Source organism: Geotrypetes seraphini, chromosome 1 (genome assembly GCF_902459505.1).
Source record: "Geotrypetes seraphini chromosome 1, aGeoSer1.1, whole genome shotgun sequence".
In the NCBI taxonomy this organism is placed as follows: Eukaryota; Metazoa; Chordata; class Amphibia; order Gymnophiona; family Dermophiidae; genus Geotrypetes; species Geotrypetes seraphini.
This window is the reverse complement of record NC_047084.1, coordinates 111,742,021-112,030,378: the sequence shown is the minus strand read 5'-3', so window position 1 is coordinate 112,030,378 and position 288,358 is coordinate 111,742,021. Positions and strand designations below refer to the sequence as shown.

Below are 288,358 nucleotides of genomic sequence, written 5' to 3'. Positions count from 1 at the left end.
TCCCAGACCACCTCATCCTCTCAACACATTGACACACTGCCGCCGCCACCACTACCACCACCACTAGGAACACCTCACTGGGTAGGCCAGCAATGCTTATCTATATAATAAAACCGTAGGCGGCGCATGCGCAGTCTTATCAGCGTGCTTCCATGATCCGTATGTCCGTGGCCGCCAAGACTGCAGCATGCCCCGCGCTTACTACGGCCCCACGCGCAGCTCAGTTCGGCACGGCGGTTTCCCCAGATAGGGGAAGCCGTAAAACTCAATCCCGCCTCATGGTCCTGCCGCCGCTCACGAATTCCCCCCCCCCAATCCTCCTGCAACAGCCGCTACCGCTCCTGTTCAAAGCGGCCTGCTGAGGTTCGCGGCCGCTGTAACGAACCTCGCAGGCCGCTCTCCACATGGTAGCACGTTCCCTCTGACGCAATCGCGTCAGAGGGAACATGCTACCAAGTTGGAGAGCGGCCTGCGAGGTTCGTTACAGCGGCCGCGAACCTCAGCAGGCCGCTTTGAACAGGAGCGGTTGCGGGAGTAGGGGGGGGAGTTTTAACAGGAGGAGTCGCCGAAAAAAACCTTCAGCCGCAGCAGGCCAGCACACGGGAAGGGAAGGGGGAGGGGCCGAACGGAGCAGGGCAGCTCAAGGTAAGAAGGGAATGGGGGGTGGGGGAAAATGTTTCTACTACTCAGCAGGGACCTGGAGGGGAAGGGAAAACCGCTGCTGCTTCTGCAAAGGAAAGTGGTGGTAGGGGAGAGAAGGGAATGGGGGGTGGGTGGGGGAAAATGCTGCTACTACTTCTCAGAGATCTGGAGGGGAAGGGAAATAGCACTGCTGCTTCTGCAAAGGAAAGTGGGGGGGGGAGAGAAGGGAATGGGGGGTGGGTGGGGGGAAATGCTGCTACTACTTCTCAGAGATCTGGAGGGGAAGGGAAATATCACAGCTGCTTCTGCAAAATAAAGTGGGGGGGAGAGAAGGGAATGGGGGATGGGGGAAAATGCTGCTACTGCTTCAGCAAGGACCTGGAGGGAAAGAGAAATACCGCTGCTGCTTCTGCAAAGGAAAGTGGGGGGGGGGGGGAGAGAAGGGAATGGGGGGTGGGTGGGGGGAAATGCTGCTACTACTTCACAGGGATCTGGAGGGGAAGGGAAATAGCACTGATGCTCTGCAAAGGAAAGTGGGCGGGGGGGGGGAGACACAGAAAGAAATACAGACAGACAAAGGAGGCTAGGGAGAGAGACAGACAGAAATAAAGACAGACAGGGGACCAGAGAGACACAGAAATAAAGACAGACAGGCAAAGGGTGCCAGGGAGAGAGAGAAAAAAATTGCAGGAGGGAGAAAGACAGAAAGAAAGGAAGAAAGAAACAGGAGCAGGGAGAGAGACATAAAGAAAGAAAGACAGCCAGCCATATATTCTAGCACCCGTTAATGTAACGGGCTTAAACACTAGTAAACTTTATAAAACACATTATTATATTTTTTTTATAAAGCACATATTTTAACTGAACTCTCTGACATCCTCAGCCTTTCCTTTCACAAAAATAGAAGGAAGAAAAGTTCCCATTTCCTGCTGTCTCATGTCCCCGACCTATACAATATTTTTCTTCTGCAGACCCTTCAAAAGTCTGACCAAATCCTCATTTCACTTGCATTATAAAGTACTGAGGATGCCATCTCTCCCCAATCCCAGGTCCTAAAGTCTGAGACAGTAGCGCAAACTGCCCGATTCAGGAAGAAAAATTTTGATTCAGTCTATTTAATTGGTTTTTCGATTCGATTTTTCTGCCCAGTTGGGTGATTTTTTTCAAAAATCCTGGTGGGTTTTATAGCTTTTTCACCCCCTTTGGCTTCTCCTAACCACACTGGCGCTGTGGTGTAAATAAAATAAAGAAACAAAAAGGACTTTTCCTCTCTCTGTTAAATCCTAGCTCACGTTTGCGGTCTAACACCAGCTCTGGCAGGATACACATTTCAAATCTGACATATTGTAATCACAAAACAGAAAATAAAATTAATTTTTTCTTTTGTTGTCTGGTTATTTTTCAAATCTTGTTGGTCCCAGGCTCTGGTTGTCTTCTGATAACTTGCTTGCCAGGGTCTCCTTCTTTCTTCATGCTAACCATCCATCTGCCATCTCTTTCCTCCCTTTCCATTTCCCTTCCCTCCCCAGGAAGTCTGGTATCTTTCCTTTTTTCATCTCCCTCCACAGATCCACCTTTTCTTAACTACCCTTTCATACGGCATCTCTCCCTCCTTCCCCACCACCTCAGGGCCCACCATCTCTCCCTTTCTTTTCCCAATTACCCTCCTATCCAGTATCTCTATCCCTCCTCCAAACCATCCCTTGTATCCAATTTCTCTCCCTTTCTGTTCCTTCCCTCCCTAAATCCCATGGTCCATCATCTCTCTCCCTCTCCTCTATTTTCAGACCCATTATTTCTTCCCCCCCAAACTCTGGCATATGCACATCTCTTTGAACATCCCCTTCCCTCTGTGTACTTCTACACCAGGGTCCCCCCCAAAGGCCTGTCCCCCCCCCTTGAAGGCCTGCACCCCCCCGAAGGCCTGCACCCCCTTGAAGGCCTGTCCCATCCCCTTGTAGGCCTGTCCCCCCCTTAAAGGCCTGCCTGCCTGTCCCCCCTTGAAGGCCTGCCTGCCTGTACCCCCTCAAAAGCCTGTCTCCCCCCATGAAGGCTTGTCCCCCCCTTTAAGGCCTGCATCTCCCCCTGAAGGCCTGCCTGCCCGCCCCACCCCGAAGGACTGCTCGCCCCCCCCACCCCCCATCCAGACGTCCGGTTTTTCCCCTCTGGCCTCCCCGCACCATTTAGAGTAGAAGCAGCCTGCAGCAAGATTGCAATGTCAGCGATCTTGAGCTGCTTGTGCTGTCCTCCGCCGCTAACCCGCCCCCTCCTCTGACGTCAGTGGAGGGACCGCGGCGGAGGACAGCATGAAGCAGCGCAAGATCGCTGACATCGCGATCTTGCTGCAGGCTGCTTCGGTACTCTTAATGGTGCGGGGAGGCCATAGAGGAAGAACCAGACATCGGGGGGGGGGAACAGACGCTGGAGCACCCCCTCAGGGCTCGCACCCGGGGCGGACCGCCCCTCCCACCCCCCCCCCCCCTTGGTAGGCCACTGTCCTTAACCAACATCCTAAATCAAATAGAGCGTTGGATGATGGCCTTCAAACTGAAACTCAACACAGAAAAAAAAACCAAATTCTTTCTGGCATCACCCAACGAAAAGATAAAAGAAAATTCAATTCACCTACAGAGCCGAGAATACAAAATTGACCAAACCATAAAGATTCTGGAGGTAACACTTGACAAACACCTAACCCTGGAAAACCACACAAACCTACTGTTTAAAAAATGTATTTCGGTCCTCTGGAAACTTCACACTATTAAAAATTTTTTTGATGAAAAGTCCTTCCGTTTACTAGTACAATCATCCATCTTAAGCACCCTAGATTATTGTAACATCATATACCTAGGAGCTTATAAAAAGAACCTCAACAAGCTGAGATTAATTCAGAACACCGCAATCCGACTAATCCATGGTTTTAAAAAATGGGAACACATTTCCCCTTATTATCAGAAACTCCACTGGCTACCCGCAGAATCCAGAGTCCTCTTCAAGTTTGCTTGTTTTTGCTACAAAGCTCTCTTTGGGATTCTTCCAGCTTACTTAATCTCCCAGTTCTCCCCCGAGTCCAACAAGAGCACTCGCAGAACAAACCTATTTAATCACCCCTCCTTGAAATCTTACCAATACAAAAAGTTTCTAGATAGAATGTTATCATTCCAGGCAGCTAAGCTGAACACATGGCTTGGATAGCCCATACTTGAGGCCACTCCATACGCAAACTTTAGAAAATCCCTGAAAACTCAACTGTTTAACAAATTCTAAATTCCCATACCCAACTCTTCCTCGCCATGACCCTTCCACCTCGCCCCCTAATTCCAAGGCCCGAAACTAATTATACTTTCCACCTTGAATCTCATGTACTGACAAAACGTATCTTTATGGTAACCCACCTGTATCCCTTACACTGACAAAATGCACCTTGATAGTAAACCACTTGTATTGTAACCCATTTGCATCCATGTACTGACAAAATGAATCTTTAATGTAAACCACTTGCATCCCATGTACTGACTAAATGTATCTTTATTGTAAACCGCTTCGAACTTCACGGTATAGCGGTATATAAGAAATAAATTATTATTATTATTAAAGAATGACAGTCTCTGGTATCCAGAGCAGATATTGTGATATCATAATGTCTCATTCCACCAATGCCTAAGAGCCAACCTCATCAGTGATGTCACAATGGCTTCATTATCCTAGACTTGGCTAACATAAGAATCAGAGTATAAATGGGTCCAGCCACTGACCCTCAAGCCTTGTTTTGAAGAATGCTGGTGTAGAAGGACTGAGGTTGAGATAGACACTAAAGAATGACACGGGATTGTTTCCCGCAGTTATCCACGGGGACGGGAACGGTGATGAATTTTGTCACTGTGTCATTCTCTACTGTCAATATCAGTCTTTGGCCTAGCATAAGTTATTATACCTACTAGTCTGCCCAACCTGATTCAATCTAAAAATTTGTTGGGGTTTTTTTTCTTCTTCTTCTTAGCTATTTCTGGGCAACAATCCAAAGTTCTGCCTGGTACTGTTCCAACTACTGAAGGAACTCCTGGTAGGTTCCAACTACTGAAGTCTCCGTCAAAGCTCACGATTGGCTGGCCCGGAACTTCCTCTCCGATGTCAGAATTGACGTCGGGAATAAGGCTTCTGGGCGGCAAGAAGCAGCAGCTGCGACAGACCCGGGTGGGGTTGAATCAGCGTGGCAGGGAGGGGGCAGGCTTTAGCGCGGCAGGGAGCTAGGCAGGCAGGCAGGCTTTGGCACAACAGGCAGGCAGGTAGGCCTAGGGGGAGGGGGTGGGACAAAGGCAGTGTGGGGGACATAGGAAGGAGGCACTGAGGGCACTTAGGACATGGGAAGGAGGCACTAAGGACATAGGAAGGAAGGAGGGAGGGAATAGAAAGGGACAATTGTTGGGCCTGAGTGCAGAAAGAAAGAAAGAAATGAAAGGATACACAGTCAGAAGGAAACGCAACCAGAGACTCATGAAATCACTAGACAGTAAAGGTAGGAAAAATTATTTTATTTTCAATTTAGTGATCAAAATGTGTCAGTTTTGAGAATTTATATCTGCTGTCTATATTTTGCACTATATTTGTCTATTTTTCTGAGGTGACATTGCATATTTTAAAGTCATCTGCCTTGACATCTTTGAAAACCCCCTAAATATAAATGATAATTAACATTTTCTCTGCGTATAGCAGGGATATCAAAGTCCTTCCTTGAGGGCCGCAATCCAGTGGGTTTTCAGGATTTCCCCAATGAATATGCATTGAAAGCAGTGCCTGCATATAGACTCCTGGCGTATAGTGTGCTTTGTGGTGTTTTTTTAAATTTTATGGTTACCATTATGAATGAATAAGATATTATGTGTACTTGAAAAATGAATGGAAGAAATTGGGGGCGGGATTGAGGCGGGGCTAGGGCAGGATTGGAGGCGGGACTGACAATTAATAGATGGTTACGTTACTCATACACAGACCGCCGGGACTACACTGTACCCTAAGCATCATCACGGATCTGATAAAAAACTCCTCACACACATATATTGTAAATTTTCATGCATTCAAAAACTTTTACTTTCCAAATAGATGCTTTCAAAATCAAATGAGTCAATGTGTTCACTGCAAAAAACTTTCCGCACACAGCTACAGCTGAGGAAATCCGTCAGATTGAAAGTCCACTGTTTTAACAAGCATATAAGCAGCGTGAAAATAACACTTATCTGAATCCGTGGCCAAAAACGATTTGTGCTAATGATTTTGCAACGTGTCTTGTTATGATTGAATGACTGTGTGATCCTGTAAGAACAAATCAAACAGCGCGTATATTTATTTTTTGTTAAAATGTTTTACCATGTATTGTGTTGTAATGTAGAAGACTCCGCCCTACTTTGATTGGAATTTGAATATTTTTACTGCTGTAATTGTCTGTTGCTTATGTTTGCTTTGTTCTTGCTGTACATCGCCTTGAATTAATTCTTTCAACAAGGCGGTAAACAGTGGGTGTCATCCCTTCCATAAAAGTTGCTTTCTGTTTTTCATATTCTAAAGACAATTACATTTAAAAAAAAAATGAGTGGAGAAGAAGAAAAAGAGACATTGATACCGACAAGGAGAGCAAAGAAGCAGAGAGGGAGAGAGACAGTAGAGCATGTCCTCTGTGCGTGGTATGTGGAGGAAGATATTCAGGTGGGAATCATACATCAGTGTCAGCTGTCAGACAGAGACACCATCCCTCGCTCTCTGAATGGAAGTGAATTATTTCCTTTATAGCCTTATCTTTGGTCTCCAGGCTAAGTAGGCCTTGTCTGAGCATCCTACTGAAGATCTATGGCTTCTGTGGAACTACAGGCATGATACAAAAAAATCAGTGCTTGAGCAGACACCTGTTTAGTACAAGTGAGATGACAGATGTCCTATTCTCTGCATTTTCTTTGGAGTCTTTCGAACCCAGCAGAAGCAGGCAGTGACATTCACAGCAGGGATTCAGTAAATGCACCAAATATTAGTGTGAAGCCTAGCTCAGGGCTTCTGCATCCTTGCCTATTTATTGTCCAGCCATCAGCCACAAATAGCCATAGTAACATAGTAAATGACGGCAGATAAAGACCTGCAAGGTCCATCCAGTCTGCCCATAAGTTATACTCATGAAAAAATACATGATTAGATTAATTTGTCTCTTCTTTGATATTTCTGGGCCAAAGACTGTAAAGTCTGGTATTGTCCTAGGTTCCAAATGCTGAAGTTGCCATCCAAACTCATTCCAGCCTATCCAACCATCCCGTTGTTTGCAGGACATCTACCATAATGTGATAAGTCTGTTTGCCTTGGAAACCCAGTCAGTATATGCACATTTATCTCCTACATATTCATCCTGACATTCCAACTACCTTGGCGTCACCAGGCCAGGTTTGGGAAACCCTGCTCTAACTGTAACATATGTTGATGTTCACACTATTTGGGCTGAAATGTTGGTACAGCTTCTTGGAACAACTATGAAATCATCTGAAACACAAGGGAACCACATTTTCAGAACAATTTTAAAAAGCTTAGATCATGCTCTGCTGACTAGCCATTGATATATCGGCGACACTTAACCAGGCAGTACTTCAGTAGTACCATCAGGTCACGGCAGCCATTTTGAAAGGGAAGTCATAATGGGCAGGAGTGAGTGAACGCACTCCTGTCCATTTCATGTTAGAGAACCAGGGATTGGCTGGTAGGCCCAAGGGAATCCTGAGGGTTAGAGAGTTCTTGAAGATCCATGGGGATGGGAGGGTGAATCAAAATGGTGGCAGGAGGTGTCGGGGCATGGTCAAATACCCTTATTCAGGTCCCAATCAATATTTACATGATGAATATTAGCTGAGACTCAGTGGCTAGCACATGCCAAATTAGCCTTGGATATCCAATCTGGAGCCTAGACATCACCTGCATTGAATATCCAGGGCTAGTTCTGCCTGCAATGACCGCATTGCAAATCCCTGGATAGACAGCACTGATTAACTGGACAATTAATATTCAGTATAGTGACTTTTTCTGACTGGACTTTTTTTTAATGCATGTGACCTACTTTTCTATGGCAGTTCTTGCATTAATAGGCTTCTCATTAAATGATTAAATGTCAAATTTTGTACTATGTTTTATTTTACCACCTATGTTTTATTTTACCACCAGGGGAGAGTGTGGCACAGTGGTTAAAGCTACAGCCTCAGCACCCTGGGGTTGTGGGATCAAATCCACGCTGCTCCCTGTGACCCTGGGCAAGTCACTTAATCCCCTCATTGCCCCAGGTACATTAGATAGATTGTGAGCCCGCCGGGACAGACAGGGGAAAAATGCTTGAGTACCTGAATAAACTCATGTAAACCGTTCTCCTGGGACAATGGTAAAGAAAATTAAATAAATAAATAAAAATTTGAAGGGGGGGAGGATGTTGCCAGGTGTTACATACTTTTTAGGGGAGTGGCTTTACGGTGTGACAGGGAGGAGTAAAAAATCTATAAAAATAGCATTCGATAATAAGTGAAACCCTCTTCAGAAAAGCAAATTTGGAAGAAGAGTTTTTTTGTTTCGAATATAAACAACCTGCTCTATGCAGATGATCCAACGCTCATCACCAGCAGCAAAGAAGACAAGCTGTATCTACTGAGTAAAGTCAAAGCCGAAAGTCATAACATGGGATTAGAACTGAACATAAACAAGATGAAGATTTTGAACTTGAAGGCGATAGAAGTTGTAAAGGATTTCAATCTCCTGGGCTCTTCTGTAAACATAGCAACTAGCAGGGAAGAAATACTCCACAGAACAGCACTTGGTCGCTCTTCTATGAAGGCCTTTGACAAAGTATTCAAAGGTAAGGAAATAACACTCCAAATGAAGTTCAGACTTGTCCATGCACTCATTTTCTCAATGGTCAATTATGGAAGCGAAAACTAGACACTAAGGAAACAAAACAGGAAGAAGATTGACTCATTTGAGCTTTGGTGCTGGAGAAGGATTTTAGGTGTTTCCGTGGACTGCCAGAAGACCTAACAAATCGATTCTGGAAAAGATCAAACCGGCTATGTCATTCGAAGCCTGAATGATGACGTTACGACTGTCTTGTTTTGGTCACACCACCAGAAGAGGGAGATCATTACATTAGGGATTTCTAATCCGCCATTACCTTGCAGTTCTAGGCGGATTACAACTGGATTGTCTGGAGATTAGAAGTATTTAGGGAGTAGTTTGTACATTTCTTTGAGTTGCTAAGGATTACATCTGAGTTCTCATGATATTGGAGGTACATATGTAGTAGTTGCAGGTGATGCTTGGGATAATTTTTGGAAAGATCGAAGGAACCAGGTGAAGAGGATGACCTGCAATCAGATGGCTGGACATGTTGAAAACAACCATGGGGATGACGCTGGAAGACCTTTTCAGACTAACACAAAACCGATTTCTTTTTAGGTACGCTAGGACTCGAACACGAGTCGATGGCACCTAACAACAACAATAAGTGAATGATCCCTAGGGTGTTGAGACAGCCGCTCTAACTACTAGGTTCCCCACAGTCCTGCAGCATTTGCCTGTCCCTCACTATTGAACATGTGATAGTGAAACAGCACCTCCCACTGGTAGGACTGCAGGTGGAGTACTGTTGCTCAACTTAGAGGAAACTGCATGAGAACCATTGCCTTAGAACAAAGTTCTGAACCTGGTGGCTCATGTACATGGCACGTAACGCCCTACAATTTGCAGCTGAACTTGAAACAAACCACTGTATAACTAGTGCCACTGGATCACACAAGCTTCAGTTATCATTCAGAGGCCCTTCCCAAGGGGAGAATAGATCTTTCTGTAAAACCTTCCAGTGACTTAAGTTCCCTCTGTGACAGAGGTGGGCAATCTTTATACACAGAGGGTCACAAGAATGTCAGTAATACTCCTAGTGGGCTCAACATTACATAATGTCAGAACCAGAAATGCACAGAGCCCCTAGACCAGCGGCCCACCAGGTACTATTTTGAGGCCCTCGGTATGTTACCATTGTTCTGGAACGTTGCCCGCCTCACTGCTGTAACATCACGCAAGCGCTTTTCTGCATCTGTATGCAATTGTGAGATGGAGTGGAAAGGACAATCGCGTACAGATGGAAGAAAGCGCTTGCATGAGGTTATATTAAGGGGAAACGACCCGCAAAGGAAGTGGTGGGGCTGTTAGATGACCAGGGAATAAAGGGAGTACTGAAGGAGGACAAAGCCATTGCTGACAAACTGAACACATTTTTTGCGTCTGTATTTACCGAAGAGGATATATCCAATATACCAGAAGCCGACAGGCTATACATAGGAAACGAAGACGGGAAACTGACAGGGTCGATGGTCAGTCTAGAAGAGGTATGCAGGCAGATTGATAGGGTTAAAAATGATAAATCCCCTGGACCGGATGGCATCCATCCGAGGGTAATCAAGGAACTGAAAGGGGTTATAGCTGAACTGCATCAACTAATAGCCAATCTGTCGATCAAATCAGGAAGGATTCCGGAAGACTGGAAAGTGGCGAATGTTACGCTGATCTTCAAGAAAGGTTCGAGGGGAGATCCAGGAAACTACAGACCAGTGAGTCTGACTTCGGTACCGGGAAAGATGGTAGAGGCGCTGATAAAGGACCGCATCATTGATCACCTTGATGGACACAATCTGATGAGGACCAGCCAATATGGCTTTAGCAAAGGAAGATCTTGCCTGACAAACTTACTGCACTTCTTCGAGGGAGTAAACAGGCAAATAGACAAGGGTGACCCGGTTGACATTGTATATCTGGATTTTCAGAAGGCATTCAACAAGGTCCCGCATGAATGACTACTTCAAAAAATTGCAAGCCATGGAATCTAGGGTGATATACTTACGTGGATTAAAAACTGGTTGGCGGATAGGAAACAGAGAATGGACAATACTCGGACTGGAGAAGCATCATGAGTGGAATGCCACAGAGTTCGGTGCTCAGGCCCATGCTCTTCAACATATTTATAAACGACCTGGAAATTGGTACGACGAGCGAGCTGATTAAATTTGTGGACGATACAAAGTTATTCAGAATAGTGAGGACACAGAAGGATTGCGAAGACCTACAACGAGACATAAACACGCTCATGCACAAGGTCTCCCTCAAACACATCTTCCATTGGCCCAGGCACCAACATCTGCAAGGAATCCAGAATACCGGGGGGTCATTCTACATCAAGTGGACTAATTTTGAAAATCATTCATTCTCGACCTCCTCCAAATTGAATAAAATTTTGTGTGTACATTCACTAGGATCTCAAACTAAATCATGCAAAAGTTTGGATGTTTTTGTTTGACACCCTAGGGAGCATCCACATAAAAGGTTGTATTTTATACCTTCTGCAGAGCGGCAGGGGAGAGAGACAGAGAGCTGAAAGCAAACACCTAGAGCACATTGAAATAAATGCCTGTGTACACAGGAGTTTATCTTTAAAAAAACAAACATATTTTATGAAAAGGGATGCTTAAAGAGTGGGAAGTCGAAGAGATAAAAAAAAGTCAGAGCGAGAGATAACAGTTGGTCAGAGAAATGTGTTAACAGCTGTAAACACTCTGCAGATCTAGATTTCCTTTTATAACATAATAGCTGCAGGCAGATGACACATCTGGTCTCACATCTGGTGCAGCTGTTGTAACCCTGCTTCCCTTGTGCTCTTTAGATCCTGTCTGTCAGAGGTTCTAGAGACGTGATGGATGCTGGCCAGCAGCCAGGCGACACTCGGTTCACCCCAATTCTGGTTTTAGCCTTTGGATGGTGAAGAGTGAAGAAGAAATGTGACCACTTTAAAGGATGACATGAAAGAAAAACATGAAATCTTCTCTTCCTAGCCTTTGAAATGCACAACAGGGGGAAGATAGCTGTACTATTGACTTACAGACTTATCCATTAAAAATGCATGTCCTCAAATACATGGCAACGTCCTTCTACGATAAAATCATGAAGATTTGCCTTGAACTTTCAACCAGGATACCTCCGCCTCCCTCCCTCCCTCCACCAGCCCCTTCTGCTAACCTCCCCTCAACACCTGCCACCTTCTCTATAATCATGAAAGAGGAAACCGCACATCTTCTCTCATCCTCCAAACCCACTACCTGCTCCTCCAATCCGATTCCCACTCACCTACTTGGCGCGATCTCACCCGCTGTCATCCCTCCTATCTGTCACATCCTCAACCTATCACTCTCAACTGCAACGATCCCTGATGCCTTCAAACATGCTATTGTCACAACCCTCCTCAAACAACCCTCACTAGCCCCCATGTGCCCCTCCAACTATCGCCCCATCTCCCTCCTCCTCATCTTATCCAAGTTACTTGAACGTGCTGTTCACCGCTGTTGCCTGGTCTTCCTCTTCTCCCAAACTATTCTGAATCTGCTTCAATTAGGCTTTCATCTGCTACACTCCATGGAAACTGCCCCTACCAAAGTTTCCAATAACCTGTTCCTGACCAGATCCATAGGCCTCTACTCCATCCTCATCCTTCTCACTCTATCTGCCACCTTTGATAAGAACATAAGAATAGGCTTACTGGGTCAGACCAACATCCATCAAGTCCAGTAGCCCGTTCTCAGGGTGGCCAATCCAGGTCCCTAGTACCTGGCCAAACCCAAAGAGTGGCAACATTCCAACATCTCAAAGAATAGCAAGATTCCGGAACCCCAATGAGAGCAACATTCCAGAGCTGAGACTGTGATGTCATAATGCCTCACTCCACAGTGCCTCAGAACCAACCTCATCAGTGATGTTATAATGGCTTGATTGTCCTAAACTTGGTTCATGTAAGAACATAAGAATAGTCATACTGGGTCAGCCCAATGGTCCATCATCCCATTCTCACAGTGGCCAATCCAGGTCCCTAGTACCTGGCCAAAACCCAAAGAGTAGCAACATTCCATGCTACCGATCCAGGGCAAGCAGAGGATTCCCCCATGTCTTAATAACAGACTATGGACTTTTCCTCCAGGAACTTGTCCAAACCTTTCTTAAAACCAACTATGCTATCCACTCTTACCACAACTTCTGGCAATGTGTTCCAGAGCTTAACTATTCCCTGAGTGAAAAAAAATTTCCTCCTATTGGTTTTAAAAGTATTTCCCTGCAGTTTCATCGAGTGTCCCTTAGCCTTTGTAATTTTTGACAGAGTGAAAAATCGATCCACTTGTACCCATTCTTCTCCACTCAGGATTTTGTAGACTTCAATCATATATCCCCCTCAGCTGTCTCTTTTCCAAGCTGAAGAGCCCTAACCTTTTTAGTCTTTCCTCATATGAGAGGAGTTCCATCTGCATACTCCTTGATACACTGCCCTCGCTGGGATTCCAAGATTCTACTCTCTCCTGGTTTTCTTCCTATCTCTCCCATCACACCTTCAGTGTATGCAATGGTGATTCCTCTTCCACAGCCTTCCCGCTATGAAATGGTGTACCTCAAGGCTCTGTCCTGGGACCACTCCTTTTCTCAATCTACACTTGCTCACTTGGAGCACTGATCTCCTCCCATGGCGTCCAGTACCACCTCTATATTACCAAAATCCAACCCTTCCTCTCTGAGCATATTACCAAAACCCTTATCCATGCCCTCATCACCTCATGCTTAGACTACTGCAACTCACTACTCTCAGGGCTTCCACTTAAGACATCTCACTCCCCTCCAATCCATTCAGAATTTGGTTGCATGACTAATATTCCATGAGAGCTGCTATTAACCCTCTTATAAAGCCACTTCATTGGCTTCCTATCCATTTCTGAATACAATTCAAACTCCTCTTAATGACCTACAAATGCACTCACTTGGCTGCCCCTCACTATGTCTCTTCACTTATCTCCTCCTGTGTTTCCCCTCGTGAGCTCTGCTCAGCTGGTAAGTCCCTCCTGTCTGTGCCCTTCTCTTCCTTCGCCAACTCCAGATTCCGTCCCCTCTATCTTGCTGTGCCATATACTTGGAAAAAGCTGCCTGAATTCCTACGTCAGGCTCCGTCTCTGGTAGTGTTATTTATTTATTTGGTTTGTTTTGTAATACAAGAGAAAGCTAATGTCTTTGTTAAGTCCTGACTGGTGAGTTTCAAAATGTTTTATCATTTTGATCTCAAAGGTCTGGTGTTATTGGATTGTCTTAAGATTTCCTTTTAATATTCTCACCATAAAATCATTGATGCAATGTTCTGGTTTTCTGAAATGTTGTCCCACAGATGTGATATCCTGGTTGGCATTGCGATTTTTAATATGATATGTGTAAATTAATCCTAGTCTTTAGCATCTGGCTCGTTTCTCCAATATAGCATCCTTCTCTACACCTTTTGCACTGAATGATATAAACTACGTCTGAAGATGAGCAGGTGATTGTGAAATATGTTGGCTTAGTCCGCAGCTAGATTTGTTTTAGGGAAGAGTGTCATTCTCTTCCTTGTATGTAGGGAGTGTGTTCTTCACCAATTTTTGTTTCAGGTTGGGTGGCTGTCAGAAGGCCAGCATGGGTGCAGCTGGGAATATTTATTTCAGCATTTTGTCCCCCTGGAGTAGCGGCTGTAGATCTTTTATGTTTTTCTTCAGTTTTTCCAGCTCTGGGTTGTATGTCACTATCCGGAAGCTTCTCTCTGTGGTCTTCTTGCCTTTATACTGCAATAGGTTCCATCCCAGCCTGGTTCCATCCCAGTTAAGGTGGAGTCCATTCGGAACAATATCCCTCTTTCCCAGAAGGTTGCCCAGTTCCTAACAAATCTAAACCCCTCATCCCTATACCATTGTCTCAACCACACATTGAGACTTTGGAGCTCTACCTGCCTCTTGGGTCCTGTGCGTGGAACTGGGAGCATTTCTGAAAATGCAACCCTGGAGGATCTGGATTTCATCTTTCTACCTAAGAGCCTAAATTTGGCTTCCAGAACCTCCCTCCCACATTTTCCTATGTCATTAGTATTTACATGTACCAGGACAGCTATCTCCTCCCCAGCACTATCTAAAATCCTATCTATGTGACACGTGAGTTCCGCCACCTTCACACCAGGCAGGTAAGTGACCAGGCAATCCTCACGCCCACCAGCCACCCAGCTATCTACATGCCTAATAATCGAATCACCAACTGCAACCGCTATCCTAACTTTCTCCTCCTGGGCAGAAGCCCCTGGAGACACATCCTTGGTGCGAGAGGATATTGCATCCCCTGGATTATTTCCTACTTCACCAGGGTGATGCTCTCCTTCTAGGAGACCTCTCTCCTCCAAGGCAGCACAGGGTGACAGGACAGGCTGGCCTTTTAACTCCAGATGGACTCTGTATCATAACAGTCAGTGTCTCCATGTTTGTTCCAAAGTGTTTGATTATCTGGATTTCAAAAGTTTTGCATTTTTGGCAGGTTTGGTTGTTAAAGGAATGAGCTGCTCTGGAAAAATGTTCCCCCCTGAGCTATCACTCGGCTCATTTCTATAATGTATTAAATGTCTCTGCAGGTTTAATCTTGCCCTCAATTTTGATTTTCTTTTTCTCCCGATATCCTTCTTCACATTTTTTTGCATTAACTAATGAAATTGTTCATAATAAAGGTGGGTAAGAAAGGCTTCCTTGGAAACTCCCATCCACCTCTACCACCACAGCCTGATCCCAACATTTTCTCCCTTCTCTCAGTCTGATGTACAATTCACCCTCAGAGTAACAACCTATGGGGTCCTTTTTAGAGAATGACATGGTGATAAAATTCATCACCGTTCCCATCCCTGCAGATAACTGCGGGAAATCATCCCCATGTCATTCTTTAAGGAGAGAGGGAAGAATCAGAGTATGAATGGCCACAACCACTGACCCGCAAGCCTTGCATTGAAGAATGCTGGTGTAGATGGACTGAGGTTGAGATAGACACTAAAGAATGACAGTCTCTGGTATCCAGAGCAGATATTGTGATATCATAATGCCTCATTCTACCAATGTCTAAGAGCCACTCATCAGTGATGTCATAAAGGGTTCATTATCCTAGACTTGGTTCACATAAGAATCAGAGTATGAATGGGCCCAGCCGCTCACCCTCAAGCCTTGCATTGAAGTACACTGGTGTAGAAGGACTGAGGTTGAGGGAGACACTAAGGAATGATAGTCTCTGGTATCCAGAGCAGATATTGTGATGTTATAATGCCTCATTCCACCAATGAGAGCCAACCTCATCAGTGATGTCACAATGACATGATTGGCCTAGACGGCTCATATAAGAATCAGAGTATGAATGGGCTCAGTCACTGACCCTCAAGCCTTACATTGAAGAATGCTGGTGTAGAAGGACAGAGGTTGAGACAGACACTAAAGAATGACAGTCTCTGGTATCCAGAGCAGATATTGTAATGCCATAATGCCTCATTCCACCAATGCCTAAGAGCCACTCATCAGTGATGTCACAAAGGGTTCATTATCCTAGACTTGGCTCACATAAGAATCAGGGTATGAATGGGCCCAAACACTGACCCTCAAGCCTTGCATTGAAAAATGCTGGTGTAGAAGGACTGAGGTTGAGATGGACACTAAAGAATGACCTGGTATGATTTCCAGCCACTGACCCTCAAGCCTTGCATTGAAGAATGCTGGTGTAGAAGGACTGAGTTGAGATGGACACTAAAGAATGACCTGGTATGATTTCTAGCCACTGACCCTCAAGCCTCGCATTGAAGAATGCTGGTGTAGAAGGACTGAGGTTGAGATGGACACTAAAAAATGACACGGGATTGTTTCCCCTGGTTATCTATAGGGACGGGAACATTGATGAATTTTGTCACCATGTCATTCTCTAGTCCTTATACTAAACAGGGGAAAGTACTAACAAGCACTTACCACAGCTTATCACAGGACATGCTTTGGAGTCCCATGGTAAATTTGCCCGTTTGCGCACGTACACCGCGCTCTAAAAAGTAATTCTTAATTTTCTCCAAGGGGACGTGTTTGGAGGTGGAAAGTGTGTGTGACAGTGTTAATCATGAGGCATTACCGTGTTAGCGCTTGAACCCTTACTGCCTGCAAAATAGGTGTTGGTAGGGGCTCATGTGGTAACTTATTTAATGGCAACATGCCAATGGAGTGGCTATTAATTCAGAAAACAGGGAAAACAGCCATTTTCCGGTCATGGCACAAGTGGTCTTAGTATAAGGGAAAGACACGTGTAAGTGGCAGCCTAAGGTCACTTCTTCAGCGGCATTACTAAAAGGATCCCGTTGGGTGGGGGGGGGGGGTAGTGTCTGTTGCTCTGAAAATCTCTTTTAATTTTTATGTGATTAGAGGTTTCTAGTGTAGCCTGGAGTGCTAAATGCTCTGATGTAGAGAATATCCTCACCGGTCTCTTCAAAGTTTTAAATAACACTAAGAAATACACTAAGAAACGCCTGTTATTTAAAACTTTGAAGAGACCGGTGAGGATTTCACCATTTGTAACTCCCCGTATATACACTTTGGTGGGACGGAGGAGTGGTGGTTCTGAGGTCTTATGAAAAAAACAAAAAAGAAGTGCTTTCCAAACATTATGAACACTCAGTTCAACTAGATGTTGGATTTGAAAGACAAACAGCCAAATACCTTAGAAACAATTCTAACTTTATTGACCAGATTTCTAAGGAAGCAATTGGCCTTTTCATATAAGTTTGAACTGATGTAGAGAATGACACACTGACAAAATTTATCACTGTTCCTGTCCCCACAGATAACCGCAAGAGACAATCCCGTGTCATTCTTTAGTGTCCATCTCAACCTCAGACCTTCTACACCAGCATTCAAGTTTTTATTAAAATTCGATTCTATTGCTTATCAAAGCTTTTAAGCGAGTTACAGGTAGGATATAATAATAATAATAACAGTTTATATACCGCAGGACCGTGAAGTTCTATGCGGTTTACAATTTTTAGAAATGTTACAGATTAAATGGAATAAACAAAGTACAGACTTAATTATTGATAGTTCTAGCGATCATTTGTTGAGGATTGAGATTGTATAGGTTGGTTTCCTAAGTACTTCAGGAACAGATGTGTTTTTAGGCGTTTCCTGAATTCCACATAGGTAGTGGGCACAAGCAATTGTTTGAGGTCTTTACCCCATAATGCTGCTTGATGTGCGAGAAGATGTTGGTGATGACTTTAAAATTTACAACCTCTGACCGGTGGAGAGACAAAGTTCAGATGTGAGCTTCGTTTGTGTCTGTTGGTTGTGAAGGAGAAAAGGTCTGTTATGTATTTAGGGGCTAGGCTGTAGAGTACCTTGAAGCAGAAACAACCAATATAAGGGGATTCAAATTTAAGACACCAATAAAAATACAAATAATTGTAAAAACAACATTTAAAACAAATAGCATAACTAACATGAGATGAGTCAAACTTAACTTGTGTGAGCCAAGTATAGGATAATGAAGCCATTGTGACATCACTGATGTGGTTGGCTCTTATTGGTGGAATGAAGCAATATGACATCACAATCTCAGCTCTGGAATGTTGCTACTCTTTGGGTTTCTGGCAAGTCCTTGTGACCTGAATTGGCCATTGTTGGAAACTGGGCGTGATGGACCTTTGGTCTGTCCCAGTATGGCAACGCTTATTGTCTTATGTTCTAACCATTCTGTGTCATTCTTTAGTGTCCATCTCAACCTCAGTCCTTCTACACCAGCATTCTTCAATGCAAGGCCTGAGGGTCAATGGCTGGAAACCATCCCAGGTCATTCTTTAGTGTCCATCTCATCCTCAGACCTTCTACACCAGCATTCTTCAATGCAAGGCCTGAGGGTCAGTGGCTGGAAACTATTTCATGTCATTCTTTAGTGTCCATCTCAACCTCCGTCCTTCTACACCAGCATTTTTCAATGCAAGGCTTGTGGATCAGTGGCTGTACCCATTCATACTCTGATTCTTCCCGAGACAGTGTTCTTCAAATGGCGGTCTGCGGTGCGATCGATGTGGCATTATCTTCAGGCCGGTTCTCTCTTCCTCACTGCAACAGTGCACAAAGCCACGGGCAGTGGCTCCTACGCGCGTCCTGCGCCTGAACCGGTAGCCTTCTCTCTGACATCACAATGTCAGAGGGAAGGCTTCCATATGAGGTGCAGGATGCTGCCTGCAGCTTTGTGCACTGCGTCAGTGAAGAAGAGGGAGCCGGTCCAAAGGTAACACTGGGTGTGGCATAAAACGGTCAGGCGGGAGCAGACCAGAAGTTAAGGGCAGAATGGAGGGAGGGAGACAACAACGGTAGGGGGAATGATTTTATTTTTTTATTTAGTGATTGATTTACATCTGCTGTCTGTTCAGGAAGAAATGCATTGGTTTCTTTTCCTCTGGGGTTGTATTGCTTGCAGAGTTTGGCATCTTAGGGTTTGTTTGTATATATTAGTACTTTTAGGGCCTCTTCTATCAACTGTGCTAGCAGTTTGTAGCATAGAGAGCCGTGCTGAATGGTCCACGCTGCTCTCGACACTCATGGAACTCTGTGTATGTCGGGAGCTGCGCGGACCATTCAGCGCAGTTTGATAGAAGAGGCCCCTAGATTTGGTCCCATATTTGCATAGGGGTTATCTGTGTTCTGGTAGGAATGAATGTTGAGAAGTATACCATGTGCTTTGTGTAATTTAATTTTGTAGTTAACCATTATGTGTTGTTAATAAGATTAGATTGTGTGTATAAATGAAAAATGAATGGAAAAAATAGTGTTACGATTAGTACTATTATGGGGGCGGGGTCTGGGGCGGAGATGGGCGGGGTCTGGCCCACGACTTAGCCCACTGTTCTTCAACTGCCGGTCCACAAAATAATTATTTTATTTCCACCGGTCCATAGGTGTAAAAAGGTTGAAGAACACTGGGCTAAGCTACTGTATATATGGGTAATTGTAATTACAGTGAAACTAAAGTAGATAGAATAAAATTGCTAATCAGTGCGATGGATGTGCTTGTTTTTGAGTGCAAATTAACTCAAAACAGGGCTCGATAGTCAACAAGCAAACATGTATTTCATCATCCACCATCTGCAGTCGTTTTTTGTTTTTTTTAAATTTAAATTTCTGTCAGAGCTGAAAATCCACGTTCGCAAAGATAAGAAGATCCAAACAGTGCAAAGCCTTGATTGCTTTGTTGCTCAAGTTAGGATAACGACTGCATATAAAATACAACTAAAATGACTTGCCGTTAGTTTTCAAGGACCAATCACGTCAAAGAATGATGCTTGTCAGGGAGGTTGTATCCTTACGCACACAGACGCTCATAAGATTGACAGACTCTTGAGTACGCAACGCACATATCATCTATTTTAGTGTGTACGTATGAAGGGAATTTTAAAAAATAAATCTCTTTGGGGCACACTGGTCTGTGCAAGCCATGCCAGCACTCCCAGTTCCATTTTTACCTTATAGCTCCTCTGTTGGCTCTCATGCACTCATCCCATCCTTACAAACATGCTCTCTTCTGCATTGTTAAAAGAGATGAGATTTATGAAATGCTAAATACCAAATGCCCGTGGGACTATGAGATGTGAGCTAACGTAGAACCACCTCCCTAAGGCTCAGCAATTCATCCTTCAGTAGCAGTGACTAGAGGTCTGGTATGTTTTTTCCCACGTTTTTCTAGCTTCACCTTGTAGGTTACTGAAAATGACAGATCTTTAAATACTGAAATGGAGTGTTGAGATGTGCCAGGTTCTTCTCAATGACCCAGACCAACCAGTCACTTTCAGAGGGGATGCTGGGCTAAGCACTGCTCTGAACCGGGAATGATCTCAGGTCCCAGGATGTGAGTCTCCTCTCTTTGAACGGCAGTAATTTTCCTCTGGCTCTTTTGACTGGAGATGCAGTTTCCCTGGGACTAATAAAAGGGTTATAGCCTTTGTTTAAAGGATTCTGTTAGAACTTTAAGGCATTCATTCCTGTCTTTTGAGTCAGACCATATGTGGTGGTTATAACGGACTGTTCTTGTTTGCTGAGGATGGAATCTGGAGCTTTGAAGGTAGCTGCATCCGTGGGTGGGGTTTTCTTTTGTACATGCTCTATATACTGGCAAATCTCCATTGTGGATTGATATTTAAGAAGTTAACTCTTTCAAAGGAGTGCTTCATTTTGAATCTGATTCAGTAGCATAGTAAGGGGGAGGGGCAGACCAGTCCAGGTGTCATCTTAGTAGGGGTGCAACCCCAGTCCTGCCAGCTGGAGACTCCCAGCATGTTTCAAGTTTAATAGATGCTTGATAACCCCCTCCCTCCCCCATTGCAAGGACATGTAAGCAGTTTACAAAAAGTATAAACAGTGAAAAGGTAAAGCAAAAAAATAGAATTGGGATAGAGGGGCGGAAATTCAGACATACAATAATTGATAGGAAAGAAAAGGGTAAAAGGTGGTGGCTCTACCACTCCACAGACCGGTGCTGGAGGGTTGTCCATTTCAGGCTGAGAAAATAGTCACCTTAGTCATAAGCATCTTTAAATAAAACGGCCATTTTGAGTCTATCTAAAGACGCTGCCAACCGAAGTGAGGAAGGCAGGAATGTCTTCTCTTGCCCCCTCCCCCCCCCCAAAAGCAAAGCTGAATCTCTTAACTGCATTCCCCTCCGATACCTTTTAAATCCTTCTATTCTTCACCAGCAGCGGGCAGGGATTTCCACCCACTACCCACGCCAGCCATTGAGCCTCCCCCCTCCCAGGAAGTTACATCAGAGGGAAGGCTCGAAACATTGCTGGTGAATAAAAGAAAGATTTTAAAAGGTACATTGCTGGACTGTCAAACTGGAATAAGCTTACTGGGCACCTATGATTATGTACAGATCACGACAGCTTTAAGAAGATGTTGAAAACCAAGCTCTTTGTAGACGCATACTTTTGATTTGTCTTTCCTAACATTGGGCATTTTTGTAACACTTTACCAAATAAGTTATTGAAGAATTTTTATATGTTTTAATATTATTTTGTAATTATTGCTCATTGTTTTTGCTTTATGTATATTTATATGGAAACTGCTGTGACTCCAAGTAGTATATAAAGTTTTAAAATAAATAAAATACTGGGGAGGGGGGGGGGAGAAATGCAGTTAAGAGACCTTCCATTCCCAGACATCAAACCAGGACATCACAGCTTCCTTGACATCTTCATTACTTGAAAATCGCTGCCCATGGAGAGATTTCTTCAAAACTCAGAACAGGAAATAATCTGACAGGACAGGACTGTGGGGTGGATGGTTCAGCTGATGAAACCCACATTCTCGGATGGCAGCCTGTGATTGTCATGACATGTGTACTGGTGCTTTGTTCTGAAGAAGCAGCACGCCTGCTGTGAGTTTTCCTCATCTTTTCTCCTTGATTGACGCTTGCAAAGTGATCATTGTGTTGGCATAACTCTCCCCAGTTATGGTTGTCTTGGTGGCATGAACTCCAGAAGCAAAAGTTGTTCATCATCCCAGAAGACAGTTGCCTTGACTTTGCCTACAGATTTTTCTGTCTTTAATTTTTTTTGGGTGGGGGATGACTCGTGTTTTCGCTGCATTTACTCCATTTTGGACTCAGGATCTCTATGATAAACTCAAGTCTCATCTTCAGTCACCAAACAATGAAAAAAATTCATTTGGTCTTCATGGAGCATCTCCAAGTTCTTCTAACAACACTGGAGCCTCGTGACCATCTGACATGGTGTCGGCATTCTTGGACCCAACTTGCACTAACCTTGGACATGCCCAACTTTTCATGAATTGTTTTCCAAACTGTATCTGCCGAGATGCCCATTTCTTCAGCTATTCAGGAAACCTTAATTTGTCTGTCTGACAAAATTAAATCCTCGCCTTTCTTGCACATTTCTGTGGAAGTTGCTTCCACAGGCCGTCCATTGTGAGGATCATCTTCAGTGGACTCTCTACCCTACTTAAACTGCTTGCTCCAGCTTTGGAACAATTTACCAATCTATCTACGTGGAGAAACCTCATTAGAAAAATTTAAAAGCACATTAAAATGCCACCTGTACAAAGACGCATTTGAGACATAGATAGGATAATTCCTTGACCGATCCCTAGCATTCCAAGCGGGCAAATGGAACAAATGCCTCTCTACTCTCATCTCCAATTCCCCCCACTATCAAACATTCAGGAAGTTAACTAAAACCTACCTTTTTGACAAATTCCTCTGATTTTCCTCCCTCCTCCTCCCTTCTCTTCTGACCTCTCCCCCCTGGACCCTTACCGCCTCATGTAACACTGCTATTTGTAACGCCGCTGTATCAAACTTATAGCAAATGTAACTACTCTGAACATATAACCTAGCTGCCAAAATAACTTCACCGTATATTTACTGTCTAAAATGTAAAGGTAACTTGACCGAATATGTATTGTCTAAAATGTAAATGTAACATTACTGAAAATGTAACTTCGCTGTAAATGTACAGTCTCTTCATCTGTTAACCGCATAGAACTTCCATGGTAATGCGGTATACAAGAATAAAGTTATTATTATTATAATTTATCTATCATTAATCCCAGGCTCAAATACCTAATTTTAACCAGACCTTATGTATAGGTCACAACCTCCCCTATTCTCTTTTTAGGCTTAGCCATATTTATAAAACATTCTTCATCACCCTCCTGATGTTGTTTTTTCCCTAAATGTGTTCTTACTTTCTTCAAAGATTGTAGTTACATAGTAACATAGTAACATAGTAGATGACGGCAGATAAAGACCCGAATGGTCCATCCAGTCTGCCCAACCTGATTCAATTTAAAATTTTTTTTTTTTTTTTCTTCTTAGCTATTTCTGGGCGAGAATCCAAAGCTTTACCCGGTACTGTGCTTGGGTTCCAACTGCCGAAATCTCTGTTAAGACTTACTCCAGCCCATCTACACCCTCCCAGCCATTGAAGCCCTCCCCTGCCCATCCTCCTCCAAACGGCCATACACAGACACAGACCGTACAAGTCTGCCCAGTAACTGGCCTAGTTCAATCTTTAATATTATTTTCTGATTCTAAATCTTCTGTGTTCATCCCACGCTTCTTTGAACTCAGTCACAGTTTTACTCTCCACCACCTCTCTCGGGAGCGCATTCCAGGCATCCACCACCCTCTCCGTAAAGTAGAATTTCCTAACATTGCCCCTGAATCTACCACCCCTCAACCTCAAATTATGTCCTCTGGTTTTACCATTTTCCTTTCTCTGGAAAAGATTTTGTTCTACGTTAATACCCTTTAAGTATTTGAACGTCTGAATCATATCTCCCCTGTCTCTCCTTTCCTCTAGAGTATACATATTCAGGGCTTCCAGTCTCTCCTCATATGTCTTCTGGTGCAAGCCTCCTATCATTTTCGTCGCCCTCCTCTGGACCGCCTCAAGTCTTCTTACGTCTTTCGCCAGATACGGTCTCCAAAACTAAACACAATACTCCAAGTGGGGCCTCACCAATGACCTGTACAGGGGCATCAACACCTTCTTTCTTCTACTGACTACGCCTCTCTTTATACAGCCCAGAATCCTTCTGGCAGCAGCCACTGCCTTGTCACACTGTTTTTTCGCCTTTAGATCTTCGGACACTATCACCCCAAGGTCCCTCTCCCCGTCCGTGCATATCAGCTTCTCTCCTCCCAGCATATACGGTTCCTTCCTATTATTAATCCCCAAATGCATTACTCTGCATTTCTTTGCATTGAATTTTAGTTGCCAGGCATTAGACCATTCCTCTAACTTTTGCAGATCCTTTTTCATATTTTCCACTCCCTCTTCGGTGTCTACTCTGTTACAAATCTTGGTATCATCTGCAAAAAGGCACACTTTTCCTTCTAACCCTTCAGCAATGTCACTTACATACATATTGAACAGGATTGGCCCCAGCACCGAACCCTGAGGGACTCCACTAGTCACCTTTCCTTCCTTCGAGCGACTTCCATTAACCACCACCCTCTGGCGTCTGTCCGACAGCCAGTTTCTGATCCAGTTCACCACTTTGGGTCCTAACTTCAGCCCTTCAAGTTTGTTCAACAGCCTCCTATGAGGAACTGTATCAAAGGCTTTGCTGAAATCCAAATAAATTACATCTAGCATATGTCCTCGATCCAGCTCTCTGGTCACCCAATCAAAAAATTCAATCAGGTTCGTTTGGCACGATTTACCTTTTGTAAAGCCATGTTGCCTCGGATCCTGTAACCCATTAGATTCAAGAAAATACACTATCCTTTCTTTCAGCAACACTTCCATTATTTTTCCAACAACTGAAGTGAGGCTCACCGGCCTGTAGTTTCCTGCTTCATCCCTGTGACCACTTTTATGAATAGGGACCACATCCGCTCTCCTCCAATCCCCAGGAATCACTCCCGTCTCCAGAGATTTGTTGAACAAGTCTTTAATAGGACTCGCCAGAACCTCTCTGAGTTCCCTTAGTATCCTGGGATGGATCCCGTCTGGTCCCATCGCTTTGTCCACCTTCAGTTTTTCAAGTTGCTCATAAACACCCTCCTCCGTGAACGGCGTAGAATCTACTCCATTTTCTCGTGTAACTTTGCCGGACAATCTCGGTCCTTCTCCAGGATTTTCTTCTGTGAACACAGAACAGAAGTATTTGTTTAGCACATTTGCTTTCTCCTCATCACTCTCCACATATTTGTTCCCAGCATCTTTTAGCCTAGCAATTCCATTTTTTATCTTCCTCCTTTCACTAATATATCTGAAAAAATTTTTATCTCCCTTTTTTACATTTTTAGCCATTTGTTCTTCCGCCTGTGCCTTCGCCAAGCGTATCTCTCTCTTGGCTTCTTTCAGTTTCACCCTGTAGTCTTTTCTGCTCTCCTCTTCTTGGGTTTTTTTATATTTCATGAACGCCAACTCTTTCGCCTTTATTTTCTCAGCCACTAGGTTGGAGAACCATATCGGCTTCCTTTTTCTTTTGTTTTTATTGATTTTCTTCACATAAAGGTCCGTAGCCATTTTTATCACTCCTTTCAGCTTAGACCACTGTCTTTCCACTTCTCTTATGTCCTCCCATCCTAACAGCTCTTTCTTCAGGTACTTTCCCATTGCATTAAAGTCCGTACGTTTGAAATCTAGGACTTTAAGTATCGTGCGGCCGCTCTCCACTTTAGCCGTTATATCAAACCAAACCGTTTGATGATCGCTACTACCCAGGTGAGCACCCACTCGAACATTAGAGATACTCTCTCCATTTGTGAGGACCAGATCCAATATCGCTTTTTCCCTTGTGGGTTCCGTCACCATTTGTCTGAGCAGAGCCTCTTGAAAGGCATCCACAATCTCCCTACTTCTTTCCGATTCCGCAGACGGAACATTCCAGTCCGCATCCGGCAGGTTGAAATCTCCCAACAGCAGAACCTCCTCTTTCCTTCCAAACTTTTGGATATCCACAATCAGATCCTTATCAATTTGCTGCGATTGAGTCGGAGGTCTGTAGACTACACCCACGTAGATAGAAGTTCCATCTTCTCTTTTCAGAGCAATCCATATCGCTTCTTCCTCTCCCCAGGTCCCTTACATTTCGGTCGCTTGGATATTGATCTTTACATAGAGAGCTACTCCTCCACCTTTATGACCATCTCTGTCCTTCCTAAAAAGATTATATCCCGGTATGTTTGCATCCCATCCATGTGATTCACTGAACCATATCTCTGTGATAGCAACAATATCTAGATCTGCCTCTAATATCAGGGCTTGCAGATCATGAACTTTGTTGCTTAGACTGCGAGCATTTGTGGTCATCGCTTTCCAGCTATTTTTCAGCAATAATCTCCTTTTTCGTATGGATTTTTGTGTCGTTTCACTTTCCGTTGCAATACTAAGAAATGAGTTGCTGATATTGCTTATGTTGCAGCCTTTACTACTATCACATCTTTTCTTTTGCCGGGGGTGGTCTCTATAATTGTCCTTCGTACATACACCACCCCCACCTTCTAGTTTAAATGCCTGGAAAAATATTGTCTAAATTTCTCTGCAAGGTTTCTTTTTCCTGCTGTAGTAATATGTAGCCCATCAGTGCAATATAGCTTCTTGTCCTTCCATGTATTTCCCCATCCTCCTAGTTCACCCCTCCTTCCTTTTGTATCGCTAATTACTTGTGTACATACATTGTATGTTTATTTGAATAAATTGTTTTATTTTTGTCTCCTAATTTTAAATTGTCATACGCTTTGAAGTATTTGATATTGCGTGTACAACAAACTTTTAATAAACTTGAAACTTGACTTACTGTAAACTGCAGTCATGCATTTGTGGATCTCCTTTGGATTTTTCCTTTCTTTTGTGAGAAATTTTATCACTGAATGGTGCTCCAAATCTAGCCGTTTCTTACTTGATTCGCACAAGGACTCTCCTGACCTCCTGTCTCTTGGAATGTTAGACTCGCACTGAGCTGCAACTGTGCTTGAGTAACCTTGAGTCATGTCTCAACATGCACTGACTTGTTTCGACACGCTTGCTACTTTCTTTCATACTCGGGTCGATCAATTATTGAACACCCCTTGTAGTAGTGTTGATTACTGGCATAACTGGTTAAGTTGCGGTAGCTAAGAATATAACCGGATGTCCAGTGCCAGTCGCCAGATACAGCCCGACATGGAATATCCGGCTTGAGCGCCGGAATTAGGCGGACAGTGGGTTGCTCGACACCAGTTCATGCCATCCAAGTACCTAATTGGAGGTGCTCCTCCTCCATATATTTACTTGAGTTTTGTTTTGTTTCCTTTCCTTTCATGTTAGCGTGTGCTATTTCGTGTTAAAAGGAAATGAAACAGACTGACACGAGAAGTTTGTCCCTACCTAACAGCTCTTCTGCAAGATCACTTCTGCAAATAGTCAATGGAACTGAGCACAGGGCTAATGCTGTGGTCACCCTCCTGTCCTCAAAGGAAACTCCATTTATCACTCTTCCTTTGACTATCATTACAGAGTATGATGACAGATAAGGTCCATCAGAATCCAAAGAAAGCAAAGGACAAGCGTTGACAATCATGAGGGAGAAAAAGGGCTTTTGGAGACAAAGATGTTGGTTTGCATGGGCCACGTGATCGTTTTCTATTTGTCTGTTTCTGTAAGGTCTTTCTAGTCTGCCTAGTTTCCTTCATGGTGATCTGTCAGGTGATTTTATCCTATCATTGACTGGTTTCTAAACCAGATTATCACCTTTGGACTAACCATCTGGCTGCCCAGTTCTGAATGAGTTTCCTTTGAGGGTCGTGTCGAGTAGTCACTCAAACTCTTCTGGTCACTACATAAGAATAGCTTTACAGGGTCAGACCAGCCATCTTCACGGTGGCCAATCCAGGTCACTAGCACCTTAGTAAAAACCCAAATAGTAGCAACATTCCATATCCCCCATGTCTGTCTCAATAACAGACTATGGACTTTTCCTCCAGGGAAATTGTCCAAATTTTTCTTAAAATCAGCTACGTTAACCGCTCTTACCACAACCTCTGGTAACTTGTTCCACAGCTTAACTATTCTCTGAGTGAAAAAAATATTTCCTGCTATTGGTTTTAAAAGTATTTCCTTGTAACTTCATTGAGTGTCCCCTAGTCTTTGTCATTTTTGACGAAGTAAAAAATCGATTCGCATATACCTGTTCTACGCCACTCAGGATTTTGTAGACCAGCCACTTGAGCTCTTCCAGTCACTTAGTTATTCCAGTACCTTGGTCCCTATGGACAAATGGTCTCAAGCTCATGACCCATTGGCCGTATGCGGCCCCCCCCAGGTGCTATTTTGCGGCCTGCGGTCTAGTACCTGATTCCACACCAGTACCACCTGACTTGCAACTGCCTGCTACTGTCGCGTATTCCGGGACTCCTGCCTTCGCGTATCCAGCAGATATGCGAAGGCAGGAGTTCTGACATACTTGACGGTTGCAGGAAGTTGAAAGTCAGCTGATGCCGACGCTGGAGTGTCTCTTCCTGCCCAGTGTGCCAGATCATGTACAAGATCAGGTACTGCTGGACAAGGGGAGGAGGGGAGGAAGGAAGGGAGAAGGGGGTACTGCTGGACAAGGGGGAGGTAAAAGGAAGGGAGAAGAGGTTCTGCTGGACCTGGCAGAAAGGGAGGGAAAGGAAAGGTGCTACACACTAGAGGGGAGGGTGAGATGGTGCATGAGGAGAGAGCATGTTGGGTTGGGGGGGTGGGAAGGAGGGATACCACTGAGGGAAGAGGCAAGGACAGAGAGAGAAAGCGTGCAGGAGGAAGAAAGTGTTGGACTCTTGGAGAGGGCAAGATGGATGGGGAGGAAGAAAGGATAGAAGGAGAAATGTTACACTGGGGAAGGGGGAGAGAGAAGAGAGTGAAAAGTTGGACTCATGGAGGGAGAGAGAGAGATGTTGTTTGGTTGAGGGAAGGAGGATTAGAGGAGAAGCATGCAGGAGGAAGAGAGAAAAAAAATGTTGGACTGGTGGAAAGGAGGGAGAAATGTTGGACCGGGAGGGGGACCAGAAAGGAGGAAGGGAAGGAAGATGGACTGCAGGGGGCAGAAAGGAGGAAGAAAATGAGAAACATTACACTGGGGGGGAAGGAGAGAGATGTCAGACCATGGAAATAGGGAGGGAAGGAGAGAGAGATAGGAAGGGAAGGTAAGACATGGAAACCGTAGATTTTGAGAAGAAAGCAAAAATATGGAAAATTTGAATGTTAAGTTAATGCCAAAAATGGATGCCCAGGGCGTCTCTTTTCAACATCAAGTGTGTAGACCAAAGGACTCAGGCACTGCACACTGCAAATAAAATCAGTATATAAAAAGCTCATCCTTCCGGCTTCCTGATGTAGCATAGCGAAACTTGCCCAGTATTGATGAGAGGGTTTTTTTTGTGTTTTGCTCTATTTTGAAAGATGGATACAAGGCAGAAAGTGAAGATAGAGAGAAAAACAGTCAATGGACAAGAAGGCCCTGGAAACATAGTTAAAAGCACAGAAAAATAAAGCCACCAGACAACAAAGGTAGGGAAAATGATTTTATTTTCAATATAGTGATTGAAATGTTTCAATTCTGAGAAAGGAAAGATGTTAAACTTTAATTGTGAGGGCCGCAGAAAAAATAGTTAATATCTTATTAAATGAATGACAATTTTGCATGAGGTAAAACTCTTTATAGTAACATAGTAACATAGTAGATGACGGCAGATAAAAACCCGAATGGTCCATCCAGTCTGCCCAACCTGATTCAATTTAAATTTTTTTAATTTTTTCTTCTTAGCTTTTTCTGGGCAAGACTCCAAAGCTTTACCCGGTACTGTGCTTGGGTTCCAACTGCCAAAATCTCTGTTAAGACTTACTCCAGCCCATCTACACCCTCCCAGCCATTGAAGCCCTCCCCTGCCCATCCTCCACCAAACGGCCATACACAGACACAGACCGTGCAAGTCTTCCCAGTAACTGGCCTAGTTCAATCTTTAATATTATTTTCTGATTCTAAATCTTCTGTGTTCATCCCACACTTCTTTGAACTCAGTCACAGTTTTACTCTCCACCACCTCTCTCGGGAGCGCATTCCAGGCATCCACTACCCTCTCCGTAAAATAGAATTTCCTAACATTGCCCCTGAATCTACCACCCCTCAACCTCAAATTATGTCCTCTGGTTTTACCATTTTCCTTTCTCTGGAAAAGATTTTGTTCTTCGTTAATACCCTTCAAGTATTTGAACGTCTGAATCATATCTCCCCTGTCTCTCCTTTCCTCTAGGGTATACATATTCAGGGCTTCCAGTCTCTCCTCATACGTCTTCTGGCGCAAGCCTCCTATCATTTTCGTCGCCCTCCTCTGGACCGCCTCAAGTCTTCTTACGTCCTTCGCCAGTTTATAAATCTTTCCTTTAACAGATAAAGGAAAGATTTATAGACTATAAAGAGTTTTACCTCATGCAAAATTGTCATTTCTTTAATAAGACCTTAACTTTTTTTTCTGCAGCCTTCCAAGTACCTACAAATCCAAAATGTGGCCCTGCAAAGGGTTTGAGTTGGAGACCACTGCTATGGACCCTCTGGTCATTGGTCAATTCAGATATTCCAGTACCTTAGTCTCCATGGACCCTCTGGTCACCAATGACTATTTGGTACATAGGGCTGCAACAAAATTGGTTAGTGGCCTTTGTCATAAATTGTATGGGGACAGACTTAGAAACCTTAATATGTCCAGTATACACTGGAGCAAAGACAGGAGAGCGGTGATATGATAGAGATGTTTCAATATCTCCATGGCTTTAATGTACAGGTGGTGAGTTTCAAGTTTCAAGTTTATTAGATTTTAATATACCGACCATCAAGCAAATATTTTTAAATGAAGGAAAACTCTGAAAGGAGAGGGCATAGGATGAAGTTAAGAGGTGATAGGCTCAGGAGTAACGTAAGAAAATACTTCATTACAGAAAGGGTAGTAGATGCATTGAATAGTCTGCAATGGAGGTGGTGGAAATGACGACTGTATCTGAATTCAAGAAAGCATAGGACCGGCATGTGGAATCTCTTAGGGAGAGGAGGAGAGATAGCAGATATTGTGAATGGGCAGACTGGATGGGCCATGTGGCCATTCAGCCTTTATCTGCTGTCATGTTTCTATTCCACAACACCCCTCCTTGTTTTTCCCAATCTTCAGGAACCTAGTTAGGGGCCTGACATAAAAAAATAGCTGCTTCCCATATCCACTATAGCCCTTATCTCTTTTTCCTCTTACCCATATCTGGCTAGTAACTGGGGTGGGGTTAGAGTTGGCTTCTTCCAGGTCTTCTGGTCCTAGGCCTGAGAAGGCACATTCCATTAGCGGGCAGTCTGTTTGAATATGGTATAACTCTCCACAACGGAAGCATATTACAGGGCCACGTTGGAAGCTGGGTTGGCACTCTGTATCTTTCCTTTGCTTCCTCTCTCTCTTTGGGCTTGCGGTTCTTTTTCTGATACTTCTCCAGGCGCAGTCAAGTTTCCCGGGTTTTAGCGGTTTGCCAGTTTTGAGGGCTCCAGGGTTATCCTGCTATGTCCAGGAAATGTTCCAACAAGTTGGAGGCTTCATGCATGGAGGAGGAGGCTTGATGGGACACCCATACTCTCATATCCTCATATCATCAGGAATTGTTCCAGAATGATCATGTCCATAATTTCCTGGACAGTCCTTCTTCCAGGCTCCAGCCAGTGGGTAGCCCAATCCATTAGTTTCTGAGCTATGGCCCTCAGTCACTCACCCTTTTGGAGACTTCTGCTTCGGAACCTCTTCCGATAACATTCTGTTGAGAGGCCCTAATAGATCTTGAATGGCTGCTTTTACCTAAAGCTCTGGCCACATTCAGGGCCCTATGAGCGTCGGAGCTAATATTGTCTCGGCTGGTGATTAAAAAAGCCTAATGCAGCATAAAAAGGAGCCAAGGAGGGGAGGAATAAAACAAAAATGGAAAACAATACATTTTTGATTAGCTTTCAGAGGCCAGAACCTCTTTTCTCAGGTCAGTAAGTATACTGCTGTTACAGTATCCTGTCCTGACCTAAGGAAGGGGGGTTTTGGTCTCTGAATTAGTCAAAAATGTATTACAGTTGGTCCAATAAAAGGATCACCTTATTTCCATTTTCTATTTATAAATATTTATCAACACAACTACAATATTACTTTATCCTAATGCAAAAAAAATAGAACATTTTTTTTCTACTTTTGTCTTCTCTGGTTTCCACTTTCCTCATCTTCTTGTCACTCTCTTCCTTTCATCCACTATTTGCCCTCTCTCTCCCCTTCTAAATGGCATCTTCTCTTCTTCAATGCCCCTTCCAGAAACTGTATGCCTTCCATCTTTTCCTTCACCCCCATTGGTCTGGCATCCATCTTCTTCCCTTCTTTCCCCTCCTCCAATGGTCTGGCATCTCTCTCCTCTCCTTCCCTTCCCTCTCCCACACCCCCATGGTATGGCATTTCACTCTCTCCTCTCCCTTCCCTTTTCTTCCCTCATCTTCCTTCTGAAATGATTTTCTACATCTGTCTAGATTACATTCTTACTACCCTGCCATCAATTTCCCTTTTCACTGTCTACCTACAACTTGCCACCTCTTTCCCTCACCCCCTCCAGTATTTCACTAACTCAATCCTTTTCCCTCATCATGTGCCTTCTTTTTATTTATCCCCTCCTTCCATCATGTGCCTTCTTGCTCTACCCCTTCCATATTCATAGGGGACCTAACTCAGGGGCTTCAAGGTAAGATAACGTTATTTGCTGACAACGCCAAACTATGCAATATAGTGAGAGACGGCATTTCACCCGATAGTATGACACAGGATCTACATTTGTTGGAGCTTTGGTCCTCGACCTGGCAGCTGGGCTTCAACACTAAGAAATGCAAGATCATGCACCTCGGCAGCAGAAATCCATGTAGAACTTACACCTTGAATGGTGAGACCTTAGCTAGAACTTCAACAGAACGAGACTTGGGAGTGATCATCAGCGCAGACATGAAAACTACTGATCATGTGGAGAAGGCTTCATCTAAGACAAGACAGTTGTTAGATTGCATCCGCAGGAGTTTCGTCAGCCGGAGGCCTGAAGTCATAATGCCATTATACAGAACCATGGTGAGACCTCATTTGGAATACTGTGTGCAATTCTGGAGGTCACACTACCGAAAAGATGTGCTGAGAGTAGAGTCGGTGCAACGGATGGCCACCAGGATGGTGTCGGGGCTCAAGGATCTATCATACGAGGAAAGGCTGAAAAATTTGCGGCTGTACTCACTCAAGGAACGTAGGGAGAGAGGAGACTTGATCGAGACATTTAAGTATATTATCGGCCGTATCGAGATGGAAGAAGAGATTCTCTTTTTCAAAGGACCCTCAGCCACAAGAGGGCATCCGCTCAAACTCAGGGGCGGGAAATTTCATGGCGACACCAGGAAATATTTCTTCACCGAGAGAGTGGTTGATCCTTGGAACGAGCTCCCGGTGCAGGTGATCGAGGCAAACAGCGTGCAAGAATTTAAGAGCAAATGGGATGTCCATGTGGGATCCCTTAGAGGGTTAAGCCAAGGGAACCTGTCACCAGGAGTGGGATCCCTAGGATAGTAGACTTGGGGGTGGGTCAGTAGAGTGGACAGACCTGATGGGCTATGGCCCTTATCTGCTGTCATCTTCTATGTTTCTATCCAGCATCTTCTCTTCTCTCTGTCCACTTCCACCCAGCATCTGCCCCCTTTCTCCATTTCTTCCTACATTTGCTCCCCTCTTTCTCTCTCTCCTCCCCACTTCCATCCAGCATCAGCTCCCTTCTCTCTCCCACCCACACTTCCATCTAGCATAGGCTCCCCTTCTACTCTCCCCACTATCATCCAATGTCTGCCCTTTCTTTCTCTCCATCCACCCCTCTTCCATCAGCATCTGCCCCTTGTCTTTCCCTTCCTCCCACTTTCATCAGCATCTGCCTCCTTTCTTTCCCTTCAACCCAATTCCATCCAGTATCCTTCTCCCTTATGTCTTTCTCCCCTTTCCCTGCACACCAATTCCATCAGCATCTGCCCAATTTCTCTGTCTCCACCACCCTTCCATACCAGTATTCTGCTCCCTTCTCTCCCTCTCCACTCCACTTCACTCCTCCACCACCTTTCCATACAAGTATCCTGCTCCTTTCTCTCTCCCTCCATCCCCTGTAGGAAAAACCTCTCTCCATCCTCTGTAGGTCCTGCGATGACTGCGGCTGCTGGCTCTGCTCTGGAACAAGTTTCAAGTTTTATTATTTTTAATATACCAATCATCAACAAGTATCTAGCCAGTTTACAATGCTAAAATAAAATAAAAGATTAAAATAATACTTATAGGAAGGGAGAGAGTGAACATTAAAAGGCATTTTACGAAGACAAACATGAACGTGGGGGTAAAAGGGAAAAAGGGGGGTTGATAGTTATATCGTTTAAAAAAAAAAAATTAAGAGTTGAAAAGAAAAGGGAGGGGTGGGGATGTAACATTAGGGATGGTGTCGCTTCTTAAAAGCGGTTGGCAAACAAGTAAGTGACATTGACGAGGGTAGACTGACAGCTGCAGCAAGGTCCCATGATGACTGCGGCTGCCGGTCCACCCCCTCTGATGTCACTTACTTGTTCCAGAGCAGAGTCGGCAGCCGTGGGGAGGAGCAGCAAGGTCTCACGATGACTACGGCTGCCAGTCTACTCCCTCCGACATCACTTACTTGTGCCGAAGCAGAGCCAGCAGCCACAGTCGTCGCGAGACCTTGCTGTGCCTCCCCATGGCTGCCAACTCTGCTCCGGAACAAGTAAGTGACATCAGAGGGGGTGGACTGGCAGTCATGGGGAGGTGCAGGAAGGTCCCGCGGCAGAGTAGGGCGGGACGTTCCAGACCTGGTATGCTGACTGTACACCCCCTTGGGGCATGCTGCCCCCCTGCCCTGTCCTTGGTACACCACTATACACCCAGTATGGCAACTCATGTTCTTAATTTTCCCTCTGTAAATAGACTGGGACTGCTCTCTCTCTCTCTCTGTTTTTCTCTCTTCTTTTGCTGCTTATGTGAATATTAGTCATGCCCAATTAATCCTGTGAGTTGATCCTGCATTGCTTGAGGATGACAGCAGAGAAAGTTACGACCCAGCAGCAGTTCCAGAGCTATGTGGCATTTCGACATTTCAGATTCACTATTCAGCAGTTTTGGGGTGGTTTTGCCAAGGTTTTTTCTTTCTTTATTTATGAAAACTTGAAAGCCTCACATTAATCTGCACATCAAACCGACTTGCAAAAAGATTCAATTAAAATTTGAGCGAGAGGTGCCTTGCTGATGAAGATGCAAATTCATTCTTGTTCCTAGGTGTCAGTTTTACTTTAATTAAACCAGTGAATTATGTATATGTGTCTAAGAAACAAGTGCTGAAGTGTGTCCATCGTCACACATCTGGAAAATATGCACAGTGACATGTAAAGGCAATTGTTTAACTGTGCATCTGCATTTATACATGCAAATACTGGATTAATTGGCACTTTTGTGCATAAAGGCCCCAGGTGCTAGCCTGTAGGGTGTACATTTGTGCTACGTGTAAGTCAGAGGTGTGCATGTGGGCGGTGGGACATGGGCGTGTCTCACATGCATGCTGAACTTATAGCCGCATGCACTGCTTGCTGCCCATTGATCTGGTATACATAGAAACATAGAAACATAGAAGATGACGGCAGAAAAGGGCTACAGCCCATCAAGTCTGCCCACTCTGCTTACCCACCCCCTGTCTATGCCCTAATGACCCAATTTCCTTACCTTGACCCTCGTAGGGATCCCACATGGGTATCCCATTTATTCTTAAAGTCTGGCACGCTGTCTGCCTCGATCACCTGCACTGGAAGGTGTGTTTACATTTAGACATGCCAATGCTGGTTTACTCTAGGAAATTATAAACCTATGTTTCTGCTTTCATGGATTGTACAGAGGCCAGCATTCAGTGTTTCTCACTGAAGGCCATTGCTAACCTATAAAAGAGGGGTCTGTATATGTTACTTTGGTTTTGCTGAGTCCAGTGATTTACCATCGCATGCCAGAATGCCTGTGCTAGGAGTTGCTAGGAATGTTTACTCTCTCCTAGAATAGGTGGTGCCAAACAGAGGTGTAGTAAAGGGGGTGGGGAGGAGACCGGAGGAGCAGACCGCCCCAGGCGCCATATTCAGGGAGGTGCTGGAGCTAGTGCCTCTCCTCCTTTCCACCACTGCTTACCTCTTGATATGTTCGCCGACATGAGCAGCATCTTCTACTTCCTGCTCATGCCAGCCTCGGCTCCCTTTTGATGCCACTTCCTGGTCACGGACCAAGACATGACATCAGAAGAGAGCCGAGGCTGGCACGAGTAGGAAGTAGAAGATGCTTCTTTTGCCAGTAAATATTTCAAGAGGTACACGGTGGAAAAGAGTGTGTGTGTGTGGGGGGGGGGGGGGGGGGAGCACGGCACAGCAATGAAGGCACCACCACCCCAGGTTCCAATCTCACTCTCTACGCCACTGGTGCCTGAGAATATCACTCATTAGTGATAGGCATTCTAATTAAGAACATAAGAATAGCTTTACTGGGTCAGACCAATGGTCCATCAAGCCCATTCTCATGGTGGCCAACCCAGGTCACTAGTACCTGGCCAAAACCCAAGGAGTAGCAGCATTCCATGCTGCCGATCCAGGGCAACAAATTATGGACTTCTCCTCCAGGAACTTGGCCAAACATAAGAATTGCTGCTGCTGCTGGGTGAGATCAGTGATCCATCATGCCCAGCAGTCCGCTCACATGGCGTCCCTTTGGTCAAAGACCAGTGCCCTAACTGAGACTAGCCCTACCAGCATATGTCCTTGTTCATCAAGAACCTGTCTAACTTTGTCTTGAATCCCTGGAGGGTGTTTTCCCCTATGAAAGACTCCGGAAGAGCATTTCAGTTTTCTACCACTCTCTGAGTGAAGAACTTTCTTACATTCGTACGGAATCAATCCCCTTTCAACTTTAGAGAGTGCCCTCTCGTTCTCTTCACCTTGGAGAGGGTGAACAACCTGTCCTTATCTACTAAGTCTATTTCCTTCAGTACCTTGAATGTTTCGATCATGTCCCCTCTCAGTCTCCTCTGTTTGAGGGAGAACAGGCCCAGTTTCTCTAATCTTTCGCTGTACGGCAGCTCCTCCAACCCCTTAACCATCTTAGTTGCTCTTTTCTGGACCCTTTCGAGTAGTACCGTGTCCTTCTTTATGTATGGTGACCAGTGCTTAAAACCAGCTGCGCTGTCCGCTTTCACTACAACTTCTGGTAATTCGTTCCAGAGTTTAACTATTCTCTGAGTGAAAAAATATTTCCTCCTATTGGATTTAAAAGTATTTCCCTGTAACTTCATCGAGTGTCCCTTAGTCTTTGTAATTTTTGATGGAGTGAAAAATCGATCCACTTGTACCCATTCTACTCCACTTCAATCATATTTCCCCTCAGCTGTCTCTTTTCCAAATTAAAGAGCCCTAACCTTTTTAGACTTTCCTGATATGAGAGGAGTCCCATCCCCTTTATCATCTTGATCGTTCTTTGAACCTTTTCTAGTGCCACTATATCTAGAAATAAAGTATAATATTACTACAAACCATGTATGTATTTTCCTGGATGTACTTATGGAAATCACAGATTTGTAAGATTATATGGGATATGCTGTGAAGTTTTGTATTTGAGACAGAATTTGCTTTCCGATTATTTCTGTCTCCCAGTGCTGACATAATAAATCCCTTTCACTTATTGCTATAATGACTGGCTATTGATGGATAGGAATCTAGAGACTTTGAACGGGACAGTTTCAGATAGCCCAGAGATAATGGTTATTGCTTGACGAGAAGGTTATTCTTGCTCCAATATGGCTGGGTCTTTCAGTCTGGTCCCGTCAATGCTTCTGAATGTCTCATTTTATTTTTCCTCCTGTTAGTGCAGACAATCTGGCATTAAGGAAACTTTGAAAGTGATTTATTTGACTGAATGACTTGCCCAAATACTTCTGCTTGCACTTTTGAAATTTCTATTTCACAGCTGGGAATATTTCTGTTTTAATCTCAGTGTTTCAGTCTGGGTTGGTTCGGGGGCTATTCTTCGTTCCAATTTGAAGGATCCTCAAGCCCCTCTGGGTGACACCCCTCTTTCCTAGTTTAGAGGCTTCTGGGTCTATCCCTTCAGTGACCAGCCCTAAGCTGAGCCGGATTCCTCCAACTGCATTGTTGCCAGTGGGAGGTGTTTTCAATCACTAGAGACAGGCATGTTCCCTGGAGTCCTGCAGAGCTCGCCTGTCCTTCACTATTGAAAATGTGATAGTAAAACAGCACCCCCTACTGGCAGGACTGGAGTTGGAGGACTCCCGCTCAGCTTAGAGTAGTGGTCTCAAACTCAAACCCTTTGCAGGGCCACATTTTGGATTTGTAGGTACTTGGAGGGCCTCAGAAAAAAATAGTTAACATCTTATTAAAGAAATGACAATTTTGCATGAGGTAAAAATTCTTTATAGTTTCTAAATCTTTCCTTTTGGCTAAGTCTTAATAATAATATTGTAATTTATAGCTAAAGAGACATATGATCAAGAGACTGTTTCATTTTACTTTTGAGTTCAATCATCTTTATTAGCAATTTAAGATATACAACAGTCGGGCAGGAATGACCTACATGCTAAGATAATGATATCGAGATAAATATAAGCTGTCATAAGAACATAAGAACATAAGAAGTTGCCTCCGCTGAGGCAGACCATAGGTCCATCCTGCTCAGCGGTCCGCTCCCGCGGCGGCCCATCAGGCCCATTGCCTGAGCAATGGTCTATACCTATCTATACCCCCCAATCCCTTTTTCTTCTAGGAATCTATCCAAACCTTCTTTGAAACCATTTAGTGTTTTCTTGTCTACAACAGCCTCCGGAAGCGCGTTCCATGTATCCACCACCCTCTGAGTGAAAAAGAACTTCCTAGCGTTTGTTCTAAACCTGTCCCCTTTCAATTTCTCCGAGTGCCCCCTTGTACTTGTGGCGCCCCTTAATTTGAAAAATCTGCCCCTGTCTATTTTTTCTATGCCCTTCAGGATCTTGAAGGTTTCTATCATGTCTCCTCTAAGTCTTCGCTTCTCCAGGGAGAAAAGTCCCAACTGCTTCAATCTTTCGGTATATGGAAGTTTTTCCATTCCCTTTATCAGTCTAGTTGCTCTTCTTTGTACTCCCTCAAGTACCGCCATGTCTTTCTTGAGGTACGGCGACCAGTACTGGACGCAGTACTCCAATATAGAACAATAGAACACCAATACAAACAAGAACAAATAACAAAAACCAGTAGAACTGGCCAGACGTGTAAACATAATATGACATAATTATAATTGAACGATATACCAATATTAATCTGAGCACAGTAGATAGGTTGATATAATGGGAGCGTATCAGTAGAAATACAACAGCAGGATCACACAAATAGCATCAGTAGCATCGCAGGGGCCACAGCAGAGCATGTCAAGTTAAGAATTTTCCGTAAATGCAAATAAAGGCAGGAATCCCCGGCGTTCAGCTGCTATTCTTTCATATTTAGCATACAGGCAGACTGTATTTCACCATTCAATATGTGACACATTAGAGAAGTCTTTCCATTTTCATTTTACTTTTCTGATTATGATAAACATACTGAGGGCCTCAAAATAGTACCTGGAGGGCCGCGAGTTTGAGTCCACTGGCTTAGAGGGAACAGTGGTGCCCAGATGCCTTTAAAGACCTGGTGCTCTCCATGCTGCATTGGGGTGCCTACATGTTGACACCCACCTTTTATAGAATTGTCACCAGTGTGTATAATGTTGACAAGAACAGGTGAGAGCCAAGGCCCCTATGCTCAAAGCAAACCGGACTTGCAACATCTGATTTAAACTAGTTTTAGCCAGTCCAGTGCACACCTTGTTATGCACCTAGGGGCAAATTCTATAAATTGCATCCCGATTTTAGGTATTGGTAGACGTCCTACCACTGTCTAGCCAGCCAATTGGGGCACAAGTTTTAAAAAAAAGCCCTGAGGATGATCGCCTATATTGTAGACATTTTTGCGAGCCTAGGCAGGCGCGTAGGATCGCCTAAGCTCGCCTAAGGCTAGGCATGGGCATGGTTTCGCCTTGAAGTGGCCTTAAGCGAGCTTAGGCAGCCCTAAGTATCTCCCTAGGGCCGCGATGGGCACCTCAAATGTAAGCCTACGTTTGCTGGCCCACATTCCAGATAGATGCAGTCGCTGATCCAATCATGGCAGGGAATCTCCATTAGTGATTCCCTTCAATGCTCAGAGAAACAGCTTTCAGCTTCCCTCCCCCCACCTTCTCCCAGCCCTAACAACTAAAACCTGCCGAAAGCCACTGAGATGTTAGGGTGACTTTTCCATTTGCAGGCACTCACGCTTCCCCCTGTCTGCTGCTGCGTCTCTTGTTTGGACCCCAGTATTAGCAAACAAGAGCACCAGCCTTCTCCCCAACATTAATGCACATCTGACAGAAGATTGACCCGTGGCTTGAAATAACAGTTTAATAGAAGTGTCAAATGATATGATATTAGAGGGGTATTATAATATAATCTCCCCTTCACCAACTTCTATATGCAAAATATTTCTATTTCTTCCCGGCCCTCAGAAGTGCCACCAAATGTTCAACATTTGGCTTTATGCACCCACTCGTCACCGGGTCGTTTTTTATATAGCTTAGATCTTACTTTTGGGTGGCTGTGTCGTGGAAATAGGTTATACGAGGGATTACTGCCTTGAGGAAACCCCGATGGGTGTAACATGTCGGTGTTTCTATCCCTCTACACCCACTGCCCAAGCTAAGTACCGCTCTTACAACTAAACTGTTTAATTAACTATTTATATAACATGCACATATTTATATAAAAAACGACCCGGTGACGAGTGAGTGCATAAAGCCAAATGTTATGAAAGTTGTTGAACATTTGGTGGCACTTCTGAGGGCCGGGAAGAAATAGAAATATTTTGCATATAGAAGTTGGTGAAGGGGAGATTATATTATAATACCCCTCTAATATCATATCATCTGACAGAAGAGCCACCCTTGAATACAAGATTTGTTTATGCAACAACAAAATGGTGGAATCATGTTTACTTTCATAAGAAAATAAGAATGGCCTTACTGGGTCAGACCAATGGACCATCAAGCCCAGTAGCCCGTTCTCACGGTGGCCAATCCAGGTCCCTAGTACCTGGCCCAAACCCAAAGAGTAGCAACATTCCATTCAGAATCCTAAAGAATTCCGGAATCTCAAAGAGTAACAAAAGATTCTGGAACCCCAAAGAGTAACAAAAGATTCCGGAACCCCAAAGAGTAGCAACATTCCATGCTTCTGATACAGTCTCTCTCAAACTATGGTGTGCCCCAGAGAAATTCCAGGTGTGCCATGAGAGATTCCAGAATTTTACTTTATTTAAAAAAAAATTCCCTTCATAATTATACACTAGAATAGATGACATGTGCATTATGTGTGCAAGAGTCTGTGTCTGTGTGTGTAAGGATACGACCGCCCAGAGAAGTATCATTCTTTGACGTGATGGCAAGTCATTTCAGTTTGATTTTTTATGCAGTAGTTATACTTGAACAACAAAGCAATCAAGGCTTTGTTACCGTTTGGATCTTATCTTTGCGAATTGGGATTTTCAGCTCTGATGGAAATTAAATTAAAAAAAGGGAACGACTGCAGATGGTGGATGATGAAATGCATGTTTGCGTGTCAACTATCGAGCCACATTTTGAGTTCATTTGCACTCAACAACAAGCACATCCATCACATTGATTAGCAATTACATTCTATCTACTTTAGTTTCACTGTTGCTACAATTTCCTATATATAGCTTACAGAACTTTAAATAAAGAACTATCAAGTTTAATTTTTTGTTGGTTTTGCGATTTTATAATTTCAATTATAATGTGCCACGAAAAACATTTGCTCCATTTAGGGCTCCTTTTACTAAGGTGCGCCAGCGTTTTTAGTGCACGCAGCAGATTAGCACGCGCTAACCCCGCGCTACGCGGCTAGAACTAACGCCAGCTCAATGCTGGCGTTAGCGTCTAGCGCGTGCTATTCTGCGCGTTAATGCCCTAACACAGCTTAGTAAAAGGAGCCCTCAGTGTGCCAGAGCTAAAAACGTTTGAGAGACACTGCCTCAGACGAAACAAGGGCGCAGCCACCCCCTCCAGACTGGGCCTACGGCACAGCTCTTCTGGCCAGGCGTCCAAAGCTCCATACTAACATGGTGCGTATCATTTTCATGCGTCAGTAATTCAGAACGGCCGTTCCTGCCAGCGTTTCCCAACAGCACCAGAACTCTGTACATCTCCCCCGAGAGTCCGGCTGAAGTACATTACATCGGTGTCTTTTATTCCGCCAATACCTTGCAGTTCTAGGCGGATTACAAGAAGAGAAGATTCCGGTCATATTCAACATCTGGGATCTGGAGAGAGATTGAGGTAACCGGCATATCATGAGCTCGTCCTGATAAATTTCCTAAATAACATGGGGCCCTTTTACTGAGGCGCCCTAGCCGCGAGCGCTAAATGCTAACGCTTCCGTTATATTCTATGGACATGTTAGCGTTTAGTGTGCGCTAAATCGGCTAGCATGCCTTAGTATACAAGGGGGATGGTTTTGATTTCTCTTCAGAAGGGTTTGTAGTTTGGTGCTGAGGTCAGTATGTTGGCGAGGTGGCTGTCTGGTTTTGCTGCTTGCGTGGCGAGTAGCCCGTCATGCATTTTCTTTCGCTGTATGCTTTTTATTGGGGGGGGGGGGGGTTGAAAGGTGTCTGGGCCATACAGAGCTCCAGTGGTGACATTGATGTCCAGGATCCTTCTGAGACGTGACCTCCTGACGTGACTAGCAGTGGCAGACAGAACGTGAAAAAAACAAGGAAGATACAGAAACTGTGTAAAACGATGACCTGATGAGAGCTGACTTGGAAAGATGAAAGTACAAAGTCCCTGCTAGGATCTGCCATATGTACAAGCAATAAACCTGTCTGTTTGATAAACAGCTTTCTTATTCTTCTGGCTTCAATCCAATTTGGTAGTGGTTATGGGGGTCGTGCTTTCATAACTGAAAAATAATTTATTAGTTCAATATCCACCCTTACATCTCCACTCCTCATCAGGATGCAGAGTCAGGACACTGTGCTGAATTTGATTCAGTTAGATACAGTATGTGTGCGTCCTGCACCCAGAGACACCGATGCAGCAGGCAGGACGAGAACAGGAAGATTTATTGCATGCAAAGGAGCCACCTTCCTGCACTGGGCTTTTGTTCTCTCATCTGGCACAGATTGATTGAAGAGAATCCCCCAGACCCAGATACACCAGACAAGGGCAGTGTGAGACTGGCTAGGAGAGAGGGCACTGGTATAGTTGGATTACCAGAAAGCTCCAGATTACCAGGGAAAGGTTGAGCCAGGCCAGGTTTTGCTCTACTGGGTCTCTGGTCTTCTGTTTTCACACTCCATCCATGCACCCTCCAATCAAAGAAGTCAAACGGAAAAAAACGATATGATGGCCTCCTAGCCACACAAGCAGCAAAACTCGACAACCAAATCTCCAATCTACTAATTATGACCCCAGACTACAAAACATTCAGAAAAGAAATAAATACCATATTTTCACTCATATACCGTGCACCCGTGTAAAACGCGCATACGGGTATAGCGCGCGGGAAACTGTAATTTATGTAAATAAATTTTTATATACCGCACACACCCGTATACCGTGCATGCCGCCCCGACTCTCCCGTCGCCGCCCGACTCTCCTTTCGCCCGCCCCGACTCTCCTCTGGCCACCCCGACTCTCCTTTCGCCCGCCCCGACTCTCCTCTCCCCCTTGAAGTCCTGTCCCCACCCTGAAAGCCTGATGCCCCCCCCGACGTCCGATTCACCCCCCCGCAGGACCGCTGGAACCCACACCCCGAAGGACTGCTCGCATGCACTTGCACCCGCACCCCCACCCCGAAGGATCGCTCGCATGCACTCGCACCCGCACCCCCACCCCGAAGGACCGCTCGCACCCCCACAGCCTCCTGACCCCCCCCATCATGTAGAAGCTCCTACCGTTGTCCTGCTGCTACCTCTTGGCGGTCCCGGCCCTTCTGTGAGCCCTGCGTCTGCGCTGCTTCCTCTTCCAGCAGTCCCGCTCTTTCTCTGATGTCAGTTTGTAAAAATCGTGTATAACGCGCGCGTTATATGCGTGAAAATACGGTACTCTACTTTTCAAGAAATTCCTGCAAACGACTTAATACCACTAGCTCCTTCCCACTTCCCAATACCTTCCCGATTCCCCAAAGCAACCTCAACTACTCTTTATCTCCTCTAGAAATTACAAGATATCTTCTTGTAATACATTTTTTATAATCTGCCTTGAACCGCAAGGCAATGGCGGAATAGAAATCTCTACTGTAAAGTAACTATATGCTCATTTCACAGCAGAAATTCAGACCTGATGCTCTATAGCAGGGGCAGGGAACTCCGGTCCTCGAGAGCCGTATTCCAGTCGGGTTTTCAGGATTTCCCCAATGAATATGCATTGAAAGCAGTGCATGCAAATAGATCTCATGCATATTCATTGGGGAAATCCTGAAAACCCGACTGGAATACGGCTTTCGAGGACCAGAGTTCCCTACCCCTGCCCTATAGCATTGTTAACTGGCTCTAAATTAGTCCAATAGGATCCAGTCCTGGGGTTATCTCTTTTTGTGCAAGGATTGTAGTCCCGACTTTTCAAACATTTTATTAAATTTTTATAACAGGCAAAATACAACTGAGAATCGGCCTACAGTGATTGAGTCGCTATCTTTACTGAATATGGGCCTTAGTTTTGATTTAAACCAATCTAATGATGTTTCTTCACGTAAATAGGTAAGCATAGAATTCCAAAGCGTGGGGGCGGTTACTGAGAAACTAGTTGAATGAGTCATACTAATGTGTCATAGCGAGGGAATTGATAGCAGATGTTGTGTGTTTGAACAAAGGGATCTTGCAGAAGAATATGGAATTAGAAGTCTATCTATAAATTTTGTGGAGTTTATAGTGCGTGTTTTGAAGGTTAGGAGAGATATTTTTATAGGTAACTCTATGTGAAATAGGAAGCCAGTGGGCTTTAATCAGAAGGATAGGTTGTTCACCCTCTCCAAGGTAGGGAGAACGAGAGGGCATTCTCTAAAATTGAAAAGGGATAGATTCCGTACAAACGTAAGGAAGTTCTTCTTCACCCAGAGAGTGATAGAAAACTGGAACGCTCTTCCGGAGTCTGTCATAGGGGAAAACACCTTCCAGGGATTCAAGACAAAGTTAGACAAGTTCCTGCTGAACCAGAACGTACGCTGGCGGGGCTAGTCTCAGTTAGGGCGAGATCCTAACAAGAACTGAAGCAGAACGTGACCTAGGGGTGATCGTCAGTGAGGACATGAAGGCTTCCAATCAAGTGGAGTAAGCTTCATCCAAAGCAAGACAAGTCATGGGTTGCATACGCAGAGGCTTCGTCAGCCGAAAGCCGGAAGTCATTATGCCATTGTATAGATCCATGGTGAGGCCCCACCTGGAATACTGTGTGCAATTCTGGAGACCGCATTATCGCAAGGATGTGCTGAGACTGGAGTCGGTTCAGAGAATGGCCACTCGGATGGTCTCAGGACTCAAGGATCTCCCATACGAGGAACGGTTAAACAAATTGCAGCTATACTCACTCGAGGAGCGCAGAGAGAGGGGGGACATGATCGAGACGTTCAAGTATCTCTCGGGCCGCATAGAGACGGAGGAAGATATCTTCCTCTTCAAGGGTCCCACGACAACAAGAGGGCATCCGTGGAAAATTAGGGGAGGGAAACTACGAGCTGACACCAGGAAATTCTTTTTCACAGAAAGGGTGGTTGATCGCTGGAATAGTCTTCCACTACATGTGATCGAGGCCAGCAGCGTGCCTTATTTTAAGGCCAGATGGGATCGTCATGTGGGATCTATTCACAGGGCAATGGTAGGGGAGGGACATTAGGGTGGGCAGACTGGATGGGCCTTGGCCCTTATTTGCCTTCTATTTCTATGTTTCTATGTTTCTATGGTCTTTGACCAGAGGGCCCCCGCAGAAGCAGACTACTGGGCGCGATGGAGCACTGGTCTGACCCAGCAGCGGCAATTCTTATGTTCTTATGCTGTTACATTATTAAATTTCCTTGCTTTTGCAATAAGTTTTATTGCAGTATTTTGTACGATTTTCAGGCACCTAAGGGCTACATTCACAAAGCAAACCGATCGTGTACCGATCGGTTTGCGATCAGATTTTCCTCGGGCCCCATTCACTAACCTCTCTTGCGATTCGATTCGAATCTGTGCATGCAAATGAGGAGAAACGCATGCAAAGTAGGCAGGGACGCGATTCACAACACAAGTTTTTCAAACTGACTTGGCTGGCTGATCATCCCAAGAAGCGACTGCTGGGGACCAGTCAAAAACGTCTTTCCAGCTCTCCAGCTCCATAGAAGCCCTGCTCTGCCCCGATCTATCTCCTGCCTGCTCTGCCCCGATCTATCTCTTGCCTGCTTTCCCCGAATGTCGCCCTGCTCTGCCCTGATCTGTCTCCTGCCTGCTCTGCCCCGAACGCCGCCCTGCTCTTCCCCATCTCTCCTGCCTGCTCCTGCTCTTCCCTGCATTGCGAGCCCGTAGTTTTAACCCAAGGATTTAAAGCGGGTTAAAACTATGGGCTCGCTGGTCTACAAAAGAAAAAGTTGTGGCCCGAACACGCCTGCCTGCCTGCCCCAACTCTCCCACCCTTCCCCGCAGTGCATGGGCTCCTTAAAAAAAAGAAAAAAAAAAAAAAAGAAAAATCTATGCCAGGCCCAGATCGCTATTGGGTGAACCGGGCAGGCAGATTGGGGCGTTCCTCCGATCACCCCCATCTGAATATTAGGGTTTCCTGAATTCATTGGAGCTGCCCGGATCGGACTTGATCGGGCAGGTTTGTGAATCTAGCCCTAAATTCTTTTTGTGTGATTCCTTCAAGTTTCTGCAAGGCTTTGCCTGGTTTCTACATTTCGCTCTAAGCTTCTATGCTACAGAAGTTATAATGCCTTTTCTCATAGAAGTGCATTGGGTAAAATATCTTTTTTGGGGGGGAGGTTTGCTTTTTCTGGATCCCAGCTCTAATTTGGCTGATTTTTTTAAACTCTCTGAGCTAAATTCTACATATGGCGGAAAAAAAAAAAAAAAATCCACTGGGCTCCTTTTAGAAAGCTGTGGTAGAAGCTTCTACCGAGGACTGGCGAGATAAATACTCTGACCCTCGTAGGAATTCTATGAGCGTTGGAGCACTTATCACACCGGCCCAAGGTAGAAAACTCTACTGAGCTTTGTAAAAGTCAGCAACTGTTCTATAAATCTCTCGTATGAGGAAAGACTAAAAAGCTCTTTAGCTTGGAAAAGAGACCGCTGAGGGGGAGATAGGATTGAAGTCTACAAAATCCTGAGTGGAGTAGAACGGGTACAAGTGGATCAATTTTTCACTCTGTCAAAAATGACAAAGACTAGGGGGCCACTTGATGAAGTTACAGGGAAATACTTTTAAAACCAATAGGAGGAAATATTTTTTCACTCAGAGAATAGTTACGCTCTGGAACGTGTTGCTAGAGTATGTGGTAAGAGCAGATAGGGTAGCTCAGTGGTCTCAAACTCGTGGCCCACGGGCTGCATGCGGCCCTCCAGGCACTATTTTGCGGCCCGTGGTCTGTACGCGATCTCAGAAGCAGCACACTGGGCTGATTTACGTCCTGCCTTCTGCCACTGATAGAAACATAGAAATAGACGTCAGATAAGGGCCACGGCCCATCTAGTCTGCCCACCCCAATGACCCTCCCCTACCTTTCACGGGACTCCTCTTCTTCTCTCCACAGCCCTGGACCAGAGGTGCTGCTGGACCTGGCAGAAAGGGAGGGAAAGGAAAGGTGCTACACACTGGAGGGGAGGGTGAGATGGTGCATGGGGAGAAAGCATGTTGGGTTGGGGGGGTGCTAAGGAGGGATGCCACTGAGGGAAGAGGCAAGGATAGAGAGAGAAAGCGTGCAGGGGGCAGAAAGTGTTGGACTCATGGAGAGGGAAAGATGGATGTGGAGGAAAGAAAGGAGGGAAGGAGAAATGTTACACTGGGGAAGGGGGAGAGGGCAGAGAGTGAAAAGTTGGACTCGTGGAGGGAGAGAGACAGATATTGTTTGGTTGAGGGAAGGAAGATCAGAGGAAAAGCAAGCAGGAGGAAGAGAGAAAAAAATGTTGGACTGGTGGAAAGTAGGGAGAAATGTTGGACTGGGAGGGGGGCCAGAACGGAGGAAGGGAAGGAAGATGGACTTCAGGGGGCAGAAAGGAGGAAGGGAGAGAGAGGGAGGGGGGAAGGAGAGAAGGCGAGAGATATCTGACCATGGAAATAGGGAGGGAAGGAGAGAGAAATAGGAAGTGAAGATATGGAAACGTAGATTTTGAGAAGAAAGCAGAAAAATTGAATGTTAAGTTAATGCCAAAGATGGATGCAAGGCAGAAAGTGAAGACAGAGAGAAAAACAGTCAATGGACAAGAAGGCCCTGGAAACATAGTTAAAAGCAGAGAAAAATAAAGTCGCCAGATAACAAAGGTAGTGAAAATGATTTTATTTTCAATATAGTGATTGAAATGTGTCAGTTCTGAGAAAGGAAAGATGTTAAACTTTAACTGTGAGGGCTGCGGAAAAAAATAGTTAGTGTCGTATTATAGAAATGACAATTTTGCATGAGGTAAAACTTTTTATAGTTTATACATCTTTCCTTTAACTGAAAGGAAAGATTTATAAATTATAAAGGCTAGATTCACAAAGCAAACCGATGGTGTACTGATTGGTTTGTGACCCTTTAGTGAATAAATTTCCCTCTGGCCCCATTCACTTACTTCTCTGCCGACCATCGTCCGATCCGTGCAGGGATTCAAGACAAAGTTAGACAAGTTCCTGGTGAACAAGGACGTACGCTGGTAGGGCTAGTCTCAGTTAGGGCGCTGGTCTTTGATCAGCATGAGCGGACTGCTGGGCAGGATTAACGTGACCATTTATTTTTTTCATCAAAACATGACATCTATTAATGTTCATTCTAGCCCCCAACCCCTCCCTAGCCACACCCCCAATCCCGCCCTAGCCACACCCCCAATCCCGCCCTAGCCCTGCCCCCAATTTCCTTCATTCATTTTTCATGTACACATAATATCTTATTAATTCATAATGGTAACCATAACATTTTTAATAAACCACCAAGCATACTATACGCAGAGAAAATGTTAATTATCATTTATATTTGAGGGGTTTTCTGAAAGATGTCAAGGCTTTAAAATATGCAATGTCACCTCAGTAACTATAGAAAAATAGACAAATATAGTACATATATAAATTCTGAAAACAGACACATTTTGATAACTAAACTGAAAATCAAATCATTTTTCCTACCTTTGCTGTCTGGTGATTTCATGAGTCTCTTGTTGTGTTTCCTTCTGACTGTGCATCCTTTCTTTCATTTATTTATTTCTGCACTCAGGCCCAACAGTTGTCCCTTTCTATTCCCTCCCTCCTTCCTTCCTATGTCCTCAGTGCCCTCAGTGCCTCCTTCCTAAGTCCTTAGTGCCCCTTCCTGTGTCTTTAGTGTTCCTTCCTGTGTCCTTAGTGCCCCCAGTGCCTTCTTCCTATGTCCTTAGTGTCCCTTCCTATATCCTTAGTGTCCTCGGTGCTTCCTTCCTATGTCCCCCTCACTGCCTTCCAGCCTTTGTCTTCACCCCCTCCCCTATGCTCTGGCATCTCTCTTTTCTCCTTTCCTTCCCTCCCACTCAACCCCATGGTCTGGCATCTCTATCTCTTTCACATCTCTCTCCTCTCTTTCCATCTCCCCCTCCCACTTCATTATCTGGCATCTCTTCTTCCTTTCTCTCCTTCCTTCCTCCTAGTCTGGCATCTGTCTCCTCCCCCTCCCTCCATATACCCTGACATCTTTCCCCCCCTCCATGGCCTGGTAGCTCCTTTCCTTTCCCTCCCTCCCATGGTCTTGGCATCTCTTTCCTTTCCTCTCCCTTCCCTGGTCTTCCTTCTCCCCTCTCTCTCTCCAATTGGGTGCAGCAACAGAACTTTCCTTCTCATATCCCCTCCCCAATTGGGTGCAGCAGCAGCACTTCTCTTCCCCTATCCCCTCCCCAATTGGGTGCAGTAGCAGCTTTTCTCTTCCCCTTCCCCCCTTGGGTGCAGCAGCAGCAGCAGCAGCAGCTTTTCTCTTCCTTCCTTGGGTGCAGCAGCTTTTCTCTTCCCCCTCCCCCCCTTGGGTGCAGCAGCAGCAGCTTTTCTCTTCCCCCCTCCCCCCCTTGGGTGCAGCAGCAGCAGCTTTTCTCTTCCCCTCTCTCCCCCTTGGGTGCTGCAGCAGCAGCTTTTCTATTCTCCCATCCCCCCCTCAGGTGCAGCAGCTTTTCTATTCTCCCCTCCCCCCTTGGGTGCAGCAGCATCATTTCTCTTCCCATCCCTCCCAATGGCAGAGTCGCAAGCTTCCCTCCATCGCTGACCTATCTTCCATAGGTCAGTGATGGAGGGAAGCTTATAACTTGCTGCTCTTCCTTGCTTCGGGCCTTCCTCGTTGCCTTCGCGGAAACAGAAAGTAGGCAGGACCGGGCAGCGAGGAAGGCCCGAAGCAAGTTGTAAGCTTTCCTCCGTGTCTCCCTTAGCTTCCCTCCGTCGCTGCCTGTAGTGAACTCCTGCTCCGAGGCTCGAATGTATGCATGCCGGCTTCCCTTCTCTTCTCCTCTCCTCTGGGACATAACTTCCAGTTTCGGAGGGAAGAGAAGGGAAGCCGGCATTCACACGTTAGAGCCCAGAGCGTGGGCTCAATTTGAATGCTGGAGTCAGCCCGGGACGGCAGCAGCAGGATTAGGGTGTGGAGAACACTGCGGGGGGTTTGGCGCTGGACCGACCGTCCCCTTGTCCCCGCGCACAGCTTCGGGACGCTGTCCCTGAAAACGGGACATTTCGGCATCCCGAAGCAGTGGCTCGGGACAACGGGACGGTCGGTCCAATAACGGGACTGTTCTGTTGAAAACGGGACGTATTGTCACCTTAGGCATGATGGACCACTGGTTTGATTTGATTTGATTTCTTATATACCGTGGTCTGACCCAGCAGCGGCAATTCTTATGTGCTTATGTTCTTATGAGGTAAAACACATGCAAAGTAGGCAGGGATGCGATTCACAACACAAAATTTCACATCCTACTGGGCTAGCCAATCAACTGAAGAAGCGACTGCTGGGGACCAGTTGAAAATGTCTTTCTGACCCTGCTCTCTGCCCTGCTCTGGTCTGGGGGGTGTGTGTGTGTGTGTGTGGAATGTCTCTCTCCTGTGGCTGCAAAATTAAAGGGTGAAAATGCATTATTTTTCATTAAAAAGTGACTGAATGCCGCCCTGCTCTGCCCCACACTGCGAACCCGTGTTTTTAACCCACGGGCTTTAAGCGGGTAAAAACCACGGGTTTAGTTAAAAAAAATTAAAAAATGGCAAAGCGAGCTGAGGCTTGCGAGAGCATGGGGAGCGTGGAGCGGCGGGTCCATGCAGTCTGGTGACCGACATGTTGGTGGGGGGGGGGGGGGGAGAGTTGCCAACGGGGAGTCTGAAAAAAACCCCAAACAAAAAACAACCAGGCACAAAACGCAAGCGCTGACCATCTGCAGGGAAAGCAAATGGTCTGCGCATGTGCGGGGATCGCACACCAGCGATCCGGGCAAGCAGATGGGGACATTTCTCTGATTGTCCCCATCTGCATATTTAAGTTTGCAGAATCTGTCAGACCTGCCCAGTTCGGGCAGGTTAGTGAATCTGGGCCACCTCATGCAAAATTGTCATTTCCTTAATAAGACATTAACTATTTTTTCTGCGGCCCTCCAAGTACCTACAAATCCAAAATGTGGCCCTGCAAAGGGTTTGAGTTTGAAATCACTGGCATAGCTGGTTTTAAGAAAGGTTTGGAAATGTTCCTGGAGGAAAAGTCCATAGTGTGTTATTGATACAGACATGGGGGAAGCCACTGTTTGCCCTGGATCGGTAGCATGGAATGTTGCTACTCTTTGGGGTTCCGGAATCTTGGTATTCTTTGAGATGCTGGAATGTTGCTACATCTTTGGTTTTGGCCAGGTACTAGTGACCTGGATTGGCAACCATGAGAACAGGCTACTGGACTTGATGGACCATTGGTCTGACCCAGTAAGGCTGTTCTTATGTTCATATGAAAAGTTAGATGCGGTTTATAGAATAATGATTATGCCCGGGAACCATGACTAAATTTAGGCAAGACCATTTGCACCCACAAAAACGTAGTGCAAATGCCTACGCTTAAATTCTGGTGTGGATGCCCGTATTCTATAATTACATGTGTAACTAAAAGTAATTCCCTTGATTCATCCACGAGCCACCCATTTCCACGCCCCCTTTCATGGCTCACTGATCAAACGGAATCTTGACACAATCCTAGATTAGGAAAACTTACGTGATCCCCACCAACACGGGTTCACCCAGGGTAGATCCTGCCAATCTAATCTAATTAGCTTTTTTGACTGGGTTACTAGACAACTGGATGCCGGAGAGTCACTGGACGTGGTATATTTGGACTTCAGTAAAGCATTTGATAGCGTCCCACACCGAAGGTTATTGAACAAGCTGAAATCAATAGGATTAGGAGACACTCTAACTACATGGGTTGGGGATTGGCTGAGCGGTAGACTTCAGAGGGTGGTGGTGAACGGTACCCCATCCGAAGCGTCGGACGTGATCAGTGGAGTGCCACAGGGCTCAGTCTTGGGCCCGATTCTATTCAACTTATTCATAAGAGATATGACGCAAGGACTTAGAGGAAGGGTATCACTGTTCGCCGACGATGCCAAACTTTGCAACATAGTAGGCAAAAGCTTTTTACCTGATAATATGACACAGGACCTACTGCTGCTGGAACGATGGTCAACAACTTGGCAGCTAGGCTTCAATGCTAAAAAATGCAAGGTAATGCACCTGGGTAAGAGAAACCCACGCAGAACTTATGTACTAAATGGTGAGACCTTGGTTAGGACCACGGCAGAACGTGATCTAGGGGTGATCATTAGTGATGACATGAAGGCTACCAATCAAGTGGAGAAGGCTTCCTCCAGGGCAAGACAAATGATGGGTTGTATCCGTAGAGGTTTTGTCAGCAGGAGACCTGAAGTCATGATGCCGTTATACAGATCCATGGTGAGGCCTCATTTGGAGTACTGTGTTCAGTTCTGGAGACCACACTACCGTAAGGACATGCTGAGGATCGAGTCGGTTCAGCGAATGACCACCAGGATGGTCTTGGGGCTCAAGGATCTCACGTATGAAGAAAGACTAAAAAAATTGCGGCTGTACTCACTTGAGGAACGAAGAGAGAGGGGAGACATGATTGAAACATTTAAGTACATCACGGGACGTATCGAGTCGGAAGATGATATCTTCTGTCTCATGGGATCCTCGACCACCAGAGGGCATCCGCTGAAAATCAGGGGAGGGAAGTTTCATAGCGACTCCAGAAAGTACTTCTTCACCGAAAGAGTGGTGGATCATTGGAACAGACTCCCACTGCAGGTGATTGAGGCCAGCAGCGTGACAGATTTTAAGAGAAAATGGGATACTCACGTGGGATCTTTAAGGGAGTGAATTTAGGGGGGCGGATACTTTGAATGGGCAGACTTGGTGGGTTATAGCCCTTTTCTGCCGCCATTTTCTATGTTTCTATGTTTCACATGTAAAATTTAATTGAGGCTCCCATGCTTAAATTTATGTACTTACCCCCCCCCCCCTTTTTTTGAAAAGAACGGAAGAGGAATGCTCTGTGTCGCTCTGACGCTCATAGCAAGTGTATGACCATCAGAACAATGCAGAACGTTCTGCGCTCCAGCCGACACTAAAAATCTCTTCCATGCTTTTGTAAAAGGGGGGGGGAGTTTAACCTGTAAATTATTTTAATTAGCACCAATACCAACTGTCGACGCTAATGAGCTTTTTTCAATTATAGAATTAAGGGGTCTATGTTTCCATCACATACCCCCCTCCTTTACAAAACTGCTAAAGTGGTTTTTAGCGCAGGCCAGCACACTCAATGCTCAGCGCTGCTCCCGACACTCATAGGGCTTTATTCACTAACCTCCTTTCCGTGTCCGATCCGTGCCCGATGGCATGCAGGCCGACAAATTCACTAAAGGCCTGCTTGCAAATGGGAGCAATCGTTGGCATGCCCCCCACCCACTGCACGGATTGCTGGAGAGCGATCTTTGAGCAGGCGCAGACCATCTTCCTGGACTGTAGAATGTAGATGGTCTGCGTATGCGCTGGTGGCCCTTTATACCCGTTTTTTTTTTTTTTAACTTTGTGAGCCCATGGTTTTAACCTGCAGATTAAAACCACAGGCTCGCACTGCGGGGAAGGGCAGGCGAGTCGGGGCTGAGCAGGCCTGGAGAATTGGGGCAGAGAGCAGGGTGGCCAGAGCAGGAGAATTGGAGCAGAGAGCAAGGTTTTAGCACAAGTGACTGGTCCTTACCAATCTGTAGGTTTTTGATCGGCCAGCCAGTCGGTAAGTTTAGTGAATCGCATTGTTCCTGCTTTGCATGCCGATTCTCCTCATTTGTATGCATGGATTGGATCGGGGGAGAGGTTAGTGAATCGGGTTGCAAAGGGCTCGCAAACTCATCGGTTGCTTACGGAATCTAGCTCATAGAGTTCCTATGAATGTCAGGAGCACCGCAGAGCTTTCAGCATGCTGGCCTGCACTAAGAACAGCTTCCGTGGTTTTGTAAAAGGGGGGTGGGCAGGATAGTAAGTTTCACTCTGTTAATTATTCTCTGTTTAGAGCTGAGAACTCTCTTCGCCCACAGAATGCATTTGTCCATGGGTTTGTTTGGGATTTTTTTTTTGGGGGGGAGGGGGTCAGTCTCATGTCCCTGGAACCCAGGGTTTTATTTGGCCCACACTGGAACTGTGTGGGCCAGATTCTGTAAATGGTGCCTAAATCGGCAGCTGCCTACAAGAATGTCGTCGGCCACATGTCAATCACGCTTAGGCGCCATTTAAGGAATCGCGGCTAACGATGCCTACCAGAAAACTTAGGCGTCTCTAACGTAGGCTAGGGTTTCACTGGCCTACCCTGTTTTACTAAACCATAGCGCGGTTTTAGCGCCGGTCGTGGCGGGTAACAGCTCCGATGCTATGAGCACTGCGGCCGGAGCTAAAAACCACGCTACGGTTTAGTAAAAGGGGGGTTAAGTTCTTGAGTGGATGGTGGTGAATTCCCATTAATAATAATAACTTTATTTTTGTATACCGCCATACCCCGAAGAGTTCTAGGCGGTTCACATTAGTTAGACAGAGATTACAAATGGTTACATATCAAATTGATCATAGAGTTGCAAACAGCAAGGAGAGAAGTAGGGGGGAGAGGGGGTGACGGGGGGAAGTAGGTCAGAGAGTGGAGGGAGGAGGAGGATTGAAAAGGGGCGTTATCCCTTTCAGGACCATTAGGATCGTAGGCCAATTTTTGTGGTTTTGACGACATTTTTATGGTAAAAAGGGCTTGCAGATGCCAAAAAATTGATTTTTTTTGTGAAATATCATTATTTTTTTTAAAAAAAATCAAACTTCTGGCTTATGGACAGTGTGGTAAGTGAATCTTCTCGTCAATCTGGCAACGACGCTAATGAATGAATGTCGGAACCAGTTTGTTTACATAAAGGCAGTATCATATGGAATCCGTACATATCAAATTTAGAACTGTAGACTATCCCAATCAAAATTTATAGGATTTTAAAGTTATGGGACAAATATGTCCCTTGGTCCTGAAAGGGTTAAGGGTCTTGGTCTTGGAATAGGTGAGTTTTGAGTAGTTTTCTAAAGTCGAGTTTTCTAAAGTCTAATGTAGGCCTTGAGGACCATTTGGGCCAGCCAAGGGTTTAGTTTGGCGGCTTGGAAGGCGTAGGTTTTGTCCAGGAATTTTTTTGAGTAGCATAGTTTTAGGGAGGGGAAGGCGATGAGTTGAATTTTGCGGGAGTTCTTATAGTTGTGGTTAAGGGTGAAGTGAGGGGTGATGTAGCTTGGGGATAAACCAAATATTGTTTGGTAGCAAAAACAGGCCAATTTGAATAGGATTCTGGATTCTAGTGGGAGCCAGTGGAGTTTGTGGTAGAAAGGGGTGATGTGGTCCCATTTTTTCAGGACTGCGGTGTTCTGGATCATCCTTAGTCACCCAAGTCAGTGGTTGCCAACCCTGTCCTGGAGGCCAGTCGGGTTTTCAGGATAGCCCTAATGAATATGCATGGCGCAGATTTGCATGCCTGGCACCTCCATTATATGCATATTCATTAGGGCTACGCTGAAAACCCGACTGGCCTCCGACCTAACTTCCTGTGCCGTTTCTGTGGCTTTTGATACTATTCCGCGACTGAGTTGGGGGCTTCGGCCGAGTGTCGTCGCCTTCGGGGTGAGAAAAACCCGGAGCTGACACCTGGGATCGGGATTGCAAAGGGAGGCGCTATGGCGTCAGAGGCACGCGCCGAGAGAGCGGCGCGTGCGCAGGGGGGCGGCGCTCGGCTCCTCGCGCAGGCAGGAGACGGAGGGTGGGTGGGCGCGCGCGCGCGTCTGCGGGGCGGAGCGCAGGAAGGGGGCGGGGGGCGGAGCCGGGCAGCGGGGGCGGTGGCCGCGCTCGCGCTCGCGCTGCCCTAGTTCTCGAGCCGGGCTCGGAGCCGCTGGCGGGCTTTTAACGGCGCTTCGGAGCGCGACAGGCCTCGCGCCTGGGGGAGACTCCGCGGACCCCGCCCCCTTCGCTCCTGGGGAGGCCTTGCCTTAAGCTCCCCCTCCCCCATTAAGCCTTGCAGGAACCCCCTGCTGACATTTGCTATTTGCCTGCCCCCCCCACCCCATTAAGCTTTGCAGGAACCCCCTGCTGACATTTGCTATTTGCCTGCCCCCCCCACCCCCATTAAGCTTTGCAGGAACCCCCTGCTGACATTTGCTATTTGCCTGCCCCCCCACCACTCATTGCCCCCCCCACCCCCGAGGCGCCTGTGAATGGGGATCCCTAGGACTAGTCCAGCCTGTGGCCTCGGGTTCGCCTGGCGCGCTGGGCATGGCGAGAGATAAGGCCGGCGAGAAGCGGGCTGGGCTGTCGCTGCGCGTGGACCGCCTGGATGAGGCGGAGCTGGAGCCCCCGGGCTGCGGTCGCCTGCGCCCGTCCTCCTACCGGGCGCTGCGCAGCGCCGTCTCCACCTTGGCCCGCATCGACGACTTCTACTGCGAGAAGATCGGCTCCGGCTTCTTCTCCGACGTCTTCAAGGTAAGAGCCCCGCGCCCGCCTTACGCCGGGCGGGTTCTCCGTCCTGTGCTGACACATCCAGGGCTGCTCGGGGGAGGGGGGGCTGAGCTGCCTTCTGCGTCCAGGTATCTCCACCGCTGCAGCTCTGAGCCATGCTGCCAAAGCCTCCACCTGCTTCGTGGGCACCGAGCTGCTTTGTATTGCTGAAGAAACCAGAGCCCTCGTCTGCCTCCATGCACTCTTTTCCGCCAGAGCTGTCAGATTACCTAGTTGCAAGCACAGGAGCCACCCTCTCTCAATACTGAGCAACTGCCATCATTGTCAATGCAGGGGTAATTGGCGTTGGGCTTGGTAAGGTTGCCCCCTCTGATTCCAGTGGTGGATTTCTCACATTCTGTTGCACTAATGGGTGGAATCGGACAAAATACTGCTCTGGAATATCAGTTCGAAATTGTCATGGCTAACATGACAGCTCTGTGTATCCTAGTGGCTTGGAGGCAGCCACGCTGAGGCGGATGCTTTTTCCCCTTGGCCTTTGAGCCCTAGTTTGAGCAACAGTATTTTGGGCTCTGTGCATGCAGAAAATCTTCCCCAAAACCTGAAGATCACACACAGCTCTGGTCACGGAAGATGAACAAGTTTGTGGTAGAGCAGTGTCTCTGGGCTCGGTCCCGGAATACTCCCTTGCCAGGCGGGTTTTCAGGATATCCACAATGAATAGGCATAAACTTGATTTGCATATGCTGCCTCCATTATATGCACATTTCTTTCATGCATATTCATTGTGGATATGCTGAAAACCCGACTGGCAAGGGTGTATTCCGGGACCGAGTTGAGAAATACTGTGGTAGAGAGTCTGCATTATGAGACTCGGGTCACAGAGCACCATGTGCCCAGCACAGATCTTTTCCTTGCCATCATGCTGACTTTTCACCAATTACTAAGCTGGCTGACACCATTTCAGTTAGCAGGGCTGGCATTAGGGCAGACATGGGCAACTCTGGTCCTCGAGGGCCGGAATCCAATCGGGTTTTCAGGATTTCCTCAATTTGCATTGAAAGCGGTGCATGCAAATAGATCTCATGCATATTCATTGGGGAAATCCTGAAAACCCAATTGGATTCCGGCCTTCGAGGACCGGAGTTGCCCATGTCTACATTAAGGGGGTCCATTAAGAGGGCTGTTGCCTGGGCCTTCAGGCCTGTTTGAATCTGCATGAAGTATACAGCTGGCTAGTGGGTTTCAGCATCCTTGCTCAGATTTCTGCTCTGGGCCCCAGTATGTTTTAATATGAGCCCTGTTGGAAGAAGTTGCTGGTTCTCTCTTTGCACTGGTTGGGCAGGTATTTTGTGTGTGGGATTTGAGGACCTATGAAATGTCTCTAATCATCAGATCTAGAGTTTAAACTCTCCAAGAGTGTGGTTAGAGCAGGTTCTGGATCCAGCATGCTTTTAGTACACTTTTGTTGATTGTGGTGAATCCCGGGAATATCAGCAGCTTCTGAAGGTTCATTGAGGTATACAGTAGAACAGAATCTCAACAAACCTGAATACCCAGTAATGTCTTCCACCTCCAGGAATGTATCCATTATTATTTGACTTTATTCCTGTTTACTGAAACTTCAGGAGCCTGCCTCAGCTGCAGGCATAATCCATAATTTAGCAGCTCTTGGCATGTAGCGCCTTTCTGAGTTTAAAGGACAAACCCCATTTCCTACCTCTGCTTGATGTCAGTGGTGCTGCTAGACCTATATATGAGAAAGTTATGAATAGCCATACTGGGGCAGACCAGTGGTCCATCTAGCCCAGTATCCTGTTTCTAACGGTGGCCAAGTACCTGGCAGAAACCCAAAGAGTGGCAAGATTCTAGGGCAAGCAGTAGCTTCCCCCATGTCCATCTGAATAGCAGACTATGAACTTTTCCTCCAGGAACTTGTCCAAACCTTTTTAAACCCAGGTACGCTAACCGCTATTATCACATCCTCCAGTAATGAACATGAAGCGCCACCTCGGGGAAGGCCGTCCTGGTGCGTGACGCTGCAGGGGGAAAGGGAGGAGAAGGTGTAGGTAAAAGCATATCGCCTCTTGAGTGGAGTTTTAGGAGAAGTGTGGGAGAGAACAGATTGAAGGTGCTTTCAGGTAGAGGAGAAGCTTCAGAACTGACGTGGATGGGAAACCAGTGCAACAATGACGATAGGAGTTGGCAGTCAGATAAACTAAAGTACAGTATTTTCCTGTTGCTGCAGGGTTTTCAATCTACTTTTGTACCTGAGGCAGTGGATGGCTAAGTGACTTACAGCAGCAGGATTTGAACTGGGCTTCCCTGGTTACCAGCAGGTACTCTTTAACTGTTAGCAGATCAGTGTCATGTTTGGTGTGCCAGTCTCTGGTACCCAGAATTCTGGCAGTGACAGGACCTTTTATTCAGGTGTGGGCCCCATTCTCTTCCTTTTGCCTAGTCTTCCTAACTTGTTGTAGGGGGACACTCGAAATTGCAGGGAAATACTTTTAAAACCAATAGGAGGAAATATTTTTTCACTCGGAGAATAGTTAAGCTCTGGAACGCATTGCATGCCAGAGGTTGTGGTAAAGGCGGATAGCGTAGCAGGTTTTAAGAAAGGTTTGGACAAATTCCTGGAGGAAAATTCCATAGTCTGTTATTAAGACATGGGGGAAGCCTCTGCTTGCCCTGGATCGGTAGCATGGAATGTTGCTACTCTTTGGGTTTTGGCCAGGTACTAGTGACCTTGATTGGTCACCGTGAGAACGGGCTGCTGGGCTTGATGGACCATTGGTTTAACCCAGTAAGGCTATTCTTATTTACCTTTGTCACTTCTTAAGCGGGACCAGGATATCCAGCCTATAGCCATGTACCAGACCTGTCAAGATCTGTTGTCTCCAGAGGAAAGTTGGTTTGAGGTAGTGCCCAGGATGACGTAATGGTTTGGCGTCAGGAGGGAATTGATTTTCACTGTTGTTGGACTGCCCTGTAGAGCAGTATTTTTCAATGCAAGAACCAGTGTGATCTTAAATCCCGCCAAATCCGACTTACATCAATATTTTGTTAAATAAGATTAACATACAATATAAAGTTAAAAATCAGATTAAACTTGTAATGTAGTGGGTTACATACAACATTTTCATATCACAGAGGTAGTCGTACAGTTCAAAATCAGGGTCATACTAAACTCCTAACCAGGGTTTTTAAAAAAGCAGTGCTTCCAGGTTTTTTTTGAAACGGAGCATACATACATGCTGTTATCCCAGGACAAGCAGGCAGCATATTCTTAACGCATGGGTGACGTCACCAACGCGAGTGCCTTCCCGCCCGACGGAGGAGTGCGTGGTCCCCAGTTTCTTCGTTTCCGCGGAGCGAAGAAGACGCGTGTATTTTCAACGATCGTTGAATCCAACTTTTGCCTTCCCGCTCGCGATTTTCTCGTATTTTTTCTTCCCTTGCCTTCGGGTTTTTTCTTGTTTTCATTTTCTCAAAAAAAAAAAAAAAAAAAAATTTTTGCTTTATTTTCTTTATTTTCGATCCGGGCCCAGCGGGGCCTGTTGTCACCATACAGGCCTCCGGGTTTGATTTTGCGGAGGCCGTGTTTCCATTCATGCCCCCGCAGCCGGGTTTTAAGAAGTGCCAGCGGTGTGCACGCCTGATTTCCCTCACTGACCCACATAATTGGTGCCTACAGTGTTTGGGTCCTGAGCATCGGGCGGATTCCTGCACCCGCTGTGCCACTCTTAAAAAAACGTACTCTGAAGAATCAACAGATCCAGCAGAACATCCTCTTCGGCACCGCATCTGCTATGGAGCCGACTACGGTACCGCCAAAATCGGCACCCACCACTTCGACACCGCCCGATCCTTCATCGGCGTCGCTGGCGCCAGGTAAGCCGGCTAAGAAAACTTCCACCTCCCTTGAGCGCCCTCCGGCCACAGTGGCGACATCGGCCCTACAGGCTTCACGCCGACCCCGGAAACGCTCTGCCCCGATCTCGGTGAGTGCCTCGTCATCGGCCTCCTCATCACCGGTGGAGCGGCACCTAAGGAACCGAAGCAGAAAAAAGCGGTTCCGGTGCAACCCCTGGATGACCGCATCGCGGCCATCCTCCAAGACACATTACAGGAACAGCTGCAGCAACAACTCCAGCACCTGTTACCGACCCTCCTGGCACCACTCCTTTCGGTGCCAGACAGGCCCGAGCCTCGCACCGTCCAACCGATATCCACTCCATCGGTGCCACTTAACTCTTCCATGCCGATTCTCTTGTCTGAACACCTCCGTGCCCATCCCGTAGGTCAGACCCACGCTGCTGCCGATCCTCCTCGGGACCGAGACCGGCACCGTTCTTCCCAGGATCGAGACCAGCACCGATCTTCCTCTCCCGGTAATGTCTCGGTGCGCTCTGGCAAGTCTCTGTCTAAGACCCACCATACTGAGCCTTCCACCCCGATATCTCGACATGCGCACACTGATGTCAGAGACCCGGACTTATGGGAAGACTCCCCTCCCGGAACCGAGGAGGACGCATCATCATCGGATGAGGAGCCCTCAGCGCCCGATGCCACTTCTAAGCCTGAGCAATCCTCTTTCTCCAGGTTCCTCAGGAAGATGTCAGCGGCTCTCTCTATCCCTCTAGAGTCTGACTCCAAAAAATCCCAGGCCTTTCTGGAGGCCTTGGATTTTGAACAACCTCCCAAGGAGTTTCTCAAGTTACCCGTACATGACATACTGCGGGAAACTTTTTATAAGAACTGGGAGAACCCACTCACCGTCCCCGGGGCTCCCCGTAAGCTGGATAGCCTTTACAGGGTCATCCCGATCCCGGGTTTTGACAAACCCCAATTGTCCCATGAGTCTCTCCTAGTTGAGTCTACCTTGAAGAAAACTCAGGGCTCCAGTGTTTATGCCTCCACCCCTCCTGGCAGAGAAGGCAAAACGATGGACAAGTTTGGCAAGCGCCTTTATCAGAACGCAATGCTGGCCAACAGGGCGAACAATTACACATTTCATTTCTCATTTTATATGAAACATCTAGTACAACAACTGTCCGCCCTTCAGAAATACATTCCGGAACGCAAAGTCCCGCTCTTCCAGCAGCAAATTTCCAGCCTCCTTCAACTGCGGAAATTTATGGTGCGCTCTATTTATGATTCCTTTGAGCTGACCTCCCGTGCATCTGCCATGGCCGTTGCCATGCGCCGCCTGGCCTGGCTGAGGGTATCTGATTTGGACATCAACCACCAAGACCGCCTGGCCAACGCTTCCTGTCTTGGGGATGAACTTTTTGGGGAGTCCCTAGACTCAACCACCCAGAAGCTCTCGGCCCATGAGACCAGATGGGACACCCTAGTTAAACCTAAGAAAAAGGCTCCACCTGCTCGCCCTTACAGACCACAGTCCTCGTATCAGCGCAGGTTCTCTGCCAGACCCCTCAATCCGCCTTCACAGCAACCTCGGCGGCCTCCGATTTCAGATACAACACCGCCACTATCAGTACAAGGTGCTACCCTTTGGCCTCGCATCATCGCCCAGGGTGTTCACCAAGTGCCTTATTGTGGTGGCGGCCTTTCTCAGGTCTCACAACCTCCAGGTGTTCCCCTACTTGGATGATTGGTTGGTAAAAGCACCTACGTCTCCACTTGTGCTACAAGCCACTCAGTACACCATCTCCTTCCTCCATCTCCTGGGGTTTGAGATCAACTACCCCAAGTCGCATCTACTTCCCACACAGCGACTTCAGTTCATTGGAGCCGTTCTCGACACCACTCTGATGAGGGCGTTTCTCCCCTCCGACCGCCAACGAACTCTGCTCCACCTCTGCCGCCAGGTGCTCCTTCATCACTCCATTCCAGCTCGGCAGATGATGGTCCTCCTGGGCCACATGGCCTCGACGGTCCATGTGCTTCCTCTGGCGCGACTCCACCTCAGGACACCTCAATGGACTCTAGCCAACCAATGGTCACAGACCACCGATCCTCTTTCTCATCCCATCTCTGTGACATCGTCTCTTCGGCAATCTCTTCAATGGTGGTTGAACTCATCCAATCTTTCCAGGGGTCTACTCTTTCATCTACCCCCTCACTCCATGATCATAACCACAGATGCCTTCCCCTATGCATGGGGAGCTCACCTGGGAGAACTTCGCACTCAGGGACTTTGGACCCCTCAGGAGCGTCAACATCACATCAATTTCCTGGAACTCAGGGCCATGTTCTATGCCCTCAAGGCCTTCCAGCACCTTCTCTACCCTCAGGTTCTTCTCCTGTGCACAGACAACCAAGTCACCATGTACTACATAAACAAGCAAGGCGGCACCGGATCTCCCCTCCTCTGTCAGGAGGCCATCCGCATCTGGACCTGGGCCACGACCCGCAGTCTCTTCCTCAAGGCTGTCTATATCCAGGGCGAACTGAACTCCCTGGCCGACGATCTCAGCCGCATCCTTCAACCTCACGAGTGGACTCTGGATCCCCCCACACTCCGCTCCATCTTTGCTCAGTGGGGCACCCCTCAGGTGGACCTCTTTGCAGCTCCTCACAACCATCAGCTGCCCCAGTTCTGCTCCAGACTCTCCTCTACTCATCGTCTGGCCCCGGATGCATTCCTGCTCGACTGGACGGATCGGTTCCTCTATGCCTTTCCTCCACTACCTCTGATGTTGCGGACAAAGCCACCATGATTCTCATTGCCCCTCGGTGGCCTCGCCAACACTGGTTCTCCCTCCTACTCCAGCTCAGCTCCAGGGAGCCCATTCCTCTTCCTGTGTTTCCTACTCTACTTACACAGCAGCATCAGTCTCTACTCCATCCCAATCTGCCTTCGCTCCACCTGACAGCTTGGTTTCTCTCGGGCTGACTTCTCCAGAGAATCTGTCTCAGCCTGTTCGTCGCATTTTGGATGCCTCCAGGAAACCGGCCACCCTCCACTGTTACCATCAGAAGTGGACCAGGTTCTCCTCTTGGTGTCTACTACATCATCTCGATCCCACCTCATTAGCGGTGGAAACTGTACTGGACTATTTGCTCTCTCTGTCCGACGCTGGCCTCAAGTCTACCTCAATCAGAGTCCACCTCAGTGCCATCACTGCGTTTCATGAGCCTATTCTCGGAAAACCTCTCACGGCTCATCCACTGGTTTCCCGGTTCATGAGAGGCCTCTTCAATATCAAACCACCTCTGAAGCCTCCTCCTGTTGTCTGGGACCTGAATGTGGTTTTATCAGCCCTCATGAAACCCCCTTTTGAGCCTCTTGCCACAACTTCGCTCAAACTTCTAACTTGGAAGGTGCTTTTTCTCATTGCTATCACCTCTGCCAGGAGGGTTAGTGAGCTGCATGCACTGGTCGCCGATCCACCGTTCACTGTTTTTCACCATGACAAGGTGGTTCTGCGTACCCATCCTAAATTCCTTCCCAAGGTGGTCTCGGCTTTTCACCTCAACCAGTCCATTGTGTTGCCTGTCTTTTTCCCTAAACCCCATTCTCATCCTGGGGAACAGGCGTTGCACACGCTGGATTGTAAGCGTGCCCTTGCATACTACCTTGACCGTACCAGGGCTCACCGCTCATCTCCTCAGCTCTTTTTGTCCTTCGACCCTAACCGTCTAGGTCGTCCTGTCTCCAAACGGACGCTTTCCAATTGGCTTGCTGCCTGTATTGCGTTCTGTTATGCTCGGGCCGGTCTCTCACTGGAAGGTGCTGTCACGGCCCACAGGGTCAGAGCTATGGCTGCTTCTGTGGCTTTCCTCCGTTCCACGCCCATCGAGGAAATCTGCAAGGCGGCCACTTGGTCCTCAGTTCACACGTTCACTACTCACTACTGTCTGGATGCCTTCTCCAGACGGGATGGACACTTCGGCCAATCTGTGTTACAAAATTTATTTTCCTAATGGCCAACCATCCCTCCTCCCTCTCTGTTAGCTTGGAGGTCACCCATGCGTTAAGAATATGCTGCCTGCTTGTCCTGGGATAAAGCACAGTTACTTACCGTAACAGGTGTTATCCAGGGACAGCAGGCAGATATTCTTACGACCCACCCTCCTCCCCGGGTTGGCTTCTTAGCTGGCTTATCTTAACTGGGGACCACGCACTCCTCCGTCGGGCGGGAAGGCACTCGCGCATGCGCGGTGCGGCCAACTAGAACTTTCTAGTTAAAAATGTCCGTACCGGGGCTCCGTCGGTGACGTCACCCATGCGTTAAGAATATTTGCCTGCTGTCCCTGGATAACACCTGTTACGGTAAGTAACTGTGCTATTTGGTAGCCAGTTTCTAGTAAATTTGATGTTCAGGTTTATATGTGCAAGGGAGTAACCTACATTGTCGTAGGTATTGATCCTTGATGGGTCTTTTAATGAGTGATAGGATGGTTCTTATCTTATGACATGTTATGTATCCAACTGATAGAGAACACCACAGAGAGACTCATATTCTACAAATCAAGATTTGATGGCGCAACTCCACTGTTTATGGAGTTACACTGGTTTCCAGTAGAAAAGTGGGTCAAATTTAAGTTATGCTGTATAACATTTAAGATCGTGAAAGGAAAGGTTCCCAATAGTTTCCCCAGATTTACCGAATTATTGGGCAGATCTGTCAAACATCGTAACTCTAATCATTTGATATTATCCTTTCCATCTCTCTTTTAACTACAAAACTCCAGAATCTTCTATTCACAGAGATTTGTACTACCAGTATTTATTTATTTAACAAATTTATAGTCCGCGTATCCGACAATTCGATGTGGATTACAGCAACAGATATTGGGCCAGATGGACCATTGGTCTCACCCAGTAAGGCTATTCTTATGTTCTTAAAGTGGCCCCGACTTAAATATTAGTGAAAACCACTGCAGTGAGGGAACGAATTATGATGGGAGTCGCTCCAGAGATTTCATCAATACTGAAGAACATTGGTACAATCGACCATCCTGTCACTACTGAACTATTGCAATGCACTACTTTCAAGAATTTTGGTGAAACTAATGAAAGAAATCCAACTGATAGAGAACACTACAGCGAGACATATTCTCCAAATCAAGATTTGATGATGCAACTGCACTGTTTATGGAGTTACACTGGTTCCCAGTAGAAAAGTGGGTCAAATTTAAGTTATGCTGTATAACATTTAAGATCTTGAATGGGAGGCTCCCGATAGTTTCCCTAGACCTTCTGGAGCTCTCTTCTTTCTGCCTATTCAGCTTTGTAATTGATACAGGCAAGGAAGCAGCAGCTGGAAGAGTCCAACTGAGTGAGTTAATTAGAGGGGTGAAGGAGATTGGGGAACAGAAGTAGAACTTTCTGATTGGGAACTTGGTTCTGGTTAGGGTTACCAGATTTGTTCAAGAGGACATGTGGCCCTGCTCCATTCTACCCCCAACCCCGCCCCCACACGAACCTCATCTTTCTTTTCCTTCCCCAAGTCCGGGCTAAGTCTGGAGGGCCTCCCAGCATACATGTGATGTCATTGCTTCAGAGGCCCTTTGGATGCTGCCCAAGCTCGGGGCCTTCCAGAAGCCGGATAAACTGCCAAGCTGTGAAAATCTATCTGGACATATCGTGGATTTTCCAGATGTCTAGTACTATGACCATCTGACTCCATGGCAGACTTGGCCACTGGTATGTGACACTGGGATGGGGTCTATAGTCAGTAGGGTAGAGGCCCTGGGGAGGGGGATGGGGGTATGACTTGGCTAGAAGGCCATCTCCCTCTGGCAGAGAATGGGGGCAAGGGGTGCCATGTCTAGAGGAGGATACGGGAGGGCTGGGTGTCATTGACTGAGGTCACAATATCTCTGTGAATGTTTTCTGAGCAGTGACACTTCTGCTTTTCTTCACATAACAAACCGCATTCAATGTCAGCTCTTCTGTGCTGGTGTTAAACTGAAGCTTCTCTGCCTGCTTTATTCCTCTTGTCTGCATCTTAGCAGTTAACCCATTGCAGTAGTGACTGAGAGTGTGTGTGTTTGGGGGGGGGGGGCTTGGGAGCCTCATGCTCAATCTGATGTATGACAGCAGAGCCAATGAGAGTCGCATGTAGGGTTTTCTTTCCCACCTCTGGATGGATTTACATTGTGCTTAATGTGGATGAGGCCTTTTTCAAAGACTCATAAATGCTTCACTGCTTGGCAGGTTCTTGCTCAGTGGCCGAGTGATTGAAATCCCACTTATTTATTTATCTATCGAGATTTATTATGCACCTTTGAAAAGAGTTGACTCATTCGTTCGGAAGGGTTTTTATACTTTATGGAAATTAAGAACTATTAGAGCATACTTTGATATTAACTTCTTTCGTTTGTTGGTTCAATCACTTGTCCTTAGTCAGTTGGACTATTGTAACATTGTTCATCTTGCTGGGACTCAGAAAAATCTTCATAGACTGCGCATAATTCAGATTAATTTTCAACTTAAAGAAGTAGGATCATATCACTAACTTCCAGTTGAGGCACGGGTTAAATTTAAGCTGGGCTGTATTTGTTTTAAGGCACTAGCAGGCTTAATTCCTGAGTATCTTATAGAATCTTTTATCATTACAAACTCTAAACATTCTAGAAAATCTCACTCATTATTTTTGTTTTTGTAAAGGGATGTAAATATAAGAAATTTCAGGAAGCCTTATGGACTAGGGATTTAACTCATATATTCATATTCCCAAATTCATATCAACAATTTCGATGTGCCTTAAAAACGTATCATTTTAGGGAATCTTTTGGAAGTTAGATATTGGAGGTTTATTCATTTGTATTACTAGTCTTTGTGAACCGCATAGAACTTAATGTTTTTTGCGGTATACAAGTGAGTTTTAAGTTTGTTTATGTTATGTAAACTCCTTTGATTTTAACCATAGAAAGGCAGTATATCAAACCCCTATCCCTTTCATGTGTGACTGATTGTGTCTCACTCTAGCGCCCAAGAGTGACACAAGCAAAGCAGAATGTTCTCATGTTCTGACTTTGGAGATGTGGAGAGGGCTGACCAGGGTTTGGATGCTATTACTTCTAATCATTTCTATAGAGCTACTAGATATAAGCAGCGCTGTACATTAAAGCACTGAAGAGATAGATAGTCCTTGCTCAAAAGACAATCTATAACAATCTAGTCAAGACAAACAAACTGGACAAGAAGGTGCATTTATACACTGTGCTCAGGTGGGGGAATTACAGAGGGAGTAGCAAGATTCCATGCGGAATCCCTAAAGAGCGGCAAGGTTCTATGCGGAATCACCAAGAGTAGCAATGTTCCATGCAGAATCCCCAAAGAGCAGCAAGATTCCATGTGGAATCCTCAAAGCGTAGCAACGTTCCATGCGGAATCCCTAAAGAGTGGCAAGATTCTATGCGGAATCACCAAAGAGTAGCAATGTTCCATGCAGAATCCCCAAAGAACAGCAAGATTCCATGTGGAATCCTCAACGAGTAGCAACATTCCATGCGGAATCCCTAAAGAGCAGCAAGATTCTATGCGGAATTCCCAAAGAGTAGCAAGATTCCATGCAGAATCTCCAAACAGCAGCAAAATTCTATACGGAATCCCCAAAGAGTAGCAAGATTCCATGCAGAATCTCCAAACAGCAGCAAAATTCTATACGGAATCCCCAAAGAGTAGCAAGATTCCATGCAGAATCCTCAAAGAGTAGCAACATTCCATACGGAATCCCTAAAGAGCGGCAAGATTCTATGTGGAATCCCCAAAGAGCAGCAAGATTCCATGAAGAATCTCCAAAGAGTAGCAACATTCCATGCTACCACTACTAATCATTTCTATAGCGCTACTAGACATATGCAGCGCTGTACATCAAAACACAGAAAAGACAATCCCTGCTCACAAGAGCTTATAGTCTAGTCAAGGCAGACAAACTGGACAAGAAGGTGCATCTATACACTGTGCTGAGGTGGGAGAATTACAGAGGGGATGATAAGACAGATATTGGTGCTTAGAAGGTGGGTTGGAGTTTGGAATTGAAAGCAGCTTCAAAGAAGCGGGCTTTGAGTCTGGATTTGAAGACTGCCAAAGATGGAGCTTGATGTACTGAGTCAGGCAGTTTGTTCCAGGCAAAAGGTGCAGTAAAGTAGAAGGGATGGAGTCTGGAGTTGGCCGTAGAGGAGAAGGGTACAGGTAAGAGAGACTTATCTGATGAGCAGGGGGGAGTGTGGGGAGAGATGAGAGAGGACAGATATTACTACTACTATTAATTATTTCTTTAGCGCTACCAGACGCACACAGCGTTATACAGAGTCACTAAGGAACTGCAGAGCAAATACACTTGTAGGTCAGTAAGAAGAGTTTGAACTATATATGAAAATGGATAGGGAGCCAATGAAGTGACTTGAGCAGAGGGGTAATGTGGGCATAGTGATATTGACGGAATATGAGGCATGCAGCAGAGTTCTGAGCAGATTGAAGGGGAAAGAGATGGTTGAGCAGAAATCCAGTGAGAACCAGGTTGCAGTAGTCTAGGTGTCAGGTGATGAGGCTATGGACGAGGGTCTTGGCAATGCACTTAGAAAAGAAGGGTCTGATTTTAGCGATATTGTAGAGAAAGAAACGGCAGGTTTTGACAGTCTGTTGGATATGTGAAGAGAAGATGAGTTGAAGATTACCCCAAGATTTCAAGCTGATGAGGGTGTTGTTCACAGAAATAGAGAACCGGGGAAGAGAAGAGATGGGTTTAGGTGGAAAGATAAAGAGCTCAGTCTTGGCCATGTTTAATTTTAGATGGCAGCGAGATATCCAGGTTGCGATGTCAGACAAGCAGGTTAAATCATGGGAGTGAATGTCGAGATTTCAGGTGTGGAGAGAGATCTGTGAGTCGTCTGCATAGAAGTACCAATACCATGGGAGGAGATTAGACTCTAGGGAAGAAGTGCCATCTTGGACATCAATTTGACTTAGCTGAGCCCTGGTAGTGTTGTCATAAGTCAGTCAATTGAGCTGTTACTTTTGGGCTATAAACAGGTCATGTCCACAATTCCAAATCTCAGTCATTATTCTGGTATTCATTCATAGTGACAGGGGATCCTATCACAGATAGCATGAACATCTCTGGAAGGTGAGGATAAACAGCAGCACGCCTGATGTGACTTTTTTTGTCTTCTTGCTATACACCTGAAGACGCCTGGCTTCCAGCAACTGCCTCACAGTAGATCCTCCTGAATAGAGAATCCTCCACTTCAGAAAAGAATTCACAGAGCTCAGTAAGAGAACTAGGTCTCTCACTCCCGCTAGTAGATTGTCTCAGTTCTCTGCAGTGTGCCCTGATCAAACCCAGGACTGGAATACTGCAGGCCTCTACTCAAGGTGTTCATGGACTGCACCACCGTTACAGTGCAGCTGGGACCTAATTTTTCCGTAAAGGCTTTTGCAAGACCTGCTTCACACCGGAATCCCAAACTGCACCCTTTGCTATCCTGCTCATCATTTGATATTAGGATTCTTGTGCAATAGTTTGGCTAGAATTACAAGCTGTGAATCCTCTAGAATATTTTGAAATAGTCTGGGAAAGCGCTGGAATGAGTAAAGGTTCCCTGGTTTTCTGCAGTAACGTGTGGGTGTGAGTTTTAGAGCTCCGTCTCTAAAATGAAATCCTGTGTCAAAGACACTAGGAACTGTACTCGCATTAGACAGACGATATCCCTCCCTTCTAATCTCTGGAAAACAGATGCACCAGTTTGCAAGTGGTTTGATGTAACCTCCCGCTCTTTGCGAGTCTTCCTGTGATAGGAATATGGCTCAACTGGAAGAGAGCAGAGATTTGGGGGGGGGGGGGGCCCTTTCAATTACCCCTTACATATGAAAAGTGCTGATTGCAAACTTGGCATGATGGTACTTTTCTTGGGTCTTCTGCTCGACCATCTCTCTCCCTTTCATTCCGTTCAAAATGCTGCTGTACGACATGTAATCCACGAGAGCCGCCACGCTCACGTTACCTCATCCGTTTCTGAATACAGTTCAAACTCCTCTTATCATTTATCTCCCCCTATGCCCCCCCACCCGTGAAGTCCTTTCATTGGGTAAGTCCCTCTGATCTGTACCCTTCTATTCCACTGCCAATTCCAGACTCCGTCCTTTCTTTCTTGCTGCTCCGTATGCCTGGAACAGGCTGCCAGAGTCAATATGTCATGATCCGTCTCTAGTGCTATTCAAATCCAAGCTAAGAGCCTAGTTTTATGAAGCTGCTTCCAACTCTTAACTCCCACTCACTCTAAGATACCTATACTCATTGTATCATTCCTTCTAACAGAAACTCCCCAACCCTGAGATGTCCTGTCTGTCCAGATTAGATTGTAAGCTCTTCTGAGTAGGGACTGTCTTTTGAATGTTAAATGTATGCTTTTCAGTGCTATAGAAATAATAAATAGTTGTAGCAGTTGCTGTAGAATAATTTAACATGGTCTCAAACAATAAAAAGGTTTGCAACTGCCAGACCAGCAGGAAAAAAAAAAGCAAATCAAAACAAATGAAGGCTTATTGTAGTAACAATATGTGAGGGATTCAAACAAATTTATTTATTTATTGGGGTTTGTTGAGATTCACCCAGAGCGGTTTACAATACCCAGAAAATGGCCGACTTGGCTAAGTTTTGCCTCACTAGGGCTTCCTCAGGGCAATAATACTATAGAAATGAAAATATAAACAAAATCATTATTAGTAAGCCACATAATATAGGCAATAAAACCGAGTATAGACAAGATCATAATAAAAGTTTAAATTGCTTGAAATTGCTGAAAAAAAAAGTCTCAATTATCAACATATGTCCACGGTTGGGTGTTTTTTTTTGTTTATTTCTTTATTTTGAAAACGCAGTTATTTGTTGATGTGTTTATGACTGTTAGTTAAATAGTAGCTGTGATATCTTTAAATATTAGAGGATATACCCCCCCTTTACAAATCCGTGATAGCGGTTTTTAGCCCAGGCTGGTGCGTTGAATGATCTGTGCTGCTTCCAACGCTCTCAGAGTTCCTATGAGCGTCATGAGCAACGCAAAGCATTCAGCATGCCAACCTGTGCTAAAAGTCACTAGCGCGGTTTTGTAAAAGGGGGGGATAGTGTTTTATTGATGGTATTAAGTGAATAAGTATGATTTGATCAGCAATGTGGGTAGCAGTAGCTTTTGAAAGAAATGAGTTATTGTTTTAAAATAATTTTGTATGTTGATTGTAAACTGCTTAGATTTGTAAGCAGTACATACATTTTTTTAAAAATAAATAAATATTTATTTAAAATTTTTTTTTACTCGCAACCATCCAAAAATTGTGAGCAAGTTACAAAAATGCATAATTAAAACAGTATCACAAACAACAATCATATATAATAAAATGCTAGAGTGTGCATGCGCTCTCGAAAATTTGTGCGGTGTGGCGCCGTGAGGTGTGCTTCTGTGGCAATATTCTAACCTCACGGCGCATGCGGGGGCTGAAGGTGTGCGACTGTGCTCTCTCCCTGTCCTCGGCGCGTCACCGCCCGCCCTCACTCGCCGTGTCACCTCACTTGCCGCTGCTGATCCTCTTCAGAGCAGCCTGCGATCGTGGCCGGCTTTAAAGAACCTCGCAGGCCGCTCTCCAAGCTCAGTAGCACGCTCCCTCTGACGCACGGGATCGCGTCAGAGGGAACGTGCTACCGAGTTGGAGAGCAGCCTGCGAGGTTCGCTAAAGCCGGCCACTACGATCGCAGGCTGCTTTGAAGAGGAGCAGGCCAGAAGACGCCGGGATGGAGGGGAGGGTAAGAAGGGGATCAATACCGGGAACCAGAGGGAGAGGGAAAGGGAAAGGGGGCTGCTTTGGGGGGAGGGGTGTGCTGGGGGGAGACAGAAGGGGCCATGGATAGGGAGAGGGAAAGGGGGCTGCTTTGGGGGGGAGGGGTGTGCTGGGGGAGACAGAAGGGGCCATGGAGAGATAGGGAGAGGTGTGCTGGGGACAAACAGCTTTGCTCGGGGGGGGGGGGGAAGACAGAAGAGGGCCATGGAGAGACAGTTAGGGAGAAGGAAAGGGGGCTGCTTTGGGGGGGAGGTGTGTCCTGGGGGCAGACAGCTTTGCTCGGGGGGTGGGGGGGGGGGAGACAGAAGGATACAGACAGCGGCCAAGGAGAGAGAGATAAAGAAACACAGACAGACAGACAGACACATCTATTCTAGCACCCGTTAATGTAACGGGCTTAAAGACTAGTGATGCATAAAACCAAATCATCTCATGAATTGTATCAAAACAATAAAATTCTTCCTTACTCACTCATTTACCAAAATACATTTATAAAAGCAAAATATTTTCTTAAATTATTCCTAACTCACTTATTTACCGAGAAGCATTTATGCAAAAGCAGAGTGTGGCGCAGTGGTTAAAAGCTCCAGCCTTAGCACCCAGAGGTTGTGGGTTCAAACCCACGATGCTCCTTGTGACCCTGGGCAAGTCACTTAATCCCCGCATTGCCCCAGGTACATTGGTTAGATTGTGAGCCCGCAGGGAGAGAGAGGAAAAAATGCTTGAGGACCTGAATAAATTCATGTAAAACCCTTCTGAGCTCACCTGGGAGAACGGTATAGAAAATTGAATATATAAATAAATCACCATTTTGCTAAATTGAAGTGAACTGCTATCACTCCTTCTATCCAGTGGTAATGCATTCCACAATATTGCTCCCTGCACAGCTTATTTATTTTAAAATTTTACATACCGTCTACACCTAGGCGTTTTCCATGAAGAACCATGGTTCTGTTGGCCATACTTTTAATGTTCTAACTAATAATGATTTTGTTTATATTAATTTCATTTATACAGTACTGTTGCCCCTGAGGCAGCTCTAGGAGGGGCAAAACTTGGCCACTTGTTTCAACCTCTCACATATTGTTACTATAAGCCTTCATTTGGAATCTTTCTTTGTTTTGGTTTCCTCAGATCAATTACCATTCAGAATTGAATATATATATCTATTCAACATAAAAATGTGAGATCTAACTAAAAAAACATCCTCATAAGAGTTTCTAAGACATATTGATAGAGATAAATCAATGCCAAAACACTTTCAAAGGGAATTTCCAATTGCGCATATCTGTAAGAACTTTGTAACAACCACATTGATATAAACAACACTCAGATCATAGGATCCCTTCTAACATATATGTTATTTCAGATCCCCATGGCTTTAATCATGTATACGCCACCCTGCCTTCCTCTAAACAAAACAACAGTTGGGAGCTGCGTTGCACATGGCTGTTGGAACAGGCTGTCAAGGTTCCCCCGAAAAAGATCATTATGATTGAAACGCTCATTTGAGGGAGTGCATTGGGAGTCTTTTGAGTCTTGCCAGCGCTGGATTTGGTTGATACCATCAAAAATAAGTGATGCCAATGCTAGGTTTAGTGCTATTGTTTTAACTTAACACAGACACAAATGGCAGTAAGTATTTGGCATAGCACCTGTTTTGTTTAGAGGAAGGCAGGGTAGCGTATACATGATTAAAGCCATGGCTCCAGGATGGGGATCTGAAATAACATATATGTTAGAAGGGATCCTATGATCTGAGTGTTGTTTATATCAATGTGGTTGTTACAAAGTTCTTACAGATATGCGCAATTGGAAATTCCCTTTGAAAGTGTTTTGGCATTGATTTATCTCTATCAATATGTCTTAAAAGCTCTTGTGAGGTTGTTTTGAGTTAGATCTCACATTTTTGTGTTGAATAGATGTATATATTCAATTTTGAATGATAATTGATCTGCCCTTCTGCTTATATTGTGTTACTTTAGATGCTGGGCATGTTGATGATTAGAAAACCCTCTTCTAATATGAAATGATTTAACAGGACCAGAAATTGGGATCACTTGCAGAAAGGGGACAGGGTGGTGATTGGTGCCCAGAAGGACTGGGCCACTGGGTTTCGTTACCCAATAAGTGGCAAAGCCTCTTATCTGGGGTATCTTGTGGTCAGAGGTGAAGTTTTGGACATTAGTGTAGACCAGTGGTTCCCAACCCTGTCCTGGAGGAACACCAGGCCAATTGGGTTTTCAGGCTAGCCCTAATGAATATGCATGAAGCAAATTTGCATGCCTATCACTTCCATCATATGCAAATCTCTCTCATGCATATTCATTAGGGCTAGCCTGAAAACCCGATTGGCCTGGTGTTCCTCCAGGACAGGGTTGGGAATCACTGGTGTAGACCAAAGAGCATGGAGCAGTGTCTCGCAAACTGTGTGCCACGGCACAATGGTGTTCCACGAGCGATTCCAGACATGTAAGTTACATACGCAAGAGTCTGTCAACGTTATGAGCTTCTGCATTCGTAAGGATGCAACTGCCCAGACAAGCATCATTCTTTGATGTGATTGGTTCTTGAAAACTTAAAGGCAAGTTATTTTATTTTTTTTGTGCAGTAGTCATCCTAACTTAAGTAACAAAGCAATCAAGTCTTTGTTACTGTTTGGATCTTCTTATCTTTGTGAGCTTGAATTTTCAGTTCTGACAGAAATTAAATGATGATGAAATGTGTGTTTGCTTGTCAGCTATCAAGCCACGCTTTGAGTTAATTTACACTCAACAACAAGCACATCCATTGCATTGATTGGCAATTCTATTCTATCTGCTTTAGTTTCACCGTTGTTACAATTACCCTTAAATAATGTAAAGAACTTTAAATGAATAAGTCTCAAATTTAATTTTTTATTGATTTTGCAATTTTATAATTGCTCCATTTAATGTGCCACGAAAAATCAATTGCTTTGTTTAGTGTGCCAGAGCTAAGAAAGTTTGAGAGACACTGAGATAAGAGGTTAAAATAGTACTGGAAGGTCAGCTGCAGGAAGAGATATAAAATTAGAAAACCTTCCCTGTTTCTTTATAAAACAAATGCAACAGAATATCAGCTCAATTGTAGCTGGAGGCAAATTACATTCAGATACACTAGGTATTTTCCTTTTTCCCAGAGATTACAATCTAATTTTGTACTAGAGGCAATGGAGAGCTAAGACCACAAGGAGCCACAGTGGGATTTGAACCCTGGGTTGTAACCTCTGCCCACACCATTCCTTAGTTTGCAAGCCCTCAGAAGTATGTCGGTTCTTTAAATCCTTTAGCATCTCTTCCTATAGCTTTGCAGTGGGGGGCAAATTTCTGTGCACGAGCTGAAATTGCACACACAGATCTGGATAGCTTTAGTGCGCACACGAGTACTGGGCTTTTCCCTGCTGACCCCTGTGGAGCTGAGATGACTAAGTGCTTCCAAGTCAACATGTATTTTTGGCTTTGTGCCTCTGGTTCATATGCAGTATAGTCGTCTCTCTTTTTATGGAGGTCTGACTTCCGCACAGCGACTCTGAAGCTTTGAAGGGAATAAGGAGGCCAGTGCAAGGCAGGCCCAAAATATTTATCAACCTCTGTTTTGCCTGGTTCCCTTCAGGATGAACCAAATTGCACTTTTAATTTTCTTTTTCTTGATGAGCAATATTGGCTAGCAGTTGAATTCTGTGTCTCTGCAAACTTCTTAATCTAGCATCTAAACATATTTGGCTCCTTTTACAAAGGCGCGCTAGCCGCTACCACCTCCTCTTGAGCAGGCGGTAGTTTTTTGGGTAGCGCGTGCGCTATAAACGCTAGCATACCTTTGTAAAAGGAGCCCACTGTCTTTGCTCAGGCTTCCTAAAGTCATCTGGACTCCAAAGGTAGTTCTGCTCGATTCATAAGAACATAAGAAATGGCTTCGCCGGATCAGACCCTTGGTCCATCTAGTCCGGCGACCCGCACCTGTGGAGGCCAAGCCAGGTGTTCCCTGTTGAGAAACCTTGTTTACTCGTATCCCTCAATGTGATTTGCGAGAAGGTGTGCATCCAACTTGCCCTTGAATCCCGGGCAATGTTTTGATTTGATTTGCTTTGCTTTTCCCACCCAATTGGTCATTTCTTTCAAAAGTCCTGGTAGGTTTATTTTGTAGCCTCTTCACCCACCCTTTGCCCTCTCCAATCCCACATTGACACTGCCCCATAATCAAAACAAACAGAAAAGACTTTTCCTCTCTCTGTTAGGTCCTAGCTCACGATCGCTGTCTAAACACAAAAATTAAAATGATTTTTTCTATCTTTTGTTGTATGCTCATTTTATTATTGAAATCATGTTGGGCCCAGGTTCTGGTTTCTGTTTGTCTTCTGTTAATTCTCTCGCCAGGGTCTCCTGCCCGTTTGACATTTTCTTCTTTTTCTGTGCTCACCATCCATTTTCCATCTCTGTACCTTCCTTTCTACTGCCATATTCAACATTTCTGTTTCTTTCCCACTGTCTATTTCTCTCTTCCTACCTTGTGCCTGGGTCAAACCTCTCTCTTCTCCTCCATGCAGCGTCACTCCCTTCCTCCCCTCCATTATCATGTGCAACATTTTTCTCTCTTTCCTTGCACCATCTCTCCCTGCCCTCCACCCTACTACTATTATTACTTCTTTATTACCCTAGATCCAACATTTCTCTCTTCTCCCATCCCCTTGGTCAGCAGCTTTCCATCTCTCCCTGCCCTCCACCCTACTACTATTATTACTTCTATATTACCCTAGATCCAACATTTCTCTCTTCTCCCATCCCCTTGGTCAGCAGTTTTCCATCCCTCCTATCTCCCTATGCAGCACCCCCGATTGACCCCCCCTCCCCCCCATCATGAGATCTGACATACCTTTGGGTCTCCCAAAGCAGCAGAAGTGGTAGCAGCGGTGGCTGGCAAGCAGAGGCAACATTGTGAACTGGCTGCTTGCGGCATACCATGTCAGGGCTTCCCTCTGCCGCATCATCAGTGATGCGGCAGAGGGAAGGCTCTGGAAGGGCAGGCTACAAGCAGCCTATTCAGCGCGCTGTCTCTGCTGGCCACTGCTGTTGCTGTTTTAGTAGGCCCGGAGGTATGTCAGGTCTCGGGGGTGGGGGAGGGTGTTAGTCACTGAATCAGTGAGTTCAAATTTTTTGGACAATTAATTGATTCACTGAAGTGAATTGATGAATCGATTTGCATCGGCAAATCCGTCAGCACTACATTACATCTCTTATCTGTGGTGCCTTATGTCCACAAACTCCCCTCATGACATCCATGAGTCATCCAGCTGGGTCCACATTTTAAATTCAGCCTAAATAATATGTAGAAAGAAAACAAAAAGAATCCAAGTGATACCTTTTTTATTGGACTGACTACAGCATGGTTAGATTAGCTTTCGAAGGCAATCCTTCAGTCTGAAACCACGTCTCCCCAGACTACTCTCATAAGATGATCCATGTAACAGCTGTTTATGTATATCTCTGCGTTGGTAAGGGTAAAGTTTGTCCGTCCTGTGGAGAGAGAAGAGCGAGATGCTTGGCCTGAAAACGCAGAGCCTCTTAAACATAGCTGATTTCCTTAGTGCGATAGAGCTGCTAAGAGGCTCCCATCCTGAAGCCCTTTGAACCGGTTGTCTTGTCTCGCTGTGGACAGGGCTGCAGAGCTGAGGTAATGCTGAGCTCGGTGCTAGGGATTATTGTAGGAATTCCAGGGCTCAGAGCCAGCCCTAAAACAGCACAAAGGCTGGATGAAAGAAACCAAAACAAGGCCTGGATGACAGGAAGGGTTATTTTGAGCTCTCTGTGAGTGTCCCCCTGAGGGGAATCCCTCCTCCTAAATCCCTGTCCTTCAGCTTTCCTTGACTGAGAGATTCCCACTTGAGACAGGTACCGGTACTCCCGTCTGAACTCTCTTGCTTGTGATCTGTGAAAATGAAACCTTTGTCCTGTATGTGCATTGAGTTATTTATATCTCTGTTGCTATGTTAACCTGGCAAAAATAAAATTGAGTTCAGACCCTCAGGCTGGTGGAAAGCTTTGGGGTTACTGTGAACCTTCGTAGCTCTGTGGTGCTATTGCTTTTGGTTTTTTCTGTTTTCATTTTTCCCTTTTCATAATCCTTACAGGCCTGACATCTGAAGGAAGGTTGTCCTGAAGGTGAACTGAAATATTTATAGTTCTGGAATGAATTAAAAGCAAATTTCAGTTTGCAGATCATGTCGTACTCGTCGTGTATTCTGAGCAGATGCAGAACGGTTGAACCCCCCCCCCCCAAAAAAAAAAAAAAAAAAAAGCATGCTTTCCTGATAGACCCAAGAAAGATTGTGTGTGAAGAGATTCATCAATGAGGGGAAAAGGAGCAGCAACTGAGGGCGTGATGCTCTTTGCGTGATTTGAAGGAGAAACATCCTTGCTGACAGCAAATCTTTACAGCTGAGAGGGCTGTCTTCATGCAAGAGGCTGAGTTGGATTTAGTGGAGGTCACAGAGCCATGACCCAGTAGGAGAAAAGGGAGGAGTGGCAAGGTATTCAGAGAACTGCAGAGCTTGGGCAATAAGGAGGAGGCTCTGTGGCTTAATCTGGAAAGGAGGAATGGAACATCTATTTATATTGGTGTGATTTACAGACCTCCCCTGCAGGCGGAATATAAAAATGAGTAGATTTTGCCAAATTGCTCTGTAAGAGGAGCTGTGCTTGCTAATTGACATCAGTCTGCAGGATGTGACTTGAGACCATCTGCTGCATTCTGTGCTGGACTCCTAGGGAAACTGAAATGTTTTGCACCCACTTTTCATATTCCACGTGCTTACAATTTTGTTTCTGTAGAATTTCCCTGCCCATTCCTGCACCTCCAACTTTTTCCTACTTCAGGTTCAACCCTTTCTGCAGCTGTCTCTGTTGTCCTTTTACTGATCTCATCTAATAGTACTTGTAGACCACTCGGTGAACTCCTTGCCAAAAGATTTTGAAATAAGAAAGTTTTGAAATGTTTTCAAAATAATGAATAAGGGAGGGGGGATATTTTTAAAAAATTAATTTGGGAAGATCTTCCCAAACCTGAATCATTTTATAAGAAAAAGGCTGTTCTAAAGTTCTTTGATAGTGAACTGACTTGAAGAAGGGAACAGCAGTGCAGCAAGTCTTCAATCTGGAAGGATTGCTACTTAAAGGGAAAGAGACCAAAGCTGATAAGCTGAACCCTGTAAAATTAAAAACAACCACCAAACAGGACAATCTATGCTTAGCAAAAGGCTCCTCAGTGGAGAATGGTAAATAGTGGGATTCCCCAAGTAGTGTGGCCTGATTCACCGATTCATATCGATTCAGCTCGGTGAATTGGACTTGCCTATTCAGTGAGTCCTGACATACCTCTGGGCATCCTAAAGTAACAGCAGCAGTGGCAGTGACCGGCTTGGCAGACGTAGTGCAGTGAACAGGCTTTACCTGACCTGCACGGTGAACAGGCTTCTCCTGGCCTGCCCTGCTGGGGCCTTCCTTCTGCCATGTCACTGATGGCATCACTAAAGATGCGGCAGAGGGAAGTCCTGGCAGGCAGGCCACGAGAAGCCTGTTCATCACGCTGCTTCTGCCAAGCCGGTCACTGCCACAGCTGCTGCTAATTTAGGAGGCCCAAAGGGGGGTGGGGGTTGGTTGGGAGCTGCTGCATAGGGGGACAGGAGGGATGGAAAGCTGCTGCATAGGGGGATGGGAGAGAGGTAGAATTGGTGGAGATGGGATGTAGGAGAGGAAGGGAGAGATGCTACAGAGCTAGAAAAGGGTGAGAAAGAGATATCCTGAATATGGTGGAGGGGAGAGAGACATGCAGGGAAAAATGTTAGAAATAGGGTGGAGGGCAGGGAGAAAGAAATTTTGGACATGATAATGGAGGGGAGGAAGGGAGTGATGCTGCATGGAAGGGAAATGTTGGATATGGCAGTGGAAGGGATGGAAGATGTATGGTGAGCAAGGAGAAAGAAGAAAATGTCAAATGGGCAGGAGACCCTGGCGAGCAAGTTTACAGAAGATGAACAGAAACCAGAGCCTGGGACCAGTATGATTTGAATAATAAAATGACCAGACAACAAAATATAGAAAAAATAATTTTAGTTTTTGTGCTTAATAATATGTTATATTTGTATTCTGCCAGACAGTGCATGTGAGCTAAGACCTAATAGAGAGAGGATAAGTCTTTCTTTTTTGTTTGTTTTGTTTACAGTACAGTGCTGGCATTGGGCTGGGGTGGGTAGAGTCTATAAAATAAACCTGCCAGGATGTTTGGAAAAAAACCCAAACCAACCAACCCTATTGGACAGGAAAAGTGAATCGAATCGAAAATGTTTTTCCCTGAATTGGGCAACGCTATCCCTAGGGTCTGTACTGGGACTGCTGCTTTTTTAACATATTTATCAGTGATCTAGAGATGATGATCTAGTGAGATAATTAAGGCTCTCTTTTTTTACTAAGCTGTGTTAGAGATTTCTACAGTGGCCTGGAGTACTAAATGTTCATAGAAATCCTTTGAACGTCGGAGCAAAGTTGGAGGATTTAGTGCTCTGAGCCACGGTAGAAACCTCTACCACGGCTTAGTAAAAAGGCATGTAAATTTTGCTGATGACACAAAGTTGTTAAATCACAAGAAGATTGTGAAAAATTGCATGAGGACCTTGTGAGACTGGACGTCTAAATGGCAGATGATGTTTAATGTGAGCAAGGGCATGTGGGAAAGAGGAACCTGAACGATAGCTATGTGATGCTGGATTCTGTGTTAGGACTCACTGCCCAGGAAAAGGATCTAGGTTTCATTGTTGAGGATACGTTGAAACCCTCAGCGCAATGTGCGGCGGTGGCTACGAAAGCAAATAGAATGTTAGGAATTATTAAGAAACAAATGGAAACAAAGATGAAAATGTTATAATGAATACTGTGTGCAGTTCTGGTTGCCATATCTCAAAAAACATATAGCGTAATTAGAAAAGGTACAGAGAAGGGTCACAAAGATGATAACAGGTTTGGGATGAGGGTCTAAAGCGGCTAGGGCTCTTTAGCTTTGATTAAAGATGGCTCAGGGGAGATATGATAGATGTCTATAAAATACTGAGGAATGGAAAGGGTTGATGTGAAACGCTTGTTCATTTTTCCCAAAATACTAGGACTAGGGGGCATGCGATGAAGCTACTATGTAGTAGATTTAAAACAAACTGGAGAAAATATTTCTTCAAACAGCATGTAATTAAACTCTGGTATTCATTGTCAGAAAATGTGATAAAATCAGTTAGCTTAGTGGGGTTTATAAAAGGTTTGGATAATTTCTTAAAAGAGAAGTCCATAGGCTTGGGGGAAATCTAGTGCTTATTCTTAGGATAATCTATTTTACTGCTTGGATTCTAGCTAGATACTTGGGATCTGGTTTGCATCCTATTGGAAACAGGATATTGAACTTGATGGACTTTGTGTCTGTCCCAGGATGGCAATTCTTATGTTCTTAAAAATAATTAATTTAGCTGCAGTATTTTCCAGAAGCTGAATTTTCTTTAAGAGTGAATCCAAGATACCACCACACGAGAAGTTTTGATAATCTTAAGAGCATAAGAAGAGCCTTACTGGATCAGCCCAGTAGCCCGTTTTCACGGTGGCCAATCCAGGTCACTAGTACCTGGCCAAAACCCAAAGAGTAGCAACATTCCATGCTCTGATCCAGGGCAAGCAGTGGCTTCCCCCATGTCTTAATAACAGACTATGGACGTTTCCTCCAGGATCTTGTCCAAATCTTTCTTAAAACCAGCAACGCTATCTGCTCTTACCACAACCTCTGGCAACGCGTTCCAGAGCTTAACTATTCTCTGAGTGAAAAAAAATTCCTCCTATTGGTTTTAAGAGTGTTTCCCTGTAACTTCATCGAGTGTCCCCTAGTCTTTGTAATTTTTGATGGAGTGAAAAATCGATCCACTTGTACCCATTCTACTCCACTTCAATCCTATTTCCCCTCAGCCGTCTCTTTTCCAAGCTGAAGAGCCCTAACCTTTTTAGTCTTTCCTCATACGAGAGGAGTTTCATCCCATTTATCATCTTGGTCGCTCTTCTTTGAACCTTTTCTAGTGCCGCTATATCTTTCTTGAAATAAGAAGACCAGAATTGAAGCAATACTCCAGGTGAGGTCGCACGATGGAGCGATACAGGGGCATTTATAATATCTTTAGTCTTGTTAACCATCCTTTTAAAAATAATTCCTAGCATCTTGTTTGCCTTTTTGGTGGCTGCTGCACATTGTGCAGAAGATTTCATCGTATTGTCTACAATCTTATTGAAAGATAAATCTTAGTGCATGTGCTAAATGCTGCATGTGGCCTTTAACACCCCCCCACTGTTCCTAATTGTGATCTCCCCCTATCTGCAATTTGTACCTTAATTTTCTGCCCCTCCCCTTGTTTTCTCTTCCACTCGTCCCCCATTTGTGCTTGCTCTTTCTCCGCATTGTTGGCCTCTTAACTTTTATTTTTCATCTCGGTCCCCATGTCTTCTCACCCTACTCCCAAACGCACATGCAGCCTTGTCCCTCCTCCTCTGCTGCCTGGAATCTGACTTCAGATTTGAGCCATGCAACTGTATGGGGTTGTGCAGGGTTCAAATTAGCAGTCGAGAGTAGGCAGCAGTTCAGTGTGCGGCCATTCTCTTCTGTCATCAGGTTGGGGGAAACCAGCATTATCAGTTGGCCACCACCACTGTGCTGCAGCTTTTTTCAGGGCATGCCTCTCTATCCTCTGTGCAAGCTTGACATTGCACACTTTTGTAGTGCAACCGGGAAGAGAACCAGCATAGGGAGTACTGGACCTGGTGCATCGAAGGATGGGAATATTGAAAGACAAAAGAGAAGGAACAATCCTTTTTATTAAGTATGTTAGGTGTAAGTAAGAGGAAAGGAGACCTCTGTGGGAGTTTATTTTGAAAAGAAGTAGCTGGAAAAAATAGAATGGTTAGTATTCATAAACCACAAGAGACCACAGAGAGGCTGACAGGCACAAATATCTGAAAAAGCGAAGGGAAGTTGGGGAAGTACAGCAGAGATAACGTGCTGAAGCAGGGGAACAAGATTATTTTTAGGTGAAATTGCAAGACTAAGAAATGTGTAGAAGCTGCCAAAAAAAGTGGAATTGCTTAATATATTTCAGTTTGGTATTCAGTGAGAGAGAGAGAGAGCGCAAAGCGTGGGAGTGTGTAAAATGGACACGAGGAGGAGTGGAAATGATTGTTATGAAGAGCTGAGATAATGAAGATATTAAGGGAACATAAGGATGTTCAGCAGCCCAAATGCTTTCTTTGGGAATGGTCGTGAAGAACCTACAGGTGGGCAGATGTGGTGGTCAGTCTGACTTCTCTTAGAGAGCAAATTTAATGGATTTGTTATGAACAGAGAGCAGTGTGGTTTCTGGAAGTCAAGAGATTACAGGATCTGAGACAACATGATTTAATCTACTACTACAGTTTATCATTTCTAGAACGCTGAAAGGTGTAAACAGTCCCTGCTCAGATGAGCTTACAGCAGACAGGACATATAGGGGGTGGGGAGAGAAAGAAAGGAAAATCTTGCCTCACCAATTTACTACATTTCTTTGAAGGGGGGAATGAACATATGGATAAAGGTGGTCTCAAACACACGACCCGCTAGGTGCTATTTTGAGGCCCTCAGTATGTTTATCATAATCACAAAAGTAAAATGAAACAGTTTCTTGATCATATGTCTCTTTAGCTATAAATTACAATATTGTTATTAAGACTTAGCCAAAAGGAAAGATTTATAAACTATAAAGTGTTTTACCTCATGCAAAATTGTCATTTCTTTAATAAGATGTTAACTATTTTTTTCTGAGGCCCTCCAAGTACCTACAAATCCAAAATGTGGCCCTGCAAAGAGTTTGAGTTTGAGACCACTGGTGTATCTGGATTTTCAAAAGGCATTTGACAAAGTACCTTGTGAAAGACTTCTGAGGAAATTAAAAAGTAATGGGAGAGTACCGTATTTTCACGCATATAATGCGCGCGTTATACACGGTTTTTACAAACCGCGCATAACCTTGCGCGTTATACGCGTGAGCGCGTTGTACAATTTTTTTTTTACATAGTTCCCCCCCCCCGACGCCCGATTCATCGCGCTCGCACTCCCACCCCGAAGGATCGTTCGCACCCCCACCCGAAGGACCGCTTGCACCCCCACAGCCTCCCCCCTCCCCCATGGAGAAGCTGTCTACCTTGTTTCCGGATGCCAGCCCAGCTGCTTCCTCTGCCAGCGGTCCTGCCCCTTCTCAGAGCCCTGTGCTGCGCTGCTTCCTCTTCAGGCGGTCCCGCCCTTTTTCTGACATCAGAGAAAGGGCGAGACTGCCGGAAGAGGAACCAGCGCAGCAGGGCTCAGAGAAGGGGCGGGACCGCCGGCAGAGGAAACAGCTGGGCTCGCTGGCATCTGGAAACAAGGTAGACAGCTTCTCCATGGGGGAGGGGGGGGAGGCTGGAAACGAGCAGGCGAGACCAGAAGAGACTTGGGGCAGGGCTGGAAACGAGCAGTCGGGACCAGAGGAGACTCGGGGCGGGCGAAAGGAGAGTCGGGCGGCGACGGGAGAGTCGGGGTGGCATGCGTGGTATATAAAAATTTCTGTACATAAATTTGTGTTTTCCGCGCGCTATACCCGTGTGCGCGTTTTACACGGGTGCGCATTATCTACGTGAAAATACGGTAGGTTTAAATGGTCAATATTCTCAATGGAGAAGGGTAAACAGTGGGGTTCCCCAGGGGTCTGTGCTGGGACTGCTCCTTTTAACCATATTTATCAATGATCTAGAGATGGGAATAACTAGTGAGATAATTACATTTGCTGATGATACAAAGTTGTTCAGAGTTGTTAAATCGCAATAGTATTGTGAAAAATTGGAAGAGGACCTTGTGAGACTGGAAGACTGGATGTCAAAATGGCAGATGATATTTAAAATGAGCAAGTGCAAAGTGATGCATTTGGGAAAGAGGAACCCAAAGTATAGCTTTCATGATGCTGTGTTCCACATTAGGATTTGCCATCTAGGAAAAGGATCTAGGTGTCATCATTGAAGATACGTTGAAACCCTCAGTACAGTGTGCGGCGGCAGCTAAGAAAGCAAATATAATGTTAGGAATTATCAGGAAAGGAATGGAAAACAAAGATAAAGATGATATCATGACTTTTTATCATTCTATGGTGTGGCTGCACCTCGAATACTGTGTGCAATTCTAGTTGCTGCATCTCAAAAAAAGATATAGCAGAATTAGAACAGGTACAGATAAGGAAAATGCTAAAAGGGATGGTCAAGGCTAAAGCCCAATTCACTTGTTTACTCTTTCCAAAAATAGTAGAACTAGGTGGCATGCAATGAAGCTACTAAGTAGTAGATTTCAAAACAAACCAGAGAAAATATATATATGTTTTTTTAACTTTAATTCTTTATTGTATTTTCATTATATAACAATAAAACACCATGGAAACAGAAATCTAGCTAACTAGCAAAAATCAAAACATTCCTGCATAATAATTACAGGTAAAATAATACATTCCAAAGTTAGTCCACAATAAGATGGACGGACCTATGAAATGACTGACCAAACTTTTACTATCAAAGACAACATTAGGAAAATAAAGATGGCACTTGATAGCCCCCGAGTAATTTCAATTGAGCAGATTAACTGGAGTACAAATCTCATGAAGCAGATATAGGCTGTGTGGAAATAAATTTACATATCTTTTACATTTATATACCATTACACATTTACATGGATATCGTAAAACGAAGGTTGCTCCTAACCGCAATACCTGGTGTCTCAAAAGAAGAAATTGCTTTCTTCTTTTCTGGGTGGGTTTAGATACAGCAGGATACATTCTTACTTTATACGACATAAAAGCAACATCTCTGTATTTAAAGAACAGTTTAAGTAACCATTCCCTGTCGGAATCTATGGCAAACTGTATCAAAAGTTTGGAGTAAAGGGACATTACTCAGACTGGCAACGGGTCACGAGCGGAGTTCCACAGGGGTCGGTGCTGGGACCGCTACTTTTCAACATATTCATTAACGACCTGGAGGCAGGAACAAAATGTGAGGTTATTAAATTTGCGGATGACACCAAACTATATCGCAAGGTAAATAACATGGAGGACTGCGAAGATCTCCAAAAAGATCTGACAACACTGGAAGAATGGGCCAAAAAATGGCAAATGAGTTTCAACATAGGGAAGTGCAAAGTCGTACATATAGGGAAAAAAAACCCGATGTTCACTTACAAAATGGGAGGGATCAGCGCTAGGGGTGAGCGATCTTGAAAGAGACCTGGGAGTGATGGTAGACACAACATTGAAGGCGTCGGCGCAGTGTGCAACAGCCTCAAGGAAAGCAAACAAAATGTTGGGTATCATTAAGAAGGGTATCACGACCAGAAAGAAGGAAGTCATCCTGCCACTGTATCGTGCTATGGTGCGCCCACACCTGGAGTACTGTGTTCAATTCTGGTCGTCATACCTCAAGAAGGACATGGAGGTACTTGAGAGAGTTCAAAGAAGAGCAACTAAGCTAATAAAGGGTATGGAGGACCTCTCATATACTGACAGACTGAAAAGGCAAGGGCTTTTCTCCCTGGAAAAGCGGAGACTTAGAGGACACATGATAGAAACCTTCAAGATCATGAAGGGCATAGAAAAAATAGACAGGGACAGATTTTTCAAATTAAGGGGATCAACAAGTACAAGGGGGCACTCAGAAAAATTGAAAGGGGAGAAATTTGGAACAAACGCTAGGAAGTTCTTTTTCACACAGAGGGTGGTGGATACATGGAACGCGCTACCGGAGGATGTGATAAACAGGAGCACGCTACAGGGGTTCAAAGAAGCTTTGGATAGGTACTTGGAAGACAAAGGGATTGAGGGGTACAGATAAGAGTAGAGGTAGATTATAGGGATGGGATTAGAGGTAAATTATAAAATTAATCAGGGATCACTGTTCAGGCACTAGGCCTGATGGGCCACCGCGGGAGCGGACCACTGAGCAAGATGGACCTCTGGTCTGACTCAGCGGGGGCAACTTCTTATGTTCTTAAAAGAGTAGTCGGAACTTGGACAAATTCTGCTGATTAGCAACTTGAGATTTTATTCTCCCAGGCAAATTGTAAATTTTTGAGAGGGGTGAAGATGAAGCCTCTGGTACTTTCAAAATCTCATTCAGGTATCACTTAAACATATCTTGTGCTGAAATAGAAAAAAACTTTTGGGAAATTTATAATCCTAAGATTATATCTTTTAGTTACATTCTCCAACATTTCATTCTTAAAATGCAAATTCCCACTATCTTTAACCCAAATTGAAGCTTGCAGTTCCAAATTTTTCAATCTAGTTTCACAGTCTGCCGTTTTGTTCTCCAAAGTACATAAGAACATAAGAATTTGCCTCTGCCAGGTCAGACCAGAGGTCCATCTCACCCGGCAGTCTGCGCCCGCGGCGGCCCATCAGGTCCATGACCTGTAAGTGATCCCTTATACCCTTCAATCCTTTTTATCCTTCCTTATCTATATCCTTCTAAATGTAGCCTTCTTCATCCTATATCTTCCCTATCTATATCCTTTCAATAACTTCTTCTTTCAAGAATTTATCCAATTTCTCTTTGAAACTGAGAGGGGACATGATCGAAACATTCAAGATAATGAAGGGAATAGACTTAGTAGATAAAGGCAGATTGTTCACCCTCTCCAAGATAGGGAGAACGAGAGGGCACTCTCTAAAAATTAAGGAAGGAAGGTTTTAAGAAAGGTTTGAACAAGTTCCTGGAGGAAAAGTCTATAGTATGTTATTGAGAAAAACACGGGGTAAACCTCTGCTTGCCCTGTATCGGTAGCATGGAATATTGCTACTCCTTGGGTTTTGGCCAGGTACTAGTGACCTGGATTGGCCACCGTGAGATTGGGCTATTGGGCTTGATGGACCATTGGTCTGTCCCATTAAGGCTATTCTTATGTTCTTAGATACCATTACAGTAATCTCTGAGATGATACCATCATTTGTAGCACTTGTCTGAAATCCCAGTTAGTTAGCATATTCTTTAACTGAGAATTGAGAAGGTTACAAATCATTCAGAACACTGCTATCAAAACCATTACTAACTCAAAAAAGTACGACCACGTTACCCCACTGTTAATAAAAGCACACTGGTTGCCAGTTGGACATAGGATCACTTACAAAATTCTTCTGCTAACCTTCAAAACTCGTGCCTCTAACAGTCCTGAATTTATAAAGAAGTATCTCATCCCTTATATTCCTAGATCACTAAGATCTTATTCACAGCAACTATTATCTATATCGCCTTTAAATTATATTAACACAATGCATATATCTATCTTCTCGGTAATCGCTTTGTCTTTGTGGAATGCTGCTCCAATTACTTTGAGAAGAAACATCAGTGACACAATTCAAATCAAAATTAAAGACATTTTTATTCAAAGATGCTTACAACATTTAAACATTTCATCAGGACGACATTCTGACTATTATCATCATCTCTATTTAAGCTATTGAGATCTGTCTTAAAATCTCCTTTTATTTCATTATTATTATTTGTTGTTATTGTTTTCTTTTTGTTTCTGCCCTAATTTTTTCTTTTCTATCCAATATTGTAGTTCTCTCCCCTTATCCTACTGTTCAAGTAAGTCAATATGTCATGTATATTGATATGTTGGTTATTGTAAAGCAACCCGCTTATTTTAACTGTAACCGCCTTGAAACTACGTAAAAGCGATTTATCAAATTTTAAATAAACTTTGAAACTTTAAACTTTGCATGACAAAATATGCAAGCTGTACTACTCTTGAAATCTGTGAATTGAATGACAATTTTGCATTGCGAATCACACCAAGTACCTTAATCTCTTCACTGATCTTTATCACATAGTCACACAGATGGACTATGTGATGCTCATCTTTTTCTCCAACAATCATAATTTCAGGTTTTCCTAAATTCACTGCCAACCCTTTACTCTGCATCCACTCCTGAATCTTATTCATATAACCATTTATCTCTTGAAAGAACTCACCCCCCCATTTACGGTTCTTAAAGAAAAACTGAACATCATCAGCGTAAATCCTGTAAGAGACGCCGAGATGGCCATTCAGTCCAACAACTCCCCCAATGGAGCGAGGTAGACATTAAATAGGGTAGCTGAGAGAGTGGAACCCTGCGGCACACCACACTAAAACAACTTCGGATGATACTTCACCATTACTGCGTACACATCCTTCTGTTAGTCAAACATGATATAAACCAATCACTTACTTTCCCTCCAACTCCTGTCTATCTTAGCCGTTCCATTAGATATCTATGACTAAGAGAATCAAACGCTTCAGAGATGTCTAAAGAAACTATGCGGAAACAGTGTCCTTCATCAATCCCTAATAAACAAATGCAAGGTGATGCATCTAGGAAAGAATAACAGAGATCACGAGTATAGGATGTTGGGGGTGACATTAGCTAAATGCGAACAAGAAAAAGATTTGGGGGTACTGATTGACAGAACTCTAAAGCCATCGGCTCAATGTGCGGCGGCGGCAAAGAAAGCAAACAGGATGTTGGGCATGATTAAGAAGGGGATCACGAGTAGATCGGAAGATGTTATAATGCCACTTTATAGAGCAATGGTCAGACCGCACTTTGGTATACTGTGTCCAACACTAGTCTCCATACCTTAAGAAGGATATAACTCTGCTGGAGAGGGTGCAGAGGCGAGCCACGAAACTAGTCAAAGGTATGGAGAATTTGAGCTACAAAGAACGCCTCGGAAAACTGGGACTGTTCACCCTCGAAAAGAGAAGATTGAGAGGGGATTTGATAGAGACTTTTAAAATATTAAAAGGATTTGACAAAATAGACCAGGAAGCAGCATTATCCCAGGACAAGCAGGCAGCTATTCTCACTAGTGGGTGATGTCATCAGACAGAGCCCCGGTACGGACGTCTCACAAGCACGTGTTGCTTGTAGAAACTTAAAGTTTCTAGATGCCCGCACCGCGCATGCGCCGGTGCCTTCCTACCCGGAGATCCGGGCGTGTCTCCTCAGTTCTTTCTTTTCCGCGGAGCTGAGAAGTTCAACTTCTTCATGCGCTAGCTGAATTCAGTTAAATTTTGCCTTCCTTGTCCGCGTTTTCGTTTTCTTTTAATTACAGTTAACAGTTCTTTTCTTTTTCAAAAAAAAAAAAAAAAAAAGAAGATTATTTCCTCCGGCGGGTCGAACGGGCCGGCCACGTGGCTCAGGCCCACTGGCTTCGACCTCGCGGCGGAGATTTTCCGGCCTATGTCCCGGCCAATCACCGGGTTTAAGAAGTGCAGCAAGTGCCAACGCGCGATTTCACTCACGGACCCTCACTGGCGCTGTTTGCAGTGTTTGGGCCCTGACCACATCCCGAAATCGTGCGGGCCTTGCTCTACCCTTACGGCACGCTCATTCAAGCGGCGTTGCCTATTGTGGGAATCGATGTTCAAGATGGACGCAGCTAAGGATCCCACAGCCTCCACTTCATCTGATACCTCCCCGGTTCGGGCGAAACCGGCATCGACCACCCCTGCATCGAGTGTGGTGAAACCGGCATTGCTCACCCCGACACCATCCACGAGCTCGACGTCGGTGCCTGCCCCGGTCTCCTCGGTTCAGGTACCTCTTCCTTCCACAGTGCCACCAATGGTCATCAAAGTGCCGAAAGCTACTAAGCAGAAGCACTCGACCTCGAAGGAGCGCGATGTCCGTGCAGGAGGACCCCCTTTCGGTGCGGATCCCTCCCTATCGGCTTCGCTACGGTCCGTGCTGGAAGCTCAATTCGTTGAGCTCATGCAGACCATCGGACCCGGGCTCATCGCTGCCATACAGGGTGACCTCCCGGTACCGATCCAAAGGGGCGGTCCGCCCCCTCCCCCTCCCCCACACCGTTCGACCTCGACAACCGACAAGGACGAACGGGGGAGGGCGGCGATGCCCACGCGGCAAGCCTCGCTTACCGATATGCCGCCATTAGAACCCATTACGCCTCCGCGCCAACATGGGACCAGACCTCCGCTCGATACTCGAAGCCCTGGGCATAGTCAGGAAGAGTTCTTCCGTACTCCTTACCAGACTTGGGTAGCATCGCAAGAACCCGCATCGCAAACCCAGTTGCGATCCACCGCTTCCAGCCCTATCCACTTGGGGGCCTCGGGAGACCATGCGATGCACAGACGATCCCGATCCCCGTCCCGCCACCGAGACGGGCACCGATCGAGACACTCATCCTGGCACTCCTCACGCCATTCGGAGGTGTCACCGCAAAAAAAAAAAAAAAAAACTGCAACGTAGGGGATACTCCTCATCAGAGGTGTCCCCTCCGAGGGGCCCGGAGTACGAGGAGACACCGGTACCCGATTCTCCTTGTCACTCCCCGATGTCCACGGACCTGGAGGCCTCATCCTCCTCCAGCCCGTCCCACAGACCGACGCTGGCGGAACAATTGTCCTTCTCATCATTCCTCCGACAAATGGCGGATGATCTGGATGTGACCCTTGACACGGGCTCCAGATACTCCAAAGAGTATCTGGACACCATGCACTTACCTAACCCTCCAACGGAGTCGCTTCGGCTCCCCTTGCATAAATTACTGGACCAGACCTTCATGCAGTGCTTCGAAACGCCGTATTCCATACCGGCGATCCCCAGCAAACTCGATGCTCGATACCGCATCGTGCACCATAAAGGGTTCGAGGGCCCCCAACTCTCCCACCAATCCCTACTGGTCGAGTCCTCCCTTAAACGCTCTCATCCCTCCCAGGTCTACGCCTCTGTACCGCCGGGCCGAGAGGGAAGAACGATGGACAAATTTGGTAGAAAATTCTACCAAAACTCCATGATGGCGTCACGGGTGCTAAACTACAACTTCTTTTTCTCTTCCTATCTGGAGTTCTTCTTGCCGGTACTCCGCAAGTTCACTCCGTTCATAGACAACCAAGCTCGATTCGAGTTCGAGGAAGTGGTAGCCTCCCTCTCCCAATTACGACTCCAGCTGATGCAATCCTCCTTCGATGCATTCGAACTTTCGGCACGCGCCGCCGCAAGCGCGGTAGCTATGCGTCGCCTGGCATGGCTCCGTACTATCGATATGGATCCCAACCTACAGGACAGACTCGCCAACGTACCATGTGCTGGAGCTGACCTGTTCGATGAGTCTATCGAAACTGTTACCAAGAAGCTGTCGGATCATGAAAAATCCTTTCAATCCATCCTACGGCCCAAACCCAAACCTCAACAGTCTCGACCTTCCAGGCCACCCCTGATTTACCAGCGGCGTTACATGCCCAGACAAACGCCCGCTGCGAGACAGCCTGCGAAGAGACAACCCTCCCAGAAGTCTCAGCAAAAACTCCAGCCACCGGCCTTTTGACGCCCCTCCCGGGAGCATAACCTCGGCCTCTCCCATAGGGGGCCGCCTCCATCTTTTTTACCACCGATGGGAGGCCATAACCACGGACCTATGGGTCCTCTCCATCATAAGAGAAGGATACTCTCTTCAATTCCACCGGGTCCCCCCGGACCATCCTCCAAGAGAGTATCCTTCAAGCTCGACGCAGACCGCCCTTCTTCTTCAGGAAGTCCAAACCTTACTTCAGCTTCGGGCTGTCGAGACGGTCCCGTCAGACCAATTGAACCGAGGGTTTTACTCCCGGTACTTCCTCGTCCCGAAGAAAACGGGCGACCTGCGACCCATTTTAGACCTTCGGGCCCTCAACAAGTTCCTGGTCAAAGAGAAGTTTCGCATGTTGACTTTGGCTTCTCTATACCCCCTCCTCGAGCAGAACGACTGGTTATGCTCCCTGGATCTCAAGGAGGCCTACACTCACATCCCCATTCACCCGGCCTCCCGAAAGTTCCTCAGATTTCGGGTGGGAAATCTGCACCTACAGTATCGAGTGCTACCATTCGGCCTATCTTCGTCCCCCAGAGTCTTCACAAAGTGCCTGGTGGTAGTGGCCGCAGCACTCCGGGACAGGGGTCTACAGGTCTTTCCATACCTCGACGACTGGCTCATCAAGGCCCCGTCAGCCCCAGAGGTCACTTCGGCGGCCTTGGCTACAACCTACTTCCTCCAGAATTTGGGCTTCGAGATCAACTTCTCCAAGTCCCATCTACAACCCACCCAGTCCCTCCCCTTCATCGGAGCGGTCCTGGACACCACCCGACTCCGAGCATTCCTGCCCCGGCAACGCATGGAGTCTCTTCTTCATCTCTGCCAGTCGGTGGTCACTCACCAAACCATACCGGCGAGACAACTGATGGTGCTCCTGGGCCATATGGCCTCCACAGTACACGTGACACCCTTTGCCAGACTCCACCTCAGGATCCCCCAGTGGACCCTGGCATCACAGTGGAATCAGACATCCGATCCACTATCCAAACGCATCGTAGTCACACCTGCTCTTCGGCAGTCTCTACTTTGGTGGATGACCTCTTCGAATCTATCCAGAGGTTTGCTGATGCACTCTCCCCCCCATCAGAAAGTTCTCACAACCGATTCGTCGAATTACGCATGGGGGGCCCACCTGGAGGGTCTCCGCACCCAAGGATTCTGGACCAGTGCGGAAAGACTACACCAAATCAATCTACTGGAACTCAGAGCCATCTTCAATGCGCTCCAAGCTTTCCAACATCTACTTCACGACATGGTAATCCTCATTCGCACAGACAATCAGGCTGCCATGTATTACATCAACAAGCAAGGGGGCACAGGCTCGTCCCTCCTTTGCCAGGAAGCTCTACGAGTCTGGGACTGGGCGGTGCGCCACAACGCCCTACTCAGAGCAGTATACATCCAGGGGGAGAACAACGTCCTAGCAGACAAACTAAGCCGTCTGCTACAACCGCACGAATGGACTCTCCATTCCAACCCCCTTCACCAAATCTTCACGCAATGGGGGACGCCTCAGATAGACCTCTTTGCGGCTCCCCACAACGCCAAACTGCCTCAGTTTTGCTCCAGGATCTACACTCCTCATCGCCTCGAGGCAGATGCTTTTCTACTGAACTGGGGGAAACGATTTCTATATGCGTTCCCACCATTCCCGCTGATCCAGAAGACTCTGGTCAAGCTGAAACTCGAACGGGCCACCATGATTCTAATAGCTCCTCGGTGGCCCAGACAACCTTGGTTCTCCCTCCTACTTCAACTCAGCAGCAGGGAACCAGTACCACTTCCAGTGTTTCCTTCACTACTTACTCAACATCAAGGATCACTACTTCATCCCAACCTGCAGTCTCTCCACCTGACAGCTTGGTTCCTCTCAACGTAACCCCTCACCAATTCTCACAAGAAGTGAGGGAGGTCTTGGAAGCTTCCAGGAAGCCCGCCACTCGACAATGCTACTCCCAGAAATGGACCAGATTCTCCTCATGGTGCGTTTCTAAGTCAAAGGAACCTCAGCGAGCTTCCTTATCCTCCGTGCTGGACTATCTCCTGCACCTATCTCAATCTGGGCTCAAGTCCACATCCATACGAGTCCACCTGAGCGCTATTGCGGCGTTCCACCAGCCTCTACAAGGGAAACCCCTCTCGGCCCATCCGGTGGTCGCCAGATTTATGAAAGGACTCTTCCATGTTAACCCTCCTCTCAAACCACCCCCAGTGGTTTGGGACCTCAATGTAGTCCTTTCCCACCTCATGAAGCCCCCGTTTGAACCACTCAACAGGGCCCCTCTGAAGTATCTCACCTGGAAGGTGCTTTTCCTTGTAGCCCTTACGTCCGCTCGCAGAGTCAGCGAACTCCAGGCATTGATGGCGGACCCACCATTCACAGTATTCCACCATGACAAGGTGGTCCTCCGCACTCACCCGAAATTCCTGCCTAAGGTGGTCTCCGAATTTCACCTCAACCAATCCATTGTACTTCCAGTATTCTTCCCTAAGCCTCATTCTCACCACGGAGAATCGGCCCTTCACACTCTAGACTGTAAACGTGCCTTGGCTTTCTACCTGGATCGCACCAAGCCACACAGAACCACTCCTCAACTTTTTGTCTCCTTCGATCCTAACAAGTTGGGAAGACCCGTAGCAAAGCGCACCATCTCTAACTGGATGGCGGCTTGTATCTCTTTCTGCTATGCCCAGGCTGGATTATCACTTCCTTGTAAGGTCACAGCCCATAAGGTCAGAGCAATGGCAGCCTCAGTAGCATTCCTCAGATCAACACCAATCGAGGAAATTTGCAAGGCTGCCACCTGGTCCTCGGTTCACACATTCACCTCACATTATTGTCTGGATACCCTTTCCAGACGGGATGGACAGTTTGGCCAAACAGTATTGAAAAATTTATTCTCTTAAGTCGCCAACTCCCCCTCCATCCCACTGAGGTTAGCTTGGAGGTCACCCACTAGTGAGAATACCTGCCTGCTTGTCCTGGGATAAAGCAATGTTACTTACCGTAACAGTTGTTATCCAGGGACAGCAGGCAGCTATTCTCACGTCCCACCCACCTCCCCTGGGTTGGCTTCTCAGGCTAGCTACCTGAACTGAGGAGACACGCCCGGATCTCCGGGTAGGAAGGCACCGGCGCATGCGCGGTGCGGGCATCTAGAAACTTTAAGTTTCTACAAGCAACACGTGCTTGTGAGACGTCCGTACCGGGGCTCTGTCTGATGACATCACCCACTAGTGAGAATAGCTGCCTGCTGTCCCTGGATAACAACTGTTACGGTAAGTAACATTGCTTTACTGACTTTTTCAGATGTGACACGGACAAGAGGTCATAGCCTGAAACTGAGTGGCAGCAGGTTCAGGACAAATGTCAGGAAGTTCTGTTTCACACAACGAGTGGTGGGCGCTTGGAATGCTCTCCCGGAGGAGGTTGTGGCGGAGACTACTGTTCTGGGTTTCAAGCGCAAGTTGGATGCATACCTTCTTGCAAATCACATTGGGGGATACGGTAAATCCGGGGCTCTATAAAGGAGTACCTAAATGGGCCACCGCGTGTGCGGATCACCGGACTGGATGGACCTCGGTCTGATGTGGTAAAGGCGTTTCTTATGTTCTTAATTCATCAATAGTGGCTAGCAGCTGAGTCTCCACACTGTGATTTTTCTGAAAGCCAAACTGATTTTTCTGTAAACATTCGGCAATCTATCTAGCTGAGGTAGGACAATTTTCTCTATAACCCTTGCTAAAAAGGGCAGGACCAATATTGACCTACAACTTGACATCATTTCTCTATCAAGTTCGGGTTTTTTCAGAACAGGTCGCACTGTACCGATCTGGTGTCTGGAAACAAGCCTGCACCTAAAGATTTGTTAACCAATTTCAACAGTAAAGGGCAATCTCCAGAGGAATATGGTTCATTGCTGGCTCGAGAAATTGTCTTTCCCATCTCGGATCATAGGAGGATTGAATGGGAGGCCAGACTTTGACTTGCTAAACGCTTTAGTGATGTCAGGCATTTATGGAAAATAGAGGTGTTGGGGAATTTGAACAAAATTTGCTTTTGAGAGGATGATGTGATATGCCTGTATTGTATATCATCTGGTTTAAATCAGGGTTTGTTATTTTTCAGTTATGTCAGCTTTTCCCTTCTCTGTCTCAACTTTGCATTCTTTTCTCCTGTGCTTTACCATCCTACCTCTGCCCTTCCTTGCTTTGCCATATTAACTATTTTCTCTTCTGCTCGTCTTTACTGTCCTGCCTTACTTTCTTCTCTAGGCTCCTCATACCAGTCTTCATTGATATAAAATGTATGTCGTGGACCGAATATACTGTAAGATGTGATATGCTTGTAAGCTGAAATATATGAGCAACGGATTGGAATTTTTTTTTCTTTGCATCGGCTCCACTGTTTTGAGGTGGTAGGTAGTGCTGACAGTACTCCTGTCCCTGGCCTAGCTCCCCACAGCATGGTCAAGCCTAATGACTACCCCCCAGTCCCAATCTCAGGACTCCAAAGCTCCCAGTGGCACTTCTTCGTGCCATTGTGTGAGGCTTTGGCTCAGTCCTGTGGGGCCTTGCCCAAGGGTTGCAGGAACCCATCCTCCCACCCCTCTTGCCTTTTCACCGTGTTTGGGTGCGCTCCCTTTGCAGCTCCCAGGCTTTCCAAAAGTGTTTCCTTCAACAGCACATATATCATATATCAAGCCAAAGCCTCACTCAGTGGTACTAAAGTGTAACTGGAGGCTTTGGTGCCAAGCTCTGAGCTTAACCAGATACGGCCCTGAGACTGTGACTGTTAGGTTCCACAATCATGATCAGCAGAGTGAGGAGCTAGGCACTGTCGGCACAACCTAGCTTCTGCTGAGCTAGAGAACAGTGTCACTGAGTAGGGAAAGAGATTGGGACTCGTATACTGCCTTTTTGCAGTTTTACAACCACACTCAAAGTGGTTTACATACAGATACTGCAAGCATAATTTCCTTATCTGTTTTGCTGGGCTCACAATCTATCTAATGTACCTGGGGCAGTGGATGATTTAAGTGACTTGCTCAGAGTGCTGAGGCGGTAGCTCTAACCACTATGCCACACTCTCCTCTAAGGAAGAGAAAATGATCAGATGAGACCTAATTTCTCCTTTTTGAATTTAACCCCCCTCCCCAGAAAAAAATCATGATTATGTGAAATCGTGAGTGGGAGGGGGAAGTGTACTGTTTTTGTGCTGTGGTGTTCCTAAATCCTGATTGGAAGATGGAGAGACTGGCATTTGTTTCTGTGAAGTCTCTTAGCTGTGTGAGTATTAACTTTTCATGTATTTTTGAGATAAAAGGAAGGTTTGAGACTGGTCTATAGCTGCTTGGATTTTCCGGGTCCACGTTGGATTTTTTTTTTTTGGAACTGGTCTCACTACAGATTTCCAACAATGGTATTATGCCTGATTTTAGGGACTTGTTTAGCAAGAGTAGGATGGAGGACAAGAAGATTTTGTTGGTAGCTAGAAGTGTTGTGGATTGGCATGGGTCTAAGATTGAGGTTGTTGGACATAGGTAATCTACTGAATTTTTCAGATCATCTATGGCAGTGGTCTCAAACTCCCGGCCCGGGGGCCACATGCGGCCCGCCAGGTACTATTTCGAGGCCCTCAGGTATGTTTATCATAATCACAAAAGTAAAATAAAACAGTTTCTTGATCATATCTCTTTAGCTATAAATTACAATATTATTATTAAAACTTAGCCAAAAGGAAAGAATTATAAACTATAAAGAGTTTTACCTCATGCAAAATTGTCATTTCTTTAATAAGACATTAACTATTTTTTTCTGCGGCCCTCCAAGTACCGCCAAATCCAAAATGTGGCCCTGCAAAGGGTTTGAGTTTGAGACCACTGATCTATGGTAACTGTTTTGAAGCTGTTTAGGGTTTCTCTTTTTGTTAGGTTGTCCTGTTGTGAAGATGGGCTGTTTGACAGAGCTTTGGCCTCCACGTCTAGGGTGTCTCGTATTTTTGATATCTTGTTGTGGAAGAAAGTAGAGAGGGATTCACTGTCTTAAGTTTGTTTATTGGTTCAGAGGTGATCCTTGGGAAAAGAAGAACAAGTTTTTCGACAGCGAGAATATGGCCTTTGATCTACATGGGAACTTAGATATTAGGTTTGTGTAATGTTCCTTTTTGCTTTCGAGTATCACTAGTTTGTATTCTTTCAGAAGGCTTTTCCAGGTGGATTTGTCCTCGGTGCTGTGTGTTCTGCACCAAATTCTTTCTGCTTTCCTAACTTTCCTTTTTAGCCCTCTCAGACTTTCTGTGAACCGTGGTGATGTGAAGGATCTTGCATTTGTTTTGGCATCTTTGGCTTTCAGGCATTGATAGCATTGTTAGCTTTCAGTGGTATATAAGAAAGTAAATTAATTGGTTGTATTTCATTTTAAGAAATTAATTAACAACCATAGCCAGGGTCCTTGGAGAAATTTCTGAAGGGAAATTACTTGTTTTATAATTCCTTTCCATTGTTAGAGACAGAACATTTGAAACGGCAAAAATCCATTGTCTACTCACTGGAAGCTAACTCTCCTCAACGCCACCATTTTCTTTTACTTGTTTAAACAGGGATAACTAGGGTTACATTTGGGACTACAGGTTTACAAGTTAAAATACCTTAGTACGCGTAGCACTGACAATAAACCTTAATGAATGTAGAATGGGGACCAATGAATCTGAGGAGACTGGGTAATGCATTCTGTATTGGGGATGGGGGCTGTGCCTGTGCCACCATCCCTCCTCATGATATTGAAGGAGGGATGTATTTTATGGTTAAGAGAGGTCTCTGTATGTGTCAGCTGCCCCTCCTCCTCCTGACAGCGAAGAAGGGATGTGCTCTGTGGCTGGCAGGGGTCTTTGTGTGTGTGCCAGCTATCCCTCCTCATGGCATTAGAGAATGGGAGGCGCTTGACTACATTCGTTGCCTGTCCTTATGATATGGAGCAAAGCTGTTTCTCTTCTGTACTACCAGCGAACTTTGGGGGGGGGGTCTTCCGGCAGGAGGGGTTGGACATCCTCCTGCAGGTGATTGTCGGGGGTGGGTGGGGGGTCTTCCGGGCAGGAGGGATTGGGCATCCCTCCTTCCTTGTTTGTTCGGGGGGGGGGGAGACTGGTGGCTGCGGCGGCCGCTAAACTTATCACGGCAGGGAGATCTCTTTCCGCGATAAGTATAGCGACTGCGTCTAAAATAACCTGGTTCTGTAACATGGACGTTGGTTATAGAATCGGGTTTATTTTAGGCGGCCTTAGGCCCGATTCTGTATAGGACGCCCATCAGCTTCTGAGACTGGGCATCCTCTACAGAATCTGGGCTTTTGGGTCTTTCATGATTGGGGTGACGATGATCTCGCTGAGTTCCTGGGGGAATTGGCCATCTGTGAGCATAGATTGTACCCATTGCATAAGGAGGCTACGGAATTTTGGGGTGGAGGTTTGTAGCAGGTAAGGGGGGGGGGGCAGATGTTAAGGTCGCTTGCTGCATGGCTGTATTTTTTGTAGAGTTGATTCAGGTAAGGCCATTGTACTGTTGGGAAGTCGGTCCATGTTTTGTTTGCTGCGATGGAATCTCCTGTGGGAGATAGTGTTACCTCATCCAGGAGGCTGGGGGTGCCGTTGAAGATGGTAGTGGCAGTTGTGATCTTGTTTTTGAAGAATTATGTAAGTGGGGTGGGTTCTATTGGTTGCTAGGAAGGGCTTGGTGTCTGTGAGTTCCTATGATTACTCATTCTGTAGAAAAGGCCCAGGTCATTTAGCCTTCTTGGTTGGTCTGGTGAGACAGACAGATGCTGAAAGAGAACCCCTTACTATCTGAAAAAATGCTACTCCACCTGCAAATCATTCTGTATTTTAATTTAAACCCACAGTTTTTTCATTTGCAATTCAGATCCTGGGTTTGAATGTTCAGTTGCACAGGGAAATGGTTCTCATTTTTTGGTTCTACTAATTTGGACATGAAAATAAAGATCATCCTCAGGCATATCTAGCCCTCCACCATACCACACGCTGCAGGAATAAAGACCATCCCTGGATATTTCTATCCATTTTTGATGTACAGTATTATCTTCTTTACTGAAGCTGTTTATGAATAGCTGTGCGTTGTGGCTGGGTAATGATTGTAGCTTGCAAAAGTTTTTTTATTTAATTTTTTCTTTTCCATTGTGTGTATTATATGAGCAACATTGTTCAGTGCTTTTTTTTCCCCAAGACAGGAGAATCAGTTGGAATGAGCGGCCCTTCATGTGGGAAGGAGCTGTGGGACTAGGGGAAATATGCTTTTGTCTTTACAGAATAATTATAGTATATGCCCTTCAGTGTTTTAATATCGGAGGGAAGTCAGTCCTCTATTAGATTAGTGTAATTAAGTTCCCTTGCCTTTCGCAGATGTGTCAGCTCTCAACCGGTGTCTGAAGTCCCCTGGATGTCACTGACCTGGATGCCCTATCTCAGAATGTATAAAAGACAGGCTAGAAGAGGTTTAGAGAGAGGCAGCCAGGAAGACCAGGCATTAGTGCCTAGCAAAACCTGCAGGAATAGAACTAGGGGTCATGATGTGAAAACTACAAGGAGGCAGAAGCAGGAAGAGTGTCTGTAAACAGTGTTTGCATGGTAAAGATGAAAGAGGCTCTGAAATGTTCTTTTGGAAAGGGTGGCAGTAGGATGGAAATGGAGTGCAGGGTAGACTGAACGGAGTGGTGTTAATTCCCGAAAACACCCGCGGTAGGACTTTGCTGCTCTTCCAAGAAGACGTGGGGCTTCCTGCGCAGGGCGAGCATGATTTGCTGTGGTGGGTTTGGGGCTTGAGACTGAGATAGAAAAAATGAGGTAGGGGTGAAGAGCAAGTTGGTACTGGGTTACAGTTTGAACTGAGCAGAGTGGTTGGGCCATTTTGATCTTTATTTGCCATTATTCACGTATTTCTGTGAAGAAAGTATTTTCTGATGTTGTGCCCCCCTCCCCCTTATTGGCCTGCTTAGCTGCTGCCCCTCCTTTTCATTCTCTTCCTCCCTCCCTCCCCCCCCCCCCACACACACACATGGGTGCACTAATGAATGTATTGTGCCTTGGGCCTATTTTTTCTTTGGTAGCTATGTTTCATGTCTGAGGTCTGATGTGATGAATGTATTACACTTTGGGCCTGGTGTTTGGGTCCATGTGTGTCGTGTGTATGTGTGGCCTGTGTTGATGTGAATGTAATTAGGTCTTGTTACTTTCTTTACAGGCCAGTGAATTTTTCTTCCTTTATTTGCTCAGTGACTGAACTTTAATCCATGTGATCGATTGTGATAGGGAGAGATTGGGGGAGGGGGTGAATGGGGGAGGGGGTGAAGTTTCTTTTTGTGTATGTGTGGTGGGGGGGGGGGACGTTATCTGTCCTCAGTATTATATGTGTGTCTCTCCTCAGCCAAGGACAGTATGAAAGAGGGAATTTGGGGGAACGGGATCCCATGTATTGTCTCAACATTGTGTTGTGTGGAGAGCATCTCCCCCTCCCCCTTATCTATAGATAGGAGGCTCTGTGCACCCTTAGCTGCAGCTGTGCATGGATGAATAATTCAGTGACCCTTAGGAGAGCGGAAAGGTATTAATTCATAATGAGCTAAGGATTCAGTGTCAGCTTTCACCCTTCCTCTGTGTGGAAGCTGAAACACCCCCTGGGGCTGATTTTGGACTAAGGGGCATGGAGGAAGTAGGAGCTACACTTTGGGAGTATGCTAAAATTAGAGAGCGAAAGAGACAGGAGCTGTGGACTTTTCTCCCCTGTGCTGCTGACACTAGTGTGTTTCCCTCCCCCACTACGCAGCTGAGCAGCAGCCTTGCTGACACCGCAAGTTCTCTGTCCCTGGCTGATCATTGCCTCCTCGAAACTAATGGGTTCCCCCCAGCTGATCGGCAGCACCACGGGCACGGCACAGCTCCCCGTGACTGCTCATAGCTCCTCTGCCCCTCCCCCCTCTCGCAGCCCTGCTGACAATGCTCAGCTCCCTGTCCCTGGCTGATCGTAACTCCTCCTCAGTCCTCACCATGCCTGCTCGTTGCCTCTGCTCTCAATTCCTGCTTTTGGAGCTGCTAAAGTTCACCAAGCATCCTGGCTGTAATTACACCTTCCACAGTGCTGGGCAGAGCCACCCAGGTTTTGTCTGGCACAAGTGGCTCTCGTGTTCAGGAGGAACTTTATTGGCGTGAGCTGTTTAGTCAACCATTTTGGAATAAATTGGCTAAGAATTGCCCCCACTCCATATGGCAAAAGCCCATAAAGGTTTGTCTAGCAGGCGTTTGGGGGGTGAGTTGTCAGGCTAAATTGGGAAATGCATTTAGTCTCCTTGCGGTGTTTTCCATGATTTGTGACATCATTTCAAAGGGAAAGAGCACAAAGAACTGGGAGATCTCACCCAAATAGATACATTGAAGAAAATTCTGTATTCTCCTGCTCATTCTTTTTGGGAAATCTGCATCTCTGATATCATTTCCATTTGTGGATGCACAGTCTGGCTTCTTGGGGTTTCCAGTTTTCTAAATTTCTCAGTCTGTATTTAGTGAGGGTCTGTGCTCTGCCTTGAGGCTGCGAGCATCTGAGGTGGCTCCATTTTCCATCGAAGAAGTATTGTATATTGTTGGAAAGTTTGCAGTGACACCATCGCAGAGGCAGGGTAGTATAGTTTGAGTCCTGGGAATTAGTGGTGTGTGTCTCTCTTAATTCTCTGGGCCTTTTCATATTCAGAGGCAAGATTGGGGAAAGCCCTTTATGAACACATCCCTCCGTTTCTGTTTGGGGTTTTAAAAAAAACTCTTTCTTTTGAAATATAAACAAAACTATGAGGAGTGAAGCACAGTGGTTCGCTTGATGGTCTGCTGCTGTCTATCTTGAATCCCTCAGGATTGTCGGCCTTGTTTTTCCTTCCTCGCTGCTTTTATCATGAATGTCTGCCTGCTACATCATAGGGTTTTCAAGTCGCTGCTAGTAATCTCTTATGGCATAAGAGGCAGACTTGGGAGTGAGCATTATAGCCTGGCCACTGGCAGCTGGTTATAATAACAGCATAAGAATAGTAACATAGTACGGTCTGCTCAATGGTTATATCATTATAAATTCATGATTGAATTGTCTGATATTTCTGGACCATAGACTGTAGAAGTTCTTAGGTTCAAACTACACTCCAGCCTATATAACCATCCCAACTTACTGGAATCCCTAAAGCCCTTCCCAGCCCGATTAGCCATATACAGGACACAGACCGTGTAAATCTGCCCAGTCCCAGCTCTAGTTTTTCAGTTTATATCCTTCACTTTCTGATTAGAGATCCTCTTTGTTCATCCCAAGTTCCTTCCACCACCTCTCTAGGGAGTGCATTCCAGACATCCATCATATTGGTTCAGCCCAACAGTCCATCTAGCCCATTCTCCTGTTTGCACAGTAGCCAATCCAGGTGACAAGTACCTGGCAGAAGCCCAGAGAGTAACAACATTCCATGCTACCAATCCCAGGATAAGTAATGGCCTTCCCCAACTCTATCTTAATAACAGATTATGGAGGAATCCAGCTAGAAAGTGCAGAGGTGGCCAAAAAAAGCAAACAGGATGCTAGGAATTATTAAAAAAGGGATGGTTAACAAGACTAAGAAAGTTATTATGCCCCTGTATTGCTCCATGGTGCGACCTCACCTGGAGTGTTGTGTTCATTTCTGGTCTCCTTATCTTAAAGATATAGCGGCTCTAGAAAAGGTTCAAAGAAGAGCGACCCAGATGATAAAAGGGATGGAACTCTTCTCATATGAGGAAAGACTAAAAAGGTTAGAGCTCTATAGCTTAGAAAAGAGACAGCTGAGGAGGAGATATGATTGAAGTCTACAAAATCATGAGTGGAGTAGAATGGGTACAAGTGGATCAATTTTTCACCCTGTCAAAAATTACAAAGACTAAGGGACACTTGATGAAGTTAATAATAATAATAATAATAACTTTATTCTTCTAAACCGCCACAATCTTGCGACTTCTAGGCGGTTTACAATCAAGAGAGCTGGACATTCAGCGAGTTAAAATGTGCAGATAGTCAGAGGAAATACAGAGTGCGGAAACATTAAGGAAGCAAAATTATAGATATACAATTTGCTGAGCGAGAGTATACGGTATGCAGATTGGAAGAAATTTCCAAGTGGGCCTGTTAGGAGAAGGCTGTACAATTCAAAAAATACAGCAAAAATTACGATAATAACAATTTATATATGTCACAGAACCAAGAGTTCTATGTGCAATTCTGAAAGTACAGCGAAAATTACGATATGATAATAATAACAATTTGTATATATCACAGAACCATGAAGTTCTAGACAGACTTAAGAGGGGAGAGAGGAAAAGGGTAAGAGGTCAGGAGGACCATTATTGAGGAGAGAGAGAAGAGCAGGTCAGTTGTTTAGGTATTTCAGGAACAGGTGTGTTTTTAGGCGCTTCCTAAATTCCTCGTAGGTAGTGGGCGAAATTAGTTGATCTAGGTCTTTACCCCATAAGGCTGCTTGGTATGAGAGAAGGTGATCAGGGTGTTTTTTCAGTTTGCAATCTCTAATTGGAGGGGAAACGAATTTGAATGTGTGCTTCTCTTACGTTTGTTGGTGGAAAAGGAGAAAAGGTCTGTTATGTATTTGGGGGCTAGTCCATATAGTACTTTGTAGCAGAGGCAGGAGAATTTAAACTTTACACGTGCTTCCGTTGGCAGCCAATGCAACTGCCGGTAAAAAGGTGTCACGTGATCGAATTTCTTCAGCCCGAAGATAAGTCTGACCGCAGTATTTTCATGTTCTTTTGGGAGATTGCTAAATAGGATATGTTGCAGTAGTCAAGTTGACTTAGTACGAGGGATTGCACTAGGATAAAACAAATATTATGCTTTTTCCCTGGAAAGATTGTAATAAACTCTCTTTCCCAATCACTATTAAGGGAATCCCCTTGAAGTTGATTCACAAAATCAAGATTCTCGGGATTATCTTTGATGATAAACTATCATATCACGACCATATCAGTCATGTTGTCAAAGCAACTTTCTATAGACTCCGTCAAATATGTTCAATATCTAAATTCCTATGCTCGAAATCTTTGAATATTCTAATTCATTCCCTGATTATCTCTAAAATCAACTACTGTAACGCCCTTTTCAAAGGTCTGGCGCAAAAAGAAATTAGACGTTTGCAAATTATTCAGAATGCCTCAATCAAACTTATTACGAAAGCCAAAAAATTTGATCATGTCTCTCCCTTGCTAAAAAAAGCTCACTAGCTTCCAGTCGCTCACCGTATTATGTATAAACTATGTCTGCTCACTTTTAAATCTTTGATATTTAAAACCCCAGCTTTTATCTATAGAGTTTTAATCCCATATACCTCATCTAGACTTTTGCGTTCAAACGTCCAACATTTATTGGTCATTCCCTCTTAAAATTATCAATACGCGGCGGCAGTCTATTTTTTCTGTAACGGCTCCCCAATCTTGGAATGCCCTTCCAATTTATTTAAGAGAGGAAAAGAATCTTGAAAAATTTAAGAGCAAATTAAAGTCTTCTTGAATTGCTTATGGCTCTGATTTTAACCTAGACCATTTTGACTTTTGTTATTCCCTTCCCCATTGTTCTTAATCCTAATTGTACTACTTTATAATCAAATTGTAATTCATTCCCAAGTTTCCTTATGTTTCAACTTGTATGTGTAATTTTATTTTATATTATGTTTTAGTCGTTTAGGTACCTGTCATTTAAGTCTGTCGTCCTTTACTCTGTAATTCTTATTAATTTGTACATCGTTAGAATTCGGATTAAGCGATTTATCAAATGTGATAATAAACTTGAAAACTTGATTCTGAATGCTGACGTATCGAAATAAAATTTAATGGATCTGAGTTTCCAGAGAGTGAAAAAACCCTTTCTGATTACGGAGTCCACTTGGTCTTTCATGGTTAGGCATTGATCCAGGGTTACCCCTAGTATCTTCATGGTGGGCTGAATAGGGTAATTGAGTTCATTGATGCATAGTGGGGTTTTGTTGTCAAGCAGGTGAGGAGAGGCAACGAAGAATTTTGTTTTTTCTGGATTAAGTTTGAGCTTGAAATCTGTCATCCATTGTTCCATCTCGTTTATGGCATCGGATGCCATAAACGGGGAAATACTTTTAAAACCAATAGGAGGAAATATTTTTTCACTCAGAGAATAGTTAAGCTCTGGAACCCAAGCACACTACCGGGTAGAGCTTTGGATTCTTGCCCAGAAATAGCTAAGAAGAAAAAATTTAAAAAATTTAGGTGAAATCTGTTTTTATTAAGCAGCAAACCACAACAGGTACAAACAGCAAGCAAAGTCATACGTAAAAAAACAGGGCTCCCCTCCCCAAGAGGACTGGACTCTTATGTCCTCTCAGGTTACAAAACACCCCACCCCCCTATGCCCCCCCCAAAAGCAGTCCCCTCCCAACACCCCCCCAACCCCCCCAACCCCCAGCTCAGACAGGTGAAAGGGAATACAACTGCAGTCTATTCAAGATACGACTACGAACCCGGGGAGACAAACTGTCCAAATAAGGAGTCCAAACATGAACAAAGTCTCTGCTCCGTCGACGGGAGGAAGAAGCCAGCGCGGCCTCCCATTCCAAAAGAGCATGTAATTTATTCCTCCAGTACCAGAAGGAGGGAGGGACATCCGCCAGCCAGAAATTCAATATACACTTTTTCCCCAAAATATAACATTTGCTCAAAAACAGTTTTTCCGCAGAGGTATACACAGAAAACAAAGAAAAATGAGCTAACAGCATATGGAATGCAGAGACAGGAACAGAAACTTGTAGGAGACCCTGAAGAAAGGAAGCCAGAGCCCCCCAAAAGCTTTGAATACTCTCACACTCCCAGAGACCATGAAAATAAGAGTTCACCTCCGCTTGACAGGTGAGACAGTATTGGGTATCAACACATCCCATATGGTAGGCCCGGCTCTGGGAGGCATACGCTCTCAACAAGGTCCTGAAGTGGCACTCTCGAAGCTCCGCACTATACACCAAAAGAGGAATACGGCGAACTGCCCGAAGCAACGAACCCACCCCGAGCTCCCGCCCCAAATCCCTCTGCCAAGCCCTCAGCACCAAGGTAAAATCCTTCAGAGGCCCAAGAGCCCCAAGCTGTTTATGATATAAGGAGACCGAGATCCCCGAGACAGAGTCCTCCCCCCCCTCCAAAAAGGCGCGAAAACTAATCCCAAATTCCAAAGAAAGAGAACTCCGCGGAAGGGACTGTACATAATGCCGGAGTTGACAATGAGCAAAGATAAGACCCGAAGAAGGCAAACCACAACGCAGCAACTCATCGCAAGAGAGCAATGTCCCATCATCCCGCATCATATGAAAAAGAAACTCAAACCCGTGAGCTCGCCAGCGCCCGAAGACAGAGGGAAGGAGCCCCGGAAGAAAGGAAAGATTACCGGTCAGAGGCAACAGCACACTAACATGAGGATCCTGCCTCCAAAAAGGCAGCACCCGTCGCCACACTTCCCAAAGGGGGCGAAACAAAACACTACGGCGACAGAAAACCGGCAGAGCCGCCAACCGAGAATGCAAGAGAGAGAGGAGATGAGAAGGATAAAAATAATCTCGCTCCAAGAAAACATCAGTATAAAGGGAAGTCCCCATGACCCAGTCCCTTACGTGGCGTAAAAGACACGCCTGATTATAAAGAGCAATATCCGGCACCCCAAAACCGCCCCGGCCCCAGGAGCCCACCAGAAACTGCCACCGCAACTTAGGTCTCCGACCTCCCCAAAAGAACCGGGACAACAAGGAGGAGAGAGCCCGGATATCCTTACGCAAGAGAAACAAAGGTAACGTCTGTAAAACATAAAGCCACTTAGGGAATAAAACCATCCGAAAAAGTTGCACCCTCCCCATCAAAGAAAGAGGCAGATTACGCCAGGCGGCCAACACGGAACCTGTAGTGGAGAGCAAACGAGCGACGTTCAACCGGTAAAGCTCCCGAACATCCATAGACAGCTGAACGCCCAAATAGCGAAAGGAGGAATCCGCCCAGTGCAAGGGAAAGGCCCCCTTCCAAGAACGCCGCAGATTTTCGTCAGAGGCCAACGCCTCCGATTTCTTTAAATTTAAGTTGAACCCGGAAAAATCCCCATACTCCCGAACACTCTCCAAGAGAGTAGATAACGAATGCTGCGGGTCAGTCAGAAAGACCAAAAGATCATCGGCGAAGGCCGCAATCTTAAAATGAGAGGCCCCCAGATAAAGACCACTAATATCTACATTGGATTGCAGCTCCCTGATCAAGGGATCCAAGGAAAGCACGAACAACAAAGGCGACAGGGGACAGCCCTGACGGGTCCCCCTATTGATGGAAAAGGGCTCCGACAAGCCCCCATTCACCGAGATCCTCGCCACCGGATCACTATAAAGCGCTAAAAGAGCATTAAGAAAAAAAGGGCCAAAACCATATGCCCGCAGCGTAGCAAAGAGGAACCCCCACCGCAACCGGTCAAAAGCCTTTTCGGCATCAAAACTTACAAGTAAAGCGGGGGTGCCATCCACTCCTGACTTCTCCAGGGCCAGCAAGATACGACGAAGGTTCTTAGATACCGGCCGTGCACTCACAAAACCTACCTGCTGGTCCGACACCAAAGAAGGCAGCACGCGGGCCAAGCGATTCGCCAACACCTTAGCCATCAATTTGGTCTCAAAGTTCAGCAGGGAAATGGGTCTATAGGAGTCCGGCAGAGTGGGGTCCCTCCCCGGCTTAGGGAGAACAATGATCTCAGCTGAGTTCAAGTAACGGGGCAAAAACCCCTTAGCCACATTCAAATTAAAGATTTCAGACAACAACGGAGCGACCTCATCCACCAACAACTTATAAAATTCACCTCGGTAACCATCGGGTCCCGGAGCCTTGCCCAATGGGCTAGCACGAATCACCCACGCCACTTCCTCCGCCCCCACCGGGCGCTCCAACAACGCCGCGTCAGCAGGAGAGAGATGGGGTAAATCCAAGCTGTCCAAATAGACCTCCCCAGCAAGATCATCCGGGCCCGGCGAAGCATACAAGTCAGCGAAAAAGTCCCGCAAAATACGACTAAGATCCTCAGTCTTATGGTGAAGCGTGCCCTGTGCATCGCGCAAAGCCGTGACCCCCGCAGACCCACAAGAGGAGCGAGCTAAACGCGCCAACATCCTGCTACTCTTATTGGCAAACCGGAAAAGCTGAAAATGATAATGGTCCCGGGATCTCTGAGCCCCCCTATGCAGAAGTTCATTCAAGGCCTGTTGCGCCTCCAAAAGCTGCGTCTTAAGCGCCAAAGTGGCGGCGCGAGCAAAACGGCGCCGCAGAATCCGAACCCTATGCTCCCAGGCCAGAATCTCTCTATGACGCGCTCTAGCCTCAAAGGCAACAAACGACATGATTTCCCCACGCAACACAGCCTTCGCAGCCTCCCAATAGAGGATGGGATCCTCCCGATGCTGCAGATTTGTGGTTTGAAAATCCCTCCATTTAGCCAACAAAAAGTCGTGAAAGCGGGTATTACGGTATAAATGACAGGGGAACCGCCAAGAAACACCTCCCCTCCGAGGCGCACCCCAAAGCCAACGCAAGCCCACCCATGCATGATCCGAGATCTCAATCGGACCCAAGATGGCCTCCCGAACCATAGGAAGGAGATCCCTGGAAAGGAGAATAAGATCGATGCGTGAAAGCGTCCCATGTGCGCGAGACAGATGAGAATAATCCCGCTCCACCGGGTGAAGAACCCTCCAAACATCCAATAAGTTCAAAGAGGAAGCAAGCAGGCCAGCCCCAGTACAGGCCCTCAAGGACTCTCGTCCCACCGAAGAAGAACGATCCAGCCGTGGATCAGGGACCTCGTTGAAGTCACCCCCGAGAATCAAAGGAATATCCCCAAACTGCAACAAAAGGTTACGCAACTTCTGAAAAAATTTGGCAGAGGGATTGTTAGGAGCATACAGATTACATAGCAATAAGGGTTTATTGTTGAGAGAGACCGAAGCAATAAGGTACCGACCTTCAGGATCCCGAAGCACCTTGCGAGTTTGGAGGTGAAGGCCCTTGCGAAAAAGTATCACCACCCCACCCTTCCCCCCCAGAGCCGGAGCCTCCAAGTGTGTACCCACCCACCAAGAACAGAGCTTAGCATGCTCCACAGAGGACAACCGGGTCTCCTGGAGAAAAGCAATAGAGGCCCTCCTACGATTCAAGGCTTGCAAAATTTTATACCGTTTAATCGGTGAGTGTATCCCCCCCACATTCCAAGATATCAAATTAGGTTCCAGAAAAGACTAGAAAAAGAACCAATAGCAGATACAAAATATCCCATCTGAAAAGGCCAGAGGAGCATCCCAGCCACCACCCCTCTAACCACACACACAAAAAACACCGCCAATCCCCCACCTGTCGAACCCAAAAGAATCCCCGTCCCCCCCGCTCCCCCCCACCCCCTCCCCCAGATCCCCCCCATCCGCCCCCCACCCCCTCCCGTATCCCACACCAAACCATATACCGCACCCCAATTGGTGCCACTTCCAGAAAGCAGGCACGCCCACTGCAGGCCCCCCACAGAACACCTCAGCCCCCAGACACACCCCATAACTGGCAGGCCCAACTCCACCCCAAGAAAAACAGAGCCAGAGAACAGGATCCCCAGACCAAAATTACCACCACCCGCACCCCAGGCATCCAACAAGCAAACAGAACACCCACCAGCCCCCCTACACACGATCAGACTGAACTCACCGCCACCACACCGCAAGACCCGACCCAGACCCGACCTGCACGCTAAAGAACATACCCCCCACAATCCACTGCCACTCCAACCCCCCCCCACAGGCACCAGGACACCAAACACACAACCCCCCCCCCCCACACGCACACAGCCAAGAAAAACAAACTCATAATGCAGAAACCCCAACAAGTGAAAAACAGTGGGCAACATGGGGGAAATCAGCAAAAGCCCCCACATCCATGGAGGAAGGCCCTCGAGGGAGACAGTGCAGCACTCTTGAAGCCCAGGACCACAGCATCCAACTCCCAGCAGGGACAACTCTCCCAACGAAACTCAGCAGAAGATCACGGCGCCACCTCCGGGAACTGCTCCTCCACAAACCGCTGAGCCGCCTCCGGAGTGTCAAAATGGTGTGGCCTGCCGGAGTGCAACACCCGCAACCGTGCAGGGTATTGAAGAGAGAAAGGAATATTGCGCCGGGCAAGACTGGAACAAAGGGGAGAAAACTTGCGTCGAGCCTGCGAAACCTCCGCTGAGTAATCCTGGAAACAGAGGACCGGTTTGTTGTTGTAGAGCAGCTTCTTCCCCTGGCGCAGCGCCCGCAGGACCGCAATCTTGTGGCGATAGTTGAGCAGGCGGCAGATAACCACCCGCGGACGCTCCACTCCATCCCGCCGGGACCCAAGACGATGCGCCCCGCTCAATATAGATGGGACCCAATTGTTGCGGAAGGGCCAAAGACTCCAACAGCCAGCTCTGCATAAAGTCCCCCAAATCAGCGTCCCCCAGAGACTCAGGCAAGCCCACGAACCTCAGGTTATTCCGGCGGGACCTGTTCTCCAGGTCCTCCACCTTGGCCCGGAGCGCCGCCAGAGAAGTAGAGTGGTCCACCTGCTCCTGCGAGATCCGCTGCACCGCATCCTCCGCAGAACTGATCCTCTGCTGCGTCTCCCGAACCTCCGAGGTCAGGGTTGCAAACCTCTGGTCCAATGTGTCCAGCTTGTCGAGGATACGCTGCAGTTTAGCTCCCAGCGTGCCCTCCAGCGCGGCCTGCACCTCAGCAGTGACCTCCGCGACCCACAAAGAGCTGGGGGTTTCAGGCGATTCCGGCGATGCTGATGCCACGTGCGCCGCCATCTTGGAATCGGGTTGCTTTCGGCGCTGACGGTCCGTGGCTCCCTGACGCGCGGCCATCCCCCCGACAGCCGCGAGATCACAGCAGGAACGCCCGACCGCACTCCCCTGCACGCCGACACCGGAAACTGAGTTCTTCAATGCAGATTATCGATCGAGTCTGCAGCGGGCGCGCCGGAGCCACGAGCCCGTCCTGCTCACAGCCCCATGCTTCCGCCGGAAGTCCAATTTAAAAAATTTAAATTGAATCAGGTTGGGCAGACTGGATGGACCATTCGGGTCTTTATCTGCTGTCATCTACTATGTTACATTGAAACATAGAAACATGATGGCAGATAAAGGCCAAATGGCCCATCTAGCCTACCCATCCGCAGTAACCATTATCTCTTTCTCTCTTCGAGAGATCCCACGTGCCTATCCCAGGCCCTCTTGAATTCAGACACATTGCTAGAGGTTGTGTTAAGAGCAGATAGTGTAGCTGGTTTTAAGAAAGGGTTGGATAAGTTCCTGGAGGACAAGTCCATAGTCTGTTATTGAGAAAGACATTAAAAACTAATACACCTGCATTCATAGATAGGCTCCTGATTCCATACAGTTCGTCCAGAGTCCTCAGATCATCTTCTCAGTCTACTCTAAATGTTCCCTCATTAAAAATTATCGGAACCCGCCGTGCTTCAATCTTCTCTGTTACTGCCCCAATGATATGGAACTCTCTCCCTTTGTACTTAAGATTAGAACAAGATTTGCAAATATTCAAAAAGAACTTAAAGTGTCTTCTTTTTAAAGAAGCCTTTAACTGTTAATTCTTTTTTATAATAATATCAGTTATTTTCCCCTCCATTAATATAGACTACTAAAATTCATCACCATGACCTCATTTGGTATCTCATTTCCCCTTATCTCCCTAATGTGTCTCCCTTTTATGTTATCTTTTCACAAATATTGTATTTCTTCCCCGCTTTCCCATTGTTTCTAGTTTTTCTCTTTTTAAGGATGTAACCCTTGTTCGTTTAGTAATATATTATGTATAAGTGTGTTTTCTTTAAATTCTGATTTTATTTTATGTAAAACGCTTTGTATTTGGAAAAGCGTTTAATCAAATAATTTAATAAACTTGAAACTTGGGAAGCCACTGCTTGCCCTGATCGGTAGCATGGAATGTTGCTACTCCTTGGATGTTGACCATGTACTAAGGACTTGGATTGGCCACCATGAAAATGGCTACTGGGTTTGATGGGCCATTGGTCTGACCCAGTAAGCCTATTCTTATGACTGTCTCAACAGACGTTTATGGCCTTTTCCTCCAGGAACTTGTCCAAACCTTTTTTAAAACCTGCTGCATTAACCTCTCTTACCACATCCTCTGATAATTGGATTGAATCGAAAAATCGATTCAATAGGCTGAATCGAATTGAAATATTTTATCCTGAATCGGGCAGCACTAATCTATAGTAACCTTGGGTTGGTCCAGGCATCCGTGATCCAAAGACCTCAGGAGGCCATTAGAGGGTCAGCCATTGCAGTTAAACCAAACCAAACCAAAGGGCTTCTGAGGCAGGGGCAGTCATCATGTCTGTCTGAATGCTACAGATTATTTTACAAAATTATTCTATGGGCGTTCTTCAGAACAGTCTTTACGGCTACAGTTAACCTGTTTATATGTGGCTCCATCACTAAGGATTGCAAGGTTGCTTAAGACACAGACCATGGCCTTGTCGGTATCAGATCCACAGCTGTGGAATGGGTTACTGGAGATTCATTTAGGGAAGTGTTTGACTGATAGATAGAGGAACTGTTGGGCCGCCGTGTGAGCAGACTGCTGGGCACGATGGACCTCAGGTCTGACCCAGCAGAGGCATTGCTTATGTTCTTATGTTATGATGTTTTCACTTGTTATGTTTGTTTAATGTGGAATTAATTTGAACATGTGAATTAGGAATTGCATTGAATGGCATTGTTTTTTGTATTTATTTGTTATAAATAAATTGTGCTTCCTATTCACAATATGCTCCTTGAGAGGGTAACACTCAAGAGAAAAGAGTATTCACTGGCAGTGGTCGAGGAAGATACTTGAGACATGGTCTCAAGAAGAATACATCCCCTCCCCCTTTGAAGCTACAGTGTCAGGCATGCTAGAATTTCTACAGAAGAGTTTATAGAGGGGCTTGTCACTTCATCAGGGTGCAGGTTGTGATGTTGACCTGCTATGGAGGCACAAAACAAGAGAAACTGAAAGGAACACACCTCTATGTGGTGTGGTTCCTGAGGACTGTCAGACAGATAAGGCTAGGGCTGCCCAAGTCCGGTCCTCGAGATCTACTGGCAGGCCAGGTTTTCAGGATATCCACAATGAACATGCATGAAGGCAGTGTAGGCAAATCTCTCTTATGCATATTCATTGTGGATATCCTGAAAACCTGGCCTGCCAGTAGATCTCGAGGACTGGACTTGGGCAGCCCTGTAAGATCTAAACATGATGCTCAGTGCAATAACTGCCCCCCTCCCACTAGAACTGGAAGCTTAATCCTACAGGGTACACCACCTTAAGTAACAAGCTGTTTCCCCATGACCATTTTTACCACCTTTTTTCCTAAAGGACATTTCTAAAACTCCTGCTTCCTCCTCCTTGTAGCTTTCACATCTTGACTATTTAGTTCTAGACCTCACTCTACTGAAATGAGTTTGCTGCCTGTACACTATCGGTCCATCCTCTCTAAGAGCATACACATGGCAGTGTACCAAGCAGGCCTGGGACAGATCAAACAGTGGGTGAGTCTCAGCTGAAAATGAAAATAACCACTTAAAGAGTTTAAATGTTTACAGCTTCTTCCTTCATCAATGTGTTCTTTCATGACTTGCTGAGAACAAAAGGTTCTGTGTACCTGCCTCAGCCAAAAACAAGACTTGCCGGAAGTCCATGGGGGCCAGCTAGGCTCATATTTTTATTGAGCTTGTGGGTGACTGAACTAATCAGAGCCATGGAGTTGGTATACTAAACCTTCGACTCCAAATCTGATTCTTCTGTTTTTCTACTCTTTGACTCCAACTCCTACTTATATTAGGCTTTCTGTCTTTTTTATTCTGGATCTAAAATACAGTGGAACCTTGGTTTACGAGCATATTCGTTCTAGAAGCATGCTCATAAACCAAAATACTTGTATATCAAAGCGAGTTTCCCCATAGGAAATAATGGAAACTCGCTTTGATACGTTCCCCCCCCGAGGCTGCTCCCCCCCACGTGAACCAGCACCCCCCTGCCTGAACAACTTGAACTTACCCCCTCCCCCTGTCTGGCACTGGCACGCAGCCCACAGGACATGCCGGTGCCACTTGAAGATCTTCCTGCCTCTGCCGGACCTTGAGCATGCATCTGCGCATGCTCAAGGCCTTCTAATTCTCGGCGAGAGGGAGAATTAGAAGGCCTTGAGCATGCGCAGATGCATGCTCAGAAATATGGGAAAAGCCTTGCCTATTAAATTGAAGTCTGACTTTGAGCCTAGAGCAGAGTTCTTAGAGGCTTTGGATTTTGATGAGCCTCTTAAAGAACTTCTTAAGTTGCCTCTACATAACCTATTTAAAGAAGCTCTTTTTAAGAACTAGGAGATTCCTCTTTCCACTACTATAGCTTCAAGAAAAATTGACACTCTTTATAGGATTCAGTCTTGTACTGGATTTGATAAACCACAATTATCATATCAGTCTTTGTTAGTTGAATCCACTATTAAGAAATCATCTAATTCTAGAGTTTATACCACTGCTCCATCAGGTCATGAGGGTCGCACCATAAACAAGTTCGGTTGTCGTCTTTACCAGAATTCCATGTTAACTAACAGAGTTCTTAACTTCAACTTATACATGATGTTTTATCTTAAATAACTACTTAAAAAGATGACTGAATTTCAACAGTACATTCCCTCTGACCACCTGCAGGAGTGTCAAGACACCATTCACAGTTTATTTCAAACACGAAAGTTCATGGCAAGATCTACATTTGATGCATTTGACATATCATCCAGAGCATCAGCAATGTTCATTGCCATGAGATGCTTGGCATGGCTTAGAGCAGCGGTCTCAAACACGCGGCCCGCGGGCCACATGTGGCTCTCCAAGTTTTATTTGTGGCCCGCGGTCTGGACTGGATCATTCCCTTCCTTTTGGAGCAGCAGTGGGTCTGGCCGGTTCGTTCCGTTCAAAGCCGCGGGTTGGTGGCTCCTTGCACTATTCGCTCCTGCATCGGAAGCCTTTCTGACATCACAACATCAGAGAGGCTTCAGACGCAGGCGCGAATAGCGCAAGGAGCCGCCACCCGCGGCTTTGAATGGAATGAGCCGGCCAGACATGCTGCTGCTCCAGTGGCGTACCAAGGGGGGGGGGGGCGGTCCGCACAGCTGGTCACCCTCTACTGTTCTTCCTAGAGTGCGGCTCGTCTAGAGCAGGGGTGCCCAACTGCTTCCCTTCCCTTCTCACCGCTGCCATCGGGGAACAGGCAGGCACCATGCTCTTTGATCTCCCTGCTTCTCTCGCCGCCCGACCTCAATTCTGACGTCGAGAGGACGTTCTGGCTAGCCAATCGCTGCCTGGCTGCCCGGAACGTCCTTTCCGACGTTAGAATTGACGTCGGGCGGCGAGAGTTGGTCAGCCCCGTGGAGATCTCGGCCTGTTCCCGATGGCAGCAGCAGCAGCCTATTCCTCGGCGGCGGTGGCATGGGGGAGGGCAGGAAGGAAGAAAGAAGGGGGGGGGACAGGGAGCCAGAAGGAAAAAAGAAAGAAGGGGGGGGGGGGACAAGGAGCCAAAAACAAACAAAAAATGGGACAAGGAATCAGAGAAAGACAGACATAGAAAAAGAAAGAAAAAGTTGGAGGGAATGAGGTCTGGAGGAGAGGAAGCATACAGGAGGCTGAAAGAAGAGAAGAAATATTGGATGCACAGTCAGAAGAATAAAGTGCAACCAGAGACTGATGAAATTACCAAACAAAGATAGGAAAATGATTTTATTTTCAACTAGCTGATGCCCCGGCATTGCATGGGTATTTAATTATAGCAATAACACTGTAAATGGATTCAAATAAAGATACTTTATAGTGGTGAATGAAATTATATTTTTACAGCTTTATAAAAAGTACAATATTCAAATTATAATGTGAAATATTTGACAAAATGAATACAATACAACAAACACAAAACTTGATTATAAACAACATTTTTAGTTTCACCTCCAGGAGCAAGAACATATAAATTCTTGGGTGAAGAGACCCCCAGAACATATCACCCCAGGTAGTGAGGGATCTGCATACCAAGTTTTGTTCAAATCGGTCAAGCCGTTTTTGAATTACTGTGAGAATGGCAGCTTTTTACATTTTTTCCATTGACATGAATGGGTGAAATGTGATGTTCTCTTTGTAGCTCCGCCCATGTGTGCAGGTGGGCCGCGAGAGCCCGAGAACATATCACCTCAGGTAGTGAGGGATCTGCATACCAAGTTTCGTTCAAATCGGTCAAGCCGGTTTTGATTTACTGTGAGAATGGCAGCTGTTTACATTTTTTCCATTGACATGAATGGGTGAAATCTGATTTTCTGTTTGTAGCTCCACACACGTGTGCAGGTGGGCTGCGAGACCCCCAGAACATATCACCCCAGGTAGTGAGGGATCTGCATCCCAAGTTTCGTTCAAATCGGTCAAGCCGTTTTTGAATTACAGGGAGAAAGGCAGCTTCTTACATTTTTTCCATTGACATGAATGGGTGAAATCTGATTTTCTGTTTGTAGCTCCGCCCACGTGTGCAGGTGGGCCGCGAGACCCCCAGAACATATCATCCCAGGTAGTGAGGGATCTGCATACCAAGTTTCGTTCAAATCGGTCAGCCGTTTTTGCGTGATCGCGGCACATACACACACATACACATACATACATACATACCTCCGATTTTATATATATAGATTTAGTAATAAAAATGTACCAGTTTTGAGAAAGAAAAGATATTAAACTTTAAATGTGAGTGCTGCAGAAAAAATAGAGTACTTGGAGGGCCGCAGAAAAAATAGTTAATGTCTTATTAAAGAAATGACAATTTTGCATAAGGTAAAACTGTTAAAGGAAAGTTTTATAAACTATGAAGAGTTTAACTTCATGCAAAATTGTCATTTCTTTAATAAGACATTAACTATTTTTTCTGCGGCCCTCCAAGTACCTACAAATCCAAAATGTGGCCCCGCAAAGGGTTTGAGTTTGAGACCACTGGCTTAGAGTCTCTGATATGACACTGATGTTCAAGACCGCTTGGTAAACAGCACTTGTCTAGGGGAAGAACTCTCTCCATTTTACCACCATGTCTCCAGATAATCCTCCAAGAGAGTCCTCTTTCACATTTCAACAGATGTTCCTTCTTCAGGAAAGTGAAGCTCTACTTAAGCTAAATGCCATAAAAACATAGAAACATGATGGCAGATAAAGGCCAAATGGCCCATCCAGTCTGGCCATCCACAGTAACCATTATCTCTTCCTCTCCCTAAGAGATCCCACATGCCTATCCCAGGCTTTCTTGAAATCAGACACAGTCTCTGTCTCCACCACCTCTATCAGGAGACTGTTCCATGCATCTACCACCCTTTCTGTAAAAAAGTATTTCCTTAGATTACTCCTGAGCCTATCACCTCTTAACTTCATCCTATGCCCTTTCATTCCTGAGCTTCCTTTCAAATGAAAGAGACTTGACTCATGCACATTTACATCACGTAGGTATTTAAACATCTCTATCATATCTCCCCTCTCCCGCCTTTCCTCCAAAGTATACACATTGAGATCTTTAAGTCTGTCCCCATACGGTTTATGATGAAGACCACATACCATTTTATCTTTTTGAAGGTGCGGCCTCCAGATTTGTACACAATATTCTAAATGATGTTTCACCAAAGTCTTATACAGGGACATCAGTACCTCCTTTTTCTTACTGGCCATATCTCTCCCTATGCACCCTAGCATCTTTCTACCTTTCGCTGTCACCTTTTCAACCTGTTTTGCTACCTTAACATCATCACATACAATCACACCCAATTCCCGCTCTTCTGTTGTGCACATAAGTTCTTTCTCCCTAAACTGTACCGTTCTTTTTGGGGTTTATGCAGCCCAAATGCATAACCTTGCATTTCTTAGTTTTAAATCTTAGCTGCCAAATTTCAGACCATTCTTCAAGCTTCACCAGGTCAAGCTTCATGTTATTCACCCCATCCTGGTTGTCTACTCTATTGCAGATTTTGGTATCATACGCAAAGAGGCAAATCTTACCTGTCAGCCCTTCAGCACTATCGGTTATAAAAATGTTAAAAAGAACAGGCCCAAGAATAGAACCTTGAGGCACACCACTGGTAACATCCCTTTCCTCAGAGCGATCTCCATTGATCCCTCTTATCGTCTATCACCCAACCAGTTCTTGACCGAGTCCATCACTTTGGGACCCATTCCGAATGTCCTCTTGTTCTTTTATTTTTCCAAAGTTTGAAGAATCTGTCCCTTAATGATCTTATAAGTCTCTTTCATATCCCCTCTAAGTCTCCTCTTCTCCAGGGAAAAGAGTCCCAGTTTCTCCAATCTCTCAGCGTATGAAAGGTTTTCCATATCAGACGTGTCGCTCTCCTCTGAACCCTCTCGAGTAACACCATATCCTTCTTAAGGTACGGCGACCAATATTACATTACATTACATTAGGGATTTCTATTCCGCCATTACCTTGCAGTTCAAGGCGGATTACAAAAGAATTATCCAGGATGTATTACAACAAGAACTTATAAAAAAAAAAAAATTGGTCATTTTCAAAGAGAGTAAGAAATGGGTAAGGTTATTTGTTTGGGGTAGTTGGCTTTAGTGAGAGGTGGAGTTTGAAACTTGCTGTATTCTTTCTTTTTTCAGAGTTTTCTTGAAGAGTATGGTCTTTATTTATTTTCTAAAAGTGTTGTAGTCGAGGGATGCCGTCAGTAGATTGGCGATTTGGTTGTCTAGTTTGGCTGCTTGAGTGGCCAGGAGGCCATCATATAGTTTTTTCTGTTTGACCTCCTTAATTGGGGGGTATGAGAATGGGGTGTGAGTTTTTCTATGTCTGGTTGCGGTGTTGTGGATGAGGCGGTTATTCAGGTAGTTTGAACTGTCTCCGTATAAAGTCTTAAATAGTAGACAGTAGAATTTAAATTGTATTCTTGCTAGGATCGGAAGCCAATCCGATTGGAACTATGCTTCTGTAATGTGGTCATGTTTCTTTAATGAGTAGATGAGTCTTAGTGCTGTGTTTTGGATAGTTTGTAGTTGTTTTGTTATGGTTGTAGGGCATGGGAGGTAGAGGATGTTACAGTAGTCAAGTAGGCCTAGAATTAAGGACTGAACTATGAGCTGGAATTGTGTTTTCTCAAAGAATTTCCGAACTTGTCTTAAGTTTCTCATGACTAAGAATGACTTTTGTATTGTTTTATTGATTTACGGTTGCATGGTGCAGCATCTGTCGATAGTTATTCCTAGCAGTTTTAGGGTGGCTTGTATGGGGTAGTTGATTGCGTTGATTTCAATGTTGGTTATGGTTGGTATTTTGTTGTTTTCTAGGAGGATGAATTTAGTTTTATCTGGGTTCAATTTCAGTTTGTGATCTTTCATCCAGATTGCTATTGATTTTAGTGTTTGGTATATTGTGTTTGTCATGGTATATTGTGTTTGATCGAAGGATATGAGAATGGTAATGTCATTGGCATAGCTGTAGGAGGTATGCCTTGTTTGTCCAGGTGAGAGCTGAGGGAAGCTGTATAGAGATTGAAGAGAGTCGGGGATAGAGGGGATCCTTGGGGAACTCTGCAGGGGTTTGACCAAGATTCAGATTTTTGTTTGTCTGATTTTACTCTATAGGTTCTTGATTTAAGGAATCCTTCAAACCATGTGTATACTTTATCTGTGATATCTATTGTATCTAGGATTTGTAGTAGTATGTTATGGTCCACCAAGTCGAATGCAGCGGTCAGGTCTAGTTGTATGAGCATCATTTTTTTTCCTGTGCTGAGATATTGTCTGGTTGTGTCCAAGAGAGATCCTAGTAGTGTTTCCGTGCTCAAGTTGTTTCTGAAGCCGGATTGTGTGGGATGGAGTATGTTACGATTTTCTAGGTAATTGGAGAGGAATTTGGCAACTAGTCCTTCTATTATTTTGACGTAGAGTGGAATAGAAGCAATGGGTCTGTAGTTGGCTGTTTGGTCTATCGGTCCTTTGGGGTCTTTGAGGATTGGGGTGATGATGATTTCGCTGAGGTTGGTAGGGTAGTGGCCGTTTATTAGCGAGATTTGTATCCAGTTTAGAAGAATGAGCGGAATTTTGTGCTGGATGTTTTTAGGAGATATGGTGGACAGTTGTTGAGGTCACAGGATGCATGGCTGTATTTTTTGTAGTATTTGTTGAATTCGGGCCATTGAATGTTGGAAAATTGAGACCATATTCTGTCTGCCGCAGTAGAATCTCTATCTATGGGGAGAATTGTGAATTCGTTAGGATGGGTAGAGGTATCATTGAGGGTAGCTCTTGCATTAGTAATTTTATTTTGGAAGTGTTCTGCTAATAGAGTGGCTGGGGGGGGGATAGTATTGTTAGTGGTCAGGTAGGGTTTGGTGTCAGTTAGGGTTTTTAGAATTTGGAATAGTTTTTTGGTGTCTTGGCTTTCAGTGCCTATTAGGTTGGTGTAGTGTGCTTTTCTCTTGTCCTTTAATTGTGATTTGTATTGTTTGTTGATTTTTTTCCAGGCGGATTTTGTATGATCCGAGTTCGATTTTCTCCATTTTCTTTCTAGTTTTCTACATTGTCTTTTGAGTTGTAGCAGTTCGGAGTTGAACCATTTATCTGATCTCCTCCTGGGTCTGGTTTTGGTTTGCAGTGGGGCTAAATCATCAAGGGTGTTAGAGCATAGTCTTTTCCAATGTAAGATGAAGTCCTCGGGGTTGTTTTCTAGAATAGTTTCATCTATTTTAGACCAGAATATGGAGGGTTCGATGTGTTTGCGTGAGATGTATGTTACTTTATTGAGTTTTGTTATAGTTTTATTGGTTTTGGTCCAGTTGATGTTGAAAGTGTAGGTGTAGTGGTCTGACCAGATGGATCTGGACCATGTTCCGTTAGATGTATGAATTTCTGTTAAGGATGGTTGGTGGGTCTTGAAGGCTGCAATATCAAGTTGGTGGCCTTTTTCATGAGTTGTTTGTGGATTTAGCATTTGGAAGGATAAGGCTTTGAGAAATGAGAGAAAGTTGTCTACTTATTTGGATGATTGATCATGTAGGTGTAGATTTAGGTCTCCTAGGAGTAGGTTGTAGGTTGCTATTAGTAAGTTTTGGTATATGAAGTCTTCCACTTCGGTTCTTGCTAAAGACCAGTTTCCCGGCGCTATGTAGCAGAGCATGCAGTTTAGTGTGTCTTTTAGTGTGGTGCTTGAGAGTTGGCAAGCTAAAAGGTCCATTTACGGGTTAGATGTTTTCTCAATTATATTAAGGGTTAGATCTTGTTTGATTAAGATTGCTAGGCCTCCGCCTCTTTTTTCTCTCTGCAGACCACTGTAATTTTGTATCCTTGTGGGCAGACTTCAGTTATTCTGGGATCTGAGTCGGAGGTTAGCCAGGTTTCTGTGAGGAAAAGACAGTCCAGGTTTTCTTGTGTTATCCAGGTTTTTATAAGCTCTGTTTTTGGACCTAGCGCTCTGATATTTAAGTAGGCGCATTTGAGTGTGGATATCTCTGTTTGATAGTTGTGAGTTGTCTTTGGGTATATAAGTGATTTAAGGTGTCGATGTGGTTTAATCTTTGTGTGTGTTGGTCTTCTTTCCTATGCTGTGGTAATGGAGTGTAGAGTGTTAGATTGTAGGTTTGAGTTTCTGTCACATGATGTTCTCCTATTTTGGAAGAGAGATTTATTTATATCTGTAGCGGGTGTAGGGAGGAGGTTATTTGCTGCTGTCTTCCCGCTGCTTAAAAGAAGGATTAACAGTATGAAGTGCTGGGCTCGTGAGGTTAGCTTCATTTTGTTTTTTGGTTTTTTTGTTTGGTGGTTGGTGAAAGTTTTTGGAAGGGTTTTTGGTGGTTTGGCTGCTGTTTTTCAGTTGGTTTTACTTTTAGTAGTGTTGTGGGGGTGGATCGCTTCTTGGTGGCTTCACAAAAGTGCTATGAACATCTTCAACTGCACGCCGTTAGGCGCTGAATCTTTTATTGGTTCAGCGTAGTCCCGTCGGGTGAGGGTGAGGGGCGGGGTAAGCTCCCACGCCGGCAAGCCTCCCTGTCTTCTTCTGGGTCCAGCGATGTCGGCCAGCAAAGTAAATTAAATTGAAACAAACAAAAACCAAAACAAACAACAACAAAAAAAACAAAAACCCTCCAAAACCAAAAACGGGTGTTGGGAGACTCACTGAGCCTTCCAACTGGCTCAGTGTAGTCCCGTCGGGTGGGGGGGAGGGGCAGAGTGCGCTCCCACGCTGGCAAGCCTCCCTGCTGCTCCTGGGTCCAGCTATGTCAGCTCAGTGTAATCCCGTCGGGAGGGGGGGGAGGGGCGGAGTGCGCTCCCATGCCGGCAAGCCTCCCTGCCTGCTCCTGGGTCCAGCTATGTCGGCTCAGTGTAGTTCCGTCGAGAGGGGCGGAGTGCGCTCCCATGCCGGCAAGCCTCCCTGCCTGCTCCTGGGTCCAGCGATGTCGGCCAAAGTGAGATTCAATTAAAACAAAAAAGAAAAAGAAACAAACAAACAAAAAAAACGGGTGCTGGGAGACTCACTGAGCCTTCCAACTGGCTCAGTGTAGTCCCGTCGGGTGGGGGGAGGGGCGGAGTGCGCTCCCACGCCAGCAAGCCTCCCTGGACGCAATACTCCAGATGCAGACGCACCATCGCCCGATACAACGGCAGGATAACTTCTTTCGTTCTAGTAGTAATACCCTTCTTGATTATACCTAGCATTCTATTTGCTCTCTTAGCGGCCGCTGTGCACTGTGCCATCGGCTTCATTGTCATGTCCACCATTACCCCCAAGTCCCTTTCTTGGGTACTCTCCGATTCATCCTACATTTATTATTTCTGCAGTGCTGTACATTTTAACATGCAATAGACAGTCCCTGCTCAGAAGAGCTTACAATCTAATTTAGACAGGACATTTCAGGGTTGGGGAGATTATGGTAGAGGAAATGATACAGTGGGTTGAGGTATCTGACAGCAGTGAGTGGGAGTTAAGAGTTTAAAACAGTTTCAAGAAAGTGGGTTTTTAGCTTGGATTTGAATACTGCTAGGGATGGAGCACAACATTGATTCAGGCATCCCACATGGAGGGCTTGACTCGGTTAACAAAATATTAATAAAATTATACAAAAGATTAGAGTAGAGACTATTCCCCTCTTCTGTTAAACTGCGCTAGCAGTTTTTAGCATAGAGAGCTGCGCTGAATGGCCCATGTTGCTCCCAACGCTCATAGGAACTCTATGAGCGTCGGGAGCAGTGCAGGCCATTCAGCGTGGCTCTCTGCACTACAAACTGCTAGCACAGTTTAATAGAAGAGGGGCTATATCTATTGGGCCAGAATTTTAGAAAAAGAAGGATCATTAGTAAATTTCTGAAATAAATATGTCTTCAGTACTTTACGAAAAGTGGGTAGATGAGAGAAAACTCTAATTATAGAAGGAAGCTCATTCCAAACTTATACCAATAAAAAAGAGAATGATCGGCCATAGTTTTTCTTCCTTTAATAGTGGGAAAGCCAAATTGATATTTCTGAGAGCTCCTAGAATTAGAGATTTCTTGTGAATTAAATGAGATAGGAACCAAAGGAGAAAAAAAATACCATATAGGATTTTGAAAATTATAGTTGCACATTTAAATTGGATCCTCCAGTAAATGGGGAGTCAGTGGAGGTGTGACATGATCAAATTTATGTTTATATTCTGGATAAATTGTAGCCTCCTCAAATTACACTTACTTAAACAAGCATAAAGCAAATTGCCATAATCTAACTGAGATAAAATAATGGCCTGAACCAAAACTGCAAAATGATGGTGAAAAAAAAAAAAAAAGATCCATGACATGGATGTTTTCTCCTCTTCTATTCCTTCAGCTTTGGACTATCTTCTCCATTTATCGAACCCTGGACTTAAGACTACTTTGATCAGAATTCACCTCAGTGCTATTAGTGCTTTCCATGCTCCTTTCAACAGTAAATCTCTGACCACTCATCCGCTTGAATCCTGGTTTATGAAAGGTCTTCAACTCCAAACCTCCGCTCAAGCCCCTTCCAGTTGTTTGGAATCTTAATGTAGTCCTAGCTAGTCTGATGAAGCCACCATTTGAACCACTGGCATCTACTCATCTTAAGTTTCTCACTTGGAAATAGAGAATGACAAGGGGACTAATTTTTTCCTGTCCCGTGGGAAATCATTTTCCTGTCCCAGCAATTTATTTTCCTGTCCCTGCCCCGTTCCTGCAAGCTCTGACCTCATCTGCACAAGCCTCAAACACTTTCAAATCATAAGTGTTTGAGGCTTGTGCAGTTAAGGCAGAGCTTACAGGAATGGGAGAGGGACAGCGACAAAACTCATGGGGACGGGTCAGGGAAATTAGTTTCTGCGGGGATGGGGAAAAATTTGTCCCCGTGTCTTTCTCTACTTAGAAAGTGGTGTTCTTGATCTCTATCACTTCTGCTTGTCAAGTGAGTGAAGTTCAAGTATCGGTTTGTGACCCACCTTTTACAGTGTTTCATCATGGCAAAGTGGTTCTCAGGACTCACCTGAAAGTCACGGAATTACACCTGAATCAATCCATTGTACTTCCACTATTCTTCCCAAAGCCTTATTCTTATCCTGGAGAAACTGCTCTTCACATGTTGGACTGTAAGCATGCCTTGGCTTACTAAACTACACAGATCTTCATCGCACTGTTTCTCTCATTTGACCCTGCCTGTAATCAAATGAACTATTTCCTCATGGTTAGCGGCCTGCATTTCCTTTTGCTATGCTTAGACTGGGCTGCAGCTCGAGGGTCATGTAACAGCGTCGGTAGCTTTGTAACGTTCCACTCCCATTGATGATATTTGTAAAAAAGCGACTTGATCCTCAATTCACACATTCCCATCTCACTGCTGTCTGGAATCCTTTTCCAGATGAGATTGTCGTTTCAGAATTTATTTTCATCTTAATGGCCAACTCTCCCTCCATCCCATTTCAGTAACCTAGGGTCTACATATGAGAATATACTGCCTGCTTGTCCTAGGATAAAGTGCAGTTACTTACCGTAACTGGTGTTATCCGGGGACAGCAGGCAGATAGTCTCGCATCCCTCTTACCTCCCCTGGTTGGCTTCTTAGGTTGCTTATGGAACTGAGGAACCACATGCCGATGCGATGTGGACAGTTCTGAAGCTTCGCAAAGCTTAAAGTGCCAGCACACTTTAGCACTGTCTGTATCGGGCTCCGTGGATGACTTCACCCACATGTGAGAATATCTGTACTGTCCTTGGATAACACCTTTAATGGTAAGTAACTGTGCTTTATAGTGCATTCCTACTTATAGGACAAAAATAACTCTTGGGTATGAACCAGGGCAATTATTTCATGAAGTTACAGCTCCCTTCTCTATCTGCTCCGATTTGCATCTGCTAGGAAATGGCCTTCTCTTGAGGCAATTTCTCAGTTGTGGAATGACTTACCCACAAAGGGAACAAATTAATCCTCTCAGCTTTTGCAAACTACTGGAGCCAAGGTAGAGGGTGCCATGTCATTATTTTTCTGTGCATTGAGATTTTTTATCTGCTTTTTTTCAAATATAATTTATTGATTTCTTCAACTTGATATAAAAATATCAAAAATAATAGCGTTAACAAAAAAAAAAGAGAGATCACGAAGGCAAAAATAACGCTATGAAGTAAAATATGTGGACAGGTAGATGTTAGATAAGGAAGTTTTTAAATCTGACCATCGTCTGATTTTCATCATACAGGGAAAAAAATATTGTCGAGAAGATATCTTTTGTATTTCTAAATGTGACATACTGTTCCACCTTTAATTTGAGATCACTGCTTTATTCAACTTATTTTGCTTTTTTAAAAATTATTGCCTTGTTTTATTGTAAGCCTCTTTGCTGGAAGTGGAACTGTGAAAGGTAGAACATAAAGTGGAGGACATGAAATTAAACTGCTTAGCTTAGAGCCAGTGAGTGGGAGAGGCTGTAATATGGAGGAGGAGGAGGAGGGCTTGGCTGTTAGTGCCATGATCCCTGCAGCAGCACAGGTCCTTGTTTCCTTTGCTGGAGTGTTGAGCACAGACAGACAGACACACTACCCCTATAGGCAACAGACTTAGATGTCATCAGATGTGATGACGTACTTGAAAAGTTACCACTAGTACATTACTATTAGAGCCTGTTTGATCCTGGTACCCATCACCAATTCTCTTTCTAAAGGTCTCTTTTCACATTCTATATTACCTAATAATCTTTAGCCCAGTGGTCTCAAACTCGCGGCCCAGGGGCCACATGCGGCTGACATCCACACATCCCCTCATGATACCCCGACACCCTTCTGACATCCCCTGTACCTTTTGCTGAAATATTGACAAGAGGGATGCCCACTTCCTCCTACAGATAGGGCTGCCTCTTCACAATGGTGGTCTTTCCCCTCCCAGTGCATCTTGGGAGGCACTAGTAGGGGCCTGAGGGCCTGATTGGTTTACCCTTCCCTCTTACCTGTTGGGAGGGGGTGTGAATGTGTATGTCAGAAGGGTGTCGGAGGGTGGGGAGGGGAATGTGGGATGTTCAGGACGGTTGTGTGTGGTTGTCAGAGGGGTGTCAGGGAGATTGGGGGGATTTTGGCATCTATGTTGTTGTTATTATTATTATTAATATGCAACAGGTACAGAGAAGACCATCCATGCGAAGGAAAGGTACAGGGTTGGGGGGGTAAGTGGAGTTTTGGGAGGGGTGTGTGCAATGATAGGACAGTGGTAGGACAGATGATAGGGTGACATTTGGTAGGAAGATTCTGCCAATTGTATCCTACCGTTTGTTGTTCTCCTAATTGTCTTCCTACCAATTGTTGTAGACCCGTAAGAAATCTTCCATAGTTCAGTTGCAGGATCCATTGATTATCTACAGTACTGTCCTCTTATTTTTTTTCCCCTCCTCTAGCGATGCTGTTCTCTTGCTGCCTTCAGGTGTTGGGGGATTTCAAAACCTCTCATTAAGCCAAAGCTCTCTTCCCAGCATAAGCTGCCTTGTTCTCCCTTGGGAGGCCCTTACTGCTACTGTTCTGTTTCTGCTCATTAACGGGAAGGAAGGATTTACTAATCCAGTCCTGATTTTACAGCATGTATGAATGTTGGTTTCATACATCCAGTCAGATAAAAGCAGGACTGGATCAGCGTGTGCTTGCTAGCGACACATGCACCATCTGATAAGCACAGGGAGATGCTCAAAAGCTTTCCGTGGAAGTGAGACTGATTGTAGCCAGCCTTACTTGCAAGGCAGCTCAACCTCCGATGCTCAAAAGGGTTCTTGACGAGGGGGCTTCTACTAATCTCGGTAGCAGCCACAGAGAACCCTATGCAAATGCATTACAAGAAGCTCATTAGTATTAAAATGAGCACTTCTTGTAATGCACAGAAAGGAATGCCCACTTCTTACCGGGCAAAATTCTCCAGCAGGTCTAGAGCTGCCAGTAGCTATTTGTGCATCTGATGTGTGAGTGTATGTCCCGTGCCTGTGGTTAGAATGCAGAAGTTAGGCATGGGACGCAACCGCACAACAGCTGCGTTCATATTTCAGCCAAAACAACCCCCCCCCCAAAAAAAAGAAATGCTTCAGAGCTTCTGTGATCAGGACCTGTAATGGGCCTGCGCAGAAGAGCTGTGTCTACTGCTTTGCTCTTGTGTGCTGGAGCCAGGCACAGTTCCTTCCCGTTTTACCAGGCTACTTATGCTATTTATGCTGAGCATGTCCTGGAAAACCAAATCACTCCCAACCTGGTATTTTTTTACCGAGCTTTGTTCATCCAGCCCTGTGGGGCTCATAATCAAAACAGAAATACGTCTAAAAACCCGCCCAAATCGGCACTTGGACAATCTAAAAGACAGGTCTTCCAAGTGCCAATAATCAAAATGGGTTTTTAAACATATCTAGAGACTTTTTAGGCCTCTGAATCCTTCTGTGTGCCCAGAACTAAAAGGCGCATTTTGAAAGGAGTGGTTATGGTGGGATGTGGGCCGACCCAGACTTAGTCATACTGCAGGGATAATTGAAAGTTTTACGAGGCTGCCTGGACAGAACTTATACATTGTGACTTAGGTGATCTATAAACAGGTCTAAGTGCCCAGAAGGTATCCAAAGTGTCTAGATAACCACTGCAGACACAAAGTACAGACCCCCACACACTCCCCCCATCCCGAGGGCATTCATTTTATTTTTAAGACATCTGTATGGAACACTGTCAACGGCTTTGCTAAAATCTAGATACACCACATCTAGTGCACTCCCTCTACCCAATTCTCTGGTCGCCCAGTCAAAGAAATTGATTAGATTTGTCTGACAAGATCTACCTCTAGTAAATCCATGTTGCCAGAAACTTCACCATTCTCTATTTTAAAAGCATTTCCATTAATTTTCTTACCACAGAAGTCAAACTTACTGGCCTGTAATTCCCTACTTCTTCCTTACTTCCACTTTTGTGTAAAGGGACCACATCCGCCCTTCTCCAGTCCTCTGGTACAACTCCCGAATCTAGAGAAGCATTGAAAGGCTCAGTAAGCGGAGCCACCAGAAATTCCCTAAGATCCTTCAGCACCTCTGATGTACACGATCTGGCCCCATTGCTTTGTCTACCTTTAATTTAGCTAGCTCCTCATGAACACAACCCTCTGAAAATCGATCAAGGTCTACCACTCCTACATCCCTATTCACATTTGTCTTCTGTGGTCCCACTCCCGGCACTTCAGCTGTGAACACAGAACAGAAATATTTGTTAAGCAATTCAGCCTTTTGTTTATTCCTCCCCTTCACTTTTGAGTCTCACAATGCCACTTTTGCACTTCTTCCTATCACTGATATATCTTTAAAAAAAAGTCTTGTCTCCCCATTTTACCGTGTTAGCTTTTTTTCTTCCATTTGTATATTTACTTTCCTGACTACTTGACCAGCCTCTCTTAACTTTTCCAGATATTTTGGCTGTCTTCCTCGTTCTGCAATCTTTTGTAGTTTATGAAAGCTAACCTTGCATTCCTTACCTTCTCAGCTACTAGTTTTGAAAACCAAAGCGGCCTTCTTTTCCTCTTACTTAGTAACTTAGTAAATGACGGCAGATAAAGACCTGAACGGTCATCCAGTCTGCCCATTAGTTATTACTTACTTGCCTCACAAAAAAGTTTGTCGCCCTTACAATAACTCCTTTCAGTTTTGTCCACTGCATTTCCACTCCTTCCAGACATTCCCATCCAGACAACAATTCCTTGACGTAATCCCCCATCCGAATAAAGTCATTTTTTTTAAAACTACTTTTGAATGAGCCCTCTCTAGACCCGTCTCAATATTAAACAGTACCATTCAGTGATCTCTGGATGCCAGATGATCACCCACTATAACATCAGAAACACTTTTCCTATTTGTAAGCACTAAGTCCAGTATGACCCCATCCCATTACAATAGCGGCCGTGATTGTGGCCTGTTGGATTTTACTGTGAACATTAGAGAATCTTTCCCTCTTGAGTTTTGGCACAGGGAATTAAAAAAGATCTCTCAGTGCTACACATTTTTCCGATTTAAATATTTCATTTTTGTGTGCAGATGAACAACCAAAATGTTTGACATCTGAACATGGAATCATTTTGGGTCCTGCTTTTACTTTTACCATTCTTATTCTCCTTTACTGTTTTAGACTCTTATAGCAGAACCAACGGAGACCACAGGTGATCAGATTACAGCTTCCTCCTTCTTTCAAAATATTCACTTTTATCAGTATTCTGTTTCTTCAGCATGCTGATTTACATGAAAAAGCTTCTATTCCTCCTACCCCTTCTGTAAAGTCTGTTTTCCCCCACCTTATCTCCAGAGAATCTAATTATCCAATATTCCTCCTTTTCTCTTCTTTACCCAAGTACTAAAAACACCCCCAAAACAGGCTGCTCATCCTGCATCTGTGACCCACCCTATAGAGGCTGGAATGGTACGATTCAGCACAGCCAGTTCAGTGCGGACCCTTTCATTTCCCATCTTGCTCACGATTCCTCATACCCCACTCCCATTTGGAAATGGGGATTTCTCTAAATTAGCTTTTGTTTTAAGTGCAGTAGTGCTCGGCCATCTAGCTCTTGCTTCGTCAGACCCAGCCCACCTCCCATCAGCTCAGTATCTGTTTCCTTTCGCCCACCTGTGGCCTGATGTCTTCCTCTTCTCTTCCTGCCTCCTGACGTGTTGTTTGCTTACCCTGGAAGTCTTACCTCTGCATAACTTCCTGTTCCGCATAGGCTGGACAATACAGGAGGCGGGAGAAGAACAGGAAAACATCAGACCGTGAGTGGGTAAAGGGAAAAAGATATTGGGCTGCACAGGGTGGGGATAGGCACCCCCTGACAACCACATCCCGACATTGGCTTGAACAGTGGGTGAAGGGAATGAAAATGATATATTGGGCTGTGTGATGGGGGAGGAGGGGTTAGGGGGGCTAGACTCCCCGCCCCTGATAACCACATCTTGACATTACCTTGAACAGTGGGTGAAGGGAAAGGAAAAAGATATTGGGCTGGAGGGGGGGGGAGCAGGGGAATATTGGAGGGGCTAGACACCCCCTCCTGACAAGCACAACCCAACATTTGCTTTCAAAGGAATGGAGGATTTTTCTAAATTTGCTTTTCAGTTTTAAACATTAAACACTTCAGGCTTCAATTGGCCACGGTGAAATGGCCGCTCTGCACTGGCCACGATAAATCGACCACGCTGAATTGTCCTAGACCAGTGTAGCTCAAACTTTTTTAGCTCTGGCACACTAAACGAACATAAGAATAGCCTTACGGGGTTAGACCATCAAGCCCAGTAGCCCGTTCTCACGGAGCAAATGTTTCTCATGGCACATTATAATTGAAATTATAAAATTGCAAAACCAACCAAAAAATTAATTTGAAAGTTATTTATTTATGGTTCTTTAGGCTATACTATATATGGATAATAGTAACAGTGAAACTAAAGTACTGTAGATAGAATAGAATTGCTAATTAAGTGCAAATTAACCCAAAACGTGGCTCGATAGTTGACAAGCAAGCACGCATTTCATCATCCACCATCTCCAGTTGTTCTCTTTTTTAAAAATGTAATTTCTGTCAGAACTGAAAATCCAAGTTTGCAAAGATAAGATCCAAATGGTAACAAAGTCTTAATTGCTTTGATTATCAAGTTAGGATAACGACTGCATAAAAAATAAAATTAAAGCTAAAATGACTTGGCATTAGTTTTCAAGGACCTTTCACGTCAAAGAATGATGCTTGTTATGAGTGTACATAAGAACATAAGAAACGCCTTCACCGGATCAGACCTTAGGTCCATATATTCCGGCGACCCGCACACGCGGAGGCCAAGCCAGGTGCTCCCAGTGGGAGACCCTGATTACCCGAGGTGTGCATCCAACTTACTCTTGAAACCCAGAATGGTAGTCTCCGTCACCACCTCCTCCGGGAGAGCATTCCAAGCGTGTAGTATCCTTATGCACACAGACGCTCATCACATTGACAAACTCTTGCATATGCAATGTACATGTCATCTATTCTACAGAATTTTAAAAAATAAAGTCCAATGCTGGAATCTCTCGTGGCTGGGGGTCATGAAAGATGTCAGTTGAAGGATCTAAATGAATTGTTCTAGTACGTTTCCTGGCCAGGTCTTTTGTTGTTGCCTATAGGGCTTCTCTTCTAACTCTTCCCTGCTCTGAGTTTCTGTCTTTCTCTCTGCCACAGCGCTCCCTGCTCCCTGTCTTATCCTCTCAGTTACAGTTCTGTGCTATGAATATCTTTCTTTACTGGGCCAGGTCTCCGCTCTCCCCAGGGCTGCCTTCTGTCCCGCCCTGTCCCACCCCCCTCAGTAGTGTATAAACAAACTCTGAGGCCCTTGGCCAGGAAGGGCGGGAGGGATGGAAAAGGCCCAGAGAATCCTAACATTTAGACAAAAAAGGATATATCTGTGCAGGCTGAGTGCAGCCAAAAGGAATCCAGAGGGAAGGCTGCATGTCAGCGATTGGCGAAGGGAGGAGGTGCAGAACCACCACCCTGTGGTATCACCTAATTCAACTGCTCTGTTCCTGTGCTTCATGTGGCTCCATGGCTCTGGCACTTGAAGGCTTGGGCTTTCAGAATTTTGGTGTAGAAAGAAACCCAGAAGAAGAAGGTGCTGCCGACCACCTTGCAGCTAGTATTGGCCTTCTCTAGGTCAACATGTCCAGTGTACTTGTGGCTGTTGTTTACTCTATGTGGAGCATATATGTGTCAGACACTTCCAGGGAACATGGCTGGTTTTATAAGGAAATAAGCCTCAGTATCCCAAAAAGAACAAGATATGCTCTGACGGTCCTGCCCCCCACCATTTACTCTGTTACCAATACCAGTAACTCATGTGTTTGCGTCACACTTTGCAGACGTTCCCAGTAGAGAATGACACAGGGACAAATTTTTCCCCGTCCCTGCAGGAACTCATTTTCCCATCCTCACGAGTTCTTTTCCTGTCCCTACCCCATTCCTGCAAGCTCTGTCTTCATCTGCACAAGCCTCAAACACTTTAAAATCATGTGTTCGAGGCTTGTCTGTTGCTTGCAGGTTTTTTCTTGGTGTAAGCCTTCTATTTGCTGCTTGCATGGATCTTGTGTGCATTCTCCCAGCTTCTGTTTGCTGCCTCTAAGAATCTCATGTGCATTCCCTCACCTTGGGCTGTGCCTTATTCTGCTGTCAGTGGCACGGTGTGGATCCTGACGTGTGCTCTTTGGTCTGGTGTATGCTTTCTGTTTGCTGCTGACAGGGATGTAGTGACAGGTTGAGGATCCTGCCTGTGAGATGTGTTAGGCAGTGTTTTAATGTGCCTCATTCAGATACCCCTGAACACTGGGCATACCTCCAGAATCATAGGATTCACTTCCTTGAAAGTAAACAGGGTCTCTTAAAACTAATACTAAAGATGTTTCAGAAGCTACAGCCAGAGGTTTTTCATGAAGGGCTTTTCTCAGCTGAGAAGACCTTCTTCTCAGGCAGTGGACCCAAAGCCTAGCAGTCCAGTTGACACCTGAATTGTGGCAGTTTCCAAAGGGAAGTAGGGGAAAAATCAATGCTTGTTTGTGATTTTCTTCATTTCTGTTATATTTCTTTCTCGGGGGATGTGCAGTGAGAGTTTCTGTTTGCAGAACTGTTTAATTACCGACTGATTCAAATGGGTTGAAAAGGGGCTTGTCCTAGAGTCACACAGTCAGCAAGCATAGACTTTGATTCAATTCACAGTTAAGGTCAAAGATATGTGAATGAGGCCTCACATCAGGATGTGGCTAGCAGACTTTGCACCAAGGGGATGGGAGGGACCTATTTCTAACCCTGCCTTCCCTAGCCCGGTCTCTTATTTCTTCACAGTGCTATATAGAAATCAAACAAAGCATAAAGGAAATAAGGTGATACTTTTTTATTGGACTATCTTTTGATCAAAAATAAGCAAATGTTGATAAATATCAGTATATATAAATGAAACGTAAAAGCATTCCAATTTTTGACCCAAAGAAGCGCCACTTTTGAAAGCTATTAAAAAATGCATTATACTCCAATAAAAAGGTTTCACCTTATTTTCTTTGTTTTGTTTTATTTCTATATATTACATTTAAAAGTGGACTAACACAGTTACCACACCATTCCTTAGTACTATAAATAAGAATAAATGTAAGTACCACATAGTGGAGGAGTGTGTGGCGCAGTGGTTGGATCTACAGCCTCAGCACCCTGGGGTTGTGGGTTCAAACCCCGCGCTGCTCCCTATGACCCTGGGCAAGTCACTTAATCTTCCATAGCCCCAGGTACGTTAGATAGATTGTGAGCCCACCGGGGCAGAGAGGGAAAATGCTTGAGTACCTGATTGTAAAAACCGCTTAGATAACCTTGATAGGTGGTATACAGTGGCGTACCTCGGGGGGGGCGGGCCGCCCCGGGTACCAGCCCTAAGGGGGTGTTCCCGGCCTTGCCGTTCAGTCCCCCGCCACCCCCGAAGGACCGCTCGCCCCACTGACCTTCCTGCACCACCTGTGAAGCAGCCTGCAGCAGGATCGCGAAGTCAGCGTCAGCATCCCTGCGCTGCTTCCTGCGCCGCGATCCCGCCCCTCCTCTGACGTCAGAGGAGGGGCGGGACCGTGGCGCAGGAAGCAGCGCAGGGATCGCTGACGCTGACTTCGCGATCCTGCTGCGGCTGCTTCATAGGTGGTGCGCGGGGAGGCCAGGGGGGCGAGCGGTCCTTCGGGGTGGGTCGGGGCATCAGGCCTTCAGGGTGGGGCGGGCGGGCAGGCAAGCAGGCTTTCAAGGGGGAGGGGGTGACAGGCAGGCAGGCAGGCCTTCAAGGGGGTGCAGGCCTTCAAGGGGGGGAACAGGCCTTCAAGGGGGGAAAGGCAGGCAGGCCTTCAAGGGGGGGACAGGCCTACAAGGGGGGGGGACAGGCCTACAAGGGGGTGGGACAGGCCTACAAGGGGGTGGGACAGGCCTTCAAGGGGGGGACAGGCCTTCGGGGGGGTGCAGACCTTCAAGGGAGTGCAGGCCTTCGGGGGGGGGTGCAGTCCTTCAAGGGGGTGCAGTCCTTCAAGGGGGTGCAGGCCTACAAGGGGGGGAAAGGCAGGCAGGCAGGCTTTCAAGGGGGGGAGAGGCCTACAAGGGGGGGAGAAGCTACAAGGGGGTGGTACAAGCCTTCAAGTGGGGGACAGGCCTACAAGGGGAAGGGACAGGCCTTCAAGGGGGGTGCAGGCCTTCAAGGTGGGACAGGCAGACCTTTAAGGGGGGACCGGCCTTTGGGGGGGGGACCATGATTTAGAAGTACACGGAGGGAAGGGGGTGTTCAAAGAGACATGCATATGCCAAACTTTGGGGGGGGGGAAGAAATAATGGGTCTGAAAATAGAGGAGAGGGAGAGAGATGATGGACCATGGGATTTAGGGAGGGAAGGAACAGAAAGGGAGAGAAATTGGACACAAGGGATGGTGTGGAGGAGGGATAGAGATACTGGATAGGAGGGTAATTAGGAAAAGAAACGGAGAGATGGTGGACTCTGGGATGGTGGGGAAGGAGGGAGAGATGCCGGATGAAAGGGTATTTAAGAAAAGGTGGATCTGTGGAGGGAGATGAAAAAAAGGAAAGATACCAGACTTCCTGGGAAGGGAAGGGAAATGGAAAGGGAGGACAGAGTTGGCAGATGGATGGTTAGCATGCAGAAAGAAGGAGACCCTGGCAAGCAAGTTATCAGAAGAAAACCAGAGCCTTGGACCAACAAGATTTGAAATATAACCAGACAACAAAAGGTAGAAAAATTAATTTTATTTTCTGTTTTGTGATTATAACATGTCAGATTTGAAAGGTGTATCCTGCCAGAGCTGGTGTTGGACTGCAAACGTGAGCTAGGATTTAACAGAAAGAGGAAAAGTCCTTTTTGTTTCTTTATTTTATTTACACCACAGCGCCAGTGTGGTTAGGAGAAGCCAAAGGGGGTGAAAAAGCTATAAAACCCACCAGGAGTTTTGAAAAAAATCACCCAACTGGGCAGGAAAATCGAATTGAAAAACCAATTCAATAGGGCTGAATCGAATCAAAATTTTTTTTTCCTGTATCTGGCAGCATTAGTTTGCGCTACTGTCTTAGACTTTAGGACCTGGGATTGGGGAGAGATGGCATCCTCAGTACTTTATAATGCAAGTGAAACGAGGATTTGGTCAGACTTTTGAAGGGTCTGCAGAAAAAAAATATTGTATAGGCCGGGGACATGAGACAGCAGGAAATGGGAACTTTTCTTCCTTCTATTTTTGTGAATGGAAAGGCTGAGGATGTCAGAGAGGTCAGTTAAAATATGTGCTTTATAAGAAAATATAATAATGTGTTTTATAAAGTTTATAGCATAGCTGGCCTACCCAGTGAGGTGTTCCTAGTGGTGATGGTGGCAGCGTGTCAATGTGTTGAGAGGAAGAGGTGGTCTGGGAAATTCTGCTGAGCAAACTCCGGGCCCATTTCCACCCCCCAGTTAGTCCACTCCACTCAACTGATTCACACACTGAGTGGGTCTTTGGGTGTTGTTTTGGGATCTCTTCCAGTGGTTTATCTCCTTCTGGTCCAAGGAAGGAAACTTTGTTATCCTTAGCATTGACCTACAGAATATGTTTGTAACAGCGCTGCTTGTGTGGCATTAGGCTATGTAGTGATCGAAAGAAAAAAACAGACCTTTGCACATTTTTGCACTATATGGTGGGTGTATGAGGAGATTCACATTTCCTGCACAGCTAAGTCCATGTGAAGTTACCTTGTGCTGTATTTGACATCTAGCAAGGTCTCTGTTTGAAAGGAAAGATCTAAACTTAAAAATGAAGTGGCCAGAAGTTATGGTAAAAGCAGATAGTGTAGCTGGTTTTAAGAAAGATTTGGACAAATTCCTGGAGGAAAAGTCCATAATCTGTTATTAAGACATGGGGGAAGTGTCTGCTTGCCCTGGATCGGTAGCATGGAATGTTGCTACTCTTTGGGTTTTGACCAGGTATTAGTGTCCTGGATTGGCTACCATGAGAATGGGCTACTGGGCATGATGGACCATTGGTCTGACCCAGTTAGGCTATTCTTATGTTATGTTCTCATCTGTAGGGGCCTTTGTTTTCACTTCTTATTTTAATGTATTTTTTTTCTGGGAACTTATCAGTGTTTTTTATAATGGGAACAAAAATGGAAGAGAATTAATGTGTGTGGAATGGGGGGTAACTAATTTCTTCAGCTAAATAATTCAATCCACTTCAAACAGACATAGGAGAACTTGTGCACCATTCACACACCCTCCAACCAAAAACGTCAAAAGAAAAAAACTGTTCGACAACCTCCTAGCCATTCGAGCTGCAACACTCGACCCCCAACTCTACAACCAATTGATATCAACCACAGACTGCAAAACCTTCAAAAAGCAATAAAAACCCTTCTATTCAAAAAACACATAAAACCGAACTAACACAATCAGAACTGTCCCAAGCATCACCTGCAACTACTCCATATGTACTTCTAATGTCATGACAATTTAGACATAATTTATGTTATGTTATGTTTGGAATAATGGTTACATATATGAGGTTCAATAAAAGAAAATTTTCACTGCCTGTTTCTATTCTGACCATTTATTCCATTTCATGGTTATTGCAAAAAAAAAAAAAAATTTTTTTACATGGGGGGGGGGGGGGGGTGTCAAAAAATGATGGGCCCCGGGTGCCACATACCCTAGGTACGCCACTGGTGGTATATAAAATCCTAATAAACTTGAACTATAGTAGTACTGCCCAATTCGCTGATTTGAATCGATTCATCAGTTTACTTCAGTGAATAGATTCGTTATCTGAGAAAATCAGATTCACTGATTCAGTGATCAAAAACCCCCACCACCCCCGTTTGAGACCTGATATACCTCCGAGGCCTCTTAATGCAGCAGCACCTGCAGTGCTCTGAACGGCCTGCTTTGCGGCCTACCCCGCCAGGGCCTTACCTCTGTCACATCACTGATTATGTCATCAGTGATGCGGCAGAGGGAAGCCCTAATAGGCTGCTTCGTGAGGCAGTCCACGAAGCAGCCAATTTAGAGCGCTGCTGCTGCTTTAGGAGGCTTCGGAGGTATATCAGGTCTCACCGTGGGAGGATCTGTAGGGTGCTGCTGCACAGGGGGATGGGTGGGAGGGGAGGAAAGAAGTTGCACATGGGAGGAGAGAGGAAGAATTGGGATGGTGGAGAGGAAAGGAATGATAAAACAAAGAGGTAGAAAGGGGTGAGAGGGAGAAAACCTGCATATGGTGGAGGGGAGGGAGACATGCATGGAGAAGAGAGAGGGAGAAATGTTGCACTTAGGGTGGAGGGCAGGGAGAGAGAAATAAATGTTGCACATGATAATGGAGGGGAGGAAAGGAGAAGTGCTGCATGGAGGGGAATAGAGGTTTTTCCCAGGGCACAAGGCTAGGGGGATTGAAAAAAATGTCTGATTGGGGAGGAAAAGTAAATTGAATCAAAAAATTGATTCATTAGGCTGAATCAAATTGAAAAAATTTTCCCTAAATCAGGCTGCACTACCATACAGTCAGTGCTGGTTACTGTTGTGCAAGATGCTGCATAGTGCAAGAAGGACATGGCGGTACTCGAGGGAGTGCAGAGGAGGGCGACTAAACTGATAAAAGGTATGGAAAATTTCTCATATGCTGACAGGTTAAAAACGCTGGGGCTGTTCTCCCTGGAGAAGAGGAGACTCAGAGGGGACATGATAGAAACCTTCAAAATCCTAAAGGGCATAGAGAAAGTGGATAAGGACAGATTCTTCAAACTGTGGGGAGTCACAAGCACTAGGGGTCACTCGGAGAAATTGAAAGGGGACAGGTTTAGAACAAATGCTAGGAAGTTCTTTTTTACCCAGAGGGTGGTGGACACATGGAACAAGCTTCCGGAGGAGGTGATAAGCCAGAACTCTGTACAGGGGTTCAAGGAAGGTTTGGATAGGTTCCTGGAGGACAAGGGGATAGAGGGGTACAGATAGAACTTGAGGTAGGTTATAGAAGTGGTCAGAAACCACTTCACAGGTCGCGGACCTGATGGGCCACCGCGGGAGCGGACCGCTGGGCGGGATGGACCTCTGGTCTGACCCAGTGGAGGCAACTTCTTATGTTCTTATGGGGATGGTCTCAGAGCTGCGATTTAACACCCTTTCCTGTAATGTTTCTGTACATCAGGGACTCTCTGATTACTGCTTGACAGATCTGTAACCCATTGCTGAGCCCAGTTTCCCCTCTTCATGTGAGGAAGATGATGGTCTGTCTTGGTTGGCAGCTCATTGTTTATGTTCTATTAAAAATTTGATGTAGTGCTATTATCCCAGGACAAGCAGGAAGCATATTCTCACACATGGGTGATGTCACCGACGGAGCCCCGTTACGGACACTTGAAAAGTGAACCGTAACTGTAAAGTTTAGAAATTTCGCGATCAGCCCGCACCGCGCATCCGTGACTGCCTTCCCGCCCAACATAGGCGCACAGTCTCTCAGTTTCTTAGTTTCGGCGGAGCTAAGAAGACGCACTTTTTTGCCTTCCTGCTCTCATGTCAGTGACTTTGTAGTCATTTTCATGTTACTTTTCTTTAATTTAGTTTATCTTTGGTAAAAAAAAAAAAAAAAAAATCTCTTTTTTCCTCTCTCACAGGTTCGGCCCAGAGGGGCCTGTTGTACCACCTTGGCCTCTGACTTTGATTTTACTGAGGCAGTGTTCCTGTCGATGTCACACCCGCAGACGGATTTTAAGAAGTGCGGTCGCTGTGCTCGGCCCATCTCTGTGACTGACCCACATCGCTGGTGTCTCCAGTGTTTGGGACCAGAGCACCGCCCGGAAACCTGTACCCGGTGTTCATCTTTTCAGAAGAGGACTTTGAAAAACCACCTTCAACAGAAACTTCTCTCTGGTGTCGCTATGGAGAGGGAGTCGACATCATTACCGACTTTGACGGCGCCGACCAAGGAGACACTGCAAACATCTCCAGTGTCGCAACCTCCTGTGGGTAAGCCGGCTAAGATGCCTTCCCCTACCCTATCTGGGATTCAGGTCAAGATGGCATTGAGTCGAGTCATGCCAACCTCAAAAAATTCTCTTAAGCGCCTGGTCCCGATCTTGGTGAGTGCCTGGACATTGGCTTTCTCATAATAGGACCGGAGTGCTGCACCAGGGGTACTGACAAAAAAGCCAGCAGTACCGTTGCTCTCCCTTAAGCAGAAAATTGATAATTTTCTTAGGGAGGAATTGGCGAGCATTTTCAAATGTTGGTGTCAACCCAACTTATGGCCTCGTCGACACTGGCTCTCCAGGTGATGGTTCAGTCTGAGCAAATAACGACACCGACCGCACCTCGTGTTGATGCTCCACCGATGCGGCCATCGACATGGGAGCCAATTGATCCCACTCCACAGCACCAGTCATCCTTGACACAAACATCTAGAGAGGTGACTCCAGTGCAGTCCCAGAAGGCCTCTCGTAAGATGAAACACCTTGAGTTTTCGGCACCGTCCTTATTCTATTCAGGACTCGGACTTATTGGGAGACTCGGAGCAGGAACCACTTTCTTCTGATGACAAGGACTCTGCTAGTTCAGCTTCACCTCAGCATTCTTCTCAAGGGCCTGCTGCTTTTTCTGAGAGATCCTCTTTTTCCAGATTTCTTCAGCAAATGTCTGAGGTCCTTTCCATTCCACTGGAGACAGACTCCAAGTATAGTAAACAATTCTTGGAGGCTCTAGATTATGACCATCTGCCAAAAGAACTGCTGAAGCTTCCTCTTCATGCCGTTTTGTGTGAGACTTTCTACAAAAATCTGGAAACTTCACTTTCTAGTCCTGTGGCTTCTAGAAAGCTTGACTCATTATAGAGAGTGGTTCCTATTCCTGGGTTTGATAAACCTCAGCTTCTTCATGAGTCTCTTGTGGTGGAATCGACCTTGAAAAAGTCTGCAGAGGCTAGTGTCTACGCTTCTGTACCCCCTGTCAGAGAAGGTAAGCAATGAACAAATTCGGTAAACACCTTTACCAAAATGCAATGTTGGCGAACTGAGCTGGAAACTATAATTTCCATTTTTTATTCTACCTGAAATATCTGGTTAAGCAGTTTTCAACTTTACAAAAATATATTCCCTCATCAAAACTCAAGCTTTTCAAGATCTTATCGCTACAGTTTTGCAATTGAGGAAGTATATGGTTTTTTTCTACCTGTGACACGTTCAAGCTTACCTCATGAGCAGCAGCCATGTCAGTGGCTATGAGATGCCTTGCCTGGCTCTGTGTCTCCAAACTTGATGTCAACCACCAAGATCGTTTAGCTAACGCTCTGTGTCTTGGGGATGAACTTTTTGGACCATCCATGAACACTGCTTCTCAGAAATTGTCTGCCCATGAGACCAGGTGGGATACATTGGTCAAACCAAAGAAAAATCCTTAACCACCTCGTGCTTTCAGACCTACTTCTTACCAACGCAGGTTTTCTGCTAAGACTACTCTTTCTCCTCCTCCTCAACCTAGGAAGCAAAAGCAGTAACCACGTCAACAACCTAAACAGGCTGCTCAACGAAAACTTACTCAGCCTTTTTGACGTGTTCCTCAAGAGCATAGCCACCGTTCTCATTCTCAACTCTGCCTTAGCCGATCGGAGGACGGCTTCAATATTACATCAACCGTTGGGAGCTCATTACTACAGATTAGAGAGTTGTGCGGGGACAGAAATTCTACCTGTCCCCACCAAAATCCCACCCTCCCCACCTGTCCCCGCAAGGAATCCCTCCATCTCCACCCGTCCCCGCCCATCCCCCCTAAAAGTTACCTGTCCCCATAAAAAGCAGCAGTTACTTCAGAAAGTTTTGATTTTTTTTTTTTAAGCCTTAGTTTATTTAAACCAACAATAAAATACAATAATTTTTTTAACACCCCCCTCCTCTCCTCTTTGCAGCGTCCTCCGGTCCCCCCCCTCCCCTTGGCCTCCCAGTCTCACCTTCAGCTAATTAGGGCAGCCTAGATCCTTTTCCTGGGCGGTGTCTCCTCTGAAGGGAACTTTTTCTCTTATGCCTGATTTATGTGGATTTTTGGATCAGATGAGATCTCTACCCTCTCTATTTCTCTCAAAAGTCCTGGACATAACTCTCAAGGTGAAGTCCGATCCAAATTCCCCCTTTGCCAGACTTCTAAGCACTGGCCACTCTCCTATCATGCTGGTCCTTCATTTCTGTGTACCTCAAAGGCAAGACTCAGCTCTTTTGCACCTGAACTCCGATCTCCATTAGCCCGGAGAGTCGTGTCACAGCTCACAAAGTCCGAGCTATGGCAGCTTCTAGCTTTCCTTAGATCTACTCCTATTGAGAAAATTGTAAAGCCTGGTCCTCAGTTCATACATTCACCTCGCATTATTGTCTGGAGACTTTCTCCAGACAGGATGGGCACTTCGGCCAGTCAGTATTGCAAAATTTATTTTCTTAAAGGCCAACACTCCCACCATCCCATTTTAGTTAGCTTGGAGGTCACCCATGTGCGAGAATATGCTGCCTGCTTGTCCTGGAATAAAGCACAGTTACTTACTGTAACAGGTGTTATCCAGGGACAGCAGGCAGATATTCTCACAACCCACCCACCTCCCCTGGTTGGTTTCTTAGCTGGCTTATCTTAACTGAGGGACCACGCACCTACGTCAGGCAGAAAGGCACTCGGGCATGTGCGGTGTGGGCTGATCGTGAACTTTCTAAAGACTTAAAGTTGCAATTCACTTTTCAAGTGTCCGTACTGGGGCTCCAACGGTGACGTCACCCATGTGTGAAAATATCTGCCTGCTGTCCCTGGATAACACCTGTTACGGTAAGTAACTGTACTTTACTTACAACAGATCACAGCCGTTTACAAGCTAAAAACTAAAAAGGAATGCCTTAAAAACATAGGACAGAAATAAAAACAATCACAAAGGCACAATAAAACTAAAGTTTGTTGAGTCTTGAAGGAACCCCACCCCAAAAAAACCTTGTAATAGATACTGTATGAGTATTAAGAAAATTATCCTTTCCAAAAGCTACCTAAAAAAGAGTATTTAAAAGAGTTTTAAATTCTTTAAATTTTGATTTCTGTCATATATAATAAGAAAGTTGGTTCCACAGTGAGGTGTCAAACAAAAGGACTTCGATCGAGTCGTCTCCCATCTAGTCCTCTTAACTGAAGGAATTGCTAATCTACTGTCTTAAGTGATATTAAAGTTCAATTGGGAGTATAAGGAATAGTTAAGGCACTTTAACAGAGTGGGAAGCCACAGGCACAACCACAGGGAATAAAGTTAATGAAACAAAGTCTCTGTTTTCTGTTCTGGTGTTTTCTGTCCCTTCATGTTGCCTTTCCAGTGTAGGGTAAACGTTTCTGCCGGTGATTAGGTACCAGGAGACCACAGGTGATTGATACTCCCGCTCTGCTGCTCACTTGTGTTTGAATCATTTAAGAGTATATTAGGTAATTGTGATTCTCTGATGGAGCACACCAACCATTCCTACTGGGCCTTAGCTCCAGATCCATTCTAAGTTACTAGTTCAGACTATTTAATTATTCAGCTGCATAAGTTATAAATGCTGAATAACAATGAGGAATCCTGTTTTAAATAGGGAAAGAGATTGGGGCTTGTATACCACACTCCAAGAGGTTTCCATATATATACAGGTACTTATTTTGTACCTGGAGCAATGGGAGGATTAAGTGACTTCCCCAGGGTCACAAGAATTCGATCTGGGTGCAGAGGCAGCAGCTCTAGCACTAGATTAATTCTGATACCTGAGTAAGAGTGAGAGTATAGAGAGGAGAGTTGGGTCAAGGTGCATAGCTCATGCTGCGGACTAGTGGTTAGTTCAGGCATCCTATATAATAAAATGCTAGCCGCGCATGCGCACTCAACTGCGTGCTTCTGTTTTCCCTGATCTGTGAAATGTAGGTCCGTGGCTTTGCAGGAGTGCGCATGCGCGAGTCCCCAGCCTTACTTTCCAGCACTTACCACTCGCCGCCAGCGCTGGACTTCCTGCTCTCCGTGTCGGCTCCTCTCACCAGCCGCACCAGTGTCTAAGAAGACTTCCGACGCTGGCGGGATCGAGAGGAGATGTGGTGACACCTCGCAAGGCGGGGCAGGAAGCCCAAAACACTACAGCCGTGAAGGGATGCAGCGGTCCCGACTCAAAACCAGCTGATTCCAGCAGCGTGTGCAGCACTCTACACACGCTGCTTCGGGGCCTTTTACTGCCCTGGTTTGCTCTGCCGCGTCTCTGATGATATCATCAGGGACGTGCCAGAGTAAATCAAGGCAGTAAAAGGCCCCGAAGCAGCGTGTGTAGAGTGCTGTACACGCTGCTGGAATCGGCAGATGGTCAGACCGCGGGAAGGGAAGGGTGGGGGCGGCAAGGGACTAAGGGAGCAGTCAAGACCGAGGGATGGGAAAGGGGGGTAAGGGAAACGCTGCTGCTGTACAGGGAAGTGGTGTGGGGTGGGAGGGAATGCTGGTGCTGCTGTGGCTGCTGCACAGGGAAGGTGGGGATCTAAATGCTGCTGTACAGGGAAGTAGTGGCGGGGAGGGAATGCTACTGCACAGAGACATGGAGGGGGAGGGAATGCTGCTGTGGCTGCTGCACATGGAAGTGTGGGGGGGAGAGAAACAGATGGATAGAAAGAAAGCCAGACAGCGAGAGGAAGGCAGACAGAAAGAAAAGAAGAAAGGCACAGGGGCAGAGAGAGACACAGAAAGACAGACAAAGGGGGCCAGGGAGAGAGACAGACAAAAAGAAAAACAGCGGGAGGGAGAGAGACACAGAAAGAAAGACAGACAGACATATATTCTAGCACCCGTTAATGTAACGGGCTAAAATACTAGTAAGAACATAAGAGTTGCCAAAGATCTATCAAGCCGAGAATTATGTTTCCAACAGTAGCCAAACTAGGTCACAAGTACCTGGTAAATTCTTAAGAGTAAAACATATTCCATGCTGCTTATCTTAGGAATAAAGCAGTGGAGTTTCCCAAGTCCATCTTAAAATGGAATATGGACTTTTTGGAAATTATCTAAAACTTTTTTAAATCCCACTATGCAAATTCTCTGGCAACGAATTCCAGAGTTTAATTACACATTGAGTAAAGAAATATTTTATGTGGTTTTAATTCATCTCATGCTCCCTAGTCCTAGTATTTTTGGAAAGAGTAAATAAGTGATTTGCATCTACCCGGTCACTCTACTCCAAGGGTCTCAAAGTCCCTCCTTGAGGGCCGCAATCCAGTTGGGTTTTCAGGATTTCCCCAATGAATATGTATGAGATCTATGTGCATGCACTGCTTTCAATGTATATTCATTGGGGAAATCCTGAAAACCCGACTGGATTGCGGCCCTCAAGGAGGGACTTTGAGATCCCTGCTCTACTCAGTGTTTTGTAGACCTCTATCATATCTTCTACAGGGTAAAGAGCCCTTTCTTCTTTACCCTTTCCTTGTAGGGAAGTCATCTCAACCCTTGTAACATTTTTGTCACCCTTCTCTGTACCTTTTCTAATTCTACTTTCCCTAGCAACAGCAGCAGATGAATCCAGAGACCAATGGGATAGCACACATCTACCAGCAGGCGGAGATAGAGAAACTAATTAACAGGTGGTCCCATTGGCTGGCACTCCTCCTGTATCTCCAGTATTCTCTATCTCCCAGCAGGAAAGGGTCGCTATTCAACTAGCTCCTGAATTCTGGCTGTGACTGGAACTTTATTTTCTCCTGTTGAGGTTTCTCTTCAGTGAGACTGCCATTCTGTTTCTCCTGTTGAGGTTTCTCTTCAGTGAGCTGGCAATGCTATTTTTCCTGTTGAGATTTTCTCTTCAGTGAAACTGCCATTCTGTTTCTCCTGTTGAGGTTTCTCTTCAGTAAGCTGACAATGCTATTTCTCCTGTTGAGATTTTCTCTTCAGTGAGACAGGGGTGTCCGGCTGAACGGTGCCGGCTTTAAGGGTTACACCTGGGCCCCCCCAGGTCCCTGCCTCACCCTCCCTCCATTGCTAGAGGGTCTGACTGGGTCTCAATTTTTTTCTTCTTTCCCTTCTCTGTAAAAAAAAAAAAAAAAAAAGAGACCACAGTTGCTCCATTCTGCTCTGTTACTGCTGCTCAACCAGCTCTAACTGGCTTCAACTGGCCCTAACAACAAGCTTGTGAGTATGTCTCTGTTTTTTAATGTTGGTTGAACTTCAGGTTCTGTATGGGAGTCTTAGTAATGTGGGTTCGGTCAACATATGTTTAAGGAATGGATATTTTATTGAGGCTAAGTTTTATGACTAGAAATCCGTGGAGGGAGCCGGGACTTCCCGCCCTTTGCATGCACGCGCTTGGTTTCCTTGTTGGTTACAGCGCGGCAGTAGCGGTGCGATTTCATGCTCGCACTTGTTCTCATTGTTGGGTTTCAGTGCAGCAATAGTAGTCCTGTTTATTCTGAGGCGCTCTTTCATCGGTGTTTGTCACGGCCATGTGCAGCTGATTATGCAGGTGCCGGTTTATAGCAGCGCGCATGAGATGGGACATGTTTTTTTCCGGCGCTGTGGGCCTTTCTTCTGGTTATTCCCCGAGTCTGATTTTCTTTCTATGCAAGCCGCGGCAGGGTAAATTTTGCGGGGCTTGAATCCGACTATGTTTCTAGGAGCGTTGATGCAGCGGCCACGTGTCAGCGAGAATCAGGCGTGCACTTGGGTCTCCGGCGATGGCGGGAGAGCTGCAGCGTTCCGGTAGTTTGTTTCCAGCTGACTTTGGTCAGGGTATGCCGGGGCTTCTCTCCTTTCCGGTTCAGACAAGTTGTATGTGTTTCACCAGCTTTGGGACAAGCTTGGGCAGATTTATATGTCTATGTCTGTGTTCCTGCTGTACTCCCTTGAAGGAAGCTGCTTGTTTAATCGGACTCTGGGGTTAGCACTCAAGGGGTTTACCAGAGAGACTCTGACCTGTGCTAGGTCACCCAGTCTCGGTTTGTCTCCGGACTGGGGTGACATACGGCAACTCACGGCACGGTGAGATCAGCAGTAAGATAGTGCCCTGTATTTCACACGGGTATCTCATTATCTCTCTTGGGGTCCCTGCAGATTGAGCCTTTGTCTGTTGGTAACTGTCCTTATTTGGGCCTCTGTGCTGAGCTGCATGTGTCCAGTAGTGGCACAGGATATATATGCCTAAAGGTAGTGCAAACAGTTTCCAAGTTCGGGCTGTCTCTATGGGCATAATGACACTGCGCATCTTCCTGCTGCCAGGACTCTCTTTCTCTATTTCTGAGGGGGCCTGGACTTCAGATTTCCATGCTTATCACGCTTATTTCTCCTGTCGCCATTTTCTCATGGCACATGCTAGATGGGCCCCCCCGACCAGACAGGAAGGGCTGTACAACTCCTTTTAACCAGGAGCCAGTTACCTATTCTATCAAACCCGCGGAGGATCTCGTGCTATGTGGCTGTTAGCCTCATCCCTGAAGCTCTCATTAGTGATGTGAGCTTTGTCTGATACCTGTAAGGATGCTGTTGTTTTCCACGGGGCGGTAGATGCAGCATCTTGATTGAGTCTAGTACGTATTCACTTTAAAGGACATACGCATTTCGCTCATGTTGCATGGAGTTAGTACTGTTTTCATGGTTCCAGTATATTCCTCTTTACATTATGAAGCTTGATTTTTCTTAGGAGAATCTTCTTGCAGATCCTACAGTTCTCATCCTGCCATTCCCTGACCTTCTGCACTTCATTCTGAGGGGATCTTGACTTCTTCCAATGACTCTTCAGGCTTTCTCATGAGGGAGAAGACGCTATAATGTCAGGTCAGGGGGCTGTGAATATTTTTCAGGATGCTTGCAACTTTGCATCCTCCTCAGGTTTCCAGTTCGTTCTTGGAGTCTCTATGTTTTGTGTTTCCCTTTTCAGTGTTACTGGTCCTCAGGGCAGTTCTTGTAGTTCTTCGGGAACTAAGGGACGTTGTTCCATTTACTGCATGGTGCCCAAGACGGGGGCATTGGGCTGGCTGGATCCCATTCTGCTAAATTAGTTTCTCAGGGTTACACATTTCTGCAGAAAAACTGGGAGAATATTTACATTTTCCCTATGGACTCCGAATCGGCACTAGGTTTGCTTGCCTCTCTTTGAGCAATGCTTTCGGTTTTGGCACATGCCATTTCACCTACCCAAGGCTTCAAGAACATTTTAGAAAATGTGGGCAGTGGTACCATTTTGGCGCTACCAGGTGATTCACCTAATTTCTTCTTGATTGACTGCTTGATTCGGATGTCTTCCAGTCGGGCCATTTGACTGACACGAAAAGGGTGGTTTCTTTTCCTCAGTTCTTTGGACGTGAATCTTCGAATTTGCACAGCACTCTTTTCTCCTGTACTATTTATAGGTATATTGGGGAGATGTTTTTATTCATATAGGAGAGAAATGTGTTTTTTCCCAGAGACTAGGGCGATGGGTCACAGTCTCAGGTTTGCATTCTTCTTTGGTCACCATGTCCCAGAGTATGGGATTCTGTACAAGTTATAGGATCCATGTTGCTGACTCCACTGGGAACTTCGGCTTGCTTTCCCATTATAACACTACAGCAGTCGCTTTTGTTCCGGTGGTTCCCGGTATCTCAGGGCTCCAATTATTTGGTAGGCTCCTCTGTATGATTTGGTGGATCAGCGAGATTTCTCTTTTCAAAGGCATGCCTCGGTCTTTGCTGGACTAGCTCAGGGCCACCAAACATCCTGGGCTTTTGGGTTGGGGGGCTAGTTCCTTGCATCCTCAGTTCCAGGAGTCTGGTCTTAAGTTTTTTTTTTTATTTGACTTATTGAATCGCTTAATTTAATTTGCTAAGCGATTTACAGATAAAAAATAGATACATCAGATTAATTATAAAAGGATACATAAATTTGACACATTATCATACAAAATAATAAATAAAGTCATACAAACTAACAGATACATGGGGAAAGAAAGGGTAGAACTACAATCGTATATATAAAAGAAAACATGAATGGTAAAAAACAACAGGTAGGGGAGATAACGGGGAAATAAAAAGATAAAAAAGGAAAAATTTGATAATAATCCTTAGTTAAGCTTATAAATTAAACACATCTTTAAAAAGGAAACTCTTTAAGCTGCTTTTAAACTGTTTCAGATCATTTTCTACTCTAAGATACTGGGGCAAACTGTTCCATAATTGTGGGGCCATTACAGAAAAAATGTCAGGGCGACGAGTCCCGATGACTTTTAGTGATGGAACTGTTAAGAGTTTTTGATTGGTGGATCTTAAAGAGCGTGACGTACTATGTGGAATAAGTAATCTATTAATAAATTGGGGTTCATTTGTAGTCAATGTTTTAAAAACTAAAGTAAGATTTTAAAAGTAATGTGATGGGCAATAGGAAGCCAATGTGACTCATTCAAGAGCAGTGTAGCGACTCAGTACTTGTTCATTCTTCTACTCTTGAGCATGGTCAGGCTACCTTTCTGGAGCTTCAGACCATTCTTCCGGAATGCCGCTGAGGGTCCTTTCAGTCAGTATTATGATGGGGGTATTTCTCTACAGCTTGGGCAGTAGGTGATGTACTCAGTTGCCAAGTACAGTTGTTGTTCTACTTCAATGGGTGGACCCTCTTCTTCCTCTTCTGTTGACAGATCATTTTAAGGGTCAGGAAAAGAGTTTGGTTAGGCTTTCTCTCCGTGAAATCTGAGCATGGCCCATTTATTGTATGTTACAGTGTACAGCACTGTGTACGCTCTAGAAAGTGTAAACGTTAGTAATAGTGAAATCTTCTACATCCTGGATATTGGGAATTTTGGCTCAGGCATTCCAGCTCTTGTTATGGACGTGAGATCTCGAACTAGACCTCATGGCCTCGTCTCACAATTCAATGCTTCCTAGCTTCTTTGGCGGGCACAGGGAGTGGGAGTTAGAGGGGGTAACAGCGTGGCTTCTTTCTCACCTCTGGTTTCTCTTTTTCAGTGTTTTCCCCTGGCTGATGATGGCTTGGATTTGCCATTTCAAGCTCGCTTTCCGGGCACAGTATTTGTAGAATCTCTGGCTTGGCTGCGCCATCCTTGCTATGCGGATCTGATGAGTCTTTCGACAGCCGGACTAAGAAGTTTCCTGATATCTCCGGATTTGCTCACCTAGGGTCTGATCAACATGGCTATTTGTACTACTTTGGTATTACGACCTAGCTTTTGAGAAGTCATGACTGACATATAAGGGTTATGCGAAGCAGGTTGTTTCTTCTCTTATCCAGGCGCTACAGACGTCTTCACCTGTAGCTTCTGCTTCCTTTTGGAGGTTTTTCCTTTCTTGGATACTTCTCAACATTTGCACCCTTCCAGAGTTCCTTTTTGGTACAGGTGTATTGCCGAGGGCTTAGCGTTCAATTCCCTTCAGCTTCAAGTGCCATTCTTAGCTTGTTACAAGGGCTAGGTATATTGCTCTTCGATTACTTCTCAGCTTCATGTAGTTCAGTTCCTAAAAGGAGTACGGTATATTTGTACACCTCTTAGAAAGCCCTGTCCGGAGTACAATCTTCAGGTACTTCTTCGCAGTTTACCGAAGACTTCATTTCCTCCTTGTGCCGTTGAACACGGGGTTTCTTGTGGCCAAGGCTTCGGCTCTGCAGTTTTCCAAGTTGCAGGCCTTGTTCAACAGGATTCCTATTTCTGATTTCCAAAATCTGGGGTATCAGTTCAGACGGTACCACAATTGTTTCTAAGGAGATGTCATCCTTTCTTTTATGACACGCTTACTTTTTCTTCCTTCTTCCTGGGAGGAGAAATGGGGGTACATGCTTCTATTCACTGCATTTTTTGAAAGTGCGTAGCGTTCTCCGCAAGGTTTCTAATGACTTTTAGTTGTTTAGATCACCTTTTTGTATTCTTCAATGTATGCCTCAAACATATGGCGTCGTCCAAAGCCTCCATCGCTTGATGGGTCCAGGAGGACATTCTTTACGCTTGCTTGATGGCAAGGAAGCGGTTGGCGAAAGAACTTCATGACCATTCCATCAGAGTGATGGCTACTTCTTGGACTCGGTTTAGAGATTTTTTCCTTGGAGGAGTTTTGTCTCGCGGCTACTTGGTCTTCCAAGAGGCTTTCTCTCAGCATTACTGGTTGGATGTGGGGGCGCATGCGGTAGATGCGTTTAGTGCGTCAGTTGTTGCGGAGGCGGCATTTGCTTCCCACCCAGATTGAGGATTGCTTTGCTACATCCCATTGGTCTCTGGATTCATCTGCTGCTGTTGCTAGGGAAGGAAAAATTATGTTCTTACCTGTTAATTTTCTTTCCTTTAGATGCAGCAGATGAATCCAGAGCCCCACCCTTTCTGGATATTGTCTGTCGGTTTTTTCTTTTGCAACCTTCGAAGTTTGTTATTATTGAGGGTTATATTCTGTATTATTGCCTTTTGAGATTTGTTATGGGAAAGAAGTTTTTTTTTTCCATTCTATGTCTATTGATGGTTACGGATGTTTGGGCAAGGAGCTATACTGGAGATACAGGAGGAGTGCCAGCCAATGGGACCACCTGTTAATCAGTTTCTCTATCTCCGCCTGCTGGTAGATGTGTGCTATCCCATTGGTCTCTGGATTCATCTGCTGCATCTAAGGGAAAGAAAATTAACAGATAAGAACATAATTTTTCCATATCTTTTTTGCGATCTTTGTTTTCCATTTCTTTCCTGATAGTTCCTGATGTTCTATTTGCTTTCTTGGCCACTGCTGTGCACTGAGCTGAGGGTTTCAACATATCCTCAACCATGACACCTAGATCTTTTTCCTGGGTGGTGACTCCTAATGTGGAACCCTGCATCACGTAGCTATAGTTTGCATTTTCTTAAATTAAGTGTCATCTTCTATTTTGATGCCCAGTCCTCCAGTCCCGCAAGGTCCTCTTGCAATTTTTCACAATCCTCTTCTGATTTAACAACTTTGACATCATGGCTGTTTGACAAAATGAACAGTAGCAAGTTGCCTGGACTGGATGGTATACAGTATATCCCAGAGTACGGATAGAATTGAAAAATGAACTTGCAGATCTATTAGTAATAATTTGTAATTTATTTTTAAAATCCAGCCTGGTTCCGGCAGATTGGAGGGTAGCACCTCTTATGTTCTTAGGGTAGAAGTGTGGTAAGAGGAAGTGATTGAAAGAAGACAGAATTGGAGACTAGGGAAGGAATGAGACGGGAGAGCTTGAGGGTGAGAGGAGGAGATGAGAAAAGTCAATGGGTATGTGAAATATAGGTGAAGGACTGAACAGTGAGAGGGTGAAATTTGAGTGGACAAATAGAAGAGAGAAAGAGAAAATATGTCAGAGAATGGAAGAAGATAGGAAGAAAGTGGAGAAAGGAAAAATGACAACACTCAGTGGAAAGATAGCAGAAAAGAGAAACTGGGATCGACATGCATGGAAAAATAAAATGTGCAGACAACAAAGGTAGAAAAAGTGTTTTTATTTTGAATTTATTAGGTGGAATATTATACCTTTGGGAAATGTGCATCATGGATGTCTTTGTATTTTATTGGAAATGCATTTCTATTTTTAATTTATCCTACATGGCTAATTTGACTTCTTGGCTTCACAGTTCACTTCTTATCTTCATATTTGTGGTCCTATGTTCTGTGTTTGGTGAGTGTTTGTCTGTGTTTCTGCGTGTGATGGAGGTATGATAGTCTGTTTGCATATACTCATAGTTTCTCTGTAGAATTCTGTTCAGTTTTACTAGTGGAGCACAGAGTACATAATATTAAAAACAGACATCACTTCCTCTACCCCCTGCAATCTTCTTTATAGCCACTAATGCACTAAATCAGAAATCATCAAAATACTCTACTGGGACATAAACGCACATAGTAACATAGTAAATGATGGCAGATAAAGATCCACATGGTCCATCCAGTCTGCCCGACTGTACACGCTCTATAAATGAATCATTTAATTTAAATCAGGGGTGACCAACCTGTGGCCCAAGGGCCGCATACGGCCCCGTGAAGTATTTTGTGCAGCCCCAGTCAAGGGCGATGCAGTGTTTTCCTCTGCTGCCCCCGGGTGTTTACCGTCTTGCCAGCTCTCTCCTCTGTCTTGCTGCAGTTTTTGCGCGGACCCAGAAATTTTTTTTTCGGCCAATGCGGCCCAAGGAAGCCAAAAGGTTGGACACCCCTGATTTAAATGATCCTTTTCCTGGGCCAGAAACCCAGAGCTCTGCCACAATGCTCCAGAGAATGCTTTTCATAGAACTGGACCAGCCACTGATAAAGGCCGCATTTCTCGTAGTGGCATAACAATTTTTCTTCAAATTAGGAACAACAAACCGCATTGCAGTTTCTGAACGTAAATGCCAAAGAGGCTGTTATGGTGACAAAAGCTGACTCAGGTGTACTGGTGTTCTAGAACCTCATGTGATATTGTGGTGCTGCCTATTTGTAGGTAGGGTCCATGTTGTTTGAATCATAGGAATTAATGCTACTGTTATTTGATAGGTTTTGCTTCATGTATGTTGAGTTAGGATTTTTTCAGGTTTCATATTATTTCACAGTGTGCCTGCAAACCTGAAAGCTATTGAAACAGTGTAAATTCAGTAGTGAAGGGATTTACTCAGATGGCATGAGAATCGGAAAATATATAATTTTTTGTATGATAACTTATCTTACATTACATTAGTGTCTTCTATTCCACCACAACCTTTTGCTTCAAGGCAGATTACAAAAGATTTTGGTCTGGGCATACTCAACCTTGGTACCTAGTCTTGGCTGCTCAGTATATTTATAAACCTGCTATGCAGGACAGTATCAAGTGCTTTCTTGAAATCCAAGCACCACCACATCCTTGCCTTTGATTTAAGTATTATGGTTACTGAATCAAAGGGACCATTCACGTTTGTTTTGCTTGGTTTTCTGTTAGTAAAAACCAGGCTACCTGCAATCCAGCAAATAGCTGGATTCAAGAAACGGTATCATCCTGTCTTTTAGATTCCCCATCAATTTTTTCTAGCAGTAAGGATGTACAGACTGACTTCTGGTTCACATCCTGCTCATTATTAGCACTTTAGAAACATAGGAACATGACAGCAGAAAAAGGCCAAATGCCCATCTAGTCTGCCCATTATCTCTTTCTCTCTCTGAGAGATCCCACGTTACTATCCCAGACCCTCTTGAAGGAGACATCAGGAGAATCTCAATATAGTGTAGGAAATGACATTGCTAATATAAACATGAAAGCCAAACTTTCCAATAATAAAAAATAAAAATGGAGGATAAAGAATTCAGTATTCACCACTGTGGCCCCTAAATGCAGTCAGGGTTTTACACAAGAAGACGCTATATAAAACACATCGTGTATGAGAAATAGTTTTGAATATTTAGTCAGCGGTTGGTACTTAGTAACATAGTAAATGATGGCAGATAAAGACCCAAGTGGTCCATCCAGTCTGCCAACATTACCCTCTGTTTAAATTACTGATTTAATTTAAATTTTCTTTCTTAGCTCGTTCTGGGCCAGAACCCAAAGCTCTGCCCGGTACTGTGCTTAGGTTCCATCAAAGTCTCTGTCAAAGCTCACTCCAGCCCATCCAAACCATCACAGCCTTCGAAGCCCTCCCCAGCCCATCCTCAGCCAAATGGCCATATACAGACACAGACCGTGCGAGTCTGGCCTTAGTTCTTCAATATATACCATTATTTTCTGATTAAAGATTCTCTATGTTCATCCCATGCTTTTTTGAACTCTGTCACCTTTTTCCTCTCTACTACCTCTCTCGGGAACACATTCCAGGCATCAGCCACCCTCTTCGTAAAGAATAATTTCTTAACATTATTCTTGAGTCTACCATCCCTCAACTTCAAATTATGGCCTCTGGTTTTACCATTTTCCTTTCTCTGGAAAAGATTTTGTTCTGCGTTAATACCTTTCAAGTATTTGAATGTCTGAATCATATCTCCATTGTCCCTTCTTTCCTCTAGGGCAGTGGTCTCAAACTCGCGGCCCATGGGCTGCATGCAGCCTGCCAGGTACTATTTTGCTGCCCGCTCTTTGCAGCATCCTTTGGCTTCCCCCCTGGCCTCCCACTCTTACCTTCAGATAATTACCGCAGCCTCAGAGAGGATCACCGATGCTGTAGCGATCCTTGCATGCTGCTGTTGTCTCGGCAACACGTTCCCTCTGCTGCGATCCTGCCCCTGATGTCAGAGGAGGGGCGGGACCATGGCAGAGGGAACATGTTGCGGAGGCCGATGGTAGCCTGCATGGATTGCTACAGCACCGGCGATCCTCTCTACAGGCTGCGGTAATTAGCTGAAACTATGACTGGGAGGCCAGGGGGGAAGGTGAGGATGCTGAAAAGAAGAGGGGAACATGCAGGCCTTTGGGGAAGGGGGCCCTGGTGTAGAAGTACATGGAGGGAGGGAAGAGAGAAGGGGTACTGCTGGACAAGGGGAGCAGGGAAGGGAGAATGGGTACTGCAGGACAGGTGGAACAGGGAAGGGAAGGGAGAAGGTGAGGGCGAGATGGTGCATGGGGAGAGAGCATATTGGTTTGGGGTGGGTGGGAAGGAGGGATGCCACTCAAGGGAAGAGGCAAGGACAGAGAGAGAAAGCGGGCAGGAGGCAGAAAGTGTTGGACTCATGGAGAGGGCAAGATGGAAGGGGAGGAAGAAAGGAGGGAAGGAGATAGATGGGGAGGATAGGAAGGAGAAATGTTACACTGGGAAAGGGGGAGAGGGCAGATAGTGAACAGTTGGACTCATGGAGGGAGAGAGAGAGAGAGAGAGAGATATTGGTTGGGGGAGGGAAGAAGGACTAGAGGAGAAGCATGCAAGAGGAAGAGAGAAAAAAATGTTGGACTGGTGGAAAGGAGGGAGAAATATTGGACTGGGAGGGGGGCCAGCAAGGAGGAAAGGAAAGAGAAATGTTACATGGGGGTGGGGGGGGAAGGAGAGAGATGTCAGACCATGGAAATAGGGAGGGAAGGAGAGAGAGATAGGAAGGGAAGGTAAGACATGGAAATGTAGATTTTGAGAAGAAAGCAGAAAAATGGAAAAATTGAATGTTAAGTTAATGCCAAAGATGGATGCAAGGCAGAAAGTGAAGACAGAGAAAAACAGTCAATGAACAAGAAGGCCCTGGAAACATAGTTAAAAGCAGAGAAAAATAAAGTCACCAGACAACAAAGGTAGGGAAAGTGATTTTATTTTCAATATAGTGATTGAAATGTGTCAGTTTTGAGAAAGGAAAGATGTTAAACTTTAACTGTGAGGGCTGCGGAAAAAATAGTTAATGTCTTATTAAAGAAATGACAATTTTGCATGAGGTAAAACTCTTTATAGTTTATAAATCTTTCCTTTAATTGTTAAAGGAAAGATTTATAAACTACTAGCTGATGCCCCGGCGTTGCACGGGTATTTAATTATAGCAATAACACTGTAAATGGATTCAAATAAAGATACTTTATAGTGGTGAATGAAATTATTTTTTTACAGCTTAATAAAAAGTACAATATTCAAATTATAATGTGAAATATTTGACAAAATGAATATAATACAACTAACACAAAACTTGATTGTAAACAACATTTTTAGTTTCACCTCCAGGAGCAAGAACATATAAATTCTTGGGTGAACCCAGCCCTGAGCAAGCAACATAGAGTTGTGGGCCGTGAGACCCCCAGAACATATCACCCCAGGTAGTGAGGGTTCTGCATACCAAGTTTCGTTCAAATCGGTCAAGCCGTTTTTGAATTACTGTGAGAATGGCAGCTTTTTACATTTTTTCCATTGACATGAATGGGTGAAATCTGATTTTATGTTTGTAGCTCCACCCACGTGTGCAGGTGGGCCGCGAGACCCCCAGAACATATCACCCCAGGTAGTGAGGGATCAGCATACCAAGTTTTGTTCAAACCGGTCAAGCCGTTTTTGAATTACTGTGAGAATGGCAGCTTTTTACATTTTTTCCATTGACATGAATGGGTGAAATCTGATTTTCTGTTTGTAGCTCCGCCCACGTGTGCAGGTGGGCCGCGAGACCCCCAGAACATATCACCCCAGGTAGTGAGGGATCTGCATACCAAGTTTCATTCAAATCGGTCAAGCCATTTTTGAATTACAGGGAGAAAGTCAGCTTTTTACATTTTTTCCATTGACATGAATGGGTGAAATCTGATTTTCTGTTTGTAGCTCCGCCCACGTGTGCAGGTGGGCCACGAGACCCCCAGAATATATCACCCCAGGTAGTGAGGGATCTGCATACCAAGTTTTGTTCAAACCGGTCAAGCCGTTTTTAATAACTGTGAGAATGGCAGCTTTTTACATTTTTTCCATTGACATGAATGGATGAAATCTGATTTTATGTTTGTAGCTCCGCCCATTTGTGCAGGTGGGCCGCAAGACCCCCAGAACATATCACCCCAGGTAGTGAGGGATCTGCATACCAAGTTTCGTTCAAATCGGTCAAGCCGTTTTTGCGTGATCGCGGCACATACACACACACACACACACACACGCACACATACATACCTCTGATTTTATATATATATAGATAAAGAGTTTTACCTTATGCAAAATTGTCATTTCTTTAATAAGACATTAACTATTTTTTCTGCGGCCCACCAAGTCACTACAAATCCAAAATGTGGCTCTGCAAAGGGTTTGAGTTGGAGACCACTGCTCTAGGGTATACATATTCAGGGCTTCCAGTCTCTCCTCATATGTCTTCTGGCGCAAACCTTCTACCATTTTCATCGCCTTCCTCTGGACCACTTCAAGTCTTCTTATGTCCTTTGCCAAATACGGTCTCCAAAATTGAACACAATACTCCAAGTGAGGCCTCAGCAATGACCTGTACAGGGACATCAAACATCTTTCTTCTACTGGTCACGCCTCTCTCTATACAGCCTAGTTTCCTTGTTGCAGTGATTCTTTGCCTTTAGATCTTCGGACACTGTCACCCCAAGGTCCCTCTCCCCATCTGTGCATATCAACCTCTTGTCTCCCAGCACATATGACTCCTTCCGATTACTGGCAAAATGTTGGCCTTTGTCAGTGCCACAAACATTTATGGTCTTGGACAGCTTTGTTGTTAAGTAAATGATTATGTCAAAGTTAATCTTTTAACCTCTTGATACAAATAATAATTTACGTCATATTACAAACTGTTTTTGATCAAGATGCGGAATATTTTAAAGCACATTGGTGTTTGCTAAATTCTTTGAGGTTTTTTTGAGCATTAATGTAAGTCACAGCATACAACTTGTTTCTAAGAGTTTCAAATGCTGAGGCCATTTTCCTCTGCTTTCTTTTTTCCTCCCCTATTTGACTATTTGCTCTCTTCATAGTATGTATTTGAACCATCAATGGAAAGACATTGAAGACAAATGGTGATTAGCGTTTCTGTGAAGGGAGGGACTCCTCTCCAAAGGTCAGTTCAGCAGGTCCATTAGCTGACCTGCCAGAATATCTCTAGCTTTATTATTATTCATCACAGATCACTTTGTAGGAGAGCAGAATGTGGGCTGCTCCTGCTGTCATGACTTTTGTGGCAATACTGAGGCTGGTTTTTGCCAGTTCACTGGCACCAATATTGGCATTGATTTAAATGTTAATGTTGACCTTGGTAGCAGCATGAACATGTGGTCCTGTCTGAAGTGACCTGAATCTAAGATGAACAAGAGTATTCAGTGCTCAATTGCAAGAATGCCCATTTTGGGAGAGAGCACAATGAAAACTGAGGAAGCATCCAGTGACTCGCTTATTTTTCAGTTGAGGAGCTCTTCATTAACGGTTGTTGTTGAGAGAAAGAGGACTCTGAAGTCTGGTTGCGGCACAGTACTAGGAATGATATTTCAGGGAGGAATAGAGAGGGCTTAAGCAGCTTGGATAAGCAAAGGTCCCATCACCAGCTGAATCTAGAAAGCTCTTGGGTAAAGTCTCTCTTGAGAAAGTTTGAAGGATCTTCAAGTCAAGTTCTTGTCCAAATTCTCCCTTCCCATTTATATACTGTACAAGTCTATATGAAGCAGTTACAGGGAAAGAAACTGTTTTTTTTACAGATGTGTAAACATGAAACATTTCTATTTTTTAGGTTATCTAAAGCTGCGCTCAATTCATGATCCTTTGACTTGTTCTTTCTCACAGTGAATCTGTATGTCTCCCCCAACAGGTGCGGCATCGTCAGTCCGGACAGATCATGGTTCTCAAAATGAACAAACTGACGAGTAACCGGGCCAACATGCTACGGGAGGTACAGCTGATGAACCGCCTATCACATCCCAATATCCTCAGGTAAGGGATCCTCAAAGCCTGTCACTGCTCTTCCCCCTCCCTTTTTCCACCAATGGTATCCTCAAATCCTCTATCACTATCCCACTGCCTCCAATATCCTTGGATAAGGGACCCTCAAGCCCCCCCCCTTCTATCTGTCTCAAACCTCCCTCCCCCCAACAGCTTTGGATACAGGATCCTCAAATCCTCTATCACTGCTCGTTCACGCCCTTCACTCCTTTATTTTTCCCAGGCTCTACTCTTCCAAGCCTCAGCCCCTCCCTCTAGCTCTTTCTCTTTTTTTATTTCCTCCTACCCAGCCTCAAGTCCATTATTGTCCTCCACACAAGTCTTGCCCCCACTTTCACCCCCACAGCTGGCTTTCAGACCACAACACTGACACAAATTCAGTTCCCTGCACCTTCCCCCATTCCCAGCTTAACCCCACTGGTGCCTGCTTTCTGCTGAACACACACTACCAGAACCAGTCTAGAAGTCACCAACTGTGCTGCTCCTCTTCCTTCTAGGTCAGTGGTCTCAAACTCAAACCCTTTGCAGGGCCACATTTTGGATTTGCAGGTACTTGTGGGCCGCAGAAAAAATAATTAATGTCTTCTTAAAGAAATGACAATTTTGCATGAGGTAAAACTCTTTCTAGTTTATAAATCTTTCCTTTTGGCTAAGTCTTAATAATAATATTGTAATTTATAGCTGAAGAGACATATGATCAAGAAACTGTTTTATTTCACTTTTGTGATTATGATAAACATACTGAGGGCCTTATGTGGCTCCTGGGCCGCGAGTTTGAGACCACTGTTCTAGGTCCATGCAGGCAGTTCTTGTATTAAAGTTTAAACTTTTCCACACCAGAATGATTTGTCATCCCTGCTTTAGCTCTTTTTTTTTGTTTAGCTCGTATGTCTTTTACTTGAGAAACAAACCTCTGTTCTCCCATTGCCTCTCTAACATACTTAATCCAGGGCCCTGTCATTTGTCTAGTGATCACCTCACCAGTCATTAGAAATGCTTAGGTTTCAGGTTTATTAAAAATTTGATATACTGCCTTATCAAATATCAAAGCGGCTTTACATAGAGTAATAAATAAATTATAAATCATATATTAAAAACAAGTTTCAATACAATAACACTAACAGTCTGACGCACTGACAATGACTTACTGATGAAAGAGGTAACTGGGTAGAAATACAATATTTAGATAGAAAAAAGATGGGAAGAGGGTAAAAACCAAATGGAAGGAAAAACAGGCAAATTAACTAAAATATGAGGCTAACGGAGGGGAATAGACTTCCATTGCTGTCCCTAAAAGGACTTTCATACATTGTAGGCATCTTTAAAAAGAAAGGCTTTGAAGGGGCTTTTAAATTTATCGAGGGATGTAATTTCTCTTACGTGATTTGGTGCTAAATTCCAGATTGTAGGAGCCGTAACAGGAAAAATACTAGTATGCATGGTGTTAATGTATCTTAGTGAAGGGATAGATAGTAAGTTTTGATTTGAGGAACGTAAAGAATGATGGTTGTGTGAGGGATTATTAGCCTATTGATGAATTCTAGGATTTCTCCCTCCTGAGAAATGACCCTGGAAGAGCATCCATGATCTCTTACCACTGGTCCAGTCCACATCAATCATGAACACTTTCTCTTAATTATTATCTTATGAATGACTATCCATGAGGCAAGGGGTGAGGGGTGGACAGTATGAGTCACTTGGATTTAGATTAAATGTTTACCTTTTCCAAATGTGAGAGCTCAAGGCAAGTTATGACCGATTTAGGTAGGTTATTTCCCTGCCCACTGGGCTCACAGTGCAAGGGCTTCATTTACTAACATGTACACTTAGGGAGAAATTTTACAAATGGTGCCATTCCGATGCCTAAGTTAATTAAGAAATGCTGTTTAAAACAGCAATAAAAGTGAAAGTGAAAGCACCTACTGATGCCTGAATCACGCCTCCGAAGGCACTTTAGGCCATCTAACGCCACTGTGGGTTCGGCTAATGCTAGAAGTGGCATTAGGCGGCCTAAAGCGCTCACATGGCAAAGATAGGCGCTGGAAAACCCTGGCCTACATTTCCAGCGCCTATCTTTACCGGAGGTGCAATTCAGTATATGGTGCCATCTTGTGATCGATGGCCACCAATATCGGCGCCATATAGAGAATCCAGGCCTTAGGAAATAGGCCCCATTGGGTCTAATGGGGCTTGCGTTACCTCACTTTGACACTACAGTAGAAGTAAATGGGACTCCGAGTGTTTGGTCCTAGGTCACAAGGCATGTCAGCTTCCTCTGCTCTCAGCTTGCTGATATAACGATGATGCAGGGAGGGAGGTTCAGTTTCCTCCCTTCCCCACTGCTCCCTGGGTTTTGTGCAGCTTCCTCTATGACTGTGCCTATTCATGGGACTCATTGCACAGTGTTTCTGTGATGGCCAAAATATCTGCCTCTGCTGCCGGGACCTGATTACCCTACTGAGAGTGTTTGTGCTCTTGCCCTTCCAGATAATTCTTCTCTTTATATTTCCTCTGCACACCCTCATACCTTCTTCACTTGCCACTCCTGCTTTTGATGAAATAGAAAGCAGAGCTCTCTGAAGTAACGTGGACAGCGCTGTGCTTGGACGGCACCTTTGGTTTTCTAGTATAATACAGCGTGAGAACAAAGGACGTACGCTCTCTGGCACTTCCTCTCTTGTCTACATTGCACCATAGTGGTGATACCTGCTTGTGTTGAGTTGAGGTGGGTGCACCATGGTGGTGAGCACAATGCATGGTGATGGAGAACCGTGATTACATCCTTCCTGATGCCATTCTGTGCTGCCAGTGGTAGGCAATGCCTCTGCTCGGGCTGTGTTCTAAGAGTGCGGCTGGGGGTCTTCTGGGCTCTGAGCATGTTCAGCTCCTTAGCTGTGCTAAGCGGTGGCCTCCTTTCCCCACCCTGGGCCAGACAATGGCCTTTCTTATCTCTGGCACAAGCTGAGGTCTTTGACATGCTGCCAAAAATAGTTCCTCTGTTGCTTATCTCCTGGGTTGAGCCTTGAGTTTGTTTCTTAGCAGGAGGAAAATGTTTCCCTTTCTAAGATCTTGATTCATAGCCTTGTCTGTGTGTGGTGCCCAAACGTAGTATGTCACTGCCTGTTCTCAGGATTGTCAACAAGCACTTTGGATCCAACACAATGTCCAGTGCCTTGACCCCTGCCCCACAGCATTCTAACCTGAGGTTGCCAGCTGGCTCCAGATTTGTCTAGCTCTGAGTTTACCCCATTACATGCAAGGAATTGTAGTCCAAAGAAAAGCAAAACGAAAAGTCCTAACTGCAATGGAGTAAACCACGACTGGATCAAGCTGTTGGGCAAATCTGGAGCCCCATTTCTGGAAACTTACTCCCAGTTTTGGATCCATCTCCACCTTCCTGCCTTTTCTCAGGAGAGTCAGTGAGCTCAGGATTTAAGCTCACCCCCTGCCTTCTCCTATCTTGCTACCACATCCTTAAGAGAGAGCAGTGGGACTCTGAGTTTGTTGAGGGGGAATTTCTTCCCAAAAGATCTAATGTGGCCTTATTTTCTTTTTTTTCTCCCAGGTTTATGGGGGTGTGTGTCCACCAAGGGCAGCTTCATGCATTGACTGAGGTAAGAATGGTTTATCTATCTTAGGGGAATGAGTTTAACTTCTGCTGTTGACATTCTGGACCTGATTCTGCAAAGTGCGTCCCGATTTTAGGCAGCTGTAAGCTGTAAGCCTCTAAGTCTAAGGCCTGATTAGCCCAGGCTCTAAAAGCCTGGACCAATCAGGCCTTAAGATTATCGGGTCTGCCCATCCCCACTAAGCCTAAGGCTTGATTGGCCCAGGCTCTAGGCGCCTTGGCCAATCAGGCCTTAGGCTTAGTGAGGATGGGCGGACCCGCTATGCCTACGGACTGATTGGTCCAGGCTTTTAGAGCCTGGGCTAATCAGGCCTTAGACTTAGAGGGGATGGGCCGGGAAGGGGTGGGCCCACCTCATTTCGACGAGGTGGGCCTGCCAGCTGAACGGCAGCAAGACCTGTCCGTCCGGCCAACACTTTAGAGGTTAGTTGGGGGGGAGGTTAGGGGGGGAGGTCGTTAGCATGGGGGGTCCGAAGAGGGTGCTGCTTTCCTGCAGGAGGGGTTGGGCACCCTCCTGCCGGCGATCGGGAGTGTCATGGGGGGCAGCCTTCCAGCAGGAGGCGTTCGGCACCCTCCTGCCAGTGATCGGACAGGTGGCTGCTATACTTATCACAGCAGAGAGATTCCTTGCCGCATTAAGTGTAGCAACTGCGTCTACTCTAACCCGATTCTTTAACTGGCATCTGTAACATGGATGCGGGTTACAGAATCAGGGTTAGTGTAGGCCCAATTCTGTATAGGATACCCCTCCCGGACGTCCTATACAGAATCAGGGCCTCTGTGTCCTTTCGGGACTGCTGGATAGGCACCCCGTCACTGCAGACTGTATTTCTTTCGTGTAAAGAAGGGATCCAGTCTTCATCAAGGCTTTTTATCGCTGGACAAAAACATAGCTTGCTATTTATGGGAAGAGCTGAGATGCAGTGGTGAAAATATAGGATGGATTTCTCAGTTTATGTGGGTTTGAATCCCGGCTCTGTCTTGGATACTTTGTCTGACCTTGTAGGAGTCCTGATGTGTGGTCATTCTGAAGGTCACAGTGCAGGTTTAACTGATGGGACCTGGATCAGTCTGAAGTTAAGAGTTGATAGGCTGAGGAATAATCTAAGGAAATGGTTTTTTACAGAAAGGGTGATAGATGCATGGGATAGTCTCCCAGTAGAGGTGTCTAAAGTCAAGGAAGCATGTAACAGACACGTGGGATCTCATAGGGAGAGGAGGAGATGGTAGATACTACAGATGGGCAGACTGGATGGGCCATTTGGCCTTTATCTGCCATGTTTCTATATGATTGTTCCTCAGAATCCACATTTTGAGGACACATAGACACCTCCATTCTGCTTAGGTAAGGGGAAGCCTAGTGGAAGTGACAGCTGCTTGCCCTTGGTTCATAAGTCTTAAGTTGTTAGTTGGTAACATTGCCCTAAGATGCATATACAGTTCCATAGGTTCAGCTTTTCCCCATCAGTCATGAGCCTTGGACTTTATGTGTAAGTCTCCTATGGAGTAATACAGAAACCAGAGCTAAGAGCAGCGCTGCTTACAGAATGAGTTACTGATATAGCTATTTGTCTCCATTATTCTTACTCCCAGCTGTCATACGATCTCTCTCTGCATCCAGGGCTCTTGTTTCCTGTTCTTGACTATAGATTTCTCCTCTTCTTGCCTCTGTTCCCAGTGCAGCTGTTATCTGTCATCTTCCTTTGTTTCTGCAAATATTACAAAGAATAAAACCCTTTGGGCAAATGTGTATAATGGAGACCTACTTGATGTCTGTCTCAGCTGCTGGTTATTTGGGTTTGTGGTTTATATTTTCATCAGAGCCACTGAGACTGTGTGTTTCAGGAGACTTTCTTCGGAATACAATGCTGATGTTGATAGAGGTTAGTCCTATACAATCCTAGCTGTTTATTGAGCTCATTGTGGGTTTTTTGGCGGCACCATGTAATGAGCTGAGGGTTGTCATTATTCTTTCATTGTAAGCAGTAAATGAAGTTCTTATTGATTCTCCCGTCTGTGTTGGACTCACACAAGGCAGCACCCACAGGATTCCTCTGATTCACTGAGAAGATTTTCTCTCTGAGATTGGGGATCCGAGATGAGCACAGGGAAGCAAAATGTCAGAGCTGGAGGGCTTGGAGAGGGATAATCAGCCTCTTCTTCCCTTTTTTACCCACTAGTGCTCTATCTTAAGCATGCTTGACCATTGTAATACAGTGATACCTCGATATCCGAACACCCCAGAACTCGAATCCAAACTAATTTTTAGAGCAAATTTTTCCCAGAATCTGAACGTACGCTCCAGACAATGCGGAAAAAAAAGACTGGAAAATTGAACATGCCAAGCACCCCTCTTCACATGCATTCGGGGATCAGTCCTGTTCCCTCCCCTGTGATCGCCCTTCCAAGCCCGGCGTTATCTCTCCCCACTTCCGCGATACGGCACCACTCACTCAAACTCCTTCTTCCGCCCTACTTTCATGCTCTTGTCTGAAGTCAGCCACCACCGGCGCCCCGCCCCCCTCTGACATGACTTCTTTCTCAGCCATGTTCACGTCAGGTGTGTGCATATGCAGAAGGAGGCGAGTTGAGGGGGTGGCCGCTAGAAAGGGAAGAAGTTGTGTCAGGTGCGATAATACTCAGGAGGAGGCGAGTTTATGAGTGAAAGATGCTTGATGGTGGCTGGAGCTTTGATTCATTTGTTATCAAGGTTCACTTTACCTTTCTTTTACTGTACTGTATTTGAGAGTGTCTGAATTACAAAAAAATCCAGTGTATTTAGCGTTAAAATTATTTGAAAATCTGAGTTTGTGGGACCAAGGAATGGATTAATCCTGTTTCTATTATTTTCAATGGGAAAAATTGCCTTGAAATTCGAACATTTTGGAACTCGAACGGGGTTCTGGAACGGATTCAGTTCGGATTATTTATTTGGGAACATTCAAGAAAACCCTTAAAAGACTCGGAGTTATTCAAAATTTGGCAGTTTGTCTGATTTTGTCTTTGCTTTAAACTAATATTTGGCTTGGCCCCTTTTTCTTGAATCGCCTTAACAGGCCTACACGTAGAATCCATACGTTTACCCACCCAATGATAAAGGCTTGTCGTTATAAAAGATTCCTGGACAGAACTCTTGCTTTCCAGGCAAATAAACTGAATGACTGGTTGGGTAATACTATTTTAGTTTTGTAAAAACAGTTGTTTGATCGATTTGTAACCTAAGGTTTCATTGTTTTACTTTTTATCTTGTATGTATGTATATTGCTTTTTTTCTCTGATTGTCCAGCGCTTCTTACTGTAAACCACCTCAAACTGTTGTGGCTTTGGCAGTATATAAGAATAAAATTATTATTATTATTACCCATTCTGTCTCTACTCTCAAAATGGCTGTTGTGACCTCTTGCAAGTCTACGATTGGAAGTCATTGCAGCTATTTTGAAAGCAGCTCAGCCAGGGCAGGAATAACTTGGAGATCATTGCTGCCCAGACTACAGCCCTAGACTGCCCCTATGACTTGTAGGAAGGGGAGGGAAGAGAAGAACACAACATATTTATAGTTTCAGCTGAAACCAAAACGGTAGCCTTTTGGACAAAACCTAAACTAGGTAGAAAGGGGATTTTGGTACTGAACCCTAAATTCAACCAGTCAGGGGCTGGGACAAGAGTTTGTGAGGGCTATTTGTGGAGAAAGTGTGAAGAAGTGTAGAGTATGAGTGAAATGAGAAGGGAGGAGGAGTGGGTTGTTCCTTCCCTTTTCTCTATCCTTCCTCATTCCCCTTCTTGCCTGAGACAACATCTGTTTGCCTCCTCAGAGGTCCAGTCTGTTGCTGAATTTCCCTGCCCTTCCTCTCTTCCCATCCTTCAGATCCCTTATTTTCTAGCCCTCTCCTCTCTTCCCAGCTTCAATTCCTAGGATAGCTTTACCTACAAATAGGACCATTTAAATTTACTGGGCACACAAGATCCAAAAGATAACTTTTTTTTAAACTTATTTTAAAAATTTCTAAACGGTTTACATAATATTGCATACATAAGAGGGGGGGGGGGGTCTGTGCATATGGGGAAAGAGGTAATTTTGTAATGGGAAAGGGTCTGTGAAGTGTTATAAATGCCACAATAACCCCCTATGGGTGCCTATATGCTAACTGTGTGTTTGTACTCCATCTCCCAAATTCTGTGAATGGCACCTAAAGTTGGTGTGTGGAGTGCGATGCACTCGCACAACTTGATTCATGGGTCTATGAGTGCCAATAATCGGCAATAAACACCTTGTAATTGACGCTAATTGGGACTACATACAGAACTCGGAAAGTGCACCAGCTGCAGTGCATGAATTTGAAAAGAGCGTGGCCAGAAGTGGGTCATGGACGTTCCTAAAGGTTTGCGCATGCACAGCTTAGGCGCAGGCATTTCAACCTGGTCTTAGCCTGTGCCTAACTTGTGTTGCTCACTGCCATGGAGTGTGATTCTATAAAAGGTGTGTACAGCTCCGTTCTAGATGGTGCCAGTTTTATGCACATAGGTCCATATTCGATACGCAACTTCGTCCCTAGGAACCTCTGTGGAGAGACTGTGCTGTGTGCCCACACCAATTCTACGCATTCAAAATGCTTTGTAAGATTGCCCCCCGTAATATGTAAATGTTGCAGTGGGAGTTGTGCTGGGAAGGAGCTGCTATTTCTGTAAAGAACATTCTGGCTCACAATGACGACTGCAGCAGTCACAGTAAGGACATGATACTATGGGAATGGATTAATTTTCAGTAAGGGAAATCAAGCAGGATGAACGAATCCCAGTGTTTTCTTAACCTATAAACAAAACTATTCCTCTGAGGCTAGCTGCCCAGTCAGTTGGATTAGTCTTTGAATATTCAGCAGATCTGCTTTGTCTCAGAGACCTGGTTAAAGAACGTGGATAAAATTATACGAAATGAAATGTGCTCCCTCCTCCCCCTCGTGATTATTCAGCCCCAGCCTGGAAGCAGGCTTGGTACAATTAATCAGGAGACCTTTCATTTTCTGGAAAAACTGTATCAAATTGGTACCTTTGTTCCACGATGAGGTATTTCGGAGTTAACATTAATCTTCTGCATCCCACAGGCGTTGGTGGTGGAGGAGGTGGGAGCTCATTAAGCAACTCACTAAAGCTGATTGCAAAAGTAACTTTAACATGCATGCAACTTGTACTTGAAAGCTGAGTAAAACCTATGGCAGTCGATATAGTACAATACAATTCAAATATTCTTATATTCCGCAATCACTGTATAAGTTCTATGCGGATTACACTTGAAAGCAACCAGTCAAGTCACATCACTGGGAATACCAATCCAGTTTGTTCATATCATTAGATGGCTAATCACACAGTCAAATCATTTCCTAAATGTTAAGTAACTCTTTATAACTCTAATTCAGTGGTCTCAAACTCACGGCCCGCCAGATACTATTATGAGGCCCTCGGTATGTTTATTATAATCACAAAAGTAAAATAAAACAGTTTCTTGATCATATGTCTCTTTAGCTATAAATTACAATGTTATTATTAAGATTTAGCCAAAAGGAAAGATTTATAAACTATAAAGAGATTTACCTCATGCAAAATTGTCATTTCTTTAATAGGACATTAACTATTTTTTTCTGGGGCCCTCCAAGTACCTACAAATCCAAAATATGGCCCTGCAAAGGGTTTGAGTTTGAGACCACTGCTCTAATTTGTCTTAAGAATAGAATTCCAGATCGCAGGAGCTTGACAAAAAAAGATAGCGAAAGAGGATTTCTACTTCAGCCCCTTTGGGGCAGGAAACGTAATACCATGTTTCCCCGAAAATAAGACAGTGTCTTATATTAATTTTGGGTCCAAAAAACACATTAGGGCTTATTTTCTCCCTTCCTCTCCTCCATCCCAATTCTTCCTCTTTTCTTTCCTCCCCCTCACCCATCCCCTTGTACAGCATCTTTCTATCCCTACCTCCCATCACCCTGTGCAGCAGAATCCCACCGACCCTCCCTCTGTGAGACTGACATACCTCTGAGGCAGAGGGAAAGCCCTGGCTGGGAAGGCTACAAAGCAGCCCATTCCCGCTTTTTGGAGGCCTCAGAGCAGAGGTATGTTAGTCTCACATTTGGAGAGTCGGTGGGGTTCTGCTGCACAGGGGGATGAGAGGGAGGAATAGAAAGATGCTGAACAAGGGGATGGGTGAGCGGAGGAAAGATGCTGCACATGGAGGAGGGAGAAAGCGCTGCCACTGGCGAATCGGGCAGCACTAGTATCAGGGATGGAGTCGGGGACATTCGGGAGTCGAACTTAACTGGGGCTTATTTTTGGGGTAGGGCTTATATTAGGAGCAGCTTTAAAAATCATGCTAGGGCCTATTTTTGGGGAAACATGGTATTGTAATATCTCAAAAGTGTCTGCACCAACTTGAGCCTGACCATGAAATATCTTGAAAATTATTGTACAAACGTTAAAGCAAATATGGACCTCAATCAGCAGCCAAAGCAAACCTATTAAGTGTGCTGCTGTATTTTGAACTATTTGGAATTTCGTAAGTAATCTTTTCTGACTTTCTGCATAGATATTATTACTGTAGTCTAACAATGACAAGCAAGCTATGCAGCAGTCAAATGCATATAGCTGACAACACCCTCAGTTTGGTTTTCAGGATTTAGGAGAAACCTTGAGTGAGGAGGTTCAAGACTTAACACACCGTAACGCTGTTTGATCACATTTCCAGTTGACTAAAGATGTAAAGAAGAAAGTCCAGGATAAGTCAGAATTACACCCAGTTGCTTTTGGGGCCTTTCCAAGTGGCTGAGCAGAAATGAAAAGTAGATGATTTATTGATAGATTTAAGAGGCTGTCGAGTTGCTCTGGAAAGGTCAGCTTGTCCTCCCTGTGGTTTACTGAGGAAATGGAGAGGGAGGTCCTTGGAGAGATGGGGAAGAAAGAATAAGATGGAAATATGTAAGAAATATGCAGCCTTTTTTTTTTTTTTTTTGGCCATTTGACGGTATATGAGACCCAATAAATAATAATAATGTCTGTGCTTACAACTGGTTTATAAGGTGTGCTAAGAAAAGTATTGAACCAATTTAATGGGCTTAATTGACTTCAAGATAATTAAGTCTAGATTAATTAAAATATAGAAAATGTTATAGCCAAATTCAACATTTTCCTTGGTCCCAGTCTTTCTTTGCAGCAATATCCATTTCCCTTCCCTTCCCTGCAGCCCCTCTGACAGTGCAGCAGCTCTGTATTTTCCATGATCCGTGTTGTACTGTTCCTTGCAGTAGCGGACACTCCTATACAGAGGCATCTTTTAGGGCTTTCAGAGATTAGAAGGGTGTCACTGTGGGAGAAGAGGCATAAGATACTACAACATGATATCACTTGACTCAGTCGGGAGTGGTACCGGAGGACTGACAAAGGGCAGATGTGGTCCCTCTCCACAACAGTGGAAGTAAGGAAGAAGTAGGGAATTACAGGCTGGTAAGTCTGACTTCTGTGGTAAGCAAATTAATGGAAACAGAGAATGGTCAAGTTTCTGGAATCCTGTGGATTCAAGTTTCTTTATTTTTTATATACTGTCTATCAAAACAAGTGTCTAAACAGTGTGCAATATAATGAGATTTTTAAAAAAGAAATAAAAAAGGTAAATTAAAAGCAATATCTTATCAAATATTAAAAATACTAGAAAAGTTCACATTGACGCACATGGAACAAAAGGGAAGTAGGGGAGGGGAAGTCTTAAATACATCGAAGTAAAATTAATAAAAAAGGGGAGGTAAATAGAAAATGGTGGTACATTAGGGTGGGGGTCACTTCTAAAGAAGCATTTTGGTGTTTCAGGGCAGGTCAGTGTGTTGTTTTCCAAAGGACTTCACGAGAATTAATTGCTTTAGAAGCGAGAGCAGGTAGGTCTTGTCAGACAAATCTGATCAATTTCTTTGACTGGGTGACCAGAGTATTGGATAGAGGATATGCGCTAGATGTGGTGTATTTAGATTTTAGCAAAGCCTTTGACAGTGTTCCACACAGACATCTAATAAATAAACTGAGTGCCCTCAGGATGGGTCCAAAGTGATGGGCTGGGTCAAGAACTGGATGAGTGGAAGACGACAGAAGGTAGTGGTCAATGGAGATCGCTCTGAGTACCTCAAGGTTCTGTTCTTGAGCCTGCTCTTTTTTAACATTTTTGTAAGTGATATTGATGAAGGGTGTCTTAGAGCCTTTAGTGCATTATAGTGGTGGTTTGGACAATTAAATAATTAATGGAAATTTCCTTGATGCAGCCCGGATTAGGCGAAACAAGGGCCTTGTCGGAGGTTTGAAGATGGAAGTTTGAAATTTTCAGCGACTGGAGCAGCTCAGTTAAATTGTGCATGTTCTGGAATAGTGTTTTCTATTGGGTAGTAGAAATACAACATTTTGAACAAGCGCTGCGATGCAAACAAAGTTGCTGCTCGTGAGCTAAGTAAAAAAGTTTTTTTCTTCTTTTGACGTATCCTGTGCACAGTGGTGGGTTTAATCCCTATTACAAAGTTTTATTATATTAGTGGAGTTTTTTTGTCAGTAATAAGAGCTGAGCGGCTGAAAATCTATGTTGGTTGCCGTCTCTATAATATAACTTGAGGCTTTTTTTCTACGTTGCTAATAAATGCTGGTTTCTTGCGGGTAACCACACCGCTGGCTAGCAATAAATATTGCTATGTGTAATTTTGAATATTGCTATCTTGATTAGTGCATGAGAGACATTTATTTATTTATTTAATTCGATTTCTATCTCGTCCTCCCGGGAGCTCAGAACAGGTTACAAGCCAACATTCACAATATGTTACATTGGACAGTATGTTTGGCAATACAATACAATAGCATAATGACAAAGCTGAACAGTACAGTAACTTAAGGACAGCTTGGGTGGGGACAATCATAGGAAATTCCTGGGGAGGTAATATGGTAGATTGGATCAGAGGGTCACCAACTAGTGGTTGTTGGCGGGAGAGAATTGAGGGGATTGTTTGCGGCTGGACCTTTAGTTGAAGAGAAAGTTCTTCTCAACTCTTCAGAAGGTCATTAATGAGATCTGTGATCTGATTTGTGGGGGGAGTTGGTTCCAGATGAAGTGGCTGCAGGAGCGTTTTCAGGCGGTTTCCATCAGGAGAGACCTTCCTGGGGAGATGCACAGTCGTCTCTCTGCTCTAGAGTGGAGGGGGCGGGTAGGGGCGTATAGATGTAGCTTAGAACTTATGTAGGCTTTGGGGGGCTGGAATTTTTTATGCGCTATTACAAGAGCCTTGAATGTGCAGCGTTTGTTGATTGGTAGCCAATGCGGAGGGCTGGGGAGAGCAGTATGGTCCGGCGCTGGATTGTTCTATCTCTGTGCATCTTCTGCTTGGAAGCGATGAGTCAGGGCTGCAGAAGGTGGAAAGCCAGAGCTGATATCTGCCCCGTCTGGACTTTTGCCATTGGGATTATTAAAAATATGCTGAGGCAACAGAGCTGCTTCAGGAAATTGGACTTCTGCCAGACTTATTTGATTTTGGTTTTCAATTTCTCTTCCAGTTTATGAATTATTTTAAATTTTATTCCATTGTTTTTACCCCTATTCTTTTTATTTTATTAACTGAATTCTATTGTTTAACGGTTCCTCCCTACTACTCCTTTTTACATATTCCTTTAATTCATTTAGCTATCATTTACATAGATGGTGCTCCTATCTGTAAAGTTAGGAATTTCTATGAAATATTCTGCATGCTTTTCTCTTCTCCACTCCTTCTTGCCCGCCATAGTCTTCCCTCTTCTAACCCCTTCCCTTGTAAAGTCACACAAATGGAAGAAATAAAATAATAAATAATTGAGGTTGTATAGGAGGTGGATTGCTGCGTTTTGGACTCGCTGGAGGCGTTTGAGTTCCTTTTTGGCTACTCCATTAAAGATGGAGTTGCAGTAATCCATCCTGGAGAGAACATAGGCGTAGAGGAGTTGAGTCCAGTTTGGAGATATAGGGTTTGATTCTTCTCAGTTGGTGGAGGTAGTAGAAGGAAGTGGAGACCACCTGGGAGATGTGGGTGGATAGGGACAGGTGACCGTCCAATGTTACTCCAAGGCTTCATACCTGGTCTGCTGCTGTTAGGGAGGTGGATTCCCATGATAGTGTTGGGCGGGTGTATTTGGTGTTTTTCTTTCTAAGAAGAAACCAAAAAGAACACTGTGGAGTGATGATATTCCTGAAATGGGCTTTATTATGTCAAAGTTCCAAAAGTACAATAAAGCAATCCACATAAAAATAAAATAATCCACATAAAAAACCTAAAGGACCTAGTCCGCTGAAAGCGTAGAACCCTACAGCCACTTCATCCCACAGCTCTGGAACCAAATTCCTCCACAAATCAGATCACCATAAGAGTTCGGTCTTAGTGGTGTTCAGCTGCAGTTTGTTATTTGTCATCCAGTTTTTCATGTCGGAAAGGCAAAGTTGGAGGTTGGCAATTTGGGCTGATCGATTTTCACCAAGTGGGAGGAGTAGTTGAATGTCGTTGGCATAGGAGTGGATTTTGAAGTTGTATTTCTGGGCTATATCAACCACCGGTCTGATGTAGAGATTAAATAGGAGGGGGGACAGCAGGGCACCTTGGGGAACATCATATTTGATAGGTTTGGGTTCTGATTTTTGTGGTCCTAGTAGGACTGTTTGAGTTCTCTGATGCAGGAAGGAGGTGAACCATTGAAGGGCAGAGTCCTTGATTCCCATGTGATAGTCTGCGTAGCAGGAGCTGGTGGTCAATGGTGTCAAAGGCAGCACTTAGGTCTAGTAGCACTAATAGGGCATCGCTACCTTTGTCCAGCATTGACCAGCTGTTGTCTTTGATGCCTAGGAGTACTGACTCCGTGCTGTGGCTTGCACGGAAGCCGGATTGAGAGGGGGATAGGGCAGCTTGTTCTTCTATGAAAGGTTGCAGTCGGTGGAGCACTATTCGTTCTAGGAGTTTGGAGACAACGGGAGGTTGGAGACTGGTCGGTAATTGCTTGGGTTGTTTGGGGCGAGGGTGGGTTTAATAATTGCCGATTTCCAGCTGAGTGGCACCTCTTCGGTGGAAAGGGAGGATTTTATGATGGGGAGGATGGATTCAGCCATGGCGTCTTCAGTGGATAGGGATGGTGCTGGAGGGTCTGAGTTCCCTCAGTGTTTCGAGAATTTCTGCATGAGTAGCCATGTGGAGTTGGGATAGTGTGACTGATGCTGGGGTATGGGGATTAGGTTGGGAAAGTGCTAGAGGGTGGCGATGTCGAGATTATTGCAAATGTTTTACACCTTGGATTGGAAGAAGTCAGAGAGAGCCTCACTGTCAAGGTCAGTAGGGTTGTTGTGCCTGTTTCCCTGGGCATTGGAGAAGAGCTGGTTAGGGCGAACAGGTGTTTGGACCTATTAGGGACTTTCTGTAGGATTTGTGAGTAGTAGGCTTTGTTTTTGCCTTCAGGATGGCAGATTTATAGGTGGTTAATGTATTTTTCCAGTGTGCCTTTGCCTCCTCGTTTGGGAGTTTGACCCATTTCCTCTCTGCTTTCTCAGAACTTATGGTAGGGCGGTATATAAGAATAAAGTTTTTTATTATTATTATTATTATTTCCTCAGTGTCCTTTTCAGGGATCAGAGATCATTGGTGAACCAGGGGGCTGGAGGTGGTCTTCTTCTCCATCCTTCCAGTAAGAGACAAGGAGAGAGCTAGGGAAGAACTTATCTAGAGGACAAACGAGTGGCTACGCCGATGGTGCAAACAGATGAACTTCGGCTTCCTGGACCATGGAGAGACACTTCAAGGACTGCAGGGATTAGAAGGGCTACACCTGACCAGAAGAGGGAAGAATGTTTTTGGACGACATCTGGCTCGCCTGCTCCGGAGGGCTTTAAACTAGGTGAGCTGGGGGAGGGGACCCACTCTCATCCTGGTAGGGTAAATAACCACTCCATCTCTGAGTCTGAGGTAAGTATTTGCGTCAAAGACAATACTGAGAGGACAAACTAACTCGAACGGGAAAATCTCCATGCAGACCGGACAAACATAGAGAATGGACAGCTATGTATGTTAATGCACATAGTTTGGGCAATAAAATTCTGGAACTGGAAACAGAAATGAGAAATGCCAACCTAGATGTGGTGGCGATAACAGAAACCTGGTTCTCGGAGTCCCATGGATGGGATATGGCTATACCAGGATATAACTTGCTCCGTCGAGACAGAGAAGGCAAAACCGGAGGAGGGGTAGCACTATACATTAAAGAGGACATCAAAGTTACCAGGATCATAGACGTCAAGTATACGGGGGAATCCCTCTGGGTGAACCTTGCCAGACAAATGCCTGTATCTTGGTGTTGTGTACAGACCTCCAAGACAACAGGACAACATAGACAAAGAATTAATCGAAGACATCGAGACCATCACTCTGTGTGGAGACACTGTGCTGTTGGGGGACTTCAACATGCCTGATGTAGACTGGAAATAACTTTCCGCTACGGCCAGCGGCAACCTCTATACGGGGAGCACGCCTCAAACAGGTGGTATTGGAGCCCACCAGGGATCGGGCGATTCTGGACCCGTTACTCACCAATGCAGACAGTGTCACAGAGGTTTCGGTAGGAGATGCTTTGGCCTCCAGTGACCACAATATGGTGTGGTTTCACCTCAGGAAGGGATTCACTAGGTCAAATACATCGACAAAGGTCCTTAACTTTAAGGGAGCTAACTTCCAGAGCATGGGAGATTTTGTCTATGAGGTGCTGCAAAACCAGGACATGACGGACAGTGTGGAGAGGTACTGTAGTCGGCTCTGAAATCTGCCCTGCAGGAAGCAACCAACCTCTACATAAAACCCGTGAGTAAACGACGGAGAAATAATAGATCTCAGTGGTTCTCCGCGGAGATCTCGGAAAAAGTAAAGCAAAAGAAAAGAGCATTTGTATCCTACAAACAATCACAACGACCAGAAGCTAAAGAAACCTATCTGGTGAAATCTAGAACTGTTAAAACAGCAGTCAGGGATGCCAAACTCCGGATGGAAGAAAATATAGCTAGGCATGTTAAAAAAGGGGATAAATCCTTTTTCAGGTATGTTAGCAACAGAAAGAAGAACACAGACAGGATTGTACGCCTAAGGAAACCTGACAGTAACTTTGTAGACTCGGACTTAGATAAAGCTGAACTACTCAATAGCTACTTCTGCTCAGTCTTACCTGTGAGGCGCTGGGATCCGGACCACAGCTACAGACAAGGGGGTGCTCGGAGGACCCGTTCCGGGATTTTGAATTTACCGCAAGCAACGTCTACCACGAGCTATCGAGGCTAAAAGTGAACAAAGCCATGGGATTGGATAATCTACACCACAGAGTACTTCGGGAATTGAGAGATGTCATGGCATAACCGTTAGCTGCACTTTTAAATCTTTCCCTAAGCAAGGGAAAAGTCCCCTTGGACTGGAAAACTGCTAACGTCATTCCACTCCATAAAAAGGGATGCAGGTCAGAGGCTGAAAATTACAGACCAGTGAGTCTCACATCAATAATGTGTAAACTTATGGAAACATTGATTAAAAACAGATTGGATACGATTCTGGATGACGAGAGACTGAGGGATCTCCACCAGCAAGGATTTACGAAGGGAAGGTCTTGTCAATCCAATCTGATAAACTTCTTTGACTGGGTAACGAAACATCTGGATAGGGGAGAGTCCCTGGATATTGTGTACTTAGACTTCAGTAAGGCTTTTGATACTGTCCCACACCGTAGGTTATTAAACAAGATGAAAACGATGGGACTAGGAGAAACATTGACTGCATGGGTTAAAGACTGGTTCAGTGGTAGACTTCAGAGGGTGGTGGTAAATGGTACTCCCTCAGAAATGTCGGAAGTGACCAGTGGAGTGCCGCAGGGCTCGGTCTTGGGTCTGATACTATTTAATATCTTTGTATGAGACCTGCCTCAGAAACTTTGGGGTAAAATTACATTATTTGCCAATGACGCTAAGCTATGCAGCGTTGTGGACAGCGCAACCGTGCCCGACACTATGAGGCAGGACTACTTTTACTGGAACAATGGTCTAATACTTGGCAACTGAGTTTTAATGCCAAAAAGTGTAAGGTTATGCACCTTGGTAGCGGTAACCCCTGCAGAACATACACCCTGAATGGTGAAAACTTAACAAGAACTGTCGCAGAACGGGACCTGGGTGCAATCATTAGTGAAGATATGAAAACTGCCAATCAAGTGGAGAGAGCTTCAGCCAAGGCTAGACAAATGCTAAGTTGTATCCGAAGAAGTTTTGCCAGCCGAAAGCCTGAAGTTATAATGCCGTTGTACAGGTCCATGGTAAGACCTCATCTGGGGTACTGTGTTCAGTTTTGGAGGCCACATTATCAAAAAGATGTGAAGAGAATGGAATCGGTTCAGCGAATGGCCACTAAGATGGTCTCAGGACTCGAGCATCTCCCATATAAAGAACGTCTAAGCAGGCTGCAGTTATATTCTCTCGAAGAACCCAGAGAGAGGGGAGACATGATAGAGACATTCAAATATCTTACAGGCCGTACTGAGGTGGAAAAAGATATCTTTTTCCCTACAGGTCCCATGGCAACAAGTTTCAAGTTTATTAAGTATTTGATTAATCGCTTACTCAAATATCTAAGCGATGAACAAATCATTCAATTTACAGATAATACAGGGGTTATAAAAGACAGGTGGACACTGAACAAAACATATTAAATTAACGACTAACAGAATAAACAGAAAAGGAAAACAAAGGGAAAGGCAGGGTAATGAAATACAATAATAATGATAGAAAGAAGGACGATTATGGTAAAAAAACAAGAGGAGGGAAATAAAAGAAGTAGCCTTATGAAAATAAGCAAAAATAGGCTGGGACTCCTAAATATCATAAGTGTCTTTGAAAAGGAAGCTCTTAAGTTTACTTTTAAATTTATCTAAGTACTTTTTTTCTCTGAGATAAATAGGGAGGGAGTTCCAAGTTTAAGGAGCTGTAACAGAGAAGATAAAGTGCCGCCGTGTATTAATAACTTTAAGTGAGGGCGTAACTAATAGATGCAACAAGAGGGCATCCGCTCAAACTCAAGGGTGGGAGACTTCATGGTGACATCAGGAAATACTTCTTCACCGAAAGGATGATTGATCGCAGGAATGGTCTTCCACGTCAGGTAGTTGAGGCCAGTAACGTGCTCGATTTCAAGGGACGATGGGATAAACATGTGGGTTCGCTCCGGGGGAGGGTTCTTTTAGAGGGACAGTTCTTTGAGTGGGCAGACTTATTGGGCTGATGGCCCTTTTCTGCCATCTATGTATGAAGTAAGGCTGAATAAATTGCAGCTGTACTCACTTGAGGAACGAAGAGAGAGAGGGGACATGATTGCGACATTTAAATATATCACGGGCCGTATCAAGGTGGAAGAGTATATCTTCCGTCTTATAGGACCTTTGCCCACCAGAGGGCATCCGCTGAAAATCAGGGGAGGGAAATTTCATGGTGACTCCAGAAAGTATTTCTTCACCGAAAGGGTGGTCGATCATTGGAACGAACTCCCACTGCAGGTGATTGAGGCCAACAGTGTGGCAGATTTTAAAAATAAATGGGATATTCACGTGGGATCTCTAATGATGTAAAGGCAGGGGGTGGTGAGCAAAATCAAGGCGAAGGGTCACTAGAGTGGGCAGACTTGATGGGCTTTGGCCCTTTTCTGCCGTCATTTTTCTATGTTTCTATGTTTTTTTCTGAGCAAGGTTGTCTTAAACGGATTGGATTCTGGAATGCCAGGTAGAGGCCACTAGGTCGATGGAGTGGAGATGTTGGACACAGGTTTTGCTGAGGTTTCGGATGCCCATGGCTATGTCTGTTGGGTCGATTGAGTTTGAGATTCTATATTGGGTGGCTGGGGTGGCTCTCAGTGGGGTTAGGAGTTTGAATTTGATGAGGTGATGTTCTGACCATTGAACTGGAGTGGCGGTACAGCTCACTTGTTGGGGCTGTATAGTCATGTCTATGTGTGTGAAGACTAAGTCCAAGGTGTTGCCTGCTGAATGTGTGGGGGTGGGCACAGCCTGGTGGAATCCCAAATTAGTTAGGGAGGAGAGGAAGTCGTCACTCATTCCAGAGGTATTGGGGTAGTCTGGGATGTTGAAGTCGCCTAGGATCTTTGTGGGAGATAGATAGTTTGGTGATGAATTCGAGGAGGGTTTCTAGAGCTTCTGCTGGAGAGTGGGGGGCCCTGTATGGAAGGATGAGGGTGATTTCATGTTTGTGGTTAGAGAATGACATGGTGGTTGTTACTCGCGGCTAGCCATGGGTATCCTGCCAAAACAGGTTGACAAAAAATAGTGGTCGCTGCGGGGACAGGGACAAGGCTATTCACCGCCCCGTGGAGCAGTGAATGGTCTTGTCTCCACAGTGAAGCAATCATGGTTCATGTGGTCCAGCAACCCTCTCCCGCCCGATTGCAGCGTTCCGCCATCTCCCTCCCTCCACCTCACCTTAGGTGCCGACTTTAATTCTTCTTCTCCCAGCCGCACACTTTCAATAAGCCATGCGCGCAACTGCTCAAGTTGTTCAATCTTCTCCTCTGCTGCAACTTTTTGTTTCCGGTTGTGTCAGAGGAGAAGATTCAGCAATTCAAGCAGCCGCGTGTGCGGCTGGGAGAAAAGGAATTAAAGTCAGCACCTAAGGTGAGGTGGAGTTAGGGAGATGGCGGAACACTGCGATAGGGCAGGAGGGGGCTGCTGGACTACGCGATTTCATGATCGTGCGTGTTCCTGGCTCACACTAGGAAGGAGGGAGTGAAAGGGAAAGAGATTCTGGGCAAGGGGGATGAAGAGGGAGAGAAACAAACCCACAGCAGGAAAGAAAGGGGAGGACGGGTAGGTGTGCCAGATGCTGGAAGCGGGGGGGGAGGGGGGGAAGAAAGAGGGAAAGAAGCTAGATGGGGTTGCAGAGAAGAGACACATTGGTGTGGAAGAGGAAGATAGGGGAAATCTGGACACAGGAAGGTAACAGAAACAGGGGAAATTATGTGTATGGGGACATATATGGGGGGGGATTATGTGCATGGGAGCATAGGGACAGAGACATACATGGGGGAAATTATGTACATGGGGATGGTATATGGACACGGGGTGGGGGGGGGCAATGCCAGATACATAGGGGAGATATTAGAAATGGGGAAAATAGGAACACAAAAGCGAGATGGTTTGTGGGGATGGGACGGGGACCGAGCTCGTAGATTCTGGTGGCTTGCACAAATTACATTGTAACGTTCCACTAAGGTAAGAGGGAGGGAGATGGTCAGACCGCGCGAGGAGTGCTGAAAGGCGGTAGAAAGGAACAGATGATGAAGGGGGTGGCAAGAGGGAAGGGTGGTGGTGGAAAGGAATAGAACAGACACTGAAGGAGGGTGGAGGGAAATGGGGAACAGAGAGTGGGGAGAAGACGCTGGAAGGGAAGAAGACAGATGCCAGACTATATGGGGGGAGCGGAGGGAAGAAGATGGGTGCCAGACCAATTGGGGGTGGAGGTGAAGGGAGAGGCACAGTAACAGAACAAATGGAAGACGCAGAGAGAGAAGGCAGACAGTGGATGGAAGGAATTGAATGAGAAGATGATGGAAGCAGAAACCAGACAACAAAGGTAGAAAAAAAATTTCTATTTATTTATTTTGCTTTAGGATAAAGTAGTATATTAATTGTGTTTATAAAAATTTATAAACAAAGCCCTGCCAAATGAACATCTCTTTCTCTAGTTCAGCAGCCAGAACTGTGATTTATAAGGAAGGAATAAGCTAAATATTGCAGTACTGAGGCTTGTATGGATGCTGTGGGGACGGGGCAGTGAAGGGGACGACGGGATGGGGTGGTGAAGGGGACGGCAGGGACGGGGCGGTAAAGGGGATGGTGGTCTGGGAATGGGGCATTGACGGGGACAGAATTTTTCCCCATGTCATTCTCTATTTGTGGCCCATGGCGAAGGCTGCCCTAGTGTGGGGAGAGTGATGGAGTCTATTGGCTTAGGTTTGGTGGTGGTCTTGATGATGGCGGCCACTCCGCCTCCCTTTCCAGTGGTGTAGGAACAGACCAGGGCTGGGTAGCCTGGAGGGCACAATTCGCCTAGTGCCACTCCGTCATTGTCTTGGAGCCAAGTTTCCGTGATCATAAGGGCATCCCAAGGGTTGTCATGGACAAGATCATGAAGGAGGATAGTCTTGTTGTTAGCTGACCTGGCGTTGATGAGAGCAAATGTGAGTGGGCATAAATACACATGAGGTAAGTCTCTTTCAATAAAGAAAACTCCAGAGTGAGTTGGCATAGAATGAGTTTAAAAGGTGATAGGCTCATTAGTAATCTAAGGAAACTAGTGTTTAAGCCCGTTACAATAACGGGTGCTAGTAAAGCCTCCTTCCCTCACAGAAAGGGTGGTAGATGCATGTAGAGAATGACACGGGGACAAATTTTTCCCCGTCCCATTCCTGCAAGTCAACTCATTAATCACATTATCTTGAAACCATCGAAGTATAACAACTAGACATTGGGATAACTTGGGTTAGTGGATCAGCCTCTTGGTTCTGACCCATGTTGAAATCTCAATATGAAGTCTCAGATGATGGTCATGGTTTTGGCTTTTTATCAATTACGATTGATTAAACAACTTTGATATTCTTTAAATTCAATGTTTACTAACAGCTGTATGCAGCTGTCATTTGGCTTTTTTTTCTGGCGGGTAAAGATGCTTTGGAGTCGTTTTACTAAACTGTGGTGCTAGCGCATGCTTATCGCACATTAAAAAGTCTTACTGCGGGATATTCGCTGGCGTCCTCCTATAAATTTGCCTGTTGTGCAATATTTAGTATTTTCCTCAAAGGGGGTGTCATATCACCCTCTCTCCACTTGCTAATCAGCACGTGAGGCATTTCTGGATGCTAATTGATTAGTTTGAGGGTCCCCCTACTACCTACAAAATAGGCGGTAAGTTTTTATAGTTGGCTGTGTGTGTTTCTGTGAAAACAGCAGCTTACAAGAAATGAAACAGGATGAGTATCCCTGCACATATTTGTCTTTAAATTGATAAGGTGAGACATTCCCTTTTTTGTAAAGCTGATGGAAGGCTTGGTAAACCATGATTTAGTAACACACTTGGACAAATTCAACATACTTCACGACAACCAATCAGGCTTTCGATCCAGGTTCAGCATGGAAACGGTTATTGCTTCATTACTGGATTCCCTCCTGAACCTATTAAGCCAAGGTTCTAGTGCACTAATCCTTCAATTAGACCTAAGCAGCGCCTTTGACTTAGTCGATCACACCATCCTAATTGACTGCTTGGAGACAATAGGTCTCTCAGGCAATGTACTAAAATAGTTCCAAGGCTTCTTGACTAAACGATCGTACCGAGTCTATAGCGACAATATCCAATCCTCCAGCTGGGTAAACCCATGCGGAATCCCATAGAGTTCCCCCATCCCCCACTCAGTTCAACATTTACCTAGCCCCATTGGCAAATCTACTGTAAAAATTAAAAATCAAATTTTACATCTATGCCGATGATGTCATCATAGTCCTGCCCCTAACAAGCCTGCCTTCTGAGACTAAGAATCATCTAGCACTAACTCTAAAACAAATCGAAACATGGATGACAGAGTTCAAACTGAAACTCAACCCTGAAAAAATCAGATTCTTCCTGGCAAGCCCAAATGACAAAATCAATGATACTACAATAACCCTGAATGGACAGAACTTCCCTATTGTCGATACCATAAAAATCCTGGGAGTGACACTGGACCGCTATCTTACCCTAGATATGCACTCAGAGCTACTGATCAAAAAAGGCTTCTCTACACTATGGAAACTAAGAACCATCAGAAAGTACTTTAACACAACATCATTCCACTTACTGGTGCAATCCTCCATTTTAAACCTACTCGACTATTGCAATATCATTTATCTGGGGTCTCTCAAGAAAACCATTCAAAGACTCTGAATCATACAAAACTCAGCTGTGCGATTGATTTTCGACATAAAGAAATGGGATCACATAACCCCCTACTATCAAAAACTCCACTGGTTATCCCTGGAGGCAAGAGTATTGTTCAAATTCGCCTGCTTCTGTTTCAAATCCATTCTCGGTTTGGCCCCTCTATACCTGGTCTCCCACTTTAAACTAGACTGCTCCACCAAGCCTACATGCAGAATACATATGTTTAGCCACCCTACAATAAAAACCTGCCGATACAAAAGATTCCTTGACAGAACGCTTTCCTTCCAAGCAAGTCAACAGAACGACTGGCTAAGCAGCATCATCAAGCACTCCTCATCCTACCTCAAATTCAGAAAACTTGTCAAAACCAACCTGTTCAACCGATTTGTGACCAAGAATTCCTAAAGACTTCACTGCTTATCTCACGCTATATGACCAGCCCGTCTTATTGTAAACCGCCTCGATCTACTTCTTATTGTAAACCCGCCCCTACAATGTAACCTTACTCTGTTTTCACGTACTCAAAGACTTCATTGTTTTTTCGCTGAATGTCCAGCTCTTCTTTGTTGTAAACCGCCTCGAACTACTTTGGCTTTGGCGGTATATAAACAATAAAATTATTATTAATTATTATTAAGTTGACAGGGTTGCAAGGTCTTCTACTCCTCTTAATGATTCGCTGAACAAGGTACACACTAAGACCGGGGGTGCTCTAACTGGCGACGTTTTTTTTGCAGCCGCCTTAAAAGTGGCTGCCATTCACGTGTATGTCAGTGCTGGTTACAGAATTGCGTCTCTGGCAAAGGTAGGCCCTGGAAATGTAGGCCAGGGATTTCCAGCGCCTATCTTTGATATGACTCGTGCCTCCATAGACGCCAGGTTGGGCCCATGTGCCTAAGGCCCCGCCCACAGGAGGGGCCTAAGGCTCCCGGGCCTATTCTGATTGGCCCAGGTGCCTTAGGCCCCACCTGCGGACGGGGCTTTGGAACGGATGGGCCAATCCTGCCCCATTCTGGAGTCGGCTGCCTGCCGGACGGGCGGGTTTGGCACCCGTCTGTCCGGCCAACTTGGAAAAGGTACGGGGAAGGGGGTGGGGGTGTCGTGGGGTCGGTGGGGGGGGCGATCATTGGGGGGAGGGGGGTTGTGTCGAGGGCTGGAGGGCCTGAGTTCCCTCCTGCCCGTATTGTAGTGGGGGTGGGGGGTAGGGGGTCGCGGGGGCCAAGAGAGCCTGGGCTCTCTCCTGGCCCACTCGAGTTGGGGGTTGCCATGGGCCAGGAGAGCTTGGGCTCTCTCCTGGCCCGATCGTACTCGGCGGGGAGGGGGGGGGGGCACGATCATCGAGGGTGCCGCAGCTGCCGCGTGGCAAGAGGGCTTGGGCTCCCTCTTGCCCTGATGTTTTCGGGGGGGGGGAGGGTTGGCGGTTCGACATGGCAGGAGGGCTTGGGCACCCTCCTGCCTGGATCGTTGGGGGGGGGGGATTCTGTAACCGGTGTTGTTTTTGACAGACATCGGTTACAGAATCCAGCTTTTAGGCGAAGGCCTGGCTCCTCCTTCGCCTAAAAGCCCTTCTGTTGTACATTTGGGGCTTAGGCGTTTTTTTGTTTCATTATGGCTAAAAAGTGTAGATGTCGTGTGGGTGTACTTCTAGACGTAGTGGTGATTGGGCGTTTAGGCAGAGGAAGGCCATAATCAAAACAAGGACGTCTGGTTTGGTTATGGACACTTTCCCTGCTTCTGCTTTGAACGTTTAAGGACTTAGGCCAAAAAGGGACTTAGATATTTTTTTTATTATGCCCCTCTAAGTGTTTTATGTAAATTTAAATGATTGTGTTTGTTGATACACTTATTGTAAGTTTGAAAAATGAATAAAGAATATATATATAGAATAATAATAATGAGAACTTTGTACCAATAAGAGTAAAAAGAGCAGATAATCTTGAGTTCAAATTGAAAGAAAGAGAGGAGAATAAAAGCAGAAAGAGAATCAGAGTGTAGGGAAAAATAAATAGATAAATAAAATATTAATAAGATATTCTCATAAACTGGTCAAATCAATCATACAATAATAACAAAAACAAGTATAATAAGCAGAAAGAAAAATAACGGGAGTGATTTAAAATCTGTCATTAAGGTGGCTTGGTCTCCACTCAGGATGGAAAGGGAAGGTGCCACTGCCCAGGTCCAGGAGCAGCCGAAGGCAGCATAACTGAAGAAGTTCACAGAGGCAGGAGAGGCCCAACGGCCGAAGGCAGCAGGTCGAGGAGAGAAGGAGGACTCTTCAGTCAGTCTTTTTTAGGTGCTGGTAGGTGCCTTGAAACTCAATTGAGAGCGTTATTTAAATGGCGTTTTTTTATTGAGCATGGGTGCCTACTGGCACCTAAAAAGCTGGTACCGTTTAGAGCAGTGGTTCCCAACTCTGTCCTGAAGGACCACCAGACCAGTCGGGTTTTCAGGATAGCCCTAATAAATATGCATGGAGCAGATTTGCATGCCTGGCACTTCCATTATATGTAGATCTCTCTCATGCATATTCATTAGGGCTATCCTGAAAACCCAACTGGCCTGGTAGTCCTCCAGGACAGGGTTGGGAACCACTGGTTTAGAGAATCCCTTCTGTGCCTTCCAAGCAGCCAAGCTGAACTCATGGCTTGCCCAAATGATTCTCGAGGCCCCCACTTACCTTGGCTTCAGAAAATCACTTAAAACTTACCTTTTTAGTGAACATGACCCCTAAAGAACCCCCAATCTTCAATTCTCTTCGCCCCCCCAATTTGCCCCTTGCTCTTACCCTCCTCCACGCTAGCTGATCCTTTCCCGACCTCCCCCAATCTCCCTCCCTCCTCTATCTAGTTCGGTTAAAATTGTCATATAGCTGATAAATAGTTGTAAATCTGCTGTCAACGCGGATCCTAATCTAACTGATGTAAACCGCCTAGAACTCACTGGGTATGGCGGTATATAAGAATAAAATTATTATTATTATTATTATCTAAGCTCATGATACAGAAATATCCATGCAGGTCTCTTGGAATGGGCACAAGGGGAAAGGCTCTTACATCTAGGGGTGCCATATTTTGGGCATTTTGACTAGAGTAGTCTGTCACCTCTAGGAGTAATAGCTTTGTTCGGATGATTGTGTATATTATGGTGGAATGGAGTAATGACAGTGATTATTATACAGTATATGATGACGGTCGTGTATAGTGCTTGAAAATATCTGTGTCTTGATAAGGAATAATGAAGGCTTCTAATTTAAGGTTTTAATCAAGATTTGCAATAAAATACTCCCATGGCCAAAATAATAGAGCCCGCGGTAGAAGTTTCTTCCATGGCCCGGAGCGTTGAATGCTTTGGTGCTCATAGGAATTCTATAAGTGTAAGAGTATTTAGCGCTCTGGGCCGCGGTAGAAACCTCTTCCACGGCTTAGTAAAACAAGGGGAGGGGGTGGATTATTGGATAACTTCTAGAAAAATACCACCGTTTCTCCTGTAGTACTCTGATGCTTCCCTTGTATTTCAACTGCCTTTTTTAAGATTCTGTATGCTGTAATTCTCTGACTTCTGCATATTGTAACTCGCTGATTGTCCAGCTCTCTTCAATGTGAACCACCTAGAAGTCTCACGATTATGGCAGTATAGAAGAATAAAGTTATTATTATTATTGACTGCTGATTTATATATTTGTATCAACTGACAAAGTAACAGCAGCACCAGTCCCAGAAAAACACCAGTAAACACTGACTTCAAGAATTTTACAATTAAGTGGAAAATTAGCACCCCCTATTTAACTATTTAGAAACACCTAAGAGTGAATGGGGGCAGTAAATATACAACAGTGACAAGCGATAAGAAAAATAACACACCAAACTGCAGTGTAAATAAAAATAAAAAATACACAATATTCACTGTCAATGCAGTTGAAAAATAGAGCCTACATTTTGAGCTCATGTGACTCTTAAATTGATGTCAAAATCTTCCTAATCACTGGTCCTCCATGAGGTAGACATGATATCTGGGAGCAGTGATTAGGAGGATACTGGCTCACAACGTTTGGCATCTACTCCTAGAGTCCATTGTTTTGATATGTGTGTAAAAGTGTACACCGATAATGGCAGCTGGGCTACATAGGGAAGAACATCAGATAACGACCAGTACTTTCTATATGATAACTGCAGACTGTCATCTTCACAGTACATGAACGGTGGGAACCTGGAGCAGCTTTTGGACAGTGCTGAGCCCCTCTCCTGGAACGTACGCATTAAGTTGTCTCTGGATATTGCTAAGGGGCTGTGCTACCTACACTCGAAGGGCGTCTTCCACCGAGATCTCACCTCCAAGGTATGGAATGGAGACTAGGCCATTTGAGTCTTATCTACTATGTCTTTATCGTTTCATTTTTCCCCTTTCAAACCATATCTCCCTTTGTGCCTGTATAAACCTCCTTCAGTGACTTATGATCGTGTAGCAATTTTTTGACACTACTTCCTCATCCTATTTTAGTTTTAGAAAAAACTGTTTAACCGATTTGTTGCCTAAGAATTTTTTTGTTCATTATCGCTCCTATTCTGTATACTTGTAGTCATTGATTCTACATTGTAACTATGTCACCGATTGTCCAGCTCTTATTGTAAACTGCCTCGAACTACCATGGCTTTGGTGGTATATAAGAATAAAATTATTATTATTATCCCACTCTAAACTCAGGTTTCTTCTCTACAAGCCATCGCTTGGCCTATGAAATAGCCCTTAAACAGGGAGAAATGATGGTGTTTGGAGAGGAAGATCCATGATGTGTGAATTGCTTTGCTCCAGCACATGCCCTTCCCCAGCTATCCATGATATTCCCCAGTGTAAAACAGGTCGTGAAGCCACAAAGGACCTTGAGATGTGGCAGGCAGGGGGAGAGGGGCCCTTAAGGCTTGTATATACTGTACTCTGGCTGTGTTTAGAGCTGAGAATAGATTTGTTAAAATAGTGCAGAATGAGCTCCAGGGCCCCAATATTCAACTGCTGCCTCATGCCTGGAAAGTCATTTCTGAGCCCTGTCTGGCTCCAGCATTGAATTTCTGGGTACAAACAATACAATACAAAGTCTCGAGATAGAAATAAGCAAATAGGATTGATCCGGGATGAGAGACCTGGTCCATGTATGGAGTTTCAAGGAGAATAGGTATATCTTTAACTTTTTCCTGAAGTGAGATTATTCCAAATGTGTGGTCCTTGAAACTCAAAGGTGGAGTTGAAAGTCTTTTTCCAGTGTACCTATTGTGAAGACGGGAAGGGAATCTCGAAGCACTATGTAGATCTTGAATTGAGGAAGGCATGCGAGACTTTAATATTAGACACTAATCTGTTAGTGGGGGGAGAGTGTGGTGCAGTGGTTAAAGCTACAACTTCAGCACCCTGAGGTTCTGGGTTCAAATCTACGCTGCTACTTGTGACGTCGGACAAGTCACTCAATTTTCCCATTGCCCCAGGGACATTAGATAAATTGTGAGTCCACCAGGACAGACAGAGAAAAATGCTTGAGTACCTGTTCTGAGCTCCCTTGGGAGAACAGTATAGAAAATTGAATGAATGAATACATAGATAAAATTAAAAGAGTTCTCTCCATAGATAGTACTGTAAACCATACAAGCTATCTTGTAATGTATTCTTAATTTATCTGTACCACTTATATCCTAAGTGGTTTTACATTCAGATACTTTATCATATTTCCCTATCTGTCCCGGTGGGCTCAAACTCTTATCTAGCCTAGCTGGAGCAATGGGGAGATTAAGTGACTTGCCCAGGGTCACAGGGAGCAGCGAGGGATTTGAAACCACAACCTCATGGAGCTGAGGCTGTAATTCTAACCACTGCGCCACACACTCTCTGCTAACCAATGTAAGTTTTCCAGCAGCGGACTAACTTTCTCAAACTGGCTTGAATGAAAAATTGTTTAACCAGCGAAAACCTAGGTGTTTAAGTGCGATATTTGAGGCTGAACCAATTATGAAGAACAGCATATAGGACTCTGTTTTATTGGTCATATTATGCAGTGGTTATAGCTGGTTAAGTATTAAAAATTGCCTCTTAACCAACTAAGTGCCAAATCTGCCCCGGAATGCTCCCAGAATAGCTGGTTTTGACTTGAACGCTAACTCGGCATTTTCTGCCTCACTGTCTGCTTAAGTGCCACTGAAAATTCTCAGTTAGTCTCAAACAGAAAGAGAAGTTCTGAGAGCCAAGGGTAATAATTTCCCACATTCAGAGAAAAGAAAGAGAATAACCTATGGCAGTGATGGCTAACCTTTTTGAGCCCGAGTGCCCAAACTGCCGCACAAAACCAAAGAATTTCCTCAAAGTGCCAGCACGTCAATTAAACCTTAATAACAAGATTTTAGGATCTAAAAACTCTTTATAAAGTTGCCTGAACTATGTAACATCATTTTTAAAGGTTGGAATCTTTGTATTGTCAGAGAATCAATTTGATTCACAATCCTTTGGTTTTCATTTCAATTTATTGGCAATTTATAATGTTTTAATGATTTCATTCAATTTAATGAATTTAGGAAGAATTTGATTCAGTTACACAATATATTTTAAATGTATTATTCACATAACATGTCAAATGTATCCCGAGTAAAAAAAAAGATAAACTTCTTAAAACTGTTAACTGTGTCAAGACTCGGTGTGCATTCCCAAAGAGTCTATACATGTTTTTTTGTAAAATTTACAATCAAATTAGAAAATAGTTAAATCATTACATTTCTAATAATATGATGTAAAGAAAACAAAAGAGCTTTCAATTAAACCAACCGTTTTTATTGGAAATTCCAGATTGGAATACAACAGGGCCATGTAAAGTCCCTTTTTTAAATAAATAATATTTAAATAACTTAGAAAGTGTCTTAACTGCAAACTGAAAACACTGCTTCGTGTAAACATATGCATTGGGCATGCTCTGAAAAAAATTAATGTGATTTTTGTTGTTGCGTGCTTGCTGATAACTTGTCAATCCTTGGCTCATAGTGCGTTAATTTCAGAGCAACACATGCAGCACTCATGTCATCCGTTAATCTGTTTCTAGTATCAGATTTTATATGATTCAAAGCCGAAAACAGCTGCTCACAAGCATAGGATGACCCAAACAAAGTAAGAAGAGCAATCCCAAGTGCTTTGATGGACTTAAAATTGTCTGGCAGAGAATTCCACGCTTTTAGGATTTCATTTTCAGAACTGCTAGCAGTGATTTCATTTGTCACCCTTTCACACTCAATACGTTCAAGAGCCACACGCAGGTCATTGAATTTACTTTTCCAGATAGAGCTTTCTTGAAATTCCAGTAGCTCCATTTCCAAATTTTGAATATCCAACCACTGTAAGCAGGAAAGATCAAGATCTTCAAATGTGGACTTTTCTGGAGAAGTTATAAATGAAAGGGTTGTCTCCATCTTACGGAACTGAGAAAATCTTTTACTAAAATTCTCCTTTGCTTCGGCTACAATGGTGGAATATGCCTTGTGGATTTCCTGGTGTTTTTTATGACTGTCCACAAATGTAGAATTATCCAAATGTATTTTTAGGTTGGGAAAATATTTTAGCTGTCCACTCTCAAGGTCTTTTTCAAAAACATGCAATTTTCTCTCAAAAGCTTTGATGTCACTAAACATGCTTTCTGCTGTTTTTCCCATGCCTTGTAATTTTTTGTTTAGTACATTAAAGTGGTTAGTAAAATCTGTAAAGAACATGAGGTTGGTAAGCCAGGCCATGTTGGTGAGTTGAGGATAGTCTTCCCCCTTTTCGTTCATAAATAGCCTAACTTCTTCCAAGCAGGCCACAAATCTCTCTAACACTCGTCCTCTGCTCAGCCACCGGACATTATTGTACATCAGTATTGTGCCTGAACCTCATCAAGAAGGGCTTTAAATTGTCGAAAATTAAGAGCACGCGCCATGATGAAGTTCACCATTTTTGTTACATCTTTGAGGACATCGTCAAGTTTTTTGCTGCTTTCTTTGGCGCAGAGAGCCTCTTGATGTATTATGCAGTGAAATTGAATCAGTGGATGTTTTGCTTCCTTAGCAAAGAAATGAATGAATCCTGATGTTGTCCCCACCATGCTAGGTGCTCCATCGCTAGTAACTGAAACCACTTTTTCTGGACTTATGTCTAGTGATGAAAAAGCCTCCATCACAGCATTGTGGATATCTATCCCTTGTGTTCTTCCAGGCAAAGACAGCAGTTTTACCAGCTCTTCTCTCATGATGTCACCAGTAGCATAACGCAAAATGAGCGCTAGTCTTGCATGGTTAGTAATATCTGTACTTTCATCCAAACACATGGAGTAGAAGGGTGCTTTTTGTAAGTCGCAAGTAAGCTGTTGACTAACATCAGCAGCCATTCGCAGAAACCTATCTTTTGCAGTATTTCTGCTTAGCGGCATCTCAGAGATGCACTGCACAATTTTATCCTTGTTTTGGAAATCATGGAAGAGTGAATTACTCCCAGCCAAAATTGCCTTTTTGATAAAATCTCCATCAGAGAGGGGCTTACCATGTTTTGCCATGCACAGTGAAATTTGAAAGCTGGCAACTGTAAGATGATTAGTTTTTGAAAGATAGTTGCTAAAACTAAGAGACTGGGAGTGATATTTCTTTAATTTTCCTTCAAGGAACTCTTTTCTTTGAGCTAAACCAAGTTCAGCAACACTGTTATGGTTGGTCTCAAAGTGACGTTTGACACTTGATGTGCGAGACACAACACTTTCATTACACATAATAAACAATGCTTTCCCACTGCGTTCAATCACTCCATATGTCTCTGTCCAGGCCTCTTGGAATGGTCTTCCACTATCTGTTTTTGCTTTTTTTGCTGTACTCATTTTCTTTGTTCAAGACTTCAAGTCTACAAAAAGATAAAATTTGTATAATAAAAAAAAATCTAATGAAGTGCTGTATACAAATCCGTCCCCATAAAAAAATATGTGATTGGGGAATTTTACTAATTGTAGACATCCGTTTTGGTCAAAAAATATACTATCCGGGTGAAAACCGGACTTGTGCAACCCTAACCTGGACACCTAGACAAATAGCCAGATAATTTAATAGGTTTTTAAAAAGGAGCCCAGGTAAATTTATAATTAACATTAGTATTATTGGTCCAATTAAACTTAGGCAGCACAGGTAGGGCAAAGTAGAAGTTTACCTAATAATAAATGATGTAGAATGCAGATTGCGTCTCCTGTTCTCAAGTCTCCCGCCAGGGTGGGAGGGCGTGACAGAAGAACGCTCGGTGCTGTAGGCGAGTACCTGGGCGGGATTCATCACAATAACAACTAATTAAGAGGTGACCTGAGTGTATGGGAAAAGGACTTTTATTTTTCATTATTGGAGCTTTTGTTATTTTATTATGATGTTTACAAAAGCACTGTGAAGGGCCACATATACACTTTACTGTTTTTTGCTATATTGAGTTTTCCATAAGGTACAGCGCAGAGGATTAGTGTGTTGGTTGTTCACAGAGAGCCCAGCCCTCCTCTCAGCTTACTGAACTTCTCTATGCAATCATCATAAGCAGCTTTTTTATTTCCTCGAATTTAGCATGTCCCCCATGGAAGATACAGAGGTTTTTACAGAGGAGCACATTATTAGACACATTAACTTCCCCCCATATCCTCACCTCTCTAGCATGGGAGCACTAGGAACTGTTCCTGATTACAGATGTCACATGTGGAGTCACACTACAGCCTCACTGAGTTCCTGTGACAGACTCAGTGTGAAGCTTCTCTTCCTCCCCCCCACTTCCCCCTCACACACTGCCTGGCTCATAGGATACTAAGGGGAAGACAGGCAGGCTAAACATCCACTCACAGGACTGCAGCCAGCACAGGAGGATGGGCCGCGGCCCACCGGGACAATGCCCGGTCCTCCCAATGGCCAGTCCGGCCCTGTTGCCAGGTGAGCTGCAAAGCAGACACCGGCACACTCGCCTCCCGCCACGCCGCATATCTTAATTGCGGACCTTCCCGCGTGCCAGCCGCAAGGCCTTCGCGTGCCACAGCTGGCACGCGTGCCATAGGTTCGCCATCGCTGACCTATGGTGTATTATTCTTCCAGCAGGGAATGTTGTGGCCAGGAACATGGATTTGGATAAGCCTTTGAAGGCTAATGGGATTAGTGAATGGCTTGCTGTGGCTCAGGTTCAAGGGTAATAATGGACTGTCCACCACACTTTGGGTCAGGAAGAAATGAGTACTTCTGCATTGGAGGATTAAGTGATTTAGGTTGGTTATCTTTATGTTGAGTAGATTTTGATGTACTTTCTTTTTAAATCAACAATCCCAAAGTGGTTTACAATACAACTACTGGATAAAGAAAGTGGAGAGGAGCTACAGCTCTTAAAGAGGACAGAGAAAGATGGACCCCCCCCAAAAGGAATGGAGTTGCCAACCAGCCTAAGGCCAGCAAGTCCAGGATTTGTGGGGAAAGAGAAACCTTCAAAGATGCCCTGAATTTCTGATAAGAGGGTTCACATCAAATTTGAGGATGGAGTTCCAGAAAAACGGAGCACGGCAGAATGCCGTGTGGACTCAGGGGAAAGGAAAAGGTCCTAGTGTAGAGGACCGAAGAGTTAATGTTAGCTTCTTGTGCTGAAAATATGGGCAAATTGGAACTAGTGATAGTACGGACTCTTGTTCTGTTGTCTTTATAACTTCTCTTTCCATGAACAGCATCTTAGATAGTCAGAAAGTAATTCTTTGCTTCTTTTTTATATATATATAATTTTTTTCAAAAGAATTCCAATCATTTTTGTATGAAAATGAGATAGGTGAGTCTCTGACCGAACAATAGTGGTCTTTTTTTCTAGACCTTCATTATCAGCCGCTGTGACTAGGGGCTGGATTCTCAAAGCTCACTGGTAAAATCTAGCGAGTGAATGTGGTGGACATAGTGGGAGCGATTTTTCTTTTATGGGTGATTCTCAGCATAATAGCATGCTAATTATATGCACGCTATTTCCACGGAGAATTGCTAGTAAAGGGGGAGAGGAACTGCCTGGTGCTTACTCAGAAGTAATAGCTAGGTACAACTCTTCCCTTCTATCAAAACTGCTCTTCCTACCCTCATCAACTGAGCCGCAGGTCTCCCCAAGTCTTGCCAGCTCAGCTGATTTGACCAGCAGGGAGAGCAGCTGAAGGAAAAGTCCCCCCATCCTGCTGACAAACCCCCCTCTTCTGCTGCTTCCCGGAAGTCCCAGGAGGGATGCTCAGTCCCTCCTACTTTGGTCGCTGCTGCCCGGACCCCCTCACACCCCTGTGCCTTGGCAGAAGGGATGCCCACTCCCTCCTGCCACAGGGGTTCCCCGTCCCTCTGACATCCCCCCAAATCTCTCCGTCCCTCCTGTACCTTTACAAGCTGCTGGGGTCCCCCAACAACCCCTGTCTCCCCTCCCCTGATGAAAGGAGGGATGTTCACTTCCTACGGCTGGCAGGCTTGCTGCTTTAAAATGGTGGACTTTCCCAGTGTATCCTGGAATGCACTGGGAGAGGCCTTGGGCCCTGATTCGCTCTGATGCCTAAGGCCGCTCCTCTGCATGGTACATCCTGGGATAGGGAGGGGCCTTAAGTGCCTGAGCCAATCAGGGCCTTAGGCCTCTCCTAGTGCATCCCAGGATGTACTGAGAATGGTAAAGCCCACCATTTTGATGAGGTGGGCCTGCCGGCCAGAGGGAGTGAGCATCCCTCTGGCTGTCATTCGACTTAAAGATATGGGGGTGGGGAGTTGTTGAGGGACTCCAGCCACCTGCCGGCAGGAGGAAGTGAGCATTCCTCCCGCTGTCCTTAAATTTAAAGGTATGGGGAGCATTGAATGGCCCTGGGGGGATCAGTGGGAGGAAAGAAGGAATCGGGGGGGGGGGTGTCTTTTTTTTTTTGTGGGCAGGAAGAGATTTTTTGTTATTGTGGGGTCAGAGCTGTCAAGCATTACTTTCCTGCCAAGTTTATTAAAATTTTGTAATCCCGCTTTTTCAAATATCAAATACATTTAGTAGGATGAACACATGTAAGACAAAGTAGCAGATTAACATCAGAATTTTAAAAAAAACCCTGAACTTTAAGGCATATGTCTAACAAATTAACAAAACAACAAGTTAGCATCAAAATTTATTTTAAAAAATCTGAGCTTTGAGACAGACATAGACTGGCACAAAAGGGAAGTGAAAGAACTACAATTTTAGAAAGGAAAGAACAATGGTTAGGTGGACACTGGATTTTCCCTGATTTGTAAGACTGGTCAGAAGAAAGAAAACATCCTTAAAAGGACGGTTGCACTGCGAAAGCATCTTCAAAAAGCCTGGTTTGTCTAATGAATTAATCTCTTGTATAAAAGCTGGCACTGAATTCCATAGTGTGGGAGCGGGAACGGAGAAAATACTATTTCTCATGGTATTAAAAAAAATCTTAGTGATGGAATCACGAGTGAATTCTGGTAAGATGAACGTTGGGAGGAGTGGGGTAGAAGGAGTCTATTGATGAATTCTGGCTGCTCGGTTTGTCTAGTTTTGAATGTTAACATTGTTTTATAAGTGATACGGTGCGAGATTGGGAGCCTGTACAGGTGTTACATGATCAAATGATTTTGATGGCTGTGTTCTGGACTCTCTGTAGGCGTCTGATTTAAGAACATAAGAATTGCCGCTGCTGGGTCAGACCAGTGGTCCATCGTGCCCAGCAGTCCGCTCTCGTGGCAGCCCCTATGTCCTTTGTAAAGAGATGACTAGTAAATGAATAAGGCTGTTGAGAGATGCTTGATCGAGAAACTTAGCAAGTGAGCGTATCATTCGAAGACGGAAAAAAGCATTTTTGTACCACAGAACTGACTGAAAATAAGGCTATGACAGCTCAGACCCTGCTGGAAAATTTTGCCTGTAGATGTCGAACAAGAAGCGTAGAGGATTGCCTGGAAACTTTAGACCATCGCCCAGAGTGTTCGTTTTAATAATAATGACATCGTTGTACTACATTTGCATGGCGGAGTCGGAATCTGCTATGAAGCTCAGAAAAGACCATGGTGAGCTGTTATGATAATCAACTGGTAAAATTCTGGCACGCTAAACTAGCTGGAACCGGTTTAGCGACCATCGTTAAAGGCACGGTAAGTTTTGAGAATCCGGGCCTTAGTCTTTATTTCTCCTTCAGCACAGGGTCTCATTGGACACCAGCTAAATCCTTCAAATATGGTATTAGTCCAAATCATTTTTGTTGGTCTTATAAATCTAAACCTGGCACTTCAAAGCATTTCCTATTTGAATGCAATAATGTCTGTATTCTAGTCAGATCTTTGGACAAATTTTTTAAAAATATTACATATTGCAGAACTAATGGGTTTTAAACATATCATTTGGAAATCCATTTCACTAACAACTAATTTGCTTGATATATATGCTATATTATTTGATTTCCTGATTTCAGTTGCCCTGAGATTGTGATTGTTCAAAATTGGAAGGATAGCTCATTTTATCGATTAATTTATGCGAATATTTGGCATCATTTTATTTAAATTGGATTTAGCAAACACTTTTTTTCAGCTGCATTCTCAAGGTGAGTTGCATTTGGATACACTGGGGATTTCCCTGTCCCTGGAGGGCTTACAATCTAGGGGAGGGGAGTGGCATTTACTAAGCTGTGTTAAATGCTAACACATACCTAACGTAGCAAAAGTAGCCTAATGCAGGGCATGCTAATGTGCTCCATATTAGTGTTGCTATTTTTTTTATTTTTGGTGGAGAAGCAGTAGTGTAGCAAAGGTAGGAGGTGACCAGGGCGGAGGCAACCCCCCCCCCCGTGCCTTTCTCCCCCCCACTCCCCCATTCTCCTTTCCCACCCCCCATGTCACACTTGGGCCCTCCCTTCCCCCCGTACCTCTTTAAATCTTCACCAGCACGAGAAGCTTCTCCAACCTGCTTCTCGCGCCAGCACTGATTTTTCCCGTGACCAGGAAGTTATTTCAGAGGGGAGCCAGTCCAGCGCAAGCAGTACAGAGTGATGCATTTGGGGGGGTAGAAATCCAAGGTAACCATATGTGCTGGGAGGTGATAGGCTGATAAGCACTGATGGAGAGAGGGACCTTGGAGTGATTGTGTCTGAGGATCTAAAGGCATCTAAACTGTGATAAGGCGGTGGCTGTAGCCAGAAGGATGCTAGGCTGTATAGAAAGAGGAATAACCAGCAGAAGAAGGGATGTGTTGATGCCCCTATATAGCTTGTTGGTGAGGCCGCACTTGGACTATTGTGTTCAGTTTTGGAGACCGTATCTGGTGAAGGATATAAAAAGACTTGAAGCGGTCTAGAGGAAGGCGTCGAAAATGATAAGGGGTTTGAACCAAAAGAAGTATGAGAAGAGACTGGAAGACCTAAATATGTATACTCTGGAGGAGAAGAGGGGCAGGGGAGATATGATACAAATGTTTAAATACTTGAATGGTATTAATATAGAACCAAATCTTTTCCAGAGAAGAGAAAATGGTAAAACTAGAGGGCATAATTTGAGGTTGCGGGGAGGAAGACTCAGGAGCAATGTTAGGAAATTATTTTTCACCGAGAGGGTGGTAGATGTCTGGAATGCCCTCCTGAAGGAAGTGGTGGAGAGGAAAACTGTGATGGAATTAAAAAAAACATAGGATAGACATAGAGGATCTCTAATTAGAAAACGAAGGATGTAAATTAAAGAACTAAGGCCAGTACTGGACAGACTTGTACAGTCTGTGTCCCATATGTGATGATTTGGTGTAGGATTGGGCTGGGAAGGATATCAATGGGAACTCCACTAACTTGGAACATGAGGATGTTACTGGCCAGACTTTAGGGTAGAATTCCTGCAACCAGGATGGTTGGATAGGCTGGAGTGAGCTTGGATGGCGACTTCAGCATTTGGAACCTAGGACAATATCAGGTGGACTTTGCAGTCTATGACCCAGAAATATCAAAGAAGAGACAAGTTAATTTAATCATGTAATTTTAATGGACAGACTGGATGGACCATTCTGGTCTTTATCTGCCGTCATTTACTATGTTACTATGTTGGTTAACATTGAACAAGGTATAATAAATCATTAGGCCAACAAGCCTATTTTCAGCTGTAAGTAACACAGTATGCATTTTAACTTCTTTCCATGTGCATTTGTTCACAATTCAGGTTTAGATGGAAAATTAATATAAATTCTGTACTTGCATTTTATGTATTAAATTAAAAATCATTGAACAACCTCTAAATGTTCACCAAAAGGCTTATAATTTGGCACAATTAACAGCGGCCAGAGAGAGAACAAAATCAGACTTGTGGAGGTCATGTCCCATGAATTTGATTTTTTTTGGACCACCTTAACCAAAGATGCCTTATTTATGAGAGCTGTTCAAAAAGTATCAGACCTTAATCTTTCTTGCGTAAACAAATAAAGCCAGGGAGGCATGGTTTAGTGCACGTATGTAGGAAACCCTAATGCGCATGCTTGAATTTTTTCCCACTTACAGAAGCTGTCATTTGCCGGCAGAATGCCAATGAGTGAGGAAGTGTAAGTGAGCGCCGTCCGATTTTCATTTTTGAGAAAATGACAGAAAAAGTTGGATAACGCTACTGCATTAAATTCTGTGCAAAGCTTTGCGATTCCTAAGTGGAAGTGATCCACAAGTTTCAACAGGCCTTCGAAGACAAAGCAATAAGCACCACACAGATAAAGGAGTGGTACAAGCGCTTCAGAGATGGCTGCACATCAGTGGAGAGAGAAGCACGTTCTGGTAGGCCCTCAACATCCAGAAATGAGATCGTCATTGACCAAGTGAAGACCCTGGTGATGCAGGATCATCGAATCATGATCAGAGAACTTGCAAACGAGGTGAGCATCAGCGTTGGATCCGTTCATTCCATTCTGACTGAGGATTTGTGCTTCAGGAGAATTTCAGCGAAGTCCGTGCCAAAGTTGCTACCGATCGATCAGAAGCAACTCCATTTGGAGATCGCACAGAACATGCTGGAGACTGTGAACAGTGATCCCAACTTCCTCAGCACAGTGATAACTGGCGATGAGTCCTGGGTTTATGGATACAACCCAGAAACCAAATTCATGTCATCATAATGGAAGCATTCAACATCCCCAAGGCCAAAAAAACAAGGCAAGTTCACAGCAATGTCAAAGTGGTGCTGACCGTCTTCTTTGACTCTAGTGGCGTGGTTCATCACAAGTATACACCACACGACACAACCATCACCAAGGGGTACCACCAAGAGGTTCTGCGTAGCCTTCGTAACGCTGTGAGATGCAAACAGCCAGACCTGTGGGCAGCAGGCAATTGGCAGCTCCATCACGATAACGCACCTGCCCGTTTGATATGGAGTTTCCTGGCCAAACACAACACACCTGTGATTCCTCAGGCTCCCTAGTCTCCCGACATGGCTCTGAAAATGCCCCAGAAAGAGACAAGATTTCAGTCTAGAGAAGACATCATGCAGAATGCGATGGACCAGTTATGAGCAATCTCAAAGAGGCGTTCCAGTGTTGCTTTCGACAGTGGCAGAACCATTAGAAGAAGTACGTGGAAGAAGTGTGTGGCAGCCCAAGGGGACGGACTACTTTGAAGGAGATTAGTATAAGATTGTTGTATCCTAATACCAGTATTTTTTATGAATAAAGGTCTGATACTTTTTGAACAGCCCTCGTATATCAAAGGTGGAAAAATATTCAGAAAACTTAGGCGCTAACCAAAAGTTGTTGGAGCAAGGAAAATGTTTTTTGTTTTCTTTGTAACTTTATTGTTCTGTTTTGTCTATTTCTTGGATTATTTTTTGCTGCTAATTGTACTTTTTTTTTTAGGTATCTTTTTTAAGTTTGTGTACTTCTCTTTAAATATATGTGGATTTTTATTCTGGTTGGGAGTGGGAGAGGTTTTGTTGTGGCTGCAGATCTACTCAGGCTGGAAACAGATGCTATTTGGGCTTTGTTGGCTTGTGGGGCATCTGGAAGATCTGGTGTCCAGGATCTTTCTGCCTCTTTTTGGGAGGGGAGAGGCTGGCTGTACTGAATATTCTTAGAACCTTACTGATCTTCATTGTCTCGCAGAATTGCCTGGTGAAGTGCGAGGCCAGAGGATATTCAGCTGTGGTGGGAGATTTTGGGCTGGCAGAGAAGATCCCGGATTACAGGTGAGCTGATCCAGTACTGGCTGTCTTCTAGAAGCAGGTACATGAGCTTTTACACGCTTCTCATCATAGAGATCACAAGCTCCATCAGGTACTTGAATATTCACAGTGGGAGTGGACTGTTGAGAAGAAGCTGTGGCGGAGAGGATGCATTGCCCCCTTTCCCCAGTCCCCTAATGTTTCACTATAGGAGAGGAAAAGAGTTGCTTAGGGAATCAGCCCCTGTTATATGGGTAGTCAATACTGCATGAAGCTATTGCTCAGTTTTCTGAGTAATCTATTCACCTTCAATGCAGAGAGATGCCATGTGTGGTCAGGGAGAGAGGAACAGAGGCTCTGCTGAAGAATGTGTGTATGATTCAGAATTAATTTAAGTATTAAAGCAGGATGGTGGGGTGGGACTCGGAAGCTCACAACAGAGCCTATTGCCTCTTAGGACTGAAAGGTTCAGGGATACAGGGCCTTACTTTAGTTTTAGCCCTTGTAGTGATTCTGGGGAAATCTGAAATTAGTAGGTTGTAAAGGACCAGCAGAAGATATTCAAATTCAAGAACTTGTGAGACTGCTGACTTTGAAAGATCTCACATCATGCAAATTAGCATTTATCTCAGAAATATCATCATCATACTTCCCCCAGTCTAGCTTCTACTTGTATGTACTCCCCGAAGTGATTGAGATTGTAGAGACAGAGCCATTCTTGTAAAAACATACCCCCCCCCCATGCCTGGAATAAACTACAGTAAAACCTTGGTTTGTGAGCATAATTCGTTCCGGAAACATGCTTGTAATCCAAAGCACTCGTATATCAAAGCGAATTTCCCCATAGGAAATAACGGAAACTTGGATGATTCGTTCCACAACCCAAAAACTTTAATATAAAATACTATATGTACTTGTATTGCAAGACCTCCCTCATTTAGAACAGTCACTACACTCTAGCAATGTCAGAGAGAGATGAACCATCGGCTCAGTTGTGATGTATAGTATACTGTATGTACTTGTATTGCAAGACATTGCTTATATATAAAGTTAAAATTTAATCAAATGTTTTGCTTGTCTTGCAAAACACTTGCAAACCAAGTTACTTGCAATCCAAGGTTTTACTGTACCTGAGTTTGTCCATCACGCCCCTTCCCTACCCTTGTTTAAAGGTAGACTGAAAGCCCACCTTTCTGATATAGCCTTCAATCCATAACCCTGCTCACCATCCTAGCCAGCAGATTAACCATCCCTCTTAACTCTATCCCCCACTCTGGCATTCTGTATGTTTGTCTTGTCAGTTTAGATTGTAAGCTCTTTTTAGCAGGGACTGTCTCCTCTGTGACTCAGTACAGCACTGCGTATATCTAGTGGCACTCTAGAAATAATTAATAGTAGACCATGTGCTGGGAAAAGAGGGAGGGAATAAATGCAGGATTTTTACTACAGGGTCTTGGAGCCTCCACTGGAGCTAATTAGCACAGTGCAGGGGTGACTGGTGGTGTTATGCAAGAGCAGATCCTGTACTGTGTGTTGGAGACTCAGTAAGTGAATAACAGGAATGAGCTGAGTTGGTAGAGCTGTGGGTGTAGGGAGGAGATCTTAGTACTAGTGCTGCTTGATTCAGGGAAAATTTTTTTCATTTGATTTGATTCAATGTATTGAATTCTATTAGCTTTTCCTGTCCAATGAGGTGGTGTTTTTTTTGTTGTTTTTTTTTTCCCAAACATCCTGGCAGATTTATTTTGTAGCCACTTCACCCACCCCACCTCCTTTTGTCCCCTCCAACCCCACGCCGGCATTAGGTTCTGACTCACGCTCGCTGTCTAACACCAGCTCTGGTAGGATACACATTTCAAATCTGACATATTGTAATCACAAAATAGAAAATAAAATTATTTTCTCTACCTTTTCTTGTCTGGTAATTTTATTCAAATCATGTTGGTCCCAGGCTCTGGTTTCTCTTTGTCTTCTGTTTACTCGTTCACAAGGGTCTGCTGCCCATTTGACATTTTCTTCTTTCTCTGTGCTCACACTCCACCTGCCATCTCTGTACCTTCCCTTCCACTGCCATATCCAACATTTCTTTCCCACACTCTCTCTCTCCCTCTCCTGCCTTGTGCCCTGGGTCAAACCTCTCTATTTCCCTCCATGCAGCATCTCTCCATTCCTTCTCTCCATTATCATGTGCAACATTTCTTTCTCTTTCCCCATGCACTATATCTCCCTGCCCTCCATCCTATATCCAACATTTCTCCCTCTCTCTTCTCCATGCATGTCTCCCTCCCTTCCACCTTATGCAGGATTTCTCCCTCACCCCTTTCTACCTCTTTGTTTATCTCTCCCTTCCTCTTCCACCCCAACAATTTTTCCTCTCTCCTTTATCCCCCCATGTGCAGCCTTTTTCCTCATCTCCCATCCCCCTGAGCAGCAGCACCCCATTGACCTTCCCACCATGAGTCCTAGCATACCTCCAAGGCCTCCTAAAGCAGCAACAGCAGCGGGACTCTGAACTGACTGCTTCGCAGGCTGCCCCACCCCGCTAAGGCTGCCCTCTGCTGCATCACTGTTGTCATCAGTGATACAACAGATGGAAAGTCCCAGCGGGGCAGGCTGCGAAGCAGCCCGTTCAGAGTGTCGCCTTCTGCTGCTTGGAGGTTTGTCAGGTCTCACCAAGGTGGGAGTCACAGAATCGGTGAGTCCGATTTTTTTTTCAGACAATGAATTGATTCACCAAAGTGAATTGGTGAATTAATTTGAATTGGTGAATCAGGCAGCACTACTTAGTACTGGAATAGGATGGGAGTGATGCAGGGTAGGAGAGAGGTGCATTGGCTGAGCTGTGTGGGTGGGCCACAGTACTTCAGTAGCAGGGAGATGCTGTGGTGAGAACTGTTGTCCAAGTTTGTCATAGTTCAGAGTGAGGAGAAAAGTCTAATCCTTGGCTGTGAGTGGTTTAATGTTTTCAAGTGCATTTTAGAGAACAAAGAAGCTGATTTAACACAAAGCTCTCGGATCCCTAATGAGAGGAGTTGATATATCAGTGTTAGGTTTCTGTAAAAGCCTGTCTGAGAAGCTGGAGGAGAGGAAAGGAAAGGGAGGCTGTGCTTAAATGATAAAAACAAAGCTGTTCCAGATACAGAAACAACAAAACCAAACAGTGAACAGGGTACCTGAGTCACTCAGAGTCAAGGGAGCACAGAGAGAGAGCGAGCAAAGAGGAAGCCTCCTGCTAGACAGACAAAAGGAATTAAACCATGCGCATTCTGTCTCTTCAGTTATTGCAAGAGAAGATGGGAGCAACCTGACAGAGATTTTACTGTGAAGTTCCTGTTCAGGTGACCTCTCCTCTCAGAAGAACCCTGAAGCCCTCAGCAAGCCTACAATCACAGAGCAGATTCAAGAGTCTTGTCCTTAAAGCTAGAACTATCCAAAACCAGCTTACAGACTATAGGAGATACTGGGTGGATATGATCCATTATCCCAGGACAAGCAGGCAGGTATTCTCACTAGTGGGTGATGTCATCAGACAGAGCCCCGGTACGGACGTCTCACAAGCACGTGTTGCTTGTAGAAACTTAAAAGTTTCTAGACGCCCGCACCGCGCATGCGCCGGTGCCTTCCCGCCCGGAGATCCGGGCGTGTCTCCTCAGTTCTTTTCTTTCCGCGGAGCTGAGAAGTTCAACTTCATCATGCGCTAGCTGAATTCAGTTAAATTTGCCTTCCTTGTCCGCGTTTTTCGCTTTCTTTTAATTATAGTTAACAGTACATTTCTTTTTCAGTTGAAAAAAAAAAAAAAGATTATTTCCTCTGGCGGGTCGAACGGGCCGGCCACGTGGCTCAGGCCCACAGGCTTCGACCTCGCGGCGGAGATTTTCCGGCCTATGTCCCGGCCAATCACCGGGTTTAAGAAGTGCAGCAAGTGCCAACGCGCGATTTCACTCACGGACCCTCACCGGCGCTGTTTGCAGTGTTTGGGTCCTGACCACATTCCGAAATCGTGCAGGCCTTGCTCTACCCTTACGGCACGCTCATTCAAAAGGCGTTGCCTATTGTGGGAATCGATGTTCAAGATGGACGCAGCTAAGGATCCTTCAGCCTCCACTTCATCTGATACCTCCCCGGTTCGGGCGAAACCGGTATCGACCCCTCCTGCATCGAGTGTGGTGAAACCGGCATCGTTCATCCCGACAACATCCACGAGCTCGACGTCGGTGCCTGCCCCGGTCTCCTCGGTTCAGGTACCTCTTCCTTCCACAGTACCACCAGTGGTCATCAAAGTGCCGAAAGCTACTAAGCAGAAGCACTCGACCTCGAAGGAGCGCGATGACCGTGCAGGAGGACCCCCTTTCGGTGCGGATCCCTCCTTATCGGCTTCGCTACGGTCCGTGCTGGAAGCTCAATTCGTTGAGCTCATGCAGACCATCGGACCCGGGCTCATCGCTGCCATACAGGGTGACCTCCCGGTACCGGTCCAAAGGGGCGGTCCGCCCCCTCCCCCTCCTCCACGCCGTTCGACCTCGAAAACCGACGAGGACGAACGGGGGAGGGCGGCGATGCCCATGCGGCAAGCCTCGCTTACCGATATGCCGCCATTAGAGCCCATTACGCCTCCGCGCCAACATGGGACCAGACCTCCGATCGATACTCAAAGCCCTGGGCATAGTCAGGAAGAGTTCTTCCATACTCCTTACCAGACTTGGGTAGCATCGCAAGAATCCGCATCGCAACCCCAGTTGCGATCCACCGCTTCCAGCCCTATCCACCACTTGGGGGCCTCGGGAGACCATGCGATGCACAGACGATCCCGATCCCCGTCCCGCCACCGAGACGGGCACCGATCAAGACACTCATCCTGGCACTCTTCACGCCACTCGGAGGTGTCACCGCAGAAAAAACTGCAACGTATGGGATACTCCTCCTCGGAGGTGTCCCCTCCGGAGGGACCGGAGTACGAGGAGACACCCGTACCCGATTCTCCTTGCCACTCCCCGATGTCCATGGATCCGGAGGCCTCTTCCTCCTCCAGCCCGTCCCACAGACCGACGCTGGCGGATCAATTGTCTTTCTCATCATTCCTCCGACAAATGGCGGATGATCTGGATGTGACCCTTGACACGGGCTCCCGATACTCCAAAGAGTATCTGGACACCATGCATTTACCTAACCCTCCAACGGAGTCGCTTCGGCTCCCCCTGCATAAATTGCTGGATCAGACCTTCATGCAGTGTTTCGAAACACCGTACTCCATACCGGCGATTCCCAGCAAACTCGATGCTCGATACCGCATCGTGCACCATAAAGGGTTTGAGGGCCCCCAACTCTCCCACCAATCCCTACTGGTTGAGTCCTCTCTTAAACGCTCTCATCCCTCTCAGGTCTACGCCTCTGTACCGCCGGGCCGAGAGGGGAGAACGATGGACAAATTTGGTAGAAAATTCTATCAAAACTCCATGATGGCATCACGGGTGCTGAACTACAATTTCTTTTTCTCTTCCTATCTGGAGTTCTTCTTGCCGGTACTCCGCAAGTTCACTCCGTTCATAGACACCCAAGCTCGATTCGAGTTCGAGGAAGTGGTAGCCTCCCTCTCCCAATTACGCCTCCAGCTGATGCAATCCTCCTTCGATGCATTCGAACTCTCGGCACGTGCTGCCGCAAGCGCGGTAGCCATGCGTCGCCTGGCATGGCTCCGTACAATCGATATGGATCCCAACCTCCAGGACAGACTCGCCAACGTACCATGTGCGGGAGCTGACCTGTTCGATGAATCTATCGAAACGGTTACCAAGAAGCTGTCGGATCATGAAAAATCTTTTCAATCCATCCTGCGGCCCAAACCCAAACCTCAACAGTCTCGACCTTCCAGGCCACCCCTGATTTACCAGCGGCGTTACATGCCCAGACAAACGCCCGCTGCGAGACAACCTGCGAAGAGACAACCTCCCCAGAAGTCTCAGCAAAAACCTCAGCCACCGGCTGCACCCAAGGCTCCCCAGCCCTTTTGACTCCCCTCCGGGGAGCATAACCGACACCGTTCTGCACCCCTCAGCCTCTCCCATAGGGGGCCGCCTCCATCTTTTTTACCATCGATGGGAGGCCATAACCACGGACCTATGGGTCCTTACCATCATAAGAGAAGGATACTCTCTTCACTTCCACCGGGTCCCCCCGGACCATCCTCCAAGAGAGTATCCTTCAAGCTCGACACAGACCGCCCTTCTTCTTCAGGAAGTCCAAACCTTACTTCAGCTTCGGGCCGTCGAGCCGGTCCCGTCAGACCAGTTGAACCGAGGGTTTTACTCCCGGTACTTCCTCGTCCTGAAGAAAACGACCCATTTTAGACCTTCGGGCCCTCAACAAGTTTCTGGTCAAAGAGAAGTTTCGCATGTTGACTTTGGCTTCTCTATACCCCCTCCTCGAGCAGAACGACTGGTTATGCTCCCTGGATCTCAAGGAGGCCTACACTCACATCCCCATTCACCCGGCCTCCCGAAAGTTCCTCAGATTTCGGGTGGGAAATCTGCACCTACAGTATCGAGTGCTACCATTCGGCCTCTCTTCGTCCCCCAGAGTCTTCACAAAGTGCCTGGTGGTAGTGGCTGCGGCACTCCGAGACAGGGGCCTACAGGTGTTCCCATACCTCGACGACTGGCTCATCAAGGCCCCGTCAGCCCCAGAGGTCACTTCGGCGGTCTTGGCTACAACCTACTTCCTCCAGAATTTGGGCTTCGAGATCAACTTTTCCAAGTCTCATCTACAACCCACCCAGTCCCTCCCCTTCATCGGAGCGGTCCTGGACACCACTCGACTCCGAGCATTCCTGCCTCTGCAACGCATGGAGTCCCTTCTCCATCTCTGCCAGTCGGTGTCTACTCGCCAAACCCTACCGGCGAGACAACTGATGGTGCTCCTGGGCCATATGGCCTCCACAGTACATGTGACACCCTTTGCCAGACTCCATCTCAGGATCCCCCAGTGGACCCTGGCATCACAGTGGAATCAGACGTCCGATCCACTAACCAAACACATCTTAGTCACACCTGCTCTTCGGCAGTCTCTACTTTAGTGGATGACCTCTTCGAATCTATCCAGAGGTTTGCTGTTGCACTCTCCCCCCCATCAGAAAGCCCTCACAACCGATTCGTCGAACTATGCATGGGGGGCCCACCTGGATGGTCTCCGCACCCAAGGATTCTGGACCAGTGCGGAAAGACTACATCAAATCAATCTACTGGAGCTCAGAGCCATCTTCAATGCGCTCCAAGCCTTCCAACACCTACTTCACGACATGGTGATCCTCATTCGCACAGACAATCAGGCCGCCATGTATTATATCAACAAGCAAGGAGGCACGGGCTCGGCCCTCCTTTGCCAGGAAGCTCTACGAGTCTGGGACTGGGCGGTGCGCCACAACGCCTTCCTCAGAGCTGTCTACATTCAGGGGGAGAACAACGTCTTAGCAGACAAACTAAGCCGTCTGCTACAACCGCACGAATGGACTCTCCATTCCAGCCCCCTTCACCAAATCTTCACGCAGTGGGGGACGCCTCAGATAGACCTCTTTGCGGCTCCCCACAACTCCAAACTGCCTCAGTTTTGCTCCAGGATCTACACTCCTCATCGCCTCGAGGCAGATGCTTTTCTACTGAACTGGGGGAAATGATTTCTATATGCGTTCCCACCATTCCCGCTGATCCAGAAGACTCTGGTCAAGCTGAAACTCGAACGGGCTACCATGATTCTAATAGCTCCTCGGTGGCCCAGACAACCTTGGTTCTCCCTCCTACTTCAACTCAGCAGCAGGGTACCAGTACCACTTCCAGTGTTTCCTACACTACTTACTCAACATCAAGGATCACTGCTTCATTCCAACCTGCAGTCTCTCCACCTGACAGCTTGGTTCCTCTCAACGTAACCCCTCACCAATTCTCACAAGAAGTGAGGGAGGTCTTGGAAGCTTCCAGGAAGCCCGCCACTCGACAATGCTACTCCCAGAAATGGACTAGATTCTCCTCATGGTGTGTTTCTAAATCAAAGGAACCCCAGCGAGCTTCCTTATCCTCCGTGCTGGACTATCTCCTACACCTATCTCAATCTGGGCTCAAGTCTACATCCATACGAGTCCACCTGAGCGCTATTGCGGCGTTCCACCAGCCCCTACAAGGGAAACCCCTCTCGGCCCATCCGGTGGTCGCCAGATTTATGAAAGGACTCTTCCATGTTAACCCTCCTCTCAAACCACCCCCAGTAGTTTGGGACCTCAATGTAGTCCTTTCCCGTCTCATGAAGCCCCCGTTTGAACCACTCAACAGGGCCCCTCTTAAGTATCTCACCTGGAAAGTGCTTTTTCTTGTAGCCCTTACGTCCGCTCGCAGAGTCAGCGAACTCCAGGCATTGATGGCAGATCCACCATTCACAGTATTCCATCATGACAAGGTGGTCCTCCGCACTCACCCGAAATTCCTGCCTAAGGTGGTCTCCGAATTTCATCTCAACCAATCCATTGTACTTCCAGTATTCTTCCCTAAGCCCCATTCTCACCAAGGAGAATCGGCCCTTCACACTCTAGACTGTAAACGTGCTTTGGCTTTCTACCTGGATCGCACCAAGCCACACAGAACCACTCCTCAACTTTTTGTCTCCTTCGATCCTAATAAGTTGGGAAGACCCGTATCAAAGCGCACCATCTCCAATTGGATGGCGGCTTGTATCTCTTTCTGCTATGCCCAGGCTGGATTATCACTCCCTTGTAAGGTCACAGCCCATAAGGTCAGAGCAATGGCAGCCTCAGTAGCATTCCTCAGATCAACACCAATCGAGGAAATTTGTAAGGCTGCCACCTGGTCCTCGGTTCACACATTCACCTCACATTATTGTCTGGATACTCTCTCCAGACGGGATGGACAGTTTGGCCAAACAGTATTGAAAAATTTATTCTCTTAAGTCGCCAACTCCCCCTCCATCCCACTGAGGTTAGCTTGGAGGTCACCCACTAGTGAGAATACCTGCCTGCTTGTCCTGGGATAAAGCAATGTTACTTACCGTAACAGTTGTTATCCAGGGACAGCAGGCAGCTATTCTCACGTCCCACCCACCTCCCCTGGGTTGGCTTCTCAGGCTAGCTACCTGAACTGAGGAGACACGCCCGGATCTCCGGGCGGGAAGGCACCGGCGCATGCGCGGTGCGGGCGTCTAGAAACTTTTAAGTTTCTACAAGCAACACGTGCTTGTGAGACGTCCGTACCGGGGCTCTGTCTGATGACATCACCCACTAGTGAGAATAGCTGCCTGCTGTCCCTGGATAACAAATGTTACGGTAAGTAACATTGCTTTCTGACACAGAAGACCCCACTCATCCAGCACTTGAGGGTGCAAGAAGCCTGCAGAGCCTAGCCCAAGTACTGCAACTCATTATTACAGTGAAGCAGAGTTACTACCTGAGGAAACCTGTAGGGCCTGACCCAAGTATTGCTCTTCCCCAGAATGTCAAACTTGAATTGATATAGTGAGAGAGAAACGTGGAGTTGGAAGTATAAGTAGCATGTGCTACTCAAAACCACACATGGAAGCCATGAAAAGACAGTTTGGTGAGGCTGAAATATTATGGGAAGAATGAGGCTTCTGATTTTGAGCACATTGGACTAATCTGTATTTAGGAATGATGAATCACTGCCTGGAAAGTATCTGAGTCAGTGTGAGAGCCTATGGTCTACTCTAGACACTGCTGACCTCGATCCAGCCCCTAGAGCCTTTAAGTGGAGAAGGAAGAAGGAGGTCCCCCATCTGCAGAGGAAGTCAATTGGATCAGTAAGAGATGTATCTACCATATATAAGGAAGGCAGCCCAACACACCAAGTCATCTGAAGGGCCTGTTCTGTGCCTGACGTATGTCCAGCTCTGCATTTTCGCTGTTGCTATTTGCTAATTTACTGGCTATACAGTTGTCTTCTGATCCTGGTTCCTGCCATCATATCTTTTTGCTGTCCTGGCTTTGGCACCCAGTCTGCTTACTGCTCCATCCTGGCTTGGAATGGCCTCTCCACCATACTTCGGCCCAGGCCCCGACACCTTATTGTGTGGCACATCACGAACAGATCCAAGAAGGTTATCATGCCGCTGTACCGGGCCATAGTGCGCCCTCACCTGGAGTACTACATCCAGCACTGGTCGCCGTACATGAAGAAGGATACGGTACTACTCGAAAGGATCCAGAGAAGGGCGACTAAAATGGTTAAGGGGCTGGAGGAGTTGCCGTACAGCGAGAGATTAGAGAAACTGGGCCTCTTCTCCCTTGAAAAGAGGAGACATGATCGAAACATTCAAGATAATGAAGGGAATAGACTTAGTAGATAAAGACAGGTTGTTCACCCTCTCCAAGGTAGAGAGAACGAGAAGGCACTCTAAAGTTAAAAGGGGATAGATTCTGTACAAACGTAAGAAAGTTCTTCTTCACCCAGAGAGTGTTAAGAACATAAGAATTGCCACTGCTGAGTCAGACCAGTGGTCCATCATGCCCAGAAGTCCGTTCATGCGGCGGCCCTCTGGTCTAAGACCAGCACCCTAACTGAGACTAGCCCTACCAGCGCACCTTCTTGTTCAACAGAAACTTGTCTAACTTTGTCTTGAATCCTTGGAGGGTGTTTTCCCCTATAACACCCTCTGGAAGGGCGTTCCAGCTTTCTACCACTCTCTGGGTCAAGAAGAACTTCCTTACATTTGTACGGAATCTATTCCCTTTCAACTTTAGAGAGTGCCCTCTTGTTCTCCCTACCTTGGAGAGGGTGAACAACCTATCCTTATCTATTAAGTCTATCCCCTTCAGTACCTTGAATGTTTCAATCATGTCCCCTCTCAATCTCCTCTGTTTGAGAGAGAAGAGGCCCAGTTTATAATAATAATAATAATAATAATAATAACTTTATTTTTCTATACCGCCATAGTCAGGCGACTTCTAGGCGGTTTACATTGCAAGAAGGCTGGACATTCAGCGAATAACAAGAGGTCTCAATACAATACAATAGGTCAACATATAATACAGTACAATGAGTCTATGTACAATACAGTACAATGTAATGCAACAAGTCTAGATACAATATAATATAATAGATCTAAATACAATACAATACTTTCGCTGTACGACAGCTCCTCCAGCCCCTTAACCATCTTAGTCGCTCTTCTCTGGACCCTTTCGAGTAGTACCGTGTCCTTCTTCAGGTACGGCGACCAGTGCTGGACGCAGTACTCCAGGTGAGGGCGTACCATGGCCCGGTACAGCGGCATGATAACCTTCTCTGATCTGTTCATGATCCCCTTCTTTATCATTCCTAGCATTCTGTTTGCCCTTTTTGCTGCCGCCGTACATTGTGTGGACGGCTTCATCGACTTGTCGATCAGAACTCCCAAGTCTCTTTCCTGGGAGGTCTCTCCAAGTACCATAGTAACATAGTAGATGACGGCAGATAAAGACCCGAATGGTCCATCCAGTCTGCCCAACCTGATTCAATTTAAATTTTTTTTTTTTTTTTTCTTCTTAGCTATTTCTGGGCAAGAATCCAAAGCTTTACCCGGTACTATGCTTGGGTTCCAACTGCCGAAATCTCTGTTAAGACTTACTCCAGCCCATCTACACCCTCCCAGCCATTGAAGCCCTCCCCTGCCCATCCTCCACCAAACGACCATACACAGACACAGACCGTGCAAGTCTGCCCAGTAACTGGCCTAGTTCAATATTTAATATTATTTTCTGATTCTAAATCTTCTGTGTTCATCCCACGCTTCTTTGAACTCAGTCACAATTTTACTCTCCACCACCTCTCTCGGGAGCGCATTCCAGGCATCCACTACCCTCTCCATAAAGTAGAATTTCCTAACATTGCCCCTGAATCTACCACCCCTCAACCTCAAATTATGTCCTCTGGTTTTACCATTTTCCTTTCTCTGGAAAAGATTTTGTTCTACGTTAATACCCTTTAAGTATTTGAACGTCTGAATCATATCTCCCCTGTCTCTCCTTTCCTCTAGGGTATACATATTCAGGGCTTCCAGTCTCTCTTCATACGTCTTCTGGCGCAAGCCTCCTATCATTTTCGTCGCCCTCCTCTGGACTGCCTCAAGTCTTCTTACGTCTTTCGCCAGATACGGTCTCCAAAACTGAACACAATACTCCAAGTGGGACCTCACCAATGACCTGTACAGGAGCATCAACACCTTCTTCCTTCTACTGACTACGCCTCTCTTTATACAGCCCAGAATCCTTCTGGCAGCAGCCACTGCCTTGTCACACTGTTTTTTCGCCTTTAGATCTTCGGACACTATCACCCCAAGGTCCCTCTCCCCGTCCGTGCATATCAGCTTCTCTCCTCCCAGCATGTACGGTTCCTTCCTATTATTAATCCCCAAATGCATTACTCTGCATTTCTTTGCATTGAATTTTAGTTGCCAGGCATTAGACCATTCCTCTAACTTTTGCAGATCCTTTTTCATATTCTCCACTCCCTCTTCGGTGTCTACTCTGTTACAAATCTTGGTATCATCTGCAAAAAGGCACACTTTTCCTTCTAACCCTTCAGCAATGTCACTTACATACATATTGAACAGGATTGGCCCCAGCACCGAACCCTGAGGGACTCCACTAGTCACCTTTCCTTCCTTCGAGCGACTTCCATTAACCACCACCCTCTGGCGTCTGTCCGACAGCCAGTTTCTGACCCAGTTCACCACTTTGGGTCCTAACTTCAGCCCTTCAAGTTTGTTCAACAGCCTCTTATGAGGAACTGTATCAAAGGCTTTGCTGAAATCCAAGTAAATTACATCTAGCATATGTCCTCGATCCAGCTCTCTGGTCACCCAATCAAAAAATTCAATCAGGTTTGTTTGGCACGATTTACCTTTTGTAAAGCCATGTTGCCTCGGATCCTGTAACCCATTAGATTCAAGGAAATACACTATCCTTTCTTTCAGCAACACTTCCATTATTTTTCCAACAACTGAAATGAGGCTCACCGGCCTGTAGTTTCCTGCTTCATCCCTGTGACCACTTTTATGAATAGGGACCACATCCGCTCTCCTCCAATCCCCAGGAATCACTCCCGTCTCCAGAGATTTGTTGAACAAGTTTTTAATAGGACTCGCCAGAACCTCTCTGAGCTCCCTTAGTATCCTGGGATGGATCCCGTCTGGTCCCATCGCTTTGTCCACCTTCAGTTTTTCAAGTTGCTCATAAACACCCTCCTCCGTGAACGGCGCAGAATCTACTCTATTTTCTCGTGTAACTTTGCCAGACAATCTCGGTCCTTCTCCAGGATTTTCTTCTGTGAACACAGAACAGAAGTATTTGTTTAGCACATTTGCTTTCTCCTCATCACTCTCCACATATTTGTTCCCAGCATCTTTTAGCCTAGCAATTCCATTTTTTATCTTCCTCCTTTCACTAATATATCTGAAAAAATTTTCATTTGCTCTTCCGCCTGTGCCTTCGCCAAACGTATCTCTCTCTTGGCTTCTTTCAGTTTCACCCTGTAGTCCTTTCTGCTCTCCTCTTCTTGGGTTTTTTTATATTTCATGAACGCCAACTCTTTCGCCTTTATTTTCTCAGCCACTAGGTTGGAGAACCATATCGGCTTCCTTTTTCTCTTGTTTTTATTGATTTTCTTCACATAAAGGTCTGTAGCCATTTTTATCGCTCCTTTCAGCTTAGACCACTGTCTTTCCACTTCTCTTATGTCCTCCCATCCTAACAGCTCTTTCTTCAGGTACTTTCCCATTGCATTAAAGTCTGTACGTTTGAAATCTAGGACTTTAAGTATCGTGCGGCCGCTCTCCACTTTAGCCGTTATATCAAACCAAACCGTTTGATGATCGCTACTACCCAGGTGAGCACCCACTCGAACATTAGAGATACTCTCTCCATTTGTGAGGACCAGATCCAATATCGCTTTTTCCCTTGTGGGTTCCGTCACCATTTGTCTGAGCAGAGCCTCTTGAAAGGCATCCACAATCTCCCTACTTCTTTCCGATTCCGCAGACGGAACATTCCAGTCCGCATCCGGCAGGTTGAAATCTCCCAACAGCAGAACCTCCTCTTTCCTTCCAAACTTTTGGATATCCACAATCAGATCCTTATCAATTTGCTGCGATTGAGTCGGAGGTCTGTAGACTACACCCACGTAGATAGAAGTTCCATCTTCTCTTTTCAGAGCAATCCATATCACTTTTTCCTCTCCCCAGGTCCCTTGCATTTCGGTCGCTTGGATATTGATCTTTACATAGAGAGCTACTCCTCCACCTTTATGACCATCTCTGTCCTTCCTAAAAAGATTATACCGTCCCGGAGTCCAGAGTCTGTTATAGAAGAAAACACCCTCCAGGGTTTCAAGACAAAGTTGGACAAGTTCATGCTAAACTGGTGAGACTGGACTCATTTGGAGCACTGGTCTTGACCTTGGGGCTGCCGCGTGAGCGGACTGCTGGGCAGGATGGACCATTGGTCTGACCCAGCAGCGGCAATTCTTATGTTCTTATCACAACAGCACTCAAAACTTGTCCATGTGATATAGTCTTGACTTAGATAAGTGGAGGTGGTGGAGACCTCAGGGTGGGTGATAATAACAATTCTTCTCACTAAGAGATCATTATGACATCTTTATTTTGCTTGAGGTTTTCTGATCTTTCTTGCATATAATATAAATCACTGTATCTAAACTGCTTTCATTGTAACTACAAAAAGGCAGTATATCAAATCCCACCCATTTCCATAATAAATATAACTTTCTAGTTTTCCTTGAATAGATTATAAGCTCTGAGCAGGGAGTGCCTTGCATCTCTGTGAACAGTGGGTGTCTAGTAACACTTCAGAAATTATAAGTAGAAGTATCTATTTAGCAGTTTTATATACTGCCTCTCCCAAAAGCCCATGAGGTGGTTGGCAGCAAATAAACATTAATAATAACATCCAATTCTGAATCTCATACAAAAATACCACAAGATTTAAATAACCCAGTCTTTCACTGTTCTGGAAGGTCAATACATCAGATACCTTTCAACACCCTCCCAAGGGAGCGTGTTCCAAAAGATTAGGCCATTATAAGAGAGAGCCCTTTGTCGGGTAAGAATTGCAGTATTGTCATTTGGTGCCTGTAATAAATTTTGCTGCACAGAGTGTAATGGTCTTCCAGGGATACAGCATCCAGAACGAGATGAGAGATATATTAGAACATGATGCTAAACAATTTTATGCTTGGAAGAAAGATAAAATTTCAAAATCAGTACAGTGCAGAGGTTGCCGTGGAGATTTATGAATGTCAGTACTCGTAATAATACAAGCCACTGGATGTTCTACCATTTATAATCTATACAGAAGTGCAATAATCATCTAATTAGGTATCACGAAAGCCTGTACTATTGTACCTGAAAACTTGAGAGTGGCCAATGGTAACACCAATTTTTAAAAAGGGTGATCAGGAAAATTACAGACAGGTAAGTCTGACTTCGTTTCTGGACAAGACAGTGGAAACTATTATACAGAATAAAATTATGGAACAAGTAGACAAAAATGGTTTAATGGGTCAAAATCAGCATGGTTTCACCAAGGGAGGTCTTGCCTCACCAATTTGTTGCATTTCTTTGAAAGTGTGATTAATGTGGATAAAGGTGAGCCGGTTGACATAGTGCATCTAGACTTTCAGAAAGATTTTGACAAAGTTCCTCATGAGAGACTCCTGAAAAAATTAGAGTCATGGCATAGGAGGCAATGTTCTTTTCTGGATCAGAAATTGGTTGTTGGACAGAAAACATAGGGTAGGATCAAATGGCCATATTTTCTCAATAGAGGAGGGTGGATAGAGGAGTGCCGCAGGGATCTGTACTGAGACCGGTGTTATTTGGAAATTAGAAACATGATGGCAGATAAAGACCAAATGACCCATCTGCAGCATCCACTATCTCCTCCTCTCCCTATTGGCTAAGGCTTTTAACATTTGCATCTCCTCTTCCTATAGGCTAAGGCTCTTTACACCTGCATTGTGAGGTCATAGAGCTTTATGGTTATAGAAACATGATGGCAGATAAAGGCCAAATGGCCCATCCAGTCTGCCTATCTGCAGCATCCACTATCTCCTCTCCCTAAGAGATCCCACGTGCCTGTCCCACACTTTCTTGAATTCAGACAAAGTCTTTGTCTTCAGCTCAGGCACTGATCAGAAAGTAAGGCAACAACAGCTCAGACCTGTCGGTAAATTTTGGCTGCAGATGTGGCACAACGAGGTTAGCGAATCATTTGGCAATTATACAGAATCCCTTGAGTGAAAATTTTAATATTAATGACCTCGTTGTACTACATTTGCATGACAGTATCAGAGACCACTAGAAAACTTGGAAAAGACCTCAGTAAGCTGTTTTGATAATCCACCGCTAAAATACATGCACATTAAACTGACTGGAACCAGCAGATTTTAGTTTTGAGAATCTGCCCCTTAATGACTTTGAAGAAAAGGTTGTTGACCATGAGAGGGAACTGCAGGATTTATATGAAAAACACACTTAAAAAATGGAGGACTTTATACTAAAACTAGAAGGTCTTGAGAACCAGCAAAATAATCTTCCAGAAACATCAGGAAACATGAACACTATGACATTTATGCAGTAGATCTGCCATAATTTTCTACTGACTGCAGGATGGCCAGATGAACTTGAGCGCACTTCATCCTCTCAAAAAGCTTTCTTGTTTTTCAGCAGAGCACTCCTCTTAGTTTCACGTTGATATGTGGTTGATTTACAGGGTGGGGGTGGGGGGGTCCTCCTGCAAGCCACATAGATGTACGCATTGAGACGAGGGTGTGGTCAGATCACATTGCGGTGCTTCTCATCTTGTCCTTATGGATAGATGATACTCTTTTGTTTGATCCTGCATATATAGCACAGTTGGAAAGAGATCTACAAGAATACATTGTTTAATGGTATCAAAGTAGTCTCTCTGTTTGGGAGGGTTTAAAGGCAGTCAAACGGTGGACGATTATCTACTTGGCCACTTTCCAAGTGTGATAGAAAATTTTTTAAATCTCAATCCATCCGGCTATAGCTTGGGTTACCTATTGCCGTTACTCTAATATAGAATTTTATTTCCAAACTGATGAAATTTTCCTTTCTTGATTTTCGTAATTGTGGACTAAATATTAGTTAATGTTTTCAATACATTTGATTATATAATTATGTAATTATTTTTTTGTTTGTTTGTTTCTGATCTTTTTCAAGTTATTTATGCTTGATTTAAAATTGAAAAGGTTATAAATAAAAATATTTATAAAAAATTTAAAAAAAGAGCATAGGATGTGTATTCTGGTCCTCTAGGACCCAACATGGACTGAGAGCGTGATCCTGGATAGCCAGTGCCACAGGATGAAGAAGTGTGTTAGTCCTTTGTATAGAGTGTCCACATGAGCTGTGCTAGCCTCTGGCAAGCATTGTGGGAGAATATAAGAATTGCCGCTGCTGGGTCAGATCGGTGGTCCATTGTGCCCAGCAGTCTGCTTCCGCGGTGGCCCTTAGATCAAAGACCAGTGCCCTGAGTCTAGTCTTACTTGCGTACGTTCCGGTTCAGCAGGAACTTGTCTAACTTTGTCTTGAATCCCTGGAGGGTGTTTTCCCCTATAACAGAGCGTTCCAGTTTTCTACTACTCTCTGGGTGAAGAAGAACTTCCTTACGTTTATACGGAATCTATCCCCTTTTAACTTCAGAGAGTGCCCTCTCGTTCTCTCTACCTTGGAGAGGGTGAATAACCTGTTTTTATCTACTGTCTATTCCCTTCATTATCTTGAATGTTTCGATCACGTCCCCTCTCAGTCTCCTCTTTTCAAGGGAGAAGAGGCCCAGTTTCTCTAATCTCTCACTGTACGGCAACTCCTCCAACCCCTTAACCATTTTAGTTGCTCTTCTCTGGACTCTTTCGAGTAGTACCATGTCCTTCTTCATGTACGGCGACCAGTGCTGGACGTAGTACTCCAGGTGAGGGCGCACCATGGCCTGGTACAGCGGCATGATAACCTTCTACGATCTGTTCGCGATCCCCTTCTTTATCATTCCCAGCATTCTGTTCGCCCTTGTGCATTGCGTGGACGGCTTCATTGACTTGTCTACCAGTACTCCCAAGTCTCTTTCCTGGGGGGTCTCTCTGAGTACTGCACCGGACATCCTGTATTCGTGTATAAGATTTTTGTTACCGACATGCATCACCTTACACTTATCCACATTAAACCTCATTTGCCATGTCGCGGCCCATTTCTTGAGCGGGGGGCACCTAGTTTCTCCTCCCTGTGGAGACTGAAGTTGGAATTGAAGGAAATAGATCTGGAATATAAACCAGATACAGGTGTCTGAAAAGGTGAAAGTGATGAAATAGAAGAGCTTTTAAGATGTCTTCTAAGAAGAGAGTTAACATTTATTAGGATTTATGCTCCCAAATTCCATGAATTTGAGTTTCATTTTTCAGGTAACGCAAATCTAAATTGTTTTTCTAGATTCTTTAGGAATCTCTGGCATTAGAAAAGTCTAAGGGAGCTGGGTTGCGTGTACTGAGGCCAGAACTGGTTTTAGCTGTCATTCTTTCTAACATTATGAGTTGGCTTCCTCTCTGGCAGAAGAGCCTGCAAATTCCTATACTTCAGCCAACATCAGGGGGGCACGTACTTACCAATTATTGGTGGCAGTTGCACACATAAACACTACTGTTCAATAAATTGGACACACTATTGGTGAGTAAATTGAGGTGCCATAAGAATAGCCTTACTGGGTTTGACCAGTGGCCCTTAAAAATGCTTTGAGCCATGTTCATTACAGAGGAATGTTTGGATTTTTGATGTAAGTAATTATTGTTTCTTTTTTCCTCTGTGCACAGTCTATTTTTTTTGTTTTGGGAGCCCTGTAGTTCGGTCCCTTAGTGGGCTAATCTTTGGGTTCTTGCCATGTATTTGTGATCTGGATTGGCCACTGTGGAAACAGGATACTAGGCAAGATGGACCATTGGTCTGACCCACTATGGCTGTTCTTATGGGCTTTAAGCCCCCCCTGAGTTTGATTCTATATTATCGATACATCTTGTTTTTCTGTGTCGGTTAACTGTGGGGTTTATTTCCTTTTGCTTCTTTTTTTTTTTGGTTGATGAGAATAGACTCTGATATAGAATGGCCGTCTTGTTTATGATGGTTATTCTGAGAGGTCTGAAGTTTCCTTTTCATGGTATTTGAGAATCAGTGGTCAGCGCATTGTTCTTTTATTTTTTATAGTGTGAGTTGCTAGGCACAGGAGCATCATGACATGGGCGAATAGTCTCTTGCATTGTAAACCGCCCTGAACTGTTTGTGGTACTGCGGTATACAAAAATAAAGTTATTATTATTATTATGACTTTAGGTTTTGATTGTGATATGTGTTGCACTAACATCCATTTCAGATCATCTGGTGGAAAAGCAAAAAGCAAACAGGATGCCATGAATTATTAAAAAAGGGATGGTTAACAAGACTAAGAATGTTATAATGCTCCTGTATCACTCCATGGTGCGACCTCATTTGGAGTAATGCATTCAATTCTGGTCTCCTTATCTCAAGAAAGATATAGTGGTGCTAGAAAAGGTTCAAAGAAGAGGAACCAAGATGGTAAAGGGAATGGAACTCCTCTCGTTTGAGGAAAGACTAAAACGGTTAGGGTCCTTCAGCTTGGAAAAGAGACGGCTGAGGGGAGATAGGATTGAAGTCTACAAATACCTAAGCAAAAATTACAAAGACTAGGGGACACTTGATGAAGTTACAGGGAAGTGCTCTTAAAACCAATAGGAATACATTTTTTTCATTCAGGGAATAGTTAAGCTCTGGAACGCGTTGCCAGAGGATGTGGTAAGAGCGGATATCGTAGCTGGTTTTAAGAAAGGTTTGGACAAGTTCCTGGAGGAAAAGTCCATAGTCTGTTATTGAGAAAGACATGGGGGAAGCCACTGCTTGCCCTCTATTGCTACACCTTGGGTTTTGGCCAGGTACTAGTGACCTGGATTGACCACTGTGAGAACGGGCTACTGGGCTTGATGGACCATTGGTCTGACCCAGTATGGCTAGTCTTATGTTGAGTATGGTGTCAGTGGTTAGAGCTACAGCCTCAGATTGTGGGTTCAAACCCATGTTGCTCCCTGTGACCCTGGGCAAATCATTTAATCCTCCATTGCCCCAGGTGCATTAGATAGACTGTGAGCCCACCAGGACAGAGAGGGAAAATGCTTGAAGTGCCAGTATGTAAACCACTTGGTGTGGGTGTGTAACTACAAAAAAGTTGTATACAAGTCCCAACCCATTTTCCTTTCCCCTTGTTGCAATATACTGAAGTTACATTAATTCTTTTGGTCAGATCTATTGTAGATGAATTTGTTGGCAATAAATATATTTTAAAAAATGCTTGTACCTGTTTTGGTCCAGGGAGTATGTTCTGAGTGTCTTAATCCTCTCTATAAATTTTTGACTGGTGTTGACCTTTCTGAGCCTTGACCTGAAAGCCTTTCGGCCTGTGGAGTCCTCACCTAGAGTACTGCATCCAGCACTGGACCTCGTACATGAAGAAGGACACGGTACTACTCGAAAGGGTCCAGAGAAGAGCAACTGGAGGAGTTGCTGGACAGCGAAGGATTAGAGAAACTCGGCCTCTTCTCCCTCGAACAGAGGAGATTGAAAGGGGACATGATCGAAACATTCAAGGTACTGAAGGGGATAGACTTAGTAGATAAGGACAGGTTGTTCACCCTCTCCAAGGCAGGGAGAACGAGAGGGCACTCTCTAAAGTTGAAAGGGGATAGATTCCATACAAACGTAAGGAAATTCTTCTTCACCCAGAGATTGGTAGAAAACCGGAACGCTCTTCCAGAGTCTGTCGTAGGGGAAAAACCCCTCCAGGGATTCAAGACAAAGTTGGACAAGTTCCTGCTGAACCAGAACATACCAGGTAAGGCTAGACTCGGTTAGGGCACTGGTCTTTGACCTAAGGGCCGCCGCGTGAGTGGACTGCTAGGCACGATGGACCACTGGTCTGACCCAGCAGCGGCAATTCTTATGTTCTTAGGGGAGTTGGAGGGGGTGTCTTCCCCAAGGTTAGAGAGAGTAGGTGTCAGGGGATGGGGGCACTGGCAAAAGACTGCAACAACATGGAATCTCACTGGAGCATAAGTCAAATCCTCAGCTAATTTTGTAGAGGACTTTGAATGTCTCCAGCAGATTTGCTGTATAATATAATAATGTCTTTAAATTGTTGATATTTACAGGGAGCCCAAGGTTGGTCTGGGACAGAACTGCCTGGCGTTCTGTCCATAGAGTTAAAATAGAAACAGGCAGATGGCAGAGGCTGCCCCAGAAGGGATTATTACAGTGTGTGGGATTGCTGCTAGCACAGTGTCCTAGTTAAAAGGGACTTGGAGGTCTGAGCCCATGTTGATCAGGCTGGCAGTTTGTAGCTTTCCAGCTTGTGGATTTTGTGATTATGAGCATAGTTCTAAGTATTAACATTAAATATTACTTCTGGGGTGCAAGAAGTCTGGCATCAGAGCTGGCGTGAGAGGACCTTCCCCTATTAATGCAAAGAAGGAAACGAGCCCCTGTTTGTTTGATTTGTCTCTGCAGTGACCTATATTGGAAATATTTTAATTTGGCATTTGATTATGGCTTATGGAAATGTGATTTACCATGTTTCTATATTTAGATCACAGCAATCTATAAGGAAAACATATAAGAATAGAACCCAGCATCCCATCCCACACAATGCCCTTCATGAGAACAGGAATAATAAGCGAAATGCAGGGCATTGCAACAGTTGTGTGTGTGGGGGAGTTTTGGTACTGGACCAGCAGGAGGTGCTGCAGGGCAGGAGGGAGGTGAATTGTCAAGAGCTGTATGGCGGGCAGTTGGATGTCAGAATGATGGGAAGTGTAGTAGGATTGGAGTGAGGAGCTGTGTGTATGTGTAGGGGGGCAGGGTTCAAGTACTGGAATAGCAGGAGCTGCCGTAGGGATAGATGTGAGGAATGTTCGCAGAGCTGTCTGCGTGCTGGGGAGGGGGCATCTCGGTGCTGGAATGATTGGGTGTGTGTGCAAGGGGGGGATCTCTTGCTGAGATGGGAGGAGGTGCAGTAGGAGGGACAGGAGTGAGGTGCGTTGGCAGAGTTGCTTGTCACACCCTTTTTGCCTCTCCTTGTAATGTCTCATTTAGGAGATGGAGAAGACTCTTATTGCCTAGAAGGAAGTGGGTTGGGATGTTAATGGCAGATTTTACAGATTTATTCCATTGACGTGGAGGTATTTAGTGGTCAGAAGCGGTTGAGGAAACCGAGGTTTCTTTTCTCATTATCTCGAAGTAGCTGCTAATTGCTGGCTGACATATTAGCAGGGAGGGCTTTTCCCTTTCTAATATCCAACCAAGACCCCTCCACGCTCTTTGATGTCTTCATGCATTTTGCGTGTGTGTGAGTAAGCCCCTAGCTCTTTGTCCCTGCTGGAAGGCCCTAATGCACCAACATCCCTAGCATCATCTCTGCTGTATATTCATTGGATTATTGTTATCAGCAATGAAATAATAAATAGGAAGGAAGGGGATTAAAAAAATGTATTCAGCTCTGAATTGTAGTGTTCGGTGTGTCATGCAGGTGAACAATGTGGCTGAGGTGTGTCGCAACAGAAGAAAGGCTGAGAACCACTGCTCCAGAGGGACCACCTAGCCAGTTGGGTTTTCAGGATACCCACAATTTAGGGTTACCGGGTCCAGATGGCTTTTTTCATGTTGTTGTTTTGTCCGGGGGAGGGGGAGAAGGAGCCTGAGAAATAAATGCCAGCTATGCATCAAAACAGAGATGCATGCACATGCTGAGAGCTGCCCAGGAGAGGAGAAAAAAGAGGCCGGGCCTGCCCTAAAGCTGACAAAAAAGAAAAAGCAAACTCTGTATAGGGAAGTATTCAAAGTCAGAGTGAGATTTGGAAGATACTGAAAGAGGCCATAGGAGCACCAGAATCAAACTCCCATTTGCTTCTAAAGCCCCCATGCCTGAGAAATTCCCTGACCCCCTACTTGTCCTATTTGTCTGTTTGATTACTTTGTAAGTTCTGCTGAGCAGTGACTATCTTTTGAATGTTTTAAGGTGCAGTGCTAGAAAAGATTAAGTAGTGGAGGGTGAAATTAGAGAGATCGGGGAAGTAAGAGAGAATTATGGGAGAATATGAACGGATTGCAGGAGGAGTGATGGAGAGTAGAGAATGACACGGTGACAAAAATTCATCACCGTTCCTGTCCCCGCGGATAACCGCGGGAAATAATTCCATGTCATTTTCTAGTGTCTGTTTCAACCTCATTCCTTCTACACCAGCATTCTTCAAAGCAAAACTTGCGGGTCAGTGGTTGTGGCCATTCATACTCTGATTCTTCCCTCTCTCCTTAAAGAATAACACGAAGATGGTTTACCGCGGTTATCCGCGGGGACGGGGACGGTGATGAATTTTGTCACCATGTCATTCTCTAATGGAGAGAAGCAAGAAAGAGAAAATCAAGCAAAGAGGAAGGGGTGATAGAGGAGAAGGAACCATTTTAATACAAATTATTATCCCAGGACAAGCAGGCAGCATATTCTCACGTATGGATGACATCATCCACGGAGCCCTGATGTGGACAGTTGCACAAGCATTCTTGCTTGAAGAACTTTAGAAAGTTCACGACCGACTGCACCGCGCTTGCACAAGTGCCTTCCCGCTGGACATATGACATGCATCTCCTCAGTTTCTGTTTTTCTGCGGAGCTAAGAAATTGGCTTTTCAAATGCTCTTCGTTTTATTGCTTTGCCTTCCCACTCATGCGTATTTTTTCTTCTAATTCTGATTATTTCTTTTAATATTGTTCTTTCGGTTAAACCCCCCCCCCCCCCCAAAGCTATGAGTTTTTATTTCTCTCAAGGGCTTCTTGTCGGCGAGGCCTCTTTACGTTGCCTCAGCCTCGGATTAAATTTTGGCTGCGGCAGCTCCTTTGTCGATGTCCTATGTTTTTTGGGAATCTTCACCTGTCTTCAAGAACAACGGAGGACTATGTTGCAAGTCATTATGGCATTGAGTACATTCGTGCCAACTTTACTGCGACCACCTTGCTTTTCGCCTAATTTCTCGAAGGTTGCATCTTATTCTTAGCCCCCTCTTTAGGCGAGATGCGACACTTTGGGTACTGGCAGACAAGCCTAATGGGTACCAGTGTCTTACATCTGCCATCAGTATCGACCGGGCCGATGGAATGTCGATGGTACTGATGGTGTTGATGGTACAGAGGGTACCAAAGAATATTCATTCTGAAATCAATAGTATCATTGCTCCTGACCATAACGGTGACACCAGTATAAGGAGCATCCAAATCCCAAATATTGGGGTGGGCATTCCAAAAGCAATTTCATGCTCTCTTCTCATATTCCAATGGTACGATGTCATACCAAGGGTACCAAGGGTTGACAGCTATACAGTATGTAGCGCTGATTCCGCAGGTACCTCCAGCAATCCTGAGTACTTGCTTAATACCTACAAAAAAAATAAAATAAAAATTATATATATTTTATCTTTGAATTCCCAGGTACCAGTTTAAATTGTCATTCCTCCTATTCTATCATTCCTGGTGCAACATTTCTACATAGTTTGTTTTTTTTTTCACTTTGTTTTTATGTTGACGTGTAATCCCATACGGATTTTTATTTTTTCACTTCATTGGACTGTTAGATCTTCTAAAAAAAAAACAAAAAACCAAACAAACCCAAATGAATGAGCTCTGTCTTCCTGCTGCTTGGACATTTCTATTTCTATAGGGGATTTATCATGGGTGTACACCCTGTAACGTTGATATCCTCTTCCTGATCCTTACCTGGCAGATGTTGGATTGTCTCTGCTGCTAAGGTCTACATTGGGCAATCTACAATGTCTGTAGAGGGTATAGGTTGCACTTCTTCAACTACCGTATTTCGTCATACATTGGGTCGATTACGGAGTTGGTGGTAACTTCCAATATTTTTTCTATGCCTATGACAAGCTCAATGTTCTTTTTCAGTTAGAGTTTGGAAGCCTGTTTAACAGGCTCACTCTCAGTCTCCTTCGGTACAGGTCCAGCCTCAGTGTCGCTCCATACCAAGTGCGGGTTGGGCTTCGACGCCACCGATCATTGTCATCAAGCCATGTTTCTCGACATCAGAATGCCCTGCTCCACCAATGTTTTCAGGCATGGTATAGCAGAGCCTCCCATCAGTGTTCAGCCTGTCGGAGGAACTCTCTGCTTCTTCAACATCATGTTCCCATTGTTCCACCAACATTTTCAAACAACTTGTCAGAGTGGAAGTCGTTCAGTGTTTAAACCGTGCCGAGCTCTATCCTTTTAGAGAAGATGGCGGTATATAAGCTTAAAGTTTAATTTAGTTTAAAAGCCCTGTGCTCATCTTCCAGAGGTTGTGGGTTCAACTACCAGCATATCTTAAATATAGCAGAGACTACTATCATAAGAACATAAGAACATAAGCAATGCCTCCACTGAGTCAGACCCGAGGTCCATCGTGCCCAGCAGTCCGCTCACACGGCGGCCCAACAGGTCCAGGACCTGCGCAGTAGCCCCCTATCTATACCCCTCTATCCCTTTCTTCAGCAGGAAATTGTCCAATCCTTTCTTGAACTCCAGTACCGTACTCTGTCCTATTACGTCCTCTGGAAGCGCATTCCAGGTGTCCACCACCCGCTGAGTAAAGAAAAACTTCCTAGCATTTGTTTTGAATCTATCCCCTTCCAATTTTTACAAATGCCCTCTTGTTCTTATATGTTTTGAAAATTTGAAGAATCTATCTCTCTCTACTTTCTCTATGCCCTTCATGATCTTGTAGGTCTCTATCATGTCTCCTCTGAGTCTCCGCTTTTCCAGGGAGAAGAGCTCCAGCCTCTCCAATATTTCAGTGTATGAAAGGTTTTCCATGCCCTTAATCATTCGTGTCGCTCTCCTCTGGACCCTCTCAAGTATTGCCATATCCTTCTTAAGATACGGTGACCAATACTGAACACAGTACTCCAGGTGCGGGCGCACCATTGCCCGATACAACGGCAGGATGACTTCTTTTGTTCTGGTCGTAATACCATTTTTAATAATACCCAACATTCTGTTTGCCTTCTTCGCGGCTGCTGCGCATTGCGCCATTGGCTTCATTGTTGTATCCACCAGTACAGCCAAATCTCTTTCAAGGTTACTTCCCTCTAATACTAATCCCCCCATTTGGTAGCTGAACATCGGGTTCTTTCTCCCTATATGCATGACCTTGCATTTCCCTACATTGAATTTCATCTGCCATTTATTCGCCTACTCCTCCAGTTTGTTTAGGTCCCTTTGTAGGTCCTCACACTCTTCCGTAGTTCTAACCCTTCTACAGAGTTTAGTGTCATCCGCAAATTTTATAACTTTACATTTCGTCCCCGTTTCCAGGTCATTAATAAATACATTGAACAGCAGCGGTCCAAGTACAGACCCCTGCGGAACTCCGCTCGTGACTTTCCTCCAGCCCGAGTAGTGACCCTTCACTCCAACCCTCTGTCTCCTGCCTGCCAACCAGTGTTTGACCCATCTGTGTATGTCCCCTTCCACCCCGTGGTTCCACAGCTTCCTAAGTAGCCGCTCATGGGGTACCTTGTCAAAGGCCTTTTGGAAGTCAAGGTAAATGATGTCTACAGGTTCCCCTTTGTCCAACTGGCTGTTTACCCCCTCAAAGAAGTGCAGTAAGTTTGTTTGGCATGATCTTCCCTTGCAGAAGCCATGTTGGCTCGCTTTCATCAGCCCATTTTTTTCGATGTGCTCACAGATGCTGTCCTTTATCAGTGCTTCTACCATCTTGCCTGGAACCGATGTCAAACTTACCGGCCTATAGTTTCCCGGGTCTCCTCTTGACCTCTTTTTAAAGATAGGTGTAACATTTGCTATCTTCCAGTCCTCCGGAATCTCTCCAGTTTTCAAGGATAGGTTGCAAACTCGTTGGAGTATTCCCGCTATCTCATTTCTTAATTCTTTTAGTACCCTAGGGTGGATTCTGTCCGGGCCTGGTGATTTGTCGCTTTTCAATCTATCTATCTGTTGGAGGACATCCTAATAGCTCACCTCTATTGCTGACAGTTTTTCTTCTTGATCACCATGGAAGATCACGTCGGGTTCCGGTACACTGGATGTGTCCTCGCTTGTGAAGACTGATGAGAAGAATTTGTTTAACCTGTCGGCTACCTCTTTTTGCTCCTTTATCACTCCCTTTTTGTCTCCATCATCCAACGGTCCTACTTCCTCCCTCGCCGGTTTCTTCCCCTTAACATATCTGAAGAATGATTTGAAGTTTTTTGCCTCCCTGGCCAGCCTCTCTTCGTATTCTCTTTTCGCTCTCCTAACTATTTGATGTACAGCCTGTCGGAGGTACTCAAGCTTCTTCAGCATTATACTACCACTGTATCATCAATGTCTTAGAGCAATAGGCTGTTGAGAGCTGGTTATACCGAAACTCTATGTTGACCTGTAAAGTTTTAATTTATAATTTTTACTTCACCCAGTAATTGAAATGCTGTCCTATTTCACATCTTTACTGCAGCATCAGGCTGCCACTACGCCACCAATATTGTCGGGCAATGACCAGTCAGATGGGCTCCTGCCACTTCAAAGTTAGGCTACCACTGTATCACCAATGTTAGCTTGTGCATCAAGGTTGGACTGTGTGTGTTTTCAACATGTGTGTTCTCTACATTGCGGCAGTGTTTCCTTCCATGTTCCGCCTGTTCACCACTTTCAAAACGTGTACCAGATGCCACTTTTTTCACTACCTAACCTGGTCCAGTGCCTAGGACCAGACCGCGTGTGACATTTATGTTCTTCAGTTAGAACTGCTTCCTACTTTGGGAATGATATAGCGGAGACTAACAAGGGTAAAAAGCCTGTCGGTTGGTTCTCCACCATTTTTAACTCCGCAACAGATATTGCTATCATGCAGGATCAACTGGGTTTCTTTAATCATGCTTTCCATTGTATCACCAACGTTAACCTGTGTTTCATACAGGCATTACATTCCCTTAAAAATGTTTTCTCGTATACCTTTTCTCCTGTTTCTCATATACCGGAGGTTTGGGGTGGCTATAGGGGAAGTGGAGGCCACTACATGCTTTTTAGGATGTATTTTCCTTCATTTCTATGGTTGAACACCAGGGGCTTTTTTCCCCTTTCTTCATTCACATGTTCTCCTGTATAACGTCTGCTTCCCTCTCTGATCGACTGTTTATACTTTCTTGAATTAATTTTCTTTCTTCTGAACCCTGCATTTAGAACAGGGGTCTCAAAGTCCTTCCTTGAGAGACACAATCCAGTCAGGTTTTCAGGATTTCCCCAATGAATATGCATTGAAAGCAGTGCATGCACATAGATCTCATTCATATTCATTGGGGAAATCCTGAAAACCCGACTGGATTGCGACCCTCAAGGAGGGACTTTGAGACCCCTGATTTAGAACATTCTTGTAAGTTTTCTACTCAGAGAGATTTTGATGTTCTCCCAGGGCATTTTTTTCTGTCCTCCTTGGATTTCACTGATTGCTGCCTATATTCTACTTTCTTTTAAGGTTCCTGAAAGTTTTTCACAGGAAACTCCGGTGGGTCAATGGTTACTGTTATTGCTTCTATTTTCCACAGCTCAGGGGTTCAGATCCCGAGTATGGCCAGGTACTTTGGCTCATATTCCTTTTTTCTCTAATAACTTGGTTTTCCTCTTTCAGGACGTTAACCAATTATCTAATTTGAAGGTCGCAGGACTTTTTCGGTCTTTCTCTGATCACTTGGCCATTTTCTGGCCCACTTTTTCCACTTTCCGCATAAAGCATATAGCCTCTACAGTCCACGTGACTCCCTTTACAAGGCTTCATCTACGGATCAGCGGGTTGTTTTTGTCATCATGGATTACTCACTCTATTCTTGCTGAGCTTATTGACATGCTTTTTCCATTCATAGTTTATTTAAGTTTTGATTAAACGCTTATCCAAAAGTACAAAACATTGTACAAAGTATTTAAAAATAGCTGGGAGACGAACATTTTTAAATTATTAGACATACACGAACTAAACAAACATACTTATAACTTGAAAACAATGGGAAAAAAGGGAAGAATTACAATTTTATAGAAAGAATCCATAGAAGGAAAATACAATAGGAAAAGGGAAAAAGTTAAAAATTGCTGGAGTAGATACGTATATAAATATCAAAAGCTCTACTACGCTCAGGTATTTTAGTTCTTACAGACCATCAAGTACATATAGATTATATTGACTAGCCAAGTGGAGTGAAGTTTTTTTCTTCTTTCACTAACACTCGAAAGATTCAGAATTAGGCATTTCCTCACAGCAGTTTCTCAAAGCTGTTTCTATTCAAAAAAGTGTAATATCTTTCTGACGAACACGATCAGAAGCAATTTTTCATCTTCATGACCAGACTCTAGTTTCAGCGATTCTCCATTTCATTTCCTCTATATGGGAGACTCTGCAAGTGGATTTCGTTGCGTCCTACCTCGATGCTCACCTACCCTGTTTTTTCTGTGCCTCATTTCCTAGAAGTGGACAATCTCCGTCATACCAATCTTTCAGAAAAGCACTGAATTCCAAACTTCCAAGCCCTGACTAACTCCACCTCTAACACACTCCCACTTCCCATGCTCCTCGCTTCCCATCTGCCTATTTATTCCCACCCTAAACTTATGTTATCATCTCCCTGTACGCCTGTACTTGTAGCTGTACCCTGTAATCACTCTGTTTGCTTTCATTACTATACCGTCTTGAACTGAAAAGGTATGACGGGATATAAATAAAACTATTATTATTATTAAATTGGACGAACAAATTCCAGATGTGTATAGTCATCCCTTTCTTTTTAGACGTTTGTTCAGTTCAAGCGGGAGATTGCCACCATGATTTGTATAGCTCTTCGGTGGCTCAGACAACCTTGATTTTTCTTCTTGTTCATCTTAGTTGATGCCATACCTCTGCTAATCTTTCCATCCATTCTTCTGCAGAGTCAAGGTTCGGTCTGCATTCCAATCTTCATTTTTAGCTCCTGCAAGTTTGGTATTTCTCGAGCTGAATTCAGCTGTTCCTCATTTCATTCAGCCTATTGCATTAATATTCACAGTTTCCAGAACACCAGCCATATCACAGTGTTCCCAGCAATAATGGCCGCCATTTTTGCATTGACTGTGAAATTTGTGAAGGATTTGCACGGAGGGTCATGGTGGATTGCTTTTGATGAAAGAAGTTTTTCACCCCTGACGCAGCAAGAGCAAAACGGAGATTTCCCCGTCAGATGGGCTGCTTATCCACAAGGCCTGGGTAGTGGAGCTTGCGAATAAGCCTGATTGGAGACAGCTGGAACTTTTTTCCTTGCTCAAGTTGCAATATTTCTGACTGTGCCTCTGGACTGCAATCTTTTTTTCGCACAATGTTTGTATGTGAGATTTTGGCGTACTGGATGTGAGGCTGCTACTGTGCCTCTTTTCACTGCTGTTTTTGATATAGTGAAGACACATAAGTGGAGTTTGTTTTAGCCATATGAAGCTTAATTGAGGCTTTTTCTCCACTTTTTTTCAGACTGTGGTTGTATGCGTGATGTGTGAGTAGCCTTGCAGTGTCCCATAAGACCCTTGAATGTTCTATTTAGGGCGTATTTTGAGGTAAATGGTCTATTTCTGCTCGTCCTCTAATTCCTAGATTATGAAAGATTTTTCAGTGTACAACCACCTTTTAGTGGAATGGGATCTCAATGTGGTTCCTGTCCACTTATGGAAGCTACATTTAAGAACATAAGAACATAAGAAGTTGCCTCCGCTGGGTCAGACCAAAGATCCATCATGCCCAGCAGTCCGCACCCGCAGTGGCCCATCAGGTCCATGACCTGTCAGTGGTCCCTGAACTCATCCTATAACCTATCACTACTTCTATCTGTACCTCTTAATCCCCTTATCCTTCAGGAATTTATCCAAACCCACTTTGAATCCCTGTATCGTGTTCTGTTCAATCACAGCCTCCGGGAGTGCGTTCCATGTGTCCACCACTCTCTGGGTGAAGAAGAACTTCCTGGCATTGGTTTTAAACCTGTCCCCTTTCAGTTTCTCCGAGTGCCCCCTTGTACTTGTTGTTCCCCACAGTCTGAAGAATCTGTCCCTATCTACCTTATCTATGCCTTTCAGGATCTTGAAAGTTTCTATCATGTCTTCTATAAGTCTCCGCTTTTCCAGGGAGAACAGCCCCAGCTTTTCCAGCCTGTCAGCATATGAAAAGTTTTCCATACCTCTTATCATTTTCGTCGCTCTTCTCTGGACCCCCTCAAGTATTGCCATGTCTTCCGTTTTTTCCTCCTTGAAAAGTTTTCTTTCTCATCTCTCTTGCACTTCTGCCAGTCGAGTTGAATGGACTTGAACCATGAGTTTCGGATCCACTTTTTACAGTGTTCCTTCCACGGCAACATTGTGTTTCACACTCATTCCAAGTTCTTATCAATAATTGTCACTGAATTCAAACTTCTTCTTATAGCTTATCACTGATTTTTATTCCAATCAATCAATTGTGCTAACAGTATGTTTGCCAAGTCTTATTCTATTCTAGCAGAATCAATTCTTCATACTACATACTGCAAACAAGCATTAGCTGCTTCTTTGCAGAAGACTATCTTAACAATCATCTCTACAACTTTTTGTCTCTTTCTACATTAACAAGTTGAACCATCCTGTTTTCAGGGGATTAGTATCTCTGCATGCATCTTGTTTTCTTATATTTGGACCGGGCTGCAATTAGAGAGTCGAGTTACAGCCCTTCAAAGGTTCGATTTTGGCGGTTTCAGTATTTTTTCTCAATCTTTTTGATTGACAGAATAGATGAAGCCACTCTTTTTCTTCTTGGTTCTGGAACTTTTGGCCTCTCAGTATTTCTACAAGGCCAGCACTCCCACCATCCCATTCTGGTTAGCTTGGAGGTCATCCATATGTGAGGTCACCCATATTGGAGGTCACCCATACAATATGCTGCCTGCTTGTCCTGGGATAAAGCACAGTTACTTACCGTAACAGGTGTTATCCGGGGACAGCAGGCAAATATTCACACATCCCACCTACCTCCCCTGGTTGGCTTCTGAGGGGACGCGCGTCCTACATCAGGTGGGAAGGCATTCGTGCATGCGCGGTGCAGTCAGTCGCAAACTTTATAAAGTTCTTCAAGCAAGAATGCTTGTGCAGCTGTCCGCATCGGGGCTCTGTGGATGACGTCACCCATACGTGAGAATATCTGCCTGTTTTAGTAAGTAACTTTGCTATCCCCCTCCCTTTTCCCGCACATGTTGTCATCACGTCAATGTCTGTGCATGCGCAGAGGCCCTCCAGGCACAGCCCCGAACTCGGAGTCAGAGATAGAAGGTTTGTGTTGGGGGTGGGGCCAGGTAGCCTCCTTTTTTTAAAAAAAGAGGAAATCTGATAACCCTACCCACAATGAATATGCATGAGAGGCCTTTGCATGCACTACTTCTTTTCTATGCAAATCTCTCTCATGCATATTCATTGCGGGTATCTTGAAAACCCAATTGACCAGGTGGTCCCTGAGGACTGAGTTGAAAACCACTGCTCTAGAGCACAGTCCATGGTGTGTGTGATCTGAAGGCAGTATTCTGTCATATAATGTGTTTAACCCTTTCATTCCCTCTCTGCAAGACAGATGGTATTTTGCCTATAGGTGTGAATATATCTCTTTTTCCCCTTGCAGTGAAGGAATGGAAGCTGAGCCCCTGGCTGTGGTCGGTTCTCCCTACTGGATGGCCCCGGAGGTGCTAAGAGGAGAACATTACAACGAGAAGGTAATTCAGACTGCCTTACAGTACTTGGACTATTTATTTCTTTCAAAAACTTACTTTATAATTTTTATTGTTTTAGAAAATTTCTTTTTTTTTAAAGTTTCAAGTTTATTAGGATTTTATATACCGCCTATCAAGATTATCTAAGCGGTTTTTACAATCAGGTACTCAAGCATTTTCCCTCTCTGTCCCGGTGGGCTCACAATCTATCTAACGTACCTGTAGCTATGGAGGATTAAGTGACTTGCCCAGGGTCACAAGGAGCAGCGCGGGGTTTGAACCCACAACCCCAGGGTGCTGAGGCTGTAGATCCAACCACTGCGCCACACACTCCTAAAGTTCTTTATTCATTTTCAAATCCATCAACAAGTGCATTATACTCAATCAAACAGAAAATTTTAACAAGTCACTTGACAATCTTATTTATATTCTTTAAAATATATATCTATAAAAGAAACCCCCCCACCCCCATTTATTAATAATAACATATTTGTCAATTATTATCTTTCCACTCCCACCCACCCCTATTTCTTATCTAATATCTAGGTGTTTAAGATGTCTGATCATTAGAATAAATAATCAATGGCCCCCAAATCTTTTTAAACTTATTATAATTCCCCTGTTGCATGGCAAACACCCTTTCCATTTTATAAATATGACATACTGAATTCCACCAAAAGGTATAATTAAGCTTCGTATAGTCCTTCCAATTTCCAGTAATCTGTTGAATGGCAACCCCTGTCAATATTAATAAAAGTTTATTATTATCTGCAGAAATTGGGCTTTTGAATCTCATTGATGTACCAAATAAAATAGTATCATATGAAAGGGCAACATGATTTTCTAATAATGAATTAATTTGAGACCAAATTAGTTTCCAGAAGGCATTTATATAGGGACAGAAAAAAATTAAGTGATCTAATGTCCCAGCTTCTAAACCACAATGCCAGCATCTATTAGACCTAGAGCTATCCAACTTCTGTAAACGAACTGGGGTCCATAAAGCTCTATGCAATAAAAAGAACCAGGTTTGCCTCATAGATGCTGCCCTTGTAGTTTTTATTCTCCAAGACCAAAAACGTGGCCATTGAGAGGCAGAAATTTGGTGCCCGATCTCAATGCTCCAAATATCTCTAAGAACAGTTTTTTGTTTTTTATTCAAATACCCATATAACAATTTATACCACTGTGCGGCTTGACTACCCAAGAAATCCGCCTGGAAGCATAGGAATTCCAAACTATACTGAGAATTAAGAACTTTCCATTCAGGGAACCCTTCCTGAACAGCCTGCTTCAACTGCAACCATTTAAAATATTGTGACTTATTTAAACCATATTTATGTTGCAATTGTGAAAAACTAAGCAGTGACCCATTTAGAATAACATCATTTAAAGTTCGTATACCTGCAATAATCCAATGCTTCCAAACGATTTTAAATCCGCCAATTTTGATCTTGGAGTTCACCCAAATGGATTGATTTAATGATTTAGAGATTGGGTCTGGTGATAAATTACTAACGTAACGTAAGGTCTTCCATGTGTCAAGCAAAATTCTATTATCTTTATATTTCCTGGGAAAATTTATACTAATAAGATGAGACAAATGTAAAGGAAATAGGAGCCGCCATTCTAAATATAACCAATCGGGAACATTTTCCATAAGGTCTGGGAGGATCCAATACATACCCTGTCTTAAAATATAGGCTTGATGGTACCTATAAAAATTTGGAAAATTTACCCCTCTCTCCACAATTGTCTTTTGTAGAAATACTAAAGCAATTCTAGGTCTTTTACCCAACCAAACAAATTTAGTAAGAATACCATTTAACTTTTTGTAAAATGACCCCTGGAAAAAAATTGGTATCATACTCATTTGATAGCAAACCACAGGCAATATCATAATTTTGATTGTTTGAACTCTTCCCCACCAGGAAAGATGTAAAGGATTCCATTGATCACACATCTCTGTTATTTTCTTTAATAAAATTTTTTTATTCTCCTTCACTGTGTCTTCAATTGTAGAATAGTGTTAGGAGGGAGGGTGGGTTATGGGTGTATATATATATATATATATACAATTGTTATTATCTTGATGGATTTATCAAGTGTTGTTTTTGAGCCTATGTATGATCTTTATTGTACACTTGTTGAATGATTAAAAAAGAATAAAGAACTTTAAAAAAAAAAATAACAATACCTAAGTATTTTAATCCATCTTCTTTCCAGATAAATGAGTATGAATCAAATAGTCCTCTGGTACAGTGAACATTAAGCGGGAGAACTTCAGACTTACTCCAATTAATCTTATATTCAGAAAATTTACCAAACTTCTCTATTAATTCAAGTAAACATGGAATGGTAATTTCTGGTTCCCTCAAATAAAGCAGAATATCATCCGCATAAGCAGAAAGTTTAAATTCCCAATTTGAATAAGGAATTCCTCATATCCCCTTAGCCTGTTTAATAGCTATTAACAAGGGTTCAAGAACAACATCAAAAAGCAAAGGAGATAAAGGACAACCTTGTCTAACTCCCCTTAGCAAGTTAAATCTATCTGACATATTATTATTATTAATATATAATCTTGCACCAGGAGAGCTATACAATGTCTGAATCATTTGAATGAAACCAGAACCCATACCAAACCATTCTAAAGCCTGATACATAAAAGTCCACTCTACTCTATCAAAGGCTTTTTCTGCGTCCAAAGACACCAAGAAAGCCGGATCATTCATACTTTTTGTTAAATTTAGAGAGTGAAAAGCTAATCTAGTATTATTTGAAGAGTGTCTCTTAGCAACAAATCCTGTTTGGTGAGTATCAATAATAAAAGGAAGAGCTTTAGCCAAACGTAAGGCTAATATTTTAGCTATAAGTTTCCCATCCACATTTATTAATGAAATAGGCCTGTAGTTTGAAACCAAAGTAGAATCTCTATTTGGTTTTGGTAAGACAATAATCAAAGAATCAGCCATAGTACTTGATATACAACCTTTATTCAGTTGATATTGACACAAATTTAATAAATATGGTAATAAAGTACTTTGAAATGTTTTATAAAACTCAACAGTATACCCATCACCACCTGGAGCGGATCCAACTCTAAGAGACTTCAATGCTAATTCTAACTCTTTTAAGGATATAGGATCTTCTAAACTTCTTTTTATATGATCAGGAACCTTTGGTCCATTAAGTAAATTTAAAAATTCTAAACCATCCTGTTCTTTATTTTCATAAGATTCCGAAGAATACAGATCCTTATAAAAATCAAGAAATTGCTTCAAGATATGTTCGATTTTAGTGTGTGTACCTCCTTGCATATCTTTAGTTGCAATAATTTTAGTTTTTCTCTTTTTTGCTTTAAGAAAATTTGCTAATAATCTCCCTGCTCTATTTGAATTACCATAATACTGTGCTTGCTGAGAGAACAAGTCTTTCCTTACAAATTGAGAAGATATCTCATTATATTTAGCTTTTGCTTTTAATAATTTTTGTAAAATATCTTGTTCCCACTTCTCAATTAATTTATTTTCCAGTTCTTTAATTTCTTTTTCTAAATCAACAAATTGTTTTTTAAGTTGCTTTTTATTATATGCCGAGTAAGAAATAACATTCCCCCTCATAGTTACTTTAAAAGCATCCCATAATGTCTCAATATTTATGTCTTCAGAAATATTAATTTGGAAAAATTCAATCATCTTCAATTTAAAATCGTCAATAAAATTTGAATCAGCAAGCAAAGCATTATCAAATCTCCATACTGGTTTAGAATAAACTTGTTCATCAGAATGCAATTCAATCCACACACCACCATGATCAAATATTACAATAGGATCTATATTTGCTTTCTCCACACTCTGAGCTATACTATTAAAACAAATATATAATCAATTCTTGAAAAAGATTTATGGACTTATGAGCAAAAAGAAAATTCTCGATCATTAAAATGAAGAATATGCCATATATCAACTAAATCACAAGATTGTATCAAATTATCTAACCCTAACGACTTTAGAATTTTGCTTGGTCTTTTATCCATAATTGGATCCATTACAGCATTGAAATCTCCAGCCACTACTAAATTAGAAGCAGCCAGTGGTAGTAATAACTGCTGTATACTTTTAAAAAACTCCATTTGATTCAAATTCGGAGCGTACACATTAAATAAATCCAGGGCAGTATTTCCCAAAACCATTTTAACATGTATCCACCTTCCTAAAGGGTCCAAAGCTATTAATTTAAAATCTGCTATACATTTCCTGCTTACTAGAATAGCAACCCCTGCCTTTTTCCCCACAGCTGAGGCAAACAAACATTTAGAGACCCAACCTCCCACCAGTTTCTTAGATTCTATCATCGACAGATGTGTCTCTTGAATAAGACAAACATTCGCATTCTGCTTCTGAAGGAAAACTAATATTTTCTTTCTCTTGATTGGATGATTTAGGCCATTGACATTTAAAGAAAAAACCTTAATACCCATTTAAACTTCTAATTAGAAACCAATATATAATTATGAAATGATTGAAATGATCAGACATCATCACACCTAATAAGTATATCCCTTCTTTATTTAAAAATTCATTGCCCCTAATTCCATCAAATCCCCAACCCCACCTCCCACCCCAAATATTTAATAATTGTGTAAACTTGGCAACACACATATTAGATCAGGCCATAATAAGCTCCAGAAAGACCATCTTAAAATCAACATTCTAAATAAAGTCACAAAAATAAATTTAATATCTAATCATTTATATCTCAATTATTTAACTCACTAGCACATGTTCCAATATTCATTCTTCAAATTTATACTTAAGATTTATCTATAAATCCTTATACCTCATTTAATTACCCTACCCACTGAATTATACATCACATATTAAATCTAAATAAATTAATAGTATTCCTCTCTCAATCTTAAATTTAATATAATAAATATTAAAATAAATTCCAATATACATGGATTATTGAACATTACTTAAATCCATTCTAAGAATTTAAATTGATCTCCCAGTATCCTTATCCCCTTAAAACATCACAAGAACAACCCTTCTATTTCTAAAATTACAAATTTTGTACTTACATAAATAATAAAATAATATTTATTAAATCACCTCAATTTCTATTTTCCATACCTTATATAACTCTCCAAAATCCATTAATGTTATACAGAAATATCATCCTTAAATCTTTATAATTTAGACAAGTTTATATTTAATTGAAAATATTTATTAAATATCTCAACCTAAAATGTAAGTTAATTCCAAGCTACTTCCCTTTTTTTTTTTAAACCACCAAGGCTCTTTTATACTATTGCAACATAAGATCCCATAAAATATTATTAATTTAAATAACTGAATAGCCAGAATATGCAGTATGTATATTGTCAGGAACAATGGAATATTCCTTCCCCTCTCCTCCATATCCTTTTCTCTCTTCAGTCTTCCATTCCTCTTCACTAGTTAATCCAAGTCCGATCTATGACCCCTTTAGCTGTCCTCTTCTACAGTCAATTCCTCTTCACCCGATGGCCATATATCCTGAAAACCAAGGAATGCACCCCTTATGCACTCCCCTATCAAATTCTCCTTGTCACAAAAAAACTTTGCTGAAAATCAATGAAAGTCATGTGACCACCAAAACAACCCTCTCACTTCCCGGAACTCATGTGATGGTTTAAAGTAACAACTCCTTTCCCATATAAATCCGGGAAAGCGAATTTCGCTGATTTCTTCATTAACTCTCAATTGTCAGAAATCCTTGTTACTAATTTCCATGACATCCGCAATCCTCTTCACCCGATGGCCGTATATATTAAACCTCCGAGGAAAGCACTCCATATGCATTCCTACAACATCCTCACTGCCTTTAATAAATCTGTTGCCAATTTATTAAGCAACATGTGATTGCCATGACAACCATCTCGTTTCCCGGATCTATGTAATGATCTAAAGCAGTGGTTCCCAACCCTGTCCTGGAGGAACACCAGGCCAATTGGGTTTTCAGGCTAGCCCTAATGAATATGCATGAAGCAAATTTGCATGCCTATCACTTCCATCATATGCAAATCTCTCTCATGCATATTCATTAGGGCTAGCCTGAAAACCCGATTGGCCTGGTGTTCCTCCAGGACAGGGTTGGGAATCACTGATCTAAAGAATCAGTTCCTCCCCCATGTAATTCTGGGAAAACGAGTTCCGGAAATACCTTCGCTGTCATTCAGTTGCCAAAGTTCTTTGTCTTTATCTTCCTCAATCTTCACAACCGCCATGACATCAGTGCCACATCCCTTCAAATTCCCATCCAATCAATCCACTCTGCTGAATTTCCAAACCAATTTGCGACAAAACTCCAAAACTGCCATGTTAAGCCTACTATCATGTCCGTATATCAACCCCACATTCTTCCAAGCACATAAGGTGAATGTACCATATTAGAGTTACCAAAATTCCAATTTAGAATGTTTACTCCCATTTTATACTCTGTTTGCAGGGACCATTGAGATGAACCATTTTGAATGAAGCTTTAAAATGTTCTATTTCGTTACTTTTGTAAGTCCATATACATACTCCATTTACTTCATGTCCATATTCCTTCAGATGTCATCCTCTTTACATTCCTCCCAAAAACAAGATACTCCTAATATAAAAATATTAAAGTATAACTTTCTTTTTTTTTTTTTTTTTAATAATTGCAGCACTATTATAAATTCTCTAAGCAGGGATTATAATGACATTGGCTGTTCCTGCTCATGGATGAAGTTTTGTAGTTCTTCCGGATCATTAAAAGTTAAAGATTTGTTACCCACAGTAACTTTCATGATCGCAGGGTAAACTAACCCATATTTAGCTCCTATCTCTCTCAATTGGAGTCAGATCCAGAAACCTTTTCCTTTTTAATGCTGTGTTTCTTGCAAAATATGGCACAAAATGTATATGAGCATCTTGATATTTTAAACTTTTATTCTGCTTAGCCAGTTGAAAAACCTCAATAACCTGTTGATGCCTTAACAGTTTAAAAATTAGTGGCCGAGGTCCCCTCTGCTTTTCTGATCTTCTCGCAGGAATTCTGTGCGCTCTTTCCACTTCTATAGGAAACTTTGATTTCAGCGGAAGTATTTTAGGCAGTAAATTTTCAATAAAGGATATCGCATTTCCTTTTTCTGCCCCTTCCGGTAGCCCTAGCAAACGCAAATTACTCCTCCTCTCACGATTTGAACAATCTTCCAGCTCTCGGGTGAGTAATTCAATTTTTTTCCTGTCCGTTTTGCCAAGGCTAATTTCTGTTTCCACCTCAGTCATTCCCTCTTCAATGTTATGTGCTTTCATTTCCAACATATCCATTTTCTTATTTAATGTCAAAACCTTTTCAGTTAAATAAGAACATAAGAAGGTGCCTCCGCTGGGACAGACCAGAGGTCCATCCTGCCCAGCGGTCAGCTCACGCGGCGGCCCACCAGACCTATCGCCTGAACAGTGGTCCCAGACTAATTTTGTAACTTACCTCTAGTCCTCTAATCATTAACCTTTTTCTCTGTACTCGACACAATCTGCTTAATCTCCTTTAACTCCTTCATTACCTCCATATCCCCACTCTTTGGAGCCGTCTCTTGATCTGTCTTCGCTCTTTTACTACTTCCAGATAATGTGAAATCATTTTTATTTTGTTTTCCCGTCGCCATCACTTCTTCTTATCTGACTCTAGCGCACAAAATATTCAAATTTAACAAATTTTCTGTGAATTTTAAAACTTTCAAATTCTTTCACCACAGAGCTTCTTTACTACCCGACTTTACTCATGCGTGCCCAAGCCACGCCCTATTTCAAAAACTTAGATTCCGCTTATACCTAAGGTACTCAAGCATTTTTTCAGCTTGTCCAGGGCTTCTCCATAACCTGTACACCTACACCATTTTCAACAGTGCTTTCTCCACAGGAGGAGTCTCCCAGCTGTATTTGGCACTCCTGCAGCATTCCTTATATCCTCTCCTGCTGGAAGAAGCTAGAACTGCAGGAGGCTTGATTTTTCCACCAAACCTGTCCTGGAAGCCCGACAGCCAGTCGAGTTTTCAAGATGTCTTCAGTAAATGATCATGAGATATGGAGCTTTCTCTGTAAGCAAATTTGTCTCATTGTGGATATCCTGAAAGCCTGGTTGGCTGGGGCTGCAGGAACTGTGAGCACCATCACTCCCCGATTCAGCTGTTCACCTTGCCAGAGGTTTCAGAGCCTAGAGGCTGATGTGATACTTCCTCTGTCAAAGTCACAGACCCTAAATTGTGCTAGTGAGTGACATGAGGACAAAGATTCATCCCCGTCCCCTCACCATCCCCGCATTGGCATCTTTCTCCTCTCCTTCCTTCTATCTCTCCCCCCTCTGTGGTCTGCACCTGAGGCGGACCTCTCCTCCGCTTCCCCCCCCCCCCCTTGGTACACCACTGCAGGACAGCTTTGTTCTGGTGCACTGTTGGCTTCCTAGAATAGGAATTGATGTCAGAAAGGGCAAAAGACCGGCACAACTGACAGCGTGCCAGAGGAGAGTGGCCCTGTGTGTTTTGCTTCTTGAAACTGGAAGTGAGTGACCATTTGAAATCTGTGGGTGATGCTCATAAAAGTATGAGTGATCACTCAAGCACTCACCTTAGAGAGAACATAGCCCTCTGGAGACCTGCCTTATGGTCCTAGTGGTCTAGTGGCAACTTCGAGGACAAGAAAGAACCCTGTCTTTTAACAATACTTCCACGAATCTTGCGAGGCTGCCCCATGAAGTCTTGACAGCCATTTTAAATAAAACAGTGGCGGCTAAAGCAGCAGCAAGAGGCAAAAAAGGGTGAGGTTCTTTCCTGTTCCCGAAGAGGCCACTAGACCATCAGGACCATAAGATAGGTCTCAGAAGAGCCAGCGGAGGCTTGGGGGCAAGATGTCATGATTTCCCCAACATTGCTGGGATACTGAGGTATCGGTCCCCGCTCCTGTGGTACCATGATAACTGCGGTATTACTGTGTTAACGGTTACCGTGTCATCAGTGATGCTTGACTCTCATCCTGCTCTGTTTCCTTCAGGCAGACGTATTTGCTTATGGAATCATCTTGTGTGAAGTCATAGCCCGGATCCCAGCTGACCCCGACTATCTCCCTCGCACTGAGGTAAGACCCAATACTGTTGCACACACATTATCCCCTCCCTAGGGGGTGCTGTCGCCAAACTTTGAGACTGAAAAGTAGAATATCAAGTGAGGCTGACGTGGGGGGAGCCCTCTCGTACATGGATGCACCCTAGAAGAAGTCATGTCAGCAGTCCCTGCATACGCTCCCTACAAAGATCCATGCAACCACTGTGTATACACCAGTGACCCCCTGTAAGAATCCACAATATCAGCACCCACATTCACCCTTAAATACAGCTAGGCTGTTTGTTCAGTTTTAATGCAAGAGAATCAATGGACTTGTGTGTTTAATGTACAGTGCTGCGTGTGTCTGCTAGTGCTTTAGAAATAATAAATAGGAGTAAATGGGGTGGGTCTCAGTCATAAAGTACTAACTCCCTTCATGAGGGACTGGGGGGTGTAGGTGTGCACTTCACATTTCAGGTGTGTGTCTGTGCCCTTCACTTCTCAAGCCTTGTCTAGAAAAGTCTGAGCATAACAGAGCTGGCTGAATGCATGCCTGCCAAGAAATGTAAGGTCATGCATCTCGGAAATGGAAATCCATGCAGAACTTGCACCTTGAATGGAGAAACTTTGACCAAGACTACAGCAGAACGAGACTTGGGAGTGATCATCAGTGCAGACATGAAGACTGCTACTCAAGTGGAGAAGGCTTCATCTAAGGCACGGCAGATGATGGGTTGTATCAAGAGAAGTTTCGTCAACAGGAAGCCTGAGGTCATGATGCCATTATACAGAGTCATGGTGAGACCTCATCTAGAATACTGTGTGCAATTTTGGAGGCCACATTACCGTAAAGATGTGCTCAGAATTGAGTCGGTTCAGCGGATGGCCACCAGGATGGTCTCGGGGCTAAAGGGTCTCTCGTACGAAGAGAGACTGAACAAATTGCAGCTCTATTCTCTCGAGAAGCGTAGGGAGAGGGGAGACATGATTGAGACATTTAAGTACATCACGGGACGGGTCGAGGTGGAAGAAGATATCTTTCTTCTCAAAGGACCCTCGAACACAAGAGGACATCCACTCAAACTCAGGGGAGGGAAGTTTCGTGGAGACGTCAGGAAGTACTTCTTCACGGAACGAGTGATAGAGCATTGGAACAAGCTTCCAGTACAGGTGATCGAGGCCCGCAGTATCCCAGACTTCAAGAATAAATGGGATACCTATGTGGGATCACTGCGAGAGTCATACCAATGAATAGGGTCAGTAGAGTTAAGGGGGCCAGTAGACTTAAAAGGGGGTCAATGGTATGGGCAGACTTGATGGGCTGTAGCCCTTATCTGCCGTCATCTTTCTATGTTTCTACATGTGATGAAGTGCCACGTTCTTCAATGATTTAGTGAACTGTTTGCCTGATTCATTCATGTGATCTTGAGCCAGTCAAAACTCGTTCCATGAGCTGCTGAGGCTTGGGAGACGTGTAGAGGGGCACCATGTTCATTGTAGTGGGGGTACCTAATTCCGTGGCTGTGTTGAGCAGTGCCCAGGAGTTTTTGGTGGTACTGCAGTAGAGGAAGGAAGTATGGGGTGGGGGGCTTGTTTCTGGGAGCTGCAGTATTGAAGTCTTTGTTTGCCTCTGCTTTTGAGGAACACTTCCCAGCAGAACTGCACATACGAAGCATTTTAAGAATCTGACCACAGCCAAGTATTCCATATCAGCATCAAAGGTCAGCTCTGCTTCAGTGTAGGATCTTTCCTTTGTGACTCAGAAGGCATTGAGGGAAGGGTGGAGAGAACTGTGTTCAGTTTCATTTATCTGATTTACAGCAAGAACTGTCTTGGGCGTGTGGCTCCTCCTGCTTGTGGCTGCATATGTGGGAGTTCTGATCGATAGGTCGATGAAGCCGTCCGCGCAATTTGCGGCAGCGGCAAAAAGGGAGAACAGAATGCTAAGAATGATAAAGAAGGGGATCACAAACACATCGGTGAAGGTTATCATTCTGCTGTACCGGGCCATGGTGCGTCCTCACCTGAAGTAATGTGTCCAGCACTGCTCACCGTACATGAAGAAGGAAACGGTACTACTCGAAAGGGTCCAAAGAAGAGCAACTAAGATGGTTAAGGGGCTGGGAGAGTTGCCGTACAGTGAAAGATTAGAGAAACTGGGCCTCTTCTCCCTCGAACAGAGGAGATTGAGAGGGGACATGATCAAAACAATCAAGGTACTGAAAGGGATAGACTTAGTAGATAAGGACAGGTTGTTTACCCTCTCCAAGGTAGGGAGAATGAGAGGGCACTCTCTAAAGTTAAAAGGGGATAGATTCTGTACAAATGTAAGGAAGTTCTTCTTCACCCAGAGAGTGGTAGAAAACTGGAACGCTCTTTCGGAGTCTGTTATAGGGGAAAACACCCTCCAGGGATTCAAGACTAAGTTGGACAAGTTCCTGCTAAACTGGAACATACGCAGGTAAGACTGATCTCAGTTAGGGCACTGGTCTTTGACCTAAGGGCCGCTGCGTGAGCGGACTGCTGGACACAATGGACCACTGGTCTGACCCAGCAGTGGCAGTTCTTATGTACAGAAAGGGTGGTAGATGCGTGGAATAGTCTCCCGGTAGAGCTGGTGGAGACAGAGACTGTGCCTGAAATCAAGAAGTCTGGGAGAGACACGTGGAGGGGCATAATAAAAAAAACCAAAAACGTCTAAGTCCCCTTTTGACCTAAGGCCCTAATCGTTGAAAGTAGAATCAGGGAAAATGTCCATTATTTTAAAAAAAACATCCAAAAGGAGGCTTTTTTTGATAATGGCCTGCCTCTACGTTCAGCTGTTTAAACGCCCAGACCACCATTAAGTCTAAACTTACACCATATAATCAACCTAATGTCCCAAACGCCCAAAGCAAGGGCTTTTAGGTGAAGGAGGGGCCAGTCCTTCACCTAAAAGCTGGATTATGTAACCAGTGTCTGTCAAAAAGAACACTGGTTACAGAATCCCCCCCACCCCAGCAACGATCGGGCCAGGAGGGAGCCCAAGTCCTCCTGGCCCGGCGACTGCCGACACCCCAGCAACGATCGGGCCAGGAGAGAGCCAAAGACTTCCTGGCCCGGCGACCCCCTGGTGCCTGAAGGCGATCGGGCCAGGAGGGAGCCCAAGCCCTCCTGGCCAGACAACCCCCTTACCTCCCACCCCCACTAAGATACGGGCAGGAGGGATCCCAGGCCCTCCTGCCCTCGATGCACCCCCTCCCACGATCGCCCCCCGAACCCCTGATTGGCCCCCCACCTGCCGACCTGTGAGCCCCCTCCGACTCCCCCCCCACCTCCAATCCCCCTCCACGTACCTGTGAAAATAGTTGGCCAGACGGATGGGTCCCAAGCCCGTCCATCTGGCAGGCCTGCAATCCCTTGAATGGCGGGCCTTAGGGCCTGATTGGCCCAGGTGGCTCAAACCCTGCCCACAGGTGGGGCCTGAGGCGCCTGGGCCAACCGGAATCGGCCCAGTAGCCTTAGGCCCCTCCTGTGGGCAGGGCCTTTAGGCACATGGACCGGGGTGGGGGTTGCCTGGGCAGGAGGGCTTGGGCTCCCTCTTGTCCGATCTTATCGAGAGGGGGGGTGATGCATCACGGCAGGAAAGATTGGCTATCTTCCCTGCTGCGATGTGATCACCCCTCTACCCGAACTGCCACAAACCGCGGCAGGAGAGATTGGGCATCTCTCCTGCCGCGATTCGAGGAAGTTCAGGTAGAGGGGTGATCGCCATCTCGGCAGGGGAGATGAGCCATCTCTCCTGCCGCGATGGTTGCTGTGGAGTGGTGGGTAAGTTGCCGGGCCGTTGAGCTGATCATGGCAGCTGCCATCTGCTCAGCGGGCCCTTTTTCGGCACATATCTGTTTTGTCTTGGTCTAAGTCAAAACATATAAGTGCCGACTAGGCAACCTGTCAAAATCTTTGGTTATACCTGCTATACGCCTAGGTCTAGGTTGGCCCACCTCCCGCCCTTTACCGTCCTCTAAAAACGCCTCTTTTTGCTCTATGCGTTTAGAGGCAGGGGAAAGGCCTAAGCTGGTTTTAGATACATCTAAAACCTGCTTTGGTTATGGGTACTTGGATGATCAGGCTTTTTGATCGTCCAAGTACCCTAGGCCACTTTTTAGATTTTTTTTTTTTTTTTTAATTATGAGTCCCATGGGATATCTGAGAGAGAGGAAGAGATAATGGTTGCTGTGGATGGGCAGACTGGATGGGCCATTTGGCCTTTATCTGTCATCAAGTTTCTATGTTTCTAAAAAGACGAGGGGTGGAGTTGCTGAAGGGAAGGGAGAGAGATGTTGGACCCATGAAAGGGGGAGGTTAGAGGGAAGGGAGAGAGGCACTGGACCCATCGGAGATATGCTGGAGGTAAGGCAGGGAGGTGCTAGACTTGTGAGGGGGGCTTTTAGAGGGTAGAGAGAGAGGTACTGGACCCTTAGAGGGGCTGCTGGAGAGAAAGGAGAGAGAGAGGTGCTGGACCTATGAAGGGTGAGGCTGGAAGGAAAGGAGAGAGTTGCTGGATTTGCAGGTGGGAAGGTAAAGAGAAATACTGAACCAAGGAAGAGGAAATGAAATTCTGAGCACAAAGGAAGGGAGAATTGTAGGGCAGATAATCCAGATGCTGGATTGGGGAAGGAAGAGAGAGGGAGAGAAGCTGGATGGGGTGGGGGTCAGAGAGGAGAGAGTCACATTGGCATAGGGGAGGAAGAGAGGGGAGAAGCTGGACACAAGGAAGTAAACTGAGTGTGGCTTCTTTGGATTTTGTTCAATATTTTTGGTCAGCTATTCTGGCATTATCCTAGGACAAGGAAGAAGCATAATTCTTATATGTGGGTGACATCATCCACCGCGCAAGTGCCTTCCCACCTTCATTTTCCGTGGAGTGAGTCATTTTCTGACTGAATTCTGTTCAGTTTGCTTTGCGGAAAGGCACTCGCGCATGTGCTGTGTTGGGCTGTCCGTACTGGGGCTCTGTGGATGACGTCACCCACACGTGAGAATATGCTACATGTGACATTATCTGCCTGCTGTCCCTAGATAACACCTGTTACAGAAAGTAACTGTGCTTTTTTGATTGTGTGTGTGTGTGTAACGGAGGTATTCTGTTAGCATAAATTTTCTATGTAGTATTTATTATTTAATCATTTCTATACCACTTATATCCTAAGTGGTTTACATCATATTTCCCTATCTGTCCCGGCGGGCTCAAACTCTATCTAGTGTAGCTGGAGCAATGAGAGGATTAAGTGACTTGCCCAGGGTCTCAAGGAGCAGCGAGGGATTTGAACCCACAACCTCAGGGTTCTAAGGCTGTAGTTCTAACCACTGCACCACACACAGTTTTCCTGGTAGTGAAGGGGATTTTGTTAATCCTTGTTCTGTATTATTGTTTGTGATTTATAAACTTATAGGTGTAAGGAATATTGTTCCTTTTTATACTTTAATAAAATGATTTAAATATAAAATCATAACTGAGGCTTATGTGGATGGAATCAGACTGAGCTTGCTGGAACTGAGACAGAGCTTACGGGGATGGAGCAAACTTTGTACCCATGTCAGACATTCATCTTAGTCCATCCACATTATGCTCCCAAATTAAAATCAATAAACCAGATAGACAATTACAGTACTTGTGTATCCAGCTTTAGAAGAGCGCATGTGTTCACAAGCATATAAAAGAACAAAAATGGTCCGTTTCTTCTTGTTGGCCTTCGTCTGTGTGTGGGGTTTTTTGTTTTTTTGTTTACAAGGACCTTCAATACCACTGTTTACTAAGATAATGGAAGGTTGGGTTGCAATAGAACGGACAGAATATTTGGACAAATTTGACTGGTTTCAGCACCAAGACCTTGCTTTGAGGTCAGAATGCCATATTAATGCAATGTGATCTCTCTAGTGCCTTTGACCTTGTTGATCATAATTTACAAAATTGGAGTTTAGAGGGTCAAGCATTAACCTGGCTAAGTGGGTTTTTGTCTCATCAATTAGATATAAGGTTAAAATGAACAGTCTACTATCTGCTAATTGGAAAACAGGTTACGCTGTGCCACAGGGCTTGCCCCTTTGCCCGATATGATTTAATGTTATGATGCAATCTTAGGAAGTATATAATGTGTTTAGATTTCATTAATATTCTGTTACCATTTGGCAATACAGATTTAGATTGGATTTTATGAAAAACAATGCTCAACACTGTAGAACAATGGGTATCGACCCATAAATTGAAAATAAATATAGAAAAAACTAACTAGGGGATGCACCAAACTTACCAAGTGTCTAATGATTGTTGCTAAACCGGTTTGACCAGTTTTGTGATCAATCGGATTAACTGACCCCATGCACAAAACTTCTGGCCGTGTGTTTCTTTGAGCAATCACTCATTCTCCGATCCAGCCATGCAAATTACCCCATTAAACTAGCCCACTGATGGATGCCCTAAAAGTGATCGATCCTACTGACTTGAAATAGTTGACTGGTGCTGACCTATTGTTAGATAGGTCTGCCTGGTTTTTTTTTTTTTTTGGGGGGGGTCCATTGTTTTTAATGGCAAAGATTGTGGATATGTTACACACGCACAATCAGCCCTATTAAAAATAAAGAAAAAAGCCTTCCCCAACAACTTCCCCATGAATGGGCACCACAAGCACCCCCCCCCCCCATGGCAACAAAACTGGCAGGATGGATGCTCATTCCCTCCCTCCTGCCTGGCCAAATACCCCTGCGCCATGCCCTTACCCAGTCTTGGCCCCCAACTACGCCACTGACTTCCCTGAACCAATCCCCTCCCCTTCCCCCAAAGGCAAGAGGGAAGCCCACTCTCTCCTGCCATGCAGAACACCCCTGCGCCATGCCCCCTCCTGCACTAGGCACCCCTGAGCCACCGTCCACTCCCGAACCCCCCAAAATGGCAGGAGGGATGCCCATACCCTCCTGCCACCAGACACCCCTCCTCGAACCTCCCCGTACCTTTTTGTAAAGTTGAAAGTAGGAAGCCCGCTATGAAGCTACTGTTTCACGCCCGTAAGTCCAAAATGGTGGACCTTCCACTCCCTGGTGCATAATGTGATACACGGGGAGGGATCTTAGGTGTCTGAGTCAATCAGGCCCTGATTTTTAACCTTCATCTGGTTGCTTCCCATTCCAGGCTCTTGTGACCTATTTTGTTTCACTCCTCCCTCAAGGATCAGACCAGCAATGCCAACAGTCCCTCTCCCTTAAGGGGACTACCTCTGTAGATACATGTGACTGAAACACTATCCTGGACAGTTAACTCTGAAACTGTAGAACAAAAGGTGGATAGTTTCTGGAATCCTTTAGGGAGTCAATGCTGTTTTTTTAAAGAGTGGAGAGACATCATCTAACTTCTAGAGCCATAAGTGCTTTTTATGATGGATTAGGTGGGCTTTATTTCTAGTCCACTATATTAAGGACCCCTGAGGAAGGCAACTTCTTTGCCGAAACAAGGACCATGTAGGTTCTGCTGAATTTTTTTTTTTTTTATATACAGCACTATTTTTATGTTTGGTAAACTGTTGGCATTGGCCAGAATTGTAAAGTATGTTTTTTTGATAATGAATTTTATTTTATGATACACCAATAAACATTGATTTTTGGTTCCGTTTTTTGCTCGTTTTACTATTTATTTTTGTGGTACCAAGGTCCTTCGTTGTGTGTAGTTGGACCACCCCACAGCGTTTTTGTGATTCTTCATTAACTTACAACATACTCATAGAGCAGGCTTGGTTTCTGTTCCTGCTCTGAGAAGCTTGTATGACTGACAGCTTAAGATTAATGTATTGTTTGTTACTAAGTAAAATTGACCTTACTGATTTTACAATATCAATCATTAATGCAACACTGGATACATTGCAATTAAAAATGAGATTCAGTCTATAACAGTTAGAACTGTCAGATGACATAAAGTATTTCCATTCTGAAAGAGTTTAAACAGTGAAAGCAATGTGTTAGCATTTAGTATCATGCATCAAATACTAATTCTTCACTGTCTCTTGTCAATCTGCTTCTTTTATCTGTGTCTGTCTCTGAAATGGCACAATGAATCTTTCTGGAGCCACTATTTGCATCTCTTGTTGATTTACATGGGAATTGTAATCCCAAGAGCAGGATTGTCTGTATATGTGGGAGTCCCTGCCACAAGCTGCTCAGATTTTGAGGGAAGACTCTTTTCTCTGAGGTCAAGCAGGCCTCAGTTCTCACATTTGGGTGCCGTCATTGACAGAGGTAGTCCCTCAGTCTTTCTTCGTTCATGGAGCAAAAAGGTCGCATGTGAAGTGGTGCCTTCCCCAACCTTTCATAGCGATCATCATTTCCAAACCGTTTGTCAAAGGAAAGTGGACACTCAAGCTTGAGAGAAAATGGGAGTCATGTCCAAAATCCTGTCTGAGCAAAAAAGGGAAAAGCAGCACTGTGAAGTGCCTTCTGCATAGGCTGGTGAATCTCTAATATTTTCAAATCCTCACACAGAGGGCAGGAGGCTTATTGCAGAGCTGAGCACGGCTTCTGCACTATTATGGCCACCCTGTGCACAAAGCAGCTTCGTGCACCAGAAAATGGTGCTTAGGTTTGTGTAGTCATCGTGTACCCACAGCTTCCTTCTGGCAGTGGATTGAGGAGCTGAGGCGATCACATCGCCGAATGCAGGATTAAGAGGGAGGTGTTATAGCTATGAAATGAGAACAGGGCTTGACTGCTGGAATTTTAGGGATACATACACACATATTATGTTAATCAGGTTTTCTGTTCCTCCTTTACCTGTTCTGTTCAGGGTCTGATTACATTACAAGAGGTTGGGTCAGTTACCCAGGAAGTTACAATGGACAGTTTGACCTGGACGTTCAATAGAGTTGCTAGTTCAGGTAGATCGATACAACTATTAATACAGTTAGGTCATAGTTACAAGTACAAGGAGGTCATCGTTGGCTCTTGGTTATGTCCCAGGAGTTTACAAATGGGGTTTTACAATTATCATTTTAATTATTTCAGGATTGGCTCTTTGTCTTGGTACAGAAGTGCTAGAAGTTTCCTAAACCTGAGAAAGTGGTCACAAGATTGTAGTGTAAGCAATAGTTGGTTCCAGCATTTTGCTAAATGATTTTGGACAGATAAGGTCATTTGCCTGGTAGAATTTTTATCCCAGGACAAGCAGGCAGCATATTCTTGACTGATGGGTGACGGCACCGACGGAGCCCCGGTACGGACAATTTTAGAGTGATTGCACTCTAAGAACTTTAGAAAGTTCTAGCTAGGCCGCACCGCGCGTGCGCGAGTGCCTTCCCGCCCGACAGAGGCGCGCGGTCCCCAGTTTTCTTAATTCCGCGGAGCTAAGAAGACGCGTGTTTCCAACGGCTGTTGGAAGTTTTTTTCTATTTCACTTGCCTTCCCGCTCGCGCGTATTTTTTTCTTCATATTTTATTTCTTTCTTTCTTTTTTACCCTTTGTGTAAAAAAAAAAAAAAAAAATTATTATTTTTCATTTTTTTATCGAATCTGACCCGGCGGGGCCTGTTGGCACCATCGAAGCCTCGGGCTTCGATTTTGCTACAGCAGTATTTCCCTTCATGCCCCCGTCACCGGGTTTCAAAAAGTGTCAGCGGTGTGCGCACCCTATCTCCCTTTCCGACCCACACAAGTGGTGCCTCCAGTGTCTGGGTCCGGACCATAGGGCTGAAACCTGCACCCGCTGTAGTTCTTTACAAAAAAGAACTTTAAAAAATCGACAAATTCAGCAGCGGATCCTTTTCGGTACCGCTATGGAAGTTGCACCGGTATCGACGTCGACGACTTCCTCCAAGTCGACTCCGACTACCTCGGCACCGCCAGATCCATCGTCGGTGTCGACTCCTGTAGGTAAGCCGGCTAAGAAGCCTTCCCCTACTGTTCTAGGCCCGCCAGTCGAGCATGCAGTGAGCCAAGTCCTGCAGACTGAGCGCCGGCCCCGTAAACGCTCCGCTCCCATTGAAGTCTCTGCATCGTCATCGGCATCGACTTCACCCGAGCGTCGAGCGGCACCGAAGGTACCGAGCAAGAAAAAACCGGTACCGGTGCCATCGGGACCAACGTTGGATGAGCGCATTGCCTCTATCCTCCAGGTCCAGCTTAAGCAGCAACTACAACAGTTGCTCCCGGCTCTATTGTCTCCGAACCTTCCAGTGTCGGTACCGACTGAGCCTTCGGTGCCGTCTGTCGAACAGCCTCTGTTATCGGCATCGACTGTTTCGGCACCGCAAAAATCTTTGTCCATGCCTGTTCTATCAGCAGAACCAAAACGGCGTGCTACTCCTACGGTGTCGGAACCGGTACTGGTCTCTGAACCCCGTACCGTACTACATTCCCCAGGTACCGTCTCCACTCGGTCTGGTAAATCGGTACACAAGACTAAACATACTGATACATCGACTCCACTTTCCCAGGGTCGTTTACAATCGGTACGGGACCCTGACTTGTGGGACGATTCAGATGATCCCCTCGGTACCGAGGAGGATTACACATCTGATGAGGAGGAACCATCGGTGCAGGATACTACTGCTAAGCCAGAGCACTCCTCCTTCACAAAATTTTTAAAGGAGATGTCAGACACCCTGTCTATTCCTTTAGAGTCTGACTCTAAAAAATCCAAGGCATTTTTGGATGCCTTGGATTTTGACCAACCTCCTAAAGAGTTTTTAAAGTTACCCCTCCATGACATCTTGAGGGAAACTTTTTATAAGAATCTGGAAACTCCTTTGACAATCCCAGGAGCCCCAAGAAAACTAGAATCTCTATATAAAGTGATTCCAATACCTGGATTTGACAAACCCCAACTTCCTCATGAATCCCTGTTGGTAGAGTCAACCCTAAAGAAGACTACAGGAGCCAGTATGTATGCCTCTGTCCCTCCTGGTAGGGAAGGAAAGGCCATGGACAAATTTGGAAAGCGTCTTTACCAAAATGCAATGCTGGCCAACCGTTCAAGTAATTACGCTTTCCACTTCTCGTTTTACCTGAAGCACCTCATTCAACAGGTAACCTCTTTTCAAAAGTATATTCCGGACCGTAAACTTCCTGCTTTTCAGCAATGTACCTCTAGTCTTCTGCAACTCAGGAAGTTTATGGTCCGTTCTATTTATGATACTTTTGAACTGACGTCTCGTGCTACTGCTATCTCTGTAGCAATGAGAAGATTGGCATGGCTACGGACCTCAGAACTGGACGTAAACCATCAGGACCGGCTTGCCAATGCTCCTTGCCTAGGGGATGAGCTGTTTGGGGAGTCCATGGATACCACCACACAAAAGCTCTCCGCCCATGAAACTAGGTGGGACACCTTGTTGAAAAACAAGAAGAAACCTCCTCCTCCTCGTCCATTCAGGCAACAACCTTCATATCAAAGGAGGTTTTCTGCTCGACCGGCGCAGTCCCATCCTCCTCAACCTCGCAGGCAGCGTCAGCAGCAACAACAGACTCGTCAACAACAGCAGCCTGCTGTCAAACCAGCTATTCAACCTAAGTCGACACAGCCCTTTTGACTCCTTTCTCCAGGACATTGCCAGTCTTCCTCCCTCGTGTCCTCTACCTCAGCCCATAGGAGGTCGACTACAAGTTTTTCTATCTCGCTGGGAAGCAATCACCTCCGACCAGTGGGTACTTGCTATCATCGCCCACGGCTACTCCCTAAATTTTCAGACTCCTCCACCTCTAAGTCTGCCAAAAGAGTCTGCTTCCAACAAGGCTCAATCCCTCCTCCTCGCTCAGGAGGTTCACTCCCTCCTTCTTCTCAATGCCATCGAACCGGTTCCTCTGGACCAGCAAGGCCTGGGATTTTACTCCCGGTACTTTCTTGTACCCAAAAAGACCGGAGATCTCAGACCAATATTAGATCTCAGAGATCTCAACAAATGTCTGGTCAAGGAGAAGTTCAAGATGTTATCTCTTGCCACCCTATATCCTCTTCTTTCTCAGGAAGACTGGCTATGTTCCCTCGATCTCAAGGAGGCGTATACTCACATTCCAATTCATCTGATGTCCAGACAATATCTGCGCTTTCTTGTCAATCAACATCATTACCAATACAAGGTGCTACCCTTCGGCCTAGCCTCCTCGCCCAGGGTATTCACCAAATGTCTGATTGTGGTCGCAGCTTATCTCCGCTCCCACAACTTTCAAGTCTTCCCTTACCTGGACGACTGGCTCATCAAGGCTCCTTCTCCTCAGTCCGTTCACAAAGCCACGGATCAGACCATTTACTTCCTTCGACTGTTGGGGTTCGAAATCAATCTACCCAAGTCGCACCTCATTCCGACTCAGCGGCTTCAATTCATTGGAGCCATTCTGGATACTGTTCAGATGAGGGCTTTTCTTCCTCTAAACCGCCTTCACACCATCCTTCATCTCTGTCAGCAGGTGTTCCAGCAACCTTCCATCTCTGCGAATCACATGATGGTGCTCTTGGGACACATGGCCTCCACAGTACATGTCACTCCCTTCGCACGTCTCCACCTGCGTACTCCTCAATGGACCCTAGCGACTCAGTGGTCACAAGCGACGGATCCTTGTTCACAACACATATCTGTGACCTCGTCTCTTCGACAGTCGCTTCTTTGGTGGTTGAAATCATCAAATCTATCCAGAGGTCTACTGTTCCATCTACCTCCTCATCAACTGGTCATCACCACGGATTCCTCCCCCTATGCATGGGGAGCTCACTTGAACGAGTTTCAAACTCAGGGGTTTTGGACCACCCAGGAAAAGAAACACCACATCAATTTCCTGGAACTCAGAGCGATATTTTACGCTCTCAAAGCTTTCCAACATCTCCTTTTTCCTCAGGTTCTTCTCATTTGCACAGACAACCAAGTTGCAATGTATTACATCAACAAACAGGGAGGGACGGGATCCCGTCCCTTATGTCAGGAGGCTCAAAGGATTTGGACCTGGGCGACTGCTCGTCACTTATTCCTGAAGGCAGTCTACATTCAAGGGGAACAGAATTGCTTAGCAGACAATCTCAGCAGAATTCTTCAACCTCACGAATGGACTCTCGACCCTTCGACTCTCCAGTCCATTTTCTCTCAATGGGGCACACCTCAAGTAGATCTTTTTGCAGCTCCCCACAACCATCAACTGCCCCTGTTTTGCTCCAGACTTTACTCTCCTCACCGTCTGGAACCCGATGCATTTCTCCTAGATTGGACCAATCTCTTCCTTTATGCATTCCCTCCTCTTCCGCTCATGCTGCGCACCTTATTCAAGCTCAAGAGGGAACAAGCCACCATGATTCTCATCGCTCCACGGTGGCCCAGACAGCATTGGTTTTCCCTTCTACTTCAGCTCAGTTCCAGGGAACCCATACCTCTTCCTCTGTTTCCTTCACTGCTTACACAGCATCAGCAAACACTGCTTCATCCCAACTTACAGTCTCTGCACCTGACAGCTTGGTATCTCTCGGGCTGACTCCAGCTCATGCTCTCCTGTCTCAGCCTGTTCGTTCTATTATTGATGCCTCCAGGAAACCGTCCACTCTTCAATGTTACCAACAAAAGTGGTCTCGCTTTTCTTCCTGGTGCCGGTTACATCACCACAATCCCATATCTACAGCAGTGGGACTGGTGTTGGACTATTTATTGTCCTTATCTGACTCTGGTCTGAAATCCTCTTCGATAAGGGTCCACCTTAGTGCCATTGCAGCTTTTCATGAGCCGATTCATGGGAAACCCCTCTCAGCTCATCCCTTAGTTTCAAGGTTCATGAAGGGCCTCTTCAATGTGAAACCACCTCTTAAAGCCCCTCCTGTTGTTTGGGATCTCAATGTGGTTCTTTCTGCGTTGATGAAGCCTCCTTTCGAGCCGTTGGCCTCAACGCATTTTAAATTTCTCACTTGGAAAGTGGTCTTTCTAATAGCTCTCATTTCTGCCAGGAGGGTCAGTGAGCTTCATGCGCTGGTGGCGGATCCACCTTTCACGGTTTTTCACCATGATAAGGTCGTCCTCCGCACACATCCCAAATTCCTTCCTAAGGTTGTGTCTGAATTTCATCTTAACCAATCCATAGTTCTACCTGTTTTTTTCCCAAAGCCTCATTCTACTCCAGGTGAACAGGCTTTGCATACCTTGGATTGTAAACGTGCTCTGGCTTACTATCTTGATCGCACCAAACCTCACAGATCATCTCCTCAACTATTCTTGTCATTTGATCCTAACAAGTTGGGTCATCCTGTCTCTAAACGCACTCTATCCAATTGGCTTGCTGCTTGCGTTTCTTTTTGTTATGCTCAGTCAGGCCTGACACTGGAAGGTTCTGTCACAGGCCACAAAATTAGAGCTATGGCAGCGTCTGTAGCTTTCCTCCGTTCCACTCCTATTGAGGAAATCTGCAAGGCTGCTACTTGGTCCTCAGTTCATACTTTTACATCTCATTATTGTCTGGATGCATTCTCCAGACGGGATGGACACTTCGGCCAATCTGTTTTGCAAAATTTGTTTTCCTAATGGCCAACCTTCCCTCCATCCCTCTTTTTGTTAGCTTGGAGGTCACCCATCAGTCAAGAATATGCTGCCTGCTTGTCCTGGGATAAAGCACAGTTACTTACCGTAACAGGTGTTATCCAGGGACAGCAGGCAGATATTCTTGCGTCCCTTCCACCTCCCCGGGTTGGCTTCTTAGCTGGCTTATCCTAACTGGGGACCGCGCGCCTCTGTCGGGCGGGAAGGCACTCGCGCACGCGCGGTGCGGCCTAGCTAGAACTTTCTAAAGTTCTTAGAGTGCAATCACTCTAAAATTGTCCGTACCGGGGCTCCGTCGGTGCCGTCACCCATCAGTCAAGAATATCTGCCTGCTGTCCCTGGATAACACCTGTTACGGTAAGTAACTGTGCTATATTGTTGCATTCTGGGAATTTTAAGTGGATAATGTGTGTACATTTCAGGTGCTAATATCCCCCCCCCCCTTTACAAAACCGTAGTGTGGTTTTTAGCGCTGGAGGTAGCAGTTCCGACACTCATAAGGATTCTATGACGGTTGGAGCTGTTACCGCCTTGGCAATTGCTAAAACCCGCGCTACGGTTTTGTAAAAGGGGGGAAGAATTTTTTGTGTGTGGAAGGTAATGATTCTGCCACTAGTGTGTGCTTGTGTACATTTTTCCAAGGCAATCAATGTGCTGCCCTGTAGTTTTGAATTATTTTTTTGTGTGTGTGGGTTTGGTTTTTCTTTTTAATGTATGTGCTGGGAAGCCATGCACTGAGCTTCACCATACAGCTTTTAATGCACAAAAGTGCATCGGCCTCAGTGACAAAATAGAAGCTATTTACCAGCGTGAGGGGGAAGCAGTCTTCACTTATAGCTTGTCCTCCAGCACCACCTAGTGGTCATCTGAGTAATCTGCATTTTCCAGAGCATTAGATTCAGAGTCGGGACAGTTTTCACTATCCAAATTTTTGGAGTGGCTTCAAAAATATAGAAATGTGAATTGCTACTAGTAATAAAATTACAAAATACAAAAAGAAAAAATAGTAGCATACAAAATAAGGAGAGTTTGTAGACTCTAGTGCTGGGCTCTTCTACAACTAAGTCATGCCTAAAAGTATTATATTATATTACCATTTGTATTCCGCCATAGCCCTTATGAGTTCATGGCAGATCACAATAAATTCAACTACTGGAAACAGAACCAGTTAAACATAGTATAATACCAAATTCCTTAAAATCCAAGAAACCCAAATCATAATCAATTTCAAGATAAAAATTTCTTAAATAAAAGTGTTGTTAAAAGCTTTGTAAAAAACTTCAGATCTAATTAAAAATGGTAAATCATTCCAGATTAGAGGTTCCTGATAAAAAATAGACATATTCCTTGAATTCCATGTTCTAATCATTTCTGCATTCTTATTATACTAGTATTTAAGCCCATTACATTAATGGGTGCTAGAATATATGTCTGTCTGTCTTTCTTTATTTCTGTCTCTCTTCCTCCCGCTGTCTTTCTTTCTGTCTGTCTCTTTCCCTGGCCCCCTTTGTCTGACTTTCTGTGTCTCTCCCTGCCCCTGTGTCTTTCTTCTTTTCTTTCTGTCTCCCTCCCTCCTGCTGTCTGTCTTTCTTTCTATCTGTCTCTCTCCCTGCCCCCTATGCAGCAGCATTTCTCTCCCCCCTCCATTTCCCAGTGCAGCATTTCCCCCACCCCACTTCCCTGTGCAGCAGCAGCATTTCGATTCCCCCACACTTCCCTGTGTAGCAGCCGCCGCAGCAGCATTCCCTCCCCCTCCATTTTTCTGTGCAGTAGAAACAGCATTTTCCTCCCCCCACTTCCCTGTACAGCAGTTGCAGCAGCATTCCCTCCCCCACCCAACTTCCCTTTGCAGCAGCAACAGCATTTCCCTCCCTCGCACTTCCCTGAACAGCAGCCACAGAATCATCACTCCCCCTCCATTTCCTTCCGCCCACACCACTTCCCTGTACAGCAGCAGCGTTTTCCCCTACCCCCCTTTCCCTTCCTGCGGTCTGGCCGGCTCCCTTAGTCCCTTGCCGCCCCCCTTCCCTTCCTGCGGTCCTGACAAACCTGCTGACTCCAGCAGCGTCCGCAGCACTCTCCACACGCTGCTTCGGGGCCTTCTACTGCCCTGTTGTACTCTTGCACGTCCCTGATGACATCATCAGAGACGAGGCAGAGCAAATCAGGGCAGTAGAAGGTTGATGTAAGTTCAGGTTGATGTAATTCCAAAGAATCTAAAAAAACTAAAAGGTCTTTTACATTCATAGAAATGTAGAAACATGATGGCAGCTAAAGGCCAAATGGCCCATCCGCAGCATCCACTATCTCCTCCTCTCCCTATTGGCTGAGGCTCTTAACATTTGCATCTCCTCTTCCTATAGGCTAAGGCTCTTTAGAACTGCATTGTGAGGTCATAGAGCTTTATGATTATAGAAACAGAGAAACATGATGGCAGATAAAGGCCAAATGGCCCATCCAGTCTGTCCATCCACAGCAACCATTATCTCTTCCTCTCGCTAACAACAATGCATGTTTCCTATTAAGGGACTTATGTGCTATAAATTCATTTACAGTATTTATAGTTTCATTCCATTTACCTGGTGGACAATAAACACTTCCCCCCTCAAAATCATGGGTTTGGCACTTGTGACTTTGATTATTTGGGGGGGGGGTTTCCCATTTCCGGACTTACTGTTTAAAAACTCTACAACCTACTTAGAGCTGACTCTGAAGAAGGAGGTGAGTGGCTTGAGGCACTCACCGCTTTGATTGTTTGTCAGCACTGCCTGTGAATCCTACAAACAACACGAGCAACTTTACACTAGAAATAGAGAAAACACCTGTATATAACAATAACTGTTGGTTCTCTTGATGGGGTGAGAAACCTAGTGTCTACCGTAGTCCTAAATACTTTGGAACTATTCTTAGAACATAAGAATTGCCACTGCTGGGTCAGACCGGTGGTCCATCGTGCCTAGCAGTCTGCTTATGCTGCAGCCCTCTACTCAAAGACCAGCGCCCTAACTGAGACTCACCCTACCAGCGTAAGTCCTTGTTCACCAGGAACTTGTCCAACTTTGTCTTGAATCCTTGGAGGGTGTTTTCCCCTATGACAGACTCCAGAAGAGCATTACAGTTTACTACCACTCTCTGGGTGAAGAAGAACTTCCTTACATTCGTACAGAATCTATCCCCTTTCAATTTTAGAGAGTTCCCTCTCGTTCTCCCTACCTTGGAGAGGGTGAACAACCTGTCCTTATCTACCAAGTCTATTCCCTTTAGTACCTTGAATGTTTCGATCATGTTCCCTCTCTGTCTCCTCTGTTCGAGGGAGAAGAGGCCCAGTTTCTCTAATCTTTTGCTGTATAGCAACTCCTCTAGTCCCTTAACCATCTTAGTCGCTCTTCTCTGAACCCTTTTGAGTAGTACCATGTCCTTCTTCATGCACGGCGACCAGTGCTGGACGCAGTACTCCAGGTGAGGGCACACCATAGCCCGGTACAATGGCATGAAAACCTTCTCCGATCTGTTCGTGATCCCCTTCTTTATCTTTATCTTTATTTTTTTTTTATTTTTATTCATTTTACATCTTACAACAAGTGTAACAATAGATAACAGTTAAATTGAATTGAATACAACACTTGAATCTATCAAATTCAACACTAAAACATTAAAATTTTTAACCCATTCCCTCCCAATCCAACTATAACCCATGGGGTTCATAATAAAAAAAAAACATCTAAAAAGTGTCCTAAATGGCTACTTGGACGATCAAAAAGCCTGATCGTCCAAGTACCCATAACCAAAGCTGGTTTTTAGACGTATCTAAAAACAGCTTAGGCCTTTCCCCTGCCTCTAAACCAGTGGTCTCAAACTCGAGCCCTTAGTGGGGCCACATTTTGGATTTGTAGGTACTTGGAGGGCCGCAGAAAAAATAGTTAATGTCTTATTAAAGAAATGACAATTTTGCATGAGGTAAAACTCTTTATAGTTTATAAATCTTTCCTTTAACAGTTAAAGGAAAGATTTATAAACTATAAAGAGTTTTACCTTATGCAAAATTGTCATTAACTATTTTTTCTGCGGCCCTCACATTTAAAGTGTAATATCTTTCCTTTCTCAAAACTGACACATTTCAATCACTATATTGACAATAAAATCATTTTCCCTACCTTTGTTGTCTGGTGACTTTATTTTTCTGTGCATTTAACTATGTTTCCAGGGCCTTCTTGTCCTTTAACTTTTTCTCTCCATCTTCACTTTCTGCCTTGCATCCATCTTTCGCATTAACTTAATATTCAATTTTTCTGCTTTCTTTTCAAAATCTACGTTTCCATGTCTTACCTTCCCTTCTAAATCTCTCTTCTTCCATCCCTATTTATATTGATCTGACTTTCCTTTCTCTCCCTCCCTCCTTCCTTCCTTCCTTTCCCCTGGTCTGGCATCTGTCTCCTTTCCTCCCCCAACTTTTTATTTCTCTCACCCTGCCCCCTTCTTTCTTTCTCTCTCTCTCCATGCCCGCCCTTTCTTTCTGTCTTTCTTTCTCCATGCCCCTTTCTGTCTGTGTCCCTTCTTTCTTTCTTTACTTCTCCCTGCCCTCCCCCAAGCCACTACCATTGGGGAACAGGCCGCCACCGCCGCAATCGGTGAACAGGCCGCCACCGCCGCAATCGGGGAACAGGCCACGCAGAGGTCTTAACTCTCTCTGCTTATCTTTCCCAGCGCGGGGCTGACCAATTCTTGCCACCCGACGTCAATTCTAACGTCGGGGAGCAACTTCCGGGCCAGCCAGGCAGCGATTGGCTGGCCCGGAACTTCCTCATGTGCCTAAGGCCCATGTGCCTAAGGCCCCGCCCACAGGAGGGGCCTAAGGCTCCTGGGCATATTCTGATTGGCCCAGGCGCCTCAGGCGGGATGGGAGGCAGGCAGGCAGACTGGCATCGGGGGGTGAGGGGGTTCAGTGGAAGGGGGATGGGAGGCAGGCAGGCTGACATCGGAGGGGGGGTGGGGGGGTTCAATGGAAGGCAGGCAGGCAGGATGGCATCGGGGGTGGTGGTTTCCATGGAAACATGCTTCTCAGGGGGATGGGAGGCAGGCAGACAGACTGGCATCAGGGGTGGGGTGGGGGGTTTCAATGGAAGGGGGATGCAGGCAACGGAGGGGATGGGGTGGTTTCCATGGAAACATGCTGCTCAGGGGGATGGGAGGCAGGCAGGCTGGCATCGGGGGGGGGGGGGGTTTCAATGGAAGGGGGATGGGAGGCAGGCTGGAATCGGAGGGGTGGTGAGGGGAGGAAGGAGGCACTGGGGGCACTAAGGACATAGAAAGGGGCACTGGGGGCACTATGGACATAGGAAGGGGCACTAAGGACATAGGAAGGAGGCACTGAGGGCACTAAGGACACAGGGAGATTCACAGACAGAAAAAATGACAGACAGGCAGCGTGCAAGGAGAGAGAGACAAAGAAAAAAAATACCCAGACAGACAGACATCTACTCTAGCACCTGTTAATGTAATGGGCTTAAAGACTAGTCTAATATAATAAAGAGCTAGCCGCACATGCGCACTCCTATTTGCATGTTCTGTGCGCATGTAGGTCTGTGGCCGAAGGAGTGCGCATGCGCGCTAATATGTCACCAGCCGATCGCCTCCACAAGCCGGACCGCAGCCAGACGACTATCTCCATTCCTCCTGCCACCGCCGATTTCCGTTCCTCCTTTACCGCCCACCCCCTTCTCTTCCCGCGGGCCCGAATGGCAATTCCAGCAGCGTGTGCATCAGTCTTCACACGCTGATTCGGGCCCTTCTACTGCCCTGATTTGCTCTGCCGCGTCTCTGATGCTGCTGGAATCACCACGTTTGTAGTCCGGACCGCGGGAAGGGAAAGGGGGGGTAGAGGAAACGCTAATGCTGCTGCACAGGGAACTGGTGGGGGGGAAATGGAGGGGGAGGGAATGCTGCTTTGGACAGACAGACAGAGAGAGGAAGGGAAACACAAAGAAAATAAGAAAGACACAGGGGCAGGTGCACAGAGAACTGGTGTGGGGGGAGGGAAATGGAGGGGGATTGGAATGCTGCTTTGGACAGACAGACAGAGGGAGGAAGGGAGACAGAAAGAAAAGAAGAAAGAAAGACACAGGGGCAGGGAGATACACAGAAAGACAGACAGGCAAAGGGGGCCAGGGACAGAGACAGACAGAAAGGACAGCGGGAGCCGCGTCAGGAGGGGTGCGGGATGCGGCAGTGGGAACTTTTCCAATGGGTGCAACTGGGTGGCTGTCGGGAACCTCTGATCAGGGGCAGAGCAAGGTAAGAGTATCATAGGGATAAGAAGGAGGAGGGGGGATAAAAAAGGAAGGGATGCCTACTGCTGGACAGGGGGAGAAGGAAAGAGATGCTGATGGACAGGGGGGGTGAAGAAAAAGGAACGGAGGACTAATGTTGGACAGGGGGAGAAGGAAAGAGGTGCTGCTGGACAGGGGGGAGGTAAAACAAAGGGAGAAGGGCTGCTGCTGCATAAGGAGAGCAGTGAAGGGGTGGTGGTGGGCACAGGGGAGGTAAAAGGAAGGGAAAATGGACAGGGGGAGCAGGCAAGGGGTGGTGATGGACAGCCAAGGAAAAAGAAAGGCAGAAAGAAAGAAAGCGGCTAAGGAGAGAGAGAGAAAGAAATAAAAACAGACACACACACATATGTTCTAGCACCCGTTAATGTAAACTCATGGAAACACTGATCAAACGGAATCTATGTTTCTAATATAATATGTAAACTGCTTTGATTGTACCACAGGAAGGCAGTATATCAATTTCATGACTCATACTATCTCATACATTAGAAAGAACGTGTAGCCACATTTCTTTTACTGGTGTGTGATGGCATTTCATCTTTGGTAGGCGAGTGGGGGTGCTGCCTGGAGTCATACCATGCTACTCCTGGACTGGTTGAGCTGCTTGATTCAAGATGGGGGTGGAGCTGCTCCTGCGATTTGTCTGGTGGTCCTGGTGACCATGGTTGTTGCATTGGGCATTTGGATTGTTACAGTAGGGGTTTTGTTGGTTCTGTCTCTTCCCACACAGTTATTCTTTTGCTAGACTTCTGCTGCCCCATGCAGGTACCTACTCTGCTTAGTGGCAGTTCCAGCCCTGAGTCCATGCCTTGAATGTTGTAGGGTGGTATTGCTTATTTTATAAAGTTATATAGGCACCTATGTTTGTGTGTGTTTAAAATAGTGGCAAAATTGGAACCATCTTGCCCAATTTGCTGAGGTGCCCTGTGTTAAATTACTTTTAATTAGTTTCAACTTGGAAGCAGGACAAAATCCAGCTTATATTCAAAATTAAGTTAACCGACTGAGAATGGCCACTGACTGGTTAACTCACGTCTCGGCAGATAGCTGGTCATTTTCAGTGGCATTTAACCAGTTATCACCACTGAAAATGACCAGTTAGCACTGAAAAATCAACCAACAATGTTGGTGGTGTTCTGATATTCAGAACTTAATTGGCCAGGTTTAAGAACTTAAAAATAGTCCTTCTGGGTCAGCATCCTGTTTCCAAGAGTATTAGCATTCCATGCTACCGATCTTAAGGCAAGTGGGCTTAGCGGGCAAATACTGTAAGGCCACATGAAAAGCAGGCCAGTCCCTGGGGAGAGAGGAATGTTTTCTGTTGTCCCCCCTAGGATTTAGGGTGCTTTTCTTGCTCAGTCTTTGTGAGAGGTCTAATGGCTTCAGATTCAGTGCGGGAGGGATAGAATCGGGGGGCATCTCTGGGTAGAGAAAATTAGGCATTCCCTCATTTTTCAGGGAATGTGGGGGGGTGGGGGGGGGCGGGGAGAAGTAGGAAAAAGGAGATGCTGGATTATGGAGGAGTATGACAGGGAAGGGGAGATGCTGGACATACAGCAGGTGAAGGACTCTGAGCCATTTTAGGGTCATTGGCCTGCAGATGGATGGCACATTTGCAGGCTGATTCTATAGTTAGGTGTTTCTTAGGTCCCTAACTTAATTGTGCTTCTGTGGGCAGAGTGAGAGTTAGGTGCTGCTCAGCACGATTCTCCAAAAACGTAGGGCCTTGCCTACATTTTTACTTTGGTATTGCTCGCCGCAATTCTTTAAACAGTACCTAAGTATGATTGACAGTCTGGTGCCGGCCGATTTAGTCCTCATTTCTAGAATCAGCCCCTTATTGTGTGCTTGGATATAGGTTTGGTGAAGCGGCAGACACATGTTGTACATCTTCTGGATCTCCTGATAAACTGCTAGTGCTTTGGGGAACTGAAGCTCTGCTAATTCTGCCCTTTGTCTTTTTCCCTCTTTGCTCAGGATTTTGGGTTGGATGCGGAGGCCTTTCGGAATATGGTGGAAGAGGACTGTCCATCTTCCTTCCTGCAACTGGCCTTCCACTGTTGCAGTGTAAGTATAAGCGACTGCTTTTCCTGGCCAGACTGCTTTCTGCTGCCTCACTTGAAGCCTGAAACCTTCACTTCTGTGAGAAGGATCCTGTAGAGTGACTTCCTGAAGAGTTTCAAGTTTATTTAAAATTTATTATACCGCCCACTCAAACCTTCTAGGTGGTGTACAAAAAACGCTATAACATTGTGCCAATTAAAATACAATGTAAACAAAAACAAACCAAGGGAAAAGACAATTTTTTAAGGACAATGACAAACGGGAACAAAAGAGAAGGGATTGGAACTACAACTGATAGAGAGAAAAAGAACACTTAAGGGGAAGAACGAAAGGAGGGGGAATTATAAGTAGAAACCTTTCTTGAATCTAAGTCGTCCTTAAAAGGACAGTTTAAGTTACAAAAGCATCAAGGAAGAGGAATGTCTTTAGCTTCACCTTAAAATTGATAAGAGTTGTATTTTTGTGCAAGTAATTAGGGATACTGTTCCAAAGAAAAGGAGCATTACCAGAAAAAATTGTAGCCCTCATTGTACTGATATGTTTCAATGAGGGAATGGTAAGGAGATTATGAGCAGTAGATCTTAAGGTCCTAGTTTGATTATAGGGGATAAGTAAGAGTTATTAATAAATTCTGGCTGGTTATTTACTTTAGTTTTAAAGGTTAGTAATAGAATTTTATAACTGATCCTATGCTCTATTGGTAACCAATAAGCTTTATGTAAGAGAGGAGTAACATGATCATATTTTTTTGCATTAAATATAATTTTTACTGCAGTGTTTTGAACCATTTGAAGTCTTCTTATTTTCTTTTTTGTAATTACCTTGAGGAGGGCATTGTAGTGAGAGGTAAAGGATTAGTTTGTTGTTGGGCTCACCCTAATCATCAGGCTTTTTGCCCAGAATGTACAATTTTATTATAATTTTTTTTTTTTTTTTGGGGGGGGGGGATAGCACCAGTGCAGCAATTAGCATGCCTATGGGAGACTTGGCACACCTGGTACAGAACCTTCAGTGTCCACACATGGTTAAGGCTCACCAGATCCTTTCCCCTCTAGACTTCCTGAGGGGGAAACCCTGGTGGTCCACAAGCATGTGCAGAAGCTCAAGGCCCTGCATTATCTTCAATGTGTGTTTTGTAGGCACGCTGATTGCTGCGTTGATACCATCCTGGAGGAGATTTTTTAAAAAGGAACAGAAATGGTTGAACAGGCAGGGAGGAGGGAAGAGAGAAGACTGGGGAAGGGGGGAGGATGGGTAAGCGAAGAAAGAGAGAGATGCTGGACAGTGGGAGAGAAGGTAGGGAAGAAGAGAGATGCTGGACACCATTGGCGGACAGAGGAAGTAGGAAAAAGGATATGCTGGATTATGGAGGAGTATGGCAGGGAAGGGGAGATGCTGGACATACAGTAGGTGGAGGATAGGGAACAGGACCTTGAGCCACTTTAGGGTGGGGGCGCATAGCCAAAATTCACTTAGGGTGTTGGATATCCTTGGTATAGCCCTGTTTATGATGACATCCAAAGAAAAGTAATGGCCTGAATGATAGCTTCTTGATGAGTACATGTTTTGACAGATTATAGTCTGCCTTTGAATATGACATAAGAGATCTGAAAGATTGGGTCTAGTAAAGCTAACATGAAATTCTGGTGCTTTTCTTGGTCCTCAGATGAATCCCAAAACAAGACCCTCCTTCTCTGAGGTCACCCAGCGATTGGAGGGTATCCTGGTGAGCCAGAGTGGTGATGGAGGCAGTGAGATAGACATACAGTCTGAGGAGGAGGAGGTATCTGAAGTGGAGATGCTCGTTGCAGAGAACGGTAAGAAGGATGGGTGGCATAGGGTAATAGTGGTGGGTCAGTACGATTACAAATACACCCAGAGCCACCAAGATGATGATTCCATATACATCAAAGATCTTGATTTCACTGGTACGAAATACTTTCTCGCATCGGTCAGTCCAAAGAAATGCAGTCCAGATTGGCTCTAAAGAACAGCAAATCAAAGATAACCTGTAGTACGTGTCAAGTCTGGGAAGATAGGTTTCCTTCATAGACATTTCCAAGACATTGGCACTTTCCGTAAGATCAAAACCGAGAGCACAGGGACTGCTCTTCAAAGTCATTTCTGTTTCCAAAGACTTGTGGATGGCCTGCTGTGGGAGTCACTCTGTGGACAGGGAACATAAGAACATAAAATTTGCCACTGCTGGGTCAGACCAGTGGTCCATCGTGCCCAGCAGTCCGCTCACGCGGCGGCCCTTAGGTCAAAGACCAGTGCCTTATTTGAGTCTAGCCTTACCAGTAGAAACTTATCCAACCTTTTCTTGAATCCCTAAAGGATGCTTTCCCCTATAACAGCCTCCAGAAGAGTGTTCCAGATTTCTACCACTCTCTGGATGAAGAAGAACTTCCTTTTGTTTCTACGGAATCTATTCCCTTCTAACTTTAGCGACTGCCCTCTCGTTCTCTTCACCTTGGAGAGGGTGAACAATTTCTCTTTCTCTACTAAGTCAATTCCCTTCAATATCTTGAATGTTTCGATCATGTCCCCTCTCAATGTCCTCTTTTCAAGGGAGAAGAGGCCCAGTTTCTCTAGCCTCTCATTGTACGGAAACTCCCCCAGTCCCTCAACCATTTTTGTCGCTCTTCTCTGGACCCTTTCGAGTAGTACTATGTCCTTTTTCATGTACGGCAACTCCCCCAGTCCCTTAACCATTTTTGTCGCTCTTCTCTGGACCCTTTCGAGTAGTACTATGTCCTTTTTCATGGACGCAGTATTCCAGGTGGGGGCGTACCAAGTCCTATTATAATGGCATGATAACCTTTTCAGATCTGTTTGTGAACCCCTTCTTAATCATTCCTAGCATTCTATTTGCCCTTTTCGCCGCCGCCGCACATTGCACGGACTCCTAAGTCTGTTTCCTGGGGGCACTCTCCAAGTATAGCATCGGACATCCTGTATTCATGCATATGATTTTTGTTACTAACATGCATCACCTTGCACTTATCCACGTTGAACCTCATTTGCCATTTCGTAGCCCATTCCTCGAGTGTATTCATGTCTCTTTGTTGGTCTTTGCAATCCTTCTGTGTCCTCACTACTCTGAATAACTTTGTATCGTTCACAAATTTAATCACCTCACTCGTTGTGGCAATTTCTAGGTCGTTTATAAATATGTTGAAGAGCATGGGCCTAAGCACCGAACCCTGCGGCACTCCACTCGTGATGCTTTTCCAATCTGAGAAAGAACAGGTGGTTAGATCTTTCACTGCATCTGGGTTGCCAACTGGCTAGTTTTTCAAATGGGAGGCCAGTGGCTGGCTGGACAGAAAACCAGCCAATGTCCAGTCAGCTGTTGATTACTCCTCAGGTTCTCCTCACTCCTCCTACAGCCCAGCATCTCTCTCTGTCTCCCCCATGGATCCAGAATCTTTCTTCCCCTCTTTCCCCAGGCCCTTTAAAAGCTCTGCTGTGTCCTGCCACTGTTGATTCAATTTTCTGTTTCTTGGAATGAGATGTAATCTGTTGGTAACAACCTGGAGATGAAAGCAACTTTGAACGACCTGGGAAGGGAGGGAGAGATGCAGGACCCATGGGGATGAGAGTGGGACAGGAGATTTGGCAACCCTAGGCTGCATAATGGGAGAGTGATTTCTTGGCGCTTGGGGTCAAATGTTGCACAGCATTTCACATTTTTGCTTTCAATTACTTAGAAACATAGAAATATGATGGCAGATAAAGGCCAAATGGCCCATCTAGTCTGCCCATCTGCAGTAACCATTATCTCTCTCTCTCTCCGAGAGATCCCACATGCCTATCCCAGGCCCTCTTGAATTCAGATACAATATCTGTTTCCACCACCTCTTCTGAGAGACTGTTCCATGCATCTACCACCCTTTCCATAAAAAAGTATTTTCTCAGATTACTCCAGAGCCTGTCACTTCTTAACTTCATCCTCTGCCCTCTCATTCCAGAGTTTCCTTTCAAATGAAAGAGACACTCAACTCATGCACATTTACATTACGTAGGTATTTAAACGTCTCTATCATATCTCCCCTCTCCCGCCTTTTCTCCAAAGTATACAGATTGAAATCTTTAAGTCTGTCCCCATCTGCCTTATCATGAAGACCAGGCACCATTTTAGTAGCCTTCCTCTGGACCGACTCCATCCTTTTTATATCTTTTTGAAGGTGCAGCCTCCAGAATTGTACACAATATTCTAAATGAGGTCTCACCAAAGACAATACCTCCTTTTTCCTACTGACCATACCTCTCCCTATGCACCCTAGCATCCTTCTAGCTTTCACCGTCACCTTTTCAACCTATTTGGCCATTTCAAGGTCATCACATACAATTATACCCAAGCCCTGCTCTTCTGTTGGACACATAAGTTCTTCATCCCCAAAATTGTACCATTCTCTGAATATATTTGTTTACATTTCCAAAAGTTCTAGGGGAATGAAAATAACAGCCCCCCATCTCTCTCTCGCGATGCAGATTCATTGTACCTATGTGTCATTTCTTGCATGACTGTCTGGATTAGCGTGTACTGGCAGATGTGAGACGATGCTGTAATCCCCAGCAGGGGAATGATTTACTGTTCTTTTTTTTTACATGCAGGCGATTCTCACAGCGAGACTGTGGCAACCAAGCAACCAATGCGATGCGACTTACAGCTCCAGCACCTGCAACATGACCATCGACTCTCCCGCAGTCAGTCGGACATGTTCCCTCCCAAGTCCCCAGCTCTCTTGCGCATTCGTGACCCGTATGGCGGTTTGCGGATAAAGAAGACCCCAGTCCGTGTCAACCCATTCTCCCAGAGGGAGGACCTGAAGGGAGGTAAAATCAAACTTTTTGACACTCCCAGTAAGTCGGTCATCTCCCTGACCTTTGACCTGCCGCCACCTGCTTCCTACCAGCTCAGCACCCCAGTCACCCCAGAGCCCATGATGGAGGTTCAGTGTAATTTTTCAGAGCCAGTGATCCTAACCCGGAAGTGCCGCTCCCTGCCATCCTCTCCAGAACTCCCTCGGAAAGACTTATCCCCTGTGGGTACTTCACAGCTTAGGGACTCATGCTGGAGAGAGCCCTCACCTTCTGAGGATGCAGGGATGGTAGAAGTCACCCACAACCTCTCCCTTTCTCTGGATGATGGGCCATGCTCTCCTGAGCCAGCTGATGTAGAACTGATGGATTGCACTAGCAGCCCAGACAGCATGGAAGGGAGTGCGTTTCCACAGCAGCCACTGACCAATGGGACCTTCATCAGCACTTCTTCCTCAGCAGCCAATCCTTGGCCTCCAGAGACCGGGCCTCCCAATGGGCTGGTCTTCAACAACAACACAGTAATTGTCAGCAGTCCTCACCGGTGGAGTGGTTTCACGTGCCCAAAGGTGGGGGGCGGTGGCGGAAGCCTGCAATGCAGCTTCTCAGAGATCAGCATCCCCAGCTCGGTGGCTTTCGAGCGGGCAGAAAACTCAAGCATGCTACCCCTCAATGCATCCAGTCTGGCCATTGAGCAAGATGAGGTCATTTCCTGCCCGGGCTGCTGCCTGGGCACCTTCAGCTTCCTGTCCCTCTGTCAGCGCTCCACCTCCAACCCTTCCCGCTACCAGAACCTCAACTCAGAGGCTAAAAGCCTGATCTGCACAGACAGGCACCAGGACTCAAGGCTGCCGGGACCCTTGCCAAAACCCAGCCTCAAGTTACCTGAGGCTCAGTCATAATGCTGGGGTACTCCATCACCAGCTGCTGCTCGGGTTCTCTCGGCTTTAAGGAACTACAGAAAAAAGGAACAAGAGAGTAAGATAGCCATATTGGAAAGTATACAAAGGAGGTCACATGACTAATGCTTATGGGGGCCAAAGGTCAGATTAAGCTAAGTTTGTAATGGGTTCAGTCAGACCTCATTGCTGATAAAATTAATGGATTTCTGCAGCTCCCTTTTAAAAGTTTGCAGACACGTAGCTTTCAGCATAGTTCCCAATCTGTATGGAGGGCCTGGCAACATTTTTTCTTTTTTGGGTGCTCAGGCTGCATGACCAATTCCAAAAGAGATAAGAAGGAAAGAAGAAATGATGTTATAGTATTTATTTATTTCTGATGGTGCCGGAGCAGGGAGTTTGTAGGAAGTTCAGGAACATGTACAGGAGTCTCTGGTCCACCAGTGAAGAGTGTAGTAGGCTGAGAGGAAGTGAGCAGCTCAGAGAGCAGCAGCAGCCCATGGTGCAAGGAATGCAAGTGTTTTAATAATAGGAAACTTGCTGGGAAGTATAATAAGAGGAACGGCCAGGACAGACGCAGCACTCTCAGGAATAAGGACCCTCCTCCATCTTTCGGAAGTAAGAGCTAGTGTTGAAGGACCTGCACACCTCTTTCAAAAATGTCTTACCCAGAAGGGCCAAGAGGGTAGAGGCATTGGGGTGGGGTAAAGGAGTGTCCTGGTGTCAACAGAGGAGGGAGGGAAAATGCATCTGCCAGAGCAGAAGGAACCAGTTAGAAATCAGCTTTTATTTGATTATTGAAGCAATTTGCCGAGGTAAAATTGGTCTGGTTGAAAATTCCCCTCTGTGTGACTAGTAGTATGCACAAGGGTTTGCCTAAGAGATTGCAGAATTTGCAGCTCTGGGGGTGTTTGAAAATAGCTCCAGTATGACACAGATCTGCACTGGATTTGCGAGTCCTTTGAAGATCTCCCGAGATTGAGCCATTATCAGCCTTTGCTGTCCTCTCATACCTGCATGTGTTTATGGGCTTACTTGGCTACTGTTCAGGTCAAGTTGCTTCTTAATAGGGAACTTAGATTTGAAGTTCCAGATGGGATTTTGCTCAAATGAAATGAGCTTTTTGAATGTGACGCACAGGGTGGTTGCATCCTTACGTCTACAAATCTCTATTCCTTTGGGCGCCTCCTGTCCAGATTTTGTGATGGTGGGATTTAGCAGCGCACTGCATTGTGGAAGAGAAGAGAAGGAAGCTGCTTAGCCCCTCCCACTATCGCCATTGACCCTGGAGTATTTGGGGTTAACATGGAACCTTAGAGTTAAGATGAAAGGGGTGGTGTGTCCTGGAACTTCTCCGGACACTGAGCCCAAACGTGCAGAGCCCGGTGGGGGTAAGGAGGGGTTCCTGGAATTCCTGGTCTTGTCGACAGAAATCCAAAAGACAGTAGGAGTGAAAATTGAACTTTTAGCCACTGGGTCCAGAAATACAAAGTTAGGAGGCTCCAGAGTAGCTCAGGTGGAGCAATCAGTATGTTAATATTGATGTCATGGGAGGCTGGGTATAGAACTGTGCAAGAGCCAGAAAAGGCCAAGTGGGGTCACAAGTAGAGGTCTGCACTAGAGGTCTGCACGGGAACGGGGATCGCGGGGATCCCGCGGGTCCCGCGGGGATCCCGCGGGTTCCCCCCCTGGCCCACGGGACTCCCACGGGGACGCCCCTGGCCCACGGGACTCCCACGGGGATGCCCCCCTGACCCACGGGACTCCCACGGGGACGCCCCCTTGCCCACGGGACTCCCACGGGGATGAAAACAACCTACCTAAATTCTGGCGATGCAAGTCTGGCGTCGCGTCGGGAAATAGCCATGTTGAGCAGTGAGCTCAGCACGTACACAGATGAAAGCCTTGCTTGCTGATTGGTCCGGCGGCCCCGCCCCACCGTGCCGCCGGACCAATCAGCAAGCAAGGCTTTCATCTGTGTACGTGCTGAGCTCACTGCTCAGCATGGCTATTTCCCGACGCGGGCATTAGGCTGTTTTTTGTCATTTCGGGTGGGGGATGGTAGCGGCAGCAGCAGCCTGAAAAAGAAATCATCCTGGCCGGGTTCGGTGTCATGCTCCGGAGCTTCTACAGCCTTCCTATCTCCCTCTCCCTTCTACCTGCGGCTCTCTTCGGCAACTTAGCAGCAACGATCGACACAAGCTTCTGGCGTCGGGGCCTACCCTCTGCGAGTCCCGCTTGTTTCAACTTCCTTTTTCCACAAAGGTGGGACTCGTAGAGGGAAGGCCTCGATGTCGGCAGCTTGTCTTGATCACCGCTGCTGACGAGTTGCTTAAGAGAGCAGGGGGGTGTTGCCAGGTGCAGGTAGAAGGGAGAGGGCCAGATGCAGGACTCGTGGGTGAGGGAGGAGAAGAGAGAGGGGAGAGAAACAAAAGGAAATATTTCATACTGGGCTGGGCCGGAGTGGAGAGAGGGTGGAAAGATTCTGGCTACAGGGTGCATTAACAAAGGAAAAAGGGGGAAAGCTGAAAATGGAGATAGTGACACAAAGAAGAGAAAGGGTAAGCAGGACCTTCTGAATAAGGATAGAGATACAGAGGGGACATGAAGAGGAGGTGAAATAGAGACATAGAAGTAATGCTGAAAAAGTGTGTGTGGGGGGGGGGAGATAAAGACATTGAAAGGGCAAATGGTGAATATGGGGTAAAGACAAGGACAGAGACAAATGAAGATTCTGAAAAAGTGGTGAGATAGGGATATAGGTGAGATGGACACAAAGAAGGGTGATGCTGGAAAATAGGTGGAATGGTAATTCTGACAGACACAGAAGGGAAATGCTGGATCAAGGAGAGATGGGGCTCAGGCTGGATGGAATGAGGAGAAATGCCTTGTTGGCCCGGAACTTCCTCTCCTACGTCAGAATTGACGTCAGGGAGCGGAATGCTGGTCAGCGCGACGCTTCTGCAGGGAAAGCTTGGGACAGCGGTGGCTTGGGGACTATTCCCCGATGGCGGTGGCAGCAAACCGAGTGGCTTGGGGGAGGGCACGGAGAAAGAAAGAAAGGGGGCAGACAGAGAGACAGAAAGAAGGGGGAACAGGGAGACAGAAAGAAAAAGTTGGGGGAGAGAATGAGGTCTGGAGGAGAGGAAACATACAGGAGGCTGAAAGAAAGGAAGAAAGATTGGATGCACAGTCAGAAGAAGAAAGTGCAACCAGAGACTCATGAAATCACCAAACAGCAAAGGTAGGAAAAATGATTTTATTTTCAATTTAGTGATCAAAATGTGTCTGTTTTGAGAATTTATATCTGTTGTCTATATTTTGCACTATGGCTCCCTTTTACTAAACCGCAATATTGTTTTTTAGCGCAGGGAGCCTATGAGCATTGAGAGCAGCGCGAGGCATTCAGCGTAACTCCCTGTGCTAAAACCTACTATTGTGGTTTAGTAAAAAGGGAGGGGGTGTATTTGTCTATTTTTGTATTTTGTTACCGAGGTGACATTGCATAGAGTCATCTGCCTTGGGAAATGTATATGGCAGATATCTTTGTTTTGTGTTCAAAAGAAAAGGAAATGCATTTCTGGTTTTATTTCTACAGTGTTGAAGTACTTGTTGGCCCTTGCTGTGACTGGTGGGGATCCCCAAGCACCGCCAGCAGAGGACCTCCTCTAGAGATGGTCAGAACTCCCCTCCACCAAGCGCAGCAGTCGCTGGCAGCATCCATGAGCCACTGAGGTGCCAGCATCTGTGACTCAGGGACGCTACTGCTGCCTGCCAAGCTTGGCAAAAGGGACCCCAGGCCAACTGCAAAGGAAGTCCTCAGCTGACAGTTTGTGGGTTCTCATCAGCTGAGTATTTATATTTTATATTTACATTAGAGGTTCTGGTAGAAACCCATTTACAAAGTATGTATTCTTCCCAATTAATATTTCCAAATTAATAGTCTCTTTGCTTATTTGTAAATGGGTCTCTACCAGAGCCTTTAATTCAGTAGCATAATTAAATAAAATAACTATTTCTGAAGTTTATAGGGAAGGATGGTGACGGAGGGGATTCCTCGCGGGGACGGGTGGGGACGGAGGGGATTCCTCGCGGGGACGGGTGGGGACGGGGGGGATTCCTCGCGGGGACGGGTGGGGACGGAGGGATTCCTCACGGGGACGGGTGGGGACGGAGGGATTCCTCACGGGGACGGGTGGGGATGGGTGGGATTTTGGCGGGGACGGGTGGGGACGGGTGGGATTTCTGTCCCCGCGCAACTCTCTAGTCTGCACGGGAACGGGGATCGCGGGGATCCCGCGGGTCCCGCGGGGATCCCGCGGGTTCCCCCCCTGGCCCACGGGACTCCCACGGGGACGCCCCCTGGCCCACGGGACTCCCACGGGGATGCCCCCCTGACCCACGGGACTCCCACGGGGACGCCCCCTTGCCCACGGGACTCCCACGGGGATGAAAACAACCTACCTAAATTCTGGCGATGCAAGTCTGGCGTCGCGTCGGGAAATAGCCATGTTGAGCAGTGAGCTCAGCACGTACACAGATGAAAGCCTTGCTTGCTGATTGGTCCGGCGGCCCCGCCCCACCGTGCCGCCGGACCAATCAGCAAGCAAGGCTTTCATCTGTGTACGTGCTGAGCTCACTGCTCAGCATGGCTATTTCCCGACGCGGGCATTAGGCTGTTTTTTGTCATTTCGGGTGGGGGATGGTAGCGGCAGCAGCAGCCTGAAAAAGAAATCATCCTGGCCGGGTTCGGTGTCATGCTCCGGAGCTTCTACAGCCTTCCTATCTCCCTCTCCCTTCTACCTGCGGCTCTCTTCGGCAACTTAGCAGCAACGATCGACACAAGCTTCTGGCGTCGGGGCCTACCCTCTGCGAGTCCCGCTTGTTTCAACTTCCTTTTTCCACAAAGGTGGGACTCGTAGAGGGAAGGCCTCGATGTCGGCAGCTTGTCTTGATCACCGCTGCTGACGAGTTGCTTAAGAGAGCAGGGGGGTGTTGCCAGGTGCAGGTAGAAGGGAGAGGGCCAGATGCAGGACTCGTGGGTGAGGGAGGAGAAGAGAGAGGGGAGAGAAACAAAAGGAAATATTTCATACTGGGCTGGGCCGGAGTGGAGAGAGGGTGGAAAGATTCTGGCTACAGGGTGCATTAACAAAGGAAAAAGGGGGAAAGCTGAAAATGGAGATAGTGACACAAAGAAGAGAAAGGGTAAGCAGGACCTTCTGAATAAGGATAGAGATACAGAGGGGACATGAAGAGGAGGTGAAATAGAGACATAGAAGTAATGCTGAAAAAGTGTGTGTGGGGGGGGGGAGATAAAGACATTGAAAGGGCAAATGGTGAATATGGGGTAAAGACAAGGACAGAGACAAATGAAGATTCTGAAAAAGTGGTGAGATAGGGATATAGGTGAGATGGACACAAAGAAGGGTGATGCTGGAAAATAGGTGGAATGGTAATTCTGACAGACACAGAAGGGAAATGCTGGATCAAGGAGAGATGGGGCTCAGGCTGGATGGAATGAGGAGAAATGCCTTGTTGGCCCGGAACTTCCTCTCCTACGTCAGAATTGACGTCAGGGAGCGGAATGCTGGTCAGCGCGACGCTTCTGCAGGGAAAGCTTGGGACAGCGGTGGCTTGGGGACTATTCCCCGATGGCGGTGGCAGCAAACCGAGTGGCTTGGGGGAGGGCACGGAGAAAGAAAGAAAGGGGGCAGACAGAGAGACAGAAAGAAGGGGGAACAGGGAGACAGAAAGAAAAAGTTGGGGGAGAGAATGAGGTCTGGAGGAGAGGAAACATACAGGAGGCTGAAAGAAAGGAAGAAAGATTGGATGCACAGTCAGAAGAAGAAAGTGCAACCAGAGACTCATGAAATCACCAAACAGCAAAGGTAGGAAAAATGATTTTATTTTCAATTTAGTGATCAAAATGTGTCTGTTTTGAGAATTTATATCTGTTGTCTATATTTTGCACTATGGCTCCCTTTTACTAAACCGCAATATTGTTTTTTAGCGCAGGGAGCCTATGAGCATTGAGAGCAGCGCGAGGCATTCAGCGTAACTCCCTGTGCTAAAACCTACTATTGTGGTTTAGTAAAAAGGGAGGGGGTGTATTTGTCTATTTTTGTATTTTGTTACCGAGGTGACATTGCATAGAGTCATCTGCCTTGGGAAATGTATATGGCAGATATCTTTGTTTTGTGTTCAAAAGAAAAGGAAATGCATTTCTGGTTTTATTTCTACAGTGTTGAAGTACTTGTTGGCCCTTGCTGTGACTGGTGGGGATCCCCAAGCACCGCCAGCAGAGGACCTCCTCTAGAGATGGTCAGAACTCCCCTCCACCAAGCGCAGCAGTCGCTGGCAGCATCCATGAGCCACTGAGGTGCCAGCATCTGTGACTCAGGGACGCTACTGCTGCCTGCCAAGCTTGGCAAAAGGGGACCCAGGCCAACTGCAAAGGAAGTCCTCAGCTGACAGTTTGTGGGTTCTCATCAGCTGAGTATTTATATTTTATATTTACATTAGAGGTTCTGGTAGAAACCCATTTACAAAGTATGTATTCTTCCCAATTAATATTTCCAAATTAATAGTCTCTTTGCTTATTTGTAAATGGGTCTCTACCAGAGCCTTTAATTCAGTAGCATAATTAAATAAAATAACTATTTCTGAAGTTTATAGGGAAGGATGGTGACGGAGGGGATTCCTCGCGGGGACGGGTGGGGACGGAGGGGATTCCTCGCGGGGACGGGTGGGGACGGAGGGGATTCCTCGCGGGGACGGGTGGGGACGGAGGGATTCCTCACGGGGACGGGTGGGGACGGAGGGATTCCTCACGGGGACGGGTGGGGATGGGTGGGATTTTGGCGGGGACGGGTGGGGACGGGTGGGATTTCTGTCCCCGCGCAACTCTCTAGTCACAAGAAGCTGGGTGTGGTGGGCACAGAAGGTCAGGAACAGCGTTGCATGTCCTTTTACACTTTGAGTAACCAATTTCATATTCAAGAGGTTTGAACGATTGACGTTATTTATGCTTAACGACTACGCACATGTTTAACGCTATTCCCTAGCTCATACAGCGAAGCCCTGCTAGGCCGAATCTACTGCGATACCAGCTTGTTCCAGGAAGTGTATTTCATTCACCTGAATTTCAATTCAGAAATGTTTCCAATAGAATGAAAAATCACTGGCCTTGCAGTTTATTGGAATGAAAATAAGTTCTATCTGTAATATTAAAAAAAAAGCTTTAAAACCTGTTAGTAGTTTAAAAAAAGACTATTTAAGATGCCCCCTTTTCTTTACATCCAAGTATGAAACTGCTGGAAATTCCTGGGTCAATCTGGTGATGCTTCTGTACTGATTGTCATTACATTCAGTATTATAAAGTAGAATGGGAAAGAGAGTCTTAAAAAGGGCATGTGACTATTTCATAACATATGTGCACTTAGTACTCGGGTGCCCCCTTCTGACCTGAGGTTTGGAGGGTCGTTTTCTCCCAGAGATCACCACAATAGCAGATCTCCTCCCTCTGCAGCCCAAGCCGTAGGACTGGTCATGTGCATCATAAAAGTGTAATATGATAGGAAAAATTTGAAAAGCGATTGAGAGGTGAGACAGACGACAAGCAGCAATAGAGACTAATCAGTTCCTGAAAACATTTAACTCATTTCACAGTCGTAAGTATACATAGCATGCATAACACAGTATTAAGAGGTACATCGCCTCCAAGAAATGGAGGTAAATGTGCCTGCAGTAAGGGATCTGATGCATTCTCAGAAGCTCACTAGGTTCCAGTATATTTACACTCCATACTTTCCATCCATTGGCCTCCATGAAATAGGAGGCCTAACCTAGTATCAGAAGGAAGGTCGATTCCCCCAGCCCTGTCCCCAGTACAGTGAGAAAGACCCTGACTCTCGGGGGCTTGGTATTGCAATGGGCACTTTATGTTCGCACTGTCTCAGCTCTGCAAGAATTCTACAGGCAGCACTGGATCACGTCCTGCACGCACAATGTCTTGAGGAAAGTGGGTGTAGCACAGAATATATTCTCACTTGCCTGTTTGCAAAATGGCTGCCATGTTTTCTCCTACTCAAAGTTGTAAATAAAGTTTCTTAAGAAGATTTTTAAAAAATTCTGTACTACAAACTTATATAATGCACTGGTGAATGCAGAACTTTTTTAATGAAAAAATATTGCTAGTAATATATAAAGCTTATTTAAAATGTTTCAATAAAATTGAATGTATTACAGTGTTGGACTTCAAGAAAATCGGAGTGGGCCGTTTTTGTGTTGTGTTGGTAGCTCATTTTGCTGAGTTGGAAAGCTTTGTTCTATGTGGGTAGGGTGACCCATGTGCCCTGGTTTTCTGTCTCCCGCTTAAGCAAGAACAGGAAGCACAGTCCAGCCATACTCAGAATAACAAATTTAGCTGAATTTAGTACCTATTAAAAAAGCCCCAAGGGGTGGTATACGATATATCATCTCATAATTGTACTTCCTCGTTTCACCCTCGTCTTCTGTTTATCTTTCTTCCTCTCTTCTTTCCCTTCTGCTTATTATTAGTTCCTTTCCATTGTCCCCTCTTCTTCTGCCTGGGTCATCATCTCTGCATTCCTCTTCTTTCCTTTGGGCATTTTCCATCGCTACTGTTTTCCTTGTCTCCTATTAATAATACTTCCCCATTCACAGCCAGTGTTCTCCCCAGGGCCTTTCAGCCGGGCGCTCCGCCCAGCTAATTTAGATGAGCGCCCGGCTGTAATCTCGATCGCAGTCCTGCTGCTGCTGCCGCCTTCTGCTCAACATTTAAAAAAAAACAAAAAAAAACCCTTCTCACCGGCTTGGAGATTTACCTGGCTGACTCGGCACAGCCTGAATCGCAGGAGCCTGACTTTTTTTTTTTTTTTTAAGTTTTTAACGCCAGCAAGCGACTTGAACCCATGCTCCAGGGCTCTAACATGTGCATGCCGCTTCTCTCCGAAACCGGAAGTCATGTCCAGAGGGAGGAAGAGAAGGGAAGTCGGCATGCACACGCCCCGGAGCATGGGTTCGCTATAGGAGACAGGTCAGCTTACAATTTGCTCTTGCTTGCTTCGGGCTTTCTTCGCTGTCGGATCCTGCCTACTTTCTGTTTCCGAAAGTAGGCAGGACCTGGCAACGAGGAAGGCCCGAAGCAAGCAAGAGCAGCGAGTTGTAAGCTTCCTTCCGTTGCTGACTTATGGAAGATAGGTCAGCGATGGAAGGAAGCTTACAACTTGCCTTAGTCCAGCCCTGCACAACATGTGGCCCAAAACGGATCTCACTGCCGATATGGCTCTCACTCCGCTTTCCTTTGAAGATCAGCTCAGGAGGCAAGATTTAGCCCAAGATCAGACGAATATTAAAGGGCATTTGAAGGCATCTGAGCAGATTGAGGAGAACATGTCCTGTTTTTCCATGCCTAAAAATTCCACCTTGTGTTATGTAATCTCTGATCAGCTCCTTAAGAGTGATGCAACTATGTATGCTGGACAGTCTCCTCCAGTAAACAGAGCTTTAAATCCTGCAACCATACAGAACCAGATGGTCAAAGGGCTCCGAAGTGTAGTATTGCCAAGGGATCTGTCTCACAAGTTTCTGACTCTGGCAGATGTAAGCACAGCATAAGAAATAGAGACTTGTGGCATTCTGTGTAGAAAGCTGATGCATAATGAATTTACTATTACCCATGTAATAGTGCCAAAGCAGTCTGCTGGACCAGATTACAGTACAGTGATATGGAGAATGTGGAAGAATTATTCAGTGTTCAAGATCAACATGATCTCCTCACAGAAGAAAGAAGGAGAGAAAGAGAGAGGCCTAGACCAAAGGGGAAAGACAGGAGGCAGATACTGGAGAGGGGGGAGAGAAGGGAAGGAGATAGAGATGTCAGACCATGGGGTGGAGTGGGAAGGAAGGAAGGAAGGAAAGGAGAAGAGAGAGATGCCAGAGCATAGGAGTGGAGACAAAAAATGGAGAGGGGTTGAAGCTGAAATAAATCATGTACAAAGGAGAGAAGGGGTTGAAGCTGAAATAAATCATGTACAAAGGAGAGAAAGGGCACAGGATATAGAGTTTATTGAAGGGACATAGAAAGAGGGAAGATACCATATGGAACAGAGAGAGGGCAGACACTGAATGGAAAAGGCAGAAAGGGTGGACAGTGGATGCAAGGGGCAGAGATAGGGTGGACAGTAGATGGAAGGGGTAGAGAGAGGTTAGAGGCTGGGTGGAAGGGGCAAAGAGAGAGGACAGATGTTGCATGGAAGGGAGCGAGGACAAATGCTGAATAGAAAGAAGAGAGTGAAGAGAAGATGACTAAAGCAGAAACAACAAAAGGTAGAAAAAAAAATATTTTTGTTGTTTTACGTAGAATCAAGTAGTATTGTAACTGTATTGATTAAAATTTATCAATAGGAAATGGAAATAAGGCAATTTTGGGAGGGAATAAACCCCTTTCCTCAGGTCAGGACAGGATACCATAACAGCTGTATACTGTACTGTCTTGAAGAAAGATTTGGCCTCTGAAAGCTAATTGAAAAATGGATTAGTCCAATAAAATGGTATTTTCATATTTCTCATTATTTTATTTCTATTTGTTCATTTGTAAAGTGGTGACTGTTATGTAGAAGTTTTTTTTCAAATTTACATCTACTGTCTTTATATTTTGCACAGTATTAGGGGACATGTGTCGTGTATATGTGGTGTTGCATTGTATGCAGAGTCTGGTTTCTTGGTTTAGTTTAACTTTTGTCTACATATTTCTATTTTTAGTTTGTGATTATTCCATATTGGGCGAGGGTGTATCTGTGTTCTGTGTGTATGAAAAGGACATGGCTTTCTGTTAGCATCGACTACAGGATCAATTGACTGTGTAGGATCTGGTTTGTTTAGTTTTACAATGCGTGTGTTGGTGTTCTAGTGCTCACTGCAGTGTTTAAGATGCTGCCTTTTCCTAGATGCACCCTTATTGTGTGACTCATGGATTATTACTAAAAATATCTTTTTTTATATAGAGGAGGGGGTTGTTAAAAAAATGATTAGCACTGGCTGTCATATATACTAGGTACACCACTGGATTTAATGACTCTATTCTAACTTTACTGTTGACGTAGGTGTTGTCCCCCCCAACACACAGACACACATTATAAAGAATTAAATTAAAGTTGTATTATCATCAAGTAGCTTTCAAATGACATTATAAGCAAATAAAAATAAAATATTTTTAATACATTGCTAATTATTACCTGCATCTTTACCTATACTGTTTTGCCCTAGCTCTTACTTTGCACTATAGCAAAATAAAAAAGAAGCAAATAAAGATCAATCACACAGGTGCCCTTCAAGGCTCAGTAACACCTCTCCATAAATTATGTGGAAGAGGTCTGGAAGTGGGGATAGCATCTATTTCATATCCTCAGTGAGACCTCAGGAAGGAACCTAGTGATCAAAACATTATTAGAGATGTTGTACAGCCATTTCTTGTATGACTGGATGAGCTATATTTATCTTTTTTTTTTTTTAGTTGTTTAAATTCATGCAGAAATAAATGGTTAGATTGAACCTAATGACTTCATTAACGCATTTCCCTTTTTTAAACCTCTATACTATTTGAAAGAGGGTGAATATCTAATTATTCACTTCTAGAATTGGATACTTCTTAAATTTAGTAAAAATATTCTGGCACAAGTGTCAAACCTTAAAAAAGGAAGTCATATTGAGCATTGGAAAATAATAATAATTAACTAATAAAAATAGTATACATTTAATTTTTCCCACTACCAAATTTCCCCGCCCCACCCGGCTACTTTTTCATGCCACCCGGCTGGAAAAAATTTCTGGGGAGAACACTGACAGCTATATTCTTAATGTCTACTATTAAATTTCTGTCCACTTCTGTCTGTGAAGGAGAGGCCTGTATATCACACTAATGTAAATACATTTTCTATTCCCTCTTCCCAGATTGACCTACAGTGCCTCTTCCTGCAATTGTGTGGCTTTATAACACTATTCCCCATCCTTTTCTTCCTACCATGTCTTTCCTGAACAGATTATAGCCCAATATAACTACATCCCAGCCATGGTTCTCCATGAACCATGTCTCTGTGATCACTAAATCCAACTAGCCTCTAGATCTAGAATCTTGTTTCCCATTCTTTGAGCACTGGTATATACAGCTTTCCAGACATTGCCCCCTTTTCTGCAGAGGTATGTAGGGATTCACTCACCTGGGGGCTTCGATCCCCTGCCTCCAATGATTCTAGTTTAAAGCCCTACTCAGCAGGTAAGCCAGTCTGCTGCTGAAGACACGTCTTCCCTTCTTTGATAGGCGCACACCAACCCTGCTAAGCAGCCATTGGAAAATCATCCCATGGTCCAGGAAGCCAAAACGCTCTCAATGACACCATCCACACAGCCACACCTTCATCTCCAGGATGTGAGCTCCATCTTCGGACTCCTTACCCGGGGACCTTTTGGTTTCTTGGCATAGAGTAATGGTGAGGCATAAACAGTATTCTCCTTGTTCCTTCATCTGCTCCCCTCCCCCTCCCACACACACACATACACTTCTTTTGTAATCAGGACACAGGGAGGAGCAGCTGGAGACCATGAGCTTTGTTTGCTGACTTGCCATAATTGCTACTGAACTGATGGCCATAAAGGAAGATTGTAATGTTCAGTGTAGTAACATAGTAGATGATGGCAGATAAAGTCCTGATTCAATTTTGATTTTTTTTTCTTAACTATTTCTGGGCAAGAATCCAAAGCTCTGCCCGGTACTGTTCTTAGGTTCTAACTACTGAATTCTCCGTCAAAGCTCACTCCAGTCCATCTACACCACTCCAGCCATTGAAGCCCTCCCCAGCCCATCCTCCCCCTTAGTTCAATATTTACTATTATTTTCTGATTCTAGATCCTCTGTGTTCATCCCATGCTTCTTTGAACTCCGTCACCGTTTTCTTCTCCACCACCTCCCTCGGGAGCGCATTCCAGGTATCCACCACCCTCTCCGTAAAGAAGAATTTCCTAACATTGCTCTTGAGTCTCCCACCCCTCAACCTCAAATTATGTCCCCTGGTTTTACCATTATCTTTTCTCCGGAAAAGCTTTTGATCTACATTAATACCCTTCAAGTATTTGAACGTCTGAATCGTATCTCCCCTGTCTCCTTTCCTGTAGGGTATACATATTATACCTAGAAGATCGGTGGCATAGTGAGGGGGTGGTCCACCACGGGCGCAATGTTGGTGGGAGCGTTGGCACCTTCTTCCTCTCTGGCTTTTCCCACTCTGCCCCTCACCACACATGCTCTTTCCTCTAGTTGTTCAGCACCATGAGCAACAACTTCAATGTGTTCCTCACGATCGTGTCAGCTCTCCCGCTGATGTCACTTCCGGGTGCCGGGCCTCGGAAGTGATATCCGAGGAAGAGCCACCGGGGTCGCAAGGAGCACGTTGAAGTTGTTACGGCGGTGAACTAGAGGTATGGGGAAGGGGAGGGGGTGTGTGTATGGTGGGAGAGTGAAGGTGCAGAGATGAGAGCGAGCTGGGGTGCCTCTCACCCTCACTATGCCACTGTAGAGGATGCCCTGGATTTTAGGGATGTGTCAGTGGTCATTTGAGCACCTAATGATTTCAGGTTGTTCAAGCACATAGTGAACATTACATTCGAGGATGTGGAGCCCATCTACTCCATTGCCTCTAGGTCAGTAGTCCCCAACCCTATCCTGGAGGACCACTAGCCAGTCAGGATTTTGGAATAACCCTAATTAATATGCATGGAGCAGATCTGCACTCCTATCATCTAAATTACATGCAAATCTCTTTCATGCATATTCATTAGGGCTATCCTGAAAACTTGACTGACTGGTGGTCCTCCAGGACAGGGTTGGGAACCACTTCTCTAGGTTGGCCAAGAGTCCTGATTTTACTCTTAATTGCACTGAAACATGGCTTTACTTCAGTGTGTGGTGTTGGCCAAAAAAGCAAACAGTACTACTATGTATCATTTCTATAGCGCTGAAAGGCGCATGCAGAACGCTAGTTGTTACGTCCCTTCCAGATTCAGTACACTAGGTGTTCAATCCCTTCCTGCAATCCGGGAGTTGCAGAAATCCAAACACTTTCCTGAGCATATGCTCCTCACACCTTAGAGCACAGGTGTCAAAGTTGGTCCTCGAGGGCTGCAATCCAGTTGGGTTTTCAGGATTTCCTCAATGAATATGCATGAGATCTATTAGCATACAATGAAAGCAGTGCATGCAAATAGATCTCATTTATATTCATTGGGGAAATCCTGAAAACCCAACTGGGTTGGCGGCCCTCGAGGAGGGACTTTGACACCCCTGATTTAGAGAGAGAGTTAGCGCCCCCTGTAGTTTCAGTTTCTGCAAGCAATCCATGCCAAAGTCTTTTGGATATGTTCTGCATCTTTTTCTTATTTTTTTTTCGCTTAAAGTTATTTTTTTGGGTGGCTTAAGTGACTCGAGACCCTCTGCAGTATCCTCTGCAGAGCCAGATTATCAAAGGTGAAAACCTAATCTTCCAAAATTAGGGAAGAAAATAAAACAATATTATAATGCCTCTGTATTTCTCCATGGTACAACATCACTTTGAGTATTGTGTGCAATTCTGGTTGCCCTATCTCAAAAAAGATATAGTGGAATTAGAAAAGGTTCAAAAAAGAGCATCCAAAATAGGGCAAGGCTAAAGAGATTAAGGGCTAGATGTACTGAAGTCAGCGATCGTGGCTAAACCTGTTTTCAGAGCTTTAGTGATGATCATTATTAACGACCTGGTTCACAAAACAGCTCACTTTTTTTCCCCTCGATCGCCCATTTTCTTATCTGGTCATGCAAATTAACTAAAACCCCATGCAAAATAGCCTAGCAATTGCACCAACAGCAATCGCTATGCAAAAAACCCCCAAAACAACGGTTTTTAACTATCGGGGGGAAAAAAACCCATCAGTAACTGTAACTGACTTTTTTGTCATTGGCACAGCTATTTTGCATGTGTTACACATATAAAAAAAAGAAATGAAAAAACAAACATGGCACGAGCAAAAATTGGCAGGAGGGATACCCACTCCCTCCTGCCAATGGAGGCCCCCTTAACTATCCCCTCCCCCCTTCCTACCCCAAAAAAAGGGAGGAGGGATGCCGGATGCTACCCCAACCCCCTTACCTTG

General features: G+C 45.1%; 1 protein-coding gene across 1 annotated transcript; it reads left to right on the top strand.

Annotated features, from left to right (window-relative positions):
- The first annotated feature begins 56,817 nt into the window (after positions 1-56,817).
- Positions 56,818-274,761, top strand: TESK1 (testis associated actin remodelling kinase 1). Its single transcript, XM_033935785.1, has 10 exons — positions 56,818-57,493; positions 161,571-161,692; positions 165,267-165,315; positions 189,538-189,684; positions 202,441-202,523; positions 235,318-235,408; positions 244,471-244,554; positions 267,345-267,434; positions 269,098-269,248; positions 272,052-274,761. Exons 1-10 carry the CDS (start codon positions 57,287-57,289, stop codon positions 273,158-273,160), a joined length of 2,133 nt encoding a protein of 710 aa, XP_033791676.1. The 5' UTR covers positions 56,818-57,286; the 3' UTR covers positions 273,161-274,761.
- The last annotated feature ends 13,597 nt before the right edge of the window (positions 274,762-288,358 follow it).

Coding starts and splice junctions, on each gene's coding strand:
- TESK1 (XM_033935785.1), top strand. CDS start 57,287: ATGGCGAGAGATAAGGCCGGCGAGAAGCGGGCTGGGCTGTCGCTGCGC. Junction 165,316..189,537: donor AGCTTCATGCATTGACTGAG/GTAAGAATGGTT, acceptor TCATCTTCACAG/TACATGAACGGTGGGAACCT. Junction 269,249..272,051: donor GATGCTCGTTGCAGAGAACG/GTAAGAAGGATG, acceptor TTTTACATGCAG/GCGATTCTCACAGCGAGACT.